The sequence below is a fragment of the Dermacentor andersoni genome, chromosome 8 (genome assembly GCF_023375885.2).
Source record: "Dermacentor andersoni chromosome 8, qqDerAnde1_hic_scaffold, whole genome shotgun sequence".
Taxonomy (NCBI): domain Eukaryota; kingdom Metazoa; phylum Arthropoda; class Arachnida; order Ixodida; family Ixodidae; genus Dermacentor; species Dermacentor andersoni.
Genome location: NC_092821.1, coordinates 118,821,361 through 119,107,352, shown reverse-complemented (window position 1 = coordinate 119,107,352; position 285,992 = coordinate 118,821,361). Strand labels below are relative to the sequence as shown.

Below are 285,992 nucleotides of genomic sequence, written 5' to 3'. Positions count from 1 at the left end.
AGATGACGAAGACAGAAGGCAGGAACGCGCAGGGCCTGTCCTGTGTGTTCCTGCCTTCTGTCTTCGTCGTCTTGGGCTGCCCCTTCAAGATGTTCAAGAAATCTTGCCTCGAATCGAAGACTCGACTGTGAGTTTGGTACTTGAAAACTGGGAAACCTTCTACAGTTTTGATCTGCGGCAGAATTAAACAAAACTGTACATTGTTTGACAAAACGTAGCTTAGTTGGCGTCTGCAATGGGAACTACCTTGTTATTTCTTCGCCTTCCGTGCGGCCCCGAAAAACACAGGCACGCAATTGATAGCCGGATGGTTTTCTTGTGTCGTACAGCATCCTATTTGCGTAGACGAAGCTCTAACACTAAGAAATGTTTTTCAGTCTAAGAGTAAAGCAAAACTACGTTTTGATAAACTATGATCAACCAGTCGTCATTTAATTATGCCTTGAAGCGCGTAATAAAGTAATGTATCTACTACCTTCGTGTCAACATATTCCCTGTTAGTTCCTGCACATCACCCAATTTCAAGCGTGCTTACAATGTGTTTTCTGACTAGCTTTGTTAGTTTGTTGAAATATTATCCTGTTTATTATACTAATCAGTGTGTTTCCTGCATCCCTGTGGATGATTTTTCTAAACATCTATCTCATTCTTTCAAAATGATTCTTCTATATTAGATTCTGCCTGTAATCCATCTGTATTTGTGCTATCATATATATAATATGATAACGGTGCTTCTCGCGTCACATGTCATTTCATCGGCAATGGATGACAACACCGGTGCGAGAGACGAATGCAGAAGAATAGAAAATCTGGACCTTGCAGTGGCACTTTTCTTTTCATTTTTTCTGTCTATGTGTTCTCGTCTAACACCCTGCGCCGAACTTCTCCAAGCCTCCTCACATTTGAATATTTCTTCTCCTCTTTCAATCCCTTTGCCCTTTTTTCCAATGTAGGGTCGCTTACTGGGCTCAGCCTGGTTAAGCTCCCTGCCTCTCCCTTATGTTTTTTTTCTCTCTTACCCACAGTGTTGCTCTAACACTGCGCTCTTCTTTGTATCGCGGAACTCGTAATACTGATAGATACGGTGTGGTATCGACAAAAGCACGGTATAATAAAAAGCGTTGTATCGGCAAAAAAAAAAACAGGCATAACATTAGGAGACTGGAAGACAATGGTGCGGATATCGAACGGGTGTCGCTGATATTTTAGTTGAAATTACGAACTGGAGTCGGGGCAGGCTGTGCAATGTGTAAGTCAGATAACCGTTTCTCTACTACAGTAGAGCAACGAGTGTCAAGAAAAGGGGTAACGCACTCGAGCACGATGTCGGCTGCGCACTAAAGTGGCGGTGGCGCGACTAAAGAGAATATTCCGGGACGTACGACGGGGTCAGCTGATGCTAGGCATGCGCAATTGAGGTTCGGTGGGAGAGGACATCATTTAGGCTGAGAAGATTCCCTATACTATATGCACACACATACTATACACTGTAAGGGATCGAAGTTGGAGAAATGTGCCTGGTCGATATACCGCCGGATAACTTCTTGTGTCAGGGAAGGCAACAAGCTACGGCGCCGGAGGTTTCTCACACGTGTTACTGCGCCTAGCATTCCGGCAGCGTTTGACAGGCGCTTTTTCGTTTGTTGGAACACGCGCTGAGTCAGCGCAGCTTTCGCGTGCGACGGTTTCGCATTCGCACGGAAAGCAGAAGGATAATCTCGGTTTACCGCTCAATTGTGTAAGATATACAACTGAGAGTACAGCAGTGTAAAAAGAAAGGTGGTTATGCTTTCCTTTTCCCCCCAGCTTATACCGATACAAGGATGAGAATTTGGGACTTCTTTCGAGTTACGCTCCTTCTCGCGCGGTTTGCCTCCGTAGTTATTTCCCTTCGTCGTCACAGAGAGTTGTCCGCGATTTTGGTGAGAACAAATCCACATCCCTCCACCACACGGCTTCTAGCGTAGCTCGCACTTTGCTCGGCAGATGTCGCTCGTCATCCGTTATTTAACCCCTTCGCTCACGGCGTACACATTTGTGGACGTGACTTATTTTTGCCGTTTCTTTGCAGTGATTGCAAGAAATCTAGACAACGAACATTAACCTTTGAGTAAATCGAACATTCTGCTTTCCTAAAGTACAAGCATTTAACTTCTGAGGGAGATGTACCACTCCAGACGACCGCTTTGGTGAAAGCACTGCCGTGTTTTACGGGACGTTTCTAATGTGATGTTTTGGTATTTATTGCGAGATCGTTTCTTTTTCCTCGTTGTAATGCTTGCACCGAATAATTAACCTGTGCATGTAATTTAAGCGGGTGATTCAGCATTCTTAATGAAGAGTTGTAGCATGACTGACCGCACAGTAAAGGAATATTTAATTACGGTGTAAATATGATGGGTCAGTATGTAGAATGTACAGAGCCATTATCCCACCATCACTTACTTCCTATGGAGTCTCCAACACCTCGGCATAAAATTGTGTAAATTTCACACATTCATCGACAGCCGATCGTAATTCATGACTGAAGGGGTTAATAGAACTACAACCGCTCCTGTATTGATGAAAGCAGGCGGGCACTTTCCCTGAACGAATTGTTCCAACCATTCTGGCTTCGAGTGGAACGCAACATTTGCAAAGAAGCAACAACCACACTGCGGGCAGTTCATCGGGACTGCGACCCTTCGAACGTCATTTGTTTACAGCGCCGTTGTTCGGCCTCAGTGCCAGCGACGCGGGCGACGAGATCGACGATCTCTACGGATTCGCAACACGTGTACAGGAAACCTATGTTACATGTGTACAAGACCTATGCTTACTTCGTTGTTCTTTTTATTTGCGCGTCCATTTAAGATTTCTTGCCGAAAGCCAAAATTCCCCTCGCGTTCCGTTCTCCCGCATGTGGCCCCGGCGCAACGCCGTAAAAAAGTTGTATCTGTATTTTTTTAGATACCTAATCTCGCCACTGGCATGTCCGACACGCGCGCTTGTCTCTGTTGCGTGATTCTCCTTCAGTCGTCTGCCAGATTTTCTTTTTTTTTTCAGTCTCTATCCCTGTCGTTCTCAAAAGAGTGGCGCCGTATTACGACTTCGCTGCCAGCATCGAACTGGAGGGCGGCATATAAGTGAAACACACGGATGTTGTGAGCCCAGGCACGGGTTGCGTCAGAGCTTTAACGCTTTCTTATTTCTGTTATGTTTTCCAAACGTTCTCGTTTTGTTTTTGGTCCTTTTAACTGCGGCATACCGGGAAAGCCGTTAGCTCGGTGCCAAGCGTCGACACGCACGACTAATTGCGTCGCTCGATGTCGGCTATATCTAAGGTCGCACGTGTCTCTGCGTAGGGTACAGTGCGGGCGTAGTTCTTCCGTCTGTATATCCGCTGGCGGCCCTCCGCGTAGCCGTACAGCATAACACTTAATACCTATTTTTTTTTTACCTTCGCCTTGAAAAATTGTCAAACGGTGTCAAGCCTTTTCCTTGACACGCACACACACCGCTAGCTCGGTGTGCGTGTAACTACAGGAACAATTCAATATCGGTATTTACACATTTATTAAATACACACTTAATGCACAAAACGCAGAAATAAGTGTTCGTCAAAAGGATAGTTGTGATCAACCCGAATGTAGCGCACAGCTAGAAAGGAAACCCACGTGATTTTCTCAGAAAGCTTGGCAGTGCAGAAAAAAAAAATGGTCCTCGTTTAGGATTCGAATCCGAGACAAAAGCCTTTCCGGGGCAGTCGCTAGACTTCAATAACTGTTGTTGCGTTTTATGGAACAGTCGGAGCGCACAAGTCGCTAAGTGCACACACTATCCCACATATCAGTGATGAAAGGTAACGGGGGCCGCAAATACAACTATCATGCGGCAGTAGCCACAAATAAACACCAGTACCACATCATATCACTGAGCGAGCATCTGCGCATGCTATATCTGACATCAATGTCTTTTTTTTTGTACGTCGATCGCTATCTCGCTGTGCGACAGCCTGCAACCTGCGATCGCGTGTTGACGAGACCTTTACCCCTCCTTACACAATAAAGGCTGCAGCGGTGGCGTAGAGGTAGAACATCCGCCTCGCGGGCAAGAGGACCGACTGTGCCGCGCAATTTTCCACCGGATTAAAAAAAAAATCCGCATGTTGACAAAATTGCATAAACAGGCCTGGAGTGTGGCCTGATCCCGGTGACGAGAACCGGTAACGCACTCCCTCACGAGAGCAGGATTGGCCACCCTGATGCAGTACTTGGCCACAAGCTCCTATATAAGCACACCAATCAAACCCCGGCCCTCAGTCCCCAGCAGCTGCGAAGCAACTGACCACGGCGGCGGTCAGACTTGCGACGCAGCAGAGGGTGCTAACAATCCCTGGTTCCGGACAGGCAGGCCGCCATTGGAATCTGAATCTGGCAACGTTTAACGCTAGAACGTTATATGGTGACGCGAGTCTAGCAGTGCTATTGGAGGAATTAGAGGGCGGTAAATGGGTTATAATAGGGATCAGTGAAGTTACGAGGACGAAAGAAGCATATACCGTGCTAAAAAGCGGGCACGTCCTGTGCTACCGGGGCTTAGCGGAGAGACGAGAACTAGGAGTCGGATTCCTGATTAATAAGGATATAGCTGATAACCAGTGGCGTAGCAACAGGGGGGGCCGGGGGGCCGAGGGCCCCGGGTGCACGGGGCCAGTAGGGGGGGGGGGGGGGGTGTCATATACGTCTGAAGACACCCGAAAATTGTCGATATCCTCGCCTTCCTTGACTACACCCGGGTGGGGGGGGGGGTGACAGAAGAGCTAAGGGCCCCGGGTGCCAGACGACCTAGCTACGCCACTGCTGATAACATACAGGAATTCTATAGCATTAACGAGAGGGTGGCAGGTCTTGTTGTGAAACTTAATAAGAGGTACAAATTGAACGTCGTACAGTTCTACGCCCCTACATCCAGTCATGACGACCAGGAAGCCGAAAGTTTCTATGAAGACGTGGAATCGGCGATAAGTAAAGTCAAAACAAAATACACTGTACTGATGGGCGACTTCAATGCCAGGGTAGGCAAGAAGCAGACTGCAGACAAGTCAGTGGGGGAATATGGCATAGGCTCTAGAAATAGCAGGGGAGAGTTATTAGTATTGTTTGCAAAACAGAATAATATGCGGATAATGAATACCTTCTTCCGCAAGCGGGATAGCCGAAAGTAGACGTGGAGGAGCCCGAATGGCAAGACTAGAAATGAAATAGACTTTATACTCTGCACTAATTCTGGCATCATACAAGATGTGGACGTGCTCGGCAAGGTGCGCAGCAGTGACCATAGGATGGTAAGAACTCGAATTAACCTAGACCTAAGGAGGGAACTGAAAAAACTCTTACATAAGAAGCCGATCAATTAGTTAGCGGTAAGAGGGAAACTAGAGGAATTCCGGATCAAGCTACAGAACAGGTATTCGGCCTTAAATCAGGAAGAGGATCTTAGTGTTGAAGCAATAAACGACTATCTTATGGGCATCATTAAGGAGTGTGCAATAGAAGTCGGTGGTAACTCCGTTGGACAGGATACCGGTAAGCTATCGCAGGAGACAAAAGATCTGATCAAGAAACGCCAATGTATGAAAGCCTCTAACCCTACAGCTAGAATAGAACTGGCAGAACTTTCCAAGTCAATCAACAAGCGTAAGACAGCTGACATAAGGAATTATAATATAGATAGAATTGAATATGCTCTCAGGAATGGAGGAAGCCTAAAAGCAGTGAAGACGAAACTAGGAATAGGCAAGAATCAGATGTATGCGTTAAGAGACAAAGCCGGCAATATAATTACTAATATGGATGAGATCGTTCATGTTGCTGAGGAGTTTTATAGAGATTTATACAGTACCAGTGGCACCCACGACGATAATGGAAGAGAGAATAGTCTAGAGGAATTTGAAATCTCACAAGTGACGCCGGAAGAAGTAAAGAAAGCCTTGGGAGCTATGCAAAGGGGGAAGGCAGCTGGGGAGGATCAGGTAACAGCAGATTTGTTGAAGGATGGTGGGCAGATTGTTCTAGAAAAACTGGCCACCCTGTATACGCAATGCCTCATGACTTCGAGCGTACCGGAATCTTGGAAGAACGCTAACATAATCCTAATCCATAAGAAAGTGGACGCCAGAGACTTGAAAAATTATAGACTGATCAGCTTACTGTCCGTTGCGTACAAAGTATTTACTAAAGTAATTGCAAATAGAATCAGGAACACCTTAGACTTCCGCCAACCAAAGGACCAGGCAAGATTCCGTAAAGACTACTCAACAATAGACCATATTCGCACTATCAATCAGATGATAGAGAAATCAGAATATAAGGAACCCTTATATATAGCTTTCATCGATTACGAGAAAACGTTTGATTCAGCGAAACCTCAGCAGTCATGGAGGCATTATGGAATCAGGATGCAGACGAATCGTAAGTAAAAATACTGAAAGATATCTATAGCGGCTCCACAGCCACCGTAGTCCTCCAGGCAGAAAGATACGATCTCTCCAATGCTATTCAAAGCGTGTTTACAGGAGGTATTAAGAGACCTGGATTGGGGAGAATCGGGGATATGAGTTAATGGAGAATACCTTAGTAACTTGCCATTCGCTGATAATATTGCCTCGCTTAGTAACTCAGGGGACCAACTGCGATGCATGCTCACTGACCTGGATAGGCAAAGCAGAAGGGTGGGTCTAAAAATTAATCTGCAGAAAACTAAAGTAATGTTTAACAGTCTCGGAAGAGAACAGCAGTTTACGATAGATAGCGAGGCACTGGAAGTGGTAAGGGAATACATCTACTTAGGACAGGTAGTGACCGCGGATCCGGATCATGAGACTGAAATAACCAGAAGAATAAGAATGGGATGGGGTGCGTTTGGCTGGCATTCTCAGATCATGAACAGCAGGTTACCGCTATCCCTCAAGAAAAAAGTGTATAACAGATGTGCCTTAGCAGTACTCACGTACGGGGCAGAAACCTGGAGGCTTACGAAAAGGGTTCTACTTAAATTGAGGACGATGCAACGAGCTACGGAAAGAAGAATGATAGGTGTAACGTTAAGGGATAAGAAAAGAGCAGATTTGGTGAGGGAACAAACGCGAGTTAATGACATCTTAGTTGAAATCAAGAAAAAGAAATGGGCATGGGCAGGACATGTAATGAGTAGGGAAGATCACCAATGGCCATTAAGGGTTACGGACTGGATTCCAAGGGAAGGGAAGCGTAGCAAGGGGCGGCAGAAAGTTAGGTGGGCGGATGAGATTAAGAAGTTTGGAGGGACAACATGGCCACAATTAGTACATGACCGGGATAGTTGGAGAAGTATGGGAGAGGCCTTTGCCCTGCAGTGGGCGTAACCAGGATGATGATGAAGATGATGACACAATAAAGGCAGACACGGCTTCAGCTATTACATAAACATTCTTCGAGTCATTAGCATGTCAACATTGCTTGTGGATGATCAGTATAATTTATTTTAAATGCATCAGCGGTGGCGTAGCCATTGAATGAATGTAAATGTGCATTACAGCCTGCACGAACCGAAAATCAAGCTTCAAACGATCAACGTCTTATTTTACCTCGAGATGTTCTCCGTATTCAGTCGCAAACTTTTGCCTCACACGCGTTCTCGCAATACTCTGAAATCACGAATAAATGACGGCTACGACACTTACGTTTCAAGCGACGACAAAAAACAAAGATAAAAAATGGAGGGCGTGAAGCGCCAAACGGCGAGAGCACAGCCTAAACTGGCCCGACTACGGACTTGACTTGTTTCGGCTCGCGATACCCGCCGTGGGTGCTCAGTTGCTATGGTGTTAGGCTGCTGAGCACGAGGTCGCGGGATCGACTCCCGGCCACGGCGGCCGCATTTCGCTGGGGGCGAAATGCGAAAACACCCGTGTGCTTAGATTTAGGTGCACGTTAAAGAACCCCAGGTGGTCGAAGTTTCCGGAGTCCTCCACTACGGCGTGCCTCATAATCAGAAAGTGGTTTTGGCACGTAAAGCCCCATAATTTTAATTTTCGGCTCGCGACAGCCGGTTTTTGCGACGCTGTATTCCAAACGTTACAAAGCTCTCATTGTCGGTAAATTTATTCACTATTTAATTATTGTATTTTAGCGGACATTTATGAGGCTAGGCGCAGGCAGCTAGCTGCCTGTATATTTGGGTGGATTGATGGATCGATGCCATGAGCGTGCCATTTGAAACGGCGCGGTGGATTGCAAGAGAAAGCTCTTCTTTTTCCGTTTTTTTTTCGTATTATCCATTTTTTTCTTTTACGAAAGCAGCGCTCCTGGTGGAGGGCGCTGAACGCAATTTACGACTGTTGCGCCATCACTGGCAGGCACACGAAACTGGCCTCGTGGTGTCCGGGGCCTGACTGCTCCGCGAAAACCGCGAGGTGTGACGTGTATGACCGTACTGTACTTGCACAACAAAAGTAGCATTGGCCACAAAGTACAAAACGCAGCATAGAGATGGCCGGGTGACACAGTACTCACATTATATTCCCCGGTGGAGCGGACGAGTACACGAAACACCAGCTCTTTCTTTTTTTCTTTTTTTCGAATTTAGAAGTTGATGCGCGTGTCTGTTTGTATCAGGCGGACCCACAAGATCTCAATCGTTGGCCACCAGTAATGTCCTAGTACCCCCGCAATTCACCCCCTTCCGGCAGTTGCTGGGGCGATCGCGTGGCTTCTTTAATTTTACGATTTGGGCCGTAAATTGCCTCGGAAACATGGCTCGAGGTGCAGCGAATGGCTTGCCTTCAGCACTAAACTATACCGCATACGAGCTTGCTAAGCCGCCCTTCGCCTTCGGGCCGATCTCATCTGAGACCGCCAGCGGACCTTATCGCCTTCGGAGCATTTCTACCCTTGTTGGAAGGAGGCACTAAAATGTTTTTTCTGGCTCGTACATCACGTGGGAAAGAGACAAAAGAGAAAAAAAATATTGAAGGCCGACGCGACGGTGTCGCATAATGTGACACGGCGAAGTGAAATACGACTTCAAGCCCGTCGCCTAAGACGTGATCGGCCAGTCTGCAGCGCTCGTCTTATTGAGCGGTGCCTACGTGCATGTGACACTGTGCTGCAAAGCGGATCTAGCTGGGAGGGGGTGGAGGCTTGCGGAGTTGAGACAAAGAACACGTGGCCTGGCAATTGTGACCTTGAGATGGAATTCTGGTTGTTCGTTTGTATACGGAGCTGGCTCGATGAAATCTGGTGGTTAGTACTGCGAAAGGCTAGAATTACTGTCGCGAGAGACTGCCCGCACCATCTCGCGTGCGTCTAGGGTCCGCGCAGCCACGGGAAAGATGACGTAAACAGAATGCAGCTTCTGTCAAACGTCGATTTTTCCCAATAAAACAGTCGCAAGGGGCAGCTCTGGCGCTGCAATCGTTCAGTCACCGTGAAAAAAATAATGGTTCGTGCATGTATTTGCGTAATATTCGTGCTTACGCTTTCGAACGTTCTCGCGGAGTTGTTCATTAGCTCTTTCTTTGTATAATTCTCAACATTCGGGATTTTGTGAGCGCACTGAGGCAGTAAGATTTTCAGCAAATGCACAATTATATCGCGAAATGTTGCGTTAGTAGCTCGTGTTTCTTGAAAATGATCATCCTGGAAAGCAAAAAAAAAAAAAAAAAAAGACGCTTTTTGTACGATGAGCAGGCGTCTCCATGTTATTACCCAGCATTCTCTTGCTGGCCGAAACGTCGTAATTGCTGCTCGCTCGTGCGTAGTGGCAACACAGTTCTCTCTAGCGATTATCTTAGAGAAAAACCATGCTGTCAAATTGCTAACCAATGATGCGATGTCTCGCGCAACCGCGAATATTCCTTTTTCTCTGCCTTGATTTTTTTTTTTGAGACATGCCTGAACAATGCATAGAACAGGGGCCTACGTAAGATTATCACACGGTCGAACCCCGATTTAACGAAACGAGATTTTACCAAGTCCTCGATTTAACGAAATAATTATCGTGTCCCGTCGAGTTCTTCACATTCGCGATATATATATGAACCGTGCACCGCGCAACCTTCCTAAGCACATAATCTAATCGTGACTGCGATATGTGTGCCCGTCGTCGTAAATAATCGTTCTACGTGGACTGAACGTACCCGCCGTGGTTGCTCAGTGGATATGGTGTTATGCTGTTGAGCACGAAGTCGCGGGATAGAATCCCGGCCACGGCGGCCGCATTTCGATGGGGGTGAAATGCGAAAACATCCGTGGACATAAATTTAGGTGCACGGTAAAGAACCCAAGGGGGTAGACATTTCCGGAGTCCTCCACTACGGCGTGCCTCATAATCAGACAGTGGTTTTAGTACGTAAAACCCCTTAATTTAATTTAATATTTTTTTACTGTAGGCCTTCATTAACGCTCAGCTGTTATACCTGCGGCACGCGTCGGAAATTATGCGCCTTCACAAAGAGACACGTGCATGCAATACACTTGAGTAAGTGTTATTTTCTTCTCGTTCATAAGTTGTGCTTGAACAACTGTCACGTCGCTTCATTTTATGGAAAGGGCTTAGAGTTTTCCTGTGAGCATCCACATTTGGGAAGCTTTTCGATAAAACACTATCCGTGTTGAAAACTTCTTTATTTTTTACGTGGAGACGGAGATTCTCGCCAAGACCACTCTGTATTGCTTCTATTTTCATACACCGGACAATATCGCAGGGTAAACATATACATACTAGGCAAAAATTAAAAAGAAGAAATGAAAAATGAGAATGTATTCTGATATTGCGTGCTGGCTCTTCCGTGTGCGATAAGGTTTTTTTTTTCTCGGAACGGTTGCGTGTTTGTGGTTTCGTGCGTCGCTTCCTTCCGCCATTATGCGCGCCATCTGCTCGCTGTACTTTCGTCTACGACCCTTCATTAGTTGACGATTTGCCAATTCCCGCGTACCGAATGAAAAGAAATGTGCTTTCCAACGGCACCCTTCACACTAGTAGGTTGAATTGAATCGGACGGGTCGACTGCTATGTGGATCCATGTACTGAGGAAAAGAGGCGACGTGCGAGCGAGATATTCAAATAAACAGACGCGCACACACGCACGAACATACATAAAAGAACGCATAAAAGGACGCAGATGCAAAACGCACGAACCCACTAGATATATGGGCTGTTCAATAAAGACTTTGATGCCTCGAAATATTTACTACAGCGACGCCGTTAACCCGTAGCTGGTCGGCATTTTCGTGTGCGAGTCCGTCAGCAAAAAACGCGGGCGGATATCGGCGGCAGTGTAAGGGCAGTGGCTCGTACCACCCTAAGGCAGAGGCTTCAAGCAGTCAGCAGCGTGAAGCGAAACAGTGCGTACATTTTTTGGGGATGACGCGTACACCATAGAAAACGCCCATACGTTTCATTAAAGAACAAGCACCAAACAATCGTCCGAACCGCATGATAGATGATAACGTGCTCCTAATAACAATGTGAAGCACGTAGCCCCCCCCCCCCCCCTCCCCCAATGTGTGCGCCTTGCGATCGAGGCCACCGAACTCGAAAAGCAACTAATGCCTACTGTCGAGTGAAGTCGCCCACCTCCACGTGGTGACTTTCTCGCGTGTAATGGAATTTCCTATAGTTTAGCTATCTTAGCGTTATGCGTGCCAATAACACTTGAGCATCTGCGGATGCTTCTCACGCTTGCCACAAGTAATGCGCTGGTTCTGCACTTCGCCTGATAGGCTGTCGCTGTGGCCTCAAATCATCGCACATGAGATACACGCCCGTAGATTTATTACCGTGTATTTGCCCTTTTGCGCAAAACTTCTTCAAGTCACTGCGAATGATCTCGATTATTTCTTTCCTTCCGCGTGTTTCTTTTGTCTGAAGCTCTGCTTTTTGCACACGGCTGCGATATCATTAAAGAAGCGAGCCTCCTTGCGTGCATAATTACCGCCGTCATTGGAACAGCAGCCGCAACAACAACGAGATTAAGCGAAAGCGCGTTCAATGTTCGCGAAACCACGCGTAAGCGTCTAAGGAAAGTCGCCCTAAAGCAACGACCACCGGCGGGTGTCTTTTGTAAACTAAAACCCCATTGCACGCACCAAGCACACACGCACACACACATAATAAAAAATAAAAAAAAGAAGATACGTCGTATAATCGGAAGCTTCTTTCTCCAAGCTGTAAAGATCGCGTGTGCGCAGACGCTTCATATACGACTGTGGCGCCCTTGGCGGTTGAAATTCCTCTTGTACCTTTCCCCTTCCTTTAGGGCTTAAGTTTATTTTCTTTTTTGTTTCCTTTTTGTTTGACCTCGAGCTCACCGACTCCCAACTCCGAGAACTGATCGTCACGAAACGCAACCCCAATGCCTTGGAGGTGAAGAGAATAAAGAACACTACAGCCGTGACAATCCTTTTCCAAGGAATGCAAGTACCCAGCTACATCTACTGCGGAGCAAGCATTGTTCGATGCACGCTCTTTCGCAGACACACGGAAGTTTGCTACAACTGTGGCAACATCGGTCACCGCGCGGACGTATGCCCTAACCCCAACACCACGTGGTGCCGGAAGTGTGGTCTCAAAACGCCACCAGAGGATCACCAGTGTACTCCTCACTGCACCCTGTGCGGCGGACCACACCCAACCGCGGACAAGGACTGTAAACGCAAGTTTCAAGTCCCTTACATCGTGCGACAGAGACGCCGCCGTAGACGCAACCAACGCGGCCGCAGCCGCTCCCGGGGACCGATCGGCGCCGGTCACAGCGAGTCGAGCACCACCTCGGGAATTTCCGTAGCGACCACAAGGAGTCGCTCGGTCACGCCGACACCCGAGCGCCGCAGCGCCCTCCGCAGCAGCCGCTCCCGCTCCAGGGGACGACGCAGCAGCCGCTCCCGCTCCAGGGGGCGCCCTACATCCGGCCACACAGAACTGACGTGGGCCGACCGAGTACGAGGAAAACAGCACCGGCAGCAGCAACGGGACGCTTCATCTACCAGACAGGTAACGCGGTCTTCATTGCCCGAGCATGAGAGCGAGATAGTAACAGCCCTACGACAGGAACTAGCTGGTCTCCGAGCCACCATACAAGCGCTTACAGAGCAGCTTAATGACGCGAAACAGCAGATTCAAAGCCTTAAAGCTCCCAAACAAGCACCACCCCAAGAGACAAACGTAAAAGTAAGCACAGCCAAACGCAAACCCCCTCCGCTGCCAGAGACGGAAGAAGAGAGTCACGCACCGCAAGACACCTTGGGCGAAATTCTGCGCCTCTCGCGAGAGAACCTAGAAAGTATTCGTACCCTAGCAAACCGTGTAGAGGTGGTCGAAAACAAAGTCGCCATAAAAATTAAAAACAAAGCAAGTCCGCCACAACAGATGGACACGACGACGCACCCTTCACCACCAATAAATCCCCCGCAAAACCATCATGGCTAACACGACACGGGATACCTTAGAAATTTGGCAGTGGAATTGCGCTAGCTACGCGAAACGCAAATCCTCGCTGCAACAGTACCTCAAAATTCAACCCAGAAAGCCGCACGTAATACTATTGCAAGAAACTCTATGCGAAACCCTCACGCTCGCAGGGTACAGCCCCGTCTCCCAAAGAGGAGGGGACGCCAGGAGAGGCATCGCCACGCTCGTTAATAGAAAATTCGCGCACATCGTTCATGACGTCCTACCGAAAAACAGTCGCATCGAGGCGATCCTAATCGAGCTTGTGCCTAACCGACTCTTAAAACAAAGCATTTTTGTACTAAACGTCTACAGCTCCCCCACGCACTACAAACAATCCTTCCACGCGATCCTTACTAAAGTCACATCATTGGCACGAAACTCACCACTCATTATCGCAGGTGACTTCAACGCTCCCCACCCGTCGTGGGGCTACCCCACAATCAAGCCGAGTGGCGACAACCTGTCGCGCGCAATAGACGACCTGTCCCTCACCCTGGTGACGGACCACAGGTTTCCCACCAGATTGGGTACGTCGACGCGACGCGATACTACGCCGGACCTCACGTTACTCCGCAATGTAGAAAACTACACATGGACAAATACGCAAGAGAACCTGGGCAGCGATCACTTCGTCATACGCACAGAAATACCAAACACAACCGCCCCACCCCGATCTTTCACCCTCACAGACTGGGATACCTTCCGTAAGTTACGTAAGGAAGACACGAACACGTACGACTCCTTCGCGGAACTCCTCTCTGCGATAAAGGGCGACGTAACTAGAGCCACGAAAACCATACAAACGGAACTGGAGGTCCCAAGGGTTGACCCTCACCTCGCACACTTACTCGAGGCCAAGGCCTCGATACTTACGCGATGGAGAAAGCAACGTCTGAACAGACGACTGCGCAAACGCATCGCGATCCTCAACCAAGACATCGACCAATACTGTACGGAACTCACACGACTCCAATGGCACGAACTCTGTTCGGCGGTCGACGGCCGCATGCGGACCGGAGGTAAGTGGAACCTCCTGAAACGCATGTTAGACGACAGCCAAACGAAGGAAAATCAAAGCCACGCGCTAGACCGACTTCTACACTCACATAAAGAGAAAGGGGGAACGGAGGAGTCTTTCGTGGAAGAAATTGCCAAACGATACCTTCCATTAGGCGACGCTCACCCCAACGATTACCCGAGCATAAAGTGCGAATCCACTCCCGAGCTAGACGCTGCCTTCACGGAAGCAGAAGTCCGAGAGGCGCTACACAACCTAAACAGCAGGTCGGCCTCAGGACCCGACGGGGTAACCAACCGGATGTTACGTAACTTAGACGACCAATCCATTACATTGCTCACGAAAGACATCAACCACGTGTGGGAAACGGGAGAGGTACCAACGCAATGGCGCACTGCCACGGTGGTCCTCATTCCCAAACCCGGCAAACCCCTTAACCTGGACAACTTACGACCCATCTCTCTTACTTCATGCGTGGGTAAAGTAGCGGAGCACGTCATTCACAACCGAGTGTCACGCTACATTGAGGAACACGAACTCCTCCCATACAACATGGTAGGGTTTCGACCCCACCTATCCACTCAGGATGTTATGTTACTACTAAAGAGACAGATCTTCGACGTTAAAACAAGAGACGTTCGAGGCATCCTCGCCCTCGATCTCACAAAAGCATTCGATACCGTCTCGCACCGCTTCGTACTGGAGTCTGTTGCAGGCCTCGGCCTCGGCCAGAGATTTCAGGAGTACGTACGCTCCTTCCTGAAAGACAGAGAAGCCCAACTGCGGGTCTTAGAACTTAAGTCGGACCCTTACACGCTGGGCTCCGTCGGAACACCTCAAGGCTCAGTCATCTCGCCATTACTATTTAATATAGTGATGAAGGGACTCGCAGACAGACTACGAGACATCCCGAACGTAAACTGCGCTTTATACGCAGATGACATCACCATTTGGAGCCCGGGAGGCTCCTTGGCAGACATGGAGCAGGCATTACAGTCTGCCCTAGATGCCACGGAAGACTACCTACTAGACACAGGCATGAAACTATCCTCCAAGAAATCGGAGCTCTTACTATTTCGCAAGTCTTGCCAAGGAGTCCGCTACCTAACACCTCTAGACGAACTTCCGATCGCACTCCACACAAGAGACGGACAACAGATTCCGCGAGTCGACCACATACGCATTCTTGGGCTCCTAATCGAAGCCACCGGATGCCACGGACACACTATCAAACATTTAACCGCCAAAACTGAAAACATGATCAGACTCATCCACAGAGTCTCGGGGCGCAGAAAGGGTCTCTGCGAAGACAACCTTTTGCGTGTATACCACGCATTCCTTATGAGCCACATTATTTACGTCGCCTCTGCCCACAACTGGACGAAAACAGAAAAGACGAAACTAAACACACTCATTCGCAAGAGCATCAAACAGGTCTTGGGCATTCCACAAAGAGCAAGTACATCAAAGGTTGACCAGCTAGGCATGCACAACAACATCGACGAAGTGATCGAGGCTCAGACTATGGCGCAAATACTACGCCTATCCTCGTCCAAAGCCGGTAGACTAATCCTAAACGAAGCTAATATCTCCCCATCTCCCTATTTCGAGCATGCGATTACCCTACCGAGCGAAATTAGAGGCAACTACAAGGTCTCACCATTTCCTAGAAACGTCCACCCACAACACAACGTGGGCAGGCGCCGGGCCCGCGCACGCGCGATTCTCGATCGCACCGACGCGGATCGCGAAGCCACCGCATTTGTGGACGCTGCCCAGTACGGCAACACATCCACTTTCGCGATAGCAGTCGTGGACGGTAACGGAACCTTACGATCATCCGCATCGGTCAAAACGACCACCAGCGCTAAAGCAGAACAGATAGCCGTAGCCATCGCCATGGCAGACCCCACATTTACTCATGTCCTCACGGACTCGCGTGCCGCAATTCGGGCCTACGAAAGCGGCAACGTATGTAAAGAAGTGGCGCACATACTACTAGCGAGCTCAAAGGAGAGCAAACGACGCCTCTCCTGGTTCCCCGCTCACATGGGGAAAGACATTCACCCGCGGAAACCAAACCTCAATGAGACGGCCCACGACCGTGCGCGAGAACTTGCCCGCCGCGACGGTCCCACGGCCTCCGAGGGGCTGGACATTCAGTTTAATGACCCGCTACTCACTTATCACGAAATCACCTCATACTATCGAAAAGGCAGAATGAAATATCCGCTCCCGCACTCCAAACTCGAACGCGCGCAGGCGGCCGCGTTTCGAATGCTACAAACAGACTCGTATCCGTCACGAGGCCTACTAAGCCACTACAACTCAGAAATCCCGGCAAATTGCCCAGACTGCCCAGAACTCTATTGCTCACTTTCGCACATGCTTTGGCAATGTACCGCGTTACCAGAGGGCCCTCTCTCCAGTGAGCCCGAATGGGAAGAAGCCCTCAAAAGCCCGGACCTCACACTCCAGCTCAAGGCCGTCCAGAGGGCCCAAGAACTGGCGGAGCGTCACCACGTTCCCGTCCCGACTTGGGCGTCGCCTACGGTTTCGGCCCGAGGAGCTCCCCGTATGGGATCTCTAACGGCTTGAAACTCCTCAGGACCTCACTGAAGTTCTTGACTGACTGACTGACTGTTTCCTTCAAGTTGATCTTCGTGTCCACTTACTGTATATAGACACGGACTCATGAAGGCGTTGTGGTTGTTCGGGTCGTGTGAGCCAATTCAATTTGTCTCGCTCTCGCAGCGCCGTTGAAGGAAAGGGAAAGGGGGGAGGGGGGAGTCGTCGTCGGTCGCTCAAAGGTCTCGTGTTACGAGGTCACCGCTTCTTCCGACCCCCCGGTATTTACGGCTTGTCCGCCCGAAGCGCGACTTGGCACCGCCAACGTTCCTCGTCCAGTGTTGGTTTCGTTTTCTTTGCGTATATATTTGATTTACAGCTTGGATTGGTTATAATTCGCGCGTTTTTTTAATCCCCGGGGCTTTGAGCCTCTGATACGATCCTCCGGCTCGGTATAGGCGCCGGTATTAATGGGTGCGGAATGCAAATGGATTGGGTCCACGCGTATGACGGAGTAAATGTTGAAATAGGACACTCCGAGAAGCGCGTGTAATGTTCGTGACGGCTGTTTTAGCGGAAGACGCATGATCTGAGGAAGCGGCTCTTGGATTTACGTACGAATATTGAATCTTCAAGGAGACAGATTAGTACGGTTGGCAAGGTCTGTTTAAGTTGTAGAGAGTTTGAGTTTATGTCTGTATGTTACAGACAGCTTACAGACATTCTAAGTTAACATGTTGTTTCAGAGTAAGGCTACGAATATCTGTCTGTCCGGAATAAACTATCAGTCCGGAATACAGAAACGTGGACTTATGTTACAAGGGTATACTGTTAACAGTTATTGAATCCACACAGAACCATTTAAATTGAATTAGAAAGAAGTATGCGGTCTGCAGTTCTCACGCTGTTTCGGAGAAAAAAGAATAAGAATAATTGTAAGATTTTGTTAACTCTTTCCGGTTGTGTTTATGTACAACGCTTCGGGTCATGCTGTCAGTGTCTGAGGCTGACGGGCTCTCAGGCGGCAAACTGCAGCTTTATATCTCCTACCTCGCCCATTTCTTCGTGAATCGAAACATTAATGGCTTGAATGGATGAATTAAACAAAACGAAAATAAGAAAGCGATAGTATCGGCACAAATGACATGCACCAGTTCAAAAAGCAAGTAACAGCCCACAGCCATTCCTACCCACAACAAGTGATTACGGTTAGACGATAACATTGACCGACAGGTGCGGTCGTCCGGACATGGAGAAAGGGAACGCTAACACCATTCTGCCATGAAATACGGATACTGCGTCTATGGACTCCCTTTTCACATACGGTCATATCAACAGTTTACAGTGTGTGAGAGCCTGCAGAAATCGGTCGCGGGCCGGAAAGCAGACAACTGTGCGCATTTGCGCTTTCGATAGAAAGCGAAGTAAGCATTGAGCATTTGCCCCACCGTGCGTACTTTTACTCCCTTTATTTATCGGGCGTATGCAACTCTTGCTGTTATGTCAAGTGTGTGGTTACAAGGTCATGCGTGGTAATGCATCGGGAAACACATGAGAATAAAATTTTCTTCGCGGTCGTCATTCACAGATGAAACAACTTGACGAGACCACCCGCCGTTGTGGCGTAGTGGCTTTTGTGTTGCGCTGCTGAGCCCGGTGGTCGCGGGATCGAATCCCAGCCGCGGCGACCGCACTTCAATGGAGCAGGAAAAAAAACAACAACACCCGTGTACCATGCACTGGGCGCACGTTAAAGAACTACAGGTGGTAAAAAGATTAATCCGTAGTATCCCACCATGGCGTGCCTCATCATCAGGCAGTGGTTATGGCACGTAAAATCCCAGAATATAATTAATTTAACTTGTCGAGACCGGCACCGACAAAAAAAGTGCAATTAACAACTACAAGCTACCGAAGGGGAATCTTTAAACGTCATCATCAAGCCAAGCCAAACAGTTTAACACCGCAAACCTTGTGCGGGCATCGACTGCTCACGTGAGCGTTTAAATTTGTTTACGGTATTTCGGAAGTCCGCGCAAGGACACGGGTGGTCGTGTGTAGGAATGCAGGCTGGTTTCGTGATTTGCGCTTGATAGTAGCACGTCTCGCGACTGTCATCCTTCCAAAATGTTCCCGAGCCAACTCGTTCGGTGCCCAGTCGGAGAGGTTACTAGTTTAGGTACCTCTGTTGGTGGTACTACGTATATAGGCGGATATCATAGCGCTCGTTATAGCAGGGGTTTCACGATTTTCTGCTGGATAATCACACATCGAAATCTGGTCATCGCCGGCGAATTACTAGTGATCGGGATAATAATAAGCATCTTTTTTGAAACGAGGCGGAGGCAATGGTCACTTTGCTTGTTTGATTTAATCATTTAGTGCATCTATGACCATCTAGCTTGTCGCCTATCTAATCTCGATCTTAACTTTTTCATTTGCAATCTCTATCCCTATATTGCACCATTACCTAAGCTTGCAATGACTGCGGTTCCACCAATCTCTTCTCTGCTTTTTTTCCCCCACCAACACTCCAAAGTCATCTAACCTCATCTTGCCTCTTGTCTCGACTGCTGACCAGTTAATCCTTCCATATTCTTTGAATTCAAACGCTTGTGGAAGGTGGACACTCCCTACGGATATCGATCGGTGAAATATCACGGCATTCCGTCACGCTGGTCTTAATCGTTTCGAAACTTTCGTTCTTTCTTTTTTTTTTGGTGAGCGCTACTCGGCGCCTCCGCGCGACCATATGTGTAATTTTGCAACTGAGTGCTCTGGCCTGCACGTCGGCGCATGAATAACTCATGCTCACTCATAAGTGTTTCGTTTCGGACCGCATATCCGCACTCATCGGCACTAACTGACGCTCCTATATATTTACGCCCTGCAGGTATATCTGCCAGCCACCTGCTCGTGTTCATACACTCTCTCACGCACACTTAACGGCTCTCACCAATGCTCAGGCGAGCGTTAGCTCGCGCTCACCTGCGCTCATTCCCGTTCATATCCATGTCCCGCCACGCCTTATGTCACTCAATCACGCTCCATCCCACGTCTGTGAAAACAGCGTGAAGCGGGTGCAGGTAAAGTGTACATGTGAGTGAGCGTGGCGACCTATGCCCGAGCCTAACGTAGCCTTACCTAACCTAACGTCACCTAACCTAACCTAACCTAAACTAATCTAGCCTGACCTAGTCTAACCTAACCTAACTTAACCTAACTCTTACAAAATATAGTGTACATGCAACCAATACATGCAACTGACCCCCAAGGGTCAGTCTTGGGACCTGCCTTATTTTTATTGCATATTAATGACATTGCAGTTGGTGTCCATCCAATGGCTGATATCAGATTGTTGGCGGATGGCTGCGTTGTGTTTCGTTGTGTCAAATGTATCAGTGATCAAAGAATTTTGAGTGAGTCTTTGAAAGTTATCAGTGAGTGGTGTGCTACATGGGACATGAAAATTAATATTGCAAGAAGTACCTGTATGACAGTTACAAATAAGAAACCCCCCCCCCCCCCCTACAATATTCATATACCATTAACCAGAAAGAAATCAAGCGTTCCAAGCACGGGAAGTACCTCGGAATCACTATTACCGGTAACTTGAGGTGGGGCAACCATATTGAGTATATATTTGCGGATCTGCGCAACCTAAGCTTGTTTTCCTAAAAAAGGAGGCTGCCGAATGCCACTCCTGACGTCAAACTCGCGGCATATAAAACTACAGTAAGGCCAGCACTGGACTATGCAGGTATCCTTTGGGACCCTCGCAGCCAAACCGAAATTAGTAAATTAGAAGGAGTCCAAAGGCTAGCGGCCAGGTTCATTTTTTCGTGCTACGACAGAAAACAATCCGTGACTGCGCTCCTTGAGAGGGCCAGTCGGAAACCCTTGTTTCAACGAAGAAAAACAGCGCGAGTGAAATTGCTGTACGAGCTTTCTGATAGAAAGTTGAAAATAGATCCAGGTCTATGTCTACGACGTCCAGTACGAGTATCAGCTCGTACAAATCGCCCTCATGCCATTCAGCATTACACGCCAAGGGTTGACACGTTCAAATTTTCATTTCTCATTCGAACCACTGTTGAATGGAACATACTCAATGCCAATGTGTTCAGAGGATGCCACTCAGCCGAAATGTTTCGGCAGAGGCTGGAAATGCTGTTTGTGTAAATGTGTCTAAAGTGTTGTCCCACTCTGTAACAGCCCGTAAGGGCTTCACAGTATTGGAAATAAATAATACATGCGATGGCCGTAAGGCACATACGGTTGAATTCAGCTAGCTGGTATGGACTCATTCGGTGTCATGCATGACACAGCAGATTTTACACGCGTGGGCGCGTGCACGTTGGACGGAAAGTGCGGAAAAGAACTAGGAAGCTTACCAGCAACTATGCGTCCTGTAAGGTGAGCAACACAGCAACAAAGAACGTCAAGCGGAAAGTCAGAGAGGCTGAGGTAATCACACGGATGGCGGCAGTGGAAAAGAAACTAGCCATGAGTAACTACTTAAGAGGAAAAATACGGAATCAAGAAAGAAACAGTTTATGATAACTCGAAGGGAAGCTCATTACTTTTCGAAGCGAGATCAGGATGCCTTAGAACACGCACTTATAAAGCGATATATAAGAAGGAAGAAGCAGCATGGGCTTGCAGCGGTAAAGCTAGGGAAACGAGGGAGCATGTTGTATTAGTATGGGAAGATATCGGCCAAGCGGTAGAATTAGGAATATCTGGCCTCCTTGAAGCCCTTGGGTTCAGCGAGAGCAGGGGGAAAGTAAACATGTTCGCAATAGAGATTAGTAAGATACGACTGGAAGATTGGGGGAAGAAAAGTAGGCAAATGACAGATAACGTAGGCGTACAAAGGTCACAATAGGGGTTCAGAAACTTTGGTTATGGGAATTGATCTTGTTATTTTTCAATATTTTTTAACATAGGTAGGACATTAGGCAATAAAATAACAAGAGCTTGGTGGCGCTGCACACCACCCCGTTCCAAAGGGGACGCTCATAGCATCCGTACATCCATCCAAGGCAGATGGCGGAAGGCGCACCTACACTGTCAAATAATTTACATCTCTGAAAATGGAAAATGGGTGTACATCGTTTGATAACTCACACCCACTCTGACACCATTTTTCGGTGTAAAAGTGTGAGATATAGACCAATTTACACCCTTGTTCACATTTAAGGGTGTGAAGTATTTTACTCTGTACGTGGGCGTACGGGCAATCCCAAATGATTGGTTGGCCCGCATTCGGCGACACATTGGTGTGATTATGCGCATGAATCACTGTTCTATGCAACACCAGTTTCACTTCTACGCTGAGGTTCTCTGGCCGAGACATTATGGAAGCGAATTTTGTAACGCAGAATGGGGATAAATGCGGAAGCCAGGTTTACGCAACACGATTACATGAGTATCACTTTTAAAACGCTGGTCACTATTTTACATGGTGATATGTTGTGATAATTAAGTGGCTTGGCGCATGCGTACAGAACAGGCTCGCGCTAATATAACGGACGTTCCCTGAGGAAACGTCCAGTTAGCGCCAGTGTTGTCGTTTTTCGTGTGCCTTCTCTTTGCGGTTGTCTATATTGCGCTGCATTAGGCAAATTTAAGTGATGGTTTTTTTCATATGCGCACGAGGGATCTGGCTTGAACCAGAATTTATCACATAATCTGCATGTGCTATGTTTCTTTCTTATTTTACTTTGTCGCACAAGGCTGTTAACATACCAACCGGAATATCTCGTATACTTAAGCCATGTTGTGGGGCAACAGATGATGCTCAGTGAATTATATTGGCTTGGCCCACTTAAAACAGAGCCCTAAGTTTGATGTTGTGCAATGGTCTAATTGTCACCTAGCGGCAAGAACATCACAGTCGGCGATCTATAGTGGCAATTCGTGTCGCCGAGTTTCTACATTATCTCAGCTTTAATGATTTCAACTAAAAGATGACCCCAAATTTCCTGGCGGCTTTGGCGATTGAGTCTGTCCGTTGGTGCTCTGTGGTTGGCATGTTCCACAATCGGCCATATTGTAGATTTTTTATTTATTTCTGTCTCCGACCGTGGTGGCTCAGTGGCCATTACGTTCAGCTACTGAGCACGAGGTCCCAAGTTCGACTCCCGGCAATGGCAGTATATCATTCAGACGGAGCGAAAGGCATAAACGCTCTTCTACGGAGAAGATTTAGTTGGACGTCCAAAAGCCGCCAATGGTCAGAACTAATTCGGCGCCCCCAATACCGCTTGTCTCATAGCTGGAGTGCACCTTCCCGAACGTCAAAATCAATCAATCAATCAAAACTGAGGAAATTGTCTATGCCGGAAAGTGACCAAAGATGTTGCTTTCTTTTTTGCCCACCAAAAAATCAAGACGAAGTTCGTGCTGAGATTGAATATGACATGTGGACGCGTTGTGCACGCAGATCTGGTAAATCCTCGGCACGTAGCTTTGCCGCGCATCTGCCCAATCCTAAGTGAAACCAAAGAGGGCAAACCCAAGTCTGGCATGTATGATTCAACAGCTCTCGTGTTTATTATCAGATGTAACAACGGGACGACCGCTGCTGCGGAAGTTGGTCGCGCGCTTCAGTGTCGGTACCCGTTACACGACGACGGTTTGGGTGCGGTGCAGGAGGTAGCCCGGTCGGCTCTGGTGCACCGAGCTTCGGGAACCGGTCACCAGTGGTGCGTGGTGGTAGTCGACCTGGTGGTAGGGCAGCCTGCAACCAGAACGCGGGCAAAGGAACAACGTATTTCAGCGACTGGCAAATCACTTGTCACACACGTCCCTGAAAGTCTCGAGAAAGGCCTCGCGAACATTTACTTACACATACGCACCATGGGAAGCCTATAAGCCTCCTTGCGATGTAATCTATAGACACTGTAACTTTTGAACATTCGAACTTTCGGCATTACACTTTCTTGAGGATACTGTTTATGAACTGCTCGTCAATCAGTTCCTTTGTGGGACCCTGTATACTGCTGAAAGACTACGAGGAACGTACTTCGTAGGAGCTTTGTCAATAGATGGTCGATGACTTTGACAAAGACAGAGAAATCTGTAAAAAATATGTGCCTGAAAAAGGCACGGTAGTCTAACAGAAAGTCTTGAGACAGCCTGTAGACACTTTCACTTTAGTCACAACGAACGCACTTAATCATTGGCATCGTGGGCTGTTCGTAAGACCGCTTTCTTTTCACTGCACTCGAGGACTGAGTCGCAAATGAGTGCGGGTTCTTTTGGAGTGGATGTAGATCTTAAGACTCTGTTGCGCTCACCTGTGGTATATGTGCAGAAGGTAAGTACCACCCTACGGTATCCGTTGTATCGCAGTGCATTGTGGTATATTTAGTGCACGGTGTCCAAGTGACGCATCTTGTGGTCGATTTCGTGTGGTATGTATACTCGTACGAAGAATGAACTAGATGGCTTCCCTGCATTCCAATCTCGATGCAACGACTTGCATAACGCGACAGCTTAAGGATCGGAGCTGCGCGTTTTGTCTGCAGCGTGCACTGAGCTCAAGTGACACCCCCCCCCCCCCCCCCCCCTTTGCTCAAGAACGTGAACAGTCATCGAACATGACAACGAGAGAGCCCGTTGTTGACAGCGACAAATGCCCAAGCAAATGCAACGGTTCGTACCCGGTGAGTGGGTGATGGTGGACGACGGAGGACTTTGGCTGGACCACCTTGGTGTGCTCGACGCTGTAGCCGTACTCGTGGTGGGGGACTTGCACCAGCTCGTGGTGCTGCGTCACCGACGGCCTGCGCACCACCGTCTGGTGCACCACTGATGCGGGTTGAACCACGGGCACGCCGTATGTGAAAACGGCGGCGCAGTGGGCTCCAGCCACCAACAGGGAGCAGGCGAGGGCTAGGGTCTAGGTTTGGTAGGGAATAAGAGGCGAGGTTTGAATCGCATGCGCCATGAAGTGCATAGATAGATAGATAGATAGATAGATAGATAGATAGATAGATAGATAGATAGATAGATAGATAGATAGATAGATAGATAGATAGATAGATAGATCGGCAAACAGACAGACACAGTATAAAGAAAGCTCAATGGCAGGGACGTTAGCCAGAACAAAAAAATCTGGTTCGCTACCCTACACTGGCGCACAACGAGGTAGACACAGTGCAATACAAGGAGTCGTACACTGCATCTTAACAATGCACACGCTCTCTACAGCGGTGGTAATGGCGGGATGTGTGATAGTTTCTTCGGCAGAATTTGGTGTGGCGCTCGAAAGAAGGAGCGAGCAGTCGGTCAGCAAATGCTGGACGAGAAAACCATGTGCGAGAGCATAAGCTGTGACTTTTTATAGTTAGTTCATTCCACCGATATGTATCGAGGAGCGGCATATTAAGCCAATTTGTGCTGTACACGAAGGTCGGACTGGTCCTTTCATCGGCGATCAAGCGACTCGTCGACTGCACCGACGCGGTTGAGCTTTCGTTTGTGAAATCGAGTTGCAATGTATACGACCTGGATAGAGGACGTTAGAACATGAAGAACAAAATGAGATTAGAAAGGTAGCCGACAGGCAGTGTTCACGAAGCCTATAGTTATGCCGTATACGCAGGTACACTTCGGGTGGTGCATCCATGGAAACTGCAACCGTTTGCAGCGTAGGTGATTAAGCGAAGACAGTTTCGTCTAGCATTGATTGAGTCAAGTGTTTCCTCGATCGTAGCACAGCACGGGCTAAGTTCTGCAAGTGCGCTAATGCCAAAAAATATTACTCACAATAGCGTTCATGGTGGGTTTGAAGGGTGTCGTTCACGGAGACGATCGAGGCTTGTAGGGATGGTCCGGTGTGGGGACGGTGTGTGTGCTCTGTGGACTCCAGACTGCCTTCTTTTATACAAATGCCAAGCCCGAATTGTATCCGCTTTCGCTCGAAATTTTCGACTGTCCGAGGAGCGAGGGGGGGGGGGGGGGCTGACAGGTGGGGTGGGGTAAAAGGGGGTTCGGATCAATAATGCAGTGGGGGGGAGGTGCAGGTGCGATGAAGATGTGAATCTGGTTCGACTCTCTTTGACCTTGGCACCCGTCTGCCCTGGTGATCGCACAACGTCGCCCGCACAAGCTTATCTAATTCACAGTCTGGGAGTGCGCTGTCCGAAGCCCTCCGTAGCACAGGCAGCAGCGGCGGATGCACATTACTCGGCTGCGCTGCACTGACTCTTAGCTCCGACTCGAGGGAAAGGAGGAAACAGAGAGAGGGAAGGGCAGCACGAACAGGGCGCAACCACTGCAATAGTAGATATGCTCACTGCACAGAAAAAAAAAAAGAACAGGCTTTCGGAAGCACCGGCAATCGGTTTCCTAAAATAAAGGCGAAAGCCCTTTCCCCACGCTGTTTCTTGCGAAAAAGGCTCAGACGTACGAATCGAATTAATAGGCCGGAGCTTTTAAGAAAAGCTGCCCCCCCTCCTCCCCCTTACCCTGTGAGATTCCAATATTATAACAGGAAACACTGGCTTCGCGCTGGCTGCTTCTTGCAAAAGATGCCTACACGGATACATTCGTAGGAGGCGAACCCCCGACCCCTCACTTGGGATGACTGCCCTCGCGCGGCTTCGGCACGCACCCGTGGCGCTCTCGCTGCGGTGTGGTTACCCCGCTCGACCTTGAGTCGAACCCCGGACCAAAGGAGAACCGCTGCCACCCCTCCCAGCGGTCGTAGCGCGGTCAGTGGTCCTGACGCCCGGCTGATTGGCGGTCCCAGGCGGGCGAAGAATGATCGAAGACGTGAGTTCCACACGTGCGCTGCGGTGGCTGAAGGATACTCCGCGTCTCGCGCGAGATTACGATCTGGGAGTGATCAGTCCGTCGGAGAGACGTCGGGACCGCAGCCTAGAAGAACGCCGGCGGCAAACACCAAGGGAGCTTCACGCTCGGTGGGACGCCGCGGCAAGCCGCTTATCACGAATCTCGCCCGCTGCCGCTTTCTGTCGTCGAGGCCGTCCTTCTTACGTACTCAGCATGGGAGCTAGCCTCTCGATCGCGTCTCTGTCGTAAGAGTTCTTCTTTTGCGTTCTCACGCTAATGAGCCACTGTATTCATCAAGCAATTTTTCTTTTCTCTTTCACAGCCGCGTAAAGGTATGCTCTTTTCTTTTTCCAGCGTATATACACCTCAAAAAGGGTCGAACTCTTGGTATACCGTATACGCTCGCGTAGAAGCAAAGCTTCCTACAAAAATCACTAGTGGCAAGGGTGGCGCTTTAGTGTCTAAGGGATCTGCAAGCGCTGCGATTCAGCTAGCATGCGGATGACGTGTGGTGACGCGTGGATTTGCCTAAACTTCCCTCCCTCCTGTTTCAAACGTGTTCGCGGTTTTGAAAATTCATCGCTTGAAAGCAATATGCCGCCTCATAGATGCGCACACGTCGCAATAATTAGGCATGTGGGAGAAAGACTTATTGCCTTAGTACGTTTTCAGAAATGCGATCGCTATGAAACTAGAAAAAAATTACAAAAATATAAAGCGCAATAAATAAAGCCGAACGAACGTCCGAAGCCGCAAATGACGAAGATTACACGAGTCAATTTGATACCCAGCATCCAAATGGTAGAGCTCAATGATCAAATCACAATGTTTTCTGAAGGTGAAAGCTTGCATGTGCATGCGCATGTGCGCGAAGTAGGTTGCACGTCGCATCTATTTGCGCCCTTCGCGCAGTTTTGAAGATGTATATCAACTCTCCCAGGAACAAGTTCTGTACGTCAGATGACGCACCGAAACTGCGCGAAATTAGCGGAGGCAGCTCGTAAACAAGGCGCAACAGGAACAGCGCCTAGTTCCACCTGCCATGGTGGTGCATAGTGTTTTTGGTGTTGCGCTGCTAAGCCCAAGCTGGCGGGATAAAACCCCAGCCGCAGAGGCAGCATTTCAATGGCGGCGAAATGCAAAAGAACACCCGTGCATTGGGTGCACGGTAAAGAACACCAGGTGGTCAAAAATTAACCCGCAGTCGCCCCACTACGGCGTGTCTCGGAATCATATCGTGGTTTTTGCCAGGTAGAAGTCCAGAATTTTTAACAGCGCCTAGTTTCAACGAAACTTCCGGCGTTGTGTTGTGTCAGACACGTAAAATGAGGTGTCCAAGAACAGGAAGCAGGCAGGAGCATGAGTTCCCTCCTTTGCCTGATAATGGGTGAATACTACGGGAATCCAACTTATCAACAACAAAAAAAAAAGCAGCAGAGCCAGTGAGTTGAAATCGACACACAGCGAAGCTTTCTATGAATGAATTGAGAGTCAAAAGACGAGTTTGCGTTTCGTGGTTCTTTTTTTTTCTCCAGCACGGCGACGCCGCCGCCGCTTCCGCAGATGCGCGGAGGCGAGTGCCATCTGCTGGGGGTTCAAGGAATCCAGGAGCAGTGACGTCGCGCGCGTCCTCCGCTGTGATTGGTTGGCATTATGCTTATTACTATTATTTAATATGAAAACACACATACACACAGAGAGAGAGAGAGAGAGAGAGAGAGAAATGGGGAAGGAGCAGGCTGGCAACTGTCACCGAGAGCGGCACAAAGCCTGCCTGCTTTTTAAGAAGGATGGGGGGACACAAAAGGACGTTGAAGGTAAGAAGAATGGAAATAACGAAGAAAGAAACAGACAAGATGACAGGCCCCTGTTCCGCAAGGGAACGGCCACGTAGCATCCATGGTCACAAAAACCCAGCGAGGTTTGCAAAAAAAAAGAAAGGAAAAAAGGAACTGCGTCGAAAAGCGTGAAGCGTATAGTTTCAGGCGGCGAGGAATTGAGCGCCGCGATGAGCAAATTCACTGGAACAAGCAAAAGGACACGGCGCGCAAGACGGGGACAACAAAACAAGAGACACACAGGCAGCACCGCGTGGTTCTCTTTACGTGCCCCTCGTCTTCCGAGGTGTGCTCGCTTTGCCTTGAATCACCAGCTCGCCGAAGCCTCCACGCTTGTAATCTTTGGAGCACGTTTTGCGCAGTTGACTGGCGGCAGGCTTTGGTGGAGGTTGAAAGTTTCTTCGCTGTGACTTCGAACCCAAAATGGCAAGCACAGTAAAGATGCAGGATAGCCTGTCTTTAAAGGGGTGTTTAAAGGGGTAATGAACGAAGTCGTTTCATTCGTTCGCGAACTAAGAACTGTTGATCCGCTAGCCAAGTTGGTTAATACGAGGTAAAGTGCAATGTTAGGAACGAGTATGGCAGTGCGGGAAGAGAAAACCGATTTTCGCGTAAGACGCGCAAACAAGCCGTCGCCAGAGCTAAGGGGGTGTGTGAGGTGTCGATCATAGAAAACGGGCATGTGTAGTGCACCTCGCATTTGTAGTGAGCCTGCTTGCATGTTTCAGCGCTCGTTCCATCTCAGAGTTGGTGTGAAGAACGACCCGCTCTCTAATCTTCAGCAGATGCCCACGTGAAGCCTCGCGTATTGGGCACTTCATCGCGATAAATTAAAAAAAGCGCTGAAGTTATTCTGATCAATAAGGTAAGTTAATGAATGCAGGAAGATCCATAGAACACCAGAACCGGGGTTGGTTGGAAACCAAGGTATATAGCTAACGGCGTAACTCTGTATATAGGACGAGGCTATGCAACGTTTGGCGTATACTGGTCCTATCCACTGCTTCTAGAGAGACAGAGACAGAGAAAGAGTTAAGTGGAAACTGAAGATTTCAGCCCTGCTATATATATGGCTTGCAACTTCAAACGTGGTGCTTCAGATTACTGAATATGAGTTCAGATGAACGTGAACCCAAATCTAGGAACACCCGCGGGTGCTTTCGCCTTTCGTCCCCATCGGAATGCGACCGCCGTTGCCAGGATTTGATCCCACGACCTCGTGCTGAGCAGCCCAACACCATAGCCACTAAGCAGCCACGGCAGGTCAAATACATTAGGCAAAAAAATACAAAGAATCTTATAAAAGCACTTGAGATGTTCTTGTCAACCGTGTAAAGTATTGATTTATGGAGCGGAGAATTGCAGCTGACTATGGTGCTAATGAAGAAAGGATATCTTTGTGCAGGAACAGAACTAAAGACAGGGGCGCAGTTAAAGAACAAGAAAAGACGACACACCGCTCGGCATCGCCTATTTATGTGCCTCGAGTCGGCTTATCGTGTTCGTATACGTCCTCGTTTTTTGACTTGCAATGCTCGAAAATGAATAGTCAACTAGCCGATATTTTCACCTAAAGAAACATCAGCAACACCTGAATCTTGTATTACATTGGTTCTACACTTGGCAACCCTGGGCCAGCACGAGTCCAACATGGACCCACCACGCAGTACTGTCTGTGGTGCGTTTATACGGTATACGTCGTTTTCGTCAGGCAACGCTGGCTTATACGACTTCGCATTTTTCAAGCGGCGAATTTTTCTCGTCTTTTCTCGGAATCGTAGCTGACGCCAACTGTGAAGGAGCGGCATGCACAGGCATTTTGTTGCGACGCTTGAACTGCAATGCGGATGCTAGGCACAGGGGCTTCTCGTGAAGTACGAAATTGATCGCATCGACTGCGCGGAGGATATTTTTTCGCGTTCTTTGTTCGAAAGCGGAGCTTTGGAAATGGTTCTCGCAATTTAAAGTCGACTGTCCACCTCCTATCACATCTTTTTCGGCGGTAACACATTGCCAACGCGGTAGGTATCACAGCTTTAGCATTTGAGTCTTCTCCACTATCCACCTGCAAGTGAACGGGCGTTCTGGAAAGCTGAGTTCAAATTTGAAGCGTACTTCATTGGTGAACGTAATCTGATTTCACTCTTTTTGGTTTGGTGGTCTGGCGATGACGGTCCTGAACGTGCTTACTTTGTTCGTACTTACTTTGTTGAACGTACTTGGTATGGTATGGTATGATGAACTTTATTTAATGTCCTGAAAATCAACCCTTAGGTTGACGCAGGCGGCTCCCACGTCGGGACAGTAAGTACTTGCTTGTTATCTTTTAAAGGTTTTACAGGGAATCTTTCCTTGCCGACATTTCGGAGTTTGGCGTGGCTGCCTGGCTCCTGGCTGTTGGGTTGATGGCCATCTCGGAGGACATACTTGAAATTTGTTATCATTGGGAGTGTCAAAGTGGGAAAAAGTCTATCTTTGTGAAGTGTGGGTTGAGATGAAGTGCTTAGATGAGTAGTTTGTATGTATGTATGTATGTATGTATGTATGTATGTATGTATGTATGTATGTATGTATGTATGTATGTATGTATGTATGTATGTATGTATGTATGTATGTATGTATGTATGTATGTATGTATGTATGTATGTATGTATGTTGCAACTGACCGTGGTCACCACCGTCATTCTCACTTCCTCTGCGAAGAGGCAGGGCGTATGCTGCGTGAGCAGTGTGGACTGAACAATGTTGGCTGATGACTAATAACTGTTCAAAGCCATTGTACCTGCATCACACAAACCTTCGAGGTTTTATTTCACATTTCTATAATATGTATTGCTTGATACGCTTCGCGGCAAAATTTACGAATTTAAAGGAATAACGGAAAGGACAGAGCGGTCCTGTAACTATGAAACCAAGACGAGGGCTAGAACCTACGTTCTTAATAAGTGTTTAGTACATAATGTTACTTTCAATGCCTTTGATTCTTCCTACCAGGTAGCGTTGTTTCCTTGTCAGAACCCAATGAAGCTGTGCAGGGTGATATGGGCTGGACTAGTTTTGAAGTGAGGGAAGCTCGCACTAAAATTGAGTATGGAGAACGGCTGAGGAATATGGAAGAAAGTTTATGGGCTGGGAGCGTGTTCAGGTATCTGTACAGGAAAAACATTGATTCACAGTGGAGGAAAAGAACTAGGAAGCTTACCAGCAAGTATGCGGCCTGTAGGGTGGGCAACACAGCAACAAAGAAGGTTAAGCGGAAAGTCAGAGAGGCTGAAATAATCTCATGGGTGGCGGCAATGGAAAGGAAACCTGCCATGAGTAACTACTTAAGAGGGAAAAAACGAAATCAGGAAAGAAACAATTTATGATAACTCAAAGGAAAGCTAATTACTTTTCGAAGCGCGATCGGGATGCCTCAGAACACGCACCTATAAAGCGAGATACAAGGAGGAACAAGAAGCATGTGCTTGCTGCGGTAAAGCTAGGGAAACGATGGAGCATGTTTTATTAGAATGTGAAGACGTCTGCCCTGCTGCCAATTTAGGCACCACTGGCCTCCTTGAAGCAGTTGGGTTCAGCGAGAGCAGTGCTAAAGTAAACATATCCGCAATAGGCATTAGTAGGAGGCGATTGGAGGATTGGTGGAAAAAAAGTAGGGAAACGGTAAAAAAACGGAGACATACAAAAGCACAGTTCGCACTAGGGGATCAGAAAATTTGGGTGTGGTAGTTCATAGTGTTTTTTTTATTGTTTAACTTAGGTAGGACATTAGGCAGCGTAATAGCAAGAGCTTGGTGGCGCAACCCACCCCCCCGTTCCAAAGGGGACGCTCATAACATCCGTCCGTCCGTCCGTCCGTCCGTCCGTCCGTCCGTCCGTACGTCCGTCCGTCCGTCCGTCCGTCCATCCATCCATCCATCCATCCATCCATCCATCCATCCATCCATCCATCCATCCAATGTGATATCCTCTAATTTCACCCGAATCTTGACTAATGCCCCGTAGGCGGCATGAACCATATACAAAAGAGAAAACAAAATATAAATGTATTCTTTCTCTCAGTGGATCCACACTGACTCTTCTCGACCAGAGAAAGCGCAGACAGACACACGGACGGACAGAGGAACAACAAACAAACAAACAAACAAACAAACAAACAAACAAACAAAAAAAAACAAATTTACAAACAAACAAAACACGGCCATGCTCAGCGATCAACCCATAGAGTATGGCGGTTAGCTTGTGTAAGGGTAAAAACCACCGAAGACAACAAACAGCACGATTTTAACTCGACAGCGAAAATCCGACGTCGGCGTCTAGCGTCTGATGTTGCTTGGGCAAAAAGAATTTCGAACCACGCATACCCAAACACGCAGGCCCTCTATGTGGGGCAAGGAAATTACTGGACTAACTGAATTTCTCAACCTAAAGTACTTAGAAAAATCGTAAAGTACGACTTACGCAGAATCTACAGACACGATAGCGTCGGATTGTAATTTGAGTATACGAGAAAACGTAATTACGCTACGTGGAAACTCAAGCACAAACCACTTTTAGCGCGATAGTGTTTTCTAGCCACCGTTTGAGGTCTGTCTTAGTAGGAGCGGCGCGGCCCCGTCGGTTCCTTGCACACCACCAAAAAAGAATGAACCACGAAGCTCAAGCTCGCCTTTGTGCGTACCCTTCGCCACCAGCATTTCCCGGTGAACATTACGATTACATAGGTTGCAGTAGCCGGGAAGCGTGAGAAGTGCTCGGGGATCTTTGAACGCTATCGCGTTGCGCTTTTAAAGGCGAAGCTTAAGCGTCCTCCAAATTTTTCTCAGTTTTGTTGCAAAAGAAGAGCGAACCGGTAGCTTAAACGAAAGAAATCCGGGAGGCCGTCGTTATGCGTATGCATCAGATCACGCGGTGTGAGTTGAACGTCAGATAGAAGTACACAACCCATCAGAGACGCCGTATTGGGAAGCTTTGGATTCATGTCAGTTTTGAGAATGCACAGAGCTATAATTACACGATTGTGTTCTGCATTCCGCTCCGATAGAAACGCGGCTGCGGCGGCGGGGAAACAAACCCTAGAATCGTGCCCCGCATCCTTATGCGTTAATCTCTACACTCCATCTCGCAAGTCGTTGGTGGCACTGTGGAATCTGCAGGACTCTTTAGCCAACAGGAAGGCCGAATGCCCATCGAGATGTGTTCATCCGTGCCGCGTCGCCTTGTCATCGCCAAAGCATTTCGCGGCATACGACGTATATGCGCAAAGTTCATAGCGTGTAACGTATCGATGTAACGTATAGACGAGCAAACAAAAATGGTGCTTACTAGTCCCGCCAATAATCAAGACAGCTACGCTCGGAAGGATTATCTGCTGCGTAAGGACGTTGCCTGTGCACGCTTCGTACTTTCGGCAGTGCTGCAAACGACTTCTCAGAAGGAGTATAGATTGGAAGGAAAGTAAAAAAAAAGGCGGACTGAGCAGAAGAGTGATGACGAAAATGGCAATTGAATGTAATACGGTGAAGCTAGACCGTGCTCAGAAATACATAAATGTGGCATATGCGACGATTTGTTGGAGCGCTGCCCGTTATATGTGTGATGCTGATCTTGATAGTGATTTGCACGCTATTGCCTCCGGTCTTTGACAAGGCTCCGATCGTGCGCTGGTGGTGTGTGACAGCGGGTTTACTATTTTTGTACTTGCTTTCTATTTCTTTTCCCATTGTGTGTAGTGGTGTAGTATTCTGGGTCTGGTACAGAGCTTCCAAGTGGCCTGTCTCCTAATTTCCTTCATTTAGTATAAGCAAACGCGACCCTCCACGAAGGCAGCTGCCACGTTTAGGATCGCAATATTGCTTATTGTTGTTTCAAACTAACATTTTATCGCACATATTACATCTTAACGAAGGCGATGATTACAGCCATCGTGTTCTTGTTCTCTTTGTAAGTGACAAGAACGATAGCTTCAGCAGATTCACCATCACAAAGGGCCTGATCACAGTACAACGCCTTCTGGACATAGGCACTCAGATGTGCACATATCTCTTGCTACAAAACAATTGGGCATGACCATGTCAGCGCACGGTATTGCTGTTGGCCACCGCTCAAGAGTGCTTGAAGAGCGTGTGCTTAAAATCTGCAAGGACACGTGCACCGCATTCACTTGTTGCTTTCGCCAGATGCATTTATTGCTTCTACTTTTGCAAAGCTCACTACAGAATTACGTACTTCTTTATGTCACTTATAATGCATTTCACAGACACACACACACACACACACACACACACACACACACACACACACACACACACACACACACACACACACACACACACACACACACACGCACACGCACAGGCACGCACACACACACACACACACACACGCACATATATATATATATATATATATATATATATATATATATATATATTATAATACCGAGACCGATCAAGTTGTCCAGCGCTGTTTATTCCAAAAAAAGGCAACGCCCGCAGCTCACGCGCGAAGAAGTCGAAGAAGAGGGAAGATGATGATGGCTATGTACAAATGAAAACGACGAAGTACGTTAATAGTGCTTACACTAACAATATACATATATATATATATATATATATATATATATATATATATATATATATATATATATATATATATATATATATATATATATATATATATATATATAGCTAGTGTAAGCACTATTAACGTAGATGATGATGGCTATGTACAAATGAAAACGACGAAGTACGTTAATAGTGCTTACACTAACAATATATATATATATATATATATATATAGTAAGTGTAAGCACTATTAACGTAGATGATGATGGCTATGTACACATGAAAACGACGAAGTACGTTAATAGTGCTTACACTAACAATATTAGTGTATATATATATATATCTATATATAATATATATATATATATATATATATATATATATATATATATATATATATATATATATATATATATATATATATATATATATTGTTAGTGTAAGCACTATTAACGTACTTCGTTTTCATTTGTACATAGCCAACATCATCTACGTTAATAGTGCTTACACTAACAATATATATATATATATATATATATATATATATATAGTGTGTATTGTTGCTCTCGTAACAGATTCTCCCAATGGCCTATTTCCAACTGCATGTTTCTGCCATTATTTTTGTACAGATAATCGTCAGAATAAACAAGTGACTCATACGTAATATCATGGAACAGCCGAGGCATTAACCTAGCATGTATCAATATCATCTTTATGTAGGCATAGTACTGTACGATCGTAGAAAGCTTGTTGCCAAAGCATTGGCTGAAAACGTGACCATCTTTCTTTTGACGTAGACGTCCCGGATATGTCCCTATCCGGGCACAGATGAATTGCCCACAAGTGCCGTCACAGTAGCAACATGGCAGCGTCCTCGCGGTTGCCGATTTCAATGCATGGGCGCTGTCCTCTAGAGATAGTTATATTAACTATATGCTAGCCACCGTAGGGGTGAGCTTAACGCTACGTCTAAAAAATAATAAGCAAGACGTCCAGGGGGAGGGAACAACTATGAAAATGCAAACAAATATTTCACAATGAATAATCATTATAGTCACAGTGTGAAAGCGTAGTTATTTTGTTACGGTTTTCGTTTCGGTTAACTGAGAATGGTCAAGTTCCGGTTCTGGTTCCGTATGCCGGTTTTAACCGGTTCGAACTAGTTCGAGATAATTTACATAACTGAATAGCAATTACACGAAAACAGCACAAATTTGATTTGCACATAACCTCGACGCTGCTGCTAAGGTGCTCTTAAATATTACGCCTGTTTGCTCTTCAATGAGCACGTAGTTTTATCAAGGAATTATTCAGATCCAACGCCAATGCTGGAATCTAAGTGAAGTGAAGCTTTATTGTGGGAGATAGAGAAAGAGAGAGCAGAATATATTGAGGAAATGCGGAATTTTCCAGCGTGCTATTCTACTCGGAGGGAAAGGGAAGAAGAAAAATGGGGACTGAGGAAGAATGATGAAGGCAGACAGTAAGACGCGATTATAAACACGTTCGGGTTCGAAGGGTCTCTGTTCACGGCCTTGAATTTAGGCGCGTGTTAACTAAATACTGTGAGAGCCTTGATGGCTCGCTTCATCGATATGCCCATTCGACGGCCAAGTAACGCTTTTTATCTGAACGGCCTGTTGTTTATTGCCACTAGCGAAGACACCAATGCCTGCCGTACACTGTCGTACTCATGTACTTCTCATGTACTCATGTACTCATGCATCACAGTGTGGCGAGTACGGTCGTCGGGTGCGATGGGAATATTGCCGCGTTAACAAAGCACCTAGTCTTCCCGCTCCCGCAATATGCTAAAAGCCGTACTAACGCTGCTTTTAAAATTACGGGCAGATGAGGTGTATTCAAATATGAGGCTGCATAGTTGAGTAACAAGTGCCGGCAATGCGTGGATGAAAAGCTCCCGAAAAGGTCGCCGACTTTAAGTGAAAACTGTAATTTTTGCCATTCGGTTTCATTCGGGAGGGAAGAAATTGTAACGTTTGCTTCAGTTCTAGCTCGAGCAGAAATAAAGCTTTTTTTCCAATCTTCCGTTGAGTTCCGGTTCGATATTCTGATGATAATCGTCGCTTCAGGACATTTCGATAAATATGCAATCGTCTACATAGGCCGTGACATTGGTACTATGTTGAAAACGAAAAGTTACCAACACTGCTTCAGATGATCCTACAAAATAAAGGGACGTGTTCGCGATCAACGAGTGAACTGTGTTCATGTGTGTTTCTGTGCGCATGAAACCACGCCTGTTTAGTCCCGACTCGTGCCGTTTTTGTGCGCCATAAAGACGTGATCGACATGAAAATGAAGCCGTCAATTTGTCATCTCTGTTTACACAGCACTCTCTAAATTCCCTGTCTGCGCGAGTCTTCGAGCGGATGAAAAATCATCGGCGCAGGGATGCGACTTCGCCGCTCGTCGATTGGCTAACGAGTGTGAACGGAATGCGAATTGACGCGGCGCTCGGAGCTCCCAGGTGCCGTATTACCCAATTCCATAGCGTGCGCTCGCGTTCATGTACAAACGCGATGGAGAAGTTGCTAAACTTTTGCTGCAGAAATGTTGTAAAATCATGAAAGCTACGCGCGGTTATAAGAGACGATCTCCGCGACTTGCCTGCCTGGGACGATCGCTTTATTCTCCTTCCAGTCTGCCCGCGGCATCTAATAAGTGCCCACTACAGGTTTCCGCTACCGCATGTATTTTTAATCCGCTATTTAATTTTGGGCTTCATGATGTTAGCGTGGACTCCACTGTGCTCTCACACATTGCTTTAAGGCGCTTCAACTGAGCTGTTGCAAACTCTGACCCGGATACGTCTTCTTGTAAGTGTGTAGCGATCAATGGCCGGGCATCCGCAGGGGCGTCTGCGTCAGCAGGCGTTTGGTGTGTTGCGACACCACCTACATCCGAGCACATGGGGGTTGCCGTGCGCGGCCTAGCTGTGTCCGGGGAAAAGGGGATCCTGGGGGTTGAGCCAGTGCCGGACGTTAGGACCTTTATGGCCCATCGGAGAAGGCAACACGCCTCTTTGACCTCTGCTTCACGTAGACGGCACTCCTGGACTGAGCCAACCGGGGGAAATCGGTAGTTGCCTTTTCCTGCACCTCTCCAATCTTCGTTTTCTCCCCTTACTGTCAATCTTTCCCGCCCTCTCTTTTTTTACGTTTACTTCCAATTTCCCGGGCAGCGAGGGTTAACCTTGCGTGGGTAGCCTAGCCAACCTTGGGTATATTATATTTGGCTAGAGTAGTGTCCTACAGCTGGCGTATGAACGACCTCTCCTTTCAAGGTTCTGCAGCGTCCCCTTATTGGGCTACATGGTGGGTGGCTGTCGCTTCTGGCCAAAATTATATGTGTATCTATGGAAAGTCCTTTTCCCCCGCTTTCTGATCGCCCTCAGAAACGAGCGTACACTGAAGAAGTCGTTAATCTTTTGGCCGTCAAAGTGATAATTTTTCACGATTTCATGTCATACGTTCCGAGAAAACAGAAAAGGCTAGGAGAATGATCTCTCTTTTTCTGTTTTCGAGATCACTAACTGAGGCTTTCTGGCCAGGTTACAAAATTTCCAAGTTAGGAAATGGAGTTCTTTTGGAACTCCGCGATAAGCACTGTGAAAGGCTGCTTAACCTTGTCTCTTTCGGGGACGTTAAAGTGAGTTGACACCGCTTCGTACCATGAACACCACCCGCGGTGTCGCATAGTGATTTGATTGATCTGATGGAGGCTAGAGTACCAGAGGGCTGGAGTGAGTAGAACGCGATCAGTGTAAAACGAATCAAAATGAGGCGTGATGGTAAAGAAATGCAAACCAATCATCTTATTCGGACATTTGCTTCAAGTCTGCTGCCCCAAAGAATCTAGGCAGGCTATGTAAAGATCAGGGTCAGACCATATATTCTGAATCCCGTTCGATGCTTCAAATGGCCAAGGTTCGGCCACAGTTTCCAAAACAGCTGAGGCTGAATAACCTGTGCCAAATGTAGCGACCATGAACATCCGTCTTAAACATGCTAGAACGCTCCAGGCTGTGTGAATTATGATGGAGAATATGCCGCGTACTTGCGGTCCTGCCCATCATGCAAAAATGAAAAAAAGAAATAGTGACAATCAAAAAGTAAGCGAATATTTAGTTAAGGAGGCATGAAGGCGGGTATCCTTGCTGCCAAAGAGTAGCTTTGCCGAATTGGCGTGTCAGGGGGCAGTGCCACAACGGCTACCGGCGGCTGTCCGGGCCACATGCAGTGAGTCTGTGGTGACGCCGCCATCTGCCCCCGCGGCGGCAGCAGCCAGTGCTGCTCCATCATTTCAGAAAAAGGAACCATCAATCTCCGGGCTGGTGACGTTAAGTGTCTGGTCCCTTGGGACGAGGCCCTCTAGTCAAACAAACCGTTCGCAAGTGTCGGTGCCCAGCGTCCCGCAAGAGACCACGGACACGACTCCCAGTCAAGCCATGCCACCAGCCCCTAAGATGCGGCGAGAATCTCTCGATCAATCCAAAAAATCGAAATCCCATATCACAGGGCGCGAAACTGGCTCTCTAAGGTAGTAAGCTAACTTTCTTCTCCTAAACACAAAGCCCAAAACTCTTTTTTTAATGGGCACTCAAATATTTTAACTGAACGTTAGAGGTCTTCTTCACAATTCTGTTGACGAACACCTTCGAAAGTTTGGTCCCAGTGGGCTGCGTGTTCATGAAACACACATCAAACGTACACAAATTTTCACAGACAATATACTATTTTTCGCAAAGACCGCGGTGACAATGTCTTGTCATCCGGTGGTGTGGATAATATAGTCGACAGAGGGGTTGACTGCCGAGGTCTAAAACTCCGTACGCCCCTAGAGGCAATTCCTGTGCGAGGTGTGTCGTTTGATAAGCTGATCACTAGCAGCTCTAATATATCCCTCGATGTTGTCAACTCTATAAAGCCGAATATCAAAATCGCATTGATAAACTTCTGAAGTCATACATAGTTGTCGCAGAAACGCGCATAACACTTCGTGGGGAGACTGCCGTTGTGATCGAAGAGGGCTTTTCATAGAAAAACTTCCTCGTTTCCTATGATGCATGCTTACTCAATAACAAGGAGCCGACGTACTAGGGCGCTACACAGAAAACCTACTTCTCAACTGACTTGTGCATAGTATCCAGCACACTTGTGTGATACCTCTAGTGGATTGTTACTGAAAATTCCCGTGGAAGTGACCTCTTCCCGATAATCTTATCTGTTACGAAACAGGCTGAATGCTTCGCGCATGTTCCCCGATGGTAGGTTTAATCAGCAAACTGGGTACTCTTCAAACGAATCGCATATTTAGGTCGGGATGACATTGCTGGTCTTAAAATAGACGATGCTGTGGCTCACATGACGGGTTTCGTTATATAAGCTGTCACAAAATGCATCGAACAAGCTGACTTGTTAGTCAATAAACATTGCATCCCATTGGTTAGCGTCGAAAGTAGAAAAGAACGGAAAAAACAAAACAAAGCTTGGGCATTCCTTCGCGACTCTCCAACGGCCAAAAAATCTCACCAATTGCACACAAGAAAAGTCGCAAGAGCCAAGAATACGTAGACGTGCTAAGAGAGATAGTTGGGAGAAGTACCTTCCTAGTACGAATTCTTACGAGGACGAGAGAAAACTGTGGAGCACAGTAACGAAATTAAAAGGCAGTCACACACGCCCTCTGTTCTCAGTAAATACACAAGATAATAGCCTGGAAGACCAGACAGACTTTCTGTGTGAATATTTGAAAGTATCTCTAGTGCATCGCACTGCAAGGAACCATTCTTGAAGTTACAACAACGCGCAGAGCGACAGCCCCTCGAACGCAACTGTGCGCTGAACGAGGCATGCATGAGCTTGGCTTATAGCGCGAAGTGAACACGGACACAGAAAGGAGCTGACAGGACGAGCGCTAACTCTCGACTAAATTTTTATTAAAACGGAGAACATACATATAGGTGATTGCAAAAACCGCAGCATAAGAACATGGCAAGGTAAAAAACATCAGTTAAACTTCGCGCTATCAGCCAAGATCATGTTGGCGTACCAACTCGCCCAACTGTCTATCCTTTTGCTAGGCAAACAATCGACCATTTAGCCTCGCATAACTTCAGGCGTCTCTCAACTGTTGCAACAACTCGGTACCTGGTGGTGACCGTGTCATGTACAAAATGATTAGACGCCCACACTCTGAAACTCTAAAAACAGTATTAAGCTTTCTGAAAGCCCCCATGTGGGCAGCCAGATATATTCTATTCTCTTGGAAAGAAGATATTATCAATCCCCATACTTAAACAAAATAAGTAGCCATCTTGTACCTGTAGGTATATGCCTATAGCACTGAAAAGTTGTGTTTGCGAACTACTGGAAAAAATGGTAAACCGGCGCTTGATTTGTGTTTTGGAAAGCAACAAGATCCTAGACCCCCTACAATGTGGTTTCAGGGAAAGTATCTCCACCATAGGCCTTCTTGTTCGCATTGGGACATATACAAGAGACGCTTCCATGCATAAGCAGTTATGTCTGCGAGTACTTCAAGACCTAGAGTAAGCTTGCGATACGACATGGGGCTTCGGAATCCTCCGAGATCTTTCGGCAATGGGTGCCCATGGCAACATGCTAAACACAATTGAATTTTATCTCGCTAATTGCACGATCCGCGTAAGAGGGCGCAGGGCTTTGTCAAGGCCATTCACCCAAGAAACCGGTGTGCAGCAAGGGAGCGTGCTTAGTTGCGCACAATTTATTGTAAAAATAATTTCTCTGCATACACTCATTCCACGCACGATTGTTTATTCTGTTTATGTCGGCGATGTGCAGATAGGCTTCAAATTATGCAGCATTGCCGTCTACGAGCGACAAGTGCAGCTTTGAGTGAACGAATTGTCCAAATGAGCAGACGAAAACGGGTTTAGATGAGCACCCAGAAAAGCCCTTTCGTACTGTTCTAAAAAAAAAAGGGGGTTCTAACACCAGTGCCAGATATTGTGGTCAAGTGAGATGAAGTCTCTTTGAGCAACGAACATAAATTCCTGGGAATCATCATCGACTCTAAGCTCATGTTTATTCCTCATATTAAATATCTGAAAAGAAATTGCCTCAAAAATGGACCTCCTAACGCTTCTTTTATGCACTACATGAGGTCGTGATAGAAAACGTCGTCTGAACTTGAACAGGAGCCTTATACACTCTCGCCTTCACTGGGCTGCTATAATATATGACTCAGCAACGCCAAGTGATCAGCCTCGGAACTGGTGCTTTCAGGACAAGCAATGTGGAAAACCTCTACGTAGAATCAACCGAGTGGTCACTGAGTCTACAGAGGTCACATTCCACCGTCACATGTGACCTGAAAGTACATACGAATCCTGAACATCCTTGTTGGAAAACTATAAATGATGTGTCTTGTGTCTTACTATTTAATAGCCGGCCCACATTGAGGGAGCACTTCTCACTGCGTGTGAGGAAGCTCAGTGGTGTCCAACTTCGAGAGCATCGTCTCTGCCTTCAGCGAAGCTGCTACCGCTATGGTAGTGGCAGCTGATAGGATGTGACACGTCGTTTATGAAGGTCACAAAGCCCGCCTCAGAGGCACACATTCGAATGCACTTCCTTGAACTTCAGGCGAAGTATTAATGCCCGGAGTATTACACTATACTACTATAGTATTCATGCCCGGAGTATTTACGCATTAAGGACACCGACCGGTGTGTCCCTTTGCAGCACTCAGACTATCCTTTCTTGAATCCGATGTGCTGCACCTGGAAACGATTATTTTTACGGCGGAAGCATACGCAGTACTGTCGGCGGTTAAATGTACAAGGAACACAAATATAAAAAAAAAGCCCTTATATTCACCGACTCTCTAAGTGTTGTAAGATCTTTAAAATGTTTCTGGGCGAGTAAAAACGGTGTACTCAATTTTCTTTATTCACTTCTGTGTGCAGTATACATGTCTAGCCAGCATGCCACAGTATGATGGGTTCCTGGACGCACAGGCACAGAGGCTAACATCTGGCAGACGAAATCACAACATCATTAGCAAGCAACCGTGTCGCTGTCCCTGTAGAGGGACAAAGCCAATGATCTTGCATCCCCTACAGGGATAGAAGTCCCTAAGGGACTTGTGTAAATGTGTCGAGAAGCTGACTGTCCTGCACGTATTGCTGGAGTGTCGTGACATAGTAGCTCAAGCAAAAAAAAAAAAAAAAAGAAAAAAAAAATCACCGACGATTACGATGTTTCTTAATGCGAAATTTAAGCTCAGCTCTATACGAGTCTTTTCGCGAAGCATTGCAAGGCGCGGACAATCTGTCTCGTGCGGTACGTTGCAAAGGGAGCGGAAAAATATTATGGGGTTTTACGTGCCAAAACCACTTTCTGATTATGAGGCACGCCGAAGTAGAGGACTCCGGAAATTCTGACCACCTGGGGTTCTTTGACGTGCACCTAAGTCTAAGTACACGGATGCTTTCGCATTTCACCCCGATCGATATGCGGCCGCCGTGGCCGGGATTCGATCCCGCGACCTCGTGCTCAGGAGCTCAACACCATAGCCACTGAGCAACCACGGCGGGTGGAAAGGGAGCGGAGTGCGCCGCGACGGCCTCGCTAATCTGGAGATAGCGAGAGCCAGCACGTGGGTGAACCAGCACGTGGGCGCGATTCACAGCAGCGAACGCAGACAGACCTCCCAGATGACGCGCGCTACTCGTGGCCATTATCGCCGTACTACACTTTTCCCGTTTTCGCCATGCCCTCCACCGATTTCCGCCTCGTGGTTCCGCTTCCCGCTCCTCTCCGCTTTCCCCCTCGCGTCTTTCGTACCCCGCTCCGCTCCGCGTTCGCTTTCATCTTTCGCTGTGCTCGTTCGCTCGCTTACGTCGTCGCCGACACCGATGCTTTAGCGCAAGAACGGACGCATAAGAGCTGCACTCCAAAAACACTTTCGTTTTCTGCCCACATTTTCTGCTTCATCTAGCGATGTTAAATGGCAATAACCCAATTTTCCATCGCAGATCAGTTCTAGCTTTCTTAAGTGACCTTTGCTTACTGTATGCTATACGTACAAGTTGTACATAGCACATCACGCACATAGCACAAAGCACGATTATAGCATGCGGGTCACTAACATGCTTCCCTGCCCTTGTGTACAAGGGCCCGGGCGACGCATTAGTGCTACCAGAATATCCTTACATTTAAATTTTAATACATCGCAACTTATATTTTATGTGCATAGCTCACCTCACATGTCGGTTTTGATGCTTACAAAGTATATTTTACGCATCCTACAGCCAATATTTTAGGCCACTCTGGAGCCAAGTTACATATACTATACAATTTTGTCACTGAACGCACGAGCGAATACCTCGTACCATTTCCTGACGCTCTTTGACCATTATCTGCCCTTACGCCATTAAACCACATGCATCATCATCATCGTCATCATCATTATCACAGGCGTAGTGACAAACTGTTTCGGCGGAAGGTGGAGGCGGGGGCAGACACTCTACCGTGTCGGGGACATAGATGGGGAGGCCGCATGCTATCACAGAAATTTCGGGGCGGGGGTAGGTGCCTGGTCCGGGCTACACCGTCGGTTGCAAGTGGTCGCGCCGGTTCTAGCGTGATTTCTGAAGTGAAGGCGCTAAAAAGACGGAGGACAAAGAAGAAACACACACACACAGGGCGCCACTTTTAGCGCCTTCACTTCAGAAATCATGCTTAACCAACACGCCCAACTATCCATCCTAAGGTTCTAGCGTGTTATTTTTTGCAATGCCGGCCCAGTGACTCCCAAGTTACTTCACTTTCCCAGTAGTTTGTCACCCTTTATGTGACGTGGCTAGGGCCATGACAACTATTTTTCATTGGTTGTCATGCGGTGGCTGAGCCGCGGGTAGAGATCAGCACTAGCGTCCGGCTAAATTTATCCATGCGGTGGTCGCGAAAGGTATTAAAAGATTGTGAATTTGGTGCTACCGCAGTAGGACCACTGGCTCCCACACATTGCAGAGCACGGAGGAAGGAAACTAAGCAGAGGCCCTACCCCCTCCGCGCGCTAGGAGAAAAGTGTGGCGGAAATGACGTAGTAGGTTCTCCTTTTTTGGCTGCTTTTTTATTTTTTTTGTTGTATGGCCACGCCTTTTGGGCCACAATGGCGGCGTTGTGATGGTTTTGAGCGCCCACACGTGTTGCTCTGGTAGGTTTCGGGCCGTGGCAAAGGCGCTGAGTGGGCGGCTGTGCGTTAGTCACCGTGTCTTGTTGCGCTGTGTTACTTGCACCGTGCTCTGCCAGATGCTGCGCGAGCGCGCGCGCTCCGTTCACGACACCACGCGCAGCGCGGCGTGGTTTCGCGAAAGATGTAAACAAGAGAGGAGGGTGGCCCAAAAGGCGGAGCATCGCCATGAGCAACGCCAAATTCCGGCTTCACTTTTGCTTCACAAAGAGTGACGTCAGGGCCTCTCCTTAGTTTCCTTCCTCCGTGTTGCAGAGCGACTGGGCAGACATTGAAAGAACGCAGCAGGCTACGCGCCTGTTCGTTTCGCGCGGGAGGGTGTCGGCACCTGGCAGAGCTCATCAGAAACATTAAAGAGATGTCGCCCCCTGTTGGACGTTGGAGTGAAAGTGTACAGTACTAGGCAATGGTTCAGTGGACCGAATGGCGCTTTTACGTTGAGGCGGTGCGTGTAGAAAAACTGTGTGAGGGCGCTGCGAGCGAAATCGAGTGGGGCGGGACGCGCTTCGCGGCATACTCAACGTAATTTCGCTGCGGGCGCTGAGACCGATTGAGCGCGTACGCCCTTATAATGGTGCTATATTTCAAATGCAAATTTATATTGACACCTTTTTGCTGGAAGCTGGCGGACGCCCTGTTTTTCTCGCAGAAAGTCTGTGCAGTAAAATTATTTTGTTTTTTTACTTGCTTTGGTGCGCCCGCGCCTCTTGTCGGTCGGTGCCAATTGTAGTTTTGACCAGGTGAACTGCCATTTTAATATTGTGTTCTAAAGGTACCACGTAATTTTTGCCACAGAAGCCGCGCATCTGCAACATGAAGCTACGTAACAAAATTTTACTGATACCGTGTCACTTTACGCGCGCGTCTTGTTGGTGGAATATTTATCAGGGACAATGATGAAAGAAAACAATATTATAGTGAAATAAACCAGCTTTATTAACTGCGTAGCGCGAAGAGGTGCAGATGGAAAATGCAATTCTAGGTAAACGTTAGGGTACATAGATATATCCACGACATATATGAAAGAGCGAAATTAAGAAATGTTCTATGCACTGATTGAAAAATTTAACACTACTACCGGAGTGGGCGTGTTTTTTTTAAAAGCTGCACCAGCCCCAGGTGAACCTATCGACTTTCCAAGAAAAAAAAATCGAGCCAATTATTGGACGTAAATGTGAATAGCAGTGTTAGGGAAAAATTATTGCCTATGTACTCAGACTGAGTAGGGAAACTGGGAAGTCTTTACCAGTGTAATCTCTGTGGCTTGTCTGGCGACCTGCTTCAACGTGCCAGCAGGTGAAATGAAGTAGAAACATGTAGTCTAATCGAATAGTATTTGCTATTCAGATCGTATTCGACTTGATAATGCACTATTAAAAATTATCAAATAGCCATTTCCGTTCGAATGCAACGCAAAAGAACACTTTGGAATCCTGAAGGCGAGAGGCCGATGCAAGTGAGGACTCTTACTCCGAATGATTGTGCTCCTGGAGTACCAATACGCTACCGTTTCGACCGTGGACTACCCAATGACCGAGGTAGGATAGAGAACGATTAGGGAAAAATATAGATGCATAGGTAGCTCGCTCCCGGAAAGGGCACGAAGCACCGTAAGGATACGAACTCAGTAAACAAGAAATGCAAAAAAGCGAAGGCTCATAACGACATGCTCTTGGACATTCATCGGACCTCAGGTCACACACGGGGCAACATGGGCAGCAGAGAGGCGCATTGGGTCCTGTACGAGCATTGGGTATGAGCGAACCTGCCCTGGCTGCTCATTAAAATCGGTTCTCCGGCTGTTTATCAGTGAAACAAGAGGGTTGGTTTGTCTCTCCCTAAATTATTCTTTTTGTTGCATTTGCCGTATCACACGTACCTTAAAGACAATTTTATATATTCGTTAGTGATAAAGATGATGATCTTTAAATCACTGGCGTCTACCTATTTAGGTTGGTTCGCCAAGAATCGGGCAGATTTTAGACACGTGCTAGGGGTACAAAATTTTAAAAGGCTTTAATTTTCATGACTCAGTTAGAGTGAGTACAATATAAGGTGATTTGCTAAGCCGTCAATCTGATATAACGCACCAAATGAAAGCAAAATGTGTGTAGTTCAACTGATGTTCCGATCTTCGTCCTCTTCGCTGATCAAAACTGCGGTGCATTAGACCCACGCTGGCCCAGATAACGACCAGCGTCGAGCAATCGGCCTGGCCTTTGAGGCCGTGAAGACTCACTGTCCTCAACGCGCAAGGACTGCTTCGTCCTCCCCCCCTACCTACGTGTAGGTTAAGAGGCGGGCACCCCAGCTCGGTGGCATATTAAAGCTTTCAATCAATCAATCAATAGAAAAGGGGCAAAAATAATTTAATAAGGAGTGGCTGAGGCATGTTCGAACATCTAAAATTTCCCTTTTAAAGATCACGTCTTTCTTGAACACCACAGGTCTAGACATTCGCGAACAGAGTTGGTTTTTTTTTGGTCAGTTTTGTTTGCCGCCACGTGAACCACATTCACAGTCAATCTAGGGTTATATGCAAAACGTGTCGCGGGCGCGCGAGCAGGCAAAGAAGAAGAACCAGGCAAGCAAGCAAGCGAGCGTTCGTTTCCTTCTCTGCGAAGACAGAAAATCGCCAGGTAAGCCCGATTACGCCTCGGGCCATTTTTTTTTCTCTCGTCATGTGACAGTCAGTAGATTCGTCTGCTGCACTCTACAGGAGCTGGTCGAGTTTGAAGTCTATCTAACCGAACCCGACCCGAATGTTGCCAAATCGGATTGGGGCCAGTCAACCGAGCCCAGGTGGCGCAGTCCGCTTGACCCAACTGGGCTCGACGCTTGCTCGAACCAACGTGCTAGCGTTTACATGAAACCGGCAAGTGGCTTTTCAGCCCGACAGGCGCCCTCGACACGCCTGTGTTGAGATCATGCAAACGCATCTTGTTAGAGCAAGTGCAGCTCCACCAGGCGCCATGTAGCTGGGTAGTTTCTGTTGGTCGTCCATTTTGGAGCTAACGCAACGACGCGCAAAGCGTCAAGTAGCACCCTGGAATCTCCAAAAACGTTCTCTGGACGCAGGCACGTCTCTTTTGTCTGTCCAGTTGTTGAGATTGCACCTGTTATGCCTATAATTTTCGAAGAGCGTGCAATAGCAATCCCTGACTTAGTCCTCATTTGAACCTCACTCCTTAACAGCGTCGCAGCCCTTTCCCTCATATTGAATGGGTATGAAGCGTAGTGAAATGAGTAGCGAGACGTGGACACAAGAAGTAACGATATGAAATGTATCCGTAGTTTATTCCTGTATCCATGCTCTGGTATTGTGCATTATACTTCACATCGATCAGAAGTGGCTGACTGACGACCCTTATTAGCCAAGATTTTCCTCCGTCGCCTTACGATGCCTCCGGCACTGCTCGTCCTGCCTCTGACGACACGAGACTTAGCACGACCACACAGGTCTCTCTCTCTCTCTCTCAAACACACGCACACATACACACACAGACACACACAACACATCCGGTCTTCGAATACGTCGAGGTTCCGATGCATGTTCCTTTATTCTGCGTATAGGTTGCGTTCTGTACAGTGCGGTTGGGTAGTTTCTTATATAAAGCGTTCATGTTTATGCTGAACAGGGCAAATGATGAATGGCCGCTGTCGGGCAGTTCTTTTACGCTTTTAGAATTACCAATTTCTCTGGCCTTTAAATCGTCGCGAGCAATAAAATGAACGAATGCATGCATGCATGCATGAAGGAATGAATGGATGAATACATCAATGCATGCATGCATGCATGAAAGAATGAATGAATGAATGAGTGTGCCTTTCTAAATACTGATTACGGCGCCATACGTTGCCACCTCTGCCACCGCACGAGAACCGTCTTAAAGCTCGCGTTACGGCTACTTTGTCGAGGGAAAGAAAGGAATGCACGGCATTAACACCTCACAAAAATTCTTTCTTTTCCCGCTTTCAGCACCAAACCCCGCTGCCAGGCTTGAAAGGCAGTTCCTGCGATCGCAGCGCTGGTCGACACCAAGAGGCCGGCGAACGTGTGGTGCTCAGCTCCGCATGCAAACAGCGCGGACCGGAGCTGACCACCGCGACCACAGCGTCATTTCCTGGGGGCGCCGCGTACTCGCGCAGCAGGGCTACGAGAGGGCGACATGGCTCACAACGTGGCTACGTTTCTGTGGCGCACGCTGTGCGTGCAGGCGATACGGCGGCACTACGTATCCACTTCGCTCGAGCTACTGCTCGTGGCCATGGTTTTTTACGTCGCGTTGTCCTTGCGACAAGCGCCGAAGCCGCTGGGCAGGAATCCCAACGCAACGGATCTGGACTATCTGCTCGTGTCGCAGCGTCCCACTCACATCGTGTTCGGTCCCAACACGAGTTACAACAACAGGCTGATGGAGGCCGTGGTCGCCAAGTACTTGACTGACGACGTGCGGGAACCCGTAAAAGGTGAGCGACGTTTCGAGCTTTCGTGGTGCGCGTTTTCGTTAAAGGCAGCGCTGAGGTGACGCTTTAGGTTTCACGTTGCTTGGCTTACATGAGTGCCCGAACCCTCTGAACCCCGTAAAGCTCACTGGAAAGAGTTGGAAGTGACCCCTAGTCAAAGTGGGCAAACCTCTGCATACGTTTTTGGAGCATGTCGCTAAAGATAGACGAAAACTTCGCTAAATTTCCGTTAGATTTTACCGCACTCTTGCCAAAATTGTCCATAGCGTTTTTTGGACAAGCTTTCGAAGGCATTTTGGAGCAGTATAATATGCGCTAGCTTGGTGCAAATTATTTACCTAAGCGTCCCACGTTTCTCTAGGCTCCGAGGGAGTGAGGAATTGATTGAATAGAGAGACTCGCTAAAATCTCTAAGATCGCTAGTACTGGAGTGGAGGCTTCATGAAAGCACGAGAAACGCGCTCGTGCCGTTCCAGGAATCGTTGCGACGTCTCACACGTGAGTACAGCCAGACAAGAAACCCGCAACGCTATTGTCTATGTCTTTCTCCCAGCAGCTGTATCGTGCACCTAGTTTTATCGTTACACGATTTTGGCAAGCCTTGTTCCGTTCCGCGATAATGTTGGTGACGCTAGGTGTTTCGAAGCGAACTCTAGGACCGCATCAGGATATGTCGTGTTTCTCAACTTGCATAGTTGCGAAGTGTACCGCGTGCGCGATGCGTGCAGTAAGTAAGTGGCCGTATTCTATAGACCTTTCCTGCACTCAACGCACCTCGTTGGCTCGGAGAAAACCGAAAGGCAGCGCCGTGCCTTGACAATACCGGCCACCACACTGCATGACCGTTCCACGACAATCTTTGAGACGCGTATACAGTGGCACACCTTTATAACGAAGTGTTTGGAACTTCTAGAATTCACGATGCGGGTCACTTCGTTGCAAGAGATCGCACATCGTACTCGCAATAGAGCAGGCTAAGCGAGGTCGACGAGCGTGCGAAGCTTGCACGGTGTGGAGCGCAGCTGTTGGGCACCCGTTACTGCGCTAGCATTGGCCTCGGCGTAACCGGCAGAAAGAATGAGCGGAACGCAGAAGAGGGATGAAAGGCGGCAGTAGCGAAGAGAGCGCGAGGAGGATAGCGGAGGAAGAGGGTAGGGCGAAAGGGCGAGGAGGAAAGCGGAGTTGCGCACGAGACGTGTTCCACGGCGGCGACGCGCTACGAGTTGGGGCCACAGCAGCGTGCGCCGCTACTCGGTGGCAGATGACGTCACTTATATATCTTGCGGCGAGCGCGTGCCACCGATACCATATATCGGTGGCGCTGGCGTGTGGCGGGCTTCGGACCAACAGCGCATGAGCTGCATCGCTTGCGTCACCGCCGCTAGAGAATGCGCTCCGTGCAAGCCACGCCTTCCAGTGTTCCTAGAATGAGTGACGTAACCGGTGGAATTAAAAAAAGCCAAAGAGCTGAGCTCAGATTTCGCGTTAGGGAGTATCGTAATCGTTGGTGAATGTTTTTTTCAAAATGCGTCAGTATTCCTATGCCTACCCAACGAGACATTTGTCCGTCACGTAAGAAAATGAATGGCTTAACAACTTTAAGCAATGGCTGATACCCCCGTTTGCAAGGAAAACAATCATAACCACTTAAGACAGAGGGTACAAGCGCTTAGCATAGTGAAGTGAACAGTACATACATTCATAGAAATCGCCCACACCACACACACAACAGCACACGTTTCAATAAAGAACAGCTCCGCTTAACAGCTCCGCTAAATTAACCTTAATTCAGCTTAACACCAAAGGCCGTGCGAACCCGCCGTGGTTGCTTAGTGGCTATGGTGTTGGGCTGCTAAGCACGGGGTCACTAGATCGAATGCCGGCCACGGCGGCTGTATTTCAGTGAGGGCGAAACTCAAAAAAAAAAAAAAAAAAACAAAGAACACCCGTGCAGTTAGATTTCTGGGCACGTTAAAGAACCCCAGGTGGTCCAAATTTCCGAAGTATCCCACTACGGCGAGCTTCATAATCAGAAAGCGTTTTTGGCGCGTAAAACCCCATAATTTAATTTTTAAAGGTCGTGGGTTCGACACACAGCAAAGGTCCAGGGTTGAAGTGCCTTAATTAACTCTGTCTCAATTAACCGTGGCTAATTAGCTTGAGCTTAATTAACACAAATGGTCGTGGGTTCGAGTGCCGTAATGAACTCTACCATAAATAAACCTGCCTTGTCATGTTCGTTATCGAACGTGATAAGCGAACGACCGATGAGTGTTGATAAGGGTTGATACTCGTCGGATCAGGTTCCATAACATTGATAATGACAGACGGCTGTGTGGAGATGAACAAGTTGCACAAGGCTTACGCATACCTAGACAACTACCAGGGGAGTTCCTGCTTGAATTGTTTCAAATATTTTTTTACTGTCCTGAAATGAAATTTGAGCGCAGTTTTACCACTCATTGTAGGGAAAGAGATTTCATATGCGTGTGATAATCAGTGGCAACTTTTAAAAAGAGATATAGCCACACGCCGGGCTGGTCACCCCGCTCGACACATGACCTTGTATGCTGGCATATTTCGTTCTTGCATGTGTCCCCTATAGTGCCGGGTGCTTTATCGCTTATGGTGTGTTCGCGTAGCGTGGTTGCCTATGTTTTGATTATCCATTGCACACAACAGCATCATGGTATGGCTCTTTCGCGCCCTCTGAAAGCTGAATTTTGGGGAGGGGGGCAGTGCTGATGGGACTTCAAGTTACTGCTCCAATGAAGTCAATTTATAATAAAATTTCTTTTTGAAGAACTCACGTGTGAATGCCAACCACAATGTTTTAGTCAAACTACGTGAAAAGTGAGAAACAGAGGAGAGCAGATATGGTGTGTCCCTAACGTTGCTACAGGTTTCTTACCATTTTTTTTACAGTGCTGGCGCGCAACGTAAGCACCGCCAGCGAAATCGCGAGAGAGTGCGCCTACGTTCCTGTCCGAAGCAGGCATGCATTGCGTCGCATGTGCGTGAAGCTCGAAACGCCTCCAGATAGAGAGGCCCGCCCCAACGGCAGCCTCAAGTACACAATGCTCAGCATAGAAGACTTCGACGACTTGTCCGGTACGAACATCGCAGTTGAGAAATCCCCCGCACAATCAATCAATCAATCAATCAATCAATCAATCAATCAATCAATCAATCAATCAATCAATCAATCAATCAATCAATCATCGTCACCTAACATGCAACCGTCAACTCCGCCACCGCCAGCATGATCATCATTCTACACTCAGCATATTGATATGGTACTTCTGATGAGTGCTCTAAGCACAGAGCGCCAATCAACCAATTAACTGCCTCCCGACAAGCAACGATGAGCTCTGGCGTCACCTTCATCGTCAGTCTCTGCTCAGTATACCACAAACTTCGTTGACAAGGTGCGGCTGTTTGCTCTAAGCACAGAGCGCCTGTAAATTAATCAATCAATAAATCAATTATTCACTGCCACCAAACGACCACCCATTAGCTCCGCAACCACAACCATCGTCAATATCAACTCAGTATACGAAATTTTGTTGATAATGTACTGGGGATTGCTTCTAAGCATGAGATCAATCAAATGAATCCAGCATTCCATGAGTCACTGTCACGTTTCACGCAACTATCAACTCTAGCGCCACCACACTGCTGTTTGCTGCGAGCACAGATCACTTGCAAAATAGTCATTAAATCAATTGATCCCTGCCACCTAATACAGACGCATCAATTCTGCCATCACCGCCATCGTCAATCCCCACTCAGTATACGAAACGTCGTTGATAAGGTACTGCTGATTGCTCTGAGTACTGAACACCTGTCAATCAATCATCAATCAATCAATCAAGCAAGCAATCAGTCATCGTCACGTTTCTCGCAGCTGTTAACTACTCCACCACCACCTACGCCGTCATTCTCCACTCAGTTTATCAAACTTTGTTGGTAAAATGCTGCTGATTGATCTAAGTACAGGGAACCTGTCAATGAATGAATGAATCAATCAATGAATCAGTCATCGTCGACAAATCAAGCTACCACCATCATAATTATTTATTCAGTCTATGAAACTTCATTGATAAAATAATTCCTATAAAATGGTTTGCCTGAATTATGTAAGCGCAAAGAACCCATCGAGAAATATAGATAAATCGTTCAATTGTTTTTGGGAATCCATCACTCAGACATCGCATTTTAAAGCTTAAACCAGGCACGTACCCAGGATTTTTTTTCGGGGGGGGCCCACCACCTCAATCATCATCATCATCATCATCATCATCATCATCATCATCATCATCATCATCATCATCATCATCATCATCATCATCATCATCATCATCATCATCATCATCATCATCATAATCATCATAATCATAATCATAATCATCATCATCATCATCATCATCAGCCTGTTTTATGTCCGCTGCATGACGAAGGCCTCTCCCTGCGATCTCCAATTACCCCTGTCCTGCCCCAACCGATTCCAACTAGCGCCCGCGAATTTCCTAATTTCATCGCTCCACCTAGTGTTTTGTCGTCCTCGATTGCATTTCCCTTCGCTTGGTACCCATTCTGTAACCCTAATGGTCCAACGGTTATCTAACTGGCGCATTACATGACCTGCCCAGCTACATTTTTTCCCCTCTTGATGTCATTTAGAATATCGTCTATACCCGTTCGCTCTCTGATCCAAACCACTCTCTTTCTCTCCTAACGTTATGCCTAGCAATCTTCGTTCGATCGCTCTTTGCGCGGTCATTAACTTGCTCTCAAGTCTCTGCCCCATATGTCAGCACTGGCAAAATGCACTGATTGCACACCTTACTTTTCAATAATAATGGTAAGCTTCCAGTCAGGAGCTGGCAATGTCTGCCGTATGTGATCCAACCTATTTTTATCTTCTGTGAATTTCCTTCTCATGATCAGGGTTCCCTGTGATTAATTGACCTAGGTAAACGTACTCCTTCAGTCTATAGTGGCCGACTGGCGATCCTGACCTCTTGTTCCTTTGCCCGGCTATTTATCATTATCTTCATCTTCTGCATATTAATATTCTACCCCACTCTTACACTCTCTGTGTTAAGGTCTCAAATCATTTGTTGTAACTCGTCTGCATTGTTGTTGAATAGAACAATGTAATCGGCAAACCGAAGGTTGCTGAGATATTTGCCGTCGATCTTTACTCCTAAGCCTTCCCAGTTTAATAGCTTGAATTCTTCTAAGCACGCTTTGGAGAAATTGTGTCTCCCTGTCTGACCCCTTTCTCTATAGGTATCACCCTGCTTTTCTTGTGTAGAATTAAGGTAGCTGTAGAACCTCTGTAGATATTCTTACGCGAAGGACGAGTCAGTAAGACGAGAAACTATTTACAGATTATATTTACAACAACGGTTGCAGCGTTGACCGGTTAGATTCACAGCGCGAGCCCAGTTCGTTCTTCTTCCTCTTTTCTGGAGTGATGGCGCCTACGCGCCTCGTTCAAACAAATAAGTAGCACACGCATGTAGCAATATTTTCCAAGCTTTTTACGTAAGCGTTCTGTACTCCTTGATTACGTAGTGCCTCTACGATTTCTGGTATCTCTACTGAATCAAATGCCTTTTCGTAATCTATATAAGGCACATAGAGAGGCTTATTGTACTCTGCAGATTTCGCGATAACCTGATTGATGACATGGATGTGATCCATTGTAGAGTATCCCTTCCTGAAGTCAGCCTGTTCCCTTGGTTGACTAAAGTCCAGTGTTTGGAGATTATTTTGGTAAATATTTTATATAATACAGGGAGTAAGCTAATGGTCCCATAATTTTTCAATTCTTTAACGTCTCCTTTTTTGTGGATTAGTATAATGTCTGCATTCTTCCTGTTTTCTGGGACCCTTGCAGTCGATAGACACTTCGTATAAAGAGCCGCCAGTTTTCCAAGCGTTATGTCTCCTCCACCTTTGATTAAATCGACTGTTATTCCACCTTCTCCTCCCGCTCTTCATCGTTTCATGTCTTCCAGGGCCCTTCTGATCTCATCGCTAGTTATAGGAGAGTTTCTGTATCCTGTTCATTACTGTTTCTAAGTGAGGTATCGTGACTCCTCTGGGTACTGTATACAGGTCAGCTTAGAATTTTTCCGCTGCTTTTACTATATCTTGGAGATTGCTGATGATATTATCCTTCGTATCTTTTAGTGCATACATCATGGTTTGTCCTATGCCAGGTTTCTTTTTTACTGATTTCAGGCAGCGTTCATATTTTACGGCTTCTTCAGTCTTTCTCATGGTATAGTTTCGAATATCAGTTACTTTCACCTTGTTGATAAGTTTTGACAGTTCCGCGAATTGCGTAACGTTGTGCGGCCGCCAGTCCCATACAGCCGCGTAGAGCGCAGGACTCTGCGATTCTAGACGTACTGCGGTCCCCGCGAAAGGTTAGAAAAACACCCACATAAGCACAGCAGAGAAGTGGCTACGTGAGGCGGCTCGACCGATAACTGTAGAAGCGTCATTCAAAACAAGTAATTGTTCTCCACTTCTGGCGGCGTTTTCTCTACTTCCTTTTTGAATAAACAGATGTTGATCCATAAATATGCTCATAAGCAACGGTTAACTTTTTATTATTCGCTTTTGCTTGCAGTTTGGTTGTTGCCTTCGCTCTCTCTCTTAGTAGATCGCTTAATTTCTCAACTCCTTGCGATTTTTGTTTCAAGTTGCCAATTTTGCACGAAAAGTGCTATACAATTAGGGAAAAACAGACGAGGTAACGGGCGACAGTCATCTTGCTTATGGATTTAAGGGTTATTGCAGGGTTTCATGATGGACGCTCTTTCACATTATTTTATTTCCCACCTTACCTAACCCATATCACGTGTATATGGTTCCGGGCATCTGCCAGCGTCGCGGCGAGCCGTAACTCAAGGAAATAATGAAGCAAAGGGATAAGTTAAACACAATTGGCGTTTTCTCCCGCCGCCACTTGTTCCATGAGAGTACAGACCAGCTGAGCAACAGCCGCATCCCTCTCCTTGTCCCAGGATCAGCCTAAGCAAAGAAGGTTGAACTAACAAAAGCAACAGCTACGCGCGTGATGGTTGAATAGATGGTGACAACTGAACGCATCTCGAGTTAATCGCGCCGGTGCGGAATCTATGAGAAAACTGTCCTTCACATTACAAGAGATGCCGATAACTACCGCCATCTAAAAGGAGTGAAAAAGGCAGCATAATGCTGACCGATGAACAGCTGCCAAGTCTCAACATTGATCTGGCGGCGCTTTAGGAATGTGTGAGGAGTGGTGGCGTGGGGTGGGGAGGGGGGGAGGGGGTATGCCACTTGATTTCGGGGGGGGGCCCGGGCCCCCCCGGGCCCCCCCTTGGGTACGTGCCTGGCTTAAACGTTAAATCTTATGCCAACGGCCAACTTTCTGCGGGCACGAAGGGAAAGCTATAGGAAAAAAAAAAAAAAACGCCAGAGAAGAATGCTGCTGAAAGATATCGCTGAAAGATATTCTCTTTCTGCATTAGTCTAAACTGGAGAAGGGGAAGACATTAACATCTCATTTGAAACCTCCAAATAAGGTGCACCCGACCATTAGGCGGTAACTTCGAATAATTTTTCAACTCTCGTCTTACGTGTTTGCGCCTTCACGCACGGAAACTACGCTGAATGATTGCATGTTGGGATGATGGTTTTTCGAGCGCTGCAAAGGGCACACCCAAAAGGCCGATTTTCTTCAGAGACCCGATGGATGGGTGCTCCGGCTACATTCAGGTGGTCCTTTCTGATCGCCTTACTGCAGGTCAGGGTGGTCCGAAGTGCTCCTTATAATAGCGCCGTCTGCTCAGCCGAGAATTCTGGTGGATTTTTCTGGTCGCGCGACTCCACCAGTTCCCATCGTTGCGCTAGCGAAGGCAGGTTAACCGTAGCTCACTTCGCAGCGGCAGCGACTATGTTCCAATTACAATCCAAGTACGCTGCCATAGCGTGCCAGGTTACGTAACCACATGTATAGCCGGCGGCGGTGGCGCCGTTTACCAGAAGTTCATCTCGGCTGTGGCTTCCTTCCCTCTCACTGCTCCGAAAAACAGCCGGCTGTTCCGTTGGCGTGATACATCCCCTACTTGCACCGACAATGTCTTAGGAATCGGTCAGCTCGGATTTGGAGTATCATGGCGACCATCCGAAGAAAGCATCAATATCTGAAGCCGAAGCCGAAAGTGTCGTCAAAAGTCACCGAGAGAACTGTCGCAGTAATAGACGTACAGACGCTAAGACCCCGTAGCTTTCCCTTCGTTGCCACAGAAAGCTTTCACAACATCCCGCAGATTGCTGTAGGCACAAAGCAATTATTCAGTAATAAGTCACTTCATTAAAAATATAAACTGACAAAGGTATACTACAACATGACGCACAGAACGTTTCACATTCGAAAAAAAAGCAAACAGAAACGGAAACAGGAAACCACACAGCAAGTGATCTCCGTGATATCCGGCAGTATTGTAATGTAAAGAGCCGGTCTTAATTACCAACCGAGAGCAGAGTTCACTGGAAAGGCCTGCACCTGAATTGCTTGCTCTTCGTTACTGGTCACTCACGACAAACAGGAGCACGTCATTAACGTGTCCAGCCATTGGGGAACAATCGCAGCTGTTGCGTTACTGCGTAGTTAGCCAGTGATAGGTTGGCCACTGATAGTTGGCAAATTATTGGTTGAAGACAGCTCTAGTGTATTGACTAGTGCGTCGATGAAGGTTTCTTGCGGATCGGTTTTCCCTTGCAGCTTTTCCACCGGGTTACATGTATGCCATCGAACGAGCTCATTTGGAGTTACAGCGAACCCGTGCCGCAGAGAGTGATCAAAGTAATGGTGCAGACATAAAGGTGAGCGAGACTACTTCATGCATTTTCCCGCGCACTGTAATATAATTTACACCGTAAAAAGTGAAAAAGGGTGTAAATGTGTCTATAACTCACACCCTTAGGGTGTCCGTTACATAGATAACACCTTAAGGGTGTGAGTTATAGACACATTTACAGCCTTTTTCACTTTTTAGGGTGTAAATTATTTTGCAGTGTGGTTTGTAAAAGGGTCTAAACACCTGACAAACACTTGACGTGCAACTGCAGTCAGGTTCCGCCGTTGCTTTCCCGCAATTGTTGCTCTGTGCATGGCTAAAAACGTTCTGCTGCTGTGGTTGAGTTCCGAGATTCGATTTCTGACCTCTGTAGCCGAATTATTTTTGGGCGCGAAATGCAGAAGTCGTCGCGTACCCAGACCTAGCCTCTTGGCTGTTGTCGCGATTTCGCGGTACACAAAGTAGTCTGAGGCATCAATACAAACGGGATGCTCATGCGAGAGAACTGTCTGATTGTCATGGGTGTTACCATCCCCTAAAAGACGTCTCGGCCACCGGTGTCACCATCCCTGAGAGAGCAACGCCTTGTGCGTGGCGATTCCCGCGAGGGTGAGAGCTCCAGCAAACTTAGGGGACTGCATATTCACTCGGGTGCAGAAATTGAAGCCACTGTATGTATAATGCGAGGGCTTTGTAGGCTGCCAGAAGTGGCGAGATGGTTCACCTGTCAAGTCTTGAGATTGTTCGGCGCGAGAACTCGCGAATGTAAAAGGATTGTTATGTGCTAGGAGGCCTCATTCAGTTTTTTCTGAAAAAAAGACGAGTTTAATAAGCACAGCCGCAGTAGTAAATGGTGTGAGAGCAATTTTGAACCTTCCGGCCTTTCAGTACACTTATCTTTCAGTACGCTTATCTAATAAAGCGGTCCTAATTTTCTGTGAATATCCAGCTTCTGCGGTTTTTTGTCCTCTCTAGGGAGCCGAGAAACTTTGTAAGCGTTTATTTAATTCCTCTAGAGATCCAAAAATGATTGTTTGCAATTTCCCTTTAATTCCTGATTGATTCTTACTTTAACATTTGTCGGCGCGTTGCCCGTGACATTCCTCACATTTCCTCAAAATACGAACTTGCGGAGTGATCGTTTGTTTTTTTCGGAAAGCAGTGAAAGCATACACATAGCCTACTTGAGCACTTCTTGTCCCATTCAGAGCTGCGCTGTAAAACACGCTGTATACCTTTCGCAGCTGGTTGTTGAAGACCTGCCCGGCTGGGTTTACGGTGACGTGAACGTCTCATACCGGCCAGAGTTCACCACTACGCTGTACGCGGTGTTCATGATCCCGGCGATACGATCACTAAACGCCATCGAATACGAGCTTTCCTCGGGCCTCGCCGTAAGTATCGCAAAGAGCAGGGCAGGTGCTCCAATGGAGCATTGGTTAAACTCTGTAAGCCGTCCGCCCTGTAAGGTTGTCTTTCAACCGAGAACTGTCGTGCACAGGGTATGCATTGCGGCCTCTTGGTGCGGTGCTGCCACTGTGGAAACGCGACCTCGAAGACGTTGCGAGAATTACTTTCAAAATTTCATGTCGTCGAGGGTGGCTCCCTCGCTGTGGTCTCGCACCGACCGAGAGGGAATGTGTTGCAGCCATTCAATAGCCTTTATCACCGGCAAAACGCCCCTGACACGCCTACCCACCATATCACAGTTGTCCCCTTTGAGAGCCAGAGGGTGTGCAGGAGTTTGGCATTGGTAAAAGCGAGGCTGCTAAATGGGAACAGTTTCTAACAGTCTTCCGACGAGAGTTCCGGGTAGGCCTTTCTCGTGAATGCGTAGCACCCTTTGTGCAACAGAATATTTGCAACTATTCGGCAGCGGTAGTTACGATTTGTTTAACTTGTGATTTACTTTACAACTTAACGCAGAAACGTATTGAACAGTTATCAGCATACGCGTAATTTTACGAGGGCGTCAGCATGTATGAAATTGATGCATTACGTCGGCATCTGTGTTGCCATACAAGAAACACGGACCCCTGTCAAGCTGTTTAATTTCTGTTTCATTGATAGTCGACTGTTCCTAGCAGTCAAATGACAAAGACGAGTTCAATCGATTTCGTTATGAATCAGGGGACCAAACTAGACGACCAACACTATTTGGCAGTGCAGAAGGGTGACAAACCAGACCGGGCACGGCAATTAAGGCAACACGCTCGGACAGAAACGTCTCTGGCTTGTCTGGATGGTCTATTTGGTCATCCACTTTTTGTGCCGAACAATATCACTTTGTCAATCCATGTAACTGATTTATTGATGTATGTCTTTTAATCACACAAGGGCCAGCCATGGCCAAAGAGCGCCATGACATATGGCAATGAGCTGTGTATGTAATGAAATGAAATGATCAATTTGAGTTGCAAATGTAGATGTGATGCGGCTGTAAGCCGGCCTAAAAGCGGGTTGCTCTAAACTGCGTAAAATATATGAAAAATCAAAATAATGTCGACTCATAAGAAGAAGGGGCGTAAAAGTTTCGTTATGGAAAAGGTGATATAATAGGATGCATACAAGCACTTCTGCCTTCACAGGGCTCTTGAAGTAAAGCACCAGCTGGGAGACACGTGCTGTAAAGTTATGTCAGTGCAGCTATAGCGTGCAAGGCGAGGCTGTGCTACACACGACCCGACCAAATCATTTGTGACATATAAAAAACTAAAAACTGTTTCCAGGTTAAAAAGCGGTTCATTACTAAGAAACAAGGCTGGGTGAAATGGAATACACTGATGATACGCAGAAGGAAAGTACTTTTTACGCTGGTTTTCTATTTTCCTGCACTCGACGAGTACATAGAAAACTGTGAGACTGTCGCCACACCTCGGACAAGAGGCAGGGTCAGTTCAAGTCAGTAGATAAGAGTGTGTGCCGAAGGTATGACCTGTTCAGTACTCGACAAAGGAGCACTTCCTTGTATCGTGTTGTTTTTCTCCGATATCCAGTGCCCTAACTTGGGTTTGATAAAGCGCAGTTGATTGGATACTTGGCAATACCACTCTTTCTGCAAGTGCTTCTTCAGCTTGTGACGTAAGTATGGTTTAAGGTCCGTGGCTGGAATGGGTATGTTTGTGTCGGTGTCGCTAAAAGCGACTGAGGTAGCATTCTCGTCGGCACCTTCATTGCCTTTTATGCCACTGTGGCAAGGCACCCAACAAAGGACGATGACTTGTTTATCGTTATAAGCAGAGCATAACAATGCATATAGTTCGTTAAAAACATTGTTCTTAGATTTTAGTAAACTCATGATGGCTCGGACTACATTCAACGAGTGTGTAAACACAATAACCCTAGCAACATTTGTTTGTTTAATGTATTTAACTGCAGAGAGGATCGCGTTAGCTTCCGCCGTAAAAATACTTGTATATGAATTCAGTGTTCCACATATTAAAGAAATCAGTCCTAGAGCTTCGTAAGCAACACCAGGATAAGATTAGAAGTATCTGTGTAAAATTCAGTTGAGGAATACTTATCCTTAAGCCCAAGAAAATGCGAATGTATGTGTACCTCAGGTGCTTGTTTTGATATTTCTAAGAGATGCCGCACTGGGTAATTTGCCACTCCCAAGGTGGTGGAAGCCTAGTAGGAGCCATTAGGGCATTCTATAAAAGAGGGACGCCTGTTTCTTCTGATAGTGCTTCCAACCGGAAGGACAGAGGAGGCCTGGGCCGGTATTTTGTAGCGATGCCTTTTCCGATTCTATGCTTTTTCAGGCTTATCGCGCTTGGCCACTGGTCAGAGCGACGGTCCGCCCTCATTATCAACGGAATCAGGCGGCCGTGTGTGGTGGATGATAAGAATAGCACAGAATAAGGCATAAGGCATCGCTACAAAATAGCGGCCCTGGTGGGTTCCTTAAGGGTCTATCTTGCACAAGACAACTGATTGAATTTTATCATGACCTTGCATCTCATATCGACACCAGCGGACAAGTTGATTGTCTTTTTCTGGACTTTCAAAAGGCGTTTGATACTGTTTCACACCCTTTGCTCTTAGAAAAACTAGCATCACTAAATATTGACTATACAGTTCTAGCTTGCATCGAAAACTATCTATCGTTCCGCCGGCACTGCGTAGTATTAAACGGCAAGAAATCCACTTTCATAGATATCACATCGCGTTTCCCACAGGGCTCAGTTTTGGGGCCACTTTTATATTTATTGTATATAAGTGACATTTGTTCAGGAATGAGTTGAAGTTTATACAGTTGTTTGCCGATGACTGCGTCTTATATAGGAAAATTAGAAAAGAAGATGACGTTTCCCTGTTACAAGGTGACTTATCATGTGTTTATCAGTGGTGTTCGAGACGGAAAATGAACTGAGATACTAAAAAAATGCGGTCATATTACTTTTACACGTAAAAAACGCGCTAACCTCTGAGTATGTAATCAGTAATAACACAGTGAAACAGAAATTACACTATAAATACTTATGTGTGACATTCTCAGCCAATCGTTCATGTAATGCTCACGTTGATACAGTGGTTGCTAAGTGCTCCAGGACCTTAAGCTTTATGCAGCTAAATCTGAGGCACGTGTCGCCTTGTTTGAAATCAACTGCTTACATAACATACGTTCGAACAAAGCTCGAATATGCTTGTGCCATGTGGGACCCTTGGCAAAAAAACTCTCAGTGATAAACTTTAAAAAATCCAGAACCGAGCAGCAAGGTTAGTCTTACACTGATAGCCGAGAACCGATAGCTGTACCAATATGAAAAATAAAATAGGAAGGAAAATTCTTTCCTTTCGTCGAAGAAAATTGAGACTGAAACTTTCTTTATCAAATATTGCACGGTAAAACCGGCGTACGAAAGGAAATATACTTACACAGACCTCATTATGTCTCTGCGCGTACTGATCATCAATTCAAGATGTTAGAATACCGCTCTAGAACTAATAGGTATGCTAATTCATTTTTGTTCGTTCCATTAGCAAATGAAATCGCCTATCAAGTTAGCAAGTGTGCTGCCTCACTGAAGATGTGTTTCTTTTTCGACATTGCCTTCGGGTTAAGCGGGGTAATCGTTGAGTAAAGAAATAAAGTGCTCGGTGGTTGCGGAACAGCCTGGACGTAGACAAGTAGTGAATAATTGAATGACATGGATGATCGACAGCTGATTTTACCTTCAAGGCATACGAAAAGCTTAAATATGTTCTTTAGAAGTACAGAGATTATTCGTTCGATTCGACCCGCAGGCTTTGAACAGGACTACTCCTGAGGGCTCCTGTAGCCATTTGTATGTCTAAGGGGTGGATGGGATCTAGCATTTTCAGAGCACTAGGCCCAGCAGAGTTATAAGATATTGCTCGAGGTACGATAATATCGGACTTTTGTGCAAGCTTATAAGGCGTTTCCTGTCGTTTCCCCAGGTAGCGACTGACGAGAGCTTCAGTAGGTTCATAGTCTTAAGGCATATTGCTTTAAGATATTTTAGATGACGTATCAAAGTTAACTTGCAGTGTAAGATAATACTGTCACGAACAGTGGCGTGACCAAGACGTACTGGGGCTGGGTCAGAGTCTCTCTCCTGTCGGACTGAAAGGGCTGCTAGAACCTGTATGTCCTGTAGAGTCTTCACTAGCCAAGTGCTTGCCGTTTACTGTCGATTAAATACTCCCCGTAACATCTTTTTGGTTTACGGCGAGCAGATAGGCGTTCTCCATTGAAATCTATTGTGGGGGCTGGCAGTATACCTCTCCGAGAACAGAACGCAGGTACTTTTTTGAGGGTTTATTTTAAAACCGTTCTCGTCTGCCCACTTAGAGAATTTATTTAAGCCAAGCTATACTTGTCGCTCGCAGATACTTAGAAGACATGACTAGTAACCAATCTGGATGTCATTCACATATACAGAATAAAACATAGTATGTGGTATGGCAGTACGCAGCGAATTCATTTTGACAATAAAAAGAGTGCAGCTCAGCACATCACTTTGTGAAACACCAGCTTCTTGCATAAAAGGACGAGACGGAACGTTGCCAACTCTGACACAGAACGTGCGATGGGAGACGTAATTCTGAATCACATTCAGTAAGTTGCCTCGGACTCCCATTCCAGACGGATCACGGAGGATTCCAAAGCGCCATGTTATGTCGTATGCCTTTTCCATATCTAAAAATACCGACAGAAAAAAGCTGTTTCTGGACAAAAGCTTCACAAATTTGTGCCTCAATACGTATCAAATGGTCAGTGGTTGATCGACCCTCGCGAAAACCGCACTGGTATTGTTCAAGCTGCTTGTTAGATTCTAGTAAATGTATTAGGCGTCGGTTTATCATTTTTTGAACACTTTGCAGAGGCAGCTTGTTACTGCAATAGGGCGGTAACTCGAAAGAGACGATGGATCCTTGCCCTGTTTCAGAATAGGAATTATAATAGCGTCTTTCCAGACAGGCGGGATCTTGGCTGAATGGCATACAGCATTGTAGAGGGAAAAGAGGTTTTTATTGTGTTTCAGAGGGTAGATGATTCAACATATCATATATTGCACGGTCGGCTCCTGGGGCAGATTTATTGCAGCTGTTTAGTGATACCTGTAGCTCAGCTAAACAGAATGGCTCATTATATGCCTCGTATTTTTGCATTTTCTTTTCAGATTCTGCCTTTCTATTCTGGCTTCGTATAGTTTAGATGTTTCGGGATAGTCTGCTGAGCTGGACACACGTTCAAACTGTGCGCTCACGAAGTTCCCTTGGTCTTCCAAGCTATTGCCCTGTGTGTTTACCAAAGGGAATAAATATGTTTGTCGCCCTCTTACCTTATAAATTATGTTCCAGACTTTGGCGTCGTCTGTATATGTGTTGATACCTGACAAAAACTTTGCCAACTCTCTCTTCTGGCCTGTCTGCGCGTTCTCCTGCCTTAGGATTTTACCTTGTTCAAATTGATGAGATTCTCCGCAGTGGGAGCAGCTCGTAACAACCCTACGCTTTGTTCTATTTCCTAAGAGCGTTTCCACATTCGTCCTTCGACCACGGGACACGGCGTTTTCAGGACACACCACTTGCTTCAGATATACACTTAGAGGCGGCATCAGTTATTGAGGCGGTAAAATACTCCACAGCAGCATCATTTTCTAACAAAGACATGCCAGCTCACATGTCATGCCACTAGTACGAGTTCGAAATTTCTCCCAGTCGGCTGTATCAACCTTCCACCGAGGGGCCTATGGTGGAGATTCGTTTTTTCTGGATGTTCCTAGCAGTATAAGGAGTGGTCGCTCCTATGAGGATTTTTGGTAACTTCCCATTGAAGTTCAGGTAATATAGACGGGGAAACTATGCCAAGATCAACAGAAGAGATAGTTCTGTTTGCAAGAGAGTAATATGTAGGTTTATTCTTATTCAGGAGACACACAATAGAGGACAAAAGAAACTATTCAACAAGACCACCTCGCGCATCTATACGAGAGTCGCTCCGCAGGCTGCTGTGTGCATTGAAATCGCCAACAACGAGATAAGCTTATGGCATTCATCTATAAATGACTGAAATTCATGTTTGTGCAAGTCGTATGTGGGGTTATGTAAAGCAAGCAAATGGTGATGAGTATGTTTAGAAGAACTGGAACTGCCGCTGCTTCACGGGGAGCCACTGCGGAGAATCTGATCAATATTAAGAAACACAATGGCTACACCGCCTGATGCGAAAGCATCATCGCCATCTTTACGAAACGTAACGTACTGTCAGAGAAAGTTTGTGTTTCGTTTTTAAGTGCGTTTACTGTAGACACAGCACTTTTCGATTGTGTTCATGGATAAGTTTAGCACATGATAGAGGTTTCTAAGAATACCTCTGACGTTCCATTGTATAATCTGTGTATCCATACTGAAAGTAAATTGGTGTTATGTGCACAAAAAAGGAAGTGTTGCCTTAGAGAACAGAGCCTTCTCGAGGCCCTGTAACGCGGGGTTTGTCCTCTGTAGAGCGGTCGAGGGAGCATCGCCGCTCCTTAGGCGCTTGGTGCGCCGTCAGGGGATGAGAGATGAGGATAGCGAAGACGTACAGCAGCATTTACTTTTTTATGAAAGGGGCACGTGAGACAGTAATGGCTACCATTTTTGGCCGGAAAGGGACCTTCTTGACACGCCAGTGTCGGGAAAAATCGGCTGTCGCCGTGCCGGTTCATGCAAATCAATTGCTCGCACCCTATTCTTGGTTTTGTGCTTCCAGGAAAAGCAGGCTCTGATGGGGCTGACGGCGGCCCAGTTTGCTCTGGGCCACTTCTTCACGAGCGCGACGTTCTACCTCATCGAGAGTGCCATCGTGATAACACTCATGTACACCGTCGAGATCCAGTGGAACGACGTACCCTACGCCTACGGTATCAACCCGGTCATGGTGTTGCTCTCCTTCTTTCTGTACGACGTCGGCCAAGCGCTCACGCCCGTTTTAGTCACCGCCGTGCTTCCAAAAGGTGAGATTCACTTCTGCACCCATTTGTCACGCGTATTCACATAAAAAAATCGTGAGTCATTCCACTCTGTGAAGGTGGTTCACCAGCGACGTTGTTTTAGCACACTGCGTGGAGGTGACACATGATTTTGAACAAAGGTGCGAACTCATCTGTTGTCTTGATAGGTGGTCACCGTGACGAAAGGTACGCACAGTCATTTATTGTCTTAATCGGTGGTCATTATTGCACTGGCGACTGCAATCACATTCTCCGATATTGTCTAATGGATGCTCGTACGCCGCTGGGTGGTCGGTTGGGCCGGATCGGTGTGATTTCGCAAGGGAAATGTCTGCAACGCGGAACGCGTAAGCCACTCCCTTTTCGGTACCGACACATCCACAGTGAACTCACCGACAACAGGGATAGTGTCATCGCAGCTAGCTAACACAAAGTGAGCAGCCGTGAACCTTACAGGAAAATGGCCCATTGCATTTTTTGCTCGCTTACGGGGGTATGAGCCATTGCTCACGGGGGTATGAGCCATTGATGATGACAGTTTTCGACATGCTGTTCTGTATGTTAGGGGCGGGATTAGAAAGCATTTAAGCACTGTTCGCTTTACGTTGCTGAGTGCTTGTAGCCTCTGCCATACGGGGCTGTGAGCCATTTCATTTTTTTTTCATACTTAAGGGAGCATGAATGTTCACGGGGGTTTGAGACGTCGATGATGATAGTTTTTGTTCTCGGAGAACAAAGATGCATAGAACCCGAGCCACAGACAGCTTCGCTGTAAAAGAATGCACATGCTTGCGCCACAACTGTTAGTAATTGCGTATGCCCACCACACGCGATGTGGGACATATATTAGTGGAATGCACATGTCCAACATCATTTGCGAACTAAAGGTATTGTGCAACTTGGCCCAAAATAAATACAAATAAAAAAGCCATCGTTTAGGGGTTATCTTGCGCTACGAGAATATTCATCATCAATCTTCTGTCTATTTATTTCATCTAACATTGGGTTTATCTAACTTTTCTTGTACGCGACCCCTTATAGTAGTAACAAACCTATCATTCCCCGCCGTCCTTCTATATATTTTCTGAAACTTTGCTTTTGTCAATAACGCCGATACCATTACATTAATCAATGCATGGAGCTACCAAGAACACTTAGTAAGTTTTTTTTTTGACAAGGATTGATTTAAGCATTATATTATTTAGAAGGTTGTATTTGCTTGATTGATATAGCCACACCTCCAGAACCCCAGTCCAACAATTTGGGTGAGAGAAAACTGGCTTCGGTTGGGAGGCCATATTCGGGGAAGTTTTCATTGTGGAAACCAATACTTTAGGTCGCCGTTTGTCTTACCGTTTTATCGTGCACCTTGTGGCCAAAAGTAATATTACACTTTGCGTAATAAGCATGATGTCAAACATATATATATGATTTTTTATTTATTGTTGATTTCAAGTGGTTTACATTGTAAAATTGAATAAACGAGCGATTCATTTCTGCACTGTGCGGCACGTCTGTGGTACTGCTATCGCCAGTGGTATCGCTATATTTATGTTGTGTTTTCTTGTTGTTATTATTGCGCACAACTTTATCTGATAAATGCATGCACATGTTACTTTGACAAAGGCTGGTCCACCCGCCGAAGCGTCAATCAAATATACTGCGCTTATTCAACGTACGGCGTAGTCTCTTTCTCTCTCTCTCTCTCTATCTCTATATATATATATATATATATATATATATATATACGACTATTTTTTATAAAAACCTCATAGGCCCTACGAAGAGACACAGGATGAGGGGTGCATGTGATAAAATTTATCACTAAATGCAATCGGCAAAAGATATATATCAGCGCACGCAAAGGTTCAGGGTCAAAACCAAGAAGTTTTGCATACTACAGCAATCAGAAAGTTGTTAAAACAGAGAAATAGAGATGAAGAGATAAGCATTGCATAAGAACAGCATATAGCAGTGAAAGAGTGTGGGCATCGACACTGAATTCATTTCTGTTCCAGCAAACAGAAAGTTCCATCGCCAATATGAAAGGCAACATGTTACCTTTTTCCAACTCTCCTAGAGGCTAAATACATGCGCGCTCCATAGGGGTTTTCAGCGATACGAAAAGTCCAGCAAGGAAACTTGTTCTTACGGACGAAGCTCTTAAATTTGAATCCATCTATAATGAAATGTGGTCGATCGAAAAAAAAAATCACTGTAGTTGATGACCACTGGATCCTTTATGACCCCCAGAAAAAAGATCACTGACCATTTCGGGACCATGGCCCACAGTTTGAGCAACACTGGTCTAACGCTATGTACGCGCAACTTTGGAGGCAGAGAAGGCACGCACGCTGTTTGATTGTAACAATAAAGCATAGAGAGCGTCAATTCCAAGATGACAAATGGATAGCCCGAGTATCACTTGTCATTAGGAGCGTTGCCGCATGGCTGCTTGCCACTGGTTTAGTGGGTTGCCAAAGACCGCGCATATATGAAGAAGAATAGGGGGAGCGCTGAGTTTATTGCCGTGATACAGATGCCAAATCTATAGCCACAACAGGCCAGACATGAGACGCTCCTAATTTAACTTTGGCATAAACGGTTTTCCCCAAGAAAAAAAGAAACGTATGGCCGAACGGAAGGAAGTATTGTAGGAGGCATGCTTCTGTTTTGGAAACATGTTTGTCGCCTTCCCGTTTCCAACGGGAAGGCGACGAGGGCGTTGGAAAATGCACATTATTTTAACCGCGGGTGCCGCGCAAGAAAAAGCGCGAAAGTAAAGAGCGATAACATTTTGGGGTTTCGCGTGCACGAACTGCGATGTAATTATGAGGCAGGCCGTGTGATTGCCATATGGATTTATTTTGTCCGCGTGGGGTCCTCTAACGTGCGCCTAAGCACACCTAAGCACGCGAGCGTTCCTGCATTCCGCCCACTTCAAAATACGACCGTGGTGGGCCAGGAATTGAACCCGTGAATAAGGGTGCAAATATGTTTGAGTGTGTGTTATAGACACACTTGCGCACTTATTCTCTTTTTTAGGGTGTAAATTATTTCACAGCGTGCGGGCGTCGCGTTGTACAAGAGCTCATAGGACCGGGCTCCAGCTGGCCTACCTAACCTAACTGGCTTAGGAGCGTAACGGCCGAGAGCGGCGCTTGCTAACACTCACAACGGTTATAGTTGTAGACGTATAGATATAACTCGGTGGTGTTGACAGGAGTATTATAGTTGTATAGAGATAACTCCACGTTGAGGGGAGTATTATAGTTGTATAGAGATAACTCCATGTTGGCGGGAGTATTATAGTTGTAGACGTAAAGAGATAACTTGATGGTGTTGACGGGAGTATAATAGTTGTATAGAGATAACTCGTTGGTGTTGACGGAAATATTATGGTTGTATAGAGATAACTCGGTGGTGCTGACGGGAGTATTATAGTTGTATAGAGATAACTCGATGGTGTTGACGGGAGTATTATAGTCGTAGACGTATAGAGATAACTCGATGGTGTTGACAGGCATATTATAGTTGGAGACGTATAGAGCTAACTCGATGGTGTTGAAGGGAGTATGTCCACCGCGCTACTTTAACTGGCAGGGCACCACACAATTAAGGCGGAGGTTGTGGGTTCGGCTTCCGCCTGCGGTAGGTTAACGTTTGGTCCACTGTCATAACTCTCTTACCTTGTAATTTCTGAATTCCAAATTAACGTGACAATTATCTTCTGCAGTGCTTTTCCGGGTTTCATTGCGTGTTCTTTTCGAGTCAGTCGGTCACTCACTTTAGTTTAGCACATGCTAGTCCGGTCGGTTGGTCATCCCTGACAAGCAAAAAAGACCATGCTCTTTAAAGATGTTATAAAAATGTGTAACTACAAGCACATGTTTAGCAACTGCAACCGTTATTATGTCTCACAGGCAGTTACTGGGTATCTACGAACGCTATAGCCCCGCAGCTGAAAACGAGTAATGGCTACTACCGAATTTTTCCCCTGGTATATGGTGCTGGGGGTGATTAATTTTGTGCAAAACTTGAATGGACTGGAACTTTCTTCAGGATTTTCTTGCTTTAATACCTATGTGCTATCTCTTCCCGTAAGTGCGTTCAGATATTAGGGGATAGAAATTGACGCCGTCAGTTTTGTTTATTCCAGAAAATACATTGGTGCACACCGGCAGAAGTCTGGGTCCTCAAAACTGTGGCTCTGTATACATTTCAGGGAACTCGGAGATAAGTCGCGTGAAAAGCCGGTTCACTGTGTTTACCAGAATTAGCACTCACCTATAATTTCGCAATTCGCATGTGCAGGATGGTTGAGAAGAGTCCTCTTCCTTGTCATCTTGAAACTAGTACCGAGCTCAGCAATGTAAAGTCCTCTTCCTGGCAATCTTGATGGTCCTAATGAGCTCAGGAATATATGGACTATCTTCAATATGGGCCAGAATTAGAACTCAAGTTCGGTATCGGAATCCCGATCTGCAGGATGGGTGATAGTAGTATCGAGCTCAGCAATGTAAAGTCCTCTTCCTGGCAATCTTGATCGTCCTTATGAGTTCAGGAATATATAGACTATCTTCAATATTGGCCAGAATTAGAACTCAACCTCGGTATCGGAATCCCGATCTGCAGGATGGGATTCCTCTCCCTGACCATCTTGATTGCTGCAACGAGCTTACGAATATAGAGACTACCTTCAATATTGGCCAGAATTAGCACCCTGCCTTTGTTTCTGCACCCCCACCTGCAGGATGGGTGAGAACACTCCTCTTCCTGGCCATCCTGGTAGTAGCCCCGAGCCTGTTCCTCGCCGCACTTTTTCCCGTGACGGTGCCCGACTACTTGACCGCAAGCAGGAGAAACCAACTTTTAGGAGGCATTTTCCCCCACTCCGCGCTCGTCTCCGTTATGATGATCATGTTCCTCGCCCAAGACTACAAGGGTACGTGCTATCATTTTAGCGATTCGTTCACCGCCATATATATTTATAAGAATATCTTACTTGCCTACCTATCGGCAGAAATACTGCTCGAGAGGCTTAATGAAGGTCGGCAAAATAAACAACTTACTTAGCAAACTCGCAAAATGTGTATTTTACTTAGGATTCAATCGGACTCGGACAGTGAGCCCTCACTATGACTGGGACTCGCCGTAAGCAAACTCAACCGGGCTCACTTGGACTCACACTCACCAAAATAGACTCATCCGGACTCATCCGGCCTCTGACTTACCAAAATGTTACTGCTGAGGTTCCTTAGACTCAACGTCAGCAAAAGGAGATTCAATGCTCTCGCTCAGACTTGAACTCGCGAGTCTTTGCAAGTCTGAGTGGGTCGTTTCATTAGTAATTCCCAGGCCTATTCTTTAGAGTATTGGTGTTTTCCTCACACTTGGGGAAACGGTGATGCGGCTCGCACGTTTGAGCTAGATTATCAAGTTGCAATATTATAGAAACATCAGTACTGCCATCACAGGAGTATTCTCGGTAATTAGCGAGAATAGCGTCGTTGCTTGAATCAGTTACAACTGCGCTATGCTTGCTTCCGAGCTGGAATCAAATACGGAATCTGGAATCAAATACGAACGTGCCTGGTAGTTTCTCGCGGCGTTTGCCCACGGGATTGAATCGGCCGCTTCTCATTAGTCTTCCTTATTGTCGGCTATAACCACGACCATAGGGCTATATATATATATATATATATATATATATATATATATATATATATATATATATACTGCATTTACGAGATAGAACGCCGCAGATCGAACGAGTTGGGACCTATTTACAAGGAAGTTTTGTGTGAGTGCACTAATACGCACGCACACACTGTTGCGACGCCTCGAACCTCAACCGACATTACTATTGGGTAGCAAAGCGTTGTCGGCGGGCAGCAGGCGTCCGGTAGACCATGGCGACTAGGCAGGGACGAGACGATTTCTAGTGCGAAACTTGCACTGTTTATTCAATTATTGGTGAAGGCTAAGAAGAAGAGAATGAATGAAGTAAAAAAAAGTACATTGCGGGGCCCCTTAAATAGGCCCACTAAAATTGTAGGCGGGATCTTGCTCACGTCAACGTCACGTCACAGGCACTGCGTCTGGTTGTGGATGGGCGGCTAATCTTATCTCCCAGGTGACTTTTCACGAGCTTGCCTCTGCTGGTGGCACCCCGCGGGTCCTGGGGATCGCAGGCGGCTGATCCCTTCTCTTCTAGGCGTCGTTGGTTCGCGGAGAGGAACCCTCCCCTAGAGTTGGACAGTTCGTGGAAAGGGTTTTTCACGCACACATACAAAGGGGCCTGGGAACACTTCGGGACGTCCGCCAGACCGGCGACTACTCGAGACAATCATAAGAAATTAGGAATCCACCCTTGGTTCCGATGAGGCATGGGGGTTGATCATCCTTCTTGCCCGGACTGTCCCGCGCCAACCGCAACAACACACACAAGCGCGAGCGCAAATAAATTATACCGAGCCTTTTGTTGAGCGGAGTTGCTGGCTACTAGCGAGTGCGACGGACTCCTTGAACGCACCCTGGTTTCAGAGGCGGCGTGCGCACACCTGGGTAGCGCAATTGGAATCCACTATATTAGGAAGGAGAGTTTACTTCCTCATTAATGTGCCGCCGCGCATGCGCAAATGCGAGCCTTCTGGTTCTGCACCACGACAGCGTTTACGATTTAATGACATCCTCCTCGAAACGGGGCAGTGATAAATAGGCCACATAGCCTGCTGTATCTTTTCAGGCATACTGCCGTTGTTTTTTCACGCTAGATTTTGTGTACACCTCCAAAACCTTTTTTCCCTTTTTTTTTCGACCACCACCGGATAGCGAGCGACATCTTGTGGTCATGCAAGGAGCCGAGCGGCGGGTGCATATCTCCCGTACTGCGCTGTGATTGGTTTGCCTATTCGGCAAGAGAGCAGCCGGGCCGCAGCGCCCAGGGTCACAAATCCCGGCGAGGTTTGAAAAACTAAAATAGAAAATTTAGGAATCCTGAACCTCGCATTTTAAATTAGAAATTGGTACGTCTAATCTCTTCGTTCACGAATTATGATGGACCGTATGCACAGGTGTCGATATTACGTAATTTTATTGCAAGGCATTTTGGGCCTCGTTTAAAAAAAGTTAGAAAAAGAAAGAAAACGTGAAGGTCATAGGACAATGCTTTTGTGCATTTTCTAGCGGTTCGTCGTAGTCACAGGATAATTAAATCGCGATTGGTTGTAAAGTCAAATTTCGTTTTTATAATGAAAATGATTTGGATTGCCGGGTCAAAGCATAGACAAATGTTGAGTATTGGCAGGTCAATTACGATAAAAGAAAAAGAAAAACATCTTTTTCTTTATTATTGGCAGAGTGTGGCAGGTCGAACATCTCGCAAAACATTGTAGTACACCACTATATATGTGATCGTATGTAGGAATATAAGCACCTTGAAGTGAAATGGACACTCGTTGAGCACACAGTTGGTTCCATTTCTTCAAATATCAATGTCTGTAGTTATTTTCCTTGCCACCACTAAACAGAACTTGCATATTGAGTCCTGTGCACATATCTGTACAGTGTGACTGAAAGGGTTAAAAACAGCTCATGCACGAAGTTTGTAACTCCGTAACTCTGCATCATAAATTGGTCATAGTTTTGCAGATTGCATATGTTAGAGCATCTGAACTGCAAAAAAATCTGAGAGTACAACTTGCGTGAAATTGTTACAGAGTCTACTATGGTTTTGAAAACCTAATCACAAATCGGCGGCAGGCTTCAGATAGGTGTGCAATGCATCAAATTTGTCCCCTGTAAATATTTGTTTCGAGTGGTGCAGTTTACAGAACCGTGATCTTTTTTGAGGATTAGTTACAGAGCTTTTGACCTGGCGGGAAAGTTATTTACCCGTATGATTTTAGACAATAATTTAAAATAATTGAAGGAGAAAAATAAAAGTTGATAGATATCATGGTTCTGTCTCGAATGCAAAAAAAAAAATATTTCAAATTTGGGCGTAGTAACTATCTATCAGAGCGAGTTCTTCTTCTCCATGTATTTGTACCGGAGCTCTTAAGGTAAAGCTTATAATTCCTCTTAACTCTGTTTTAGAGATGTTTCTTTTTACTGCCAGAACCGTTACGTTGTCTCTTCGGTGAGCACTTGCGCCATGCAAGCAGGGTGCAAGGGTCCTGTAAAGAGTTTCGCAGTACTCGTTTTGTCTGGAAGGTAAGCTTTAGCTCACGCGCTCTTATCTAAATACATCTGAAAGGACAAATTCTTTTTTTGGTGACCAGTCGAGCAGATTTGGTGAGGTTTGTTGCGCCTAAAGGCTAAGATCTAGTAACTGATTGTAGGGAAGTTATGATTTAGACCGTCAATTTTTAAATAAAAACATGGTTGAAGATCGCAAATTTTCAATAAACGAAACTATTAGGTTAAAATCTTAGTAAAAAAAACAAAAATATATCACAATTCTGTAAGCTGCACCTAATAGTACGTCTAGAGCAGACAAAATTGATATGGTATGCATGGCTCTGAAAAAGACAACTATAGGGGAGTAGGAGTTTTGCAAGAGCCTTGCAAACATTGTCACAAGTTCATGTAAAATCTCAGTCATATAATATTTGTCGGCTTTTCGAACTCTAACGGATGCAGTTTGGAGAACTGCAACGTTTGTTTTTGGCGTAGAGCTACAAATATGCAAACGTCGTGCTTCTATTTTTCAAGCTCAACATTTTTTGAAAATCCCTTTTAAAAAGTCCAAGCCTTAAATTGGGCTTCAGCTTCCTGCAGCGGCTATGATTTCACTTTCTCTCTCAAATGCACCAAATTACATTAGAATCGTCCAAATAGTTATCTCAGAAAAGAGTTTCTTCTTTTATGTGGGTTTGTACAGGCGGCTTCGGAGTTCGGCCCGAGCTAACGCTTCTTAAGCGCATATGATAGCAACGAAACGAGCCAATAAATCTGATGCTGTCTGCCATCTTTCTTGCTTCTCAGGTGGTGCAGGCTGGTCTCTGGTCACCAGGCGTATTATGGGTAACAAGGTCACCATACTGGAGATCTGGGTGCTCATGCTTGGTTCCAACGTGGTCATGGCGTTCCTGACGTGGTACCTCCCGCAGATTCTTCCGTGGTGCACGGACAATCCGCGCAGCCCAATATTCTTTCTCACGGTGAGGATGGGTCGGAGCATGTGTTCGACGTCGGATAGACGTCGGATAGACGTCGGATAGACGTTTTAGAGCTGTCCGCAAAAAGGAATTCGCCTCCACTGACTACGAGCTTGCGGACGCGGATTATTCAGCAGGAAAAGACATAGGGCTGTTACAGCGAAGAGCAACTGGTGTTCGACGTCGGATAGACGTCGGATAGACGTTTTAGAGCTGTCCGCGAAAAGGAATTTTCCTCCACTGACTACCAGCTTGTGGACGCGGATTATTCAGCAGGAAAGGCATAGTACAGCGAAGAGAAAATGTTTTCTAGCTAGCTGCTACTGGTGCTAAGTGTCAGCCGCATAGTGATTGTCAGCATGCCGCTTTTGTTTATTTTAATTCTACGATAAAGAGCGCACATGACAGACAACAATGTTTCAAACCGGAGCATAAGCGGAAGCTTGAGACAGAACAGAGAAGCCATGACGACTCAAGCGCTAACTCTCAACAAATGTCTATTCACTTCTTTCAACACTTACTTATCCACTAACTTTCAACAAAATGTGTATTCGAAGCAGTACATGCGTGTATACATGAATGAATGTCAATTCTGGCGCATGTCGCACAGCCATCAACACAAAACTATTTAAGATCTGAACGAAGAAACGCAAGTTCTTTTGAGACATATTTTCAGGAAGTCGATGTGATAGTCAAGAACTAAGGGAAACTGGTAACATAAATATTTGAGGCCCACATGACAGACTGACTGTACACACGATGTGTCAGCACACCACCTGGGTTATCTTGAAACGAACTTGCGTTTCTTCGTGCCGATGTTAAATAGTTTTGTGGTCATGGCATTGTGACATTCACCATCACTGTCATTAGTGCATGTATATCGGCGTGTACCGCTTGAAATAAACATTTGGTGAAAGACAGCGCTTGTGTTGTGTTGCCCCTTCTGTGCCTGTCTCAAGTTTGCGCTACTGCTCTGACGTGACGTACCAAAACGCCCAAGCTCTTGTTAACGTTTCAAACGCGTTGTGGTTGCACAAATGGTCACAGGATGTCGCTACTAGCGTTGTTACAGCCATCTACGTCACCGGTAACCCCTTGTTCCGCGAGGGAGTAATATCCGTTAGAACAAGGTACAACTGTCATAATTTGTTTTAGTTTCGTGTTCATTGAGTATATAGTTATATGGAGTGAAATTTGAGAAGAATAAAGGAATTCAGGGGGCCCCGATATTTTGTTTGTTAGTCACATGAAGAAAACATCCGTCGGTGGTTAAAAGAAGGTCCCAGATACACTGCTGCTTTGCATAAGCCAGTATGCTAGTTAATTTTGTTACCGCGCCGGTAATAGTTGAATGAAATGTCTCTCGCCTCTGTGAATCCATTATTTGTTATACACTTTGGGCTGCGAAATGTTCCCGCGAAATGTCGCTGCTTAAACACACGGGAGCGAGAACCCGTCAAGTTGCCTATGGCAGCTTTCCTCTTCGCCCCTTCATGTACAATTACACATGAATAAACTGCATTGATGGATTGACTGCGATGTCCATGAGAGGCACCGGCGAACGTTCCCAGGGCTAGCCTTGTAGACAAATACTAATAGCCAATAAAGCTGAGAGGAGCCTAACCGCCACGGTACCCTAAGTTGCAAATCAATACATGCGTAATTCGGTAGATATTGGTGTGGCTTCTGTCTGCCGCAAGTGATCTTTTCGTCCGCCTTCATTTTCGTCGGAATTTCAAAATTTTATTTAGGCGTTGCTATTAGCGTTCTCTGCAAATCTGTTTTGTTCAAATGGAGGACGCTTTAGAACGACAATATGTTAAACATCGAACCACATTAAAACAAAAATTCTTTAAAAGCACTAGATTTGCATCCGCGGTAAAATTTGAATAAGCGAGAAAAGAGACCGTAAGGCAAGCTTCAGTTCTTTTTATTTCGCGTTGATAGACAATGGCCCTTACGTCTACGCCACGCCATGAATTTCAAAATATCGTCTGATCGGGCCGTTGTTGCGCATCAAAAGTTTTCGAGACTTGCAAGTTGAGTATTTGAACATTTAAAATGTGATGTAAGCTAATCTTTGCTCACGAAAAGTTTAGTAGTCGCAGCAGGCGCAGTCAAAATCGACCTGATACGCGAGCATGAATGCGGTGTGGTCACTCATAACGTTTCTGGGTCTTTTTGGGCTTACGAGGGCGCTTCTCACAGCGAAAGCTAGGTGCTTTATTTTTTTTTCTATTGCGCAAGGGAAATTCGCTAATAAAGCTGAACTTTCGGAAAGGATGTATTGCCTAGCGAATTACTCCCATCTTGCATATCGGGTATCTGGATTTCTAGCCTTCCTTGCGGACCTATCCCGAAGATAGCAGAGTCTAAACAGGAGGGACGTTCCCGACAGTACGTGTAGCCTAAAACTGTGGGTCGATCGTGGCCATAGTGCCGCCTAAGAGGGCGGCCCGCTCCCCACGGGCAAGTGCAGTGAAACATGTTGGCCGATCCCGGACATAGCGCAGTCGCATAATTTAAGAAATTCGACCGTCGCCCTGCATCCATGACGGGACGGGTGACGTCATAGAGTGCGGTGCATAATGACTCCTCCCTGTTCTCATTCCGAACTCGCTCGTGAAGACATTATATTTGATCAACTTCAACAAGAGGCTGAACCTTATCCCAACTTTTTTTTCTCGTTATTTTCTGTAAGGCCTTCGTAGCAATGTGTTTTCTTATTCAGGGGCACATTCAGTCTCGTTCTCCTACCGCTCTGTATTCATAGATGCAATACTGGAGAGGCGACACAGGAGAAACAGAGGCCGATGCAACGCCCCTTCAGAGAGACCCAACCCGCTTCGAAGAGCTGCCGCCAGACGTGCGTCCGATAGTCCTGACCAGGGACCTCAGAAAGGTGAGAAACGTCTCTTAGTGACGCTGTGTCTGCTGGGAAAATGTGAAAAAGAAAGCAATTGTCGGCGCACTTTCAACTCAAAGAACAAAAGGCAGTGCCGTGAACTCCTGCATGGTGGAGTAACTGCAGAGCATGAACATGATTCCTATTGTCGAAAGGTTCTTGATAAATAGCAAATATCCGGACATGTGAGGCACGTTCGCCGCCGCCGCGCTGTCGCGGTATCGACGGAGCATGCGCGGTACATGCGGGGAGAGTTGCAGGGTCTCTGGAGACTTTAGGGACGAGCAGCGCGCTTGGCTGCAAAAGTGACCTTAGCGGAATTCAGACACCGTCACGCTACACTCAGTTCGGCTATTGAGCGGTGCCAAAGAAGGCGGCGTGTGTTTATTGTAGCTCTCTATTCCGGCAAGTGGTTGCAGCACCGCCGCATGGATGGGACGGGAAGCAGACCATGACGGGGATGCAGGGACATCTGCACTTTTGGGGTCAGGCCTCGTCTAGGTACTAGCTGTACAGCCTGTACCTACAAGCCGAGTGTCGCAATTAGCTCGTCTCTTCGCTGTGCTCGGTGCAAAGCACAAATGCTAGTTGTCTGCGACATTTCATTGTTTTGTGAAACACAAGTGCCAGTTGTACGCAGCATTTTAGTGCACATTGACGGGACTTCTAGGGCACTAAAGCTGGAACTCCGATCGATCCGAAGGGTGGGGACTCGCCAGGGCTACCGCACGCCTGGTTACAGCTTTCGTCGACCCCCCGGTGCCTCCTGGGTATCCTGTACTGTCTGGGTTATATCTCAGGTGCTCTCTTCAGGCCTTCGTTTGTCGGCATTACATTTTTTCCCAGCGAGAATAGCGAAGGAGCAATATACTAGGGTACAGTGTAGTAGAATGGGGTAGTGTGTTCAGGAGTGGCGCGCGCCATTCATTGGCATTAGGCGACAAGTGTAGAAAGGTGCTGCAGTTGGATGCCAGTCCATACGACAGTAACGCCGGCGGCAGCAACATTAGTCGCTGATTCGCGGTCCTGTTAATTGCACCGGCTCGCGTGTGCGTCGAAGTTTCTTTTTTTTTTGCTGTATTGTACGTACGTTAAATGTCCTAAAAGAATGGTATTCTCCGAGCCATGCCAATTTGAATTGCACACAGCGGTGGTCAGCGCGATATTGGCATCTGCTCTTAATGAATCAGCTAATGGTTAAACTAATTTTGTTTATATTACTACTTTAATTATTCAAATAAATAAACGGTAGGGTTAGTATTATTTCCTAATTAGTGAATTATTAAACTGCTGCCTTGTGTCATGTATATTAGCAAATAAATGAGTAATCAGTTAATTTTTCGTTGCGTAATTATCCATTTGCTGTATCTAGTATATTGATGATCGTGTGGCTTCTAGGACAGAGTAAGCAGTCTTTTTACACAATGCTCATTTATTGTTTGAGTTGTAGATGCATAGAAAGGAGTAAGTGTTCTTTGATGCGTTTTTACATGTGCAACACGTAATCTTATGAATTGCATGTGAATTTCCACAGTTGTTGATGTTCTGAACCTGTACGACTTATACGCAACAATTGTGACTTGTAGTGGTAACTAATATACCTTTTGATTTCATAGTGTCGAATTGTATGTAGAAAGGTGACTTTCACTCATTTTCAACATCTTTAGGCTTTCCTGACGCCATCACGCAATACTCCACCTGGAAGCTTGTGAGGACCTTCAATAAAGCAAATAAAATTGCTAACATTCACAAGCGCAATTGTGACAAAAAGCAGTGGTTGCAGAGCCTGTGGGGAGGCACGTGGTTTTCGTACAAATGATAGTGATGAAGATTTAATAGCATCGCCTTTGAAACGGGGCATTAACAAATAGTCACTTAGCTTGCTTAATTGAATCAGGTATGCTATACGCTTTTTTATCTGCCAGTTTTGTATGCATCTTCTTCAATCTTTTTTCCACCCTTCAAAATCTACCTTGTACCGCTAGCTATGACTGTAAGAAATCCGGTCGTATCAATCACTTCTCTGATTTTTTTCCCACCAATACTCTAAAATGCCTCTTGCATTATCTCCACTGTGACCGGTGTACATTGCCTACGGTTCTCACTGAGTGAATCCCTTTGCATTCCGTTATGATGTGCTGAGTGGTCTCCGGATTTTAGCTGCAGCGTACGCATGCCTCATCAAGTTCCGAATATTTGCTCCGCTATGTTTTTTGTCCTTAGGCAACCGGCTCGAGCCTCAAATACCAAGGCACTGCCCTGTGTCTTACCGTACAGATTTTACCCTTGTAATTTTTTTCTTCTCAACCTTCTAAGTCTACACGGACCTTTTAGTTTCCATTCTTTTCATCCAATTGAGGGTCTCTATTTTCTCTTCTTTTCACTTTCTTTCTGATAACTCCTGGTCCTCTATTTCAATCAATCAATCAATCAATCAATCAATCAATCAATCAATCAATCAATCAATCAATCAATCAATCAATCAATCAATCAATCAATCAATCAATCAATCAATCAATCAATCAATCAATCAATCAATCAATCAATCAATTTATTTACCAGAAAGAAAAGGAACTAGAGGGTGGGCATCCTGGGTTTCAATTACCCTGTACTTCGTTGCAAACTTTCTTGACCTCTTCCTCCATTCTGCGTCAACGCATTTCGCGACCCGACGCAAGGGCAACTAACGATCGCGGCTCAATCTCGGGCACCATTTATGGAGGAAGGCGGGGAGGCAGCGTGAGAGTTTGGGGGGCCTAAATGCACATCCCAAATGCAGCAACTTTAATTCAAATTGGTCCAGGCTCTGTCCCATGAAAGCATTTGTGCGTTTTATATGGATTTGAATACCCGGCATCGCAGCTGACCCCGAGCTAAACTTTCGTCTTAAAGGAGCTGCATAGTTTTGCATACTTTGGTGTGTTTTTTGTCTGGGTTATAATCTGGAAATTTGTCTCAAGATGTTCTGCTGAAGACAGCGCAGCTCACCTGCATGTTGTATTCCCTCACTGGACCTGGAACTCGCCATGCTTGGCTGTCGGTCGAGGTGTTCTTGCATTAGTTTTCGGGCATTTGAAAAATAAGGTATTTTTTTGGTTGAGTGACAAAAATATTAGATATAGCGATGCATTGCAATGTGCACGGATAAAGCCAAGGAATTGGTGCAGTTATAGTGAGGCCGTTTGCAACCTATCGGATTCAGGCAGTGTGACAACAAAAACCTAACACTGTCGAAAACTGTGAGAACTAATTTATACTGCTCACCGTCCTTTGATGGATGGGTTGCTCGGGTTGAAAAGTGTGTCTGAAAGATTTCATAATTTTTGTTCTTTTCTTTTCGGGGACAGCTATTTGGAACAGCTTTAGTCTTGGACGGCGTCGACCTGAAAGTGTTCGAGCACAAGGTGACCGTTCTGCTGGGTCAAAACGGCACGGGCAAGACAACCCTTATGAAGATCTTGACAGGTGAGCCGTTCCACCCTAGATGCGATTATTTTCAGTATATGTGGGCTGTCTTTAGTGTTAAGATGTTGTAGAAACGAAACGATGACCAAAGCAATTGAATACCTTGTTTTGTGAACTTACACTTACAAAGAAACGAACTATAGGTAGTTGCGATGGGGATAATCACAGTAGTGGTCAGTGCAAAACAGAGTGTCTCAGTTCACAAAGTTAGTGGGCTGTGCTTGCACTTTGTCTTTGGCTTTCTGCATTCGATAATGGGTCGAGTATTGGGATTGCATTAAATTCGCTCTCAGGAGGAACTCCAGCGCGAGATATATATTTTTGCTGATATAGGAGCATAACCGAAGTGGCTCTCGGCGGGCTGCTATATTTACAAATGATGCAGGGCATCCTCAATGACATTATTGTGGCATTAAGGAATCGGGAAGTTTCGGTTTGAGGACGAACCGGAGTTTGTCGTCACGAAAGGGCGATAACAGCACATCTTGAACATGCTGGTGCTGTCGATGTGGGATAATAATCTCACGCTTTGGACTATTGAGTCGTAAGGAGTATTGAAGCTGCGTTCAAAAAGAAAAGATAAACCAAACGTATCGGGTGGCAGTGTATCTATAAGCCGATATGCCTTTATTTTCTTTAAAGAAACACGACTTTAACAATTACTGAGGGTAATTTCTGTAAGACACCTTGCTTTAACTTTGCGTACCTGTACTTTGTGCAGGCGCACTCGGGGGGCCGACGAGTGGCAGGGTGATGGTGTGCGGCCACAGTGTGTACACCAGCCCAGAGTTGGTGCGCAGGGAGGTCACACTGTGCCAGCAGTCTGACGTCTTTTTCGAGGACCTGACATGCGGGGAGAATGCCATTTACTTCGCTACCGTAAGTTCCGTGCCTCATTCTGAGAGGAAGCTTATCCCTTCCAAAGAACCGTAGCAAGTTGAGCGAAACGGCGCAAGTACAAGTGGGTACAAGTACAAGTGGGTACAAGTACAAGCGGATACAAGTACAAGCGGGTAGAAGTGCCAGTGGGTACAAATACAAGTGGGTACAAGTGCCGATTGGTAAAGTACAGGTGGGTACAAGTGAGTGTAAGTACAAGTGGGTAGAGTTACAGATGGGTACAATTACAGATGGGTACAATTACAAGTGGGTACAATTACAGATGGGTGCAATTACAGATGGGTACAATTACAAGTAGGACAATTACAAGTTCGTGCAAGTACATGTCGGTGAGTCGGTACAAGTTGTTGAGTGACGAATCTTTCAGTGTCGCACTTCCTTCGGGTACAAACTGTTTCGCTCTCGTCTTAGGTAAGGAAAGTACCATTCAAAGAGACAAATAATTAGGTGTGCGCAAAATTTAGTCCCACACTAAATGTAAACTTGAAGCCCATGTAAGGGCTGAGAGTGTAATTGATTACATATTAGCAAAAAAGGTGTACAAAAATTTGAAATTGGAAAGAAGTGTGGCATTAAATGTACGCTTTGCCCCAATCACTGCCCAAAGCACAAAATAATTTCTACGGAGCATCAGATTCACCCTAAAATGTATTAACTTATGGAAACTTGTGGGCGGTGTCATAATGCACCGTAACGCTGAAATTTAATCACATGCTTGTAGCTAAGCCTCTGACAAGTTGTGCGACGATGCTTTAGGCAATGTCACCATTGAGAGGTAAAAAAAAAATGATACCATTGTTACTGCTTCCTGCACAAAAGTCGAACAAGTTTAATACGAATCCTCGTTTAACGATTTTGCGATTGAACCGTCACCCTGAAATTCTATTCCAATCTCGTAGGGAGTCATCAGAAATGATTTCTGCAACAATGTTTTGGGAGGGCAACGACACTTTTAGAAAGATAAGTTTACAGATTGTGAAACGATCGTTAGCTCTGTTTACCGTGAAGTTCGAAACAAATTTAGAACACCTCCTCCTTTGGTGCCTTTTCATTCCACCATAGATAGTCATCAGACACCATAGATAGTCATCAGACATTCAGATAAAGCCACAATTACCAGTTTCTACATTCTTATTTGCAACAGCTTAAGGATACCAACGGTGGTGACGTGAAGCAAGCCACGGCGAACATGCTGGAGAAACTGGGCTTGAAAGACGTGGGACCCAAGATGCCCGGAGAGATTGCTTGCGAAACGGCTCGAATGCTAAGTCTATCCATCGCCATCGCTTCGAAGCCCAAGGTGATGTTTCATCGCGTCAGTTCATCAAACCATTCCGGAGAAAAGAATTTTTAAGGAGACACTAAAGAGAAAGATGATTTCTTCTCCATCAATAAATTACCTTTCTACGACTCTAGAGACACCACTCTTACCACAATAAGACGCTTTGCAAGCAAGAAAAAGTGCAAGAACGAAAGAGGGATGGCGACGCTTTCTTGAAGTTCCCGAACCTGGTCGCTGTGACGTCATGGATTTCGATGGCATCTTCTAGGGCCTACTTATTCATATAGGGGTACAGATGGACTACATTGTGTTCTAAAGGAAACAAATACTAAACATAGAAAGTGTCGGGAACCTTTACTCAGCTAACGCGGCCCAAATGCGAAAACATACGTTGGAATCTCTGACGTCACAGTGACGTAGCGGCGTCGGGGTTTCGGCGCGAAATTAAAATACTGATACTTCGGCCTGCATTTTGTCGCGTAATAATCACACTGTTATTTTGATATGACTGCCTGCAGGGTTCTCAAACAATGCTTTATTAGTCCAAGCTGATTTAGTGTTTTGCTTTAGTGTCTCTTTAATATGTCCTGCTATAATGTCGTCAGCTTGTATGCAGATAGCGCCTTTCGACTTGCGCGTCTTGTCAACTGATGTCTGATGACCGTCCTCAGGAATTCTGGACGTGAGTCGTGCAAGACACTTTAAGCGCGTTCACACTGGCGAGTTTTCTGTCGGGCTAATAGGCGGGGTCCCATTGACAATAAAATAAAGGAGTTCCCAATAAAAACTCTGTTCCGTTCGTCGCGTTGATATGTTCACTGCTGACCGGCGAACTTTCAGGAGATGCACTACGTATACGCTAAAGCTTTCCGAGTACTTTGGCAGGTTTGTTCCGTATTCAATGTCAGTGCGAAAGTATATTTGGAATGCGTGTATCGAAAAAGACGAAATGCACAATGGGGACACTACGAACACAAACAGTGTGTTACGTAGGTAAATACGGTGACGGGCTTGCACAAAACACATGAATCACGCTGGCATTTTGTTGTTCTCTGTGCTTCCAGAATATCACAAACACCAACACCGAATATCTACAACGCAGGCATGCTAGCCAGCACTACCACGTTCATTGCGCCCTCACTGATGCAGCATATGCATTACTGTAATGTCGGTCTCTACTATGCGCTATGTAGTGCAAAAGCTCTGTCGCACTCACCATTTGCATCGCACCACATCTACATGTACTCAGCGCCGGATAAACGGAGTTGTTTCACGTGAACCAGTGATCTTTGCAACGAGCTGCAATGGTCACGTTCTCTCCGGCGGAGCAGTACAACGAAAATGCGATAAGGTTCTGACTGATGTTACAGAAGTCGCGGGGAGTTGTTTTTTTTATCGCGACTATGTATTGCGTTTTGACAACTACTTCTACAGGGGGCCACATGTAACCAGCAAAGGAAGGTCTCGGGAGATAACCTGAGATTATAAAGGTTGTCTAGATCCAATATGGGAATCAATGCCACGCAAAGCAGTTTGTAGGTAGCCGCCTATACAGACAATGGAAAGAGTTTACTGTGGGTGGACCATTGTGTTTGTGTAAATCGGGTAGTTGTGTGTGCGTGTGACGCGAGAATACGTGTTTGCGACGACAGCAGCGAGGACGACGACTGTGGTGAGGACGTTGCTATCGCGGCAACGACATGGTGCCTATACTGCGTCTTTTCGATGCGATTATGCACCATGCCGATTGCAGGTTTCTTCGTAGGTATTGAAGGACCATAGACGAGAGCCACGCTGATTGGGACGCGATCTGCGACTAAGTGTTCAACCATCGTACCTACCTATGTCTAGTCATGTGGTCTATGTTGAAATGACGATTGCATTTGTACTCCGGCGAATAAATGTCAAAACGGGATCAACCTGGGTCGACCTTGAAGGCGGTGCGGCGCCGCGCAGTTTATAGGTAGCGGTAGGTGCCTAAAGGAAAGCAGCGGGGAATGTGAGCTAATCCTTCGGACGGCCAGGGTGCAGTCTACACAGCCTTTCCTAGCACGTGCTGCCACGAGGGAAAAGAACCATGGCAAACGGGCACGTGAGGCACGCGCAAAACATTGCAAAAGGTGCTTTGGCAACGAGAGTGTTTGCATGCGATCGTGGCCAAATGGTACGTGCCATTTGTCTGTTGTAACCTTAGGGCATGGCTGTCCGCGATACCGATCTTATCACCGGCATCGAGTGGCTTCGGCGAGCTGCGTACCTACGGACCAGTCTGGGTTTACAGCTTTGGTGCCTCCTTTCCCTCCTTTGGTGTCCTGGAGGCGCCGGCAACATACACACAACAATCAGACGTTGTTGCATATTGTCAAATAAAAAAAAGGACGAAATAAAAGCACGCCGGCAATGAAGCATTAGTTCGGACAGCCGCCAAAATTTGGCTCTAAGTTGGGTGCCATTGTCCCTTGTGACTATTACAGCACCAATCAAAATTTTGCCTCAATTGCTACGTGCACTCAATACATAACACCATTGCCGCGCGTCATGTGCTGTATGTGCGAGTGAAATCACGCGAGGAATGCCGACGATGGCTGCTCAATGTGGCACGCGCGAAGAAAGAAAGCGGAGAGCGAAGGCGTCGTCTTCCGTCGCGCGAAATGTCGTGGGGGTATGGGAGGGAGAAAGAGGGGCGGCAGCTTTGTGCTCGCGCACCAACTGCGCATTTCGCGACCGGCCTCAAGGCGAACTGATTATCGCGGCTCAATCTCGGGCGCCTTATATGGACGGTAGCGAGGAAAATGGGGAAAAAACGCGGGAGGAAGAGGGGGGGGGGCGGCTTCGACTCCGGTAACAAGTGCATACTTTGCATAGCCGCACGCGGTCGCGCGGGCCGTATCTCGAACGGGACCTGCAGGCGGCTCATACGTTTGTGCTCAGTGTATTGTTGCCGCTCTTGCGTTGAAGCGATAGACCGCACGAAGGTCACTTCGCTCGCTGCTGCTGCCGCTCTTGCTCACGCCAGCGTTTTCACAGCGAGTGTCCACGCTCATCGAGTGTTGTGTGTTCATGTTTGCTTGTGCGCGCTGGCACCGTAACTTTAATTTATTTAGTAAGAGAATGTTTTATGCGGCCGATAGAACTACTGTCGTTACTTCGTATAGCTCCCTACCAATTTGCTATCGCAATCGATGATTCGTCTTCAGGGCGAAACTGCGCCGTTCTTTAGTAAAGAAAGGTTCTATAATTGTTTTTTTTTCTGTGGAAGGTTGACTGTATGACCTTTTCCACGGCAGCTTCTGATGCTTGACGAACCTTGCTCGGACCTGACCCCTAATACTCGCCGGAAAATCTGGGACCTGCTGCAGCAGATTGGGAGAGAGAGAACAGTTCTGTTGACCTCGCACGACATGGACGAGGCCGACGTCATTGCTGACCAGATCATCATGCTGGCTGCAGGAAGGATCATTTGCAGCGGTTCGACTACGTTCCTCAAGAAAGCTTGCGGTAAGTACCATACTTACAAGCTACTCTACGCCCATCCGTGGAAGATCTATGCAAAGTGTTTGGGGAACTGCTCATCAAAGACGACGAAGAGCCACCCGCCGCTTATTGAACACCATCCATTGGCTTAATCCGTATTCGTAGTTAATTAAAGCTATAAATGCAATCTCGATGAGTATAGTTCTAGTATACTATAATCCAGAGGAAAAGGATAGCACCCATGCATGGCTTCGGTAACGTCACGGCTGCTGCCACGATACAAACTTTTAATTCTTGCATTTTACTCGGACGCCTGACGAATACTAGCTTAAACAAAGAATAATAACAGCACACATGATGTTTGTGTTCATGGTGTTTAGCGATGCTTTATCACGTCGAGTACGGGTGAAGATGGGTCAGTACGAGTGACCAGTAAGCACAAACGTAGATATGCGACTGAGAATACATAAGTCACCTAGTACCTTGCGCGATTCGGTGGTGCCACTTGGTTGGCATATGGCGCACCATGCGAACTGAATTTGAAATAGCCATCGCGACGTTCTCAAAAATAGACGTAATGAACTTTACGCCTATGGTGACACGTGCAGATATTTATCTTTACATCATATTGCGACTGGTTGTAGCCTAAAATTATATAAATTTTAACCATTCAGATATTAATCGCGCTGGCCACATTGAGCACTCCACGATGGCGTAGTCATTGCTGTTGTCACTTTTTTATCCCAGCTTTTCTAATGTTGTGTGAAATTATGGTAGCCTTTTGCGGAAGTTGCAGTGAATGAGTGCCCATAACGAATGTGACTCCAAGGATGGAATCCTTAAATTGATGTCTTGACGTGAATGGCGTGGCGCAGCTCGAACTCATTTCCGCGTCCTCGGCTCTATAACGCGCGAGAGTCCCTGCAAAATACACCGCATTCTTTTCCGGCGCAATGAGTATCAAATTCCCTTTCCACGCGGTGCTCATGCGTCGCCCGACTAACGCACGTGTCCGATTCGCCGAGGGCGCTCACGTGACCTTCCCTCCTCGAAAAAATCTTCCAAGCGGTCTGTGGGCACGGTAATGGTGGAAGGTATCTTGGCGTGCTTGACTTCGCGCTGTGCTCGATAGGATGCCTCCTTGTTGATCAGCTTTATGCGAGCCCGAGGGAAGCTCACGTTCCAAGCGGACTGTGGGCACGGCAATGGTGGAAGGTATCTTGGCGTGCGTGACTTCACGCTGTGCTCGATAAGATGCCTCCTTGTTGATCAGCTTTGTGCGTGCCCGAGGAAAGCTCACGTGACCTTCCCTCCTCGAAAAAGCTTTCCAAGCGGACTGTGGGCACGGCAATGGTGGAAAGTATTTTGGCGTGCTTGACTTCGTGCTGTGCTCGATAGGATGCCTCCTTGTTGATCAGCTTTATGCGAGCCCGAGGGAAGCTCACGTTCCAAGCGGACTGTGGGCATGGCAATGGTGGAAGGTATCTTGGCGTGCTTGACTTCGCGCTGTGCTCGATAGGATGCCTCCTTGTTGATCAGCTTTGTGCGTGCCCGAGGGAAGCTCACGTGACCTTCCCTCCTCGAAAAAACTTTTCGAGCGGACTGTGGGCACGGCAATGGTGGAAGGTATCTTGGCGTGCTTGACTTCGTGCTGTGCTCGATAGGATGCCTCCTTGTTGATCAGCTTTGTGCGTGCCCGAGGGAAGCTCACGTGACCTTCCCTCCTCGAAAAAACTTTTCGAGCGGACTGTGGGCACGGCAATGGTGGAAGGTATCTTGGCGTGCTTGACTTCGTGCTGTGCTCGATAGGATGCCTCCTTGTTGATCAGCTTTGTGCGAGCCCGAGGGAAGAGCTTCTCGCGGTATTCAGCAAAATCAGCCTGGTGTTAAAGTAGGTTTTATTGTTATACCTGTCATTGTTCGAACACATTTGCAGTGACTAAAATTATGAAGCATTGTTGAAACAACTTCCACTGGCGCGCTTCGTGCCATTCAGCTCAGTGGTTCACTCGATGGTGCACACATGTCACTGGACACATTTCCTTAGTACCAAGGTTGCCAATATGAAAAACGGTCCCTAATACCTTTTATAGAGCCTCCATTTGAAAAGTTCCAGGACCTCGCACGATAGTAAATATAAGAAGGTCGTTATATCCCACCAAAGAAATCCTGACATTGGAGTCATGGTGACGTGAATGTGGTACGGCCTCCGCCGCCGCGGAGTTTCACCAGTAGCGATACTCTGAAAATGTCCAGTCGCCTTATGTCGTGTTAAACAACCACCTGACATGCAGCACTGTGGCTACATCTAGCCAGCACGGCGAAGCTCCTTGTCCGAGGCTCCTTGTGTGAAGCGACTACCCTCATTGTAGGTGTCGGAGGCTGTGTAGCTTATAGCTGTACCACTGATCATATCGATGTTTCTCTCGACATCAGGGTTTAGTTCGCGTGAGTGCCACCACGTAGCTTAGTGAGCTTAAACCTTTCAAACCTGCCGGGATGACGTAGTGGCGACGTCAGCAAAACAAAAATAAAAGAATTACGAGCTATTCCTGCGCTGTGAATCTCACCACAAACTTGTCCCGCCGGTGTTATCAGCGTTCTTGATAAAGCGGAGCTGCTCGTCGGCTGGAGATTTGTCATTCTAAAAACCTCTAGCGGCGACGAGCGATGATTCATTCTGGGCTTTTGAAAGGCTTCCAGAAAGGCAGCCACGGTTTTTTTTTATGCTACGGAGTAAACAGGCTAGTGTAATCGTCGAAAGCACTCCGCGACAGCCTTAGTCGGCAAACATTCTTAGCGTTTGAACGTCGTACAGCCAGTACAGCTACTACGAGAGACGTGCGTCACCGTGGACTGCTTTTGATACGGCCTATGGGTTTCGTTAAGGTGCCCCCATTTACTTTTCTAGCGACTTTGCTATCCGCGCTTACGCGCTACCGCAGCAGCTGCAAATCGAGATGTGCTTATCGATTGAGGTGGACACATCGATAAGCTAGTTTTGCACCTTGATACAAAAAGCCCGACACAAGAATTGTGCAAGCTGCCTCTGTGTCGTCGTCCGTTAGCATGCTATGGCAGAAGCTGCTCACAATATCACATCCCATTTACTGGCCACCGGGCCAGGTACACCTTTGAGCATGACATAGAGAGTACTTGTAGTTGTCAAAGTGCTGTCCTGTCATGGTCATCCACGTGCATGAAAGAAGACCGCTATTTAAGGTTATTATGCAGTAATAGACGCGGCGTTGTTTATTCTCCATATTGTCTACCATGTTGCCGTTCCGGCTTTATAATCTAGCCGCAATGTACACTAGAAAATATCGAACGCCAAAATGGCTGCCCACATACGGAAAGTTCTCGCGCACAACTCCTCGCGCTTGTGTTCAAAGGCTGTGCTACTGTCAAGGACTTCATTTTGAAATGTTGGTAGTCCGAGGAAGGTTACGGTCGGCACATGATATATATTGTTCGCATCCTCATTGCACGAGAATCGGTACCAGCCGTTGAAGGATGACACTGTAGAGTGCATTGCGTTTAATGTGACGGAGTCCGCGTCCCAAATTTCAGACCCGACTCACCCTGTAACGACTAACGACCAGGCACCTCGCTTTTATGTGCAGTCGCCCTGCAGTTCGCGGGTGCTGGTGTAGGCCACATGACCTACTGCACGGCTCAACAGTTGCCGACAATTCTCGCCTTATTTCGCACAATCAGCTATCAGCTGAAGCAGTCCTAGAGCCAATTTGTTTGTCTCGAAATTGGGCCACTCTGTCAACGTTATGTTATTTTTGTCTTTAAGCTATCATTTATGTTGGAATATTGTCCTGACATTTTCAGCGGTTTGACCATTGCCAAGATGTCCGCATTTTAATTCGCTAGCATTCTTTGGTGAGTACGCCAGCAAAATTTCACACGAAATGTGTGTTGCTTGTATCTGCAAAAAATGCGTAATTCGCGAAGACATTTAAATGTTATAATAGTGGGAGTATAATGATTGGTAGCGTTATAAGCGATAAGTAAAAATTGAAAGAAAAAGAATTGATCAGAGAAAATACCCATATGATCAGATTCATGCATATCCTTAGGATACACAGGGCTCCATAGAAATTCATGGGAAAGTTTATAGTAGGGCTGTATCGAACTAAATTTTGTGGCTGGGCCGACGCCAATGTTGGCGTGGGCCAACTAAATGTCGAGGTGAGTCAACAGAAATATGGGGTGAGCGAACCTAAAATTTGGCGGTGGTCGAAATTCAAATTTGGGCGTGGGACAAACCTTATTTGTTTACAAAATTAGGATCCTTGCCTACCGAAATAAAACCGAAAGTCGCAGTTTCGCCCGAAAGGCGAAGCATCGATTGCGATAGCAAATTAGTGGACAGTCACGCGAAGTAAGGATAGTAGTTTTATCGGCCATATAAACTGAACACAGGGATGGTGTCACGGGCACACAAGCCAACATGACCACACGTCACTCGATGGCCGCGGAAACTCGCTGTCAGAACGCGGCAGCAGCAGCGAGCGAATTGACATTGGTGCAGTTGCACGCATCAGCGCGAATTACGCCTTGAAAACACAGCGCAGCACGGACCCTGTACCTGTCGCAGATGGCTTTCAAGATACAGCGGCTCGGCCTGGCGCGCGCAGCCACCTGGGCCGCCCCAAGTATGGCTAGCGCATGGCCTAGCGACTTGGGCAGCCCCAAGTCGCTAGGCCATGCCGTTGCTCGGACGTTTAATCATCGAGCAAAACGGTCTGCCCTCGCGCTTCCTTCCAGTCGCTCGTGTGCCGGACACCATACGATAGTGTGGTGCCCCTCTAGTTGAGTGCCTAAAATTTTGATTATTGATTTGGGTGCCGTTCCTTGTAAAAACAGGCGGCAAGCCGCTTGTGAGTCGGATAATATGACAGCCGAATTGGTTTGGCGCTCGGCGTCCTGAATGGCCAAGGCGATGGCTGCAGCCTCTGCCACGCATGCCGAGGCGGTTTTGAAGGATGCCGTTGTTATTTTGTTGTTGCATGTAGAGACTATGGTGAAATTGTCTGAGCTGGTTGGGTTCAGATAGAGTAAACGGATAGAGTGAATGGGTAGAGCTGGGCTTAAGAAAGAATAAATTGGAGGGACTCAGTAGTTAAGCCTACAATTCGGTGGGTGGGACGGGGGACAGCTGGAAGGAAAGGAAGGGTGTGTATTATGTGATTGGAATGCGTGTGTAATATGTGTTGCAGGTGTTGGGTACAGGGTGACCCTCCTTAAAGATCCCCGGCTATTCAACCTGAAGGACGCGCTCGCCACTGTTCAAAGCGTCGTCCCCGGTGCTGACGTGTACGAAGACAAGCAAAGCGCCGTCACTATCAGACTACGCACGCTCGACCATCGTGGACTCCCGGGTCTGTTCGAGAGGCTGGAAAATTCGTCGAAGCAGCTTGGTGTCGTCGACATTGGAGTCACTGTCGCCACCATGAAGGACGTCTACACCAAGTAAGAACATCGTCAGCGTACGTAAATGAAATGCGCTCTGTTTTTACGGATTTTGCGCGAGGAACCTTGGTGCCACCAACATCACAATCACGAATTAAGAGAACGACGACGAAGTAGGCAGCACTGTTACCAGCATGCGGCTACGTTATCCGCGTGACTAATGTTCTGCGAAACGACCCGCAGCATTACTGCAAGAAAAGGTCTCTGCGTTGGAAAGTAGAATAAAGTCCCGTTTATTACTGACCAGGTTGGATAGCCCTCTGAAATGAGGGGAGGCTTCGGAGTAATCGTGCAACAAGTTCTGATGTTTCACGAGCGCACTAACATCATAGTTATGTTGCGTGAAATTACAAAAGCCTCTCTCTGAAATTCCGGCAAATCGGACTCCTCATGACGTGCATGTCTCAAACGAAGGAAACGAGCAATATCGTCGACAATGTGTGAAGGAGTGTCCATCCTTAGCTCGGAAGCCAGTTACATGTCGGCAAGGGGATTTATGTTTGTCAGGGCAACAAGCACCTTTCTTGGCAACGTTTACAAAGTAGACCCCTGCCCCTCAGGGCCAAGAAGGTTAAGCGGGTATGCCATAATGAAGGAGGGGTAACCGGAGTGTTTGAAAGGAAAGATTCACTATGTTCATGGGGAGAGGTGGTTCTATAGACATTAAGGGTACCAAGAAAGTGTGTTTCATCTAAGATGCGGAGGAGACGTGATAGCTGGTACAATACTATAAGGTGCAGAACGTATTGCAGTGTTTGCTGCATAATTACTCCTAGTAAATATTCGGAGGTGCACGCGAGCAATCTTCCATCGAGAATCCTTGAGGCAGTGAGATTTTCAGTACGAGCAGTTTTCAGTTGGGCAGGTGGCGCTACCTGACGATAGAGGAAAAAAGCGACACGACTCTGACTTCCTCTTTTCCATCAAGCCTTTCACTTGTCACTGGCTTCCTTTAAATTGTTTCCTGCAACTGGCTATATATGGTTCGTAACAAAATCCGAGGACACCTAAGTGCTTAATGAGTTGTGAATGCGAAAGCGTTAGTGCCCAGATGAACGGCGCTGAAGGGTCCTTCGAGTTTAGCGCTGCGAGTGACGTGCCAGTACGAAAAAACATGCACTCGCCAAGGATGAAAGAAAAATGCAGAACATGACGTTTCGGGTGTAACGAAGATGTAAGCATGCGCTCGACTATTTATGGGTGAGGTGGCGCAGCGTGTGGGTGTATATCTCGGGAAGATTACCCCGCGTCCTGTTTATCGTGCGTTTAGCTCATCGAATGTAGTACGATTCTAAAAGCAAATGGGATGATAAATGTTTCTCACTTGCCATAATGGATGCTCAGTCCCAGTCAATGCTGTGTCCGGATAGTTTGTGATGGTCCGCCAGGGCGTTCGCGGTTGTGTGGCCCTTGGCGACGTCACTCATGTGTTGCTTCAAGCGCCATTCAAGATTTCCGGTCTCGCCGATGTACGACACGCCACACTACTTTTTGTGGTATCTTGTAGCTCACTCCCTGGTATTTCGTGTGCTTCAAAGGGTCTTTAGCGCGAACCACCTGTTGGCCAAGTTTTCGGTACCATAGTGGTACCGAAAACGTTACCAACACCTGGCGCGCTCTGGCAGCCAGCCGGCTTCCCTTTCGCCCGCGCTCTACTCCGTCGAGGAGTGCTGGTGTCGAGAGCGACAGCGAGGGTGACGTCATGTCGCGGCGATACCCTCTCTCCCCATGCAACATCTGGCGTGCCACTGCTGCAGCAGGTGTTTCCTTTCGTCCACTCTGATCCGTCGAGCTGCGCCCGTGAGGTGGCTCGCAGCTAATGGCAATGCGAGTTTAGGTGCCGTTTCGTTGCTACAGAAGACAGACACCGGCTTTTTCGCCCAATGGGCCTCAGTGGGCTTTCGCATCAAGAAGCTCGGCATGGAGCCAGCCAATCGTTTAAATAGCGCTCGAAATGTCACGTGCCATTTTGTGCAAGCGCATGAGTCTTAGCAGCGGCAACAGTGGAGTGGGGGAGACTTGTATTCAATATAAGGGTTCGGTAGTAGAAATCCTGGTGGGGCATCGTTATCTTCTAAAGCGGATAGCTTTCTTTGGCTCTTTCGGCCGTTTTAGTGTTTGGAGACAACATTTCCTGCACAACTTGTGTAAGAGGTGTTGGTCGGGGGTGAGGGAACAGGAGGGAACGCTCTGAGGGAAAGTGTGCGTGCCTTTATACAACCGAATTGTGACGATGGGCGGAGAGGAGGGGCGACACTGTCTATCCTTCGTTTGTTCGGGCTGTTCGCTTACATCGAGTATCGCCATCGATGGTTTATATATAATTTTGTTTGTTTTTAGTTTCTTGTTAGTTCGAGGGCATTCATGGATTACAGTGACAAAAACCATACGATATCAAAACGACCAGGGTAGTGGTCCCGCAATAGCTACCACTGTAAAGAAAAGCCAGGCAAAGAACTGTCAAGTGTAATCGAGTCTTGTCAGTTCTGTGAACGGCCGTCAATCGTTTCTCTTGCTGTCCGCCAGCATGTGAGCGCTACGATAGATCGCTATTACTGTGGCGCTACCCTCCACAGAAATTGAGCAGAGAGAGACTTCGGAAAGTAACGCAATATAGAGAAAACACGTTTAAAAGAATTTACCAATGTTGCTTGAGAACAGCCATTGCAGGGGGTCATTGGATGCGCATTGCAAGAATAGTACTCACCAGAAAGCACTGACTTTAACAGGAGTGAAGAAGGACTGTCATGTGTCTTGCTCAATTCTATCCAAGCCAGCGTTTCATGTAGCAAACCTTCCTTGCTAAGAAAGTTAGGTGCTACGTTCGTAATGGAGATGAGGGTTAGCAGCGCCGCTGACTTGTGTACCTTTCCTCTTCCCTTAGGATAAACATGAACTGGACACCGGAAGAGAAACGACCGGAAGCCCAAGAAGGTAAGCTGTACATGTCAACCCACTTAAGCTGTTCATCCGCGCAGCAGATTGTGCTTAACTACGTAATTACCTCGATGTAATTTCTGCGTGTGCTGAAAGGGATAATAAGGAAATAGAAATTGTACATCAGTTTAGTCTGATTAAGTATCCTTGAAAAGTTAATTTTTCCTTACTTGTAATAAGACGTTGATTGCTACAACAAAAATAACAGGCACGAAACATTCGTTTTTGTGGCATTCTCGCGACAACTACAGAACTGGTGGGACAGTGGGACGTCATGGATTTCAGTTTTGTTCCTCGTAATTGTATCAAAATCGTATAGTCTTCAAATCTGCCTTATTTAAATTCCACTAAAATGTATACTACGCCCGAGCAGATGAAGCGTCAAAATCTATGACGTCATCGCAAGCATGGTGGGGGGATTTCAAGAGGGCTTCAGCTGCCATGATTAGCTTTCTCGTCGTTACTGAATTACGAAGCCATCCTTTATTTAGACTCGCTGTCTTCTTTTTCGCATTGCGCGAGCCTAATCTACTTGTATAACTTATTTTTTCTCTTTAGTGTCTCTTTAAGAGTTAGCTTGCGCGTTTTGTTACAATAAATGTACATTTAGAGCGAAGATCTTAGGCGCCATTTCCAGCGGCGAGCGTCGGCGTCGGCGGCGGCGTAACCGAGCGAAAGAGCACCGCGAAAGATGAAAGCGAACGCGGAGCTCAGCGCGGGATGAAAGACACGAAGAGGAAAGCGGAGGAGGGTATGGCGAAAGCGTGAGAAGAAAAGTGTAGTGCGGCGACGATGGCTACGAGATGGCGCCAGAGTAACGCGCGTCGTCTGGGAGATCTTTCGGTGGCGGCTGCTGTGATTTGCGTCCGTGCGTCGACCACGCGCTGGCTGTCGCCATCTGCAGGTGTGCGAGGAAGTTGCGCAACACTTAACTCTGTTTGCAACGTGCCGCGCGAGACAGATTGTCCGCGCAGGCCAATATATCGCTAAATGAAAACACGCATACAGCTACGCTCAAGTTTCGCACCAAGGAGTGACATAATCGCACAGCTAGGCACTGTGTAAGCACTGGTACGTGCACTACTGCGTGCTGTCAATATATGGGCACGCATTGTAAAGAACTTTTTTTTAGATATACTTGACAAATGTAGAAAACTAGCGAAGAGGAGTTGGCTCACTGTCTATCTACTTATCAGCCCTATACTGAAATGGAGTGTTCGGGAAAGTCTAAATTTTTCAGACTCCTTTGAAACTTTGTAAAATGAAGCACGTCATGCGAGTGCGCGTACACACGCGCACACACACACACACACCTCGCACACAAACACACACACCTACAAACACACGTAAATGCACGCACGCAGCCTTTACGTGGTCGAAAATTTTACTGAGCTTGACCTCTAAGACGATGTTATAGTTCGGTACCGATTGATATATTCTTGTCCAAGTACACGAATAATGCAGAAGTGCTATAGGAGTCAACCATTGCAACAACTGAAATTAGTTATATTGCATTTGAGGGAGAAATTTTAATTGCAGCGCCTGCAGGAAGCGGACGAAAAACAGAAGCGCGAAAGAAACAAGGGCTAGACGCACACACAAGACTGGCACAGGACAAGAGCCAGTGCTGTGTACTCGACTCGTCCTCGTTTATTTCGCTCTTCTGTTTTCCTGCGCAGGTGTGAGCCAACTCGCCGAAGGAAACGTTGTTTGACTTTGGCCTCGAATTTTTCACAAACCTTGCCAAGGATTGGCGGATAACAAGAATGGAAGCATGAATCTTGCAAATGTGGAATTTTCCAGGAAAAGCAGATATTGCACTTTTGTGCGCCTTTCCTTAGAGCGTCTGAAGCGGGAAAGCTTGGTGTATGAATTTCTAGCTTGCTTGAGTTTGGTGCAATGTGCTCAAGTGTTTTTCAAGAGCTCTACTCACATACTGATTGATGGTGTAATATTTCATGGGGGTGCATATTACATCAATTTTATGCGCTTCAGGTGTATCATTAGGTGTAGTTTACGGAATCGTGTCTTTTCTTGCTGCTGGGCTACAGATTTGTTAACTCGATACTCTGAATTTTCGAAACTTTAAGGCATTCAACAATTTCTCATTCATAACAAGTTATCGCAACTTTCTTGTTGCGTTATTCCACTGTTATGATCCGAAATAAAATTCTGCTATTACGTAGCGAAAACATTACGATTCGGTGTCGTCAACGGCCATTTTATTGGAAGGGCGCACCCTCTGGACGATCCTAATCGAAAGATGTTGAGATTGGAGCGCTCATTCGAGATAATCTGTTTTTGAAGATGCTGTCCACCGAGTGTCACGCTGGCACATAGTGGGGAAGTTCGATGGATAGCCGAAGGGGGCAATCTCCGAAGTTCCCAGACATTTAGGCGTTCGCAGAGAGTGTTACAGATTTGTGGCAGGACGTACGGCCAGGGTTTGTTTTCAACATTTTTGCCCATTGCGAAGCTTCTCTTAACAGATGTGACTGAATGCTATGCGCTTGCAGGGGACGAAGTCGTCGGCGTCTTGTGTAGGTCGGCGTCCAAACAGGAGCGCACGCTGGCACGCTGCTTCTACGCGTTGTTCATCAAGCGTCTCACGTACGCGACTCGGAGCTGGGGCATCTTCGTCGTGTCGTTCCTGGTGCCGATGGTGCTTCCGCGGCTGCTGTTGCAGGTGACGAATAAGTTGGCTTATACGAATTCAATCGGCGGTGCCACAGAGAAAGTTTACCAGCCTAAATTAAATTCGAAGTTGTTCTCTACGAAACGCTTCTTCCAGAGTGCACGTGGGCGAGCTCTTCTACTCCGAGACCGCCACCAAGATACACTTGTCAGCACTGCCACTGCTCCTTCTTACTTGGCTCGCGCGCAAATCTCGGAAAAGGACAGGAATTCCATGGCTGCAGCTAAACCTGCAGTGGTGACAGTGTCAGCGGCACATTCGTGCCGATTATAAAAGATGGTGTCAGAGAAACAATTTTCTCGCCTTATACGGACTCGTTCTGCCATCCGATAAAACTTTGCGGAACTATAAACAACGATAGACAGCGAGGCCTTGCGAAATGTCTTGCGTAGCGTTGCTTGCAATACTTCGTGCGGTATGCACAACATTCTGTTATTTCGCACACTCGTACAGAGGACTGAAGATGCGATCACTCGTGGCCATCTAAGAAAAAGACGATTCGGCGGCCGTACTTAGCCCGTATAGCTACCTTGTTAAGTGCTGACCAAATTGAAAATGATACAAGCCACTTTGCAGTTTTGAGTGCGGGCACCAAAACGTCTGCGTCTTTAAAGACATTTCTCACACGCAGTGAGCGCAACTTCATCTTCGATGTCAGACTCGACCCTAAAATATTCATCGTTCCCTTCACTGTATCTTCATCATTGGGGAGATATGGCTGAATGGACTGTGCAGCAGTTTCTTACAGGACGAACTGGGGTCAAAGGAACCGCAAAATGACGCGGACCTGTTCCGGCTGACCGAAACGACGGAGATTCGTCTGGCGCACTACTTTCCCGGCTACACAGTCGTACTGCAGGAGTCGAAATCCATGGCCAATTTGAGTCGGGCGCTGCAGGTTCTCGTAGAGGCTGAAGGTTGCAACGTCCGGCTGGTACCGGACGTCAACAACCTGGTCGTGGACGACTTCGCGGCTTACGTGCAAACGTACCCGATGGTTATTGTCCTAGAACCAGACAGGTGAGATCATCTATAACGGCGGGTCGCCACGCTGGTGTTGGTGTCTTAGATGGTTTAGGGAACGCTAAAGGACGGGTACTGGGCACATTAGAAGCATTTATATGCTGTATGTTTCATCTTGTGCAGGAAAAAGTGTGCGTGAAACTTCTAGAGTGGCTTTCGTTCGGCCGCCGGTGTGAAACACCATTAAGGAAACAGCAAGCGATGCACCGAAGCGTGCATATGAAGCCTGAAAATGGCGTCAGTGCTATGACGCGATGGAAGCAGATGGAATGGGAGAGAGTTCTGTATCAAAGGGCCAGCCTTGGCAAGCGAACTCTCCGTGAAGCCGTTTCCTCCGCTTTCTTTCCTCGCGCTGTCGACCAAGCACGTGGCTTCGGAGACTAAGAACATTGGCCGGGAATGTTTGGTTGCCGGTAGTAGTTAATCGGTGCGCACTTAATCGAGCGTCTTGCCGTAGCCCGCACAAGTGGAGCGACTAAAACCTACCGCGCGCTCAGACGTCACGGCCACGTGTTGGGTCGATAGCGTGTGGCTTCGATGGCATGGCGCAATGCTGCCGCACAATCTTTCTTTCTTCCATGACTGTTAACGTGCAGCAACGTAGTCTGCGTCACATTGGCGAAGCAACCGAACGATAAAGCCGTCGGAACATGCGGCCGGACACCGATGTCTGTAGAGGCGGCGCAGCATACATTAACATGCGTCGGCTACACCGGAAGAGATAGAGCTGTTTTGCTCGTGTACACTGAACGATTTGTTGCGTCCTCTTAAACTTTTATCATCGTGGCTACTGCTGCTGCTGCCACGCCGAATAACCCAGCAGAAGGAACTACGTGCCGAACACTGGCATCAAACCCTGTTGAACCAGAGCTACATCCCAATGCCGTAACCATTAATTTAGATGATTGATACTTCTCTTCAATCGACGACAACGGCGTAACGCATCATCCGACGACATAACGTTATCATAGCTGAAAGCACTCACAACCCATTGATTTCTCGAGGTGACCGCCGCGCGGAGCGCATATTTTTCGCGCCATAGCGAGAGAAGGGAACAAAGGGATGAGAGTACCATTGAATGCCACGAACACGTGAGGCGGTAAGCGCGGGCTGAGAGAACAGCAAAAAATAAGGCTGGGCCCCATTTATCGCTGCGACATTGTTTGGCCGTGCCATATGCATTGCCTTATAGGAGAGTAGGGCGCTTATGTGCGTCTTACTCCGCGGTGTAACCGTAAGTGTAGAGAACACACATCAGCGTCTGCCTCGTCTCGTGGTCGGTGAGCCTGAGTGCCCCGAGCTCACTCCCACGTGCCCATACGTCGCATCACCCCCAATTCACGCAGCATTAACCCAATAAGCGTCTTTGCAGCATAACACCGAATGCTGCCTGGAAGCTATCGCTAGGTGCACTTTGACAGTCGCGCTTATACTGCTTTTATGCTCGCCTATTTTCGTAACACTCGCAGAATCCGTCTCATGGTCGACACGAGGAACTGGGCCACCTTGCCAGTGCTTCTGAACCTCGCAGACACGGCGATGCTGCGCTTGCTGACACGTCAACCGGCGGTCCGCATCGCTGCCCACATTTCCCAGATGCAGCTCGTCGTCGAAGAGCTGCCTCAGCTTATGTGGGTGTCACTGCACGCCTTCTCGTATGCCCTGGCCTTCTCGGCGTTCGCCGCGTTTCCAGCCGCCGAGAGGCTGGGTGGCGCTCGCGACGTTCAGCTCATGACCGGTTTGACGGGCAGCGTTTACGTGCTGTCGCACTTTGCTTTCGACTTTCTTCTCTACGTTGCCTTCGTCGGTCCGTGGTGCCTGATCAACTGTGGCATCCAGGGAATCCTGGAAGGCACTTGCAGTGAGTTCACACGCTATTGTCACTTTGAAGGGACACTAAACGACAACAACAACAAAAAGAGAGCGTTCTCTACCAACTTACGTTTCAAGGGTACAACAAAAAATGTGCAGAACGGATTGACTCTGATTGTCAGTGTATTGAAATAGCCAAGCCGTTTCAGAAAGCTTTATTAAAGGAAGGATGCCCTAATAAAGGCATATATATTGTTGAAGGGAGAGTCGATAGCTAGAAAGCTTTTTTTCTATCAATTCGTAATTTTGTATAAAACAGAGCCTTTACTCAGTGCATGTGTAGCGGTAGTATAAGAGGCTATATGCAGTTTATTAGAAGAGGTTTATTGGACGTGGGCCGTGAATACAGAAAGGTCCGCAGCGAAGAGCATTGGTTTAGGTTTATCCCTCACGCGCACTGCTCTAGCGATCCTCTTTGCGCTTCGGCTGTCCTCCTCCTCTTCATTGCAATAAGCATGAGACATCCTGGCGATCTAAGAGGTGGGCACAGTAGTGTCGATGTAGGACCTGAGGGCGATAGCGTGTCGACGGTGGCGGAGATCGGCAGCAGGTACATACACTGGCGAATGAAGGTGTGCATCCCACGCCAATTACATTGGTGCCGAAGGCATTAGTAAGTCTTGGAGACACCGACGTGAGCACATTGTGGGTCTGAGTGAAAAAATGCGCTGATTTCAGAGCGCTACGTTTGTGGTATCACGAGAGGCCACTTCCGAAGATGTGGCGAAAAGTTGCGCCGGTGCAGGAGTTTGTCACGAATAACGAAGTGCGAAACTTGACGACGCAACGTCCGAGATATCGGAAGTGTGGGTGCTCCAGAAATGACGTCAAGGAATGAAACGATCCATGGATCCTTGCGCTGTGCTCAGGAGACTGTGTGAATATCTCGAGAAGACAGCGTGTGCTCGAGGCGGGAGAGGGACGCAGCCTAGGCAGGGGAGGTGACCGGGAGAGTGCGTCAGCATCTGCATGCTTACGGCCGGAAGTATATACAACGCTGATGTCATAGTCCTTAATCTCGTTAGCCCAGCGTGCAAGGCGGCCTGATGGGTCCTAGAACGAAGACAACGTCGAAAGCACGGCAATATACATACTGACGACATTTACTGAGCCTCTAAACTATGGCAAATCATTCTGTATCGGTAATACTGTAGTTTGAATAAGCTTTTGTGAGAATTCGACTTGGATATGCGACGACATATTCGGGAAAGTCAGGTTTCCGCTGTGCAAAAACTGCACTGAGACCGACACCGCTTGGACTCACGTACATTTAAGTTGCAGCCCTGGGTTCGTAATGGCGCAATATAGAGGGAGAAGTTAGGAGACGGCGGAGAGTGGAGAACGCGTGGTCGCACACTTAAGATAACGATGATATATAGCTGGCGCTCTTAAGGAGCTGTGTTAGAGGTGGCATGATAGAGGCGAAATTACGGGCCAACCGCCGAAAGTAGGAGCTTAGCCCTACGGAGCTCCTGAACTCTTTGATTGTTGTCGGTTTGGGAAAGTGAGCAACAGTGTGGCGTTTAGCTGGGTGAGGTCGCGTCCTTCAACACCGTTCTTGGAAACAACGTGGTCAAGGATCGTCAAATGCTGTGCAGCGAAGCGGCACTTCTTGATATTCAGCTGGAGCCCGACATCCTTCAGGAATATCAGTACGTGTTTAAGGCACTCAAGGTGTGTTGCGAAAACTGGAGCTAAGTCGACCATGTCGTCCAGGTAGCAAAAACGCATGTGCCACATTAGGCCGTGCAGCACCGAGTCCATCATGGGCTCGAAGAGGCGGACGCATCGCAAAAGGCGAAATGCATGACAGTGAATTCGTATAACTGGTCAGGTGTGACGAAGGCAGTCTTGAGGCGATCGACGTCTACCAAGGGTACGTTCGAATACCCCGAGCGAAGATGACAGATACTCGGAGCCTTGTAAACAATCGAGAGCATCGTCAATCTGCAGCAAGAGTTATACGTGTTTTCAAGTGATCTTATTAAGGAGCCGGCAATCCAGGCAGAAGCGGATTGAACCATCATTTTTCTTTACTAGAGCCACTAGAGCGGCCCATGAACTATGTGACGGTCGGATGACGTCGCGTCATAACCTGTCATCGACTTGCTCTGCAATAACGCGCCGTTCTGTGGCGGAAACACGATATGGTTATTGGCGCAGCGGTGAATTAAAGCCAGTGTCGATGTGGTGACGAACGGTTGAGGTGCAGCCAAGTGCAGGCTGGGCAATGTCGAAAGAATTGCAGAAACGGCAGAGCAAATTCAGACGCTCGGAGCGTTGAAGAGGAGTGTATCCGCCGGCGATAAATGAACTGAACAGATTGTTAGCTGAGGAGTCAGAAAAGTTGAGGCACTCAGCGCACCGAAGTCGGGTGTAGGCGGCTCATTTCGCACGTTGAAACTCTGAGGAATCAATGGATCGCACGCATCCAAGACATTCACCGCGAAGCAGCTTGACTAGAAAAATGAATGGGGTTGGTGATAAAGAGGATGCTGGAGCCGGTCGCAACGGCGAGGGTCGCATAATGCAGAAGAGCTTCCCGAGTCGGAAAAAGGTTCGACAGCTCAACGAATACGACTTCGTCGAAAAGCTAGCTGCAGAGTACGGGTAGAAGAGCTAACGTCGCCGGAGGAATATCCACGTCTTCCATGATGACGAGTTTACTTCGACACTGATGGGTGTTGTTCATTAGCTCGTTATACAGCGGAAATAACTAGTTCAACACGTGCGCAGTCGAGTACGATGTTGTGACGAGAGAGGAAGTCCCATTCAAGTGTGATATCGTGAGAGCAAGATGCGAGGACGATGAATTCAACGATGTAGGTCGTCGGGTCGAAGCTCGTTGCTTCCACAATCCATCGTATCTCCGACCTAGCGTGACAACTTCGGCCACAGTGTGAGGGTACTTCAGGAGAAGCATCTGAAAGACGTCTCCATCGATGTCCTTCATTACGCGCTCAATTTTAGCAGCCTCATCATTGAAGCATCAACACGCTTGCACAGGTCGACGACGCCCTCGATATAAGTCGTTAATGTCTGACAAGGAAGTTGCCCCCGGGCGCGCGACCATTGTTCGGCGCGCAGCTTTCGGACGGTAGGGCGGCGGAGAACGTCCAAGAACGACGCTTTGAAAGCGGACACGGTCTGAAAGTCAGTTTCGCCGTCCTTGTACCACAAGTTTGCCACGTACGAGAGGTAAAAAACGATGCTGTTCAACTTCGGGGTATCATCCCATCTAGTGTACGTGCTCACCCTCTCGCACCATGTGGACCAGCGCTGTACGTCGTGGTCGCGCTCGTCTTTGCCGCTGAACACAGCGGGGTTTCTTTGGCGAAGGGCGCCGGACCAAAGGCTGGCTTATGATGGTGACGTCTACTGGGCGGCATCGGCTGATCAAGTGTAGCGTGCGGAACCACAATTCCAGGGGGCAGGCGTTGTGGAGGCCTGAGCACCTCCAGTACTTGAAAAGAGCGTCGTTGGACGTGAGCCGCGAATCCACAAAGGTCCGCAGCGAAGAGCACTGATTGGGGTAGAGCACTCTCTCGCAAACGGGGTTGGCGATCCTGATTGCGCTTCGGAGGTCCTCCTTCACTGCGTTACAACAGGGTGCATCTCAGAGCGCAGCTTTTCGGCGCCCGTTCCCGCGTTTAGCGTCGCCGTCGGCCTCGCCGTAACCAAGGTCATCATTCGCGCGCTCCTGCTGCCATCTGTCGCGCGAGGCGCGAGTCTTGCTCTCCCCTTGTCATCCAAAGCCGGACAGCGCGAAAGCACCGAGAGCGCATATCTTTTATGTTATCTCTTCTCAAGCTGGCATATTAAAGTGCGAAACAGCAACATGAGATCGACCCACGCAAGACGCCGCGTTTCTACCAGAAAGCTTGCTTCGAGCATAGCATTCGCCGCCAGCGTTTGCAGGAAAACATTGCGGTTACATGAGCCGCAGTTGCTGGGATGCGTGAGAAGCAGTGAGAGATGTTTGAATTCTATCGCGTTCCACTCTTTAAAAGGTGAAGCTTAAGCGTCCTCCTAAATTTTTTGCTTGTTTTCATCTTTTGCAGTGCTCATCTTCGCCACGTTCGTGCTGTCTGCTCCCGCGATTATAGGTACGGTGTACCTGATCGCGGAGCGGGCACTCACCGAATTGGGAGCCATGTACAGCGCGGTTCTTTGGATTTATTTGCCTGGTAAGACGCTCTCCGAACATGTCGAAAACAGGCCAGATCACTTCACTTTAGTGTTTTCTCGAACCCAGCTAATAACGGACAGATTTTCCTGCTATTAAAAATGGCCTGCGTATCAGCGGATCAAACCTTCGCTGGGTTGGTTGTGCACGTTTTCTTGCTTACGATCGTGTTCATAATGCGTTCTCCTAAGTTTACAACAAATTAACAACTTGTGCAACTTCGCACATCGTTAAAACCCGAATTCTTCTATGACAAACAATCGCGACTTTTTAGGTCTGTTTTTTATATACGGGATTTGTCTCCAACGGAGGAAATATGCAAGCAACGAATACAATTATTGGAAAGAATACTGCGCTTAGTAGCCAGTGATTTTGGTCTTTTCTTTAGGCTCGTTCTAATCGTCAGTATAACGAGAGAGTTATTCATGTTTGAGATTGGGTCGCCAACTCACACCGCACTTGCCTCCATATCTGCACATTAGCTTTGGAGCACGTCCACCGTTAGAAAAAAAAAAAGACAAAAAGCAATAAAATATATCTGAACGCTGCTTTCAGAGATATTTCAGATACAGTTCGTTCCCATAATGCCGCTGCCAGTGGCTCCATCACCCTGGCAGCAGTCGTACCGCGTTCTGTATCAAATGCCCCGCTTGGTATAAGGAGGAGGCTATTTCAGATCAGTATTGGTTAATAAGTTCCGTGCGTTTAATATAAAAAAAAATTGCGGAAGCTCCCTGTAAGGCAATTATCCACGATATGCGCACCGTCATATTCTGCTCCAGCCTACCTCTGCTGCTGTTCTGGAAAGAGTAATAGTTGTGTGTGCGTGCGGAATTAAAGACAATGTATGTACATATACACTTACGCTGTCTTGTATTTCACATTCCACATTTCATATACGTAAACTTTTTTTTTTGGCTCATGTGTGCGTCTTGTGCTTCTTCCTGGTGTTCCCTCTTGTACGTGTTTGGTGCCAGTACATTGAGCACGGGTCTATGGGTGCTCATGCATGACACGTAACTTAGTGTTTTGACATTGTGTATACCACTTAAGTGCACATAACCAATGACTCCTCCTTGTGCAGTGGTAGGCACGTAGTCGTCAGTGGAATACTTTAGTCTTAACAATTCATTCAGGCACTGCGGCAACCACCTGTTTGTGCGCTTTGATACGTTCACGTTGAAATCACCCACATCACTCACTACAGTCATGGCCGCTATCTTTTAAAACATGCATATGTCACAACTGCAGAAAGCGGTGTAGGTGAGAAAGAGCAAGAGAAAAAACGTTATTTTGATTGGGCAGGGAGAGGAGTGGATCCCTGTGGTGGCTGCCCTCAGTCCTGCAGGGCCCCAGCAGCGGTGGCAGCACTTTCGGCTCTGGCGATGAGCTTTTGCTGATCTTCCACTGCCGAGCTGGTCTGCATGATCTCCAACTGCTCGTGCGTTCCGTTTATTAGGTGAGCCGCTAAGGCAAAACGGCGAGTCACATTAATAGATAAGCAACAAATTTAGACAACGGATGAGTTTCCTAAAGTTTAACGACACTTAGTTATCTCTAAGTGGACGGATGCGAAAGCGTTGTGACCACGTCATCAGAAGCGTGGCGGCTTCCGGTAGAGCCATTGGCGGAGTCACGTTACTCGAGCAACCACATCAGGAGAAGCAGCGACGTCACGTGACCAGCTGTGTTCGCCTGAAAGTGCGCACAACGCAAGGTCGTGGGTTCGACTACCACCAAATGTCTCATATGTTCGAGTGCATTTAATCTACCTTAGTTGATTGTGCCTTAATTAGCTTCGCCTTAATGAACACTATAGGTCGTGGGTTCGGCTCCCAAGAAAAGTAATTGGTTGAAGTGCCTTAATTCGCATTAACACCAAAGGTCGAAAAACCGCAAGAATGGCAGCGAGTCGGGTAAGCTGGCTGCTGATCGTGGGAGAAAAAGCAATCGCGTCGTCAAAAGTAACAAAGACTGCTGGTCAAATTGTAGCCTCGCAGAAGAGTACATCATGCGCTCAAATGTCGCAGGAGCATTGCATAGGCCAAAGAGCATGACTTGGAATTGATATAAACCATCCGGCGTATTGAGGGCCGTCTTCTTGCGGCCCATTTCATGAATTGAAATCTGCCAGTAGCCGGATCAAGGATCGATGGACGAGAAGTATTTAGCTCCGTGCAAGCAGTCCAAGGCTTCGTCTATGCGTGGTAGTGGGTAGACGTGTTTTCGCGTGATTTTGTTTAAATGGCAATAATCGACGCAAAAACGCCAGGTACCATCTTTCTTTTTCACAAGGACGACAGGCGAGGCCAAAGGGTTGGCTGATGGCTCGATGACCCCATTGCGGAGCATTTTGTCCACTTATGATTGGATGACTCGACGTTCAGCATGCAATGCATGATAGGGACCCCGACTAATAGGATGTTTGTGTCCAGTGTTTATACGGTCGTGAACAACAGATGTTTGGCCTAAAGGCCTGTCACCGAAGTCAAAGATGTCACAGTACGATTCGAACAGTAGACGTATGTCCGTGGCCTGTGCAGATGTGAGGTCAGGTGCAATCATTTTCACTTAGTCATTCGTTAAGGAACCAGAGATGTGAGCTGAAATTGGCGCTAATAAACCGCCCTCGGCATTCAGACTCTCAATGTCAAATTCGGAACTACTAGAAACGCTGGTCAGGAACATGCTGGCCGGAATCACTTGAGGGCACGGGCTGAAATTCAGAAGCGGTAGAACGACGTCGTCCGTGACCAGCGTATGCGGAACAGCAAGGTTCCGGTTAAAAAGCACGTCGATGATGGGGCGCAACACATATTCACCGTCTGGCGGTCAAAGTGACGTAACTGCCTCGGGTGACAGACGCACATCGTGAAGTGAGCACAAGTGCGGTGAGGGGTGGCTCGGAGCACGGGCGAGTTGAGGCAGTTCTAACTGAAGGACGCCGGTCGCGCAGTCGATGAGAGCAGAATGAGTGGATAAAAAGTCCAATCCAAAGATAACGTCGTAAGGGCAGTTGTCGATTAAAGCAAAGTGAACAGAAGTAGGGTGGCGGGCTACAATTAAGCGTGTAGTACACATTCCAAGAACAACCAGCACGCCGCCGTCGGCCACATGAAGCACTCGGGCAGCTGCTGGGGTGAGGACCTTTTTTAAACGTGCATGTAGGCTAGCACTCGCCACTGATACGTGGACTCCAGTGTAGACGAGTGCTTGGACAGGTACGCCGTCTATTTTAACATCAATTGCACTTCTTTTTGTGGGCACAGACAGAGGATTTACTGCAGTAGTCGTCAATGCAGCACCACCTCCGAGGGCTGCATTTCCTAGTTTTCCGAAAGGGTGCGGCCAGAAGCCACAGGGGACGAAAGGCGACGTGGCTGCGGCGAACGGGAAGATGGGCGACGTATTGTCTGTGAACGAGACTGGCGTCCGCGCGGCGTCGGTGCGCGGTGGACCATGTGTTCCTAGCAGAGTTGTCGGCGCTGTTAGACTCGGCGGTGGGCGAAACATTGTGGGAATTTCCGTCAAAACCGCTCAGGTTGGTCGGCTTGCGAGGTGTTGAGGGCCACAAGTTGCGACAGTATCGGGCGACATGACCAATGAGGCGACAGCTGAAACATATCGGCTGGTCGTCCGTGGTTTTCCACTCGGTCGGGTTGCGATAACGCGGAGAGAAACATCTCACGATGGGGAGCGAAAGTAGAAGGGCGTTCGTTAGCTCTGGGTGTGGCGACAGCACAGAGACAATGTAAACCAATATTTTCAAGTTTCTAGCGAATGATGGCTTGTTCGAGGGGAACTGAAAAGTGGTAGCATCAGGGCTACGCGAACAGAAAGCTGTGGGTGCCATCGCGTCCAGTTCACGTCGAACGATTTGCACCACGTCCTCTCGCATGTTGCTGTACGGGTTGATCTTCACATGTCGACGTTGCGACAGGATTGGGAAGTCTGGCGAATAGTTGCACGACGCGTCGGATTTTGGCCTGGTAGAATGGTCGGCACTCTTTGATGATAGCATCAACTGTAGAGCAGCTTTTGCACGAGCAGATTAAATGCGTCGTCAGCAATGCCCTTAAGTACGTGCCTGACCTTCCCAGCTTCTGTTATGTTGTGTTGGCTTTTACAACAAAGTGCCAGCACGTCGTAGGCGTACGAGACCTAGGACTCCGGTGGGGATTGGGCACGGGAGGCCAGTTCCTGTTTTGAGGCAATGCTGCCGCCGGCTGGTTTGCCAAGCAACTCTGTCAACTTCTCTTTGCAACCGTCCCAGCTGGTTAGCTCCTCATCGTGGTTTTCGTAACACACCTCTGCCGTACCTCTTAGGTAGAACAACAGGTTATCTAGCCTGAGCGTAGGGTCCCATCTGTTGATTCCACTCACGCGTTCGCACATAACCACCCACTCTTCAACGTCGGAGCCATGGGTCCGGCAGAAAGTTCCAGGATCCTTGGGTTGCACGATCACAATCGAAGGTGACAGCGACATAGCTGGCGACAGTGACGTTGGAGGCGGCAACGACGTTGATCCCGAGTGCTCACCGTCATTCATGGTGAGGACGGTGATGCGATGTCCACTGCAGAGCTCCGTTTCCAGCCGTGGTACCCCGCACCTCCCTCCAATATGTTACGGGGTTGTAGGGAGTATAGAAAGACCGTATGTACAATGTATGTACAAGATGAGTCAGTGTAGTTAAGATGGCTGACCATTTATATATATATATATATATATATATATATATATATATATGAAGAGGAATTCTTCAGGCTACCTTTCAAGCGTAAAGAACTTGAGCGGTGCTACAAGGTAAACGTAAAAAGAACAAGTATTTAATTTCAACAGTTTCGTTTGGTGGACCGGTCTTCATCACGGTTTACGGGTTTGCAAAAAAATGGTGGGTCGGCCCTGGTAATGAAGACACCAGAGCGGGTTCCCGGTCGTTCTCAGATGCATCAAACCGAGAGGGACAGTTGTGACAGTGATTGACTTTCTCTCGGCGCTTTGGTAGATTTACAGCTGCCTTATTGGAAACTATGCAGGGCAAGAGGAAGGCGGAGTCCCATGTATGCAGAGCAAGGAGGTCAGTGTAAAAAGAGAAGAAAAATAAGAAGAAAAGGAAAAGAAAAAAACACACAGGAGGAGAGAGACCTAAGTCGGAGAGTGAAGGGGGTGGGTAGTAGCGGCAGCTAGGTTATATATATATATATATATATATATGCGAAACAAAACACAATTTAAGAGGCTCCATTTTTGTTAATAATGATATTAAACCTAAACGCACACGCCCACGCACGCACGCACGCACACATACAGACACACACATATATATATATATATATATATATATATATATATATATATATATATATATATATAGTTATGTGAGAAATGTGGAGATGAACTCACTGTAAATCACATTTTATTCTCGTGCACACAACTCGAACGGCTAAGGAAAAAAGATATTACTGTATTTATTTTACAATGAACGCATTTCCTTTCATCCCAGTCTACTTTTAGGAGATAACCCACTTGTAGGAACTTCATCTGTTTCTAGTTTTTTGAACCACGCAGCGATCCTAAACGAAATATAATATATCACAGAACTACTAATTCTAAAAATTCTTACCCAGTTTTTTTCACGCATCTTATGATGCTCCTCACCCATTTTCTCACTCCTGCGAAGAAGGCTGAGGTCTCCATTTGATTTGTTGGGCTCCTCAGAGTCCTTGTCCGGACAAGCACTTTCGCTGAGGATACCCAATTTTTGAAATATACTATACCATGTGTTTGGCGCATGATAGCCTGAGTTGCTTATGCGCCATAAAACCCAATACAATACAATATATATATATATATAGATAGGTGCCTCCAGCTAAAGTTAGCCGAGCCCATGAATGATAAATGGATTTAGATACATGGTGAAATATACGATTTTCAAACTCACGGTGTTAAGTCATCAGGCCCATGCCGACCGAACTCCTTAGGTCGACTGATTGTATCATGTGCCGTTCTTTCGAAATTTTTGTTTTTGTTGAACAGCTTGGCTAACATTGGCTGGGACACACCGAATATGTACAAACACATAAGCACACACACGCCCTCCCATCACCTGCCATGTAACCGACTTCACACACTGTCTTTTTTGCACTTTCACGCTCCTAATGCTAATGTATAAAAAAACTTGAGCAAGAGAATAAAAACACCTCGCACACGCTACGCATACGCCCCACTGCACTAAACGTATTGTGTATTTGCAGGTTTCGTACTGCTCTTCATCTACTCGATTGACGAAGATTGGTTGAAATACATGGCAGCCCTTTTCCCACCCTGGGCCCTGGTGTCTTGCGTCATCAAGATCTCGAACCAAGCCGCCACTGTAAAGCTGTGCGACCGACCGAGGCGGCTGCCGACACGGGCGCGTCGTCCGGATGCCGCGACCGCCACCCGACTGTCCTTTGCTAGACGCTCCATCTTCCCGAGTGGGAGAGGAGGTGATGCTCTCAAACACGTTGCAAACACGTGGCGCGTAGAGCGAAAAGGACAGGAAAAGAATATGGCTAAAGTTGCTCAGGTGCATTGTAACCTGCGAGGAAGGTACGGTGCGCAGGCATTCGGATTTTTCTCACGAAATTGCCAAGTCTACTTCCATGTACTAACGCAAAATCTTGATTTAGGGTAATAAGCGAGTCACTACAAAAATATAGAACAATCGCGTAAGAGAGATGTGAGGAATGAACGTCTGTATGGTGTTCTTTGTATGTGCTTGCGATTTTGATTTCCAGAGGTAGGAAATATTCGCTCGAACCAATATCTTACCTGATAAAATTGCTTCCACATTTCGGATCATTTCTATCCTCTGCCGACAAGCGTAGCGCTGAAACAAAATGGCACCCGCCGCGCACTATGCATTCGTTGCCCGCGTTTTTACTGCACTGTTGATTACTACGGTTACTATCACTGCAGCTATTGCTACTACTAGCACTGACGGCTGCCGCTACAATTACTAGCATTTATTCAGCCACTAATAATGTGATGCTGGTATTAAAACTGGTAATAGCAGCGACAACACCGTAACTATGGAGTACGCGATTGCAATTAGACGTAAGGTCGAGCTGAATTTTTTATTCTTGCACTGCAGTTTCAGCACTGCAACTACGATCGCTACACAATTAGAGTTAGCACTGCGCTCGCTACAATTGTAGTATGTCGCGGTTTTCTTCTTTTGGAAATGCTATCACGGCGGACGCAAAAAAAAAAAAAAAAAATCGGGAAGCGGTGCTGACGCCACTCTTCGCAAAGTCTGAGGACTGCATGCACACATGAAGCAAGTCTTCTGCCTCCTTTCTACCTGCATTTTCTTATCACGACGCTGAAGGCGCCTGCCGGGAGCATAGTGCCGTGTTGACCAAGGTTACCTCAGCTACAGTAAACAAGCAGCCGTGGCTATTTGCCCTCATAAACGAAGAAAACTGTGGCTGAGAAGGACACGTGACTTGCGCCATATTTTTGAACAATGCATCTGGGATTTTTAAAATCGGGAGGAAAGAAGACCGAGCTCGAGCGTGACATCGCCACGGCCAGCCTACACGAGCCAACTCTTGCTGAAGCCATTTACATCGCGTCTTAGAGTGCAGCTCCTAGGCGCCCCTTCCTGCGTTGAGCGTCGGCGTGCCTCGGCGTCCCTCGTAACCGAACGAACGGGCACAGCGAATGATGAGAGAGCGAACGCGGAGAGCAGCAGGTGATGAAAGACGCCGATAGCGAAGAGAGCGCGAGGAGGAGGGTGCAGCGGTACCACGAGGCGGAAAGAGGAGGAGAGGGGGCAATGACGGAAGCGTGAGAAGAAAAGTGTAGCGCCGCGCAAGACGGGCTCTGCGGCGACGATGGCTGCGAGATGGCGCCAGAGTAGCACGCGTCACACATACGGAGACAAAGCGCTGCATGAGGGGGGAGGTATGCGGTGGTTGCTGTGAATCGCGCTCACGCTTCACCCACGTGCTGCCTATCGCGATCTTCCGATTAGCGATGCAGTCGCGCCGTACTTCGCTCCACTTGTAACGTGCAGCACGAGACAAACTGACCGTGCCAGCCAATATATCGCGCAATGGTACCACGTATGAAGCTGCTCTCAAATTTCGCATTAAGGAGCATCGTAATCGTCTGTAAATTTTTTTCTCTTTCCTTCGTCTCCAAAAGTGGGTCCTCTATAAGACCCCTGAGCTTCGGCGGACTCGGTCTGGGTCGTTTGGTTACCCGTGTGTTTTAATTGACGTGCGCATGTTCTATTGATGCGCTAACTACAGCGCGCACATTTTCTTGATTCTTCCCTACATATGTGTGCAACTACGGCCATATTTAGAAATGGCCACATTCACTCTCCTCGTCTCGTGAATGCGGCCACCACTAGATGCCGCCCGGAACCATTTTGCCCTCTTCAACAGCACGCTCGCACCGTAGGGGGGTGGTGGGACACGACATATCGCGGCCTCGTTACGTCGGGAGCCTACTTCACTGGCTTTCAAAGGCGTTTTTCGCGTTAGGCTTCCTCCTAGTTTCTTTTCTACCTTTTATATTAACGGTAAGCCGCAGACAACCTGAAAATGCAGTGGGACATAAAAACACGACTGGCGACTAGGTTCAGGGCTGGTTCCACGCTAAAGCGCCGTTTAACAAATTCTCCAAGTGGTACCGCCGTCACCTTCCCCACAGGAACGGCCCCGGACGTAACTTGGACGCATGTCGCGTCGGAGGCACTTTCAGCTGCATGGTTCGCGTTTTCATGCAAGCGCAGCCAAAGAAGTGCCTTGTGTGTGACTCGCCGGGGGCAGGCTGCTTGAACAGCGGTTCCCGACGATTCAGCCCTGCATGCTTCGTGGGTGGTGAGCCTACTTCACGCGCACTCGTGTAGAAGCAACGACTTTTCAAGCGGTTCACATACATTGTGGTAGCGATGTGTAGTAGCGCTAGCTAACTGGTTTTATTCGGGACATCATTGCACTGGCGAGCGAGTTCATGCATTCCCGCTCTTCTGGCGCAGTCCGACCTGTACTTGCCCTTCCTATGCCGAGCGATCTAGATTGTGAGATGACTGAAGCGTCTGCCACCCGGCGCAAAGGTCTACGGGAGACAATCCCAACTGACGAATACCCGTTGCCAAAAGGCCTCTCTGAGAGGCGCACAAGTGCTCATTCGCGAAGCCCGAAGTGGCTTTGAGCTCAACGAAGACGTGCTCGAGAAGCGGCACACTTGCGTGCCTTTGGCGGAGCCCGCATCACTTCGGGCACAAATTGATGCCACGCCATCGCAACCACCCAGTGTCAAGTGCTCGATACTGCAACATGAACCCCGACCGCTATACGTCACATGCTGCTTGACTGTCCGGCACTCCAGGAAGCGCGTAACCACCATCGTGGCACCGGAAGAACTCTGAGGGAATAGACCCATCTGCCCGTGGGTTTAGCCAAGGCTTCACGACAATCGCTTTCGGACTTCGCCTTGGAGACTGGCGTGGCCGGCCGGATCTAGGCTTTCGTAGCTATTCGTCGCTGCCAGGGCCATTGACGTTCTTAAGAGCGTCCCGTCTTCGGCTCGCCGGGATCCAACCCGTCCACCTCGTCTTCATCCAGCGAATCTTCTAGCACTCCAGAGCAGGCCACAGTGTCTTTCCTTATGAATAAAGTTAATTCATTCATTCGAGGTACAGGTGTACGTACAGTGACCCACGCTAGAGCCATACTTAAGTCGGACTGCCACCATCGAGTCAGATATAGAGGCTGTCCGGCGCCAACGTAGGATAATACAGAGTAGCTCTGCGCCCCCTGTAACGATGGCGCCACCTGTGGCGGCGTGGTATTTCGCCACAAAGTGCAGCTCGCACACGGCGTTGGTAGCTCCCAGGGATGGATCCATGAAGGTGGAGATGCCGCTACTACAAGTGTGCGACGCCGTTGATCTTCACGGACTCCGAACAGCAAGAGCTTGCCGACAGGCGTTTGACTCTGCTGCATCTAGTTTGGCGGCTCGGCGCAACATAGCAGTTCCTTCGCCGATGTTTACTCATTGTTTCAAGCTACAGCCCTCTCTGCCTTGTTTCTAGTCAAATATAGGCGCGCATACGTCGTTGAGACAGCTCCGAGTAATGGAAGCAACACGCATCCTGCCTGCACTTGCCCATCGTTCAGTCTCGCGAAAAGTAGACAGCCTGGCAAAAAAAAAAAAAAAAAAAACAGTTTTAATCAGCACTGACGTGTTGTATGAAATGTAGTCGAGTAAGAATGACGAGAACAATGTTAGGAAAGGAGACGACAGTGGCTGGACTCGTTGCCTGTGCGCAGCCAACGCGATGTAGTAGTGAGGATAAGGCGACGGCAGCGCCGCCACAAATTTCGAGCGTTTTTTTCGCTCCACTCTCGGCGCTTGCCGAGGCATGCAATTTACTCACTCTCCTATTCTACAGCATAGTGTACCGCTGACCTAAAGAAAACGTATGCAGACACGCCAGCTAAGAACGCTCGCTTGTTTACGGAGCGCAGTTTCGCATACGAACTACTTTAAATGCCAGGATTCTTCGGGAAATATTTTTGAGCGCAGAAAAAGAGCGCAGATCCAGTGCTATTTGGGGGGGGGGGGGGGGGGGCGGTGCCTCAGTTGTCCTCAATTCTTCAGCGGTCAACGAGTCTAATCGGAGTGTAGCTTACAGTAATCACATTCTACCGCTACTAGCATGTGGCAAATATGGGTACGTGTACTGGGAGCTTGACATAAGTAAATTTAGAAGTTAAACACCGCGCAACTGCGCAAGAAGTGATGTTAGTCTTTACGTTAACATTTGCAAAGGCAATGACGTGGATTAGAGAGCAAACTTGGTTGGTCAATGTTGTAATCAACATCAGGTTGAGGAAATATATTGTTGCCGTTTTAGAGATTTTGTCGCCAGGCATGCGGACAATTTTTTTACTGTTAGCGATAAAACTTTTCACGTAGCTACATGCGACTACTTTAGGCAGATGACGGGAAAACGTGGGGAAGGGCTTCCTAGACCACACTTCAGTATTCGAACCCTGCGAGTAGGTGGCTCGAAATGACTACGACGCATGTGCGCGCTGTTAATGATACAGCAATGGCGACTTTACGTCACAGACGAGATACGGCACGGTTATTTGTCACCGAGAAGATAGGCTCACGTTTTTATTATTATTGTCCGCACAACCGTTTAGAGTCGATCTTATAATGCTGCAGGTGCTGCAATTTTTCTGAACACGATCAATTGGTGGACGTTTACAACTGCAGCAGTAAATTTCATTATCAACACTTAACCCGATAAATCTGATGGGGATAGAGCTGTACGAGGCAAAAGCTGCATAATAAGAGAGATAAGGTATTTTTTTTTCCTGCAGAGGTTTGATAAGACGGTGCAGGTTGAAGCGGCTACGCCCGTTCATGCAACGCTAGTACAAACCTTGACACTGCTTCTGTTTATTGGGGATTTCCACAAATCGCTGTTGCATGGAGCTTTCATGTGGAACAAGGAGCGACCATGCAGTAAATGACTTGAATAATAAATTAGTAATAGCCATTGCTGTGTCGACATAACTAAACGCGCGACACCGGATTTAGTTCTTTCTTCGTGAGTGTCGTTGACTAGAAAATTTGCAGGCATAACATAGAGGGAATGGCTTTTCCTTTCTGGACAAACAAGCGTGTTCACTTTATTTTGAGCCATGCTAGGAGGAGGAGATTTGTCATGTTAGAATGTGAAGGTAAACCCAGAATTTCCGCAGTCATCATTGATGGTTATGTAATAAGTTTAGTAAATAAAAGCCCTCTGCAGGCTGCTAGCAAACTCTGTTACTTCATCATCGGCATGTACCGTATGTCCCAGCTAACGTTAGCCAAGCTGTTCAAGGAAATGAAAAACGCTGTGCAAGATGTGACTTTAACATCTAAGGTGTTGAGTCGTCAGGCCTGCGACAACCGAAAACCGTATGTCTTAAAATCGTACCTCGCAGCATGTTTTTTAAATTTCTTTTGAACAGATTGGCTAACGTAAGCCGGGACACCGTATATATTGCTACGGAATAGTATTTCCAATTACGAAGAAGCGAGCAGTCAGAAGACGACGACGACGATTGGAAGCTAGCGCGGGCTGTTGCCTCTTGGCCAAGCGCGGCGTCATCATCATCATCATCAGCCTGGTTACGCCCACTGCAGGGCAAAGGCCTCTCCCATACTTCTCCAACTGCCCCGGTCATGTGCTAATTGTGGCCATGTTGACCCTCCAAACTTCCTAATCTCATCTGCCCACCTAACTTTCTGTCGCCCCCTGCTACGCTTCCCTTCCCTCGGAATCCAGTCCGTAACCCTTAATGACCATCGGTTATCTTCCCTCCTCATTACATGTCCTGCCCATGCCCATTTCTTTTTCTTGATTTCAACTAAGATGTCATTAACGCGCGTTTGTTCCCTCACCCAATCTGCTCTTTTCTTATCCCTTAATGTTACACCTATCATTCTTCTTTCCATAGCCCGTTGCGTCGTCCTCAATTTAAGTAGAACCCTTTTCGTAAGCCTCCAGGTTTCTGCCCCGTACGTGAGTACTGGTAAGACACAGCTGTTATAAACTTTTCTCTTGAGGGATAATGGCAACCTGCTGTTCATGATCTCAGAATGCCTGCCAAACGCACCCCAGCCCATTCTTATTCTTCTGATTATTTCACTCTCATGATCCGGATCAGCAGTCACTACCTGTCCTAAGTAGATGTATTCCCTTACCACTTCCAGTGCCTCGCTACCTATCGTAAACTGCTGTTCCCTTCCGAGACTGTTAAACATTACTTTAGTTTTCTGCAGATTAATTTTTAGTCCCACCCTTCTGCTCTGCCTCTCCAGGTCAGTGAGCATGCATTGCAGTTGGTCCCCTGAGTTACTAAGCAAGGCAATATCATCAGCGAAGCGCAAGTTACTAAGGTATTCTCCATTTACTCTTATCCCCAATTCTTCCCAATCCAGGTCTCTGAATACCTCCTGTAAACATGCTGTGAATAGCATTGGAGAGATCGTATCTCCCTGCCTGACGCCTTTCTTTATAGGGATTTTGTTGCTTTCTTTATGGAGGACTACAGTGGCTGTGGAGCCGCTATAGATATCTTTCAGTATTTTTACGTACGGCTCGTCTACACCCTGATTCCGCAATGCCTCCATGACTGCTGAGGTTTCGACTGAATCAAACGCTTTCTCATAATCAATGAAAGCTACATATAGTGGTTGGTTATATTCCGCACATTTCTCTATCACCTGATTGATAGTGTGAATATGATCTATTGTTGAGTAGCCTTTACGGAATCCTGCCTGGTCCTTTGGTTGACGGAAGTCTAAGGTGTTCCTGATTCTATTTGCAATTACCTTAGTAAATACTTTGTAGGCAACGGACAGTAAGCTGATCGGTCTATAATTTTTCAAGTCTTTGGCATCCCCTTTCTTATGGATTAGGATTATGTTAGCGTTCTTCCAAGATTCCGGTACGCTCGAGGTCATGAGGCATTGTGTATACAGGGTGGCCAGTTTTTCTAGAACAATCTGCCCACCATCCTTCAACAAATCTGCTGTTACCTGATCCTCCCCAGCTGCCTTCCCCCTTTGCATAGCTCCCAAGGCTTTCCTTACTTCTTCCGGCGTTACTTGTGGGATTTCGAATTCCTCTAGACTATTCTCTCTGCTATTATCATCGTGGGTTCCACTCGTACTGTATAAATCTCTATAGAACTCCTCAGCCACCTGAACTATCTCATCCATATTAGTAATGATATTGCCGGCTTTGTCTCTTAACGCATACATCTGATTCTTGCCAATTCCTAGTTTCTTCTTCACTGCTTTTAGGCTTCCTCCGTTCCTGAGAGCATGTTCAATTCTATCCATATTATACTTCCTTATGTCAGCTGTCTTACGCTTGTTGATTAACTTCGAAAGTTCTGCCAGTTCTATTCTGGCTGTAGGGTTAGAGGCTTTCATACATTGGCGTTTCTTGATCAGATCTTTCGTCTCCTGCGACAGCTTACTGGTATCCTGTCTAACAGAGTTACCGCCGACTTCTATTGCACACTCCTTAATGATGCCCACAAGATTGTCGTTCATTGCTTCAACACTAAGGTCCTCTTCTTGAGTTAAAGCCGAATACCTGTTCTGTAGCTTGATCTGGAAGTCCTCTATTTTCCCTCTTACCGCTAACTCATTGATTGGCTTCTTATGTACCAGTTTCTTCCGTTCCCTCCTCAAGTCTAGGCTAATTCGAGTTCTTACCATCCTGTGGTCACTGCAGCGCACCTTACCGAGCACGTCCACATCTTGTATGATGCCAGGGTTAGCGCAGAGTATGAAGTCTATTTCATTTCTAGTCTCGCCGTTCGGGCTCCTCCACGTCCACTTTCGGCTATCCCGCTTGCGGAAGAAGGTATTCATTATCCGCATATTATTCTGTTCCGCAAACTCTACTAGTAACTCTCCCCTGCTATTCCTAGTGCCTATGCCGTATTCCCCCACTGCCTTGTCTCCAGCCTGCTTTTTGCCTACTTTGGCATTGAAATCGCCCATCAGTATATTGTATTTTGTTTTCACTCTACCCATCGCCGATTCCACGTCTTCATAGAAGCTTTCGACTTCCTGGTCATCATGACTGGATGTAGGGGCGTAGACCTGTACAACCTTCATTTTGTACCTCTTATTAAGTTTCAGAACAAGACATGCCACCCTCTCGTTAATGCTATAGAGTTCCTGTATGTTACCAGCTATATTCTTATTAATCAGGAATCCGACTCCTAGTTCTCGTCTCTCCGCTAAGCCCCGGTAGCACAGGACGTGCCCGCTTCTGAGCACTGTATATGCTTCTTTTGGCCTCCTAAGCGCGGCGTATTACGTTGTAAATATAGTTGTATATAGCTTTTCATCTGCGTCTTCTTACGTAGACAAACGTAAAGCATTTCACTGGATGCTTCATGCCATGTCTACCAATAATACGCTGTCTGAAACATAATACAATACGTAGGGTTCTCTCGACAGTCTTGGCGCCAATTTTTGGTGATATTGCAGGAAAAATTACGGAACATTTAGCGACTTGTTTCTCATTTTGCGGACAAAAAAAAAAAAGCAAATTGCGAACAGTGAAGAAATACCGCTGGGCAGGCCATGCATAACGTAGGACAGGCCATGTATAGCGTACGGCAGGCCATTTCTAGCGTAGGATAGGCCAATTATAGCGTAGGGCAGATAATCGGCGGTCTACTAGAGTTGCAAAATAGGTACCAAGTGAGCAAAAGCGCAGTCGAGGACGGCAGAGAACTAAGTGGAAATTCGCTGGTATATGATGGGAGAGAGAGTAGGGACTGCTTTACCAAATACTGTAAACGTTTGCCTGGCGGCATGTATGACTTTCCACTCAAGATCGGAACGATGAAAAAGGAAAAGTACATGCGCAGAGGGCGTCACTGATACAGAAAACGCGCCAAAAAACACCCAACATGCTGACCCATCCGACTGGGACCAGTGACCGTGCGAGACATGCACAGAGAACGTTAGTCCACCCAACGAATAGGCGTAATTAGCTCTAGGGATGGCGCTCCACGAAAATACAATGCGGACATCAGGGCTGTTCCGTTCAACGTAAACAGCCTGAGAGCGCATGTCAACTGGGCTATGTCTTCCTGTACGTTAGAGAGATGAGTGGCGATATCTCTCTTTAATCGCTGGGAGATGCTGTCGTGCTCCGGTGCACATGAACAGGCTGACAAAAAAGGAATACAGATGGGCTAACGACGACGTTACTACTATTCGGTCGCTACAGCCGCAGCCCTAGCAGTAGAGGCGGTGGAGCGCAAGCCTACCACGAGGCAGTTTCAGCTGTGCGATCGTGCGGCGTCGACCAACTTACTAGACGACGTCCTGGCGGAGCTGCTGTTCTTGGCTGTTCAAGGCCTGATCTGTCTCGGTCTGATGAGCTTCATAACATCGGGTTGCTTCAGCTGGCGCGAGGCGATCTATGGAAAGAGAATAATTGGACGGTAAGGCAAGCTTTGTTCTTGAGTGTGGTTAAAGGGGATACCTACACACACACGCACATTAATGGGGACACTAGAGGAACTTGTGCCGCCGAGATAGATCAACGAGTATTCGTCTAGAAATCTATCGTCGTTTATTCTGTGCCAGTGTACAACTTTCGCACGTAGGATATTAGTGCCGAAGGTCGGGCTACTCGTGCTCAGTTTGAACGCCTGTGCCAAGACGGGGGAGTTGACGTTGTCTCCACGTGACCTGCCCGTATGCCTCTGTTTTGTCTTTTATAAACTATTCGTTTAGTTATATGAGCCTCCGCGGCTGGAGCTTGCCAGGACGGTGTCCACCTTGGCGCTTCTAAACAGAGAAATTGATCCCGCGTGCAGTGGCGAAACATAGCAGCCGCTTTGTGTGAATCAGAGGCGCTGACGTCATGCATGAAAGGTACCATAGTCCACAACACGTAGTGCCGTTTCGATTTTAATTTTTTTTTATATGATCATTTACAAAAAACTCTTACCATCGTTACGAATGACGAATTACTTGCTACAGAAGTCTAATCTTTAAGTCTAGCTTGACCTAATATTTTTCTTTTTGTGCCTTCAGTTTGTGCCTTGTTGTGCCTTTAGATTATTTTTTTAACTTCGCGCTGAAACAGCTTCAGTACGCCAATTTGAGCTCACGGTTTTTAAACTATGTTCGTGTCAAACTTAAAAATCAAATGCTGAAGTTTTCCACGCCATGATATGGTTATGAGGCATGCCGTAAGGAGGCATGCCGTAATGAGGCACGGTGTAATAATTTTGATCACACCGGTTTCTTGAACGTGTTCCAAACTCGGGAGCGTTTTGCGCATTCATCCCTTATTGGAAGGCGGCCGCAGCGCACGGGATCGAACCCACGACTGCGAGCTCAGCAGTGAAACGCCGTAGCCACTGAACTGCCTCGGGGGTGAAATATATTGCTCAAACTTGGAGCGGTTGTGTCATGGTGAACATTCTTACATGCTGCTTAATTCATGCTCTGGCTCCTTTAGACTACGATGTGAGTCGTATTAATACGACTACGATAGTGAGAGAGACGTGTGCCCGTCTGCATACTATTTGTTGTTTACTCATTGTTTTTTGAATGACGAATAAACTGAAACTGAACTGAACTGATGTAGCCCAGCTTTATGGACAAATATTTTACTAGGCCTAAGGAGACGCCTTCAGAATTCACGATTTTGAGATTGAATTTACGGTCTTATAGTTCGGAATGTTAACCATGGGAAAAGCGGGCAGGGCCAATAGTGCAAAAGCTTTTACTGTGTATCAGTGTGAGTCTGTGGGCTAATCGACACCCTGCCTGGCTTCTCGACGTGTGCCATCCCCTCTCCTCTCTTCTTCTCTTTATGTTGTCACTCTATCCTGTTTCTTAACGCGCGCTTTGCTCAGTAAATGTGAAATAACTTAAAACGGCAGCCCTCCTATTTTTTGCCTGTAGTTGGGCATTTATTTCTGTAGACATAATGACGCTGCCGGCGTCGTTATCTCTCACAGGACGTACATAAGTGCCTGAAAGCTTACACTACGCACGCGGTTCCCTCAGAACTTCTCTGATTCGGCCCGTTCTCATCTTCGGCCCCATTCAGCTGTCCCGAGCGCAGATGTTCACTGCATTCGGCTACGAACTGCGTGTTGAACCCCGTCAGCCGGCTGCACCCGGCGGCGTATTTACAATTCATAGTAGGTACAGCGGGGCGTGGCCTTTGCGGAGACTCTGGACGTGTGCGCACATGCGCGAGCAAGAGCGGATGCGAGAGAGGAAATGTGGGTACTTCTGCTCCTTGAATATATGACTCTGCCTAGGCACTACAGAGCAGTTTCTTAGCGCGTGTTGTATGTGTTTGTCCCTAGGCGTGCCAGCAGAAGTCGCGGGGCGCGCTAGTGCAGAACTTAGCGTCGTAAGTTGGCGGCTGGATGTAATTATATTTATTGAATCGTATTTTTCTCTAACTGAAACAACGTGTCGATATTTCGCATTATTGGCGGCGCCTCCAGGACACCAAAGCGGCAATGGGGACACCAAAGCTGGAACCCGGACTGGTGCGTGGGTTGGAGCTCGCCGAGGCCTGCGCATTTCAGGGGTGTACAAGATCGGCTGTACGCGATAGCGGACAGCCAATTTTTTATGCGACCCTTCTTCTTCCGCGGCACGCTTCGGCTTCTGCAGCCCCAACCCACGGGCCGCCCTGCTTCTAGCTTTGATACCTCCCCCCCCCCACCCCACCCCTTGTGTGCCCCGGAGATCCTGCACCGCCTGCTTTATTATAACCTTAGGTGCTCTCCTGAGGCCTCCGATTGCCGGTTACATGTCCCCTCCTAGAGCAGTGCTTGTAAAAAATGCAATCTATCGTCGCGACTAAAAAAGCGACCCGTGACTTGTACAATACCAGTCAGAACCTGGCCCCATAAGAGACAGCGATCACCAAATGGGGCATCCGTGACCACTGCCTGACCGCGCGGGCAGCCAGCGGCGGAGCGTAAACAAACTCGACCGCTTTCCGCAATGCCGGCATGTTTAGGGGACAAGCACAACACACGTTAAGAAACCTCCTGCGTAGTGCCTAGGTAGACTACATATTTAAGGAGCAAATGCCCCCAGATTTTTCCCTCTCGCACCAGCTCTTACTCGCGCCTGCGCAGAAACGTCTAAGCGCCGCGACAAACGCCACGCCCCGCTGTACCTACCAGCAATAGTAAAAATGCCACTCGGCGTGGTCACCCCCTCCCTTCAATTCGCCCCCTTTAGTAACGACACTGCTGCGTCGACAGATATTTAACAGCTGGTTTCCTTTATTGGTACTTGGGTGATGAAGCCCTCAAACAGCGCCACCTGCCGCGGGAGACGTCAAGAGCACGACGGCAAAACCATCTGACCCCGAGGTCGAAGAAGAGAAGAAGCTGGCGACCGCACTGTGCGGCAAGAACAACTTCGAAGATCACGCGCTCGTCGCGCGCAACCTGAGCAAGACATACGGCGACTGCTACGCGCTCACGGACTTCAACCTGGCTCTGAGGCCTTCGGAGTGCTTCGGCCTGCTGGGCGTCAGCGGTTCGGGGAAGACCACGGCGCTAGACCTGCTCGCGGCGCTGACCGACGTCACGCAGGGCGAGGCCTACACCGCCACAGCGTCTCTACTGGAGGATACACGGAAGGTGCGAGGCCTTCAGTATGTTCTTTTACGCATGCACAGAAACTTAGGGGGCGCTCCAAGTATGACATGAATGAGAGGCAGTCCGATGCAACGGAACGCATTTAGAAGAGAGAGAGAGTGAGAGAGAGAAAACAAAAACCCTAAATGAATAAATAACCACGTCGGCCGGAGACCTCATCTTCGCCTAGGTACCGGGGGAGGTCAGCGGGAGGAGTTCTCAGTCCAGAATCCCTGTCGCCTAAGCCGCCTCTTTAGCTAAATAGACCAGTAGTCGCTCAGCCTGTAATGAAGAACTGGCTAACCCAGTTTCCTACCTGTCAACTGTCGGTTCGGGAAGGGGGGAGATAATTGGATAGGTGTGCGGTGTAGCTACCATAGGTGATATGATAAAGTCACGAATATGAGTCGCAGTGGGGACGCTTACGGAAGCCGCCTTATTAAGTTCTCGTCACGTGACGTTGACAGAAAAACTAAGAAATGCACATTCATATCAGATATGTTATCACTGTATTTTACCATTTAGCGCAATGTGAACGTTAAAAAAATAAATAAAAACAACTTGCATAACGGATATGAATATGCAACGCTATTTTCTGGTGTTAGCGTTGGTGCAGGCTAGGCTTTTTTGCTGCTGATCTGGAGCTAGTTGAGCCGCTTGGGGGCCCCAAAGATCTTGCTTCCTCAATGGCATTTAAGTGCAAAGGATGTATGATAGCGTTCTCGCTTAAACTACTACGCTCCCCTCCAATGCTGGAGTGCTCGCCGGCTCTTTTAGCATGGTCTTGCAGAGACGGCTGTATGTGCGAGGCTCATCGAACAAACCTTTATTCAAAAACTTCATTCAAAGTTACCAGCGGCAGAACCTTGCCTGCGAAGTAACTCCATGTATTTGGTGAAGTAAGATAACTACGCGCAGTGCTGGCTCCCGAAGAGCCCGGAATGTGCTTTTCTGATGGAGTGTGGTTTATGTCAACCTATTCACGACTAAATATATACGGCGCGGAGTGCATTTTCAAAGCGAGAATGGCAATTGCAGTACACGACCTAAATGAAAAGCTACTTTCATTTTGCCCGTGTTTTGACAGTTTTGGAATCCTTTGGGGGAGCGCCAGCGGTGCTCCACGTAGGAGCAAGATTATAGGAGGTGGGGACCGCATTAAAAATTGACCGCATTAAAAACTAGCAGTACGCCCGCGAGGAATAGACCCATATATAACCAGTTTAATGCATTACTGTTTAGCCACACGGTCGATGCCGATGCTACTGCAAAGAAGGTAAAATGTGCCTGAAGAAGGCGCTCGCGCCGCCAGCTGTTTCGACTGGCTGATGCCCTCTCGCCTTCTCCTCCTGTCGGCCGGATGGCGTTCGCGAGGGCGCCTCCTTAGTCAAGTCGAGCTTGTCGTCCCGCTTGCGTAGCGCGTCCCGATTTAAGTTTGCTTCTTCTCGAAAGCAATTTGCTCGCGCGAGCTTCCAATGTTTACTCCATCCGATACCGCAGGAGACAGTGCACGTGTTAGTGCTTCACGAAATGTCACGTCACTCCTCCAAAGCGTGGGTCGAGTCCGCGTTTCCTCATCTTCTTATCCCTGCTTTCTCTCTCTGTTCGCCAGTGGCAATCACAGATCGGCTACTGCTTCCAAAAGGGGTGTCTCCTGGACAAGCTCAGCGCCTACGAGTTTCTGTACCTAATCGCCCGACTCCGCGGGGTGAGCCCTCAAGATGTGGAGGCCACGGTGAACAGCGTCATCTCCATCGTCGACCTAAAGGAGCACGCCCGCAAGCCCTGCGGATTGTACAGGTATCTTGGACGAGCAACCCGACGAGCGGGACCATCTATCTGAAATTTAGTTGTTACGTCCGTAATAAGGGAATGCGTAGGAAGACGATATTATTAAATTACACTTTTAGTATAAAAATATTTACGGTGAAGGAGGCTTCGTAAGGCAAATAAAGAAAGCAAAAAAGTAGAGGGATATAGCGACGCTACCTTGATGGTCATGGAGTTTGGCGTCATCAGGTTGGAGACCTAGTTACCGTTTTTGTAGGTAATGAGGGAACACCTTCAAAGAGACGAAGAGCGGAATGTTTTAGAGCACTTTCCTGGACTATAAATGGCTCCAGTATGAAAATATTCTTCGGAGCCTTTGTAGTAATACTTAAGTACTGGCACTGGGATTTGGCGGCAAAGCAGAAGGCAGATTAAGTTTGGCCGTAATTTCCTATTCCGCAAATAAACCTCTTGCCAGAAACTTAACAAAATATCTAGTTTTCAAATAATACTCTATACAGCTCATAGCCTTTCGTATTGTTTCTCATTGGTATCGCTTTGACACGCTTCCTGACCGAATTCATTAAACGGGCACCAAGGGGGAGGCCGATATCGTGCTTTATTTGTACGTGGAGATTTTGCTGTGGCAATGCGGCCACTGTCACAGTGAGATATGACTTCAGAAGAAGCTTGGCGTGAAGTCGCCATTTTGAAGCTCCAGGTCGCAGTGACAGCATTGTGGCGTCAACGTGAGCGCACCTAGTGAGATCACTAAAGGAAGTAGTACAATGCACCCTAAAGAAGGCAGAACCAAAACTAGCAAGGACCAAGAACTTCGTCTGCGCAAAAGAGAAGTCCCGAGCTCGATAAAAGCCTTTGGCCTCTGTGGCGTCATCCTGCATAACGTGCGTGCGGTGGGGTTCCGATGAGAAAATGATAAAAAAGATGTGGTGTCTTAGGTGCCAAAACCACGATATGATTATGAGGCACGCCGTAATGGGGCACTCCGGATTAATTTTGACTACCTCGGTTTCTTTAACGCGCACTTAAATCTATGTAAACTGATGTTCTTTGCATGTCGCCCTGTCGCGTCTCAACACGGCCAAGGGCATTAAATTAGAAGTTTACCGCGAGGCAGTCCCACTCATTCATCAGCGACCATCCAGAAGTCAACGCAGCGTTAACTGACACCGACTATTGACGGATCAACGAAATACACCTCCTCCTGCACCTCACAACCCGAACTAATTATGTAAAGGGCCAACGTCGAATGCTACCGTGACAACTGCTACGACTTTGGTTTCCCAGATTGCTACACACTTGCTAAATATGCGGGTGCATATTTAGCAACATCAGGGGTGGACTTCGGAGGAACGGTGCGATAATCATGGGCGGCATATTGCGACCGTTTCGAAGATTGTGATTGGCCGCGATGCAGTCAACAGATACTCTAGTCTACTCGCCTAGGGAAGACGATGGTATTAAAAGCGGAGACCTTTCGTGAAGTGGGGGCTTACGTGTCCTGATGTGAACTCAGGCGTTTAATATGCTCCTGCACGGAGTGGGCTACCGTATCTGGAGCCAGTGTGGTTATTGTAAAATAAACTTTTCTTTCCTTCGTTCCTACTACCGGATGTATTCATCGATGGGTTTGGTGTATTCTTGGCCCAAACGCCAACTCGAGACGCAACAGCCCCCATCGAAATGCGGCTGCCATGGCCGGGATAGCGTAACACGAAAGTCACTAAGCAACCACAGCGGGTAACCATATATCGTCGGACATCGATTTGCTATACTAGTAATCGGACATTTTCCGCTAATGGATGAAAGGAAAAGGCTGTTAAAGCTTTTTTTTTATCTCAGCTCAATTGGTGTTATTTATTTATTTATTTCATACTGCAGACTTAGTTCAGATCCAAGCAGGGTGGTTAAACACAAGAATAATACAATGCATTGTTCAATCACGCAGGGTGGTAAGACACAACATTAGCACAATGAATCAATCAATTGAAAAAGGAAACAACGAGTTATTCCAATCTGTTACATTTCGGGGAAAAATAGAATACTCGAATACACCCGTCCGTGCAAAATAAGGTGTTAGTGAATTCGGATGACGGTGTCGAGTAAGCCTAGACGTTGAACTAGACAGCTATGATGCAGGATTAATTCATAAGCCTCCATTAAAAACCATGGAAAGAAATCGAGTTCTTAAGTGTTGCGTTCGCTGCTCAAGGATTTTGATGCCATTATCATGCATTATCGCCTGTCGTTCTGTCTATCTGTCTTTCCGTCTGTCCTGCTGTCTGAATCACGTGATGAAATCGCGTTATGCGCAGTGGCGGCACTCGACGCAAGCTGTGCGTGGGCGTGGCGCTCCTGGGCTTGCCCCCGCTCCTCTTCTTGGACGAGCCGTACACGGGTGTGGACGCCATGTCGAGAGACAGGATCGGCCACGCCCTGTCGGGAATCAAGAGGGCCACGCGCACCGCCATCATGTTCGCCTCGCACAAGTGAGCCGGCTATCACGTGGTTGGTCATTCGTGAGCAGAAAACACGCATTTGTGGTGACCCACGTGATTCGTCGAACGATCGGCAGCAAAGAGAACAAGTCGAACAACGTTCATATAGTTTTGCCAGGTGTAGCCAGCAGGCTACATTCAACCTGAGCAAGCATCATTTTAAGATAAGAACCCGAAGGTTTAGGTTGAGTAGACGTACCTATGTTTCCCACATAAAGGAACGGTATAAAATAAGCGTTAAATCAGCTTAGACGGAAAACGTACTCTTTAGAAACGATATAATCTGTTTATTACGCGATAATTGGCTGATTATTAGGAGGACATGTAAGGTCGAAGTGTTGGTTTTTGAATTGCTCGCCGAAACCCTAGTGCTGGTACGCCAGTTTGACGTCATAGATCTTAAGGTACCTTTTTTTGTTAGTGGGCCATTGTGATGGAGTGAAATGTCTTGAAACAACATAAGCACAATCTTAGGCTCCTTTAGAAAGCAATACATCTATATTTACCGATGAAAAACTCGAGACCTGATGGGTCGGGACGTCGAAATTTATGGCGCCAAGGAGCGCTATTGTTACAAACAATAAGATCGCGTCGTCACCCGCCACTCATTGTCGCGCTTTCTTTTTCTGGATTATCAAACCTCCTCTCAACGTCAATTTTTTTTTTGGACCGAGGGCCCAATGAGTACTTCCCGAAGCCGCCGTCCGTTTTCCTTATTCATTACTCTGTTTCTACCGCAGGAATAAATCTTCTAACAGGGGGTCTTTGTTGAGGGCTGTCTCCGGGCTTTGGTCCGTGAATGCGCGGCGAAATGCCCACCACCTCCTTGCGCTACGGAGCTGGAGGGCTTCACTCGGAGCGAATGCTTTTTAGCCGCTTTTGAAGCTCCTGTTGGTTTACAGCAACAGCTCCTATCGGCTCCTTGCTCGATTGAATATGTTGGCCAAAGCTATGTGATATGCCCGCCAAAGCCACGTGACCACTTGGGGGAAACGTTGCTGCGAAATTTGCTCGACTGTCGACTCTTGCCAGAGCTGAGGGAAGAAGCATGTCCTATACTTAGGGGTGGTGCGTCTGCGATAATACCGCTCAATTTAATTTTTTTTGTGTTGTCCTTTTAAAACCCTTTGGTAACAGAAACGCATCCGGCACAAAAGTGCCTTAGTTATATCTGACATTTGTCGTCATGTGTAAGGTGCCACATAACCACCATACTTGTACTTCGTGCGTGAAAAGCGACCAATAGACCGGTTGATACAGGTAGCCACAGGTGCGAACTGTTTATACGCGACAACTATCTCAACCATCGTACGACAGGTTCCAAGAACGCCTCAAACAAGCATTCAACAAGTTCTCGCCAAGTTTTGACCAGACTTTTCATCGAGGTTGAAAAGAACACAGCGTTACTTCAAAACCACCCGATCCGTCAGACGACGCGTCGGAAAGACGGCCGGTCAGACTTTTGGAAAACAGTGGAACCTGCTGAAAATCGAATGGAAACTTAATGCACACTTGTTGGGTGCCTTATTTGTACTGTCATACGGGAAAAATAGATGAAACTCAGGGGCTGTATTTCACAAGAGGGACCTCGTGCTCAGAAGCGCAACGCGATAACCACCGAGACACCATGACAGGTTGGTCTTATGACTCGCCAAATAGGTTTTGAGAAAAATTGAGGGGGAGGGGGGTGGACTTTCCGACACGTTTCGTGATGGATCGAATGGCTTACGTCTATGTTTTATATAGCGTGTGGTTGTTGTCGTGCACGCATCTATGTTCCCACGTCAAACGAAAAAAAAAAAGTGTAAGTTTCATCACAGAGTGCCTGTTTTGGCTGTAAAACCTCAAAGGTAAATCATCGCCTTGCTCCGTTCGCACGGCCGCAGCATCGACGAGTGCGAGTTCTTGTGCGACCGCTTCGCCATCATGGCCCGCGGCAGGCCCACGTGTATGGGCACGCTGCAGCAGCTGCGAGACAAGCACGACCGCGGCTACCGACTCGAGTTCACGCTCAGCCACGATGCCGACCCGGGCGCCGCCAAGCGCTTGATGGAGGCAGTGGATCGAGAATTTGTCGGCGTCAAGCTCGCCGAGTATCACCAGGTATACAGCTGCCACATTTCATATAGACGGTCGTGTCGTAGGCAAGCCGCAGAGCGAGGCGTCACGGAAATGCGGTGGCGCTGCAATTACATTTAGTAGGGCTTTGGTTCACATACTGTCTTGTTTGTCTTTCATACGTAGAACCTATTTGTAGCAAAATCGCATCCGATGTGAACCTACCTTTGAAATGTGCGATGTACGCTGTAATCATATGTTCGTTACACGTCGGTATCATATAGTAACACTTTAGATTTGCATTGTTATATCCAGTAACGCTTCATATTTGTCTTCATTATATCGGGATTCAAAAGTATCATTTCCACTATAATATGTTTTATTGATATAGACTGAGAAGCGCCATTGAATTGCGCCTAACGCAACCTAAGCTTACCTAAGTAAGAAGAAAACGGTTCTTTGTTGCCCGTTGGATCGGAAGCGCACGCATGAAATGTGGTTGTCAGCATAGTGTTGAGCGCGTGGGCGCATACCTAAGTAAAACAAATGTAGCATCTTTGTAAATAACCGTTAGAATATACACGCATCTGTACCCCATCTGTCGTGCTCTTCCAAAGAGTGCTAAAATGTCCTCTGGAATCCTGGCGTTAAATATGGCTAGGACAAATTGAGTGCTATCCCCTGCAAAGGTGTTTGCATGTCGAGGAGATAGTGGCGTACATGAATGCTGGGCTTTTCGAAATGAGGTGTTCAAAGAACAGTGGTTTCGCCTGTCACTTTTGCTTATCTTGTCCGGCGGAGGGTCAAGATAAGCTATGAATGAGGTAGGTTTGGGGGCGAACGCTTCCCGCAACTCGGGTAGCTCCCGCGCGAGAATACTGATAAACGCCCACCATAAGCTCCGGCTGACCACAAAAGAAATTTTTTTTTCTTTGACGGCAGCCAAAGAAAGCAGTTCGCTTTGAAATGACAGGTCAAAAAATTCGAGCGAGTGCTGCTTTCAAGAGCACTGGGCGAACAAAATATTATGAAGCCCCGCATCACAGCGCGTCGCATAACCCACTACGCCGTTTTGTGACGTTCAACGGCATAATTTGATGATCTCTACGCCGCAGAACGTGCTCGGCTATCACCTGGCGGAGCGCATGCCGTGGAGTGAGCTGTTCCGCAAGGTGGAGATGCTGCAGAAGGATTTTCCTCTCGAGCACGCCGTTGCCGGGCAGAACACGCTGGAGCAAGTTTTCCTCTCGCTAGCCAAGGCGCAGAAGCGGCGACAGAAGGCCCAATGAGCACTTCACCAAGCCGCCGTCCGTTTTCACTATTGATTACTATGTTGCTACTGCAGCAATAAATCTTCTGGCCGTTTTTAATGCCCCCGTTGGTTTACAGCAACAGCTCCTGTCGACTCCTTGCTCTATAGGATATGTCCGCCAAAGCTATCGATGACAACGCTTGGGGGGTCACGTGGCTTCAAAATTTCTCAATCAGCGACTGTTGACTCTTGCAAGAGCTGTGGGAAGAAACACATCCGTTACATAGGAGTGGTGCCTTCTAAAATAGTGCTCTGAAAGCAGCCTCAATGTTGACTCTACCAACTCGAAGCTGCTTCTCAATGGCCATTGTTGAACATTGGGCCTTCTTGATTGTTTTTCACTGGAGATGTTCCCCACCCGCTGGAGAAACAGAACCACCCGAATGACGTATGAGTAATAGCAGTGATTCTTTTTTTATGTCACCGATGACTTTATCTAACTGATGAAGAGCATGAATTCTTGTCTTCCCTAAAAAGCAACTAATTGCGTCATATTTGAAAAAATAGGGATCGCGAAGCCGTTGTTACCGGTCTGTAGGATCATTACGATAATGCACAGCTTCACCTTTGTATCAGACCAAGCAAGTTAAAAAAAACCTACCTCCGTAAGTCTAGAAGCTGTTACATTGAAACAAATGTCCCCAATAATGTGGCGAGGGTGTAAGTGCAGTTGAAGCACCGGGGCTGAGGGAATGAGGATGATAATGCTCAAGGCAATTCGAAGCCATGTGCTGAAATACGTCGCTCACTGTATCTGTTGGCACTGATGAGTGCTCTGCGAAGAATTACTTTTAGTTCGCAAAAGGCTTTCTCTTGTACCCAAGAAAAGTTTTCCTGTAATTGACTATAGGAACGCTGTCTTCATGTGTTCCTATACAAACCTCGAATGAGAAGGATCGACAGAGAAGAAGAAGACAGAGGAGGCTCAAGACGGAGGCTCAAGTCTCGCTGCGTGCCTGGCGTTCGAACGGCTGCGTGTTTCGGTGCCTGTGACAAGCCCCGTGGACTCGTTCGGTTCTCCGCCCCGGTGTGCCCAAGCTGGATCTTGCTTGGTGGTTTGGCTGAGTTTTGGGTGGATTTGACCTAGTTATCTCAGTTATCTCAGTTATCTAATTTTTGTAGGACTTATTTCGTGATTGAATCAGCACTGATGTCTAAAAACTCTCCTGGGCAAGGGCCCAGCCCTTGGTCAGCCTCCCTTTCTCCTGATGATTTGCCTTTGCAATCTTTCTTCCGCAGCGGTGTTAGCAGCATCCCTGTCGCGCTGGTGCCCTCGAACGGTGGATTCATCCGGCTGAACAACCCACAAGCTGTTCAGGCCGAGCTCCAAGCCATGACGCAGCATTTCCAGATGATAAGCGATGTCCGACAATTTGGAAGAGGTGGGATAGTTTGTAGGTCATCAGATTCGACCTATGTTGCAGACCTCTTAAAGTGTAAGACTCTCGCATCTGTCCCGGTGAGTGCGTTCATTCCTCCTCACCTAGCATGCACTAAAGGCATTGTCCGGGGCGTAGACTCTCGATTTAGCCCAACTGAGACTGGAGAAACTGTCTGATGCTGGCGTGATAGCTGTATACCGATGTAACCGACTCGTAAACGGGGAAAAAGTTGCCACAGAATCGATTATTGCTACGTTTGCTGGCATGTCCTGCCCATCTGAACTAAAAGTGTGGCCACTTATTTTTAGAGTGGAACCTCTCGCTTCGCGTCCACTTCAGTGTCGAAACTGTTGGCGTTTTGGCCATAGTGCAGGAGGCTGCAAATCAAATGGACGCTGTCGCGCCTGTGGTGCCGATCATTCCCCCAATGAAGCACAGCTGAAACCGAGACGTGCTGCCTATGTGGAGGAAACCATGCGGCTGACTATGGAAGCTACTCGGCTAGAGCAAACGAAATACAGTTACTAGAGGTAATTGACAGGCGACGATGTTCGCGGCGAGAAGCTATTGCAGTCGTCGAGGAAAGAGCCTTTGGATACGCTGGCGTCACTGCGAGGCAATCTACTTTCCATGAAGACAACTTGTCTAAACTTATTGAATCAGCAGTAGAAAAAGCAATGACAAAGGCTATGCAACATATTGTCACAAATGTTACCGAATGTATTTCACAAGTGTTTACTGCGCAGATGACACAGCTGTTGCAAACAGCTGCCGCACCAATCACCAAATCGATTGTTTGTGCTGCAGAACAGGTAGCCAGTTCATTTCTAGCGCCGACTACCACATCGGACCCAACATTTGTAGGATCCGATCCTTGTTCTTCGCGTCAGTCAGACTTGCAGGTCGACATGGAAACGGGTCATGATATCAGGCCGCAAAAGCGAACTGGGTCTCCAGTAACTACTTCTTGTCCTTATACTAATCCTATTTCTCATTCTGGCATCCAAGAAAGTTCATCGCGCCGATAGTCGCTGAATATCAATTAGATCATCACCATAGCTTTTTTAAAAGTGCTACATGGAACTGTCGTTCCTTGTTCTCTGCTTCAACAGACTTAAATTACTTAACAACTGAACTTAATCCTGACGTCATAATCTTACAAGAAACCTGGCTTACTCCTGAGAAAAATTTTCATTTTAAAGATTTTCGATCTTTTCGATTAGATCGCCTTTCACTAGGAGGTGGTTTAATGATTTTGGCATCGTCTAAATTCTGTCATAAGGCGAAAATAGCTTTCAGGTTAATGTCTCCAGAATGTGAAATTTTTGCAGTGCACCTTAGCATCCCAGGCTACCGTTCATTTTCTATTATAGATGCTTATTTCCCTACGGGCGTACACAGTACATACCAATTGGACAGTGCGCTTGCCAGCTGCAAAAATGAAGTCGTCCTTACTGGTGACTTCAACTCGCATCACGTGTCATGGGGTTACAAAACAGATGCATGTGGGACACGTCTATGGGACTGGACCATAGATAAAAATCTTTCATGCCCTAATGTCAGACGACCTACTTTTATCCGTGGGCAATCTCGCTAAGTGTTAGATTTGACGTTTTCTAGCACAAGCGTCGCCATGACATCTTGGACTACGATTGATTTCGGTACAAACAGTGATCATCTTCCGGTATACTTTGAAATTGCATGCCCTTTAACATCAGTTGATCGACACGGCAGAATATTTGTGAATTGCAAAAAATTTAAAGACTTCTTGCGCTCCACCATTGCATCATTAACTAATAGTAATAGCGAAGAAACTGGCTTGAATATTTGTTCAGCGTTACAGATGTCCCGACAAAAGTCTGAATTTGTAATTCAGACCGCTAAGCGTTCCCCATCTAGTCCTTGGTGGAACAGTGAGTGCACACGAGTTTATCGAAGAAGGAAAGCTGCTTGGAAAAAACTTCTACATAATCAGAGCCCACAAAATTGGAAAGATTATCAATTTATTTCGGCAACCTTCAAACGTGCTATTGAACGCGCAAAAGATGAGTACGATAAAAACCGTTTCGATTATCTATCTAAATCCAAAAACAAACGTGCTTTATTTAATTACCTTCGGTTTAGAAACAGACTCCCAATGAGCGTTAATGTAGACTCAATCGTCTATACCTCACAGGAAATGCAGGAGTCCTTAGAGCTATTGACTAAAGGATTGGAGAGCCGGTTCGCAACGCGCCTTCAAGCTTCTGTTTTTACTCCTGCATTATCAAACTACAAAGAGATATCCTATTCGGAATTAGCACAAGTTATGTTACGGTTGCCAACTACAGCGCCTGGCCCGGACGGAATAACAAATGCAATGTTGAAGATTTTCTTTCAAGAAGCTCCACGTGAGCTTCTGAACTTGGTAAACTTCTCTGTTAGCAATGCATGGATTCCACAAGAATGGAAGATCGCCAATATTGTTCCGTTACTTAAGAAGCAAGGGGCAGGGTACACTATCGACAACATCAGACCAATTGCGTTGACATCAAACATAGTGAAACTTATTGAAAGAGTGCTTCTCGGACACATAATAGAGTTTATTGACGAAAATGAATTGTTGAGTCCTTGCCAAATTGGATTTCGATCTGGCTATTCAATATGGCACGCGCATGTAGACCTTGAAAGTCGAATTAACATCGCCAGACAGAAAAAGCAATACGCGGCTTTAGTTACCTTAGATATATGTAAAGCCTATGACAGCATTGAACACACAATTTTAACAAATCGGTTACAGAGCCATTGTTTTCCAGGCTATATTGTAGCATGGGTGCATGCATTTTTAAAAGACAGGGAATTCTATTGTTTTCGAATTGGCTATTCTTCTAGAAAACATAAGCAAACAAGAGGTGTGCCTCAGGGATCAGTACTCTCCCCAGTATTATTTAATATTTTACTGAGCAGAATCCCCGTTCACCCAGGAGTCAGTACCTACGTTTATGCTGATGACATTGCCTTTTTTGGTATGGCTAGTGACATATACTCTCTTTACGAAATTTTGCAGTCGTATCTAAGGGAACTGGAACACTGGCTGGATAGCTTATACTTAAACCTGAATGCTAATAAGTGTGCTATACTTGTTTTTCCAGTCAAAGACCCAGTATACATATCGCTGAACTACCATCTCGAAGATATCCCACAAGTAGAGTCACTAAAGTACCTTGGAGTTATTTACAACGAAAATCTTAACTGGCGGCCACATATTAAATATATTGCGACAAAAGGAGCTCGTAAAATGGGCATTTTGCGCAAGTTAAGCAATCGAAGAACAGGTATGTGTAGAAAATCCCTCTTGATGGTATATAAAATGTACGTTCGTCCGATGTTAGAATTTGGATGTGTTTTATTCTCAGGTGTTGCATCATACAAGCTTCGGCCGCTAGTTTTGTTAGAACGAGAGGCACTAAGTCTGTGCTTAGGCCTTCCAAAATACGTTGCAAATGCCGTATTATACATGGAAGCAAGAATCCCACCCATATTATGCCGATTTCACCTTCTGACCGTTCAGACCTTCTTAAGGCTATATGAATCACCATTAAACCGTCCTCAAATTATTTTCATCTCCGATCCAGAATCATTTTTTCCTGTTCATTGGCCCAGGTTTCATAGACCACAGATTATATTTGTGCAAACATTACTTGAACCACTAAACGTGCAAATTCGTGATGTGATTCCTAATAAAACGCATTCAAGTTACCCAGAGATCAGGTTCGACGACATTTTCCCGAACCACGCGAAACTACTCCCTTACGGCATCTTTAACGCCATGTTGCAAGACCACCTAAGCACCCTAGAAACAAACATTATCATTGCAACAGATGCCTCACAGTGTGTGGAAAAAGCTGGCATTGGAATATTTTGTCCTGCGCTCGACTGGTCTTTTTCTTTAAGATTGCCTGATTTTGTGCCTATTTTTCTGGCCGAGTTGTTAGCAGTAATCCTAGCTTTACGTAAATTAGACCAAACGATTACAACGGCTGCTATTCTTACGGACTCCCTTTCTGTATGCTCTTGCCTTACCGCTACTAATGAGTCACCCATGCTAAAACTCGTCCACTTACTAGTTCCTGCCCATGTGCAATGTATTCATTTGATTTGGGTGCCTGGTCATAAAGGTTTGTTTTTTAATGAAACTGCCGATTCACTGGCGCATGCATCACTATCCGGCCCTGTTCTTCCTGTTCTACCAGTGACAGCACAGATCACGGCGGCAAGATTTCGGATGAGATCAATTAGATTAGCCTTATCAAACCCACATTTGACAGCTTCTCCAGAGTATAAACACCTGGCATTTCCCTGGCATAGCGAATCTTGTTACACAAAGATGCTTGAGGTCTGCCTCACTAAATTACGCTGCCGCATTCCCTCCCTAAATTTCTATTTACACAGGTCGGGTTTGGTTCCCTCTCCCCTCTGTTCTTTTTGTGAAGAGGAGGAGACGATACAGCACTTTCTTCTATCTTGTCGCCGCTTTGCTGCGTTAAGAAAAAGATTGTTGGAGATACCTTTTCGAAGAATTGGCCTGGACTTGACAGAACCTGCAATTCTTTCGTTCGGGGCGTCCACTTTGGGATTCAGCCACAGGGATGCATGCTTCGCTGTCCAAACATTCCTTACAGAATCTAAACGAATGCCCTGCTATATTATATATATATTTTTATTACTTTTAAATTAATTATTACTCATTCAACAGCACCTTCCTGATTTTATTTTAGTCGGTAATTCAACCCCATTCAATGCTATTCCCATAGATATTAGGAAATTTATGCTCTATATAATTTGGGATAATCCACCCATTTCTTGGCCAATCCCCCATCGTGGGTAGGAGCCACACGTGCCACAGGCTACAACAACAACAACTACAAACAAGCCTCGTACGTTTAGCTCATGCGTGCATGATCTCAACGCATAGAGCATAAAGTGACTCGTCTCAGCTTCAGGGCCCTACATAACCGAGGTTTTTGCAACAATCCGGTCTCCACTTTAGCTGCTAAATATATTGGAATGTTCAAAGAGTCAGACCGGGAATCTTTTGAGATCTCCGTATGCGAACATTAAAGCTGTTCCTTTCGGTAGCCTAGTGTATGGTGTAGCAAAAACAAATGACGGTTATCCCAATGTGCATCGTTTCGTTGCTATATCGCCCACTCCTAGACATAACCGATGGCACCATCGGTTGCATATACTCAACTTTGGTTTTTTTATTTTTACAATTTCCATTGTGGCGTTTGTTAAACTACCTAGACTAGCAACAGTGGCGTTTAATTGCAAGAAGTAATTGAAGAGGATTGAGGCTTAATATGACATAAGACAAAAGGTAATGGTCAGTTATCTGGCAAGAAAAGAATTCGCGATCGCCAGTGGGCCTCTAGAGTCTGTGCAGTAGTACACTTGGTCAATTACTCAGTGAGGACCTGATTATGAGAAGGAAATTTATAGAATAATGAAATGGGTTAGACTGCACATGGTAGGCGTCACCAAACCGTGACTGGGAGTTTATCACTGTTGTTAAAAAGAGAAGTGCATAATCATTGCATTCTACAAATATTAACATATGGGGCAGAAACTTGGAGGTCAACAAATGAGCTCAGCAACAAACGTTCCGCAGAAATAGCAGCAGAATAAGAAATGCTTGGCGTGACGTTAAGAGACAGGATGAGAGCGGCGTGGATCAGAAAGCAAATGGGGGTATCCCATATTCTAGTTACCATTCATGGAAAAAGTTGTGCAGATCCTTTGCACAGAGGGAATGTAAGTGAAGGTTTCTGAGCTGTTTGCGTTCTTTGACCATATTTGGCAGTGATGTTGCGAGCTCACGACAGTCGTTATGCGATTGCATATGTTACATTGCATGCACCGCTTGTGTTTATGCAGCACACAGAACAAACAGCGAGACGTGTTTGCTCGAGACGACGTTGTGCGCCATTGTTCGTAGCCTGCCAGAAAGCTAGCACTGCCACTAACTCTCATGGGTGCATCGCAACGCGACTAAAGTGTTGATTTGCTGAACAACCGTTTTCGTCTGAACGCTGGGGTGCTTTAATGTACATTTGCACCTTCGCGCCCTGTATCAGTTGTCCGACAAAAGTGAGCGCTATATCTTCTGGAATGTGGAATGCTGACGCGGAATTCCAGTCATCCAGACTATTGCGTCAATGGCGAGGAACCTCCAGCGGGCACTGTAACAACGACTAGAGTGCGCTGGAGGACGTTGCGACAACGAGCGAGCAGAGTGCCGAAAGGGGGTTGTGGCGACGCCCACGAAGTTCTTGCTGAAATGCATTATCTCTGTGTATTATACCGTGTGCCGTGTAAATTATACGCATTCTTAACCCCCCGACACGGCGAGCGACAACAGGTGGAGCTGAGCAGCGCAGATCAGTGCGGCCACAGAACAGGGCAGATCAGCAGGGCAGATCAGCAGGGCAGATTAGCAGGGCAGATAAGCAGGGCAGAGCAGCAGAGGAAAAGAGGGCACAGCAGAACAGAGCAGTGGAGAGCAGAACAGAGCAGAACAAAGCAGAGCAGAACAAAGCAGAGCAGAACGGAGCAGTAGCAGCGGAGCAACAGAACAGTATAACAGAGCACAGTTGTGCCAGAGCAGCACAACAGAGCAGGACAACAGCAGAAGAGCATAACAGCTCAGCATAACAGCTCAGATCGTGAGAAAAGAGAAGAATGGCATGACAGCATATATAGAGCATAGCAGAGCAGAGTAGAGCAGCATAAGAACACAGTAGAATAGAGCAGAGTGGCAGAACAGACTAGAACAGCAGCAGAACAGAGCAGGGCACGGCAACAGCAGAGCAGTGTGGAGCAGAGGAGCAGCAGGGTGGATCAGAACAGAGCAGAGTGGCAAAAGAACAGCAGAGCAAGAACAGATTTGCAGTATAGCAGCAGAAAAGTATAGCAGAGCTGTAACAGAAAATCAGTACAGTACAACAGGGGATAAGCAGAAGAGCAGAATAGACGCTAGTACGCTACACTGGGATCAACATGTAGACTCTGTAGTACAAAAGCTTAGCCGTATCACAGGAATGCTAAACAAAAACAGATATCGTCTACCACCATCCGTAAAAATAATAATTCACCACTCACTATTTGCATCACACATTGATTATGCACACCTTGTGTGGGGCACAACAACTGAAACTAACCAAGAAAATACACGTACTACAGAAAAAGATCGTACGTATCATTGCAAACGTGCCATATCACAGTCACAGTGAGCACCTCTTTAAGCAATACAACGAACCCACAATCTACTCTATACAACCGCTCTCTCCTTCGTATATGGCACTCTAACTCTGAAAACAGCGTATTTAATGAAATTGCTTGTCTACAAAAAAAAAAAAAAAATACAGCTACCTATATTACGCGTCATAGAGATTATTGGTTTATGCCCCCTTCAAGAACCAACTATGGCTTGCAAATGACGAAAAATAAATTACACAATAGACGTGGGAAGAGCTGCTCAGAACGCCTGATGAAAAAGTACAAAAAGCCCTCGTTGCCTGGGCCGAAAGGGTCGCTCCTCGTGAGGGGCCATTCTAGGACTCGGGCCTGCCAGATCATAACTGAGCAGAGTCTCAATAAAGTTGTTACCACCACCACCACCACCCAGACTGCTGAATTTATACATGACGCTGACATTGACATCATTAACATAACAAGGTCAGAACTGTCGTCACTTATCAGAACCTTCTCCTAATTAATGAATCAAGCGTAATTTCTTTTTCACCTGTATTCACATATGCGTCTTGTTAAATGTTTCTAATGACAATTTTTGCTCGTCCTTTTCTTTCTCCTAGTTATTCCAATATTAATCGAGCGCCATATCTTTTCACCTTTAATTATGCATCGTCAAGTGTACGCGATTTTCACTTTTATTTACGTATTACCAAGTGTATGTAATGTGGTGGTGCGTACTACTTTATTGTTTTGATTTGTCATTATGAAATTTCTTTTTTCCTCTATAGAAAATTCTCTTGAATTGGTTAATGATTGTACTTAATATTTATATGTAATGTTTTTTTCCGTACGGTTGGTTGCGTGACTCACTGCCAGCATGTAACACGGGGGTTAAGGGCACCTCAAGCTGCCTCATTGCAGCTTTTATCTTAGCCCCCGCCATTGTATTTTAGCAATGGAAACAAATAAAAAAGAAAGAAAGAGCGGAGTTGCAGCAGAGCAGCAGAACAGAGCTGAGCAGAACAGAGCAGCAACAGAGCAGCAAAGCAGAGCAGGGCAGCAGCAGAACAGCAGAGCAGCAGCAGAGGAACAGCAGAGCAGCATAATAGAGCAAAACAACAGCAGAACCGAGCAGAGCAGGAGTAGAGCAGCAGAACTGCAGCAAAATATAGCAGAGCAGCAGTTGAACACTGCAGAACAGTGGAGCAGTAGAGCATTGCAGAGCAGTAGAACTGAAGCAGGACATAGCAGAACAGAACGTGAACAATGCAGAGCAGTGGAGCAGCAGAACAATGCAGAGCAGAGCAGCCCAAGAGCAGTGGAGAGCTGAGCAGCAGCAGAAGAGAGCAGAACAGCATAAGACAAGAGAGCCGCGGCATAGCAGCAGAACATCATAACAGAGCAGAGCAGTAGCAGAAAAGAACAGCGGAAAAGTGCCGCCGTAAAGTAGCAGAATAGAGTAGAGTGAGAGCAGAACAGCAGAAGGGAGTAGAGCAGCAGGAAAACAGCAGACGAAAACAGAGCAGCAGGGCAGCACAAGCGCAGCAAAACTGTTCAAAGCAGAGCAGTAGCAGAAAAAGCATATCAGGGCACAGCAGCAACTGAATAGCAGAACTGCATAACCGAGCAGAGCATGCAGCAGAGTAGCAGAACAAAGTAGAGCAGTAGCAGAACAAATCGGAGCAGCAGCAGAACAGTGCAGAGCAGAGCACCAGCAGAACAGAGCACACCAGCCCTAGAGTGGTAGATCAGCAGAACAAAATATAGCAGCAGCAAAACAGCAGTATAAAGCAGAGTAGCAGTATAGCAGCAAAACCGCAGCAGCGGTAGAGCAACATAGCAGAGTAAAGCAGTGGTATAACGGTAGTACCGAGCAGATCAACAGTAGAGCAGTACAACCGGAGAAGGACAGAGCAGAGCAGAACAGCAGGACAGAGCATAGCAGCAGAACAGAGCAGAACTGAACAGAGCATAGCAGCAGCAGCGGCCGAACAGAGGAGAGCAGCAGCAGAAAACAGCAGAGGAAAGCAGTAGTAGAACGAATCAGAACACAGCAGAGCACAGCAGTAGCAAAGCACAGCAGTAGCGAAGGTGAGCAGAGAAGCAGCTGGGCTGAGTGGAAGCAGAGGAGAATAGAGCAGAGATTAGCAGCATCAAAAACAGCAGAGCAGAAGCATAACAGAGCAGAGCTGTAGCAAAATAGAAAAAAGCAGCAACAGAACAGACCAAACCATAGCACCAACGGAACAGAGCAGCACTAGAGTAGAGCAGAGCAGGAGATTAAAACTGCAGAGCAGAGCATCATCAGAACAGAGCAGAGAACAGCAGGGTACAGGAGCAGTACTGAACAGAGCAGAGCAGTAGCACAACAGAGCAGTAGCATAGAGCAGCGAATCAGCAGAACTGAGCGGAGCCGCAGTAGAACTGAGCAGAGCAGAACATGAGAACAGTGTGGAGCAGAAGAACAGTAGCGCTGACGTGTCTCGATATCGTTTCCATTTCTGCAGTGTAAATTGTAGGCCACTGATGTAACTTTGTCAAGAACAAAAAGAGGCAAAACACAAGACGGAGTGAGTGAGTGAATAAACTTTTATTTGGTCCAGCAAAGCGCGATAAAACGCGCACCCGGCTAATCCCACGACGGGACTGACAGATCTAGTCTGCCGGCCCGATCGCGGGTGCGCTGGACGGCCAGGATTTGATCCTCAAAGACAGGACTTCGCAGGAGCGCGTCCCACTCTTCCTTGGTGAACTTCGGGCCCAGCGACCCGCACTCCCAGAGCATATGAGGCAACGTAGCTACCTCACCACAGGCCACGCAAGAACAATTCGGATAAATGTCTGGATATATGCTATTAAGGGACGCCGGATTTGGGTACGAGTTCGTTTGCAGAAGTCTTAGTGTGACCGCCTGCGGCCTGCTTAGCTTGGAGTGAGGCGGGGGGAAAACCCTCGTGTTGTTTCATCTTGCCTTATATCCTGTGCGTCGAACTGTGTAAGCTTTAGAATACACACGTTGTAAGATTTAACCACAAAGACCACTCGTAGAGGTTGAAGTATCAGTTAAGTTCAATAAAATGAGACAGAAATGCTACTCGACTGTGCGTTTGGAAGGCTGTCACATTTCTTTTTTCTCCTTTCTGTTTTCTGTGGTCTCATCTATCCAGCCTTAATTGCTGTATTTCGTTTTTAGCCATTTATGAACAGTAATCGTGGTACAGGTCGCCTTACTGCCTAATAAGAGTTTCTTCACTAGAGGTCTCCACATCGGGCATTATATATATATATATATATATATATATATATAAAGGACGGCAGGGATGTTAACAAGTCAGGAGTCCGGTTGGATACCCTGCGCTGGGGGAAGGGAGCAGCGAAATAGAAGGGAAAGATAGAGATGGGGGTAGAGAGACGTCCACGAACAGCTTGTCGATGGCACACTAAGCTAATTGTGCAGTTGAGCCAAGTGAGCTCGTTGAAAAATTGTTGCGAAGAAGTCACTAGCAAATTACTGTAAAGTTAATCGATCAAACCGTCAAACTCAAGAAGTAAGCCTATCTTCGCAGCTTACAAGCGGGAAAGAAAAAAAAAGCTCTTTGGGCTGGTGGTTATAAGCGATTCATTTGGAAAGTCTTTAAAAATATAATAACCACATTGCATAGTTGTGAGTCCATATATCGAACATGAAGGCGTTCTAGAGCGCGTATGACCCGGAATACGTACACAGAACATTGAACAAACCAAAAGGACACATTTGGCGATGGAAACGTTAAAGTGACCTAAAACAAGGCACGAAGGCACAATACGCTGGACATTCGGAAAAATAAAGCAAAATACAAAGCCTCGAAATTTTCGTGTGTCTATGATGGTGGCCATTGAATACAACGTACAAAATATCAGACACTCTGTTATCAGAATGGCACTAATCAGACCAAATACCCTGTGCAACATAATAAAGCTTAAACAGCTGCTTAAAAATATCAAATGTGATAATCACGCGAATAAATAATTCTGCGGTGGGTTGCGAGGGAAGAAAATGTTTACGTGCAGATGTCGGCGTTCGTATATTCGTATAAATGCATTATTATCATATGCACAAATGGGAAAGCATGTGAAGAAGGTGAAATGCCACACAGAGAACTTAGCAGAATGTATCACATTTAAACGCACAGGAATTGCGTCTCATTTCTAACACGGTAGACGCTAATGTGAGGTGTGAACCATATATTTAGCGTTATTATTTAGGTGAAATGTCAGGGCGAGCTTGACGAGTCAATAATGAGAAGATAACTAAGGTGTTTGCCAAATAAGTTACTCCGGTTTCTCAGCTTTGTATTCTTTCATTCTCGTGAAAGTTTCGTTACAAAGTTAGGTTGTACAAAAATTCTCACGCACCCGCGGTGTAAGTGCTTTAAATTGAGGAGGTGCTGTTGTGACTTCGGGGTGGAGGACGAGAGACGCAGACGAAGAAACTAAAAACTTTATACAATAGTTACATGTAGTGGATGATAGCTTACAGGTAACTGTAAGAGCGCATCAGACTGACTAGGCGGCTGGAGGCGACTCTTCGTCGGCAGGAACCAGTAGGGGTAGGTGCTGACGTCATTCGCGTCGATTCTCTATTCATCGCGGAGATGGCTGAGTGCTACTTGAAGTCCCCCTCGTGGAATTCTTGATTCGTCGCGGAGAAGTGGGAGCTCCCGTCGCCTCGATGATATGCAAGTGGCGCACGTAGCATGACAGCTACCATACTACCAACAGCGACCCCGCCGCCAGATAATACATCCAGAAGTCGGGCTGTTCGACGCGGCTCAACCTATGCGATGTGCTGATTGAGTGACGTCTTTGATGGGGTTAAGGAAATGACTTTCCCGCCCTTTCATCCGCTGGTCTTTCCTTTGCTTGAATCTGAGAAAGCTCGCGGAGTGACCGAAAATCAACGCCAACCACTTCGGCGAAAGTGAGCACCCTCCCAATGCTCTCCAAAACACCAGACCAAACTCCATAAAAACAAGCGCTCTAACCTCCTCTCTGCTCTAAACAGCACTATTACGGTTATTTTACTAAACACGAAACACGCACCCGATAAAGGGCCCGGGATACAGACCTCTACAAATAGTGCTCTCAACGAAGACATACTCAACGAGAATAAACAGCTAAAGATTGGATTGCAAAGCAATTCCTAACAGTCATTCGGGCACGTAAGACACAGCTGAGGCGATCGAAGAAAGTTTATATTTTGCCCTGTCTCTCTCCGAGTGAAATTCTTTCCCTTGTCGTTGCATATACGAACTCGCTGACATGCTTCGTATGACCGAACAACTGTTTCAACCTCTTTCCAGCATCCTGGCCAATAGAAATATTGCGCTAGCTTAGCCTTTGTCTTCTTATACCGAGGTGACCCGCCCAAGCATTCCCATGCGCTAACTCTAAAGCGGTGGTCGGTACTTATCTGGCACGAGTAGTTGGGTGTATGTCCGACCCTTGAAATCCCGATATTTCCGGCACTTGAGACCTGACCTAGTGTGGAACGATATGTTCTTTCGGGACACTTGTTCATTTACACTAGCCTGCAGCACAGTTAACGAAGGGTCACTTTTCTGTGCCGCGATAAGCGCCTCTACGTCAACCCTACTAAGCTGCTCGCAGCAAAAGGATGCGAGACTAAGCAGTGAACCTTCCACTTCAGCCCTAGGCGCCCCGTTTTCCCCGAGTCTCGAAAGGCTCCTCACCCACTGGCATTGATCCGGTAATTGATCCGTCACAAGTCTGAGTCCTCTGCTTTTCATCAGCCGTATCTCCCAGCCTAGGCTGCCGCTGTGAGGACGTTACATTGTCACGTTCCTCGTTTGAAGAAGAGCTTTCACGTTTCTTTGAGAGGGCGCGTGACCGCGATCGCGTTAACGCCATGCAAGCGAGACTAGTAGAGAACGACCGGCCCTTTTTTTCTAAAAGCTGCTCCGATTTGTTCGAGAAAAGATATGAAAAGTGTTCGGGTAAACTTGGACTCAACGCTGCCTCCGTTTGCAAGCTTCCAAAAGCGCCCTCGAGGGTTACTCTGGCAATTGGCAAGCACGCGCTCTGGTCTTCTGCGACTTGTCTGATCCAGACGCATTCCCCTGTACAGCCCCCAGGAGAAACAGGACGGATGAGTAACATCCATGGTGGTGGCGGAATCACGAAGTGCCCTGCACATTTTTCCGTTTCCCACGACATCCTGCATATATGGCTCGAGCAGCCTCCAATTTTCGTCTGACTCGCTAATGCTGGCGAATGCGATTTGCACCTTGCGATTTGAGGAAATGGGGCCTTCCTTGTTGCAACGGAAGCCGACAATTTGTCTCCGGGCCTCGAACGCGTGCTCTACTTCTGCCTTAGCTTTAGCGGCCAAAGCCGAGTGCACTGCACTAAAGGGGTGGGGTCACATGGCGACACGGCGATGTCCTCCTTCTTCACGTAACAGCTGGAGCACCAGCATTTGCTAATTTTTACCCAGTCTGTTCTGTCCAGGAGAGCACGCGAAGTGGCGTGGCAGCCAATGGGTATTTAGTTGCCGATTCGCTGCTACAGAAGCCGGGATTTTCGATCAATGGACCATTTGATGCTATAGAAAGCACCCGGTATGATGCCGAGTTTCCAATATGTAAATGGGAGAGGTCTTTTATTGAAACAATACAGGGGCCCCTTGCCTTCTTCCATTTCTTTATCTCTCCCTTAACATAGTTATGGAGATGGGCATGTGCAAGAGTTAACTAGCTGCTTATGTAGCTGTGCGTATTACAAGATCCTATGCTATCGCCTTGAATTTCACTGCCGTATAAAATTCAGCAGCATTGTTGAATTTCTGACAAGCATCATACTGTTTTCGTAGTCGAGACATCATTAGGATCGAATCCTCAACGTTCGCAGATGGCTGATTTGGCTTCACCCACATCCAGTTCACCCACATCCAATGAACTGTCTTGCTACATAAACAGTAACAGAACTTAGGCATTACATGCGATGAAGCTCAGCACGACTGTACACAATACACGTAGGCGGCCGTCTTTGTGAGTCGTTATCAAGAAGAGTTCGGCTCCGCCACAAGAAAGAAAGACGCCCAAATGCCGCATTGTGTGTATTCTTTTTAGCGCTATTTTATTCTCGACCATGCCGTAACATACATTTACCCGCTGAATCAAAGCTTCGCGTCAGTGATAATCCCAACGCCGGATGAGCGGAATTGTTCTATACTGCTTTTGATTCCAATCAAAACAGTCAATGCCAAGAAAATAAAATCCGTGCCCTCGTTCTTACCTCCCAAGCTCCATATCCAGTGGGTCATTCGGGTGGACCTACGACAAATCAGAGGAAAGTGCTTCGAGACTGGTAAAGGTTTCGTCTATAGTCATACGACCATAGGCAAAAATTTTGGCCCCACAGAAATCTAATATCAGTACTGCTCTTCTACAATAAGACTGTCACGGAACCACACGTTCTTCGTTTTAGTCACGCCGTTATTGCTCCCGGGCATGCTACAAGGAGGAGTACGATTCATGATGGTGATGTAAGAAAATAAATGACTCCTTTTCATTTTTTGCACTTCCACGACAAGTGCTACCGATGAGACCATTCGTCATGCACTGTGCTGTTTATTTTCACAAAATATGACGAAAATAAACGGGAACAACCAATAAGTGTAGTAGAACTCTAGGGGACAGGCGAGGGATCACATGTCTAGAGTTTTGTTCTCTTTTATTGAAAAATAATAGTTCAAGTACGCCAGTTCCGACTTAAAGCAAAAAAAAAGTCCGCAGTGTATTTTTCCACGAGTATACTTTTGTCCGATATGCGTAAGGCCAAACTAATAGCCAGCAAGTATCGAACTGTCGACATGCTGATGCGGCATAGAAACACACGTAAGAACAGTGAGTTAGGCTCCACTTTTCTTGTTGTTGTAATCGCCACAGCATTCCGCGCAACACATTAGCGCGAAGATTGCAGAGGCAGAGTTAACAGGAACGCACAATGCTTCGCGTTTCCCTCTGTGTGTGCGCGTGTCTTGTCTGTGACGTCAGTCCAAACACGATGTATTGCCACGAGGCAACGTTTCAGCAACCTTTGGGACCTCAGTGTTGGTCAGCAAGGCACCCAATCCTTCTGCAGCCAAGCATACAAGTGCAGTAGTCCTCTCCTTGTGGGTGTTGCCCGAGGGCTCACCGATACTGCGGGTGGTGCCCAGGTAAAATGGATACTCCTTGGCCCGGCGCAGTCTGGGAAGAAGAGGTAATGGGAAACAAAGGAAGAACAGAGACTTAGTGGGTCTTCGGGCTCCCAACTATTGTGTTTGCGACAGAAGATGGCGCTGACTGTGTAAACCGCCAATCTTTGAGGAGCAATTTCCCCATAGCAATGGACACCGCGTTGCCTATCGTCCTCCACAGTGGGGATCTTCGACTGCACGAAATCCTGTAGTTCACAGCGCTCTACGCTAGAAAACAGTGCCGTTCGTAGTCAGGGTCTCAACGGCTGCATGATCAAAGAGGCCTAGTCTTGCCATCTGGGACCTGACAAAGATCCGCGCTCATTACCAAACGTCGAGACTGCGCGATAAGTTATAATGGCAAGAGCCTCAGGTTCCTAAATGTACGTGCACTACTGCAAGCGGACGAGTGAAAATTCTAGTCCTTTCCTTAATCGCTAGGTTGAAGCGTAAAATCAGGGGTGGCTCTACAACATCAGGTCAGGTCAGTTTATTTCCTTAAAGGCCCCTTTTATCAGGGATGTTACCTAAAGGGTGGGGTACATCATGCAACGACAATTAAACGTGACAACAAAAATAACATTTGAAATGTGCTAGATACCCTGTATAGACAAATACATACTCGCGTCGAAAGGTGAATTATATTTTGGCAAAAGAGAAAGAAAAACATCGGCAATTGACAATTCACTTTACTAACTAGCGGAACATTTGAAGACAAGGTAGGTCCATGGCATAGAATGGAAGACGCACGTTAGATTAGGAATTTGTACAAGAAAGGATAATTAGTCAAAACAGAAGCTAAATCAGCAATGAACATCTCCTGGTTATTTGTACATTCAACATGGTGGAGAAGGGCATTCCAATTTGTTGCTCTTCGAGAAAAAGGCGAAGCAGAGAAGGTAGTTGGGGGTGTTTGAGAGTGGTTTTATAGCATGGAGTGGATGACCAGTGCGTTGTGATATTCTTGCGGGTGGAATGGTGTATGGCATATGATTAAGTGAACTGTAGAAAAACAAAATTACAACGCTGGCTAATTACAGCGGTGCGAGAGTGACTGCAACTCAGATTTCTATATTGAAGATGATATGCTTTCCTCATATGAGTAGGATGAATGAATGTATCTTGCTGCACGACTTTGGAAGAACTCAAATGCGTTAACGAGGTTAACGAGTGGTAACGAGATATGATATGGGTTCTCGACAGGCGATGCATTTTAGACTTTAGGCCTGGTTACGCCGCACGTCTGAGATCCTGACATGATATTGAAGATGGCGTAATGTTGTGGATTGAAACAGCAAATTGAGTTTCCGGTTCTCCACAGCTATCGCAGTAAAGATTAAAGATAGGTTTCTTAGTTCAACTGAAGCACCCTACAGGAACGACAAGATGCAGGGGAATATATCCGCTTCAATTGCACGGTGTGAAAGTGGATGTACAGCGAAGCTGTTGCCGACGTTAGACAAGCACCACCACCACAGGCGACGTTAGACAACAACAACACTGCTGGCGCTTCTTTTCCCTCTGCCATGATCCGTTGTCACGCTGTTGGCAGGTCGCGTTCATAAATATGATGAATACGCGCGCTTGTTCCTTCTACGCGTGCAGTTTGCCACATGGCTGGCTGACATCCCTAGCTATATGTGCTACGTGATCTTTTTCTGGCACTTATTTTTACGAGCAGTTCTAACGTAAGAAGTATCTGAAAGGAAGCTGTCTATGGCTACGATCCCAGGACTTCGTCATGGCGTAACGCCGAAAGAAAGCTCCAAATCCCCAAATGCAGTGGCTCATACCCGCGTAAGGCAGAGGCTACAAGTACCCAGCGAAACGAACAGTGCATACATTCTTTGGAATCACGCGTACGACATGCAGCACAGCATACGTTTCAATAAAGAACGAGTTCAATACAAGCACTGGAACCACGTAAATTGACGATAAGGGTCTGCTTCGCGTATACATGGAATGCGAAGCACGTGGCATTCCCCGGCATACGTTCCCTGGTAAATATTACTATTGCGCAAGCCGCCTCGGCGACGGCAGCTTGACTGTAGCCTACGAAAAAGGGAGTGACGTGACTACAATTTTGTACGCAAGACAAAAACCCGCCTAGCAAGTTATCTGCACTGTGACGGGATTCCTGAACAGCGTGCATACGAGGCGCTGTGAATTTGTCTCCACCCTGGTCCACTCTTTGTATGTGCACGAAGTAGCGGCACAAGTCAAGCCGCAGCGCGTCGAAACCACTTGGGCTAATAATCAGCCGAAGTGCATGTGAATGTCGCTACATGAATTATTTCAACCAACGTCGCAATGTGTACCCGTTCTAGTTGTCTTCAACAACAATGGTCTTCAACCCACATCGTGGGTTGACGACCATTTTAGTTAACAAGTGCTTTAATTTAGGCTCAGCCAAAAACGTCCCGTGCACGTAAGTCACGCAATCATTATAAAATAAACTATTGAGGTGGCGATACTTGTCCGTATACTGCGTACTCAATGGTTTGGGATGCAGACATAGAAAGGATAGAAATCTGTGCGTTAATAAAGGAGCTGTGCTCGCCATGATATATGTCCTTACGTCAGTACAGTCAACGCAAGTTAACTGACTACAATGGTTTAATTGACTTCCTTACTTGGTATGTGTAAGTAGTTTCATAAGCTAGCGAGATCATTGTCGACAGCTGGAAGTGAAGTTACTCGATCAGTTTGTCAGTCTGCTTTAAACATGTCATTCAGATTACTCGCAATCAAGTTATCTAGGTTGTCTCCTTTCTTGCTATGCGTCACAAACAATGCAACAGTCGATGTAGCGTATGTGATGCCTATCCATCATGTCGCGTTGTATCGTTCTGTATTCTGTACTAACAATTTTATATTCACCTTTCTTCTTTAAAAGAACCCTGCGGTATCAAAGAGCGCCCACTTGATTGTGTTATGAGCCGGATGGCCGTTATCGGTGCCCAAACGCTGGCAAACGAGATAACATTGTGGCACAACTGAACTCGCGCCAATAAATATGGGCCTATTTAGTGACGGTCAATGGGCAACCTTTCCGTGGTTCTTTGAGCTGCTAACTGCAACTGTATACGCTGCATATGAGAGCAGCGCATAAGTGCTGAAGGCATTGACCCAGACGATGCAAGAGTGAAGAGCGCCTGACATGCTGCTATCGTGATGGCAGTCCTAGCGAGACAAAAACATGACACTGACGTTGTAATTCACAGAGCCATTGGTTTCTAACAACTCTTCTTCATTGGCTAGTGTGCTCTACATGTTGCTATGAACTCTTCCATAGCCTACACATTTTGCTGCGGGCTGGGTTTTCTCTTTTCGCGTTCTTCGGCATATTCTGCAGCATTATTTATTGATGTAGTTACCCTATCGCAGAGATGTCAGCAGATTTTCACTTCGGTTATAAATGCTGCCACCTATTAGAATTTTATGACGCGGGAGCAACCCCATTTGTCTGTAGATGAGAGTTAGTATTTCTTGTGAAAATAATCTTGTGGCGACCTCTTTGGTTCCCAATATATATACGCCGAAAAAGTTTTGCAACTATGAAGTTGCCGACACATTGGTGCGACATAGAAAAATATGTAACGACGTTGCGTTAGGCTAGATTTCTTTTCTGTCGTCGTCTTTGTAGCATTAAGCGCTAAGCACTAGCGCGAAGAATACGAAGGTAGGGTTAACCTGACAGCAAAACACTTCGTGTTTCTCTGTGTTCCTGTGTGAGTGTGTGTGTGCGCTTGCGCGTGCGTGTGTCTGTCTTTGAGCCGTTCGTGCAAACACGATCCGTTGCCACGATGCACCGTTGAGCAAGCGTACCTTTGGGACTCAGCGTTGGCCCACGCTGCAGCCACTCGTAGAAGTGCAGGAGTCTCGTGCTTCTTGCAGCTGCTCGAGGGCTCACCTATACTGCGGGAGGTGCCCGGGTGAGATGGATACTCCTCGAGTCTGCGCATCTGGCTACAAGAGATACTGAAAATGAAAGAAAAGAAACTTTATTGAGTCTTGGGGCTTCGAAGTATTCTGTATGCTACGGTAGCAGGACCTGACAGCAGAGACCGCCAACATTTGAAGGGACAATTTTCCCCATTGCAGCGCACATTTGCGTCGCCGTTGTCCACGTCAGTCGGAATCTTCGACTTCCCAAAACACAGCCCTCATCGGCTCAAAACTGTTCCTCGAGTAGTCCGGGTCTGTCGTGGATGAGTTATCAGAGAGTGCCACTCTTGCTAGCTGAGACCTGGGACCTCATTAAGATCCGCGATAATTACGAGAAGTGAAGATTGAGCGGCAAGTTGTAGTGGCAAGCACCTCAGGCTGCTAAACGTACGCGCATTACTTACTGCAAGCGCCTGAGTGAGAACCGTAATCCTTTTCTGAACGGCGAGGTTGTAGCGTGAAATGAGGGGCGGCTTAACGGCATGATATTGAAGAGGGTGGATCGACTGCATTATCGTAAGTTCTGCATAACCACACCACACTGTGGCCCTGTGATCTTACTATACGGTGTATCTTAAGGCAGGCCAAGCTTTAAAAAGTACAGGAATACGAGATACGCAAATGCGGTGAATTGTGGTTTTATCAGTCGCCTTGTACACGATGGTGAATTGCGTCTGCTATGATTTATCAGCTGACTAGTCAAAATGATTCCTTAAATTTATTAATTGCATAAACTTGTAGGGTAAATTACCAAACTGTACAGCGCAATCGGAAACATCATGTGCAACAGTTTCCAACTCCACTCCATTTTACCCTTTCCTGGAAATTTGCAATTTGGTAGGCTTCCACAATCTCCCTTGTCGCGTTATTAACGCGCGCTAGTAACAACCTATTTAGGTATTTTCCTGACGAAGTTATGTAACCCCAAAGTGGAAGCCAGGTTTAAAGATCAGGCCAGGCGCCTGCAGATTCTGGTTACCCGATGAGTATTATCATACTTTTCGCGGTGGGCTTAAGCAGGAAGTGTAAAAACACATCAATGCAAGCAGTGACACTGCTAGAGCAAAGAAAGTTGGTGTGGTACCATACATTCATTGCATTTCACATAATCTCAGAAGAATAGTGGTGAAATCGGGGTGGACGTGGTTTTCGGTGCCCCTGAGCGTCTACAGAAGCTGTGCAAACAGGTTAATACAGAGAATAGCAAAAGGCACGCACGCTCTACTCAACATCGCAATCAATTTGTAACCTGCACTCATAACGTTCTCTATGCCATTTCAATTTCGTGCGGAATAACGTATGTAGGTCAAACTGGCAGATGCGTCAATGAGAGATTAAGACAGCATCGGTATAACGTCACTAGGGTAATCTCGGGTCGTTTGGGTATTCATTGCCGAGATAGTTCCTGGAAACCCATGTTTGAAAGTACTTCCATTCTATATAGGGCTCAAAGCAGGGTGGCAAGGGAGATTGTAGAAGCCTGCGAAATCGCAAAATTACAGGAAAGGTGCGTGAGCAAGCCATCAGTGTCGCTATCTCAAAAGGGGATACGATTGCTCGGTTTATCTTTGTAACCATTGCAGTATATGTTTTCGCCATACCTTGCACACGTGTACTGTTCATCCATATGCACCACTGAATGTTTTTTTTCCGGACACGTTTGTTTCCACTCGTACGGTATATATATTTTGACGTGTGCCATAGAGAAGTGAAGAAGTGAAGAATCTATAGAAGTGAAGCGCTGTCTCTGTGTGTCAGTTTCTTCCTACGTCCTCATTCAGTCGCGCTATGGCTATCGTTTTCAAGTTTCCGTATTTCTAAATTTTTTTTTTACTGTAAACGCATCACCCGTCATCTGTAATAACCCTTATCAAAAGAATAAAATTTGCTACTTAATACCGCCTCATATGATAATTGCCAATAAACAAGCCCTGATTTGAGCCCCTTGAAAACACGTGCAGCGCATGGCAACTGCTGTGCAGAAAAGACCAAAGACCAAAAAGTAGACAGCAAAACAACAAACACAGTGTTAGAGACAATAACTGTGATCGTCGTATTACTGACAGTAAAATATGAAAAAAAAAGATATCTTGTAAAATCATCTCCTTCGTAAAGAGTATTCGTTGCAGAAGCGATTTCGCTCGCGAAATGCGTGATTGGTTGATTTTTTCATCGTCCTCGCTTTCTGTTGCAGAATATTTATATACTCATTCTTACAACCCTATAAGATGTCGGGTAAGGATTTTCGCACCGACTGTGAAAGCTACCACAGATTAGGATTTCATGCCGTGCACTGGATGTGTCAACAAACGAGACAAGGACCTTGTATTTCACGCCCTTAAACTTATTTGCAGCACTTTTGTTCCCAGTGTGCAAACATCAAACAACTCCGAGGGCATCGAGTCGTCGGTACGACATCGAAACCACCTTAGCACTTTGTGTCGGCTTTTTCTGTCCCCTTCAGTCTGCTTTTGCTCACGTATTACGGAAAGGTCTTGCGCAATAACTTAGCGCAAGAGAAAATTTCAGCAGACCGTAATGCTATACGTGTTATTAAAATCAATCTAGTCAATGGCAAAGAGCAGTTGCGAATGCAAAGGTTTGTCAACTTGGCCCCAGCTGCTACAGCAAAGAATAACTAGGTACGGTAAGCGAGAGAAGACCGCCCTTTAATATCCGATGCATTTGGGTTCCTTTTCTGTCTCTGCTCTGCCCGTATATGCATGTTTATTAGAAACAAGGTCAAACTAAGACATCGATGTTAGCCATGCATACCCTGTGGAACGTCGTTATTTGTCACCAACAAGGCATCGAGGCGGTGGTGGACACTGACGAAGAATTGTTGTAGGACACGAGTGGCGACACCTCCAGGGGCTTGTGACCCGTCCTCTGGAGTAATGCTGGGGAGGTGACCATCCTTTGTTTCGCCGCAGCCTGTCAGGAGAGAAAAGTTTTAGCGAACTTGTTTTGATCCCTCCTACGCTGGGGTGTTTGCTTTCGCAAAAGCAACGCTATGTCAAAGGTGACAACTACCTTATCGTAATAATAACATTCCTTGCTCAGCGCCACATAATCGCAGCATACTCGCAGTTACAGCATACTAGCACCCAGGATGTCATATTTCTTTTATTTATTTATTTCATACAGCAGACAATGCATTATTCAACCAAGTAGGGTGGTAAGACAACAGTAGTACAATGAGTCAATCAATTGAAACAGGCCACAACGAGTTATTCCAGTCTCTTATAGTTCGGGGAAAAAAGAATACTTGAATACATCCGTCCGTGCAAAATAAGGTGTTAGTGAATTCGGATGATGGTGTCGAGTAAGCCTAGACGTTGTACTGGACAGATGCGATGCAGGATTAATTGATAAGTATCCATTAACAAGCATGGAAGGAAATCGAATTCTTAAGTGTTGCCTTCGCTGCTGAAGGACTTCGATGCCATTATCACGCGTTATTTGTGAGGGGGAATCATAGCGAAAGAATTTTCAATATATGAATCGTAAGAATTTTTTCTGTACCCTTTCGAGACATTTAATATTTTGTTTAGTAAACGGGTCCCAAACAATAAATGCATATTCAAGTCTCGGTCTAATTAATGAATAATAAGCAAGCAGTTTTACGTTAGGTGGGGAATTTCTAAGTTTATGTCGCAAGAAATATAACTTAGGCAAGGCTGAAGAACAGATATTATCAAAGTGTAAATTCCAGGATAAATTGTTAGTAATTGTGACGCCCAAGCGTCACAATTGAAGCGAAGAAAGACAGTCTTTTCAGCGTTAAGCCGCATTCCCCACGTTTTGAACCAATCAATAATGCCAGCTAGAGAAGCAATTAAATTCACTGAGAAATGCGCGCGGCGAAAGCAATGCGCGTAGGCGAGCTTTCTGGTTCTTCTGGTCTTTCTCCCCTCACAGCTGGCGCCGCCGCTGCAGCAGAGGCGAGCGCCACCTGGTAGTGTTGCAAGGAACGCAGCTGTGGAAGCGATTCGCGCTTCCCGCTGATTAGTTGGGTTGAGCGCATGGACAGGACAGATGCATTCGGGGGTAAAGGTATACAGTTTCGATGTAAAAAAAAATTTTAAATTTCCTTGTCTGGTTTATGCCTTTGTAGCCGATGGAAACAATGGTATGTAGCAATGTACATTTACAAATGTATATGCGTAATGAATAAACAATATGTACATGGTCATTGCTTTTCACGATTGCTTTCATAAAACGCCCATGTTATTTTATTCTCTTGTTTCCTCCGCCATAATTTTTTTTCCTCTGGCACTTTTTCAATCCAGGTTTGAAAACAGTATTGCCTTTTTTTCAATGCTGTCGCAGTGACCGTCTCATCCGGTCAAATACCTATCTATATCGCTAGTAAAACCACTTGTACCGTTACGCGTTGGAACGCTTCGTGCAACAATTCTTCGTTGTGAGCTGCAAATGACGCTCACTCAATTTCATGATGTTTGCGGTTTTACGCGCCTAACGATGTTGCCATGCGAAGCGTCCGACGCGCAGAGTATGCCCCACCTTTATTCAGCATTAAGAGGCCTTCAACAAGAAGACACAACATGGCTGACCTTGTAGAAACAGGCCCAAGTGCCACAGTACGATTACAGACAGGCAGCCGATTTGTGGACGAACGTGTCGTTTAGCTACTTTCTTCCTAGTCAACTCGGAGGTGTGTGCACTGAGATCTTGCAGCTAAGCGTCTGCATTGCGAAGCACCACTGTAGCACGCCGTGCGTCTCAAACGCAGGCGTGCACTAGTTTATTCGACTTTCAGTCACGCATTCGTGGCGTAGTGATGAAGGCATCTAGTGTCCCTACTGAAGGGCCAGGGCTCGACAGGGCTTGAAGTGCAGGATTTAGTGGCCCAGGTGGCACTGTGGCTATAGTCTTCTCCTTCGGAGAACGACTTCTGCGAATCAATTTCTGGCCGGCGTGACCGCAGTCTCACGGTGGCAAGAGGGCAAAAAACACCGGTGAGCTTAGGCGTAAAGGTACGTTAAGAACGTGGGTGGTCAAAGTTATTCTGGAGTCGCCAACTGCGGCGTTCCTCGTACAATTCTGTGATTCTCCGTCGTCCATGCTCAAAACATAAATTGCAGCGTTAAGTTCAACCGGTACTAGAGACACGCCCACAGAAGACATCTCGATAATAAAGCGCCAATTTCGAGTTATCGCACCGAATATGGTTGCGATGTGCCTTAACCTGCATAAGGTGCTCCGGGTAGCGTTATCCAGGCCGTTCAACGGAACAAGAATATTTAAATGAAACGGTGCCAAACACAATTATAAGGGCTGCCGTGTTTAGTCGTCAGCCATTTTGATAACCAAACACTGTAGGTCGGGAAGCTTTGTCTTGCACCACTAATTTGAAAAATATTTTTTGTTGAACGGCTTGACTTTGCTAGGACAGGCTATACATTCGCATCTACGTACAAGCTTCAATCCCTTCAAAAGCAGTGGAGAAGGGTAAACATCCATAGCGAAGAACATCTTGCTGATGGCGAGTCGCCTTCGTAAATAGGATGAAGACGTGCGGCTGTTCTTTCCAGGCGTCCAGTTTGCCACATGGCCGGCCGCTATCGCTAACAATATGTCCTACGGGACGTTTTTCTGGCACCTACTTTTACGAAAAGCCATAGGGTAAGAAGTTTCTAGTTGAAGCTGTCTACGGCTAGAATCGCGGGATTTCTTCGTGGCGCAACGTCAAGAGAAAACTGTGGCTACAGAAACTGTGGCCCACACTGCCAAATGAAATCGCTCATACCCCCGTAAGGCAGAGCCTACAAGCACTACGCAAAACGAGGCGAACAGTGCGTAGATTCTTTGGAATCACGCATGCAACGTAGAAAACAGCATACTTTTCAATAAGACGGAAGTTCAATATAAGCATCCGAAACACTTAATTGATGATCAGGTGATGCTGCGCCTACATGCAATGCAAAGCAAGAAGCCTTCAGCGCATACGTTGGTTGGGTTTGGTTTGGTTTGGTTTGGTTGGGTTTGGTTGGGTTGGGTTGGGTTATGTTTGGTTGGGTTGGGTTGGATTATGTTTAGTTGGGTTGGGTTGGGTTATGTTTGGTTGGGTTGGGTTGGGTTGCGTTATGTTTGGTTGGGTTGGGTTGGGTTGCGTTATGTTTGGTTGGGTTGGGTTGGGTTGGGTTGGGTTGGGTTTGGTTGGGTTGGGTTGGGTTGGGTTGGGTTTGGTTGGGTTGGGTTGGGTTGGGTTTGGTTGGGTTTGGTTGGGTTGGGTTTGGTTGGGTTGGGTTTGGCTTCGTTTGGTTTGGCTTGGTTTGGTTTGGCTTGGTTTGGTTTGGCTTGGTTTGGTTGGGTTGGGTTGGGTTGGGCAGGGTTAACAGGAAAGCACAACGCCCCGTGTTTCCCCCAGTCCGTGTGTGCGTGCGTGCGCGTTTGCGTGTGTCTATCCTTACGCCGTTCTTGCAGACACGATCCGTTGCCACGAGGCGTCATTCAGCAAGTGTACCTTGTTGGGACTTCCGACGAGGTCGGCAAGGCACCGAAACCCCTCTCCAACCACACGTAGAAGCTCAGGAGCCCGGTGCCTCTGGCTGGTACTCCTTGGCTCGGCGCAGTCTGCAATGAAGGATAGTGGGGAGAAAAAAAAAAGGCCCTTTATTTAGTATTGGGGCTTTTAAATGTTCTGTTTGCGACAGCAGCAGGGCCTGACAGCAGAGACCGCCAGCCTTTGAAGAGCAATTTCCCCGTTTAACTGCGTACCGCGTAGCCGTCGTCAGCTACAGTGATAAAATCTTGGACTGCCCGACACCCTGCAATACACAGCGCTCATCGGCTTAAAGCAGCGCCTCTCGTAGTCCGGGTCTGCTATGGATAGGCTCCTAAATGTACTCGCATTACTGCAAGTGCACGAACGAGAATCCTGGTCCTTCCCGTAACGTCATGGTTGAAGCGAAAAATGAGGGCCGCCTCAACGGCATGCTATTGAAGCATGCATAGCGAGGTGAAATGAAAGAATAAATCTATTTTCCAGTTCTCCGTTCCCTTCGTGAGAAACATACTAATTTGGTTTCATACTTCAATTGATCCGCCCTACTGAAACGACATGATGCAGGGAAAGAAAACCCGCTTCCTTTCCACCCGTACACAAGCAGAACCGACGTTAGACAAGCACCACCACCACCACACGCAACGTTCAGTTCAGTTCAGTTTATCATTCTTTAAGTACAATGAAACGTCTGACGTTCTGACGTTCCGTCTGACGTTAGACCACAAACTGCTGGCTTTACTCTTTCCTCTGCCGTTGTTCGTGCTGACGCTGTTCTTCAGACTTCCGTATACGTGGCCTACCCATAGCCCAGCCGTAACGGCACCGAAATCTGTTGTTGGGTAACTTCTTGAGAAAGCCACACGTCGCCAACTGCAAGTGCTCTCTGTTCAGCAGTCATCCCATACGCCCCCTTTTCCTGCTGCTCTCTGAGGTCTGTCTTATGGGTCACCGCTGCTTGGTGACGCCACTGTTTTTGAATGAGCATGAGTCGGCGAAAAGATCCTGACAAACTAGAGGCTAACAGCTCCACTGTAAAATAGTGTACGTAAGCGGAGAACTTATTCAGACACCTTTGGACCAGCCGTCTTCATATATAGTTTTCATTCTCAGCCTTACAGCTTCTTTTTAGCACCTACTTATTCGAATGAAAAAAAAAGGAAGCACGTGAAAATTTCTTCCCTGGAAGTCTGTTCTATATGAAAAGAATTGCGAAAAGCAAATATGCCAGATAGATAAAATGGTGATCGCTTTCCAGCTGTGAGCCGCGTTTGGCTTCGATGCGACCAGTGACGCGACCTCAGAATCACATGTCATCAGGCACCAATTCAATCTTTGCCGTTTCCTTCTTTCTGCCCACTCCACTGCTCTTTACGACGGAATCGTAGAGTGATGGGCGGATCCCTAATTCGGGGCCTTACACCCGTCGCGCTGCGCGAAGTCACAGCAGGAATGCTCGCTGTTAGTAGCACGAAATAATGCGTGTTCGTGAGCTTTTTGGTACATGGCTTCGAATGCAAACGATGCTAAGAATGAGACTAGGCAGGAGGACAATATTTTAGTGCTCCGTCGCGAGTACTCCTTAGTCCCGTAATTAGCGTTACTTAATTAACACGAACTTGTACCTGCTTAGTCATTTCGCTTCAAGTAGTTCAGTGGTGCTCGTTAACTGCCTAATGTCAGAAATAGTACGCCATTTTCGTCGAATATCAACTGCACTATCACAATTAGTGCATAACCACATCAGCCTAAGGCGTTGTGACCTAACTATACCGTGTTTCATAACTAAGGCGGGCCAAGTTGTTCAAAAGAAGTGGCTACGAGAAACGAAAACGCGGCCAAGTGTTTCTTAGTCGGCTTGCAAACGCTGGAGGATACAACTGCTATGATTGATCACGTGTCTAGCGAAATTCCTACTAGCATATTTAAAATGACTTGCATTAAATCATAGGCTACAATATCAAACTGTGCATCGCATTCGAAAACATCATATTAAACAGATTCCAACTTACTGCATTTCCCCCCGCCTTACTTTTTTTCCGGGCTTAAACGTTTTCCCACAGAACGCGAGAAAGAAGGCGAAATAGATGATTTCGTATGTTTTCCAGGCGATGTAGAGCGGCACTGTAAAGAGACGTTCAGAAACATTACTACTACCTAATGGCTAGCTTGTCAGACCCCCCCCCCCCATCCACCCACTACACTGCAGGGGTGGGGTCACATGGCGACACGGCGATGTCCTCCTCCCTCATGTAAGAGCTGGAGCGCCAGCAGTTGCAAATTTTCACCCGTCTGCTCTGTCGAGTTGCGGAGGTGACGATTTGTGGCAGCCAATGGGTATTTAGGTGCAGTTTCGTGTGATTTTTTAGGTACGCCAGTATTTTCGATCAATGGACCATTTGATGTTATAAAAAACACCCGATATAATGCCGAGTTTCCAATACGTAAATGGGAGAGGTCTTTTATAGAAACAATACAGGAACCTCTTGCCTTCTTCCATTTCTGTATCCCTCCCACAACATAGTTGTGGAGATGGGCATGTGCAAGAGTTAACTAGCGGCTTATCTAGCAGTGCGTATTACAAGATCGTATGCTATGGCCTTGAATTTCACTGCTGTATAAAATACAACGGCATTGTTGGACTTTCTAAATTTCTGACAGGCATCATACCGTGTTCGCAGTCGAGATATCATTAGCACCAATGTCTTACCGTAGGGAGACACCTGATTTGGCATTAGAGTTAACCCACATCTAGTGAACGGACTATCCACATTAAGAGTGACTGAGGTTACGCATTACATAGGATGAAGATTAGCACGACTCTACACAATGCGTATTGCTACGTAACAATATAGGCGACCTTCTTTGTGAACCGCCATCCTGAAGACAGGAGCCCTGATCCATCACAAGAGACAAAGACGCATTATTTTACCCGCAGAATCAAATATTCGCGTGAATGATAATCCCAACTGCGGATGAGCGTAATTTTTCTCTACTGCTTTAGATTCCAATAAAAAACTTCCAATGCCATAACAACCAAATCTACACTACACAGCTCCATATATAATGGGTCAGTCAGGTGGGCATACGACAAATTGGAGGAAAGTGTTTCACAATTGACAAATATACCTGCATGCAAGGTTAGACAAACTTCTCGCCCCAGAGAACTGCAATATCAATATTACTCTTCTACAATAAGACTGTCACGGAACCACACCACCTTCATTGTTTTAATCAAGCCGTTATTGCTCCCGGACATGCTACAAGGATGAGTAAGATTCATGACAGTGGTGTAAGCTAATGAACAGTGCCTTCTTTTCTTATTTTGCACTTTTCCGCATTTCCATAGCACGTGGTACCGACCAGGCAATTCACCACGCTCTGCGCTATTTCTTTTCAAAGAATATGACGAAAATAATAAACGAGAACTAATACTAATCAAACCACGTATAAACGCAATAAATGTCTAGGGGACAGCTGACGGATCAAATTTCTAGAGTTTTCTTTGATTTTATTGAAAAAGTTATACGGTTAAAATATTGTAGTTCCGATTTAAACGAAAAAGAGGCTCGCAGTACATTTAACCAAGAGCATAGTTGTGCCCGATGAGCGTAAGGGCACACCAATAGCAATCAAGTGTATAATTGGAGACACATTGGTGGGACATAATGGTCCGACACATAAACACACGTAAGACTAGCCAGTCAGGCTATATTTTTTCGTCGTTGCTATAGCATTCCGCGCAAAAAGTTAGCGCGAAGATTACAAAGGCAGGGTCAACAGGAACGCACAATGCTTCGCCTTTCCCTCTGATCGTGTGTTAGGGTGTGTCTGTTTTGGCCGTTCGTGTAAACGCGATGTGTAGCCACGAGGCGCTGTTTGTTGAGCAAGCGTACCTTTGGGGCCTGTGTGTTGGTCAGCAAGGCACCCAGTTATATTGCAGCTGCCCATGGAAGTGCAGCATTCCTCCTCTTGTGGATGCGGCCCGAGGGCTCACAAATACAGCAAGAGGTGCTTGGGCGATATGGATACTCCTTGGCTCTGCGCATCCTGGCAATGAAAGATAATGGAAGACAAAATGAAAAAAAAGATACTTCATTGGGTTTCGGGCTTCCAACTATCATGTTTGCGACAGCAGATGGCCCTGAGAGAAGAGATCGCCAAGCTTTCGAAAGCAATTCCCCCATAGCAATGCACACCAGGTCGCCGTCATCCATTACAGCGGAATCCTGGACTGCCCGAAACACTGAAATACGCAGGGCTCATTACCAAAAAGGGGCGCCTCTCCTAGTCCGGGTCCCTGATCGATGGATTAGTGAAGAGGCCTAGTCTTGCCACCTGGGACCTCACAAATAGATGCACAGATATCCACCACTCTCAGAGTTTTCGTGAAGCCAAAAGATCCACGCAATTTACCAAGCGTCGAGACTACGTGATAAGTTGTAGTGACAAGCGCCTCAGGCTCCTAAATGTACGCGCATTACTGCAAGTGCGTGAGTGAGAACCGCAGTCCTTTTTTGAACGACGACGTTCAAGGGCAAAATGAGGGGAGGCTCAGCTGCACGATATTGAAGATGGCGTACCTGTGAGAACTGAAACAGCAAAGCTAGTTTCCTGTTCTCCGCTGCTGTCGCAATAAAGATCTAAGAGTGCTTTCATATTTCAATCACGGCGCTTTACTGGAACAAGATGCAGGGGGAAATATCCGCGTCCATTACACCCTGTGAAAGCGGATGTAGAGCGAAGCTGCTGCCGACGTTAGACAAGCACCACCACCACAAAAGACGTTAGACAACAACAACACTGCTGGTCCTTCTTTTCCATAACTGCCATGCTTCGTGCTCACGCGTTGGCAGGTCGCGTTCTTAAATATGATGAATACGTGCGCGTGTTCCTTCTACGTGCGCAGATCGCCACATGGCCTCCTGACATCGCAAACAATGTGTCCTACGTGATCTCTTTCTGCCAGGTATTTTTGCGAACAGTTTTAACGTAAGGAGTGTCTAAGGTGAAGCTGTCTATGGCGACGATCGCAGGACTTCTTCCTGGCGTAACGCCGACAGAAAGCTATCATCTATGGCTGAAATCCCCAAATCTAATGGTTCATACCCCCGTAAGGCAGAGGCTACATGTACTCAGCATAGCGAAGCGAACAGTGCATGCATTCATTTGGAATCACGCGTATGACAGGCAGCACAACATACGTTTCTATAAAGTACATGTTCAATACAAGCACTGGAACCACGTCAATTGATAATTAGGCTCTCCCTCACCTACATGAAATGCGAAGCACGTAGCGCGCTGCGCATAGGTTCTCCGGCAAATATAACTATTGCCCAAGCTGCTTGGGCGACGGCGCCTTCACTGTAGCCTACGCAAAAGGGGGTGACGTAACTACAATTTTGTATGCAAGGGAAGAACCAGCCTAGCCAGCTATCTGCGCTGTGACGGGACGCCTGAAGAGAAGCCTGCATACGAGGCGCGGCGAATTTCTCTCCTCCCTGGTCCACTCTTTGTAGGTGCACGAAGTAGCGGCACAAGCCAAGTCGCAGGCTGTCGAAACCTCTTGGGCTAATAATCAGGTAAAGTGTACGTGAATGTCGCCACATGAATAATTCCAACCTACGTCGCAATGTGTACTCGTTCTAGTTATCGTTCACAGCTTCGGCCACCTTCACATCGTGGATTGTAGACCAATTTTTAAGAAGAAAGTGTTTTAATGTAGGCAGAACCAAGGACATGTCCCGTGGACGTACGTCACACAATCATAAAATAAACTGCTGGGGTGGCGATTCTTTGCCGTATTTTGCCAACTTCATGGTTAGGGCAGCCCGTATAGAAAGGATAGAAAAGTTTGTTTTAATAAATGAACTGTGCTGTCGATGATGAATATCCACCCGTCAGTACAGTCAACGCGTGTCAACAGACAATAATTGTTGACTTGAGTTCCTTACTTGGTGTGTGTAAGTAGTTTCATAAGCTAGCGAGATGATTTTTAATAGCTAGTTAAGATTCATACAAAGGTAAGGTTACTCAATCGGTTTGTCAGTCTAGCTAACACGTTTAATTCAGATTATTTGCAATCAGGTTGTGTAGGTTGTTTCCTCTCTTGCTATGCGTCAAAAATTGCAACAGTTTACTTAACCCAATAGTCGATCTAGCGTATGTAGGGCCTATTCCTCATGTCGCGTTGGATTTTTCTCTACTATGCACCGATTACTTTATAATCACCGCATTTTATCCTGAAGAAAACCCTGCTGGATCTGAGAACGCGCATTTGATTTTGTTATCAGCCAGATGGGTCGGGATCAGTGAATGCTAGAGTTTAGGATGCTAGAGATGCTAGATAGGATTGTTGTAAGTGTATATGCTCGAAATGAGATGCGCGCGATACGTGTCGAAGACATTTATGTAGACAATGAAAGAGTGATGAGCGTGTGACATACCGGTATCTTGCTGGCGGTCCTAGCGAGTGAAAAAGAGTGACACTGACATTGTTGCAATTCAAGGAAGCAATGGTATTTTGCAAACTTCTTTATAGGCTAGCGTGCTCTTCACGTTCCTGTGAACCTGTCGATAGCTTACAAATTCAGCAGTGCATCGGGTGTTCTCATTTCCTTTCTTGAGCATCTCCTGCAGCACCATTTATTGACGTAATTTCTCTATCGGTGGGTGCCAGGAGATTTTCGTTCGTTATAAACGCGTCCACCCATTGGAATTTCATGTCGTACGGACAACCCCATTTGGTTCCGAATATATACACCGAAAACATTTAGCAACTATGACATGGCCGACACATTGGCCCGACATAGAAACACACGTAACAATTCATGTCGCGTTGGATTTTTTTCGACTATGCCCTGATAATTTTATCTTCACCACGTTTTTTTTTCGTCTCTCTAGAATTCATCGCTAAACAACAGCGCGAAGAATAAACGTGCATGGTCAACCGGACACCACAACACTTCGTGTTTCCCTTTGTTCGTGCATGTGTGCATGTGTGTGCACTCCGAAGCTTTGCTACGAGTCACCCATCAGCAAGTGTACCTTTGGGATCGCAGTACTAGTCAGCAAGGCACCGAAGCCCCGGTGCAACCACAGGTAAAAGTGCATTAGTCCCGTGCTTCTGGTTGCTGCTCGAGGGCTCACCAATACAGCAGGTGGTTTCCGGGTGAGATGGATACTCCTCGACTCTGCGCATCTGGCAACAGAAGATAGTGGCAAAATAAAAAAAAGACACTTTATTGGGTCTTTCGGCTTTGAAGTATTCTGTATGGGACAGCAGCAGGACCTGACAGCAGAGACCACCACCATTTGAAGAGCGATTGGAAAGCACACCACGTCACCATCGTCCACTACATTCGGAATCTTCGACTGCGCGAAACCCAGCAATACGCAGGGCTCATGGGCTGAAAAGAGTGCCTCCTGTAGTGTGGGTCTGTCATATATGGATTACCAAAGAGACCCAGTCGTGCTAGCTGGTACATTCTAAATACATGCGAGGACATCCTCCAATCTCGGAGTTCAGCCAGCTCGAAGCAAATGCCCTCATCCTTCATCTAGGTTATGTAGACACGTTCCTTCATGTTTGTGTTACGTCGCAGCTCAATGATAAGTGCAAATCACCAAGAGTCGCAACTGTGCGATAAGTTGCAGTGGCAAGCGCCTCAGGCTCCTCGATGTACGAGGATTAGTGCAAGCCTACGAATGAGAACCGTAGTCGTTTTCTGAACGGCGAGGTTGAAGCGTAAAAGGAGGAGCTCCGTCATGAGTACTCTCTAGTACCGATATCGGCGTTAGTTCTTTCTAACGGTATTTCTTTTTAATGATAACACGAGCTTTACCCACCTAACTATCAGTTGCCTTGCACACGCTGCTGAATTTTGCTATGATCTGTCAGCTGACCAGTAAAAAAAAATGCCTAGATATATAACTTGGATAAAATCATAGGCTCCATTATCAAACCGTAGGAATAGTCAGGCTCCACTGTTTTTGTTGTTGTAATCGGCGTAGCATTCCGCGCAATACATTAGCACGAAGATTGCAGTGGCAGGGTTAACAGGAACGCACAATGCTTAGCGTTTCCCTCTGATTGTGTCTGCGTGTGTCTTGTCTGTGACGTTAGTCGAAACACGATGTGTTGCCACGAGGCACCGTTTAGCAAGCGTACCTTTGCGACTTCAGTGTTGGTCAGCAAGGCACCCAGTCTTTTTGCAGCCAAGCATACAAGTGCAGTAGTCCTCTCCTTGTGGGTACTGCCCGAGGGCTCACCGATCCAGCGGGTGGTGCCCGGATACTCCTTGGCTCGGCGCAGTCTGGCAACAAATAATAACGGAAAACAACAAGAAAGAAGAGAGACTTCGTGGGACTTCGGGCTCCCGACTATTCCGTTTGCGACAGCAAATGGCCCTGACAGTGTAAACCACCAATCTTTGAAGAGCAATTTGTCCATGGCAACGGACACCGCGTTGCAGTCGTCCACCACAGTTGGAATCTTCGACTGCACGAAATCCTGCAATTCACAGCGCTCTACGCTAGAAAACAGTGCCTTTGGTAGTCAGGGTCTCAACGGCTGCATTATCAAAGAGGCCTAGTCTTGCCATCTGGGCCACATGCAGGCGCTCATCGTCGCCAGGACCTGACGGCATCACCTACGCTGCTTTATGCCACCTAGGTGAAGATGGCCGAAGTAGACTTCTGGAATGTTATAACCACTCATGGAATGATGGCGCCGTTCCTGAGCGGTGGAAGTCCAGCCGCTTCGTAACATTCCTGAAGCCTGGAAAGTCGCCACTTGACCTAGCGTCCTACCGACCCATTGCGCTGTCCAGCTGTGTTGGGAAGGTCATGGAAAGAATGATTCTCACCCGCCTAGAATGGTATCTTGAGTACCACAACGTATACCCCGAGGCGATGACTGGGTTTAGAAGAGGTCGTTCCTCTATTGACCTTGTTGTACCGACGTGACCTCGTCACGTCGGTACAACAAGAAAAACACCGTAAGCGTATATCGGTTGTACTATTCGTCTATGTGAAAAGCCCTTATGATAATGTAACGCATGAAGCCATCTTGATGCCCTGGAAAATAATGGAATTGGTGGACGCATGTTTTGGTGGACTCGGAGCTATACAAATTATCCTTCTTTGTGCACAGTGCAGATGGCCGAACCGCTGACCATTACACTTGCTGTGGCGTCCCTCAGGGTGGGATTCTTAGCCCCACTTTGTTCAACCTTGCAATCCTTGGACTTGACGTTCTACAACACACAGTAAACCTTTCCATATATGCTGACAACATATGCATATGGGCCTCGTCAGTTTCACGTCTCCAGGTGGGTGCACGGCTCCAAAAAGCAGTGACCCTAACATCATCGTACCTGCGAGCTCAAGGCCTTAGCATTTCGACCGAGAAGTGCACCTTAGTCGCTTTTACCCCCAAGCCCATGACCTGGTACTCCATTTCTATTGACCACCAACCAATTTCCTACGCAAGAACTCACCGATTCCTAGGTGCTATTATCGACAGAGACCTTTCATGGAGCCCCCACATCTCATAGTTGAAGAAGAGGCTTACTTCTATCTCCCATATACTAAGGTTTCTTGCCGGTAAAACGTGGGGCACATCCGTGGCCTCTGTGTTTTTATCAATCGCCGTGCACACGCTGCTGAATTCTGCTATGATTGATCAGCTGAGTAGTAAAGAAAATTGCTTAAATTTCTCACTTAAATAAAATCATAGGCTCCATTATTAAACCGTAAATCACATTAGAAAACATCACATTGAACAATTTCCAAGTGACTACATTTCCTTCCGTGTGCGTGCGTTTTTTTTACGTGTTCCAAAGCTTTCCCGTGGAACGCAGGAAAGAAGGCAAAGTTACCGACTTCGCTTGTATTGCGCGAGTCAGAGCGGCGCTTTCAAAAGGGGACTCCAAAATATCAAGACTATAGCTAATGGCTAGCTTGGTGACCGCGAAAAAAGTGAGAAATCAACGGCGCAGCGGTATGCGAGTGCTTGCGCAACAGAGGAACGCGCGGTTAACGTGGGCTTTCCAGAGCGAGAGTGACATGGCGTCGCGGCGATGCCCTCTCCCCTCATCCAACACGCGGCGGGAAGAGTTACCTTTCGCAATCACTCTGCTCTGTCGAGGCGCGTATGTGACGTGGTGTCGCAGCCAATGGACGTTTAGGTGCCGCTTCGCTGCTTCGATTCCCATGAAGATGCGGTAATGCCAATGAAATTGAATGCGTGTCCACGTTATCGCCTACACAGCTTCATGGCAAGCGCATCGGACCTACGACAAACCAGAGGGAATTGTTTCACAATAGACATACCTGCGTACGTCTATATACGAAATTGTTGGTCCCAAAGAAATCTAATATCAATACTTATCCTTCTACAATAATATACTCGCGTAACCACATTGTCATCATCATCATCATCATCATCGTGATCAAAACTTTGCTATTGAATGAAAAGCCGGAGCTGTCGCCCTATCAGGTGAGCTTATCAGAGCGCTGGTGGTAGTTCTTGTAAGGCGAAGGTCCCTGGTCCATGAACTGCGCATGTGCAATTCAAAATTTCAAGCGTGAATATTTGTTTTTGAGGAACCGTTTCAAATTTTTTCCCGTCGTTCTCCCTGCAAAACCTGCAAGAGGCGAACTTGCCGTTTCACGAAGGGGCATAAAATGACGAGTTAAGGCGATACCCACTCTTGCGTGGTGAACTGATTGAGGATGCCTGAGCGCTGCGAATGACAGAAAGAGAGAAAGGGGGGAGGCGGCTGAGTGAAAGGTGACGAAAGCGGCTGCATGGAAAACGAAATTTAACCTTAGCCATCGGGGCATAAGGAGAAGCAGCAAATATGTAATAGCAGAGTTTGGGAAATGAAACTTAAAAAAAAAAAGTTTCATTTCCCAAACTCTGCTATTACATATTTGCTGCTTCTCCTTATGCCCCGATGGCTAAGGTTAAATTTGGTTTTCCATGGAGCCGCTTTCATCACCTTTCACTCAGCCGCCCCCCCCCCCCCCCTTTCTCTCTTTCTGTCATTCATTCTGTCATTGTTTCACATACTTCTTCGGTGGATCTGATGTTTTGCATTTCGACTTTTTAAATGAGATTTCACTTTAGGTACTGTATCAGCAAGATCGAAGCAAATGCCCTCATCATTCTTCTAGGTTACGTAGACACCTTCCTTATTATTTTTGTTACAGCTATTTCGTCATTCTCATTAACACCTATTTCAGTCGAATCGCAACTATGCTTTCGTAACTGCCTCGTGCGAGGCAATGTGTCATTGCTTTCGCCACTACACACAACGCAACTACGATTTCTACGCTTGTGGTGTCTTGCACCGATGTGTGGGATTGTAATTACTCTGTACAAATTTCACTAATGTTATTAATCTTTTTATTAATGTTACTGTAATTCATATTTTGTGAGAGGTGGATATTAGCGAACGGGATATGATTTCCCGTTTCAGTGTTTGTAAATTTGCCTTACTATAAGCGCATCACCCGTCATCTGTGGTTACCCTGATAATCGTGTCGTTATAACGATCACTGCTAGGGCTAATCGTTGTACAAATGGTGACCAATGACGTAAGAGAAATACCAGCTCATAGGATAATGGCCAATGGTCAGATCCAAATTTGAGCTCCTTGAAGGCGTGTAGCATATGACAAATGCTGTTCACAAAGGACTGAATACCAAGAAAGACACAGCGATACAACAAAGAGAGAGAGACAATGAATGTGATACCTGCGTTAGTGATAGCAACATGCCTTGAATTTCACTGCCATATGAAATTCAATGGCCTTGTTAAATCGTTAAATTTCTGACAGGCATCACCCCTCGTTTGTAGTCGAGACATCATAAGGACCGATGTCTTAACCTGCGCAGACACCTGACTTGGCCTTTGAGTTCCCCCACATCTAGTGCACGGTCTTTCCAGATAAATAGTAACTGAGGTTAGGCAATGCATAGGCTGCAGATCTGCAGGAATGTACACAATGCACAAAGGCGACCTTCGTTATCCGTGATCCTGAACAAAAGAGTCCTGCTCCGTCACAAGAAACAGGCACACAGATGCCGCGTAGTGTCTTCTTAGCGTTATTTTATTCTCGACCATGCCGTAACATTTGCACGCTGAATCAAAGCTTTGCGTCAGGTGTAATCGCAACGCCGGATGAGCGTAAATCTTCCATACTACTTTTGATTCCAATCAACACACAGCCAATGCCAGGAAAACCAAATCCGTGAGCTCGTTCTCAGCTACACAGCTCCATATCCAGTGGGTCATTCGGGTGAACATACGACAAATCAGAGGGTAGTGTTTCATAATTAATAAGGTTTTGTCTATCGTCAAAATCTAATATCAGTACCGCTATTCTACAGTAAGACTGTCAGAGAACCACACCATCTTCATCATTTTTTTCACACCGTTATTGCTCCCGGGCACGCTACAAACGCTGGTGTAAGGACTATTAATGACGCTGGTGTAAGAAAATAAACTACTCCATTTCATTTTTTCGCACTTTACCTCATTTTCACGACAAGTGGTACCGATGAGACCATTCGTCACGCACTGTGCTGTTTTCTTTAAAAAAATATGACGAAAATAAACGGGAACAACCAATAACTGTATTTGAACTCTAGGGGACAGTTGAGGGATCACACGTCTAGACTTTTCTTCCCTTTTATTGAAAAATAATACGGTTCAGATACGCCAGTTCCGACATAAAGCAAAAAAAAGTCCGCAGTATATTTTTCCACGAGCATACTTTTGCCCGATATGCATAAGGCCAAACTAAAAGCCAGCAAGTATCGAATTGTCGACATGCTGATGCGACACAGAAACACAAGCAAGAACAGTGAGTTAGGCTCCACTTTTTTTGTTGTAGTCGCCATAGCATTCCGCGCAATACATTAGCGCGAAGATTACAGAGGCAGGGTCAACAGGAACGCAAAATGCTTCGCGTTTCCCTCTGATCGTGTGTGCGTGTGTCTGTCTGCGCTGTTAGTCTCCAAACACGATGTGTTTCCACGAGGCAACGGTCAGCGAGCGTACCTTTGGGACCTCAGTGTTGTTCGTTAAGGCAGGTCGGTGCAACCACACACAGAAGTGCCGTAGTCTCGTCGTTCTGGGTGCTGCCCGAGGGCTCGCCGGTACGACGGGTGGGGCCCGGGTAAAATGGATACTCCTTGGGTCAGCGCAGTCTGGCAACGAAAGGTAATGGAAAACAAAAAAAAGAAAGAAGAGACAGTTATTGGGTCTCCGGGCTCCGAAGTATTCTGTTTGCGACAGCAGATGGCCCTGACAGCGTAAACCGCCAATCTGTGAAGAGCAATTTGTCCATAGCAATGGACACCGCGTTGCAGTCGTCCACCGAAGTGGGAATCTTCCACTGCCCGAAATCCTGCAATTCACAGGGCTCGTTCCCAGGAAACAGTGCCTCTCGTAGTTCGGGTCACATGGATGGATTATCGAAGAGGCCTAGTCTTGCCGTCTGGGACCTTACAAAGATGCGCGCTAATTACCAAACGTCGAGACTGCGCGATAATTTAGTGGCAAGCGCCTCAGGTTACTAAATGTACGTGCATTACTACAAGTAGACGAGTGAGAATCCTAGTCCTTAATCGCTAGGTCGAAGCGTAAAATCAGGGGCGGCTCTACTGCATCAGGTCAGGTCAGTTTATTTCCATAAAGGCCTCTTTATCACGGCTGTTGCATAAGGCGTGGGGTACATCATGCAACGACAATTCAAGGTGACAGTAAACGGGACATTTGAAATGCGGTAGATACCCTGTATCAACATATACATACTCCCGACAAATTGTGACTTAGAAGAAAAAAAAACTAATAATTTTGGCAAAACAGAACAAACATCGCCAATGGACAATTCATAACAACTAGTGGAACATTTCTAAAGAGGCAGATACCTTGCATACAAGCGAAAACGCCCGTTAGACGAATAAATTGTACAAGAAAGGATAATGAATATGGCAAAATAGAAGCTACATAAGCAATGAATATATTGTGATTATTTTAGATACAACCTGGGGGGGAAGGGCATTCCAATATGTTCAAGTTAGAGAAAATATGAAGTAGGGAAGGTAGTAGTGTGCGTGCGTTGTTTTAAAAGGTAGAGCAGACGACCAATGCGTTGGGATATTCTTGCGGGTGGAGTCTTGTATGACATACGATGAATGTCATACGATGTATGTCATGTCATACGATGACATGTATAACCAACGCTGGCTATATTACGGCGGTGCGAGAACGGCTGTAACTCAGATTTCTCTTTTAAGGATGATATGCTTATGTCATATGAGCAGGATGAATGAATGTATCTTGCTGCACGATTATAGAAGGTCTCAACTGCGCTAACTAGATCTTTTTGATATGGGTTCCGGATTGGTGACGCACATTCGACTTAAGCCTGATAATAGATTTGTACACCAAAAGTCTGACATCCGTAGATGATATTGAAGACTGCGTAATGGGGCGAACTGAAACAGTAAATTGAGTTTCCAGTTCTCCGCTGCTGTCGCAATAAAGATTGATGATATATTTCTTGTTCCAATTGAAGCACCATAACGGAACGACAATATGCGGGGGAAAAAATTCGCCTTCATTACACCTTCTGAAAGCGGATGCCGACGATTGCCGACGTTAGACATTCACCACCACCACCACAAGTGACGTTGGAATACAACATAGTGCTGGCTCTTCCTTTCCCTTTCGAATGATTCGTTCTCACGCTGCAGGCAGGTCGCGTTCACAAATATGACGAATACGTGCGCGTGCTTCTTTTACACCTGCAGTTTGCCACATGGCCGACTGACATCACTAACAATATGTCCTACGTGATCATTTTCTGCTACTTGATTTCACGAACAGTTCTATAACGCAAAAGGGATCTAAAATGAATCTGTCTATGGCGCAACGCCTACAGAAAACTATCATCTATGGTTAAAAGCCTCAAATCTAATGGCTCATACACCCGTAAGGCGTAGGCTACAAGTACTCAGCAAAGCGAAGCGAACCGTGCATACATTCTTTGGAATCACGCGCAAGACATGCAGAACAGCCTAACTTTCAATAAAGAACAAGCTCAATACAAGCACTTGAACCACGTAATTGATGATAAGGCGCTCGTTCGTCTACATGCAATGCGAAGCACCTAACGATTTCCGCAAACCTTCCCCGGTAAATATTACTATTCAGGAAGTTGCCTCGGCGACGGCAGCTTGACTGTAGCCTATGAAAGAGCGAGTGACGTAAGTACAATTCCGTACGTAAGAGAAGAGCCCGCCTAGCAAATTATCTGCGCTGTGACGGGACTCCTGAACAGCGTGCATACGAGGTGCGGCGAATTTCTCTCCTCCTTGGTCCACTCTTTTTAGGTGCACGAAGTAACGGCACAAGCCAAGTCGCAGGCCGTCGAAACCTCTTGGGCTAATAATCAGGTAAAGTGCATGTGAATGTCGCCACGTGAATATTTTCGACCTACGTCGCAATGTGTACTCGTTCTAGTTGTCGTTTACAGCTTCGACGTCCAGCCACCTGTACATCGTGGATTAGAGAGCATTTTTTTAAAAAAGAGAGTGCTTTAATCTGGGCTTTACCAAAAACATGTCCCTGCACGTAGGTTAAACATTCATTATAAAATAAACTACTTAGGTGGCGATTCTTTCCCGTATTGCGCCTACCAAATGGTTAGGGAAGCCCGCATAGAAAGGATAGAAAGGTTTGCTTTATTAAAGGAACTTTGCTTCTCATGTTGAATATCCTTGCGTCAGCACAGTCAACGGATGTCAACTGACAATAATGGTTGACTTCCTTACTTGGTATGTGTGTGTAGTTTCATAAGCTTGCGATATCATTGTAGACAGCTAAAACTGAGGTTACTCGATCGGTTTGTCAGTCTTAAAACGTCCAATTCCTGTAACTCGCAATCAAGTTATCTAGGTTGTCTCCTTTGTTGCTATGCGTGACAAACTTAGATAGCCTACTATACCCAACAGTCGATGTAGTGTATGTGGTGCCAATTCCATATGCTTTTATTTTTCTGTATTCGTCACCCACAATTTTATGTTCACCGTTTTTCTTTAAGCAAAGCCTGCTGCATTGGAGAGCGCTCACTTGATTGTTTATTACTCTCACGGTCGTTATCTGTGTCCAAATACTTGCAAATGAAACAAAAGTGCGGCCCAATTAAACTCGCGGAAAATTATATCGGCCTATGTGGCGACGATGAATGGGCAGCTCTTCCGTGGTTCGTTAAACCGTTACAGTTTTGGCTCGTAAGTGTAAACGCTGCAAATGAGAACAGCGCGTTAACTGCCGAAGCCATTGATGCAGACGATGGAAGAGGGAAGAGCACGTGACAACGGTATCGCGATGCCGGTGCTAGCAAGCCAAAAAGAGTGAGAATGACTTTGTTGTCACAAAGCCATTGATTTCAACAAGTTGTCTTCAGTGGTTAATGTGTTCTGCATGTTCCTATGACCTCGTCCATTGCCTACAAATTCCGCTACGGCCTGGGTGTTCTCTTTTCGCCTTCTACAGCATCTCCGGCAGCATTATCTATTGATGTAGTTACGCTATCAGAGAATTTCCACCTACTAGAATTTCATGCCGTAGGAATCAACCCCATTTGTCTATAAGCGATAGTTCGTTCTTCTTGTGAAAATAATTTTTTGTGGGAACCTCAGTGGTTCCCAAAATATATTCGCCGAAAAAACTTACCAACTATGACATGGTCTACATGTCAGTGCAACATAGAAAAACATGTAATAATAGTGCGTTAGGCTCGATTTTTTTGTTGTATCTACAGCATCCACCGCTCAACACTAGCGCGAAGAATGCGACGGCAGGTTTAACAGGACAGCAAAACCCTTCGTGTTTCCGTGTGTTCGTGTGCGCATGCGTGTGAGTTTGCGCGTTCGTTCGTCCGTCTTTGCGCCGTTCGTGCTAACGTGATCCGCTGCCACGAGGCACCGTTCAGCAAGCGTACCTTTGCGACCTCACTGTTGGTCAGCAAGGCACCGAATCCCCGGTGCAGCCACACGTGGAAGTGCAGTAGTACTATGCTTCTGGCTGCTGCTCGAGGGCTCACCGGTACTGCGGGAGGTGCCCGGGTGAGATGGATACTCCTCGGGTCTGCGCATCTGGCAACAAGAGATATTGGAAATCAAAAAGAAAGAAAGAAGACTTGATTGAGAATTCCAGCTTCGAACTATTCTGCATGCGAGACTAGCAGGACCTGACAGGAGAAAGGGGAATTTTCCTATTGCAGTACACACTTGCGTCACCGTCCTCCACTACGGTCGGAATCTTCGACTGCCCGAAACTTCGCAATACACAGCGCTCATCGGCTGAAAACTGCACCTCGAGTAGTCTGTGTCTGTCATGGATGAATTATCGAAGTTGGCCAGTCTTGCAAACTGAGACCTGGGACCTCATAAAGATCCGCGCAAATTATGAGACGTCGAGACTGAGCGGCATGTTATAGTGGCAAGCGCCTCAGGCTATTAAATGTACTCCGCGTTACCGCAAGCGCATGACTGAGAACCGTAGTCCTTTTCTGAAAGGCGAGGTCGTAGCGTAAGATGAGGGACTGCTTAACTGCGTTATTTTGAAGAGGGCGTATCGAGTGCATTATCATAATTTCGGCGTAACGACGCTACAGTATGGCCCGGTGACCTTACTATAGCGTGTTTCCTAATTAAGACCTACCAAGCTTTAAAAATTAAAGGGATACGAGATATGGCAACGCGGCCAATTGTGTTTTTGTAAGTCGGCTTGTACACGCTGGTGAATTCTACTATGATTGATCAGCTGAATAGACAAAATAATTCCTTAATGTATCAATTGCAAAAAAATCGTAAGGGTAAGTCACCAAACTGTACAGCGCATTAGGAGGCATTATATGGAACAGTTTCCAGGTCACTATTTCACCATTTCCTGTAAATTTGCAATTTGGTAGGCTTCCCTAATCTCCCTTGTCGCGTTGCTAACGCGCACTAGTAACAACCAATTTAAATCATTTTCTGACAAAGTCATGTGACCCAAAAGTGGAAGCCTGTTTTAAAGATCAGGTCAGGCGCCTGCATATTCTGGTTACCAGATGCGTATGACCACCTCTGCCACGGAGGGCTTAAGCAGGAAGTGTAAAAATGGATCGAATGCAAGCAGTGCCACTGCAAGAAAAAAGAAAGTTGCTGTCGTATCATACGTTCATTGCAATTCACATAATCTCAGAAGAATAGCGGTGAAATCGGGGCTGAACATGGTTTGCTGTGGCCCTGACCGTCTACAGAAGCTATGCAAACTGGTTAATACAGAGAATAACAAGACACGCATGTTCTACTCAACATCGCAATCAATTAGTAACCTGCACTCACAACGTTGCCTATGCCATCCCACTTTCGTGCAGAAGAACGTATGTAGGTCAAACTGGCAGATGCACTAGTGAGAGATCAATAGAGCATCGATATAACGTCCCTAGGGTAATCTCGGGTCGTTCGGGTATTCATTGCCGAGATAGTTCCGGCAAACCCATGTTTGAAAGCACTTCCATTCTATATAGGGCTCAAAGCAGGATGACAAGGGAGATTGTGGAAGCCTACGAAATTGCAAAATTACAGGAAAGGTGCGTGAGCAAGCCATCAGTGTCGCTGTCTTAAAAGGAGATACGATTGCTCGGTTTATCTTTGTAACCATTGCAGTATATGTTTCCACCTTGCCTTGCACACGTATAAGGTACATCAATATGTACCACTGAACGTTTTTTCCGGTCACGTTTGTTTCCGTTCGTACGGCATATATATATTTCGATGTGTGCTAAAATAAATCTATAGTTGAAAGTGAAGCCCTCTCTCTGTGTATGTGTTTCTTTCTACGACCTCGTTCAGTCGCGCTGGCTATCGTTTTCACGTGTCTGTATTTCTAATGTTTCTCTTACTTTAAGCGCATCACCCGTCATTTGTAATAACCATAAGAAAAAAAATCTGTTACTTAATTCCAGCTCATATGATAATTGCCAATGAACAGATCCTAATTTGAGCTCTTTGAAATCACGTGTAGGGTATGACAACTGCTGTGCAGAAAAGACCAAAGGCCAAAAAAGTAGACAGCCAAACTACAAACACAGTGTTAGAGACAATGAATGCGATCGTTGTATTACTGACAGGAAAATGTAAAAAAAAAACTTGTAAAATCATCTCTTCCTAAAGGCTATTCATTGCAGAAGCGATTTCGCTCGCGAAATGCGTGATTGTCTTTTTTTTTTTTCGTCGTCCTCGCTCTTTCTTGCCGAATATTATATAATTATTCATACACCTCTAAAAGGTGTCGGCTGAAGATTTCCGCACCGATATTGAAAGCTGCCACAAAGTAGGATTTTCATGCCGTACACTGAGTGTGTCAACAAATGAGACAAGGATGTTGTATTACACGTCCTTAAACTTATTTGGAGCACTTTTGTTCGCAGTATGCCAACATCAAACACAACTCCGAGGGTATGAGTCGTCAGTACGACATCGAAACCACCTCAGCACTTGTGTGTGTCGGCTTTTTCTGTCCTCTTCGGTGTGCTTTTGCTGACGCATTACACAAAGGACTTGCCCAATAACTTAGCGTAAGAGAAAATTCTAGCAGACTGTAATGCTATACATGTTATTAAAATTAATCTAGTCAATGGCAAAGAGCAGTTGCGAATGCAATGATTTGTCAACTTGGCCCCAGCTGCTACAGCAAAGAATAACTAGGTACGGTAAGCGGGACAAGACCGCCCTTTAATATCCGATGCATTTGCGTTTATTTTATGTCTTTGCTCTGCCCGTATATGCATGTTTATTAGAAGCAAGGTCAAACTATGACATCGATTTTAGCCACGCATACCCTATAGAACGTCGTTATTTGGCACCAACAAGGCACCGAGGCGGTGGTGGACCCTCATGAAGAACTGTTGTAGGGCACGAGTCGCGACACCAACAGGGGCACCTCAGGGCAGGGTCTCTGGGGTAATCCTGGACAGGTGAACATCCTTCGTTTCGCCGCAGCCTGTCAGGAGAGAAAAGTTTTAGCAAACTTGTTTTGTCCCTCCTACACAGAGGTGTTTGCTGCCGCAAAATCAACGCGATGTCAAAGGTCATAGCTACATCTGGGCCACATAATGGTGCGTTCCCGTTGCAGTATACCAGCACCCAGGATGTGATATGTACATAAATAGACGCAACTACACTCTGCGTGTGTGGAGCTCAAAACTTCGCGCACATTACCAAGCAGCGATAGTTCTAGGGAAGTTGCAGGGATGTATATATATATATATATATATATATATATATACACACACACACACACGTGTGGGTGTGTGTGTGTGTAAGCGACAATAGAAATGGACTTAACCACTTATGTACACTCCTCTTCAGCAGTCCTTACTATACGTGGCCTTCCCATCGGTCGCTACGCAGGTTCTTTTTTTATGCAAGCCGAAGGGCAGTTACGTCCCACCCTGCTTCTGGCGCTACAGCTGCCTGCCGCTTCCATGCAACTGCAGCTTATGCAACTGCAATCTTCACCGAGAAAGGCACGCGGCGAATGCTATGCGCGTAGGCGAGCTTTCCGGTTCTTCTTGCCTTTCTCCCCTCGCAGCCAGCGCCACTGCTGCAGCGGAGGCGAGCGCCATCTGGTGGTGTTGCAAAGAACCAAGCTGTGCAAGAGATGCGCGCCTCCCGCTGATTAGTTGGGTTGAGCGCATGAACAGGACCGATGCCTTCGGGGGTAAAGGTGTAAAGCTCCAAAGTAAACAAAAATCTAAATTTCATTATTTGGTAGATATCTTTGTAACCAATGACAACAATGGTATGTAGCAACGTACATATGTACATGCGTAATGAATAAACAACATGTACATGGTTATTGCTTTTCACGATTGCTTTCATAAAACGTCTATGTTATTTTATTCTGTTGTTTCCTCTGCCTTGGTTTTTTTTTTCTCTGGCAATTTTTCAATCCAGGTTTGAAAACAGTAGTGTCTTTTTTCAATGCTGTCGCAGTGACCGCCTCATCCCGTCAAATACCTATCTATATCGCTAGTAAAACCACTTGTAATGCGTACCGTTATGCGTTGGAACTCATTGTGCAACAAGATTTCGTCGTTGTCGGCTGTAAGAGAAGGCGCTCAATTTCACGAATTTTTCTTTGTTACGCGCCTAAAGATGTTGCTATGCGAAGCGTCCGACGCTCAGAGTATGCACCACCTTTATTCAGCATTAGGACGCGTTCAATAAGAAGACAACATGGCTGGCCTTGCAGAAACAGGCCTAAGTGCCACAGTACGATTACAGACAGGCAGCCGATTTCGTGGACGAACGCGTCTTTGAGCCTGTTTCTTGCTAGTCAGCTCGGAGATGTGCAACGAAGCTGCCACTGTTTTGTGGAACACACGCTTCACTTTCCGGTTATTTCCAATTCCCTTCAAGGGGGCACGCAATAATTGTTTTCTCGGTAATAGGCGCAGTCGCTTCCTGCACACAGCGGGCCTTAGGTACAATACAGCTCGTGCAGCGTCAAACTGCTCGCGAAGTTCGGTAATTTGTGTCAGACGATACGCAAATCATGACGGCCGCCCAACAATCAACAGATTTTCACGAAGTAGGATTTCTGCTGCTCGAAGAATATGAGCCATTTATGTACACCAGAACTGCAATTAACAGCTAACATAAGATAGCTTTGCTTTTCACTAGAAATGAGAAATATGTTGACTCTGAAAACTAGAACAGTACACACGGGGCAGACAGACTTCACAAGCGCTGGAACATAAATAAGGTTGACGAGATTAAATTCTTTGTGCGGATCCTTCCGTCACTACATTTAACACATGCTAACTGGCAATCATGGTTGGCTGGAAATACTTCCAGGGAAAGTGTAAGGGCTTTCAAAAGCTAATGAGATTATTCTAGTCGGCTGGAAACGAGGCTACTTGATCGGTCTGTAAGTCAGGCTAACGCATATAATTCAGTTTCCCCGACACCCGATAGTAGATGTAGTGCTTCCGGTGTCTGTACTTCTCGTGCCACATTGAATTATTCTTTATTTTGTATTCACAAATGTGGATCCCCACATTTCTCATATTAAGGAGAACCATGTTGCATTGGACAACGCCCACTTGATTGTCCTGACAGCATGGAGAAGGAGATTACAAGTTATCGGTGTCCAAACGCTGGCAATTGAGGTAAGATTCTGGAGCAATAGATCACGCGCCAATTAATATGAGCCTATGTCGTGTCGGCTAATTGGCAATTCTTCCATTGATCTTGGAGCGGCAAGACTTTCGGCTTGTTGTAAAAGGATACTTCATTTGAGAACAGCGCGATAAGTGCCGAAGGCTGTGATGCAAACGATGAAACAGTGAACAGCGCGCGACATATGACATATCGTTATCGCCCTGCTAGTGAACCAAAAAAAAGGACCACACTGACACTGTTGAATTTAACAGTGCCATAGGTTTCAACAAACTCGTCTACATTGGCTTACCAGAACAAGTCCATAGCTTACAAGTTATGCTCTTGGTTGCATTTCTTTATCTTTTCGCTTCCTTCAGCGCCTCTGACTGCATTTTGCATTGATGTAGTTCCTCTAAAAGTGGACGCAAACATATATTCACCGCAGCTCGAAACGCCACCACACATTGCAATTTCGTGCCCTATGAACAACCCCATTTCTTCATAAGCGAGATAAGAAGTCTTCCTTCTGCCTACCGGTTTTGTGGCGAATTGTTTGGTTCCGAGTACACGTACGCCGCAATTAAATTTAGCAAGTATGGAATCACCCACATATTGGTGCGACATGGAAACACACCAAAGAATAGCATGCTTGGCTTAACTTTTTTTCATTGTCGTCGTCTCTGTAGGATTGAGCGCTAAACACTAGAGCGAAGAATACAAAGGCAGGGTTAACAGGAAAGCACAACGCCCCGTGTTTCCCTCAGTCCGTGTGTGCGTGCGTGCGCGTTTGCGTGTGTCTATCCTTACGCCGTTCTTGCAAACACGATCAGTTGCCACGAGGCACCGTTCAGCAAGTGTACCTTTTGGGACTTCCGACGAGGTCGGCAAGGCACCAAAACCCCCGTGCAACCACACGTAAAAGCTAAGGAGCCCGGCGCTTCTGGCTGTTACTAGAGGGCTCACAGATATTGCTGGCGGTGCACCGGTGAAAGGAATACTCCTTGGCTCGACGCAGTCTGCAAGAAAGGATAGTGGCAAAAAAAGAAGGCCATTTATTTCGACTTCGGGCTTGTAAATATTCTGTTTGCGACAGCAGCAGGACCTGACAGCTAAGTCCGTCAACCTATCAATAGCAATTTTCCCATTCCAGTACACGCAGCGTAGCCGTCGTCAACTACAGTGATGGAATCTTGGACTGCCCGACACCCTGCAATACACAGCGCTCATCGGCTAAAAGCAGTGTCTCTCGTAGTCCAGGCCGGCTATGCATAGGCGCCTAAATGTACGCGCATTACTGTAAGCTCGCGAACGTGAATCCTAACCCTTTTCCTAACGGCAAGGTTCAAGCGTTAAATGAGGGCCGGCTCAAAGGCATGATATTGAAGAAGGCGTAAAACAAATCTATTTTCCAGTTCTCCACTCCTTTCGTGAGAATCATCTAAGTTTGGTTTCATACTTCGATTGATCCGTCCTACTGGAACGACGAGATGAAGGGAAGGAAAATCCGCCTCCATTCCACCCGGTTGGAACTGGATTTGCATCCAAGGTGTTGCCCACGTTACACAAGCAGAACCGACAGTAGGCAAGCACCATCACCACACGCGATGTTAGGCCACAAACTGCTCGCGTTCCTTTTCCCTCTGCCGTTGTTCGTGCTGACGCTGTTCTTCAGACTTACGCATACGTGGCCTACCCATACTGCAGCGGCAACGACACTGAAATCCGTAATTGGGTTATTTCTTGAAAAAAAAAAAAAAAAGAAAAAGAACCACACGTCGCCATCTGCAAGCGCTCTCTCTTCAACAGTCATCCCATACGCTTTTCCTGTTACTGTGCGAGGTCTGTCTGAGGTGTCGTGGCTGCTAGGTGACGCTACTGTTTTTGAATGAGCATGAACCGGTTAAAAGATCCCGACCAACTAGAGACTAACAGCTACTACAACTACAAAAGCTACAGGAGTGCCGTACTTAGCGTTATTTGCTTTATAATATTAACGCGAACTTTTACCAACTCAGTCATTTCTCTGCAAGTAGTTCAGTGGTGCTCGTTAACCGCCTAATGTCACAAATAGTACGTCATTTTCTCCGAATATCGACGGCACTATCGTAATTACTGCATAACCACATCGCCCTAAGGCGCTGTGAACTTACTATACCGTGTTTCCTAACTAAGGCGGGCCAAGTTGTTCAAAAGAAGTGGCTATAAAAAACGAAAACGCGGTCAACAAGTGTGTTTCTTAGTCGTCTTGCAAACGCTGGTGGATTCTACTGCTATGATTGATTACGTGTCTAGCGAAATTCCTACTCCCATATTTAAAATGACTTGCATTAAATCACAGGCTACAATATCAAACTGTGCATCGCATTAGAAAACATCATAACAAACAGATTTCAACTTACTGCATTTCCCCCCGCCTTTTTTTTTTTTTTGCGGGTTTAGACGTTTTACCACAGAACGCGAGAAAGAAGGCGAAATAGTTTATTTCGTACGTTTTCCAGGCGATATAGAGCGGCACTGTAAAGAGACGATCAAAAATAATAACACTACCTAATGGCTAGCTTGTCAGACCACCCACTACGCTACAGGGGTGGGGTCACGTGGAGACACGGCGATGTCCTCCTTCCTCATGTAACAGCTGGAGCGCCAGCAGTTGCTAATTTTCACCCAGTCTGCTCTGTCGAGGTGCGCAGGTGACGATTTGTGGCAGCCAATGGGTATTTAGGTGCAGTTTCGTGCGGTTTTTTATGTACCTTTTATGGACACCCGGTATAATGCCGAGTTTCCAATATGTAAATGGGAGAGGTCTTTTATTGAAACGATACAGGAACCCCTTAACTACTATTTTTTTATCCCTCCCGTAACATAGTTATGGAGATGGGCATGTCCAGGAGTTAACTAGCGACTTATGTAGTTGTGCGTATTAAACGATCTTCTGCTATCGCCTTGAATTTCACTGCCGTATAAAATTCAACGGCATTGTTGAAGTTTCTAAATTTCTGACAGGCATCATACCATGTTCGTAGTCAAGAAATCATTAGCACCGATGTTTTAACGTCCGCAGAGACCTTATTTGGCGTTTGAGTTCACCCACATCTAGTGAACGGTTTTTCCACATAAAGAGCGACTGAGCTTACGCATTACATTGGATGAAGGTCAGCTCGACTCTACACAATGCATATAGGCGACTTTGTAAGCCGTCATCCTGAACAAAACAGTCCTGCTCCGTCACAATAAACAAAGACGCACCGATCCAGCATTGTGTCTTCTTTTCAGCGCTATTTTATTGCCGACCATATCGTAATATTCTTTTATCCGCAGAATCAGAGCTTCGCCTGAGTGATAATCCCAACGCCGGATGAGCGTAACTCTTCAATACTGCCTTCGTTTCCAATCAAAACACACCCAATGCAAAGAAAAACAAATCCTGTCCTCGTTCTGTGCTGCACAGCTCCGTATTCAGTGGGTCAGCCGGGTGGGCATACGACAAATCAGAGGGAAGTGTTTCACAATTGATAAATATACCAGTATGCAACGATACACAAACTTCTCACCCTAGAGAAACGCAATATCAATATTGATCTTCTACAATAAGACTGTCACGGAACCACACCATCTTCATTGTTTTAATCAAGCGGTTATTGCTCCCGGGCATGTTATAAGGATGAGTAAGATTCATGACAGTAGTGTAAGCTACTAAATAGTGTCTTTTTCTTTTTTTCTGCACTTCGCCGCATTTCTATAACACGTGGTACCGACGAGGCAATTCGCCACGCGCTGCGCTATTTGGTTTCATAGAATACGACGAAAATTATAAACGAGGACTAATACTAATCAAACTACAAATAAGTGTGTTAAAAGTTTAGGGGAGAGCTGACGGATCAAATTTCTAGACTTCGTTTTAAACAAAAAGAGGTTCGCAGTACACTTTTCCAAGAACACAGTGTTGCCCGATGAGCGTAAGTGCAGACCAATTGCAAGCAAGTGTCTAATTGTAAGCACATTGATGCGACATAATGGTCCGACACAAAGGCACGTAAGGATAGTCGGTCAGGCTATATATTTTTTTCGTCGTCGCTATAGCATTCGGCGCAAAAACTTAGCGCGAAGACTACAAAGGCATCGTGTGTTAGGGTGTGTCTGTTTTTGCTGTTCGTACAAACACGATCCGTTGCCACGAGGCACCATTCAACAAGTGTACCTTTGGGGCCTCAGTGTCGGTTAGCAAGGCACCCAATCCTTCTGCAGCCAAGCATACAAGTGCAGTATTCCTCTCCTTGTGGATACGGCCCGAGGGCTCACCAATACAGCGCGAGGTGGCCGGGTGATATGGATACTCCTTGGCTCTGCGCATCCTGGCAATGATAGATAATTGAAGACAAAATGAAATAAAAGAGACTGCATTGGGTTTCGGGCTTCGAACTATTATGTTTGCGAAAGCAGATTGCCCTGATAGAAGAGATCGCCAAGCTTTCAAAAGCCATTTCCCCATAGCAATGCACACCGCGTCGGCGTCATCCATTACAGCGGAATACTGGACTGCCCGAAACCCTGCAATACACATCGCTCATTGCCAGAAAACGGCGCCTCTCCTAGTCTGGGTCCTTGATTGATGGATTAGTGAAGAGGCCAAGTCTTGCCACCTCGGACCTCACAAATAGATGCACAGATATCCACCACTCTCAGAATTTTCGTGAAGCCAAAAGATCCGCGCAATTTACCAAGCGTCGAGACTACGTGATAAGTTGTAGTGACAAGCGCCTCACGCTCCTCAATGTACGCGAATTATGCAACTGCGTGAGTCAGAAGCGCAGTCCTTTCCTGAACGACGATGTTGAAGCGAAAAATGAGGGGAGGCTCAACTGCACGATATTGAAGATGGCGTACCTGTGAGAACTGAAACAGCAAAGCTATTTTGCGGTTCTCCGCTGCTGTCGCAATAAAGATCTAGGAGTTGTTTCATATTTCAATCTCAGCGCTCTACTGGAGCGACAAGATGCAGGGGAAAATATCCGCGTCCATTACACCCTGTGAAAGCGGATGTAGAGCGAAGCTGCTGCCGACGTTAGAGAAGCACCACCACCACAAGCGACGTTAGACAACAACAACACTGCTCGTTCTTTTCCATAACTGCCATGATTCGTGCTCACGCGTTGGCAGGTCGCGTTCTTAAATATGACGAATACGTGCGCGTGTTCCTTCTACGTGTGCAGTTCGCCACACGGCCTGCTGACATCACTAACTATGTGTCCTACCTGATCTTTTTCGGCCACGTATTTTTACGAACAGTTCTAACGTCAGGAGTGTCTAAGGTGATGATGTCTATGGCGACGATCGCAGGACTTCTTCATGGCGTAACGCCGACAGAAAGCTATCATCTATGGCTGAAATCCCCAAGTCCAATGGTTCACACCCCCGTAATGTATAGGCTACAAGTACTAAGCATAGCGAAGCGAACAGTGCATACATTCTTTTGGAATCACGCGTACGGCATGCAGAACAGCATACGTTTCAATAAGGAACAACTTGAATACAAGCACTGGAACCACATAATTTATGATAAGGCGCTCCTTTGTCTACATGCAATGCGAAGCACGTGAAGCTCCCCGCAAACGTTCCCTGGTAAATATTACTATCGCCGAAGCCGCCTCGGCGACGGCAGCTTGACTGCAGCATAAGAAAAACAGAGTGACGTAAGTACAATTTTCTACGTAAGAGAAGAACCCGCCTAGCAAGTTATCTGCGCTGTGACGGGACTCCTGAACAGCGTGCATACGAGGCGCGGCGAATTTCTCTCCTCTCTGGTCCACTCCTTGTAAGTGCACGAAGTAGCGGCACAAGCCAAGTCGCAGTCCGTCGAAACCTCGTGGGCTAATAATCAGGTAAAGTGCGTGTGAATGTCGCCACGTGAATATTTTCAAGCTACGTCGCAATGTGTACTCGTTCTAGTTGTCGGTTACAGCTTCGCCGTCCTTCACATCGTGGATTGGAGACAATTTTTTAACAAGGAAGTGCTTTAATCTGGGCTCTACCAAAACTATGTCCCGCGCGCATAAGTCACGCTATCATTATAAGATAAACTACTGTGGTGGCGATACTTTGCCGTATTGTGGTTTCCTAATTGTTAGGGAAGCCCGCAGAGAAAGGATAGAAAGGTTTGTTTATTAAAGGAACTATGCTCTCCATGATAAATATCCTTCTGTCAGCACAGTCAACGCATGTCAACCGACAATAATTGTCGACTAGAGTTCCTTACTTGGTACGTGTAAGTAGTTTCATAAGCTAGCGAAATGATTGTTGCTGGCTACTTAAGATTCATACACAGGTAAGGTTACTCGACCAGTTTGTCAGTCTTGCTAACACGTTTAGTTCAGTATATTTGCAATCAGGTTACCTAGGTTGTCTCCTTTCTTGCTATGCATCAAACGTTGCAACCGTTTCCCAATAGTCGATGTAGCGCATGCGGGACCTAGTCCTCATGTAGCGTTGGATTGTTCTCTATTCTTCAAGGATAACTTTATATTCACCACGTTTTATGCTTAAAATATGTCTGCTGCATCGGAGAACGCGCACTTGATTGTGTCATTAGCCGGATGGTCGCAATCGGTGTCCAAACGCTGCCAAAGAAAATAACATTTCGGTACAATTGAAGTTGCGCCAAACAATAGGCGCATATGTGGTGGCGGTCAATGGGCAACTCTTCCGTGCTTCTTTGAGCCACTACAGTTTCCGCTTGCTGTAACAGTATACGATGCAAATGAGAGCCGCGCGATAAGTGCTGAAGGCATTGACCCAGACGATGAAATAGTGAAGAGGACGTGACATACCGGTGTAGTGATGGCGGTCTTAGCGAGCGAAAAAGAGTGACGCTGACGTTGTTGCAATTCAAAGAGCCACTGGTTTCTGGCAACTTTTCTTCATTGGCTACCGTGCTCCGCACGTTCCTGTGAACTTGTCTATAGGTTACAAACTCAGCTGCGGGTTGGGTTTTTTTCTTTTCGCTTTCTTGAGCATCTCCTGTAGCATTATTTATTGATGTGGTTATTGTATCGGAGGGTGTCAGCAGATTTTCGTTCCAGCTATAAACGCTTCCACCCATTGGAATTTGATGCCGTACGAACAACCTCGTTTGGTTCCGAATATATACACCGAAATAATTTAGCAACTATGAAATGGCCGACACATTGGCGAGACATTCTAATTTATTTATTTTTGTCGTCTCTCTAGAATTCATCGCTAAACACTAGCGCGAAGAATAAACGTACACGGTTAACCGGACAGCACAACAATTCATGTTTCCCTGTTGTTCGTTAGCGCATGCATGCGTGCTTACTACAAAGCCTTGCTACGAGTCAGCGTTCACCAAGCGTACCTTTGGGATCTCAGTGTTCGTCAGAAAGGCACCGAAGCTCGGGTGCAGCCAGACATAAAAGTGCAAGAGTCCCGTGCTTCTGGTTGCTGCTCGAGGGCTCACCAATACAGCAGCTGGTTTCCGGGTGAGATGGATACTCCTTGACTCTGCGCATCTGGCAAGAGAAGATAGTGGCAAAATAAAAAACACTTTATTGGGTATTTCGCCTTTGGAGTATTCTGTATGCGACAGCTGCGGGACCTGACAGCAGAGACCGCCCACCATCGAAGACCAATTTCCCAATTTCAAAGCGCACCGCGTCACCGTCATCGACTACAGTCGGAATCTTCGAGTGCCCGAAACTTTGCAAATACACGGAGCTAATGGGCTGAAAAGAGTGCCTCGTGTAGTGTGGGATGTCATAGGTGGATTACCAAAGATACCCAGTCGTGCTAGCTGGTACATTCTAAATACTTGCGAAGACAACCTCCAATCTCGGAGTTTGAGTGAAGTTCAAAGATCCGTGCAAATCACCAAGAGTCGCAACTGTGCGATAAGTTGCAGTGGCAAGCGCCTCAGGCTCCTCGATGTACGAGCATTGCTGCAAGCCTATGAGTGAGAACCGTAGTCGTTTTCTGAACGGGGAGGTTGAAGAGGGACTCCGCCATGAGTACTCTAGTACTTATATCGGCGTTAGATTTTTCTAACGGTATTTCTTTATAATGATAACACGAACTGTACATTCTTAACTATTTCCTTCTAAGTATTTCACCGGTGCTCGATAGACGCCTAATGTCACAAATAATAAATTATTTTCCTCGAATGTCGACTGCATTATCGCAATTACTGCGTAAACACATAATATGGTCCTGTGACCTTGCTATACCGTGTTTCCTAAGGCAGGGAAAGCTGTTAAGGAACGGGATAGGAAATACGGTAATGCGGCCAAATGTGTATTTATTAGTTGCCTTGCAAACGCTTCTGAACTCTGCTATGATTGATTAGCTGACTAGTAATGAAAATTGCTTAAATTTATGACTTGCATAAAATCGTCGCCTCGGTTATCAAACCGTACTTCACATTAGAAAACATCACATTGAACAGTTTCCAACTCACTACGTATCCTCCCGTGTGTGTGTGTGTGTGTGTGTGTGTGTGTGTGTGTGTGTGTGTGTGTGTGTGTGTGTGTATGTGTGGTGTGTGGTGTGTGCGTGTGTGGTGTGTGCGTGTGCGTGTTTTACGTGTTCCAAAGCTGTCCCATCGAACGCGAGAAAGAAGGCGAAATTAACGACTTTGCGTCTACAGCGCAAGTCAGAGCGGCGTTCTCAAAAAAAGATTCCAAACATCAAGACTAGCTACTGGCTGGCTTGGGGACCGCGAAAAAGTTCATCGGCGCACCGGTAGGCGAGCGCTTGCGTCGCGGCGGTGCCCCCTCCCCATCACGCAACACTTGGCGGGCAGAGTGGAGCTTTCGCCCACTCTACTCTGTCGTGGCGCGTATTTGACGTGGCGTCGCAGCCAATGGGCATTTTAGGTTCAGTTTCCGCTGCTTTCGAGTCCCATGAAAATGCGGTAATTGCTAAGGAAATTGAATGCGTGTCCACGTTATCGACTTCACAGCTCCATATCAAGTGGGTCACTCGGGTTGACATAAGAAAAATCACAGGGAAGCGTTTCAGAATAAAGATACCTGCATACGACGACATACGACATTTTTGGTCCCAGAGAAATCTAATATCAATATTTCTTCTACAACAATATTCTCGCGGAACGGCATCATATTCATCATCATCAAAACTTTGTCATTGAATGAAAAGCAGGAGCTGTCGCTATATCAGTAGAGCTTATCAGAGCTCTGGTGGTAGTTCTCGTCAGGCGAAGGTCCCTCGTCCATGAACTGCACACGTGAACTGCACAGAGAGGCTCCATGGAAAGCCATATATATATATATATATATATATATATATATATATATATATATATATATATATATATATATATATATATATATATATATATATATATATATATATATATATATATATATATATATATATATATATATATATATATATATATAAATACCTGTACATAAATAATCTCCAGCAATAAATCACTACTTAGCTGAGGACCATAATAAGCTGCGGCAGGACAAGGGTACGGGAAACTACTGTGCTGAAAGAAAAAGCCGGTGGGTATTTACTTACGACGGCTGTTCATGTTTATGCCTGAACCGTGAAGTGACACACCGTATTGCTGAGATGGCAATCATAGAACATTAAAATGTGTGAAATCACGTGGTAGCGACCTATAGTAAAAGCGGGCAGCGGGGATGGGGGTGTTAAATATTTAATGTTTTTTGTATCAAACATGTCCTGACACATTTTTGCGCGATTCATACAATCTTTACTGAGGATCAGTAATTAACCTTAGGCATCGGGACATAAGGAGAAACAGCAAATGTGGAATAGCAGAGATTGAGAAAGGAAACTTCTTCGGCGAATCTCATATTTCTTATTTCGACTTTTCAAAGACGATTTCACCTACTTTAGGAATTGTATGAGCCAGCTCGAAGCAAATGCCCTCATCATTAATCAAGGTTATGTACACACGTTCCTTCATGTTTGTGTTATAACTATTTCGTCAATCTTGTTAACACAATTATTTCAGTCGAATCGCAACTATGCTTTCGGAAGTACCTCGTGCGTGGCAATGTGTCATTGCTTTCACCACTACACACAACCCAATTGTACTTCCTACGCTTGCGGTGTCCGGCAATGATGTGTGGACTTGGAATTACTCTGCACATTTTTCAGGAATTTTATTAATATTTTAATAATGTTACTGATATTAATATTTTGCCGTAGACGAATTCTAAGAGAACGGTATATAATTTCCCGTTTCAGTGTTTGTAAATTTTTCTTACTGTACGCGCATAACCCGTCATCACTGGTTACCCTGATAATCGTGCCGTTATCCCGATCACTGCGAGGGCTGATCGGTGTTCAAACGCCGGCCAATGACGTAAGAGAAAGTTTTGAATACCAGCTCATAGGATAATGGCCAATGGTCAGATCCTAATTTGAGTACCTTGAAAGCGTGTAGCATATGACAAACGCTGTTCACTAAGGACCGAATACCAAAAAGGACAAATCGAAGCAACAAAAACAGAGATAGAAACAATGAAGGTCATGCTTGCTTTAGTGATGGCAAAATGCCTTGAATTTCAATTCCGTATGAAATTGAACGGACTTGTTAAATTCTCAAATTTTCTGGCAGTCATCACACCGTGTTCGTAGTCGAGACATCATTAAGACCGATGCCTCAACGTGCGCAGACAGCTGATTTGGCGTTTGAGCTCACCCACATCTAGTGAACGGTCTTTTCACATAAACATTAACTGAGGTTACGCATTACATACGATACAGATCAGCACCACTGTACACAATGCACGACCGTGTTGGTGAACTGTCATCATGAAGAGTTAGGCTCCGCCACAACAAAGACGCCCAAATGCCGCATTGCGTCTTTTCTTTTTAGCGCTATCTTATTCTCGGCCATGCCGTAACATTTATTCACCCGCTGAATCAAAGTTTCGCGTCAGTGATAATCCCAACGCCGGATGAGCGGAATTGTTTTATACTGCTTTCGATTCCCGACAAAATAGAGTCATTGCCAAGAAAATAAAATCCGTGCCCTCGTTCTTACCTCCCAAGCTCCATATCCAGTGGGTCATTCGGGTGGACATACTACAAATCAGAGGAAAGTGCTTCGAGATTGATAAAGGTTTCGTCTATCGTCATACGACGATAGGCAAAAAATTTTTGCCCCAGAGAAATCAGTACTGCTCTTCTACAATAAGACTGTCTCGGAACCACACCATCTTCTTCGTTTTATTCACGCCGTTATTGCTCCCTGGCATGCTGCAAGGAGGAGTACGATTCATGACGTTAATGTATAAAAGAAACGGCTCCTTTTCGTTTTCTGCACTTTGCCGCATTTCCACGACAAGTGGTGCCGACCAGACCATTCGCCACGCGCTGTGCTGTTTACTTTCAAATAATATGCTGAAAATAATAAACGGGACCTACAAATAACTGTAATAAAACTTTAGGGGTCAGCTGAGGGATCCCGTTTCCAGATTTTTCTTCGCTTTTACTGAATGATAATACGGTTCAAGTATACCAGTCCCGATTTAACCCGTAAAGAGGTCCTGCAGTATATTTTTTCACCAGCATTCTTTTGCCCGATATGCATAAGGCCACGCTAATAGCCAGCAAGTATCGAATTTTCGACATATTGATGTGACATAGAAACACGTAAGAACAGTGCGTTAGGCTCCACTTTTTTGTTGTTGTAATCGCCATAGCATACTGCGCAATGCGTTATCGCGAAGATTGCAGAGGCAAGGTTAACTGGAACGTACAATCCTTCGCGTTTCCCTCAGATCGTGTGTGCGTGTGTCTTGTCTGTGACGTCAGTCCAAACACGATGTGTTGCCACAAGGCACCGTTTCAGCAAGCGTACCTTTGGGACCTCAGTGTTGGTCAGCAAGGCACCCAATCCTTCTGCAGCCAAGCATACAAGTGCAGTAGTCCTCTCCTTGTGGGTGTTGCCCGAGGGCTCACCGGTACAACGGGTGGTGCCCGGCTAAATTGGTACTCCTTGGCTCGGCGCAGTCTGGCAACAAAAGATAACGGGAAACAAAAAGAAAGAAGAGAAACTTATTGGGTCTTCGGTCTCCGAACTATTCTGTTTGCGACAGCAGATGGCCCTGACAGCGTAAACCGCCAATTTGTGCAGGGCAATTTGTCCATAGCAATGGACACCGCGTTGCAGTCGTCCACCGAAGTGGGAATCTTCGACTGCACGACATCCTGTAATTCACAGCGCCCAACGCTGGAAAACAGTGCCTTTCGTAGTCCGGGTCACATGCATGGATTATCAAAGAGGCCTAGTCTTGGCATCTTGGGCCAAACAAAGATGTGCGCTAATTACTAGACGTCTAGACTGCGCTATAACATATAGCGGCAAGCACCTGAGGTGACTAAATGTACGTGCATTACTGCAAGTAGACGAGTGAAAATTCTAGTCCTTAACGGCTAGGTCGAAGCGTAAAATCAGGGGCGGCTCTGCTGCATCAGGTCAGGTCAGTTTATTTCCATGAAGGCCTCTTCTCAGGGCTGTTGCATAAGGGGTGGGGTACATCATGCAACGACAATTCAGTGACAGTAAACGGGACATTTGAAATGCGGTAGCTACCCTGCATAAACAAATACATAGCCCCGACAAATTGTGAATTAGAAGAAAAAAAACTAATAATTTTTGGCAAAGCAGAACAAACATCGCCTATAGACAATTCACAATAACTAGTGCAACATTTCTAAAAAGGCAGTTACCTTACATAAAAACGAAAACGCCCGTTAGACGAATAATTTGTACAAGAAAGTATAATTAATATGGCAAAGTAGAAGCTACATAAGCAATGAACATATTGGGATTATTTGTAGATATAACCTGGGGGGAAGGGCATTCCAATCTGTTCAGGTTAGAGAAAATAATGAAGTAGAGAAGAAAGTTGTGTACGAGCGTTGTTTTAAAGCTTGGAGCGGATGACCAGTGAGTTGTGTTTTTCTGGTGCGTGGAATGGTGTATGGCATACGAATAAATGAACTGTAGAAAAGCATACGAAAAAGACCAACTCTGGTTGTCTTACGACGGTGTGAGGGTGACTAACTCAGATTTCTCTTTTAAGGATGACACGCTTACGTCATATGAGTGGGATGAATGAATGTATCTTGGTGCACGATTTTGGAAGGTCTCAACTGAGCTAACGAGATATTTTTCATATGGCTTCCAGATTGGGGACGCACATTCGACTTTAGGCCTCATAAGCTGGTTTGTACGCCACAAGTCTGATAAACCAGCGAGGATATTGAAGACGGCCTAACGGGGTGAACTGAAACAGTAAATTGAGTTTCTCCGCTGCTGTCGCAATAAAGATTAACGATAGATTTCTTATTCCAATTGAAGCACCCTAACGGACGACAAGATGCGGGGGAATAAATTCGCCTCCATTACACCTGAAAGTGGATGTACAGCGAAGCGATTGCCGACATTAGACAAGCACCACCACCACCACAAGCGACGTTAGAATACAACATACCGCTGGCGCTTCTTTTCCCTCTGCCATGATTCGTTCTTACGCAGTTGGCAGGTCGGAAGGTTGGTAGGTATGATGAATACGTGCGCGTGTTCCTTCTACAGCTGCAGTTTACCACATGGCCGGCTGACATCACTAAACATGTGTCCAACGTGATCATTCTCTGGCACTTATTTTCACGAACAGTTCTAACGTCAGAAGGATCTAAAATCAAGTTGTCTATGGCGTAACGCCTACATAAAACTATCACCTATGGCTGAAATCACCAAATCTGATGGCTGATACCCCCGTAAGGCAGAAGCTACAGGTACTCAGCAAAGGGAAGCGAACAGTGCGTACATTATTTGGAATCACGCGTACGACATGCAGCACAGCGTACGTTTCAATAAAGAACATGTTCAATACAAGCACTGGAACCACGTAAATTGATGATAAGGCTCTTCTTTGCCTACATGAAATGCGAAGCACGTAGCGCTCGCCGGACACGTTCCCCTGTAAATATTACTATTGCGGAAGCTTCCTCGGCGACGGCAGCTTGACTGTAGCCTACAAAAAAAGGGAGTGACGTAACTACAATTTTGTGCGTAAGAGAAAAACCCACCTAGCAAGTTATCTGCGCTGTGACGGGACTACGGAAGAGAAGCGTGCATACGAGGCGTGGCGAATTTCCTCTTTGGTCCACTCCTTGTAGGTGCACGAAGTAGCGGCACAAGCCAAGTCGCAGGCCGTCGAAGCCTATTAGGCTAATAAGGTAAAGCGCATGTGAATGTAGCCAAGTGAATAATTTCAATCTACGTCGCAATGTGTACTCGTTCTAGTTATCGTTTACAGCTTGGCCGTCCCGCCACTTTCACATCGTGGATTGGAGACCATTTCTTTTAACAAGAAAGTGCTTTAATCTGGGCTCAACGAAAAACATGTCCCGCGCACGTAGGTCACACAATCTTTCTAAAATAAACTACTTAGGTGACAATACTTTGCCGTTATGTGCCTACCTAATGGTTAGGGAAGCCCGCAGAGAAATGATAGAAAGGTTTGTTTAATAAAGGAACTATGCCCTCCATGATGAATGCCCTTCTGTCAGTATGGTCAACGCATGTCAAATGATATTAATTGTTGACTGGAGTACGTCACTTGGGTATGTGTGAGTAGTTTCATAAGCTAGCGAGACGATTGTTGATAGCTAATAAGATTTATACACAGGTAAGGATACTCGATTGGTTTGTCCGTCTGCATGGCTAACACGTGTAATTCAGATTATTTGCAATCAGATTATCTAGGTTGGCTGCTTTGTTGCTATGCGTCAGCCATTGCAGCAGTTTACTTGTAGCGTATGTGGGGCGTATTCCTGCACTGATAATTTTAGGTTCACCACGTTTTCTCTTTAAGAAAGCTCTGCTGCATCGGAGAACGCGCACTTGATTGCGCTGTTAGCCGGATGGTCGTTATCGGTGTCCAAACGCTGGTAAACTAAATAAACTTGTGGCATAATTGAACTTGCGCTGATTAATACGGGCCTTTGTGGTGACGGTCAATGGGCAACACTTCCGCTGCTCTTTGATATGCTAGAGTTTCGGCTTGTAAGTGTATATGCTCGAAATGAGAACCGCGGGATAACTGTCGAAGGCATTGATGTAGACGATGAAAGATTGAAGAGCGCGCGACATACCGGTATCGTGATGGCTGTCCTAGAGAGCGAAAGACGCTGACGTTGTTGCAGTTCAAAGAGCCAATGGTTTCTAGCAACGCTTCTTTATTGGCTAGCGTGCTCTGCAACTTTCCTGTGAACTTGGCTATAGCTTACAAATTCAGCTGTGGGTTGGGCTTTTTTCTTTTCGCTTTCTTCAGCATCTCCTGCAGCATTATTTATTGTTGTGGTTAGTGTGTCGGAAGGTGTCAGCAGATTTTCGTTCCAGCTATAAACGCTTCCGCCCTTTGGAATTTCATGCCGTTGGAGCAACCGAATTCGGTTCCGAATATGTATACACCGAAAAAATTCAGCAGCTATGAAATGGCCGACAAATTGGCGCGACATAGAAACACACGTAACAGTAGTGTGTTAGGCTCAACCTTTTTATTTTTTTTGTCGTCGTCTCTCCAGAATTCAGCGCTAAACACTAGCGTCAAGAATAAACGTGCATGGCTGCCTGGACACTACAAGACTTCTTGTTTCCCTCTGTTCGTGCGTGCGTGCATGCGTGTGTGCACACTCCGAAGCTTTGCTACGAGTCACCGTTCAGCAAGCGTACCTTTGGGATCTCCGTGTTAGTCAGCAGGCATACTGCGCAGCGACACATAAAAGTGCAGGAGTCCTGTGCTTCTTGCAGCGGCTCGAGGGCACACCAACGCAGCGGGGGGTGTCCGGGTGAGGTGGATACTCCTTGACTCTGCGTATCTGACAACAGAAGATAGTGGCAAAATAAAAAAACGCTTTATTGGGTCTTTCAGCTTTGAACTATTTTGTATGCGACAGCAGCGGGACCTGACAGCAGAGACCGCAAGCCTTTGAAGAGAAATTTCCCAATTTCAAAGCGAACCGCGTCACCGTCGTCCACTACAGTCGGAATGTTCGAGTGCAAGAAACTTTGCAAATACACAGCGCTCATGGGCTGAAAACAGTGTCTCGTGTAGTCCGGGTATCGAAGAGACCCCGTAGTGCTAGCTGGTGCCTCATAAATACATGCGAAGACTTCCGCCACTCTCGGAGTTTGCGTGAAGCTCAAAGATCCGCGCAAATTACCAAAGCGTCGAAACTTTGGGAGCCTGAGGCGCCTGGCCAGTACAACTTATCACATATGTACGCAAGAAACGTAGTCTTTCTGAACGCCGAAGTTGAAGCGCCAAATGAGGGGCTTCGTCATGAGTACTCTCTGGTAGTGTTTTTGGCGTTCTTTTTAATGGTATTGCTTTCTAATGATAACAAGAACCTTACCTACTTAAGTATTTCTTTCTAAGTAGCTCGCCGGTACTCGACAGCCACCTAATCTCAAATATAATACGTCATTTTCCTCGAATATCGACTGCATTGTCGTAATTACTGCATAAACACGTCATAGCATGACCATGTGATCTTACTATAACCGTGTTCCACGCAACACTGGGCGAGCAGAGTAGACCTTTCGCGGACTCTGCTCGGTCGAGGCGCATATAAGATGTGGCGTCGCAGCCAATGGGTGTTTCAATGCCACAGACGCCGGCTTTTGGAGCACAGATTCCAGGCGCTTGTCCCTGCAGCGAGCGGTCGCACCAGCCATGTCGATGGCGTAACCAAGCGAACGAGCGCAGCGAGTAATTAAAGAGTGAACACGTTAGCCGCGAATGGCGGAGACCAGTGAGAGCAGCCCCTTCAGTGGTGTCATGCGGTGACTGGTGTCATGCGGACGCACCCGACCGCTCAACGCGTACTCGTATCTGGTCTCAGCCGGACCGCTCGTTTCTTACTATCGTCTACTCGTACCAGCTCTCGTTATCGCTGGCTTGGTTTGTTTCGTTTCGTCTCTTTCGTGCTTGCTTCGATTGTCATGGTTTGCGATTGTTTCCTAATCTGACTTTATGCGCGACGCGAATTGTGTAGTACTTTCTGCAAGCCATGCGGCATCAACTATTACACTGGAACCTTCGACGAATCATCTATAGAAGCCGACGCGCTTGACCCACTCATCATATTTCGACGACTGCCGACTCCGCTATATCCCTCCATTAAACTCGTTGCTTCAATATGTAGGGAAATGAGAACACGCATAGAGCTGATGCTTAAGAGGAAGCTTTAGCTCGGGCCCAACTCCGACGCGGCCTATTCAAATACATGTAAAACGCGAAAACTTTTTTATGAGATAACCCCTGGACCGACTTTAATGAAATTTGTTGCATTTGAAAGAGGAAGTTAAATTCTAGTGACTGTTGGAAGCGGAATTTCGATTTAGGGCTCGAATTTTCTTAAAACGATTTTCAAATATTTGACCGTTTGAAAAAAATAGAAGCGCGAAGTTTACAAATTCCTAGCTCTGCATCAAGAGATGATATCATGGTTCTGTAAACGGCATCCATTAGATCATTCAAAGCGGACAAATTCAATATGTCATTTTACATCTTACGTGAATTTGTTACGTTGGTTACAAGGGTTTTGCAAAAGTTGTATTTCCCAATTATTAAATTTTTTATATTTCAAGTGTAACATATCAATTTTGTCCGCTTTAGATGTGCTATTAGATACAATTCACAGAAGTGCATTATCATTTTTTTTTTGTTGAGTTACAGAGTTGTAAACTTGATAGTTTCGTTTTCTGAAAATGTTCGATTTTCGCCAATTTTTAATAAAAAATTGACGACATAACTCGAAAATTCGAAACCAACAGTCACTAAATTTTAAGTTTTTCTTTTAAATGCAACAAACCTCGTCAAATTTGGTGCAGTGGTTGCCGAGAAAAACGAATTCTCCTTTTACATGTATTTAGATAGGAACACCCGAGCTAAAGCTTCCTCTTAAGCTTTCGCATTAGGAAGTACCGTAATCTCCGGTGAATTTTTTTCGCTAATGGGCCATTTGATGCTTTCGCACGAAAAAGTGGTGCAGCTAAAAAGTCCCCTGTATAATTTCAACTTTCTAATAGCTAATGTGGACGGGTCTTTTAATAAAGCAATGCCCCAAATTTGCCGGCTTCTTCGACATCCCTATATTGTTTTTCACGTGATATCGTTGTGGACGCAGTGTCGCAGAAAATGACGTGTGAGCGTCCGGCTCCGTAGCCGGCACTGGCGTCCCGCGAGTGAAAAATTCTAGTATATAATCTGTATGCCAGGGAAGTTCTCCATCTACCAACTAAGTTGCTCGTACCTTGTCCTGCATTCTTTTATGCGAAGCATATTGCGAGAGCTCAACCCAGCTCTTCAGGCGCGGCGGTGTCGCCTTCAATACCACGTGACACCGTGACGTCACGACAGAGGAGAAACGGGGCTCCAACTCGCGCCGTCGCTCGCGGCGTCGCGGCGGTATATAAGCAACTGCGCTTTTTCTAGGTGGCTTTGGCTCAACTCTTGCAAGATGGGCTGGGTGGGAATCGAACCAGGGTCTCCGGAGTGTGAGACGGAGACGCTACCACTGAGCCACGAGTACGATGCTTCGAAGCGGTACAAAAGCGCCTCTAGTGAATGCGGTGTTGCCTTAGAAACGAGCTGTTTCTAAGGCGCAGGCGTGCGTCGCTTGCTCAGGCGCACATTTCGTTGCCGCGCCGAACGCTGCGTTGCTCGACGCTCACCGCGTCCAATGCGGGGCGCGTAGTCGCTGCGCCGTAGCCCATTGTCTTACACCCCTTGGCGGGTCGACGGGAACGCTGTCGCGTTCCACTCTTGAAGGCGAAGCAGAGTAACGCATGAGTTGTTTCTTCTACTAGCCGAACCAAATATAGCCAAGCAACAGCAGTTCACCAGGCTAAACAGTGGTTCAACAACTAAAATAAAGGCTAGTATGCTTCGCATTCTGGGCTTAACCTTAGCTAAGCCACAGCCATTTTTTTTATAAGGTTATTACTTGAATTTTCGAGAACGACAGCCCGCAAACGAGTGTCACGAAAAAGAACCCCGACAGCACGTGGCGTGAAATAATAGAAGTGCTAAACAATTACAGAAGACCTGCGAACGCGAGAAACTGCCCTTCTACCAGAAAGCTCGCCTTCGTGCGTAGAGTTCGCCGCGGGCGTTTCTCGGTAAACTTTACGGGCACATAAACTACAGTTGCCCGGAAGCGTGAGAAGCAGTCAGGGACCTTCGAATGCTATCCTCGTTCCACTCTTAGAGGCGAAGCTTCAACATCCTAGAACTTTTCATCCCACAGGATAATTAGGGAGCACGGCATGTGCCAGGGTTAACTAGCGGCTCACATAGCCCATCGAGACACAACACTGAGCCACCCGCCGTGGTTGCTCAGTGTTGTGTTGCTGAGCACGAGGTCGCGAGATCGAATCCCGGCCACGGCGGCAGTATTTCGATGGGGGCAAAACGCCAAAACACCCGTGTACTTAGATTAAGGTGCACGCTGAAGAACCCCAGGGGGTCGAAATTTCCAGAGTCCTCCACTAGGGCGTGCCTCATAATGAGAAAGTGGTTTTGGCACGTAAAACCCCATAATCTAATCTCTCGAGTTTCTTGCCACTGGGTCTCTGCCCATTCTTGTCCATTCATCCACCAAGAGTATATGCCGCTGACACGAGGAGTACAAAACGCTCAAATGCGTTTACCCATAAAATGTACTAGTCACGCCATTCTGATTGACACTTACACCATCTTTCGCTGACAGGCATCACCCCGCGTTACTAGAGACAGCATTAGCATCGATGCCTCACACTCGATTTGACACTCGATTTGACGAAAACCAGATTTGTTCATAAACGAGATAAAACGTCTTTCGTGTGGCTATAGGTTTTTTGGCGACTTGTTTGGTTCCGAGCACAAGTAATTGGAAATAATACTTAGCAAGTATCGAATTACGGACATATCGTAGCGACATAGAAACACACTTAAGTATATGATGCTTGGCTCGAGTTTCTTTTATTTTCGTCGTCTCTACAGGATTCAGCGCTAAACATTAACGCAAAGAATGCAAAGGCAGGGTTAACAGGAGAACACACCGCCACGTGTTTTCCTTTGTGTGTGTGTACGCGCCTACTTGTGCGTATGTCTGTCTTTGCGCCGTTCGTGCAAACAGGATCCGTTGTCACAAGGCATTGTTCAGCAAGTGTACCTTTGGGACCTCAGTGTTGGTCAGCATGGCACCGAATTGCCGGTGCGGCAGCCTGTAGAAAGTGCAGGATCCCGCTGCTTCTGGCTGCTCTTTGGCTGGACGCAGTCTGGTAGCTAGTGGAAAATAAAAAGGAAGAAAACATACTTCATTAGCAGACTTCGAGCTTTGAACTATACTGTTTGCGACAGCACCAGGACCGTTCAAGAGTTGTTTCCCCATTGCAATGCCATCATCGCCGTCACCGTCGTCCACTACACTGGGACTGTTCGACTGCCCGAAACCCTGCAATACACAGCGATCATTGCCTGAACGTAGTTCCTCTCCTAGTCCGGGTCTGCCATGGATAATGGAAGAGGCCCAGTCTTGCCAGCTGGAACCCCGTAAGTACATGCACAGACATCCACAACTCTCAAGAGTCTTCGTGAAGCTAACAGATCCGCGCAAGTTGCCAAGCGTCTAAAGTGCGCGACGGGTTGTAGTGGCAAGCGCCCTATAGGCTCCTAAATGCGCGCGCATTACTTCACATGCACGAGCGAGGATCCCAGTCCTTTCCTTTACGGCGAGGTTGGAGCGTAAAATGAGGGACGGCTCAATGGCATGATATTGAATATGGCGTAACGGGGTCATTAGAAAGAGTAATAAACATCTGCTAAGAATGGTTTCATATTTCAGGTGAAGCGCCCTAAGGGAAAGACAACATGCAGGGAAATAGAATCCGCCTCTTCTCCACCGGGTGGAAACGGGTGTGCATCGAAGCTGTTGCCTACATTAGACAAACAGAACCGACATTAGAGAAGCACCTCCACCACACCCGACGTTAGACCCCAAAACGCTGGCATCTCCTGTCCCTCTGCCGTTGTATGCCGTTGCACTTTTCTGGAACATCGACTGCATTATTGTAATTACTGCATAACGGCATCGTTGTATGGCGCGGTGGCCTTAGTTTACGGGGTGTGCTAACTTAGGCTCCAAAAGAAGGGCTACGAGAAACGACAATGCGGTCAACAGTGTGGTCTTTGCAGGGCACAGGCTCGTGAATTCTTCTGCTATGGTCGATCAGATGGCTAGTCGAAATAATCGGTTAAACGTACTTGTAATGACTTGCATAAAATCGCAGGCTAAATTATCAAACTGTACATAGCACTCGAAAACATTATACAGAACAGCTTCCAATTCGCCACATTTTCCCCATCTATCTTTTTTTCTGTGTTTCGACGTTTTCGAGCTCAAACCAAACAAGAAGGCAATATCACCCACATCGCGTGTATTGCGCGCGTGAGCGCGGCTCTCCCGACAGAGGTTTCACAAAATCAAGACTACCTAATGGCTGGCTTAGTGACCCCGACCGAAAAAGTCACAAAGTGACGGCGTGGCTGCTGGCGAGAGCTTACCCGAAAAAGGAACACGCGGATAAACCCAGGCTTCCGAGAGAGACGGTGACATGACGTCGCAGCGATGCCCTCTTCCCTCATTCAGCACTTGGCGCGTCAGCAGTTGTTCCCTTCGGCCCACTCTTCTTTGTCGAGGCGCGAGTGTGACGTGGCGTCGTGGCCAATGGGCACTTTGGTGCCGCTTCACTGCTACACACGCCGGCTTTTACAGCGCAGCTCTTACGCCTCCGTCGGTGGCGTCGACGACGGCGTCGACTAGAGCGTAACCGAGCGAACGAGCGCAGCGAAAGATGAAAAGAGCGAACACGCGAGCCGCGAATGGCGGAGACCAATGAGAGTGATTCTTTCAGTGACCCTCAGTGTAAACTGGTGTCATGCGGGCCCACCCGACCGCGTACTCGTACTGGTCACAGCCTGACCGCTCGGTTCCTACTATCGTCTGCTCCTGCCAGCTAACTACTATCGTCTGCTCCTATGCTCACCCTTATTTGGTTTGCTCTCTGTTCGCGCTCGTTTCGATTGTCATGGTTCGCGATTGTTTTGCAATCTGATTGTATGCGCTGCGCGAATTGTGTAGTACTCATTGCAAACCATGTTGCATCGCCGATTACACTGGAACGTTCGACGAGTCATATATGAATCCGACAAGCTTGACCCACGGATCAGTTTTTCGACGATTCCCGGCTCGGCCGCATGTCTGTCAAATTCTCTGCCTCAATGTATCGCGAAATGAAAACACAGAGATGCAGTCGAATTTCGCTTTAATGCTTTCGCTAAATGGGCCATTTGATGTTCTCGCACAAGAAATTGCCGCAGCTAGAAAAAAAAAAAACTCTGTATACTTTCGAATCTCTAATATCTAAAGCGGATAGGCCTATTAATGAAACAATGCACGAAATTCGTCGGCTCCTTCAATTTTCCTAAATTTCTTTATTCATCCCACAACATAATTAGGGAACTGGTCATGTGACAGAATTAACTAGCGGCTTATACAACCCAATATCGGAACCAATTAGTTGGCACCTGTGAGCCCGCTTGTGTTCCGCGTAACTAGTACGGATGACGTATTACGAGATTATATGGTTATCGCTAAAGCACACACGCCTTAAATTTCACTGCTATTTAGTATTTTTGTATTTCTTGCATTTGGTCTACTCCATTTTCTTGCCACTGGGTGTCTTTGCATTCTTGTCCATTCATCCACCATTATTAGTACGTGCCACTCACATAAGGAGTACAGATTGTTCAAACATGTTTACCCGTGAAAAGTGCTACTTATTTCACTTTGGTGCACATCATTTTTCTCTTACAGACATCACACCGCGTTCGCAGTCGAGACATCATTGGCATCGATGCCTTACCGTGAGCAAGACGCTCGAGTTCACCGACCGCTTGTGAACGATCTATCTACATAAACAGTGCCTGAGGTAACGCACTGCATAGGATGAAAATAAGCACGAATGTACACAATGCGTTTAGGCGACCTAGTTTGCGAGCTTTCATCACGAGGGAAACACGCAGTAGTGTATCTTCTCGTTTATTTATTAACCGTTTAACCGTTTATTTATTAACATTTATTGACCCGCAGAACCGAAGATCTGTCATGATAATCCCAACGCCAGACGAAAGTAATTTTTCTACACTGCTTTCGATTCCCATCAAAATGTGGCTTGCCAAGGAAATGCCAATCCCTGTCCTCTTTCCGAGCTTCACAGCTCCATATCCAGTGGGTCACTCAGGTGGGCGTACGATAAAAACAGTGAATTATTTCACAATACAGGGACACAGGGACCTGCATAAGGCCAAATGCGAAACTTTTGGCTACAGAGATATCTAATATCGATACTGCTCTTCTACGATAAGACTCTCACGCAACCAAATCATCGTCATAGCCATCGAAACTATGTATGTAGATGGAAAGCGGGTTCAGTCGGCCCATTAGATGAGGTGCGCTTGTAGTTCTTGTCAGGCGAAGGTCCCTGGTTCACTGACTGCACGAGGGCAAATTTACTTTCAAGCGTTGTAGTTTACTTCAGAGGAACCCGTATAAAACATTGTTTTCTTTCTGACAGCTTCTTGCAAAGTCGCCAAGATATAAACTTGCAGTTTGGCCAAAGTGCTAAATACGTTCTTTGAAAGTGATACTCACTATTCCTTGGTCAACTCGTTCAGCATGCCTGAGCGCTGCGAAAGAAAGGGCGAGAAGAAGACAAAGATAAATGGTAATAAAGGGTTTCGCAAAGCCTCATATGTAGACAGCATTAACAGATAAGTAACAACGAGCGTGTTGCTGAAGGAGACTTTTTGACAATCGCATTTGTCTGCGTTGTTCTATTTTCATGCGAAGCTGACGTTCCCCCGTTATTGCTTAGGTGCAGACAAGAATAAGCTGCTGCTTGAATAGGGTGAATTCAGGCGCCCCCAGCTTACTATGGCTGTCGACGTTTATGCCAGTAGTATCCAAAGCAGTGGAGCCACACCTCGTATTGCATAGGTGCCAATCACAGAGGCTTAGAATTCGCAAAATTCCGCGGCAGCGACCCACAAAGAACGAAGCAGGGGGGTGTTGCACTTTTTTTATGCTTTTGTGTCAAGCTCGCTTTTCAGCTATTCGTACGCACTTCATCGACGTTGAATTACTGTTAGGCATCGGTACATAGGTACACAGGGCATCGGTACATTTTTTTAGAACAGATTTCATCGGAGAATTTGATGTTGCTCATTTAACCTGTTAAGAACACAATTACTTCAGTAAAATCACAGCTATGCTGTCGTAACTGCCTCCTACGTGGCTGGGTCAGTCCATTCGGCAGTATACTTAACTCGATTGCGATTTCAACAATTGTAGAGTCCTGCTCACTACATATGCGGCCGGAAATTGCTCCTATATATCATTCAGAGATAAATAGTATTATTGTTATAATTAGAATATTATATATTATTTTTATTTATCTTTGTTATTTTTGCGGAGGCGAATGATAGCGAGCAGTAAATCGTTTTCACGTTTCCCTGTTTGTAAAATTTTGCGAATTAAAAGCGCATCAACTGTCATCTGTAGTAACCCAGATAATGGTGTTATGATGGTGACTGTTGGGATTGTTCGGTGTTCAAACGCCGGTCAACGACGCAAGAAAAAATTTGGTTGTTAATACGGGCTCATAAGATGACGACCAACGGACCTATCACAATTCGAGCTCCTTGAACACACATGTATATGACAAATGCTGTGCACAAGAGGCTGTGAAGACCATAAAGCAAACTGCGGTAAAGACTGTGAATGCGATCCCTTTGTTAGTGAGACCAAAATATTCAAAACCATGGTCTTAGAGCCTCTCCTTCGCAAGAACTCTTCATTGGCTAACCGTCTTCGCACCTTCTTAACCACCAGACTAGCTCGCGAAATGCGCACTTGATTCGATTTATTTTACGGCGAAGGTTTCAAGGGCTACGTCTCCCAGGATCGCGTCCGTGTGTCGACACAAAACTGAAGTCTTCTCCTTTGGCGTCGGCGTCAAACGCCACCTGCGTTTTCGCCTCCAATTTCTTGCGAATGCTCTGTAGGTCTCAAGCTAACGCAGGTATCTTGGAAAAAACCAAACCCAAATTTGCTGATTAGATGACCATCATTACGACGAGTTTTATTGTCATAATTAGTCAGTTCACACTGAAGTTGTAAATATTGTGGAATTCCCGTCTGCCATGCGGCGGTACTTGCAGGCGTCACTACTTCATCAAAGATTAAAAATCAATCACTTTACAGTCCAAAGATGTCTTCGTTGTCTGCGTCCAATAATAATAATAATAATAATAATAATAATAATAATAATAATAATAATAATAATAATAATAATATCTTTATTGCCATAACACATATACAGCATTATAATCAGGCCTGTCTACAAGGGCTTGTGGGACATGGCCCTGCAGAATTGGCAAGGCAATACATTGAAATAGGAAAACAATCACATATCAAAGAAAATAATGACGCTGTTACATAAAGCGCGCGACACTACATTTGGCTGAGCAAATTTATTGCAGCAGTGCCTGGAGTTCAAGCTTACATAAAATGAACAAAACATACAACACAGAATGCAAGAATTCGAATCTTTGAAACAAATTCCTCATAAATGTTCCCCGAGATGAGAAGGCAAAGCAATGTGAATATGGAACATGTTTAGCCTACAGAGCACGTATCATCTTTTTCAGTGATCTTTTCGAAGTTGCTGTGAAAATGCCCTCTGGTAGATTAATGTTAAACAAACTAGGAACGTACACACATCGCCGGGCCTCACCGTATCTCGTTGCGGAACGAGGCACAGTGAAACGCAAGCCCGAACGGAGCATGCGCGCAGGTTTATGCTCAACTTTGAAATCCGAGTTCCAAAAATGACGCAATACCACTGTTTCAACAAACAATGAGGGGAACGTAGGAAAACTTACGGCGGTAAATATGTTTCGAGAAGAAAGCAGAGGCGAATGATACGCTACACTTTGGAGCATGTTTTTTAATAGAATAATAATAATAATAATAATAATAATAATAATAATAATAATAATAATAATAATAATAATAATAATAATAATAATAATAATAATAATAATAATAATAGGGCCTGTACATACATATGGGCGTCGATTGAGGTAAAACAAAGCGCGTCTTCGCTGCTCGTCTTTCTTCACAGAGTGGAAGGGCTGATAAATTTTTTTTTCACTGTCTTCGCTCTCGGACCGCTTTTATATGCTCATTCTCAAACCCCCAAATGGATGTCGGCTATGATTTCCGCGCGAATTCTGAAAGCTGCCGCACACTGGGATCTCGTGCCGTAAGAATACACAGACTGTCAACAAATACGACAGTAACAATGTTGTTTTTCTCGTGCGTATGAGAGATATATCGCGTCCACTTTCGTTCCCAGTGTGCCAACATACTGAGTGTATCGAGTCGCGGACTTGCCGACATCACATTTAAACTCACACAGCGCATTGCGTGTCTCGTCGTTGTGTGTCTGCCGAGTTTCACTCTAAAAGACCGGTGTCTGTATTCACAGAAAAATCGCACCCAACAACTTGTCGTAAGAGAAAATTCCTGCTAACCCATATGCTGGACATACTAGTAAAATCAGCCAACCAATGGCAAAGAGCACTTGCGAACGCAAAGCATCGTCAGTTCGGCCAGAGCGGCTACAGTGGAGAATAACAAGGACCGCTCCGTCTGCGTTTTCTCTGTTTCTGCTCTGTGCGTACATGCATGTTATATTGGAATCAAGGTCAAACTAGGACGTCACTGTTAGCCATGCATAAATTGTGGAAAGTCCTTACTCGGCTCCAACAAGGCGCCCAGGTGGCGGTGGGCACTGATGAATTGTTGCAGGTCACGAGTGAAGTCACCTCCAGAGGATCATGGCATCGACCCTGCAGGAATGCTGGAGAAGCGAACATCCTTCGCTTTAGCGCAGCCTGTGAAGAGAGCCTGTCCAGTTTTAGCAAGCTTCGCCAAGAGAGCCTGTCCAGTTTTAGCAAGCTTTGCCAAGAGAGCCTGTCCAGTTTTAGCAAGCTTTGCCAAGAGAGCCTGTCCACTTTTAGCAACCTTTGCTAAGTGAGCCTGTCCAGTTTTAGCTAGCTTCGCCAAGAGAGCCTGTCCAGTTTTAGCTAGCTTCGCCAAGAGAGCCTGTCCAGTTTTAGCAAGCTTCGCCAAGAGAGCCTGTCCAGTTTTAGCAAGCTTCGCCAAGAGAGCCTGTCCAGTTTTAGCAAGCTTATCTTAATCCCTCCTACAGTGAAGTGTTTGCTTCAGCAAAAAGCAACACGGTGTTAATGTTGACGTCTACATCTTTGTAAGAACATTCCGTGCGGCGTACACGCTGTGGCGCTCGTCCGTTTTACAGGCGGCAAATAATTAAGACTAATTATCTGATTAGGCGGAATGAAAAAAAAAAACATAATCCGAGTATCTCCAAGCGACGGCAAACAGCATTACCTTCGTTATGTCCAGGTAGGTAGCATATGCATAATGTAAATGTTTCGCTCGTTACGTTGGACACCGTGTTGTATTCATAACATACACGATCTCAACACAAACGCGCCAGATTGAGAAATATGCAAATATGCATTTCTAAGGTAATGTTTGTCATCACTTCGCATTCCGCGCAATCGCATGATTAGCCTTAATTAATCAACTTCTCAAAGCACGAACGTAGCCCGCGAATACATGCAAAGTGTCTCGAGCGACCAGTCGCGCGGCAACTGTTGGCAAGAGGTGGGTCATTGCCCTCTTTGAGAAATGGAAATAGGATTGCTGCTGAGAGCACGGGATGTGCCCGATAGACAACACTGCGTTGAGGAGTGATAGCAGTGTTTTTATAAATGTGTTTTCATAGTGTTTTATCACATCATAAAGTATTCAGTCGGTTCTTACAGCGGAATTGTTGCAATGGTTCAGCGAAGCCTGAAACTCTGCTGTGTTGACAGGATGATCGTATGGTTCAGTCTGTCTATCTTTTCGAACGAAAGGCAATCGTTATGCTTCTCGTTGATAGGTTCAGAATTTCTTGTAGTGGGAAGAACTGTAAATGCATTCGAACCGTGCGCCTACAGCATCAGCTTGTTCACTGAATTTGTCCCCCTGGGTAGAGGCCGAGATTGCCGACCTTTCAATTTGTTGTCTCTAGTGCAGGCTTTTGTCTGATCTATATGTATGAATTTATATTAGAGATTTATTTTTCACAGGTGTCCCCCTTTGGCACGGCAGTGTGTTCGCCTACCCGGAGCCTTTGTCTCCTTAACGCGGGTGAGGTTTTCGGTTGTTGGTGACCGGCGAAGGTTTATTTTGCTGTCTGGTTGCTTCCCTACACTCGTCGTTTCGCCTGGGAATAGGACATTTTCAATGGCTGTCTAATGGTTTGCTATCGCAATCGATACTTTCACTTTAATGTGAAACTGCGACTTCTATTTAGCTTCCAAGACAGCCGTCGGAAATATAAAAGTATTGCATGAGCCGGAACTACGTTGCAGCCAGGCCTCATGTTGTTGCAACACGATGCCATGCGTCGCCGTTAGACGTCATCTGCAACAATATTTCTCAAACGCTCAATTGTATATTTTTGAGTGGCGCGCATCACTTTGCAGCAGCAATTGGAAATCTGCAGGACTCGTGATTGTCTCTTGTTGACAGGGGCCTTTAAATAAACCTTAAGCAGAGGACGCATTCATGTGGTTGGTTGTTGCCGTAAATTCCAAACGTGCCCCCCCCCCCCCCGAGTTTCGGTACGCCACGGGTACCGCCCATTCCTCACGCGGAGACGAGGTGGCTTCAAACGTTCCGTATTGAACGCTGTAAGACTTAGGCCTGCCGAAACATATTGACCACCTTCGAATTCAGGCAAACACCTCACTGTTGTTCAATTTAGGGAGCATCCGTCACCAATATGTGGATCGTTAAAAATAGTTAACGCCTTCAGAAATTATGCGTCACGCCTCTGCTGCTGTTAGAAATCTCTGCAGCGGCGACAACGTCTACTCGCCTGTAGCCTTCTGCGCCCGAAGAATTGCGCCACGTCGCCATGGAAGCCACTCTTGGTGTGCTCAGCACTGCCACTCATATCCCTGAAGGAGGCTTCAAGAGCCCTCTTTCTTTGCCTCCAGTTATCCACGTAGTGCTCTGGAAACACCTGCGAGCAAGGCAGACGTTCAGGTCTTGTACTGACATCGCATAATTTCTTTGGTCGCCTACACAAGAGTTCACATGTACTTCGGTGAAAAGGCTGCCGAGTCTATCGCCACTTTCCAGAGGTTAACCATTGTCCACGTTCTGTACTCGGGAGGTAAGACCACGTACACGGGAGTATGGCTGTAAAGCTATAGCTAACCGACGCTGCTGTCCCATCAGGTACTATACACTAGACTAACTATACCGCGGCAGTGACTCAATGGCCATGACGTTCTGCTTCTGAGATCAAGGTGAGCGGGTCAATTCCATGCGGCGGCGGGAGCAATTCAATCGGAGGAACTCCAAAAAAGCTCGCGCACTTAAGATGCAGGTGCAATGGCTGTTAACCCTAAATTATATAAATTACTCCGTAGTCCATCAACTCTGGCGTCCAACAACGTAATCAAATGCCTATGGCGTTCCGCTGCTGAGCGCTTGGTTGCGGTTTCGATCCCGCAACGGCTGCCGCATTCGGCTGAGGGTGGAATGTAAAAACGCTCGTGTGCCGCACTTTAGGTGCATGTTTGTCCCAAGTTTGTCCGGATAATTCCGTTATCCCAAGTGGGCGGGTACCTCATAATAGGATTGTGGCTTTGCCACGTGAAACACCATTTCTTTCCGTCTTCGGCCCCCCGCCATAGCCCGTATGTGGCTTTGAGAAGCTAAACTGCACGATTTCGTTTTCATCATTCATTACAGTAGTGGCCTCGCAAGCACCAAGAAATGCTGACCTGATGCAACTGTTTATTTTCCGCGCAATGCGTTTATCTATAGAAAATTGTAAATTTCACGCAAGACGACCACATTTTAGGAACAGACATTCGGAAGCACTATTTCTGCTCCTTCGAGTGAATGATCCCACTCAATCAAGAGTTCATCGAAGAAACCGCCAGGTGCAATATCTCCAACATTGTGAGATCTTGTTGAGACCATCACGTTATGCGGGAAATAGGTGACGATGCTGCACTTAACTGAATACAGAAAGCAATCGTGCTTTATTCGCTTAACTTTTGCGCCAAGAAAAAGGCCAACTTGGCGGTGGTGACGCTGACCTACACAGTAGTATGCATTGCGGCCAATATTTGTATAGGACGCAGAAATTTTTTTTTCCTAGGAGTACAGCACGACTGATGCCGCGAAAGCACTTAGAGCTTCCATCTGAAGTCGCTCTCAGATACAGCAACAAGAGCATTGCTTTTAGAACACGCAGGTCAAGATCATGTGGGTAGGTAATGCAATAACTGGAACTGTAAAGCGATAAGATATAGTACGAGCAGTCATACCAAAAAGAAAAACTTGGAGGATCCTTGAACTTCGCCTTTAAGGGTACGACGCCATAGCATTCAAAGATCCCCGACTGCTTATCACGCTTCCCGGCAACGGCAGCTTATGCAAACGTAATGTTTACCGGGAAACGCTGGAGGTGAACGCCATGCACGAAGGCGAACTTTCTGGTAGAAACGGGGCCTCTTGCTTGGGCCAATACCGGTAGTAGTGCACAGCTGCGCCAAAAAAAGATTACATCTTCAGGTTTCTGTGATTGCTTCGCACTTTTGATATTTCAGACTGGGAAGATTTAACATAAAAGACATGTGCTGTCAGTGTATTGCTTCATGACACTTGTGTTTGGCCTTGAGCAAAACGTGAACAAGGTGAATGCAGGAGCCAACGTTTCGGCAAGTCGACTTGTCTTCTTCAAGGTGAGGGTGGTCACTTCAAGTCCACTTGTCGAAACGTTGGCTCCTGCATTCACCTTGTTCACGTTTTGCTCATCGTCTTGAATTTCCATCTCCCGCATTCCCCGTCTTTTCTCTTTGTGTTTGGCCTGTCATTCTCAAAATTCCGAGGAATAACATTGTGAATAATGCAAGACAAGACATCAGCAATTTTTGTGATAGCATGGTGTGGCAATATAACCCGCGCATACTGCTTGCCGCATAGCAAGGCGTGACATGTGTACGTATACTAAAATATATACAGGTATTTGCGCTCACGGACGTACAACTCCGCCGACGACGACACCGGCATCAGATTTTTGCCGCACAGGGCCCTTAACGCTGTCGCGTTAAGAGAAAGGATAAGATTCGCTGAAGTCTACAAGAAATTTTCGCAGCTAAGGAAGCCATAAATCTGCTAGATGCAAGTTAAACTTAAGTAAAATGGAAAACCCATTTGGTCACGTTAATATGCGACGCGAGAAATTTTGCGTGGGGATAATCTCGAATGCACATTAAGCTATTAGGGAACGACGAAACGATATTGTGCATAACCCCGATCCGTTCATTAGAGCGGCTTGGTGGCTAGTCGGTGCATGGTTTCGCTGGGCAATTTTGAGTGGCGACATAACCTCTCGTTTTTTTTTTATCTTTTCAAGTTTGCTGGCATTCGCTCAGCAAAACCTGATCCTTTTGGAAAAAAACAATGATTACTTAGGTTGCACTTACGTGTAGGGACTGTCCAGCGACACTTGCCATGTCTACGACGTCTTTGGCGATCTGATCGATTGTGTCCAGAAAAGCAGAGCGCCGCTTTTGACATAATCGGCAACATCGGCACAATAGAACGACAATCGAAAAAGCACTTTGGTGGTCGTTATTCTGCCATAGTTCGATCTTGCGATTGATATTCTGCCATCGCCAGCAGCTGATGATGTTCTATCGCGACATCTTTGAATTTGATGGCTGCCCTTTGGGCCAGACAATCGTAAGTCATCGAAATTATACCGGAGACTCAAGCTCCATCCAGCGACGTCCTTATCGCTTGGGCCAAGCTCAGCGGCAAGTAATTCAGTGTGACACTGACAAGATATTCATCAAAAATGCCTTTGAACCTTCCCGTAGTCCCTGGTCATAACCCATCAAAGTAGTAAAGAAAGACTGCAGCTGGCACTTCTGCGTCGACTACCGTCACTAACAGATCACCACGTAAGGACGTCTACCCTCTCCCGCGGACTGACGACGGCCTCGACTGTCTTCAGGGGTCGACCTACTTCTCACCCATCGACCTCCACCTAAGGATACTGGAAGATTTCTGTCGGCGACCTAAGCCCTGAAAAGACCTGACGGTCTTTTCCAATTTAATGATATACCGTTTGGCTTATATAATGCCCCCGTGACGTTTGAAAGAGTGACAGAGTTAATGCATCGTGGCTACAAATGGTCGACATGCCTCTCTTATCTAGATGTAATCATTTTTTCACCAACGTTTGAGAGCCCTTGACTCGCCTATCGGCAGTGCTTGACGTTTTCTGACGAGCTGGTCTTCAATTACTGCCTTAGATCACCGTGTGAGTTCTTGTGGCGTTCTACCTGACCCCGACGAAATTCTTTAAACACTTCCCTGTGCTGTGTCAGGCCAAAGATATCTGGAGCTTTGTTGGCTTATTTTCTTAATTCCGATATTTGTCAAGAACTTCACCAACATTGCCCGTCCGCAAGCTTAGCTCCCAGCGAAGGAAGTCAAATTTGACGGGGTCCTAAACATGCTGACGCATTACGAACACACTATATTAGTACTGCTCCCATCATGGCGGATTTTGACTCTACAGTGCCCACGGAAGTTCGAACTGACGCCAGTGGATACGCCATCAGCGCTGTTCTCGCACAGCTTCAACAAGGCCAAGGCAGCACCATCGCCTACGTCTGTCGCCTCCTCTTCCCTTCAGAGCACAAGTGCTCAATCACTGATCGTGAATGCCTTGCTTGAGCTTGGGCAGTGAAAGTATTTGACCGCGCTCGCTTGGCCGAACCTTTTTGGTCATCACGGACCACCATGCGCTGTGCTGGCTCTCGTTCCTGGAAGACCCCACTGGATGACTAGGTCGCTGGGCGCTAAAGCTTCAAGAATACAGCGTTGGTGTCATTTACAAGTCCGGCGCCATGCACCAAGACGCCGATTGCCTATCATCATCCCATGGACCTTCCAGACTACCATGTTCACAATTACGGCACCTGCATCCTCGCCATCTCCAGCATGGGTGACATACGCAGTAAACAGCTCCGCGCTGCAAGCTTGCGCTCCACCATCGATCGTCCACGTTCCAACCACTCGGACTCTTCCCCCCACCCGTTCGTGCTCCGTGACAATATTCTCTACGGTTGCAGGACCAACTCTAACGCTCCCGAGTCTCCACTCGTAGTACCCACGACCCTCCATTCTACTCTTTTCCACCAGCTCCACGATGCCCCAATAGCCGGCCACCTCGGAGTATCTCATCCAAACACGACTACGTACAGCGTCGGTTCTTCTGGCCAGGCCTTTGCCATTCTGTGCGCCAGTACGTTTCTCGTTGCGAGTCCTGCCAACGCCGCAAGTGTTCGTCCTTGCAGCCTGCCGGCCCACTTCAGCTTATGGACATTTCAGCTAGTCGGGTCTAAAGCATTGACCTTGACCTCGCTGGACCATTCCCGATGAATATTTCTGGCAAAGAGCGGATCACCGTAGCTACAGACTGCGCGACACGATAAGCCATCACATGAGTGCTGCAGATTAGTTGCGCCACAGATATTGAAGATTTCCTGCTTCGCAAGGTCGTCCTCCACAAAGGCACTCCACGGTAGCTGCGATTCCGAAATTGTCGATAATATTCTTTGCTCATGTTGTACACATTACAAACTAACCACCACCTACTACCCGCAGACTAACGCTCGGACTTACACAACGCCTCCGCTGCAGGCCCATCACGATGGTAGCCATGTACGTTCCATCTGACCACAGTGATTGGGGCAAAAGTCTGCACATTAGCATACAACAACGCCGGCTTCCCCCTCCCCCCCTATCTCTTGTCAGCTTTTCCACGTTGCATTTCGAGACCACTTCAATCATCTCCGCACGCGTCTGCAGAATATGCCCGGGACACTATTGCTCGTGCTCAAATGGCTCGTCACATCGCACATTAACGTCTCTCTACTTAATAAATGGCTCAAAATACCCGTTACGATAGCAACCACAGAAATGTTCACTTCGAGCAACGCTCCTTGATCCTTTTTCGACACGTTGCCTCCACGTCGGCCTGTCTAGCAAAATTATTTCCAGTTACTTCAGGCCCTAAAAGCTACTACACCTTCCACGCCATAGATCACTGCTTTGGTTAGTCGCTCGTAATTCCCTCCACCGATGTCGTGCATGTGTCTCGTCTCAAGCCCCACGTTTCAGCGTACAACCGTTTCCTTGTAAGTGCTGAGACGGCGCTCCGACCACCGGGGGGGCGGGGGGGGGGGGGCATGTCTTACCTGTCATTCCCGAATTCGGAAGAAGGTGTTCATCAGGACGACGAATATGACCGAAAAAAACACGCTCGTGGTCGTTATTCTGCCGTCTTGGCTGTGGTTTCTCTACACATGTGTAAATTATGGCTACTGCTTATCTACGTCGCAATGTGTATACATCCTGCGTTTCAAATATATAGGTGCTACATATGCGCAACATTCTTTCAAGATGGTTTGGACGGCGTTTGGACGGTGGCGTGGATGTATCTAGCAGAGTATACGGATCTGGTTTGATTAACAGTGATTCACAAATGCCTTGTGTTGAAAAAAAGGCACTGCTATCAACGTGACTCACCGGGGCCGTTTGTTCTCCGGAATCCTGCGATGACGATCAGCCACGCACCGAATATTGCCTTCATTCCGACAGGCGGTTCCTGGTTGGGAGAAGGGCACGTTAGAAGGTGCGTGTGGCAACATTGCATGATATGCCCAATTTATGACGAGGCGTTTACCCTGTCAGTGTAAAGCATGCGCCATGATGAACACCTTAGTGCGATCATACGCAATAATTAACACCCTAGGCCAAAGATGGGATTTGCACGCAAATGTCTGCAAAGCAATAGCTTTTTCTCGCTTTCTGCCTCGGACGAATACAGTCCTTTTTGCCGGAAATGTGCAAATCTGCGCCACGTTTATTTCACGGGAACACGCTATAGCCACAGATTTACCACGGCGGGTCTTGCACCTTTGTACCAGGCAATGATTTCAAGAAAGGCGCAACAACACTGAGGAAGACAAGAACGTTTCCGGCTATTGTGATGGCCACTGGCCGACACCGTTACCTGCAATAGAAACACTGAAGAACGCTTTAGTTGGCAATTATCCTGAAGCATTTACTTTCGGGAAATTGATACCAGGCGAAGGGTTCACCGGCCCCAGTGGCACAGTGGCTATAGTCTTTTCCTGTTGAGAATGCCTGTTGAGAACGAGATGGAAAATTCATTTTCTGGACCGGGAAACCGTGTTTTTATGTGGCTACAAGAGTGCAAAAGAAACGCTCGTGTTCTTGGATGGAAATGCACGTTATGAAAATCTGACTGTCAAAGTTACTCAGGAGTCACCAACTGCGGTGTTTCTGTCTCTCTCGGACGTAAAACCTGATAATTTCAACTGCTTCATTCAAGTTATGTTCGCAGATGCTTCGCTGTGTGCCCGTTAAGAAAAATCGCTGTGAGAGATTCATGAATGGTTACTTTTGGTTCATTGATTAAGACGAAGTTGCTGTCCACCAATATTGACGCCTGTTTTGAAGGAAAAATTTACGTTTACAGTAGGCACTTGGCTCGGTCACGAACCAAAGCACACTTACCTCATTGGTTTGCTGAGTACACCAGGCATAATGTCCACGAGGTAAGTCGACTGGTTCTTGACACCGCCCTGGGCGTTGTCGACGTGGTCATTTGTAAGGATGGCACCGGGTGCCACCATATAGAGAGGAAAAGAATAAACAAAAATACAGTTGACACGTATCATAAGGTCCGGTATGGTTAGAGCAAAGTACACGCGAACATTAAAACAACGACATAAAGAAACGAGTAACCCATGACATATGCATGCACTGTCAGGGACATTCCAATACACTGAGCGTTACCGCTAGCCAACATTTACATACACCTCTTCAAGCTCACCAAATACTACCAAATGTACCTTATCGCACCACAAGCACTTTTCAAAAAAGCGCCCGAATTCCTCCCAGACCGTTCTACCAGAAAACGTTCTTCCTTTCACTAGAGTTTCGTTAGTACCACAACACTCAGCAGATAGAAATTGTCCATGTTTTTCCGCCCAAACTCGTCATACTTGCCCCCAAAGCCAAAGAAAACAATGATGCGATTACTTGGATTCAAATTCCTACCCATGTGGCAGCGCGTAGTGAGGACCCGTACCGGACAACAACGGCGCTGTCAGGCAGTATAGTATCGTGCCGCATCTTGAAAGGGATCTAAAGACGGCTCATACTTTTGTGCGCGCTGTGTTGTCGCCACTCTTGCGTTGAAGAGATAAGGCCACACAAAGATCACTTCGCTCGCTGCTGCTGCCGCGTTTGCTCACACCAGCGTCCAGCGTATGACAGCGAGTGTTCGCGCTTATCGATTGTGATGTGTTCATGTTTGCTTGAGTGCTGACATCATGTTCGTTAATTCAGTAACCAAGCGTATGCTTACAATTATATACGGACGATAAAACAAGTACCCTTGCTTCATATAGCTGTGCACTGATTTGCTATCGCAATCGATGCTTCGCCTTTCAGGCGAAACAGGGGCTTTTTTTAGACAAATCAAAATTATGGTGTCTTAACTGCTGGCTTTATGGCTATTTGCCAGTCGTTTCGCCAATATACTTAACCAGATTGCGATGGCAGCGCCTGTGATTTCATGCGTACACTATATGCGGGGTGGACCTTTCTCCTCTACATCGTTAATGACGCATTATGAATGTTATTATTATTATTAACATTTTCAGGGTCTTCGTAGTGAAGGGTATATAGCTTCCAAGATTTTGTATTTTCATATTTTTTATGGTAAGCACGTCACTTGCGATCGGCAGTCACCGTGATAATCATTGTTACGATGATCGCTGTAGTGATTGATAGGTGTTCAAACACTGACCAATACCGTAAGAGGAATTTTCCTAATTCTGGCTGAATGATCGTGACCAATGGACCGATCGCAAATCGCACTGCTTGAAAACACATGTTGCATATGATAAATGCTGTGCAGAAAAGACCAATCATGCAGACAATGAAACAATGAAGACCGCGTTAGGGACCGCGAATGCGATCCCGTTGTTAGCCACAGCAAGTTATTTAAAGCCATCGTGTTAAAATCTCTCCTTCCTCAATGCTATTCATTAGGCAATAATTTTTGGAGATTCCTATGCACCATACTAGCTTGAGAAACGTGTTTGTCGAGCTAGTCTTTTGTCTATCCCGCAACATTCTTGTATATCATAAGAAGCAAACGAACAAAGACACATAGGGCAACACAGGAGAAATTACTTGTACTTACTAATCGAAATAAAGAAATTATAACCTAATGAAACTGAAAGTTGATGACAAAACTTGCCGCTGGGATGGAACGATCCCACGCCTTCACATTACGCGTGTAATGATCTACTAATTGAGCTGCCTGTAATTTTTCTGTGTTGTCCTCGGTGTGTGTTTCTTGGCTTCTTATGGTATGATTAATAAAAATCTGGCCCCTCGGATAACCGCCTTTCTTCTCGAACATTAATGTAAAGTCATTCTAACACAGCTAAAGCTTGTCGGCTGAAGATTTCCGCGCAAACTCTGAAGGCGCCACGCAATGGGATCTCACACCCTAAGAATCAGACGGTGGGAATAGGGGCTTTCGTTGCTAGTACTAAACATCTCACGAAACATCAAGGGTGTAGAGATGCGGACTTGTCGGTATGACATTGAAACGCGCATTATCCTTGTTTGTGCGATCATTTTTCTGTCCTTGTCTGTGGGTCTTCTCCGTAAACACTGCTGTCTGTATTTGCAGAAACCTCTTACATAACAACTCATCGTAAGAGAAATTTCGAGCTATCTTTCATGCTGTACGTACTAGTGAAATCAGCTAGCCAATTTCAAAGAGCACTTGCGAATGCAAAGCACATTGAATTAGGCGACAGCTGCTACAGCGAATGACAAGGACCGCTCCGTTTTTGTTTTCTTTCCGTCTCTGCTCTGCGCGTACAGGGATGTTGTATTAGAAACAAGGTAAAACTAGGGCATCACTGTTAGCCACGCATACCTTGTGGTGCGTCGTTATTTGGTGGTGGACACTGCTGAAGAATTGTTGCAGACCACGAATGGCGACATGTCCAGATGCTCCAGCTCCAGGTGGCATGGCCGCTGGTGTCACGTTCAGGAGCAGAACATCCTTCGCTTCACCGCATCCTGTCAAGAGAGAAAAAGAATTTAGCAAGCCTATCTTGATCAATGCTGCACTGAGGCGTTTGCTTCCGCAAAAGCAACACGATGTCGTGGTTTGCTCCTACATCTTCGTAATGACAATATTTCTCGCTACACACATACTCTCGTGCTCGTCCATAATGCCCAAGGGGGTCTCCAATTCAGCATACAATTTCGAAAGTGTGCGAGTTCGAATCCTTGCATACCATTCAGAACTTCTTCGTCCAGTTAAGGTATTATCTATTTCTCTCTCTTCGGTAAGTTGTCTGTAACGTTGCAATCAAAACATTACTTGGGGAAGGCACACCTACACAGGAAATTGGAGTCTTAGCTGCGGTCACTGCTGTTGTCGCACTGGGCTGCACATTCGCAGCTCCTCACCTGAAGCCCATATGTACCTTGTGGATTTTTTCTTTGCTTGAGCTCTGTACGTTACATACCGTAACAAATAATGTTTCATTCTATGTGTGTTTGCATATTAGGTGTATTGTCTTACATTCCTCCATAGTCAAGCCGTCCTACCGCGTAGTTCCCGAGCCCTAGACTGCTTTTCGATAACTGTTATTCTGTGAAAAATATGGAACTACAGTATTTGAAAGCAGGGTGTGTAGTCATAAATCACATTTCAACGTCAACAAGTGACAATGGCATCCGCCAGGAAAAAAAATTTCGAATTATGTTTGTGTTTATAGTATCCCAAGTGCTGGTAATTTACGCGTCGTTCAGTATACAATATCAAGTCGCAGCGACACACATAGGAGGATATATAGGTATTGCGTGCACAATATGCACTTGTTCATAGCTTTCCACAATCGTTTTTATTAATCGTCCGCGAACTCTTATTTTTTCGTCTTTTTCTTTCGCCATATTTATTTCTGATACGCCTGTAATCTGGCCTAGGAGACACTCGTGCGATTCTTCACTATACGCGGTGGATGGAATGCAGAGGCTAGTGGGGGTCACAGTGCCGGTTGGGTAGAAACAACTGGCGGTGCATTGACCAGTTTAGTGGTCTCTTAAAAGTTGCCGTTTAACTTCAAACGAAGAACAAGTGAAACACTCTTCTCACAGCTCCGACCCCGCGCACGCTGTATGCTAACACGTGACCCCTCTCCCCTGCATTCCACAGGCTGCGTCACAGATTAGCCTAGTGGATTATTTGCCCAGTGGTTTTTGATGGGTCCCATAGTGGTGAGCTCAGAATAATATCTAACACGTGAGGCCGTTTAAAGTGCAAGCACCAATTTCCTAAGCTGCTGTCGCTTCATATTTACCGGGCATAAAAAAAACGCGTACTTTGAAAAAAGCACCACGTAGTAGGCGCATGCCTTCCGTTAGATTAGTGCCCTCAAAAGCAGCAATGAATAAAACGGTGGATGCTGCAATAACAAAGGTGATTGCGGTTGCAGCGGCCAAATTTGATTGGTAAATATTTCGATTATAAGGGCACTCCAAGCGAAGTTTCGGCGTAATTTATGGCGTCGCTGGTTTTAAACTTGAGCGAGCAGAGGGGTATGGTTAAGAGATGAGGAAGAGGATTTAGAAACGATAGAGTAGATCAAGTGAAGGAGCGTACAAATAGAAACCCCGTGCTTTTACCTGTGCTTGGTGGTTTCGCAGTTACTGATGACCCCGACGTGAACTTAAGTATTGGTGCCAGAGCCAAGGCATACGTCGCATCGGGCGTCATCTGCTTCGTTCCATGGCTGCTGGAATTCTGCATCCTCCTGGCATCCATTGCGCCGCTCGTCGCTTAGCTCCTAAATAGTCCCTGCGAATACAGACAAAACGATAGCGCACGAATAGGTGACCAGCTGAAGAACGACGCAGAGTTCTTGTAACCGCGTCAGGAAGCTGCGCAAAATTGCTCATGCTCGCGCGGAGGGTTGCATTAGCTGGTCGCCAACATTGCTGCTGGCAGCGAGAAAATCTGTGCAGGCAAAACAAAACGATAAGCCATGGCGACTGAAAGGTTTAAGCTGCTCTGCGTAAACAGAAAGGCATGCGTAAATGCTTAAAAAAAGGCCAAATGGGGAAGGTATAGCAGTGTTTAGAATGTGGGCTCGCTCAACGGGGATCCGGTGATAAGCACTTCGGAGATTGATTTTTCTGGGACATCACATCCCCAGCCATGGCATCACTCCGCTGCCTGGCAATTAAGGTTCAGGCCATCATCGACTGGCCGCCACGAAAACCCACACGTAGCTTGCGAAGTTTTCATCCCTGCATTCTCTAAGTTGGTGCAGCCTCTTGAAGCCCTCCTCTCTATTTTGGACGATAAAACAAGTATCCTTGCTTCATACAGCTGTGCACTAATTTGCTATCGCAATCGATGCTTCACCTTTCAGGCGAAACAGGGGCTTTTTTTAGACAAATCAAAACTATGCTGCCTCAACTGCTTGCTTTATGGCTATTTGCCAGTCGTTTCGCCAGTATACTTAACCGTATTGCGATGGCAGCGCCTGTGATTTCATGCGTACACTATATGCGGGGTGGACCTTTCTCCTCTACATCGTTAATGACGTATTATGACTATTATTATTATTAACATTTTCAGGGCCTTCGTAGTGAAGGGTATATAGCTTCCAAGATTTTGTATTTTCATATTTTTTATGGTAAGCACGTCACTTGCGATCTGCAGTCACCGTGATAATCATTGTTATGATGATCGCTGTAGTGATTGATAGGTGTTCAAACACTGACCAATACCGTAAGAGGAATTTTCCTAATTCTGGCTGAATCATCGTGACCAATGGACCGATCGCAAATCGCACTGCTTGAAAACATATGTTGCATATTGTGATAACAAAGCGATGTGACTGAGTTGGCTATCTTGTGCGCATGTCTTCCGTGTTAAACCCGTCGCGCGTGTGCCGATAAGCGATACATCGCGCTTACATAAACCCTTGTTTTCTGTGCAATAAAGGAATCTTGCAAAAGCTGCTGCTGCGTCCACATCGGTTATTACACTGGCGACGAGGCACGGTTGTGCCCATGCGGGGAGGGCGTTTCCAGCAAGATGGCCTTCGGCGTCCTTATCGGCGAATTCCACTTAAATGGTAACTCTTCATGGGAGGATTACGTCGAGCGTATAGAGCTATGCTGCACTGCAAACAAGCTCAAGGAAGACTCCGACAAGAGGGCAGTATTGCTGAGCTGCTGTGAGGAGGATACATACTCCCTGATAGCTACCCTCGTCAAGCCTCTCCGACCACCGAACGCTGACTACCAATCCATCGTAAATGCCGTGAAGAACCACATCAACCCGAAGCCATCCGAGTTTTATTCAAGGTACGTGTTCTCGAAGCAAGATCAGCACGACGCCGAATCTGTCGCAGACTATGTTACAGCTTTACGTAAGCTAGCCGAGAACTGCGGGTTCAACGACAACCAGCTTCCTCTTGACGTAATGCTAAGGGACCGGTTGGTTTTTGGAATCTCTGACAGCATTGTGCAGCAACGTTTGTTGGCCGAGAAAGACTTAACCTTTAAGACTGCCTACGATCTAGCAGTAACGGCAGAGGCTGCTGCAAAACATCAAAGGGTTATGGGCGGCCTACGTCAGGACGTCCCAGATTTGACAGCTAAAGTGGACAGGCAAACCATGAAGCAGCATAAGAATGGGCAAGATGTAGAAACTTCAAGCGAGCAGTTGAAACGGCAGTGTTTCCGGTGTTTCGGCAACCACGCTGCATACCGTTGCAGGTTTAAAACCGCAGTATGCTTCAACTGTTCCGTGAAAGGGCACTTGGCCAAAGCGTGTCGCAAGAAACAAAAAGGTCAGGTTAACCACCAGTTAGAAGATATGTCAAACTCGGAGCAAACTGTGTATGATGAAATGCTAAATATTAGTCAAGTGACTAGCGGTTGTCCCAAGTTTATGGTGGCCGTAAGTATAGGCTGTGAAATAGTGTCCATGGAAGTCTACTCAGGAGCAGCTAGGTGGATTATCAGTGAAAACACGTTCAGCAAACTGAAAGTGGCAAGGCGCATAAAGCTTGAAGAATCGGACACCAAGCTCGTAACTTGGACTAAGGAAGGATTGGACGTCGTCGGAAAAGCCACACTTCCGGTCAAATTCAAGGAACAAGACTTCGAGCTGCCGATACTCGTTGTAAGAAACGAAGGTAGCACGCTTTTGGGTCGCGATTGGTTCAAGGTATTGAACATTAATGTCACTGGGCTTCACAGCATCGAACAAAACGCAGAAGCCCTTATCAAAAGGTTTCCGGATGTTTTTGACGAACATTTCCAGGCGCTGCTCTGCCACCCCTACACATCGAGCTGAAGGAAGATGCCCGGCCCAAGTTTCTAAAGTGCCGCAGCATTCCGTTCGCACTGAAGGATGACGTCATCACAGAACTGGAAAAACTGGAACGTCAAGGTGTTCTGCAACCGACGCAGTACTCGGAATGGGCCACCCCTGTGGTCATCGTCCGTAAAAAGGATGGGTCATTAAGAATATGCGGCGACTATCGAAGTACAGTAAACCAAGCGGTAAGGAACAACGTTTATCCTTTACCTACTAGCAAGGAACTTTTCGCAAAGGTGGGGAAAGGCCGTATTTTTTCTAAAATTGACCTGACTCAAGCGTACCAGCAACTTGCAGTTGATGACGCTACAGCAGAAGTGCTCACAATAAATACAGTAAAGGGCCTGTACAAAGTGCGACGTTTGCCGTTTGGTGTCTCGGTAGCACCCGGATTATTTCAAAGAGCAATTGATACAGTGCTTGCAGGTCTATGCCAGGTGGCGGCATACCTCGACGACATCCTTGTGGCCAGCGAAACAGCAGAGGAGCACCATGAAATCCTCATGGAGGTTCTCAACCGACTGTCAAAAGCGGGACTGCGTATACAAGGCGCCAAGTGTCAGTTCTCAAAGAGAGCCTGGAGTACTTGGGACACCGGATAGACGCCACCGGCATCTACCCGTCAAAGGCTAAAGTCGAGGCGATTCACAAAGCACCTGTACCAAAGAACAAGGAGCTCCAAGCTTTTCTAGGTATGATGAATTTCTACAATCGTTTCCTAAAGGGTCGGTCCAAAGTTGCAGAAGTGCTCTACCGCCTACTGGACAGCGACAGTACGTGGAACTGGGGTGAAGAACAGCAACTAGCTTTCGAAAGACTAAAGACGTTGCTGACGTCCGAGTCACTTTTAGTGCATTTTAACCCTGATGCACCCCTAATTCTGTCTTGTGACGCATCACCCGTGGGTGTGGGAGCTGTATTAGCTCACCGCGATGCTCAAGGACGCGAGCAACCTGTTTCTTATGCGTCAAGAACACTCACTAAGGCGGAACGTAATTACGCCCAGGTTGACCGCGAGGCTCTAGCTATTGTCTATGGCGTCCGTCAATTTCATCAGTACCTATGTGGGCGAGAATTCCGCATCTTTACAGATCATAAGCCCCTACTCGGTATCTTTCAACGAGGCAAGCAGATTCCCGTTGTTTTGTCACCGCGCATGTTGCGATGGTCTTTGTTGTTATCTGCTTACGAATACAAACTGGAGTATAGAAGGACGCAAGATCACGCAAACGCTGACTGTCTAAGCAGGCTACCGATACCCGGTGACAGGAGGGACATCGAGCCTCCTGGCGACGTGCTTTTGTTGGAAGCAGTGGAGTACCCTCCTGTGAGCGCAGCAGACGTCTCATCAGCCACTATGCGTGATCCTTGCCTGTCGCGGGTGAAGAAACGGGTTGCAACTGGCTGACCAGAACAAGGTGTGCCCCCAAGAATATGCTGCCTATCAGGTGAGGCGCGGAGAGCTGTCTTTTCACCGTGAATGCCTCCTGTGGGGTAACAGGGTCATACTGCCGGAAGAGCTGAGAGAAAAAGTCCTCTCCATTCTGCATGCAAATCACCCTGGCATAACGGCCATGAAAGCTCTGGCAAGGTCATGTGTGGTGGCCGAAGATCGATGCCCAGATTGAAGATTTCGTGCGTCATTGCAAACCCTGTCAAGATAACGGGCAAAGCGAACCTAAAATGCCTGTGCATTTTTGGACGAAACCCGAAAGCCCGTGGAGCAGAATTCATAGATTTTGCAGGGCCGGTTAAGGGCGTTTTCTTTCTTGTTGTCGTGGACGCGCTATCAAACTGGGCAGAGATCGAGATAATGCCATCGCTTCATTCCTCAGCTGTGATCGAAAAACTGCGAAGAATGTTTGCTTCATACGGATTGCCGGAGTTGGTTGTTTCTGATAACGGCACAGCCTTCTCGAGCAGCGAAATGCAATCTTTCTTGAAGAAAAATGGCGTGCGCTACATGTATACCGCTCCCTACCATCCCGCAAGCAACGGAAGGGCCGAACGCATGGTTCGCGAGCTAAAGTGTGCGCTTCGAAAGCAGTGCCAGGGCACAGTGGCATGTAAAGTTTCTCGTTTTTTATTCAAGCAGCACTCCACGCCCCATTCGGAAACCGGAAGAACGCCAGCAGAATTCATGCTGGGCAGGAGCTTCCGCTCTGTCTTGTCGAGTCTTCACCCTGGCGCAAAAGGCCCTGGATGTACGAAGCCGCCATCCTCGAGGAAGTTTCTGCAAGGTGACTCCGTGTATGTGCGGAACTTCTCTCGTGGTCTGAAGTGGCTGGCCGCACGGATACTGCGTCGCTTGGGACACGTCATGTACAGACTTCCGATGGCTCAGTACACCGACGTCATCGCAACCACGTGTGGAGAGCATGGGATGCTATACCGATGGTCTCTCACGCTGACCCCAGCTTCAAGCTTCCAGCGACTGAAACTGCAGTGCAGAGATCGCCTATCCTTCCAGCGACGCCAACTGCAGTGCAGAGATCGCCTAGTCCAGAAGATCCGCAAGCATGCCGTAGGTCTACTCGTGTACGTCGCCCAGTGCTTCGTTATGGCATTGACTACTAGGTGGGAAGGGATGTGATAACAGAGCGACGTGACTGAGTTGGCTATCTTGTGCGCATGTCTTCCGTGTTAAACCCGTCGCGCGTGTGCCGATAAGCGATACATCGCGCTTACATAAACCCTTGTTTTCTGTGCAATAAAGGAATCTTGCAAAAGCTGCTGCTGCGTCCACATCGGTTATTACACATATGAAAAATGCTGTGCAGAAAAGACCAATCAAGCAGACAATGAAACAATGAAGACCGCGTTAGGGACCGTGAATGCGATCCCGTTGTTAGCCACAGCAAGCTATTTAAAGCCATCGTGTTAAAATCTCTCCTTCCTCAATGCTATTCATTAGGCAATAATTTTTTGAGATTCCTATGCACCATACTAGTTTGAGAAACGTGTTTGTCGAGCTAGTCCTTTGTCTATCCCGCAACATTCTTGTATATCATAAAAAGCCAAGAAACAAAGACACATAGGGCAACACAGGAGAAATTACTTGTACTTACTAATCTAAATAAAGAAATTATAACCTAATGGAAGTGGATGACAAAACTTGCCGCTGGTATGGAACGATCGCACGTCTTCTCATTATGCGTGTAATGATCTAATTGAGCTGCCTGTAATTTTTCTGTGTTGTCCTCGGTGTGTGTTTCTTGGCTTCTTATATGATTAATAAAACTCTGGCCCCTCGGTTAACGCCCTTTCTTCTCGAACATTCCTGTAAGTCATTCTAATACAGCTAAAGCTTGTCGGCTGAAGATTTCCGCGCAAACTCTGAAGGCGCCACGCAATGGGATCTCACACCCTAAGAATCACAGACGGTGGGAATAACAGGGACTTTCGTTGCTAGTACTAAACATCCCACGAAACTTCAAGGGTGTAGAGCTGCGGACTTGTCGGTATGACATTGAAACGCGCATTATCCTTGTTTCTGCGATCTTTTTTTCTGTCCTTGTCTGTGGGCCTTCGCCGTAAACACTGCTGTCTGTATTTGCAGGAACCTCTTACATAACTCATCGTAAGAGAAATTTCGAGCAATCTTTCATGCAGTACGTACTAGTAAATTCAGCGAGCGAATTTCAAGGAGCACTTGCGAATGCAAAGCACATTGAATTAGGCGACAGCTGCTACAGCGAATAACAAGGACCGCTCCGTTTTTGTTTTCTTTCCGTCTCTACTCTGCGCGTACAGGGATGTTGTATTTGAAACAAGGTAAAACTAGGGCATCAATGTTAGCCACGCATACCTTGTGGTGCGTCGTTATTTGGTACTAACAAGGCGGTGGTGGACAGCGCTGAAGAATTGTTGCAGGCCACGAATGGCGACATGTCCAGGTGCTCCAGCTCCAGGTGGCATGGCCGCTGGTGTCACGTTCAGGAGCAGATCATCTTTCGCTTCACCGCATCCTGTGAAGAGAAAAAAAAATTAGCAAGCCTATCTTGATCAATCCTGCATTGAGGCGTTTGCTTCCGCAAAAGCAACACGATGTCGTGGTTTGCTCCTACATCTTCGTAATGACAATATTTCTCGCTACACACATACTGTCGTGCTCGTCCATAATGCCCAAGGGGGTCTCCAATTCAGCATACAATTTCGAAAGTGTGTGAGTTCGCATCCTTGCATACCATTCAGAACTTCTTCGTCCAGTTAAGGTTTGATCTATTTGTCTTCGGTAAGTTGTCTGTAACGTTGCGACCAAAACATTACTTGGGGAAGGCACACCTACACAGGAAGTTGGAGTCTTAGCTGTGGCCACTGCTTTTGTCGCACTGGGCTGCACATTCGCAGCTGCTCACCTGAAGCCCATATGTACCTTGTGGATTTTTCTTTGCTTGAGCTCTGTACGTTACATACCGTAACAAATAATGTTTCATTCCATTTGTGTTTGCATATTAGGTGTATTGTCTTACATTCCTCCATAGTCAAGCCGTCCTACCGCGTAGTTCCCTAGCCCTAGACTGCTTTTCGATAACTGTTATTCTGTGCAAAATATGGAACTACAGTATTGGAAAGCAGGGTGTGTAGTCATAAATCACATTTCAACGTCAACAAGTGACAATGGCATCCGCCAGCAAAAAAATTATTCGAATGATGTTTGTGTTTATAGTATCCCAAGTGCTGGTAATTTACGCGTCGCTCAGCATATAATATCAAGTAGCAGCGACACACATAGGAGGATATATAGGTATTGCGTGCTCAATGTGCACTTGTTCCTAGCTTTCCACAATTCATTCAGTCATTCACAAAACTTTTTCAGAGTCCTGAAGCCCGGTCTTTTCAGACCGAGGCGGGTCCACAATGGTTTTCCACAATTGTTTTGATTAATCGTCCACGAACTCTTATTCTTTCGTCTTTTTCTTTCGCCATATTTATTTCTGATACGCCTGTAATCTGGTCTAGGAGACAGTCGCGCACTTCTTCACTACTGCAGCTGTCACCGTCACATCCAGTAAAACACTTCCGCTGTGGACGGAATGCAGAGGCTAGTGGAGGTCACAGTGCCGGCTGGGTAGAAAGAACTGGCGGTGCATTGACCAGTTTCATGGTCTCACAAAAGTTGCCGTTTAACTTCAAACGAAGAACAAGTGAAACACTCTTCCTGCAGCTCCGACCGCGCGCACGCTGTATGCTAACACGTGACCCCTCTCCCCTGCGTTCCACAGGCTGCATCTTTCCATCTTACGTTTCTCACGCCTCTTCTTTATGGACGCGACTGAACGTAAGCGTGTTTGCTTTCATAAGCTACGCTATTGAAGTTGGGATCGCGGTCACAGCGCTGAAATAAAATGTTTTTGCTGCTTCTCTGCGTGCTGCTGCACAAGAATCATATATATATATATATATATATATATATATATATATATATATATATATATATATATATATATATATACTGTACGTATGGATGTATCACAGCACTGTTGCTGGCATAAAAGGGAATTGATAAGAACACATATGTAAACAAAGCACGTGATATGACGAAATTGTCAGTCATGCCAGTCAAGCTGCGAAATACAGCTATTTTCCCGTCACACGAAACCACGTCCATGCGCACTCTTATGTAAATGCCATGTGTTGAGTGACCTCAAACTCATGTGAACGGCATTTCAGTCTGTCCAACGTACTGTGATTTACAAACAGAACATTCGAGCAACTAGATGCAGTTTTTGGTGTTGCACGTGAGATTACCCCTGAAAACGGAGTGTCCCAAATCGTCGTTTTAGATGACGTTAGGATGCCATGCAGATTACTAGACCGTATGAGAACTACCCAAGGTGGTTCTGGAAAGATTACTTGGAGGAGGTCACTCTGAGCTAGAAGATGGAAATCTTTTTTAAATATTTCCGAAACATTTAGAACCGATGCTGAGTGGATTAGGAGGTGGTCACCTTGTGTCTGAATAGACGGGGTGTTTTTTTGTGTGCGGAACAAATCCATCGATTCAGCACATCGGCTCTTTGAATGGTATTGTCCATAACACGACGCCAGTATTCCTGCTGTATTTGAGCATCGCGAGTTTGTTCACTATTTTCATAGAGTATGGCTCTTCCGAGCAATAATTCTATACGCGGAGCACCGGGCTATATGGCATAGTGGTTTACCAGTGTTTTGCGTGTGGACATTTAAAATGAAAATAACAACACCCGTCCGTTAGTTTCCTGTACACATTAATGGTTAGTTTGTTGTTATATAGCAAAACTGTAACTTGCAGAAACATAATGTTAGAACGAGAGTACTCATGCTAAAGAGAAATGGCTACATTAATGATACTGAAATCAGCCATAAAAGATAAAAGTTAATTTTCATCACAAGGCGAGATCAGAACAATGTCATCTGTAAACAGCTTAAAATAAAGAGGTTTTAGTACGACCTTGCTAATAAAATCATTCTCCAGAGCAGACATGAAAATGCAAGCATAATTAGGTCGAATACTGGTGCCCGTTGACGTGCGACTTATTTGAATATGATGCAAACCGTCAGATTCAATATTATTCAGTTGTAAAATTAATTTCAATAATGCAGCTGGTGTGTCATATATACTTACGGTTATTTTTTCAAACGATCGCTTATATGCACGAACAACTAAATGCCTGAATGCCATCTCTATGGAAGAGGTTTGTGTAGAGTGAAACCACATTTAACGTCACGTGCAGGGAATTTTCTGGTATAAGAAGGTCTTCAATGTCCAAAAAGATAAATAAATGGCTCGTATCTTTAAGATAGGATAGGGAAGTACATGGAAGGTTGCTGATTATTACATCAACGTAACGTGAAAGTTTCTCCGCAATAGTGCCAGTACCGAAAACAATGGGGCGTTCGGGACGGTCTTCTTTATGCAACTTAGGGAGCAAATAGAACCAACCAGGGATGGGACTGAATAAGACTAATGGACTTACTGCGTCATTGCTGAACTTAAAGCGAAGTTTCAGCGTTTATAGCGTCGCTGGTTTTAAACATGAGCGAGCAGAGGGGTATGGTTAAGAGATGAGGAAGAGGAGTTAGAAACGATAGAGTAGATCAAGTGAAGGAGCGTACAAATAGAAACGCCGTGCTCTTACCTGTGCTTGGTGGTTCCGCAGTTACTGGTGAACCCGACGTGAACTTAAGTATTGGTGCCAGAGCCAAGGCATACGTCGCTTCGGGCGTCATCTGCTTCGTTCCATGGCTGCTGGAATTCTGCATCCTCCTGGCATCCATTGCGCCGCTCGTCGCTTAGCTCTGAAATAGTCCCTGCGAATACAGACAAAACGATAGCGCACGAATAGGTGCCCAGCTGAAGAACGACGCCGAGTTCTTGTAACCGCGTCAGGAAGCTGCGCAAAATGACTCATGCTCGCGCGGAGGATTGAATTAGCTCGACGCCAGCATTGCTGCTGGCAGCGAGAAAATCTGTGCAGGCAAAACAAAACGATAAGCCATGGCGACTTCGTCTATAAAACGCTGAGAGGTTTGAGCTGCTCTGCGCAAACCGAAACGCATACGTAAATGCTTAAAAAAAGGACAAATGGGGAAGGTATAGCAGTTTTTAGAATGTCGGCTGGCTCAACGGGGATCCGGGGATACGCACGCCGGAGATTGATTTTTCTGGGACATCCCATCACAAGCCATGGCATCACTCCGCTCCCTGGCAATTAAGGTTCAGGCCATCATCGACTGGCCGCCACGAAAGCCCACACGTAGCTTGCGAAGTTTTCTCGGACTCGGCCATTTTTACCGCGGTTTCATCCCTGCGTGCTCTAAGTTGGTGCAGCCTCTTGAAGCACTCCCTTCTTATTTTGAAAGCTGAGTCTGCCGCACTTCTTTGGGATATGATCGTTGATCAAGCTTTCGCCGCCGTTTAGACCGAACTTGCAGAAGCCGCCCTCCTGCATAACCCTCCACAGACCGCTCCCGCTAGCCTGATGGTGGACGCTTCTTCGGAAGGCGTGGGAGTCGCTCTTCATTAGTGGATTAATGGTTCATGGGCCCCCATTTCCTCCCTTTCCTGAAATTACGCGGTACTGAACGCTGATGCAGCGCTTTTGGACGGGAGGTCCTCTCAGACTACCTCGCAGTGAAGCATTTCAGGTGCATATTTGAAGGGCGACAATTTATAGTTCTTAGCGACCACAAATCACCAGTTTCGGCTTTACGTTGATGCAGTGCCGCCCATACTCCTAGAGAGCTCGGGCACCTTGCTTTTATTTCCGAATTCACGACAGCCATACGCAACGTCAAAGGCAGCCTTAACAGGTTAGCGGACGCTCTCAGTCGTATTCCCATAAACGCCACGAAAGTTCTGTCCGCCTTTTCTTCTTTTACCTCGCGGCGGCTCAAGCATCCGACGATGAATTTCCACGACTCTGATCTTCTACATTCCTCCGCTTAGAGCGAGTCAACATTTCCGACCACGACGCCACACACAGGTGCAACGTTTCACCTAACAGTACCCGTATTTATGTTCCTGCACTTCTTCGTCGTGCTGTTTTTGATACACTGCACTCAATCTGTTATCCAGGCGTACTTGTCACGCAACACCTTATCACCGAACGTTACGCTAGGCCGCGTATACGCGATGATATACGAGACTGGGTCCGCACTTGTATAGCGTGCCAATTTATATAGGTGCAACGACACACCAAGCCTCCATTAGGCAAATTCCTCCTTCCCGATGCTCGTTACGGCACCATTCTTTGGGAACATAGTTCGACCTTTTCCACCATACCGTGGTGATAAATATTCGCTTACGTGCATGGGTAGGCACACACGGTAGCCTGAAGCTGCTCCAACATAACATAACGTTAGCCGTTGTGGTGTGCCATCATACAATGACCACCGGCTGTTGAGTCGGCACTTTTGACGTCTGCAACATCTCTTCCGGGTTGCGCGCGTATTCGCACAGCTGCCTGCCATTCTGCATCGAACGGCATCGTCGAGAGGCTACATTGACAGGCCTCAAGAGGAGGATTGCGTATTGTACCTTCCCGTCGTGCCACTCGGCCTTCGGTCAGCACTCCTACCAGAACTCGCCTGCTCTGTAGCTGAGATGGGTTACGGCTACCCCCTCTGTTTGCCCGGTGACCTCATCAACCCCGTATGTGCGCAGTACGTTTCAGATTCAGATTCTTTCGTACAGAGTCTACGCATCTTCGTGCGTAACTTACGTCGATCGCTAACCTCTGCTCACACGAATAAGCACTAAATTTTGATACCCTCAAGACTGCAAATATCTGCATACGATTTTGTCCGTCTTGATACGCCTCGTCGTTCTCTTCAGCACCGTTACGACGATACTTTCCCTGTGAGCAAGCGTTCTGAACACCATTTCACAATCCTGCACAATGGGCGTCAAGACCCAGTTGCTATCGCAAAGATCAAACCGGCTCCCATTATCAACTCCTCTGTCTGACCGTCTCTTCAAGTGACCACAGTCAATGGAATGGATCAAGTGAAGCGACGTAGAAATAAAACCACTGTGATTGGTGGTTCTAAATATGTTAGGTACATTATATGTACGCTGCACTTATGTATGTCGCATTTTCGGATTATATTGCTGGACTGTTCAATGACTAACTTTTCTCATGTCCGGTTTGACGCTCTTGAATAAATTATTCCTCCGAATTTCGAAGATGGCAGCCCGCAGACAAATTTCATGAAGCGTGCAATTCACAGCGCCTGTCTAAATATCTAAGGCTACATTTAAATGTGCAAACGACATCAGCGTTCAAACCTGAACGCATTCAATGGTGCCAGAAATTTTGACGTACCGGCGTGTGCCGCCTGCAAGTTATTCGGACCGGTGTATACTTAGACGGCTAAACCTCGTTAAAGAACGGCCAATGTCTATGATATCAAGAGTATCTTGTTTACCAGAGTGTCTTCGAACGACTAGTTTTGCTTTACACATATACTTTTCCGTGACTTACTATAGCGCAAGCTTATGAGGGAAGACGATAATCATACCACTATAGGAAAAATAACTAGATTTTTGTTTTTAATTTAGTCTAGCAGTTCAGCTATCAGACACAGCAATTAAGCGGCCAGTGGACTCCAAGTGACGCTGCTGTCATTAAGTCCAGGTTAAAAGCTGGCCTCGTTGCGCCTGTTTCCTTTTCACTTTCTTTTCTCGGGCTCAAATGTTTCCGAGCGCGTAAGCACAGGGGGTAGCTAGGCACACTGAGGACACCCAGAGCTGAGCCTAGTCAATCACACTGCAGCAGTATCGATGCGAGGGCGAGTTGTTGCAGCGCGGAAGGACGCAGACGTTGACGTCATGTGTCTACGTCACGTCAGCGTTCCCGCGCCGCCAAAAAAGGCGTGCTACCCACGACTTAGGTTGCCGCGGAGTACATATGATTTTCTTTGACAATAAGTCACCGTTGATCTGATCACAGCGCAACAATACAGTAGGCCATGTTTTTTCCTCGCAGCCTCGGCCCGCGTAATCGTTTCTCCTAGTTCTCCGATGAACAGGAGATGCACCGAGTTTTGTCTCGAAGTGTTCTTGTCGGTGGTTAGGACTAAAATCATGGCGCGGCGCGGGTCTGCCCAGTTCATAGCCCTTATTTGAGAATGCTCGCGCTACTATATCCGAGCGCGACACTGGCCTACCGAAAAGCGCTTCGAAGCGTCATCGCAAATACGAATGGAGTATTTACAATTGCTCTCAGCTCCGCTCGGTAAGCTTCATTCACGCTGCCGTTATCCCCGCCGGTCGCCGCAGTCAGGGCAGCGGCGCCCGTCAGGAAAGATTGTTTCACCGCCGGTTTGCAAAACAATGGTGCCTTTTGCACGAAGACCAAGCAGTGAAAGCAAAAGCAGGGTTTAGAACTGCATTGAAGGCCTCTCGGAAAGCTTGCCTGATGAGAAGCACCGCTATAAGGCATCGCACTTTTCTATAGGCGTCACAAGTCAACGGAGGAACGAGGTCGAACGAAAGCCGCCCGTGTTCTTCAGCGCCGAAATAAAAAAAAACTAGCAGTGGCTTAGCTCGGCTATGCCATGATATAGTAGCAAAAGCTAAGGCATAGCATGTTAGCCTTGGTTAATCTGATTGCAAGTCCAGGTTAGTCTGGTTGTCTAGCTATGTTGCGGCGTTTAGCCAGTCGTTCGGCGCGCTGTTCGTCTGTTTCCTGGGCGATTCGTTTCTCCTTTATCCCGTTCTGATGTCTATTCCAGGCCTCCTCCTGCTTATCAGAATTCTCGCCGTCCATACTGCCGCCTCAACTGTGGTTGCGGCGCACGCGAGCTCTCCTTTTCAATCCTCCGACATGTTATCAGGCATTCGACGCAGCTGACGAAGCGAGCGGAGGCGAGCGCAACGACGAGGAACGCGGTGTGACGTCATGCCAAACGGCGGATGCGGAAAGGCGCGGCGCTGCGCAGCGGCGGAACTGCTGTGGCTCGGTGCTACTAGTGGCACATGCGCAGTAGTGACTAGGGAACGAGAGAGAGAGAAATATCCGGCGAGGCGTACGTTGTGACGTCATGTGCCTCCTCGTAGCACTGTCACGGCGAAATCGCAAGTTCGCGGCTAGTAAAGCTTTCGCTTTAATAGATTTACCGTGGCGTTTCCTCTCCGTTTTGCTTATGCCAGTCTATACTGGCACGCAGGTCCTCAGCAGAAAACGCTAACTTGCGCGCGCACAGTGCATGGCAACAGCCGAGTGAGCGCAGCGAGATGGTACGTCCATTTGGCTGTGTGGCTCCGTCGCTTTTATGCTCAAACGCGCAACTACCGTATTGGGTGACCGTCTAAACCTCCACGCGGAGGACAAACATGCGCGTCGATCTTATGACAGCGGGACAACGCCAACCACCATGTTGCAAACGCTCCTCAAGCGTCCATTTCATAACTACCGTAATAAATAAATCATTTGTTTTATTGACCTCCGAAGACGGCGTCGGTAATATAAAAAATATCACAAGGGCAAGAGCTACGTTGCCGTCAGGCATGATGTTATTGCAACACAGTGCCGGACGTCGCCGTTATAGGTCCCCATCTGCAGCAAAATTTCTCGAAAGCTGCATTAGTTTTATTTGAGTGGCGTATGCTCTATGAAGCAATAAGAGAAAATCTCCAAGGCTGGTAATGGTCAAATTTTTTTTTGACGGCAGACTTTAAATAGGGCTTAAGCAAACGACGCGGTAATGTGGTTGGCGGATGTGACGTTCTAACCATGGGCCTTATCATTTTCAGCACCACGCGGATGCCGCACAGTCAACATGCATACTTGGGGTGATTCTAAACGTTCCTTATTCTGAGTTGTCAGATTTAGGTGTGGCGAAAAATATGCGACACCTTCTCACTCCGGTGACCATACCGCAACACCGTCGTTCCTAATACTAACAATGGATCTAGCAATTCTGGATATTCAGAGAGGCTAATGCTCTTAGGGAATATGCGTCAGGCCTCAGCTGGTGTTTGGGAACTCTGCAGCGTCTGTAGCAGCGTCTCACCAGCGCGGATCCTCATCTTCCTGACGGAGGCGTCAAGAGCAACCTTCATTTTGTCCCAGTTCTCCATGTTTTGCTTTAAAAGCACCTGCGAGCGACGCAAACGTTCAGGTCATGTATTCGCATCGAATACTTCCTTTGGTCGCCTACAGAGAGTCAAAATTTATTTAGCCAATAAGTCTGTTTTGCCTATGGGCATCTTCTCGAAGTTGCCTATGGTCGACCGTCCGTACTCGGAATCTAAGACCACAAGTGTCGAGGATTCGTGTAAAGCTATACCTAACTGACGCTGTTGCCCCGTCAGTTAGTATACTAAACAATGCCGCCGCGGTGACTCAACGGTTATGACGTTCTGCTGCTGATCTCAAGGTCTCTGGTTCAGTTCTGTGCTGGACCGGCCGCATTGTTGCCGGAGGAAATACAAAATTGGCTATTAACCTTAAATGGTATTAATTACTCCTGTGCCATTAACTTCGGCGTCTATCCATGGTAACCCAGTGGCTACGGCGTTGCGCTGTTGGAGCTCTTGGGTGCGGGTTCGATCCCCGCTGCGACGACCGCATTAGGATGAGGGCAGAATGTAAAAGCGCTGCCGTGTCATGGTTTAGGTGCATGTAAAGAACCCCAGGTGCTTAAGAACCCCAGGTGCTCAAAAAAATCGGCAGCCCCCACCTCCCTTCCCAGTACGGAGGTGCGTCATAATAAGGTTGAGGCTTCGTCTATTGCAAATATCTCGAATATGTTGCATCTTATACAGCGAAGCTCTTTATGCGGATCCACTGATAGTGGAATGCCGGGCCGACCGCCAAAAATAAGCCCTCCTAAAGCATGGTCACCACGCGAAGCACGCGAAAGTGAAAATGAGGTGAAAGAATGGAGAAAAAAAAAAAAAGATTTAGAAAATAGACTTCTTGTGCAGCTTGACTTGCATGGCATAACACTCGCTGTAAATAACACAGCTTCGATGCTTCACCATCTTTACAGACTGGAGGGAGCGGTGATATTTTTGTTAAGCTTTTAAATTCGTCGGCTTCTTCGATTCCCATATCTTCTTTCTTTATCTCACAACATATTTAGGCAACTACAAGTGTCCCAGACTTAACCAGCGGCTTATATTGCCCAAAATTGAGACCGTTCATATAGCGCCTGTGAGTCTCTTGCGTTGTGCGAAAAAAAAAAGGAATTGACCCATAAAGTGTGAGCATTATGAGATCGATTATGCGGGCTCATTGCTACAGCACACAGGACTAGTGTTGTACTGCCGTATCATATTCAACTGTTTTATTTTTCTGAATTTCTTGTATTTGGCATACTCGATTTTTTTTTCTGCCGGCTGTTGGCCAGTTCTTGTCCATTCGTCCATCACGAGTATGTGCCACTGACCCAAGGCGTACAGAATGCTCAAATGCATTTACCCGTGGAAAGTACAATTTACATCATTGTTGACTGACGCGCATCAAACAGCGCGCTCGTAATCGAGACACCAATAGCATCGATACCTTAACATGCACACACCTCATTTGGTGTTAACGTTCACACCCAGCTTGTGAATGGCCTATCCACATAAAGACTGCGGAAGGTTGCCCGTTGCATAGGATTAAAATAAGCAGGACCGCACAAAATGTGTTTACTTGATCCAGTTTGTGAGCTATCACCATGAAGAAATGGTACGGCTAGGAGACAACAAATAATACACGGACTCCGTAGCACGACGTCTTTCTTTCGTTTCAGCGCAGTTTATTTCTCGACCACCAAAGTTTCACATCAGCCCTATTCTCAATGCCGAATATGAGCGCAACTTTCGGACATTGCTTCCAATTCCAATAAGAATATGGCCAATGCCAAGGAAATCGAATGCGTGTCGCCATTTTAAGTGACAGAGATGTATATCCAGTCAGGCGGCCGTACGACAGGTGAGCCCGAAGTATTTCGCAATGCAGATCCCTGCATGCGCCGATGTGCGAAAAACTTGCTACAGAGGAATCTAATATCAATATTGTCCACAATAAGACATGCACGCCGCCACCTCACCTTCATCATCATCATCATCATCATCGTCAAAACTACGTATGTGAATGGAAAGCACGTGCAGTCGACACATCTGGTGAGCTAAGCAGAGCGCTAGCTGTTCTGACCAGGCGAAAGTGCTTAGTCATTGACTGCGCGAGTAACCCGTAACCCGCGCGACGCTTTCTTGTCCTATAGTTTCTTGCAAAGTCACGCAGGTGTTAAAATTAAATTATGGGGTTTCACGTGCCAAAACTACTTTCTGATTATGAGGCACGCCGTAGTGGAGGACTCCAGAAAATTCGGCCACCTAGGGATCTTTAACGTGCACCTAAATCTAAGTACACGGGTGTTTTCGCATTTCGCCCCCAAACGAAATGCGGCCGCCATGGCCGGGATTCGATCCCGCGACCTCGTGCTCAGCAGCCCAACACCATAGCCACTGAGCAACCACGGCGGGTTCACGCAGGTGTCAATTTTCTGTATCACCAAGGGGCTTCGAAAGTTCAATTACAGCGATGCTCACCGTTTCTTCGTCGAGTTTCTGAGCACGCCTGAGCTCTGCGAACGAGAGAGAGAGAGAGAGAGAGAGAGAGAGAGAGAGAGAGAGAGATGGTCACACACGGCTCCATAAAGCCACAGATAATTAACAGTACATAGCTAATAAACAGTATTAACACATAATTTACAATGTTTGTGCTGGTTGAGCGTAGGACAAGGAGATTTGTCTCTACCATGACAGCGAGCGTTTTCCTAAACATCGTACTCGTTGCTACCGTCCGTCGTTACCACTTAGTCGAAAATACGAATAAGCTGCTGCATGAATAAAGTGACGGAAGCTGTAGTGGTCAAAAAGCAAAAAAAAAAAAAATGCCCACGGACCCAAGCCTACGATTGCTCTCAACGTGAATGCGAGTAATAATCAAGTATAATGGAGGGACGCACCTTACGCGATAGCTGCCGATCTTCGAACGATAATATTTCCAAGGTTCCGCGGTCACGACACACATTGTTGGGGGGGGGGGGATCGCTGTTGTGACTGATAGGTGTTCAATCATCGCTAATGACGTAAGAGAAATTTTGTTTAATAATACAGGCTCATATGATCATGACCAATCGACCGGTCATAGTCCAAGCCCCTTGGAAACAAATCTTGCGTATGACAAATTCTCTGCTGCAAAGTCCGAAGACCGTTAAGCAAGCAATGAAACAAGAGAGACCGCGTTGGATACAGTAATTCCGATCGCTTTATTGGTGGGAGAAAAATATTTGAAGCCATCTTGTTAAAACTTTTTCTTAGTAAATACAATTTGTTATAGAATCGTGTTCGCAGACTCTTCAGCACCATCTTAGCTTACGAAACGCGTCGTTGATGCCATTTCCTTTTTACTCTCATCTTTCTCTCAACATTCTTATATGCTCATTCTCAAACGGCCAAAGGATGTCGGTGGAAGATTTAACCACTAACTCTGAGAGCTGCCATATATTTGGATTTCATGAGGTACGAAGCACAGACTGCGTCAACGAATAAGACATCGATCTTGCATTTCAAGTGCCTAAACATTTATCTCGTCCATTTTTGTTACCGAGTATGCAAACATTCCACAGAACTCCGAGGGTATTGAGTTTTCTGCACGAAATTGAAACGCAGGTAACACATGTGCGCCCCATCCACACTTTTGCGTCCAGTCTGTGCGCTTTTCCGTTAAACACAATTGTCCGAAGTCACAGAAACCCCTTACGCAACAACGTAAAAGAAAATTCCAGCAAACTCTGATGCTGTGCATAACAGTAATATGATCTGGCCAATGGCGAAGACTACTTGCGAACGCAAAGCTTTGTCAATTCGGCTAGAGCTGCCAGAGCAAAAGCGACAAGGTTCGGTTAACGAGATTAGACACCATGCTTTAAAGTCCACTCTCTTGGTATTTGCTCTCTGTGCTTATGGGTCTGCGCTCTATGGGTACATCCATATTAGAAACAAAGCCATACTCGGACATCACTGTCATCCATGCCTACCTGGTGGTACGCCCTTACTCGTTGCCAACAAGGTGCCCAGGTAGCAGTGAACAGTGACGAAGAATGGCTGCAGTCCATGGTGACACGTCCAGCAGCTGGCATCATTTCCTTCGCTGCGACGTTCGAGCACTCGAACATCCTTCGCTCAGCCGTAGTCTGTCAAGAGAGGAAACATTCAGCACGCTTATTTTGATCCCTCTTAATTTGAGCTGCTCGCTTCTACTACGAAGAACGCGGCGGCAAAGTTGACACCGACATCTTTGTAATAATAATCTTCCTGGCTACGCACGCACTGCCGTGCTCGTCTGTTACATCATACGGGCACCCAGAGTCTCCTTTGTATATGGGGAGACGCAACTACACTCAGAGCGTGTGCGGAGCTCAAGACTTCGTGCAAACCAGAATGCAGTGAAAACGCTCCGCTAAGGTGTAGCGGTGAGCGCGCCCAACTCCTCCGTTTACAGTTTCGCAAGCTCGAATCCCATTAGCACTCATCTACAAAGTTTTTGTCTACAAAGTCATTGCACCTGGGGACGTCACACGCGAACGCTTCCGCCCATCATGACCGACAACACCGACCCACCGACGCCTTCGCCCCAGTCCGTCATCTGTACCAGGGTTCCTCGGGAACCTGGTAAGACAGTCTCCATTGGTATAGATGTCACCGACGTGGAGGACTGGTTTACATCTTACGAACTGGTGAGCGCACATAACAAGTGGAACGCCACCGCGAAGTTTACCAACGTCATGTTTCACCTTACTGACGCTGCTCAACGCTGGTTCCATAATCACGAAAGCGATACCGCTATATGGCCAACTTTCAAGACGTCAATCACGGAAGTGTTTGGTCGACCTCCTCTCCGCACACTGCGCGCGGAACAGCGCCTGCGCGCCCGAGCACAGCAGACTGGAGAAACTTTCTCGAGCCACACTGAAGAAGTCGTTGACCTTTGTAAACGTGTCAACGCCGCCATGCCCGAAGTTGATAAAATTCAGTGAATTCTCAAAGGCATCGATGACGGCGCGTTCCACATGCTCCTGGCCAGGAATCCGCGCGCCGTTCTTTGTCGACGCTTGATGGCAGCAGCTTAAGAAGCATCCGTTGAAAGAGGGTTGCCCTGGGCTTCAGAGGAGCTGGAAGCAGGCCGGTAACGATGGCCGCTAGATTAAAAAAAAAGATGTTGCGGCCTACCGGGTGCATCGAAAGCGGCGTGACTCACTGCGGCGCCAGCGGCCCATTTGTGTTGTCGGGGGTAGGCCATAGGTCGCTTCGAAAACCCGCAAGGAACGCGCCGAGAACTCTGCCGCCCGTAAAGACCGACGCGACCGACTCTAGCCATCGAAACGGCCACGAATACAATACGGCGGTCACTCACTCTCATTGCAGCGCACGTGGAGTTCCAGGCTGCAATTTTTCCATTCAGTGGTCGTGCCCAAGGAGGTCGTCGTGTCAAAGGGGGTTAAATAAACCGCTGGAGTGGATGCAACGCCCTTAAAGTGAAGCCGCCACGTTGACATCTTGCGGAGGGCAAAAGCACGCCAGTCGCCGCCGCGAATACTCTATAACCTCCACATTCAGAAATGCGCCTTAACTTGAAGCCTCCGCTTGCCTCAATTTGAATTACGCCTGCCGTGAACGCACCAAAATAAACGCAACGAGCGTCTTCGGTGCGTTCGCACCAGCCTATGTCAAGTCAAGCATAGAGTTAGGATGCATTTCTGAATGTGGGGGTAAATACACTGCACTTATACTCCGTTCCGCACATAACAGTCTACGCTGTGGAAGCTGCCCAAGAAGTTCCGTGCTCCCTCACAGGTTGCAGAGTCAAGCGTCCTTCCTTCCTTTAGATCACTATAACTATCATCATCATCATCATCATCATCATCATCACCGTCATCATCAAAAAGTTCGGCCAAGAAAACTATCACTCTGCGCGTTCCGTTCATATTTCACTACGCGCCAGAAGCGTTCGCCCGTGCGCGCATGCACGTATAGCTCCTCGCGACGGGTAGCAAATAAAAAAAACCCAAAACAACAAAAATAAAAATGATCTGAAACAACGTATTAGCAGCCGCACACCACAGCGTGTTTGTTTCTAAGGGTTAAAACTTGCTTTTATTCAATACTGAGCCAATATAAAAACAGCTAACTGCGCACATTTGCAGTAAAAAAAAAACATACTATATCCAAGTGCGAAGGAAGCTACTGCAAGAAGTCCTTTTAGCCTCAACAGCGTTGACTGCTATGTATGGAACGGAATATAGGTGTTTCGGGTCGTATTATGTGCATGCTGCTGTGCGGATCCCAAAATGTGCTAGCGCGCTCGGGTGCCAGGAAAGTCGACGCACACGTGGTTGACATGTTATCGTTATCAGTCTCAGTTAACTAAGCATTCAGATCAGCATTCCCTTGTTCTAGAATAAAGGAAAATTTTATATTTCAGGCTAAAAGAAAACGGCCGCCACCAAAGTTCCGAGCGCCTCCATCCAGTGAGGATGTTAAAACACTTTGCGGCAGCTGCACATATACGCCGATAAAATGGGACAATGCCCCAGTATTCCGATAATTGCGATCCGGAGACCTCCAATATGGTTCGCCTCATAGCCCACAGTGTTGCATTAGGACTTAAAGATCCGTTAAGCAATTAAAAACCGTTGGAAAAGTTGGCGAACAGCGCTGCGAAGCTTTTGGCAGGCCGCTTCTTGCCTCCCACAAAAATGGCTGGCGCAGGCAACTTTCCCTCCAGCAGGTTCTCTTTAACCCCGTTCGGTCGTACCGCGACCCTCAGGGAACAGCCGATTTGGAAAGCTGCGGAAAGCAGCTGTCGAAACGCGGGGACACAAGTTCATGCTAGTGGCGTTTAGCCAGCAGTTTACATTTCCATAAACGAAAACCGACTTGCCTTTTTTTGTTCTAAACGAGGCAAGTAACTGTGCCAAAAGTCACATTGACCGACGTACGCTGTAAACAGTGCTGCAGCGAAATACGGGAAATTCCTTGGTAGTCCCATTTACGCACATTTGACCGCCAACACGACGGTATGCCGTCATTTTGTCAGGCGTAAACCACGACGTAATGCACACATCAGCTTGTCTATCGAATCGCTTTGTTATCACGAGCAATTTCAATTTTTTTCATACGTTATTTGTGACTCCCCCTTCTTATTCACTCTGATTGAAATGTCATGTCGCTATGGCGCCAATGATTTGTCAATAATAATGAAAAAAATATTATCTTTAAGGTGAAGGCTCGTTTTTACAGTCAGCAGTAAAATACGGAACTCGTAGAAATGATTCTGCGGAACCCAAGAAGGAGCAGTGCATGCAGCCCTACGCGCACATTTATTTCATTGACGTCAAGCCAAATATGCAAGTCGTTTTGACATAGTTCTGCAAAAACCCTCAAGGTGGAGACAAGTAATTAATAAAGGGAAAATCGGACATCGACCCAATCGTAGCAATGGCTACAAAGCAAATCCATACGGGTTCCTCGAAAGAAAAGCTTCGCAGTTGAAGAAAAATTCGTTCTGTTCCGGGACCACCAGCTCTCCGGGGCAGCCGTTCTACCATCTTAGCTAACCACGCGGCTAGCAGATGGGAAGGCAATCGTAGCAATTGATATGGTTGGGTGGATGCCCGATTTTCCCTTTATTAATGCACGTCGTTATATATTACGCACATAACTAGGCCTACTGTCTAGTGTACCCGAGCTAGCTAGCGGACAGACGCCGTCTGCAACCGATCAAGGAAGCGCTGGCTAAGAGACAGAACGGGGTGCAATGTAGATGTGCATGGAAGGGCTAAGATAGAGCTAAGCCAAAGAATATTACGTAGGCACTCACTGGTTAGCTGGAGCAACGTTCGATTGAGCCGGCCTGCGCGAACTGGACCAAACCTCGTACACTTCTCGCGCAGAGTGCGCGCGCTGACCGTACACGCGTGAACGCGCTCCAAAACACGCCGACTGCGACGCCAAGTCTGGAAAGACAGCGCGCATAGAACGTTGCGTACACGATGCCACGTGCCCTCTGATTCTTTCACGAGGAAAAATTATGCCGCGCGTCCACGCCGAAATCACGACAGCTCGGCAACGCCAAATGCGATGGCCGAAACGCGCCTCTGGCGCTCGCAAATTGCTATGGCAATGGAAGGAACGCTGGTAGAACAGCAAGAAAACGTAATCTCCTGAAATATGCTAGTGTTGTGGCGGAGGGGGACGGTTGGACGACGCTTGCATGAACCGCAATGCTGCGCACGCTAGGCCTACTATACCTTGCGCAACCGCCATCTGCAGCCGATTGTTGACCCGCGGGGTCGCACGGGGAACAGAGCACCGTGTAGACGAGCATGCATGAGAAATCGTAAAGGTAAGCCGGCGCAAAACACGTAAGCACTCACCGAGAATGGTGCGAACTCCGCGATGAGCCGGGCTGTGCGCTCTCGGTCGGATCGCCCGTTCTGTTCTCGTGCTGGCACCTCGCGCTTATACGACACGTGGATCGCGCTCGGATTGTGACGATGATTGCGACGCTGACCGGAAAAAGAAAAGCGCGCCTATAACGCCACCTACACTCTCGGTCGCGTGCCCACTGATGCTTTGAGTGTTAAAAGTTTTGCAGATTCCACACACGGTCGGAATCGGCGTACATGCGCTCATTGGCGTATGTAACATGCGTTCATTAGCCAGCAAGGCCAAATGGCGCGTTACGACAAGAGAGGCGCTGCGCGTTTGACGATGGATGATTCTCTCAGCCACCACAGTGGAACTTGCGGGGAACGTTCAAGTTTTATTCAGGATTACAACGCGTCGAATCACATGGTGGCACCATTTGCTCGACCTTGTAGAATGTAGAAACGCCCCACAGCTCCACAGTACTATAGATAGCCGCACAGCAAACTTTCGGCTACGAATGCGCTCCATAACTTCCATCCCCGTCGTCAGCATGAAAATGCGCGCGCTAACTTTTTCAAGCAAACTGCTGCTGTGTCACGTTGCTTAACGCGCCAAGGGCCTCAAACGGCTTGCTTACTCAAAGGAAACGTAGACATGGCCGAATCGAGTCAATGTGTAGGATGTTTTCTTATGACCTTAATCATAGCCACCTAGACCTAATATCTGATACTGATATTGATAGATTTTAAAGTATTTTTGCAAGTTGGCGGAGTGCTTAAAGCCTTCTTCATCTGCGCCACGGGTCGACCCGGCATTGCACTATCTTCGGGATCGGCCCACGTGTGGGGAGAAATTCGCGATCTGCACGGCCCGATATACGAACGCAATTTTCTTAGAGAACCTAGCCATATGCAGCTTCGCTGTCAATAATAAACGCCGTCACAAGATCTCTTTTAGAAACAAGCCAGCGTTCTCCAACAATGCATTTCGCCTGCGAGGCTCGACTCTTGAAGTTCTTTGTAGCCTCACAACAGTGTTTCCTCGAATGCTGCGTCCGCAGCCCTGCGCACGCGCTTTCTTTAGAAATCACTGTTGCAGTGGGATTATCATTTCTGAGATCACGCTCCCACGAGTGGACAGCACGCTGTCCCTAAACGACAACTGAAGACACGGTCAGTCCCAGTGCGCACCGTCCGGCCCATCGCCAAGTTATGCAAGAGTATCCGTGAGTGCTCACGTATTGTGCATCGGATCAGCCAGCCACCGTTGCTCGTTTCGATATTCCAGCCAGAAAGGGTGAATAACCTTTGTAGGATTTAAGTGGTGACAGCCCGATGTTACGGAGGTCACGCGAACCACCAAACCGTTGACGGCTGCAAACTCACGCGTCGCCTTCTATTTCACATGTACGCCCACGTTAGTCTGGTTTGGTTTGGTTTGAAGCCTGTAGATATAGCACAACCCACTACGGGGGATTGGCCATGAATCGGGCGGCAGTGGGTTCAAAAAGAATAAATGCCTAAAACGGATTTTTTTTTTACTGGAAATGTGATATTAAATTAATTCTAATCGTTAATAATAATTTTCATGCTATAGTTTCTTAAGATTAGAAGTTAATATTTTGTTTTGGGTTCTTGTTTTGGAAAATAAAACAGTAGAATTAGCATGGAAGTCTCCTTGTTTCCATTATAAAATTATATATGGCATCACATACGTTCCTATTACAGTGTCCTAGTGCCGACGCCCCCAGAGACACAATGATAGGTAGTGTGATGGCTAATCCAAGTTGGCGGAAGGGACCTTCTAGAAGTCGTTTTCTATGCACTTTTAACCTACGACACTCAATAAAAAAATGATCCATGGTTTCGGGTTCATTGCAGTAAAAACATTTAGGAGAAGGTGCCAAACCAGACGTATGGGAATAGAAATTAAGCCGTGGTATTCGGCAACGCAGACGCGTAAATGAAACTTCAAATTTTCTTGTTGCACACCATACGCTGTGCCAAGGAAATCTAAGGTGCTGAAAATCGGCGTTATCTAATACACATGATTTGGCATGTTCTTCTTGAATGGAATTTTTTTTAAATCTTGCAGAAGTGACGTATGCCGAAGGTTTTAAGATCCTCAGTACAGGGCCTTTAAGAGATGCCGCTGCTAGTGCGTCTGCTGACTCGTTTAAAGTGAGCCCCACGTGCCCTGGCACCCATACCAGGTGGATGAGGCGTAGATGTTGGGGAACCAGTGAATGAAATTCTCGGAGAATGATACTTGGATTGGGCACAGATAAAGCGGAGCAAACAGACAAGGAGTCGGTTAAGATTACGGCTGAAGAAATAGATGTGGGAAGTTTGCGTAGAGCTAGGATGATTGCCAATAACTCTGCTTGAAATATTGGCGTAAAATCGGGTAGTCGAAGAGAGAAAGACCAATTTAATGATGTCGAAAAAATGCCCACTCCGGCCTTCTCCTCACTGACAGAGGCATCTGTGGCTATTACTGCATTTATTTGGAGGGTGTCAAGGTGGTCATCTAATAAACCTTTTAGGTATCCAATAGGTAGGAGCTTAGCGTTATTGGGAAATATATCGCCAAGTTCAACACTTGCTGTCGAAGTAGGTAAATTTTGAAAAGCCACATCACGGATTGATATTTGTAATGGCTGTAATATCTTCTGCACAAAAACAACCTGGGGACAATGCAGTCTGGGCCATTGATTCTCAAAGAATGCATTTGGTTCTCGAGTAAAAATATAGTAGCAGCGTCTCTGGGGAGAAGCATAGATGTTTAGAAATGTTTGGACTGTCAGTATACGAAATCGAGTTTGAAGAGAAGGCAGGTAAGTTTCATGATATAAAATATTATTTGCTACAAATTTTGGAAGGCCGAGACACAGACGTAGTGATTCGCGTTCTAAAAGAACCAGAGGACGTAACTTATACGTAGGACCTCCTGAAAATAACACGCATCCAAACTCTAGAATGGGGCGGACATACATACAATAAATCATCAGCAAGGTCTCCCTGCGCATTCCAAAACGACTGCTGCAGACTCTTCGTAATAAACCAACAGCGCGTGCTCCCTTAGATGCGATGTACTCTATGTGTGTCTGCCAATTTAGCTTTTCGGTGTAAATCATTCCCAGATATTTTAAAGAATGTACCTGCGGAATAATCTCCTGGCCATATGACAGTGTTATTCGGATAGGAAAAGTCAAAGGAAAGACAATGATCGCACTTTTGTTGACATTTAGCGACATTTGTATTCCTTTTAGCCAAGTTTCAATCTTATTCAGATACGACTGCAAAGTTTTATATAGGCTATGTATATCATTCGATACCGTGAAAAATGCGATATCATCAGCGTATACGTATACCTGTACGTCATGATGTGTCGGGATGTGATTTAGTAGAATATTGAATAATACTGGGGAAAGTACTGCACCTTGAGGGACGCCCCTTGTCTGTTTGCAACTTTTAGAAGAAACACCGTTTTGATAACAATAAAATGTTCGTCCGCTTAGAAAATTTTTAATCCATGCACTTATATACTGTGGAAGATTCACACTATTGAGTCTGTTGATTAAAGTACTGTGGTCGACGCCGGAGCATTGTTATCTTCTTCTTCTTCTTCGTGATTTGGGAGAGGGAAAATGCGCTCAATTGTTATCTGCAATGTCCGCATGAGGGAGCCGCGACCTCTACGTCTGTGCGTTTGTATGAATCCACTAGGCCAATCAGGTGTGATCACGCCACCTGTGTTCCGCCAATCAAGTGTGACCACGCCACTTCTGTAACAGCCAATGGTACGGTGCAACCTGTCTGGGACACGTTATTCAAGTCGAATAAACGCCACGTTGGCCAGACCCTCTTACCCGGATGGAGCGTCTCCGCCCAACCTCGCTGCGTCGTCCCCCTAGACGCCAGGCCCTTCTGACAGCCGGCTTCGGGTGCGACGCTGCACAATGGTGACGAGGACTTGGAAGAACTTGCCGTGCCTCAGATGCAGTAAGTGACAACGTTACGCATCTACGTCACTTCTCTACTATTTCCTCGCACGACTCCGGAGAATTCTCCGAATGCTTCAGCTGACGTCGGCCTAAGCCTTTCTTCGTTGACGGCCCTCTTCGGCGACACGATATCGCCTTCCTTCTGCTTCCCTAGCCCCACTTCTGCTCGCGACGCTGCAGAATGGCGTGTCTCTCTTTAAACCATCGTCCGTTGCTCGAATTACCTGAAAATACAAATGCGCACCTCGTATTTTGCTCTCAACGATGGCGTTTTCGTGACGGCTATCCCGACGAGTTCGAAGAGCCGCGTTTCGTTTGTAGAACTTGGAACTGAAATAAATTACCTCTCAGCCGCCAGCTGTCACTCGTATACTTTGTGAAACGGTTGCACGTAAGCAAGTAAAGCTTTCGCTACATTCGATTGAGCCTCTGAATTTGCTGTCTCCATCCCATTTAACCATTCAGTAAAGTTTGGCGTCTCGGAAGACGACGACGACGAAGTGCATGCGCTAGCTGCACAGACGCTTGGCACAAGCATGCCTCACGCGGCGAAAGCTCGCGCTCGCTTGTTCCAGCGCCTGAGCTACGGTCTGCCGACACGCTCCCTATTCCTTGGACTGTATCTTCGGCAGCCGCCAGTGGCTGTGCAGGCGCAACTATTCGCGACGAGGCAGTCTCGGGACTCGCTGGCTTGCAACCGACACTTCACCGACCTCGAGGAACGGGATGACGCGTGACGATCGATGCCCGACTTTGGACAGTGGCCAGCTCCGGCTCCTGAAAATCCTGGTAGGGGAGGCTGCAATTCTTTCTCCAAGCTAACGAAATTGTGGACGCTTTGCAAGAAGAAACAGAGTACAAAGTAACTTGCCCAGTCTTTACATTATCTATAGGTGTATTACGACGCTTTTCTACTGTCGACAGCGAGGCCAGGTTAACACAGATGTGGTCCACCCGTTTCTGTGACCGTGTCGGTGCAGATGTCTCTCCGCAGCACGGGTCAGAAGAGTGCAGGCAGCGTTGAAAAATGATCAGTGGCCGGCGTAGCGCTTTTTGAGACGGAACCACCGAGGAAGCGTCCTCTCCCGTCATAAGTCGGTGGCGTCATGGGCCGGGTGACGTGGGAATTAGGCACAACTAGTGGAGCAACCGAAATTGTACAGACAGGATTCGGATTTGCGATGACGCTTTGAGACGCTTATCGTAGGCAGACGATATCGCGCAAATGCGACAGTGGGTGCATTTCTATGGAAGGGCTTTGGACTGGGCAAAGCTCCACCGTTGCTAATATAGCATTCGTGTTCATGCACTTGCAGCGATATATATTAAGGCTTTAGGAACTGGAAGTTCTGATCACTGCGTTATGGATCGGCTTAGTCGCAAGATAATGCGAGAGCGGTTTCTCAGCTCTACACAAAGCCTCCCCCCCCCCCCCCCCCCGTATTTAGAAATGCACCTTAACAGGAAGCTTTAGCTCGGGTGCTCTTCACATGTAAAAGGAAAATTCGCTTTTGTCGGCAAGCACTGCTCCAACTTTGGCGAGCTTTGTTGGATTTAAAAGGAAAACTTAAAATCTAGTGACTGTTTCGAATTTTTGATGTAGATTGTCAACATTTTAATAATAGGCAAGAATCAAAAATTTTTAGGAAACTAAACTATGAAGTTTACAACTCTCTAATTCAGGAACAAGAAATGATATCAGAATTATGTTAATTGCATCTGAATACTGTTAATTGCATCTGAATTCTGTTAATTGCATCTGATAGTAAATCTAAAGCGGACACAGTTGATATGTTACACATGAAAAATTCAGTATATGGATATACAGCTTTTGCAGAACCCTTGTACACAACGTAACACATTCACGTAGATGTCAATTGACATATCAAATTTGACCACTTTAAATGATCTAATGGATGCGGTTTAAAGAACCGCGATATCTGTTGCGAAAACATATCCTTCGAATGTCAAATCAGGTTGCCAAATAAATAGTTAAGGATAAACACATACGTAAACATTTACCACACATACACGAATAGTCAAGGCGTGGATTACCATTAGCAGCTTCCGCGCCAGGCAAGTATTCCGATAACTGAAATAAAGCACGAAACTTTTTACATTGCTGTATCTTTAACCAAACTCGCCGCAGACAACGTTTGAATTGTTATTTTATTGATGTGGATGTGGATTTATTGAGTTGTGGACAAGTTTTGCAGAAATTTCGCTTGTTCACACTGCACCTTGCACCGCGTGCGAATAGTATGAGAACATCAGCGCTCGCCTGCAGAGCACGCTTTTGAAATACTCCGATTTGTGTCCAGTGTTCAGCGATAGATGGCACCACTCCCGAAGTCTTAGATTCATTATCACTATGATAATTACCAAGCGCCAATGCTTGCGTAATAACGCTGTGCTTTGCGCGTTCCGCTCTAAAACGCCACGCTGCCGCCGTGGGGTGTCTTCGAGCTCCAGTGGCGATAGTTGGTAAAGTTGGCAAGAGTGAAGATGACAATGGGTAGCTGCGCTGAAGACGACAAGTGCTGTCGCCATAAGCCCAGATGAAAAAGGCGAATCAAAGCGAATTTCAAACCTAAAGCTTGACTTAACACCAGCTTACTCAATGAAGCAACAATCAAAGCCCCACCGCAGTTTCAGGAAAAGCGAGAACGGTTAAGAATGTATGCCGATGCTTCCTGGCGAACTCGGCCGCTTGGTATATGGCTAATAGTGTGGAAAAGGTCGGCATGTGAATATTTGGCAATTTGTTAAAGCTTACAGGAAGTCCGTATTTGCGTGCCCGCTTCGTCCAAAGAGTGGGTATGCACTTCCTGTGACACGGGGTAAATACGACGTTGGGTGACTGTTTAAACGAAACTTTCAAGCCTTACCGTATTTACATAGAGATACCTTTGAGACGTGCCAAATTGTACTTATTCTTTCCGTTTTTCGTTCCTCAGGCTCATGACAGCGCGCATTTCCAACGATGCATCCTACGTGCGTGACATTGGGGCGACGCCAACAAGCAGTCACGGTACCTAGCAGAGAGCAGGCCGGGTGTCTTCAGCAAGCCTATAGAGGTGAGTGTGCTCGCATCGGTGACGAGGCAATCGCGCGGTTTTTGTAAACATTCAATCTCGAAGTAGCATCGAGACTCTTGAACGTCGACTTTCTCTGCGCTGACGTAACAGTACTGCACCGCTGGTAAAATAATCCCCGGACTACGGTTTACGACGATTTCCAGCGTACGAACTGCTTTGGCCGTATTGGCGCCCATGCCTCTATAGGAAATGGGGGCGCCTATTCGCTAAGAAAGTTCTGACAATTTGAAGCGTAATGCAGGACATGGTTATTTGCGAAAGGGCCGACCAATGCTGAAGCACTTGAATTTGAAAAACACAGGCAGGTACACCGACCATGATATTTGGGAATGCCACCGCCCAGCGACAAGTACTTTTGGCAAAGGACGCTTGTTAACGTCACAATCACGACCTATCTAATCTACTCGTGAAACGTTTAGTTTGCAATGTCCTGCCTATCGTAGATCGGAATGAGCAGTCTATCTTAGTGCGCACTACTTTTCTATCTAATGTACGACTGATGCGCATCCCGCATCTCTTCTCATTACTTTTCTTTTTAGCTTTCCCTGATGCGTGATGCAGCAGGCTCGCAGGGTTAGGTTCACTGCATAGGTGTGTCGCATGCTGCTGAGTATCCTGACTGCTTAACGATGTTGGGAAACATGGCAGCTCCTACACCTGCCTCGTCCACCCGCTTACACACGAATATGTCCATACTACTCGATCTATGTGGCGATGAGAGAAATAAATGGAAAAAGGAGCCTTCAGTTGCTCTCATCGCACGCTCATGACAGGGAACAGGTAATGTCTAGTCATTATTATTGACATCAACTCATTGTTATGACGCTGCAAGCACTAAAGAGACCTACCAGAGCGAAGAAAGATTTTATTTCCACAGAGAAGATGGACCTCGAGCCATAAGCGTTGTCAATGCGTGGGCATATATAAGTGCCCTGGCGCTAAATCCTTGCATGCCTCATTCAGTGAATGCTAAACCAATGGCCTATCCAACGGCGAGGAGCTACCTCTGCATAATGTCTCTTTGTCTTGTGGTACAAAATCAAAGATGAAGCAAAGCTAAATATCGATATCGAAGACCCCATGTTTTTGGGCGGCACTGTGGGACTGTGCGTAGTGTGGCGTTTGGCGTTTGCGTGCTGCATACGTCTGACGCTGGGGCATCCGATGAAGATACAACCCGCGTAGATCTGTGCGAATGGTGTCGTCGTAATACAAAAAAGGTTTTGAAGAATTCCTCTGTTAAAAGTGACAAACAGCGCGAGTTGATTCTGAGTGACAACAAAAACGTTAGAACTTAGAACAAGTACTTTTCAGCGTAGGAATACGTGTATTACCTAAAGGGGCCAATACACTCACCGTGCTGTGTACTTCTACTGACACGTACGCCCTGACTACTAGCTTTAGCGAAGGTATACCTTCGCTAAAGCTAGTAGTCAGGGCGTACGTGTCAGTAGAAGTACACAGCACGGTGAGTGCAAAAAAGCGAGGATATCGCCATTCCCATAGCATTCTTTACAGAAGTGACCGTATTTCGGGTGGACCAGTACAAAAGGGACACGCATGCGCAATGCCATGTCTCAGTACGAGGCGCTTGCTGCGTAAGGGCGCAGTAATGCAGTTTCACACGCGCTCGCATATCCGGTCATATTTTGTCCCCACCTGTACCTGTAGTTTTGCCTACAGAGTGCATACAGGCTATTTACATAAAAAAAAAGTTTGAAGTATATTTGCACTGTTTTTCTGTCGGTTTCGTTTTACTACAAAACGAGTTCAGTTGTGGAAGGAAGGCGTCTATCCTTTAAACGCGACGGCTGTCTTCAACATTCCGTTCACTTTGTAATCGCACACCCCTAGGCAATCTTTCCACTGACTTTTGCAAAATCGCTTTTGTTAACTTAAGCCTCACGGTGTAGCCACGTACATAAAACCATAAATCATTTTATAAGCGTTAATACAGCAGTTGTACGCAAAAGTACGGCTCCTGCTCGTGACTGCTTTCACGTGTTCGCTGCACTTCCTGTCCAGCTGTTGCAGCTGGTGGTTCAGTCGCCAGGCCCACTTGATCTTCGCCATCTTCACCTTTGTGATGGCCGGCGCTGTTCCACTAATCGGACTGGACGTACTGCGGAAGCGGTGCACGGTGAGTCCAGTTGATGAAGAGCCCCGCTCCGCGAGCCCGGCAGATACCGTGGGCAAGACCACGTGTGCCCCGCGGATACTCGTCGCCTGCGCTGCGGAAGCGTGGCGCGGCTGCGTGAGTATTAGACAAAAAAAAAAGATATTTGTGGCCAGATTTTTTAAACAGATATCAATGTAGGGAAAAAATTTGCTTGGAATATCAAATCAAGTTGCGAAATAATTAAACATAAATATACGTAAACATTTACCACGCATGTATGTAGTTAAGGCAAGGATTAACATTCGCATCCTCCGAGCGTTGTCATTATACCGAATTCTGACAAAGTACGAACACTTTTTATCGCTATAATAAAACGAAAGTCGTTGCAGACGATGTTTTAAGCATTTTTACTCAAAAGATTTACAATTGATGCAAACCACAGCTTAACTAGACTGTATTCGCAGGGCGATAGGTATGATCAGAGAGCATGAAACTCAATGTTAGCCTGCACAGCACGCTTCGAAATACTCCGTTTTTTCTCTTGTGTCCACAAAGGCGTCCATCGACAGACGTCACCACTCTTGGAGTCTGAGATGCAGAATGTCATAATTACCTATCGCCGAGGCTTGTGCAATAACACAGTGATTTTTGCGTCCTTAGAACTGCATGCTGCCGCGGCGGGACTTCGAGATCCGTGGCGATAGTTTGTGTGTTGGCAAGAGTCAGGCTGACTGTGGGCAGTTTTGCTTAAGACGACGACTGATGTCGTTATAGGTTCAGAGGAACAAACAAAATAAACGGTAGCAAATTTAAAGCCTAGATATGGATTTGATATGAAGCTACCTGCTGCTAACTGCTACAGTAACAAAATAAAATCCTAACAGCAATTTCAGAAACAAGCAAGAACGCTTGAGCATGCATCCCAAGGCTTCCTTATGAACTAGGCCGCCTCGTCTAGGGCCAATGGGGAGGCAAAAGGTGGGCGTGCGCTTATTTGGCAATTTGCGAAAGGCTACAGGAAGTCAATGTTTGCGTATCTGTTAACGTCAACAGTGTGCGCAGGGCACTAACTATGGCGCTTGGCAAATAACGAGATTGGGCAACTGCTTAAAAGAAACTTTTGGGTTTTTCAACGCCTGCCTGGATCGCACGTCTTACTGTCTTTGAGACGCGACAAATTGTCATGTTTCTTTTTTTTATTTTTTGTTCCTTAGGCTCATGTCAGTGCGCTTTTCTGACGATGCATCCTACGTGCGTGACATTTTGGCAGCGCCAAGAAGCAGGCCCAGTACCAAGCCAGGGGCATGCCTGGTGTCTTTATCAAACCTGTAAAGGTAAGTGTGTTATAAGCGGTGACGAGGCAATCGTGTGGTTTATGCAAAGTTTTAATTCTACAGTAGTGTCGAGATTCGTGAATGTCGAGTTTCTCTGCAGTGACGTAATAGTACTGACCCCTGGTAAATAATGCCGGGATTAACGATAAGGATAATTTACAGCATATGACCTGCTTTGGCCGTCTCCATAAGAAGTCAGGCCGCCCTGTCGCTCACTAAGTTCTCAAAGTTTTAAATTTTGAGAACTTCCTGAGCGACTGGGCCGAACACTGTGGAACTACTCACGTTCGAAGAAAACGCGCAGGCATACCGACCATGATATTTGCAAATGCAACCGACCAGCGCCAAGTTATTGGCAATGGGCGCTTATTAACCTCTCAATCACTACCTATGTAATCAGTTTGCGCAACGCTTAGTTTGCAACGCCCCGATTTTCGCAGATCGCAATGGGCGGTCTACCTTAGTGCGCGCTACTGCTGCCTAAATTAATCTACGACTGATGCATATGCCGTATCTCTTCTGATTAGTTTTTTTTTTACTTTGCGTGATAGGCGATGTAATACCCTGGCATGTTAGGAGGTTCACTGCAGAGGTGTGTCGTATGCTGCTGAATACCGTGGCTGCTTACCGATGTTGCGAAATTTGGCAGTGCCTGGAGCTCCGTAGACTATTCGCTTACGCACAAGTACGTTCATGCTACTCGATCTAAGTAGAGATGAGAAGAAATAAATGGCAAAATGAGCCTCCATTCCGCCTCGTCGCACGCTCAGGACACAGTACAGGCAATGTGTAGTCGTTATTATTGACATCAACTGATTGTTATGACGCTCAAAGCCCTAAACAGATGTACCAGAACGAAGAAAGTGTCTTATTTCTACTTGGGAAGATCGGCCTGACACTAGAAACGTTGACAAAGCATTGATGCTTGGAATTGCTCTAAAGCTAAATTTTTACGAGTCTCAATCGTGAATGTTGAACCACTGACCTCTCGAACGGCCAGGAACTGCATCTGCATTATGTCTGTTCGCATCGTGATACCCACTTCAATATGTATGGGAAAACTCCAGCTCCGGAACATCATTGAGGGACTGTGCGTAGTGCAGCGTTTGCACGCTGCATAAGATCGCCGTGGGCGTATCCGATGAAGCTCCAACCCACGTAGATCAATGCAAATTGTGCCGTAATTAAGAAGTGTTTGAAAGAATTCCACGGATAAAAGTGAATAGGAGCGAAAGTTGATTGTGACTGACACGAAACCACTTTAGAACTGAAAGTAAATAATTCGCAGCGTGGGAATACATCAATTTCCTAACGGTGCCCATACAGTCGCCGTGGTTTGTTTGTATTTCTACGGACATGTATTCACAGATTAGCTTTAGCGAAGCTAGAAGCCAGGGTGTCACAATTCTCACAGCAGGCTTTCCAGAAGTGACCGTATTGGCAGGCACACCCGCACGAAATGACACGCATGCGCAATACCATGTCCGAGTACCAGACGCTTAGTACGCAAGAGGGCAAGAACACGCGCTCGCATACCTGGCGTTATCTTGTCGCCACCTTTGCCTGAGATTTTGTGCACAGAATGTATATACAGGCTGCTTACAGAAAAATAGTGTGAACCATATTTGCATTGTTTTCCTTTCGGTTTCATTTTACTACCAGACGATCTCAGTTGTTGAATGAAAGCGTGAAGTCTTTAAGCGCGAAGACTGTCTTCAACACTCCGTTCACTTTGTAGTCACGCACCTCTAGGCAATCTTTCCACTGACTGCTGCAATAATCGCTTTTGTTAAAGTAAGCCTCACTGTCTAACACGTACATAAAACCATAAATGCTTATGTGAGCATGAATTCAGCGGCTGTACACAAAAGTGCAGCTTCTGCTTCTGACCGCTTCCGTGTGTTCCCTACACTTCCTGTCCAGGTGCTTCGGCTATAGTGCTGCATTCGCCGGGCGTGGTCATATTGGCCATCTTCACCTTTGTGATGGCCGGCACTGTTCCGCTCATCGGACTGGACGTACTGCGGAAGCGGTGCACGGTGAGTCCAGTTGATGAAGATCCCCGCTCCGCGAGCCCGGCAGATACCGTGGGCAAGACCACGGGTACCCCGCGGATACTTGTCGCCTGCCTTGCGGAAGCGTGGCACGGCCGCGTGCCTTTTGCACACCCACAAAAGATATTTCTGGCTAGATTTCCTAATCAATAGGAATGTAGGGGAAACATTTTCTTGGAATATCAAATCAAGTTGCGAAGTTATTCGTTAAACAGAAATATACCTTAACATTTACCACACATGCGGGTACTTAAGGCAAGATTAACATTATTACCTTCGTTGCGTTGCTATTATCCCGAATTTTGACAAAGAGTACGAACATTTTTACAGATGCAATAAGATGAAAATCAGAGCAGTGTTATTCAAAATTTTAAACACTGAGTAAAATATTACTCAGTGTTTAAATTTTTGAATAATTACAGCTTAACGATGCTGTATCCACAGTGTGGTAGGTATGATTAGAGAACATGAAACTCTGTGTTCGCCTGCAGAGCATGCTCTGAAATACTCCGAGTTGTCTCTTGTGTCCATCCAAAGACATCCATTGATAGACGTCACCACTCTTGAAGTCCCATATGCGGGATGCCACGATAATTACCTATCGCCTAGGCTCACTCAATAACAGTGGCTTGTGCGTTCAGCACCAAAACTTCACGCTGCCGCAGTGGCGTGACTTCATACTCTCTTGGTCATTGCTGCGAAAGCTTCCTTTTTTTTTGCTCTGTGGAAAGACCGAGGGTGACTAAAGGGAAGTGTACCGAAGACGACGACTGCTATCATCGTAGGCCTACATGAAAAACCACAACACATTCAAAACGTAAAGCTGGATTTAAAACCAAATTTATTGCTGGTAATTGCTGGAGAAAAAATATAAAATCCCAACCAGCATTCCGAAAAAAAAGCATGAGAACGTTTAGGAACGCATCCCGAAGTTTCCGCACGAAATCGGCCGCTTTTTCAAAAGAGAGAGAGAAATAACGTTAATTAGTGCCAAAGGAAGCAAGGGTCTGGTCCGAGCGTCCATATTCAATTGATGGCAATTGGTCGGCATATGACTATTTAGCAATTAGTTACAGGCTGCAGGAAGTCAATATTTCCCTTAACCGTTACGTGAAACGTGGGTGGGGGGCACTAGCTGTGGAACTGGGTAAATGCGACGTTGGATGACTGCTTAAAAGAAATGTTTGTGTTTCTCAACGCCTGCTTTGATCAAACGTCTTCCTGTGTCTGTATGTAGGGATGCATTTTTTGCGTTCCGATTTCTCTTTTTCATTTTTTGTTTCTTAGACTCACGAACAGTGCGCAATTCTCGCGATGCATCCTGCGTGCCTGACATTGGGACCGCGAAAACAATCAAACGCAGCACATAGCCGAGACATCGTTTTGCGTCTTCAGCAAGCCTGTAACAGTAAGTATGCTCTAATAGGTAGCGATACAAACTTGTGGTCTTTGCGTACATTTTATATAAAAGTAGCGCCAATATTCTTGAATGTCGACTTCCCTTGCAGTGACGTAATAATACTGATCAATGCTTCATAATTCAGAGATGAACGATTGCCACATGGACATTGTCAAAACTCTGAAGAAGTTTAGTTCTGGCCCAGATTGTGGCAAATTAAGGTCATTTCAGACCTGCCGTTGTATTAACAAATAGAAGCTTATAGAACATGATGAGCTGCCAGATTCATTATGTACTGGTTAGCGAATAGAAGTCAAATTGTGCCATTCATGCGACACAGTAACCTTCAAACAATCCATTCTCACCATTTTACCGCGCGAAAAGGTGACGCTACTTTGACATGCACCTTTTACGCACTTAACGCTTTTGTTTGTTGCAGATATTGCGATCGCTATTTTAACTTCGCAGTACTTTACGGCCGCTGTCGGTAGAGGATCTCATAGGAGGGAGAAGCCTTGCCAAGTTTTTAAAAGCACAGGGTCGGTGAATCAACAGCAGACACGCTTTATAACGCCTATATGCTGTTGGACGCGTGAGCTATTGTTCCCTTAGTTAGCTATTGAACCTCTTAGTTTGTTCAATCATCGTACCAATCCTCGTACCGATTCTCGTACCATTATCATTATCAATCGCCAAGGCTTGCGTAATGACGCGGCGCTTTGAGTATTCCACTAAATAACTGCACGCTGCCTCCGTAGGGCGACTTTGAGCTCCCGTGCCGATAGTCGGTAAAGTTGACGAGAGTGAGGCTGATCATGGGGAGCTCTGCTGGGGACTACGAATGCTGTCGGTACAAGCCCAGATGAAAACGACGAACGAAAGGGAATTTCTAAGCTAAAGCTTTACTTAATATCAGGTTACTGAAAAAAAGCAAGAATCAAAGCCCCACCGCAATTTCAGAAAAAAACAAACAACGGAGAACGTTTAAGAATGTATGCCAATGCTTCTTGACGAACCCGGCCGCTTTTCATATGTCCAATGGGGTGGAAAAAGGTCGGCATGCTAATATTTGGCAATTTGTGAAAGCCTACAGGAAGTCCCTATTTTCGTGCCCGTTACGTCCAAAGGGCGTGCATGGACCGGCTGTGGCACTGGGTAAATACGACGTTGGGTGACTGTTTAAAGGAAACGTTTAGCTTTATCAAGTGTTACGGTCTTTACATACAGATACCTTCGAGACGCGCCAAATTGTACTTTTTCTTTTCATTTTTCGTTCCTTAGGCTCATGAGAGCGCGCATTTCAAACGATGCATCCTGCGTGCGTGACATTTGGGGCGGCGCAGAGAGCAGTCACAACACCTAGCAGAGAGCACGCCTGGTGCCTTTGGCAAACCTATAAAGGTGAGTGTGCTCCGAACGGTACCGACGCAATCGTGTGGTTTTCGTAAACATTCAAGAAGCTCGAAGTGGCGTTGAGATTCTTGAATGTCGGCTTTCTCCGCACTGACGTGTAATAGTAGTGACCGCTGGTAAAATAATCCAGGGACTACGGTTTACGACGATTTCCAGCGTATGAACTGCTTTGGTTGTACGCGTGCCCATGGCTGCATAAGAAATCGGGGCGCTCAATCAATAAGGAAGTTCGGAAAATTTGAAACGTAATGCAGGACATGTTATTTTGGAAAGGGGCTCTCCGGAAGCGCTGCTCGGAGCCTCCGGAAGAGACAGAAAACGTCGCCACAAACCCGGAAGAGAGTCTCCGCAAGACGACGTTTTCCCTCTGGATATTCAACGTTTGCCTAACGTAAGCTGCTCGCGGCAACGAGCGTGGTCGGTAAAAAACTGCTTGCTAGATTTCTTAATAAAATGTGAATGTTGGGAAAACATACGCTTCGAATGTCAAATTAAGTTGCCAAACAAGCTGTTCAACATGAATATGCGTAAACATTTACCACACATCGACGTAGGTAAGGCAAGGATTAACATCAGCACCCACCGGACCTTGCTATTACCGCAAATTCCGACAAAAAGTACGAACCTTTTTACTGCTGTATTAGAAGGAAAGCCTTTGTAGGCAATGACTTAAGTAATTTTACCCAGATTGTCAGCGATTTTCGGACAACTACAGCTTAACGACACTGAATCACTCGCAGTGTGTGTGGTATGATCAGGGAACATGAAATTGTAAACTCTGATTTGTCTGCTGTGTCCATCGAAAGACGTCCATCGACAGACGTCACCTCTATGATAGTTACCTATCGCCAAGCCTTAAGGAATGACACAGTGCTTTGTGCGTTCAGCACCAAAACCACATGCAAGCTGCCGTGTGGTGACTTCAAACTCTCGTGGCTGTTGTTGGGAAAGTTTCGTTTTTCAATGCTCTCTGGCAAGAATGAGGATGACTAAAGGGAGGTGTATGTATAGGCCTATAAGAAGAATCACAACAAATACAAAAAGTAAAGCTGGATTTAAATTCAAGTTTCTTGCTGGCAACTGCTGCAGCAATAAGATAACAACGTAACCCCCATTTCTGAAAAAAACAGGAACGTTTAGGAATGTATCCCTACCCGGACGAACTCAACCGCTTTTTCAACAGAGAGAAATAACGTTTATTAGATCCTAAGGAACTAAGGCCGTAGCCCGGGCGCCCAGAGCCAATGGGGGGAGGCAGGAGGAGGGGAGGGCCATCGGTGGGCATGTGCCTATTTCGCAATTTCTGAAAGGCTACAGGAAATCAATATTTGGGTGACGGTTACCTCGAAAGGGGTGCGTGGCACTAGCTGCGACAGTGGGTAAATTACGCGTTGGATGACTGCTTGAAAGAAATGTGTGGGCGTTTCTGAACGCCGGCTTTAATCAAACATCTTACTGAGTCTCTAAGTAAGGATACATATTGTACATTCAAAATTGGCATCTTTTTCATTTTTCCTTTGCTTAGATTGATGGCTGTGCGCAATTCTCGCAATGCATCCTGCTGAGGCGGCGAAAAGCGGCAAGCTCAAGTGAATAGCCCAGACACACTGCCTGCTGTCTTTTGCAAGCCTCTAACAGTAAGTGTGCTCTGATCGGCGGTGATGCAAATGTGTCGTCTTTGCATGCATTTTATGTAAATGTAGCGCCAAGATTCAGGAATGTCCACTACGTTTGCAGTGACGTAATAATACTGATCAATGGCTAATTACACAGAGATAATAGATTGCCCAGGAGACACTGTGAAATCTCTGAATTAGAGCATTTCGGGTCACCCGTTGTAATAACAAACAGAAGCTTATAGTACATGATGGACTGCCAGAGTCGTCATGTAAGGGTTAGTGAATAGAAGTAAAATAGTGCCATTCGTATGGCACAATAACCTTCAAACGATGCATTCTCACCATTTGACGGCGAGAAAGGTGGCGTTGTTGTTGACATGTTCTTTTAGGGCCTTGAAGCTTTCGTTTGTTTCAACTACCGCGATCGCTATTTTAGCTTCGCAGTACATTACGGTCGCAGGGACAAGCATTGCCACGTTTTCAAAGGCACACGGTACGTGTATAGGCAGCAAGCATGCTTTATACCGTTTATTTGCTGTTGCTCGTGTAAGCTTTTGTTGTAGCATGTCGTCACGCTATAGGTTATTGTCCTCATCACAGTAGCCTGCATGAAGAACTTTCTGGAGCCAGGCAATGAATCGAAAACAATCCAAGGAAATAAACACCTTATGTTTTTTTCCTTTGCTCTGATTTTTCGATTGTACACTTTGCAATAACATTCTTCCCATTTAATACAAATGAAAAAGCTGCCCCGCAGTACGATCCCAAACTACGCACTTCCTACCTATTGAAACACGGCTAGTCTGCTTGCCCGTCCACTTAGTCCTTACAGTGTTACGACATGGTGGCAGCTGCAGCTTAATTGGTGAAGCACAGAACTCGTCTCGGGGAGGTTGTTGGTGTGATAATTCACTTGGACATCTTCACTGCCGCATCTTGCATAGTGTAAGCTGCTTTGGTCTGTCGAACCAAATGAATCAATCAATTAGCCTAAAGCGGCACTGTGAATGGCACTGCTAAGAGTTGTGTGGATGCGTCAGTTTGCAAAGGAGCAAAATGTAAGCCGTAGTAAAACAGCACTTGTATCGACATTTGTGCTGTCGCCACGGTTGTGTAGAAAGCCACCACTGCACAACCGTAAAAAAACAGCCCCACCGTTCCTGATGTGCGAAGTCTTCTTTCGCAGGCTCCTGACTGATGTGACTTGACAAGTTTGTTAATATATATATGACTTGCTTCATGAAAAGGCAAGAGCGTGCATTTGGCTTCTTTTTGGTGCAGTGCGTCGGCAAGTTTTCCAACGCTCACTCTGTAAAGTAGGGACATTCTGTATGATAAGCTGTAGTGTCGCACCAAATTTGTTACTTAAGATTTATATATACGGAACTGTGGGAACGCACGCTACTGGGGCAAACCTCTACGCTGACTGACGCAATGTAACTTTATGTAAAAGTTCGCAAAGATTCGTGAATGGTCGACTTCGTTTGCAGTAAAGTAATAAGGCTTAACGTAATAACTGATCAATGGTTAATCACTCAGATGATAGGTTGCCCAGGAGACATTGTGAAATCTGAATAAATTTAGCTCTGGCCCAGATCGTGCGAATTAAATAATTTCGGATTGTCCGTTGCAATAAGAAACGAATTATTTTCGAAGAACTTCAGCGCTTGAGCTGCTGCCTCTGTGGGAGGGCTGTGGCCGGGATACGAAAGCCCGGTGCGTATTCACTGAGAAAGATGAGAACGTAATGTAGGGCAGGTTGTTAGCGAAAGTGGTTTTTGGTCTGATAATTCACTTGCACGCCTTCACTACGACACCTGCCACAGTGTAAGCCGCTTTGGTCTGTCGCAGTAACTGAATCAATCAATGAGCCTGAAGCGGCTTTGGGAATCGCGCTGCTTGCACGCTTTGAAATACTGCAAGTTGTATACAATTTGTCTACAATTTCTCTACTACAATTTGTCAAGCAGTGTTCATCGACAGATGTCCATGTGCAGATGTTGCCACTCTCGAATCCCTAGAGATAAAATACCATGATAATTACCAAGCACCAAGGCATACGTAATTAGACTGCTTTGTTCGTTCACCTCTAAACAGCGGCGTAACTTGAAGCTCCATGGCGATAGTTGGTAAAGTTGGCCAGAATGAGGCTGACCATGGGGAGCTGTGCAGAAGACGACGACGACTTTCATTATAGGCCTAAAGGAAAAAAGAAAGCAAGTGAAAGCAAATTTGAAACTTAGAGGCAGAACAATAACGAAGTTACTTGCTTGAAACTGTTCCACTAACAAAACGAAAACCCAAGCAGCATTTCAGAAAATTCAAGAACGTTTGAAAGTTCATCCCGACGCTTCCTTACGAACTAGGCCGATTTTTCTATGGCCAGTGTGAAGGAACAAGGTGGGCATGTGCCTATTTGGAAATTTCTGAAAGGCTACAGGAAGTCAATATTGCGTATCAGTTACGTCAAGAGTGCGCACACGGCACTAACTGTGACACTTGGCAATAAAGAACTTTGCGTGACTACTTAGAAGAAATGTTTGGGCTTTTCAACGACTGCTTAGATCACACGTCCTACTGCCTTTAAATTCGGATACCTTTGAGACGTGCCAAATTGTGCTGTTTTTATTTTTCCATTTTTCGTTCCTTAGGCTCATGAAAGTGCGCTTTTCTAACGATGCATCCTGCGCGCGTGAAATTGGGGCGGCGCCAAGAAGCAGGCCCAGTACCAAGCCGAGAACACGCCTGGTGTCTTTAGCAAACCTATAAAGGTATGTTCTCATCGGTGACGAGGCAATCGTGTGGTTTTCGCTAACACTTAATACAACAGTAGCGTCGAGGTTCGTAAATGTCAAATTTCGGGGCGGTGACGTAATAGTACTGACCACTTGTAAATAATTCAGGGTTTACCCATTAGGATAACTTCCAGCGTATGAACCGTTTCGGCCGCCTCCATAACATGTAAGGATGCGCATTCGATGAGGAAGTTTTGAAAGGTTAAAACATGCTGCAGGACATATTATTTGCGAACGCGGCCGAAGAGTCGTGAAATACTTGCGTTCAAAGAAAACGCGCAGGCCTACCGACCATATTAGCGAATGCAACCAGTCCACGCCAGGTTGTTTTTCTCAATGGACGCGTCTTAATCTCACATTCATTACCTATGTAATCTGCTTGCGCAACGCTTAGTTTGCAACGCCTTGATTTTCGTAGATCGGAAAACGCGGTCTATCTTGGTACGCACGACTCCGGCCACAACTAATTTACGACTGCTGCGTATGCCGTATCTCTCCTCATTGCTTTTTGTTTGTAGTTTGCGTGGTACCTGACATATTACTCCCGCAGGTAAGGTTCATACCAAAGGTGTGTGCTATGCTGCTGAATACCGTGGCTCTTTTTCGTGATGTTGCGAAAAATGGAATTGCCTAGACCTGCCTAGACTATCCGCTTCCCCACGAATGCGCCTTTGCTACTTGATCAAAGTAGCGGTGAGAAGAAAGAAATGGCGAAATGAGCCTTCACTTCGCATCGTCGCACGCTCAAGACATAGTACGGGAAAAGTTCAATCGTTATCGTTGACATCAACTGATTATGACGCTGCAAGCCCTAAACAGATGCACCAGAGCGAAGAACGTGTTTTGTTTCCACTTAAAGAATGGGTCTGACACCATTAACCTTGACTGATACGCTGTCAGTACGCTGTCATTGGGAAGTGCCTTAAAGCTATATCCTTGCGTGCCTCCCTCAGTGAATGCTTAATCACTGACCTCAACACGGACAACACCTGCTTCTGCACAATGTCTGTTCTTATCGTGGTACCCATTTCAAGGTGAAGAGAAGCTAAATACTTACATCCAAAACCCCATGCTCGTGGGCATCAATGCCGAACTGTTCTTAGTGTGGCGTTTGTAAACTGCATACGACCGCCGCTGGGGCATCTGATGAAGATAGAAAACCGCGTAGATCGCTGGGAATGGTGTCGTCGTAATTCAAGAAAGATTGTGAAGAACTCCTCGGATAAAAGTGAAAAGCAGCGCAAGTTGATGCTGACTGACACAAAACCACTTATACAACTAGAAAAATATATTTTGCGCGTATGAATAAACAAATTTCCCAATGGTGCCAATAAAACCTGCGTGGTTTGTATTTCTACTGACAAGTATTCCACGACAACTAGCTTTAGCGATGTTTAAGGCGAGAATATTAGACTATCGCCGCGGCCTTTCCAGACGTTAGCGGACTGGCAGGCACACCCGCACGAAAGGTTACGATACAGGGCGTTCCCCAGGGCTCTATTCTGGGACCCCTACTTTTTCTTATCTACATAAATGATATTATAGCAATACATGGATCCCCGCAATTAATAGTGTATGCAGACGATACTAATGTTTTTTTCACCGGAGAAACCATGCAATGTTTAGAGACTTATTACAGTTATCTGCATGGCTTCAAAGAAATCGCTTGAGTCTAAATATAAATAAAACAAAGTACGTCATTTTTAAGCCAATTAATAAACATGACTGCTACCCGGTTAACATTAGATTTGAAGGACGCTTGCTGGAGCAGGTTACTGAACAAAAGTTTTTAGGTGTCTGGTTTAACCACAACCTCTCATGGAATACTCACGTTATTCAACTAAAATCAAGCCTTTCTCGCACCATTGGGTGCATTTACAAAGTACAACATCTAATACCCAAACGTTTAAAGCAGGCACTATACTATTCACTGGTTTACTCTAGAATGAGCTATGGTATCTTGACTTGGGGAACAACAACAGCTACTAACTACTACAAACTTAATGTATTACAAAAGCAAATTTTGCGCATACTGGAAAGTTTTAAATACAACAAGCAGTTATTGAGAACACAGCCGTTATTTACCAAATATAACATGTTGAAGGCTGACCAGGTGTACTACTGTAAGCTATTGCAATGAATCAATAAGTACAAGTTACATATTTCGGCAGTGCCCAGCTCAATTTCATACAATACCCGAAACCCAAAATGAAAAATGCCGCAAGTTAGAACCAGCTATGGAAGGCAAGCATTATCTTTTCAAATAACCAATGCTCTAAACAGAAGAGATATGCAAGTCGACTTTAATAAAGGTGTACATACATTTAAGAAATACTGTAGGAAGTTTCTTGTGAACAGTGACATTATGTTTTCATTTGTTTAGATTACCTGAAAAAGTGCGCTTTGTTCTCCCTTGCCATGCTCCTCTCTGCTACTGCAATTTTGATACACGGCTGTGAAATTGTGCTTGGTTTCTGTGTCTTGGTTTTTGTCATGAGTGCCATGGCTATGAATGATGTTGTTGAACGTGCTGACTGATAACTGAATTGCTGTGTTCTGCATTTACGTTGCAGACATTATGTTGCGCATGTAAATATTTCGTACCAATTATTTGCTGACTTCATATTCGAGCAGTGACTAGTCTCCCTTTTTAATATTGCCCACTGTCTGAACCTATGATGTCTGTCTGACTGAACTTTGTTGATGTATTTTGTCTGTGTATATTGTGCAAGGGGGCCGGGGCCCTTGTCAGGTGCTCTGTCGCCTTTAGCCTCGACCCCCTCTTAGACTGTGTCTGAGGAAACAAGAAAGAAAGAAAGAAAGAAAGCCATGTCTGAATTCGAGGCGCTTAGTACGTAAGATTGCCAAGAATGCAGTTTCACACGCGCTGGCATATCCGCCGATATTTTGTCTCCACCTGTACCTGCCATTTTGTCTACAGTATATATATATATATATACAGGCTGTCTACAGAAAAAATAGTTCGAAGAATATTTGCATCATCTCGATCTTGGCGCATCTACTCGATCTTCGCGTATTTTTTGCAGAAGTGTAGCTCAACGACACTGTATCCATAGTACAGTAGGTATGATTAAAAAACATGAAACAATGCTCGCCTGCAGAACACGGTTTGAAATACCATTTCTCTACTGTGGACATTGAAAGACCTCCATCGACAAACGTCACCACTTTGGTAGCGTGAGATGCAAAGACCATGATAATTAGCTATCGCCAAGGCATAGGCATTAATACAGTGGTTTGTGCTTTGAGCACCGAAACTTCATGTCACCGCATTGGAGTGACATCAAACTCCGGTGGCGATAGTTTGAAATGTTTCGTTTTTCCTTTCTCTGTGGCAAGAGGGAGACTGACAAAGGGGAAGTGTCCCGAAGACGATGGCTGTTGTCGTCATAGGCCTACGTGAAAGATGGCAACAAATGGAAAACCTAAAGCTGGATAGAAAATGAAGTGTCTTGCTGGTAACTTCTGCAGCAATAAAATAATACCCCGACCGGCATTTCGAAAAAAAAGGAACGTTTAGGGATGCATCCCGACGTCGCCGGATAAAATCGGGTGGTTTTTATAGAAAGAAGGAAAAGTAAATTTATTAGTCCCAAAGCAACTAACGCCCTAGTCCAGGGGCCCAGAGCTAACGAGGTGGTGCTAGGTTGGCATGTGAGTATTTAGGAAATTTTTAAATGCTACAGAAAGTAAATATATATGCTAAATACTAAATTAAATGCTACAAGAATCAAAGTGGGCGCGTGGCGCTGGTTGAATGCGACGTTCTATGACTGCTTAAAATAAATGTTTGCGGTTCTCAGCGTCTGCTTTGGTCAAACATCTGTGTCTCTAAGTATGGGTACCTTTTCTGCACTGCAAATTGTCTTTTTCATTTTTCGTTCCTCAGACTCGCGAACAGTGCGCATTTCTCACGATGCAAAAGGAAGCCAGCGCCGTACATAGCCTTGACATTGTCTGGTGCCTTCGGAAGCCTGTGACAGTAGGTAAGCTCTTATCGGTGATGATGCAACGTGTGCCCCTTTGTGTACATTTTATTTAACAGTAGCGCCAAGATTCCTGAGTGTCTACTTCTTTTGCAGTGACATAATTACTGATCAGTAGTTTATAATCTAGAGATGATCAACTGCCACTTAGACATTGTGAAATCACTGAAAAAATTTTGTTGTGGCCCAGATAATGTAATTTTGCCGTAATATGTCGTTGTATCAAACAGAAGCTTATAGTACATGATGAGCTGCCACAGTCATTACGCATTGGTTAGTGAATACAAGTCAAATTGTCATTGATGCTACACAATAACCTTCAAACGATGCATTCCCATTATTTTGCAATGAGAAGAGGTGGCGTTATCACTTACGTGTTCCCTTTGGGCCTTCAGAGCTTTCGTTACAAGTATTGCGAACGCTATTCTAACTTCGCAGTTTATTACGTCCGCTGTCTCTAGAGGAGGTCATAGCAGGGACAAGCCGCGTCAAGTTTTCAAAGGCACAGGTTTGGTAAATCAACAGCAAGCATGCTTTATAGCGTTTCTTTGCTGTTGCACGTGTAATCGATTGTTGTATCATGCCGACAGGCTGTAGGTTATTATACTCATCACAGTAACCTGCATAAAGGTTCTTCTGGAAGCAGGCAATCAATCCAAGGAATCCAAGGAAGTGAACGCCTTATGTTTTTTTTTTCGTTTCAATTATTTATCGTTTACACAGAGTTGAAACAACAGCCTCCCTACTCAATTCAAATGAAAAAGCTTGCTGCCAGTAAGTTATGGCTACGTCTGCTTGCCCGTCCACTTAGTCGTCGCAGTGGTCGATCATGCTCACAGCTGTAGCTCATTTGATGACCCAAACCCAAACTACGGACTTCGTACCTATTGAACCATGGCTACGTCCTCATGCCCGTCCACTTAGGCCTTGTAGTGTTCCACCATGGTTGCAGCTGCAGCTCAATTGGTGAAGCACAGAACTCCTTGCCGGGAGGTTGTTGGTGTGATAATTCACTTGCACACCTTCACTGCCGCGCCTGCCACAGTCTAAGCTGCTTTGGTCTGTCGAACTAAATGAATCAATCAACGAGTCTGAAGTGGCACTGTGAATCGCGCTGCTTACAGTTGTGTGGATGCGTCAGTGCACAAAGGAACAAAACGTAAGCCGTAGTAGAGCCGCACTTGCATCGACATATGTCGTCGCCACGGTTAAGTGGTGAACCACCATTGCACAACCGTAAAAAAGAACAGCCCCACCGTTCCTGAAGCCTGCGACGGAAAGTGTGCTCTTGTCGGTGACGATAATAACGTGTGGGCTTTGCGTACGTTTTCTCTAATAATAGCGCCAATATTCCTTAATGTCGATTTCTTTTGCAATGATGTAATAATTCCTGATCAGTGGTTTCCAATTCAGATAAATGCGACGTTGAATGACTGCTTAAAAGAAATGTTTCAGTTTCTCAGCGCCTACTTTGATCGAACATCTGTCTCTACCTACGGGCACCTTTTGTGCGTTCCAAGTTGTCTCTTTCATTTTTCGTTCCGCAGACCAACGAACATGAGCGCATTTCTCACGATGCATCCAGCGTGCATGACCTTAGGCTGGCGCCAAAGAAGCCAGCACAGTACATGGCCGATACATTGCCTGGTGTCTTTAGGAAGCCGGTGCCGGTAAGTGTACTCTTAGCGGTGACAATACCAATGTGTGGGCTTTGCGTACATGTTGTCTAATAATACGGCCAACATTCCTGAATGTCCATTTATTTTGCAGTGATGTAATAATACGGATCAGTGGTTTCTAATTCAGATAAATGCGACGTTGAACGACTGCTTAAAAGAAATGTTTGAATTTCTCAGCGCCCACTTTGATCGAACATATATCTGTCTCTAACCAAGGGCACCTCTTTTGCGTTCCAAGTTGTCTCTTTGATTTTTCGTTCCGCAGACCAACGAACAATGTGCATTTCTCACGATGCATCCAGCGTGCATGACATTAGGCGGGCGCCAAAGAAGCCAGCGCAGTACATGGCCGAATACATTGCCACGTGTCTTCAGAAGCCGGTGACGGTAAGTGTGCTCTTAGCGGTGACGACACCAACGTGTGGGGCTTCGCGTACGTTTTATCTGATAATAAAGCCAAGATTCGTCAATGTGTACTTCTTTTGCAGTGACGTAATAATTACTGATCAGTGTTTTCTAATTCAGACAAATGCGACGTTGAACGACTGCTTAAAAGAAATGTTTGAGATTCTCAGAGCCTACTTTGATCGAACATCTATCTGTCTCTAACTAAGGGCACCTTTTTTGCGTTCCAAGTTGTCTCTTTGATTCTTCGTTCTGCAGACCAACGAACAATGCGCATTTCTCACGATGCATCCAGCGTGCATGACCTTAGGCGGGCGCCAAAGAAGCCAGCGCAGTACATGGCCGAATACATTGCCTGGTGCCTTCGGAAGCCGGTGACGGTAAGTGTGCTCTTAGCGGTGACGACACCAACGTGTGGGGCTTCGCGTACGTTTTACCTGATAATAAAGCCAAGATTTGTCAATGTGTACTTCATTTGCAGTGACGTAATAATTACTGATCAGTGGTTTCTAATTCAGACAAATGCGACGTTGAACGACTGCTTAAAAGAAATGTTTGAATTTCTCAGCGCCCACTTTGATCGAACATATATCTGTCTCTAACCAAGGGCACCTCTTTTGCGTTCCAAGTTGTCTCTTTGATTTTTCGTTCCGCAGACCAACGAACAATGCGCATTTCTCACGATGCATCCAGCGTGCATGACATTAGGCGGGCGCCAAAGAAGCCAGCGCAGTACATGGCCGAATACATTGCCACGTGTCTTCAGAAGCCGGTGACGGTAAGTGTGCTCTTAGCGGTGACGACACCAACGTGTGGGGCTTCGCGTACGTTTTATCTGATAATAAAGCCAAGATTCGTCAATGTGTACTTCTTTTGCAGTGACGTAATAATTACTGATCAGTGCTTTCTAATTCAGACAAATGCGACGTTGAACGACTGCTTAAAAGAAATGTTTGAGATTCTCAGCGCCTACTTTGATCGAACATCTATCTGTCTCTAACTAAGGGCACCTTTTTTGCGTTCCAAGTTGTCTCTTTGATTCTTCGTTCTGCAGACCAACGAACAATGCGCATTTCTCACGATGCATCCAGCGTGCATGACCTTAGGCGGGCGCCAAAGAAGCCAGCGCAGTACATGGCCGAATACATTGCCTGGTGCCTTCGGAAGCCGGTGACGGTAAGTGTGCTCTTAGCGGTGACGACACCAACGTGTGGGGTTTCGCGTACGTTTTACCTGATAATAAAGCCAAGATTTGTCAATGTGTACTTCATTTGCAGTGACGTAATAATTACTGATCAGTGGTTTCTAATTCAGACAAATGCGACGTTGAACGACTGCTTAAAAGAAATGTTTGAATTTCTCAGCGCCCACTTTGACCGAACATATATCTGTCTCTAACCAAGGGCACCTCTTTTGCGTTCCAAGTTGTCTCTTTGATTTTTCGTTCCGCAGACCAACGAACAATGCGCATTTCTCACGATGCATCCAGCGTGCATGACATTAGGCGGGCGCCAAAGAAGCCAGCGCAGTACATGGCCGAATACATTGCCACGTGTCTTCAGAAGCCGGTGACGGTAAGTGTGCTCTTAGCGGTGACGACACCAACGTGTGGGGCTTCGCGTACGTTTTATCTGATAATAAAGCCAAGATTCGTCAATGTGTACTTCTTTTGCAGTGACGTAATAATTACTGATCAGTGCTTTCTAATTCAGACAAATGCGACGTTGAACGACTGCTTAAAAGAAATGTTTGAGATTCTCAGCGCCTACTTTGATCGAACATCTATCTGTCTCTAACTAAGGGCACCTTTTTTGCGTTCCAAGTTGTCTCTTTGATTCTTCGTTCTGCAGACCAACGAACAATGCGCATTTCTCACGATGCATCCAGCGTGCATGACCTTAGGCGGGCGCCAAAGAAGCCAGCGCAGTACATGGCCGAATACATTGCCACGTGTCTTCAGAAGCCGGTGACGGTAAGTGTGCTCTTAGCGGTGACGACACCAACGTGTGGGGCTTCGCGTACGTTTTATCTGATAATAAAGCCAAGATTCGTCAATGTGTACTTCTTTTGCAGTGACGTAATAATTACTGATCAGTGCTTTCTAATTCAGACAAATGCGACGTTGAACGACTGCTTAAAAGAAATGTTTGAGATTCTCAGCGCCTACTTTGATCGAACATCTATCTGTCTCTCACTAAGGGCACCTTTTTTGCGTTCCAAGTTGTCTCTTTGATTCTTCGTTCTGCAGACCAACGAACAATGCGCATTTCTCACGATGCATCCAGCGTGCATGACCTTAGGCGGGCGCCAAAGAAGCCAGCGCAGTACATGGCCGAATACATTGCCTGGTGCCTTCGGAAGCCGGTGACGGTAAGTGTGCTCTTAGCGGTGACGACACCAACGTGTGGGGCTTCGCGTACGTTTTACCTGATAATAAAGCCAAGATTTGTCAATGTGTACTTCATTTGCAGTGACGTAATAATTACTGATCAGTGGTTTCTAATTCAGACAAATGCGACGTTGAACGACTGCTTAAAAGAAATGTTTGAATTTCTCAGCGCCCACTTTGATCGAACATATATCTGTCTCTAACCAAGGGCACCTCTTTTGCGTTCCAAGTTGTCTCTTTGATTTTTCGTTCCGCAGACCAACGAACAATGCGCATTTCTCACGATGCATCCAGCGTGCATGACATTAGGCGGGCGCCAAAGAAGCCAGCGCAGTACATGGCCGAATACATTGCCACGTGTCTTCAGAAGCCGGTGACGGTAAGTGTGCTCTTAGCGGTGACGACACCAACGTGTGGGGCTTCGCGTACGTTTTATCTGATAATAAAGCCAAGATTCGTCAATGTGTACTTCTTTTGCAGTGACGTAATAATTACTGATCAGTGCTTTCTAATTCAGACAAATGCGACGTTGAACGACTGCTTAAAAGAAATGTTTGAGATTCTCAGCGCCTACTTTGATCGAACATCTATCTGTCTCTAACTAAGGGCACCTTTTTTGCGTTCCAAGTTGTCTCTTTGATTCTTCGTTCTGCAGACCAACGAACAATGCGCATTTCTCACGATGCATCCAGCGTGCATGACCTTAGGCGGGCGCCAAAGAAGCCAGCGCAGTACATGGCCGAATACATTGCCTGGTGCCTTCGGAAGCCGGTGACGGTAAGTGTGCTCTTAGCGGTGACGACACCAACGTGTGGGGTTTCGCGTACGTTTTACCTGATAATAAAGCCAAGATTTGTCAATGTGTACTTCATTTGCAGTGACGTAATAATTACTGATCAGTGGTTTCTAATTCAGACAAATGCGACGTTGAACGACTGCTTAAAAGAAATGTTTGAATTTCTCAGCGCCCACTTTGATCGAACATATATCTGTCTCTAACCAAGGGCACCTCTTTTGCGTTCCAAGTTGTCTCTTTGATTTTTCGTTCCGCAGACCAACGAACAATGCGCATTTCTCACGATGCATCCAGCGTGCATGACATTAGGCGGGCGCCAAAGAAGCCAGCGCAGTACATGGCCGAATACATTGCCACGTGTCTTCAGAAGCCGGTGACGGTAAGTGTGCTCTTAGCGGTGACGACACCAACGTGTGGGGCTTCGCGTACGTTTTATCTGATAATAAAGCCAAGATTCGTCAATGTGTACTTCTTTTGCAGTGACGTAATAATTACTGATCAGTGCTTTCTAATTCAGACAAATGCGACGTTGAACGACTGCTTAAAAGAAATGTTTGAGATTCTCAGCGCCTACTTTGATCGAACATCTATCTGTCTCTAACTAAGGGCACCTTTTTTGCGTTCCAAGTTGTCTCTTTGATTCTTCGTTCTGCAGACCAACGAACAATGCGCATTTCTCACGATGCATCCAGCGTGCATGACCTTAGGCGGGCGCCAAAGAAGCCAGCGCAGTACATGGCCGAATACATTGCCTGGTGCCTTCGGAAGCCGGTGACGGTAAGTGTGCTCTTAGCGGTGACGACACCAACGTGTGGGGCTTCGCGTACGTTTTATCTGATAATAAAGCCAAGATTCGTCAATGTGTACTTCTTTTGCAGTGACGTAATAATTACTGATCAGTGCTTTCTAATTCAGACAAATGCGACGTTGAACGACTGCCTAAAAGAAATGTTTTAGTTTCTCAGCGACTACTTTGATCGAACATCTATCTTTCTTTAACTAGGGGCACCTTTTGTGCGTTATAAGTTGTCGCTTTCATTTTTCGTTCCGCCGACCAACGAACAGTGCGCATTTCTCACGATGCATCCAGCGTGCATGACATGTGGCTGGCGCCACAGAAGCCAGCGCAGTACATGGCCGAATACATTGCCTGGTGTCTTCGGAAGCCGGTAACGGTAAGTATGGTCTTAGCAGTGACGACACCTACGTGTGGGGCATTGCGTACGTTTTATCTGATAATAACGCCAAGATTCGTCAATGTCTATTTCGTTTGCAGTGACGTCATAATTACTGGTCAGTGGTTTATAATTCAGGGATGATCAATTGCCACGGAGGCATTGTGAAATCTCCGAAAAAATTTTTATCCTGTAAATTTGCCTTAATCCGCCGTTGTAGTAACAAACAGAATCTTATAGTACATGATGAGCTGCCACAGTCATTACGCACTGGTTAGTGATTACAAGCCAAATTGTCTTTCATGTGGCACAATAACCTTCAAACGATCCATTCTCATCATTTTGTGATGATTAGAGGTGGTGTTTACTAAGGTAATCGCAAAAAGAATCGGGAAGACCTTAGACTTCTGTCAACCAAAGGACCAGGCAGGATTCCATAAAGGCTACTCACCAATAGACAATATTCACACTATCAATCAGGTGATAGAGAAATTTGTGGAATATAAGAATCCCTTACATATAGCTTTGATAGATTACGAGAAAGCGTTTGCTTCAGTCGAAACCTCATCACTCATGGAGGAATTACGGAATCAGGGTGTAGACGAGCCGTACGCAAGAATACTGAAAGATATCGATAGCGGCTCCATAGCCACCGCAGTCCTCCATAAAGAAAGCAACAAATTCCCAATAAAGAAAAGTGTCAGGCAGGGAGATACGATCTCTCCAATGCTATTCACCACGTGTTTACAGGAGGTATTCAGAGACCTGGATTGGGAACAATTGGGGATAAGAGTTAATGGAGAATACCTTAGTAACTTGAGATTCGCTGATGATATTGCCTTGCTTAGTAACTCAGGGAACCAATTGCAAGGCATGCTCACTGACCTGGAGAGGCAAAGCAGAAGGGTGGGTCAAAAAAATTAATCTGCAGAAAACTAAAGTAATGTTTAACAGTCTCGGAAGAGAACAGCAGTTTGCGATAGGTAGGGAGGCACTGGAAATGGTAAGGGAATACATCTACTTACGGCAGGTAATGATCCGGATCATGAGACTGAAATAATCAGAAGAATAAGAATGGGTTGGGGTGCGTCTGGCAGGCATTCTCAGATCATGAACAGCAGGCTGCCATTATCCCTCAAGAGAAAAGTGTGTAACAGTTGTGTCTTACAAGCCCTCGCGTACGGGGCAGAAACCTGGAGGCTTACGAAAAGGGTTCTACTTAAATTGAGGACGACGTATCGAGCTTTGGAAAGAATATATGTAACGTTAAGGAATAAGAAAAGAGCAGATTGGGTGAGGGAACAAACACGAGTTAATCACATCTTAGTCGAAACCAAGAAAAAGAAATGGGCTTGGGCAGGGCATGTAATGGGGAGGGGGGATAACCGATGGTCATTAAGGGTTACGGACTGGATTCCAAGGGGAGGGAAGCGTAGCAGGGGGCGGCAGAAAGTTAGGTGGGCGGATGAGATTAAGAAGTTTGCAGGGACGACATGGCCACAATTTGTACATGACCGGAGTAGTTGGAGAAGTGTGGAAGAAGCCTTTGCCCTGCAGTGGGCTTAACCAGGCTGATGAGGATGATGATGAGAGGTGGTGTTACACTTACGTCTTCCTTTTAGGCATTTGAAGCTTTTGCTTGTTCCCAGTATTGCGATCGCTATTTTAACTTCGCCGTGCATTACGGCCGGTGTCCCTAAAGGAGCTCGTAGCAGCGACAAGCCTTGCTAAGTTTTCAAAGGCACAGGTTTGGTGAATCAGCAGCAAACATGCTTTATAGCGTTTCTTTGCTGTTGCACGTGTAATCATTTGTTTTAGCAACCCGACACGCTGTAGGCAGTGAAGCCAAGAAATCCAACGAACTGAACGCCCTTTGCTTTTTTGTTGCTTTCAATTATTTCTCGACTACACAGATTTGAATCAAGTCTTCCCACTCAATTCAAATGAAAAAGCTTGCTGCCAGTAAGATTCCAATCTACTGACTTACTACGTGCTGAGGTATGGCTGCGGGTGCTTTGCCGTCCACTTAGCCGAGCCGTTGCAGTGTTCGAGCATGCTGACAGCTGTAACTTCATTGGTGAAGCATACAACGCGTTGTGCTGAGTTTGTTGGTTTCAGATTTCCCTTGGGCATCTTCACTGCGGCACCATCTGCAGTCTATTTTGCTTTCGCCTGTCGAACTATATCAATCAATCAGTGAGTCTGCAAGGGCAGTGTTAATCGCGCTGCTGACAGTCGCGTTGAGGTGTCAGTGTGCAAAGGAGCAAAAAAGCAATTAGCAGTAAAGCAACACTTGTCTCGAGATGTGTCCTCTCCATGGTCGGCACAGCGGGAAGCCACCATTGCACAGTTGTAAGAATGAACATTCTCACAGCTCTTGATCCGCGAAACCTCCTCACGCAGACTCGTAACTGACGTGACTTGCAATGTGACTTGCCAACTGACGTGACTTTCCATTGGATAGGAATGTCAACCTATCAAATTCACGCAACGCATGCCTGTACCCCAGGAAAAGCAAGTTCAAGCGCTTTAGGAGGCACGCTCACACACACACCATATTTTACTCTATGTTGGCATTCAAAATCTGTCTCGTGAGCTGATACTTGCTACGTCCAATATTTCCACATTCATAAAACAACGGCTGTCTATCACACACATTCGAATACATCACAAAAAAGGCAACAGTGGTCTCGTTCACCTTGAAACATTATTGTCGCCGCCATTATTTCAGACAGCGCCATCAACTGAGTCCAATCTTCAAATGTAGCATGGAAGAATAACTGCATGCAATGACATAACTAGAATTCCTAAATTTCCTGACAACGCGCTCACTCAAAACCACCGCAGACAAAATGGTCAATCAAGCCAGATGCTAGATATATTCTAGGCTCAAAATTCTATGTTTGGGCATTTTATAGTTCCGTGTCTAAGTCGAAACTTCCATACCTCTGGCAACATTATTTTTGTAGATGTTCTTTTTCTTCTCTTTCAAATAAGAATAATTAATGAGGAGCGTAGGTAGTGTGGGAAACGAGTCTTCGGACGCTGTGAGAACGGCGTCAGAGAACTTGTTCCGCCGGTTAACGGTGTGAATGGAAAAATTATTGAAAGGCAAAATGCCAATGAGACATGAATTTTCCAGTGGTTCCATATCGTTTTTATCGGTAGCTTGCGTGTAAAAAGTTTGTTGTAAATGTATTATGACATATTACATCTCATATCGTGACATATGAACGCGGGAAAAAAAATTACCGTCAATCACATTGAGCTTTAACATATGTGCTCATGTTATCGTTACTACAGAAACAGTTACGTGTGACCTGGCAGTGCGGCGACTCCCAATTGTGACCAGCCCGCCGTGGATGATGCTCCCGATGCCTCGTCAGGTCTCAAGGTTCCGGATAACACGAGCTTCCTGCATTACCAGGCCGCTACGTTGCAATCTATTCTCCGGGAACCTCCTCCGCGGTCATGCGGTCTAGTGCGGGGCCTTTAACATCGTGACGCAGCAGTTGCCTCCGGCTACTGAAGATCGCCTTCTGCCTCCCATCAACCCGAACCACGCGAGGGATATCCGGGAGTTGTACCGGTGTAACCGGAGGCGCGCGGTCCGTCTCATCCTCGAGGGCCCCTCCCGACAACGTCCCATCCCACTAGACGCCCTGGAGGCTCATTTCACCGACATCTGGACGCAGAGGTTCCTCACCAGCACCTCGATTTTTTTTCGGGAGGGTCCTGCTCCCGAGGAGGTCAACCTGGATCCATGCACGGCTGAGCAGGTCACCTACCGGTTCCGGTGCTCTGAGGACACTGCGCCCAGGGAAGACCGCATCTCTTGCGAACGCTGGAATGCGGTAGATCCGGAACAGAAGTTCCTCGCCGCGTTTTTCAATTTCTGCCTGCTTCATCACCGCACACCAGAGAGCAAGAGGACGTCAATGAAGGTCCTAATATTCTAGAAATGCGACGAGTCTCCTCCCCGCAACTAGTGCCGGCTCATTGCTCTTGGCAATATTGCTGCCAAGCTATATGCCAAGTCCATTGGAAGGCGGTCGCAAGAGTGGCTGGTAATACGCAACATCCTCTCCCACTGCCAAAAGGGGTTCCTCCCACATGACGGCATCATTGAGCATAACTATGTGCTCCGGGATCGATTTGAATAGGCCGGCAGCGGTGGCAGCAAAATGTGCGTTGCCTTCCTGGATTTCACCAACGCCAATGGATCGATTCCCTACCAGGAGTCGCTGGATGTCCCTCGTGGAGGCAGTGCAGGTAACTGTTTCGTGGGGATCGTTTCCGATCTGTACAACCGTACGCAGATCATGGCTGCTGACTGCACCACCGCGCCCATTCTCATCCTGGTCGGGATTCATCAGGGCCGTCCGCTGAGTAGCCTGCTTTTATCGGCCCCATTATTTGTGACATCTACCGTCGATATCGTCCTCATAACATCTTGGCCTACGCTGATGACCTCAACCCTATGGCGGCGAGGCCAGGGGCCTTGCAGGCTTGCATTCTCCGTGTTGAGGCTCTGGCGTCGGAGCTGGGTCGGTCTCTTATCCTCCAAGTACCGCTCTCTCCACCTCAGGGGCCACTAACGGGCAGGGACCAGATATTTTTCCTCCATTGTTGCAGGTTCTACCATCCCTGCTATGGCGAACTTCGATGTGCAGTGGTTTCTGGGCCGGCCAGTGGGTTTACGTGTACTCGCTTGGATGCCGCACGGACTTTCGTCTTCCCAGGGCGGAACTTAATGATGAGGTACGGGACCCTGAAAAAAGGCAACTGGCAGCGACTCAAAGATGCTCTGCGTCCTCTCCTGAAAAGGACGCTATATCTACCTTGCAACGCATCGAATGAGTACTTATACGGAAGCTCACAATGTGGGGCTGCAGCAATCCCAGTCGCTGTTGAATTAAGTCACATATGCCGCCCCGGCAACGCTTTCAAGTTGCCGACATTTAGGGATCTTGAGCTCCGTAAGATGGCATCTCAAGACCTGTTTGAGGTGGCGTCCAAACGTCATTGCCGGCTGGCGGTGCAACAGGACGTCGAAGACGACCTCAGCGTGTCCACAGAGTGTGATTTTCGGGCGCCTGCGTAAAAGCTTCGGCCCTTTTGGACTGAGGCATGGAAGGAGTCTCGCCGCAGGATGTATTTGTGAGCTGCACCTTGATGGAGTCCGGATCATATGCAGTATCTGCGGTGACCACACACTCATCCCTGCCCACCGCAGGAAGGTCATCCGCACACTCCGAGGCATTCGATCGGCTTACATGGATGCAGCTCTTTACGACAAACCGAACCAAGGCAAGGTGTTGTAGTGCATCACCTACGACCCCGCGAGCTCCCACTTCATGCACACCGGGTCTGTTACCCGGTTTGCAAACTGGCGTTTCGTACAAAAAGCCAGGCTCTACCTACTACCTCTAGAGCGATCCGCCATGTGGGCGACAGGCCGCGACCAGCGCAGCACGGCCTTTGGGTGCATCAAGAAGACGCTGCCCCATGTCCTCTGTCACTGCATGGCAAACAGCGCTATTTACACTGCTCGCCGCAAGAAGATCGTGGCCCTCGACGGTACGATCTCGGAATACGGGCCCGTGCATCAACACCTTGCACTACGGTACAGGCGTTGGTGCCATTGCACCCAGGACCCAAAAACTACCCGTCAATGCGCAAACTTTGCTCTCGATCCTCTCTAAAACTCTTTCGAAAAGCTGGTCGTGAGTGAAGATGTATATCAGTATCAGATGAGATTTATCATCACTGCGTGGCCTATTTCTAGCCCTGTGGACACCAGAAACGGGGATTGGACTTGTGTTATTGCATACTTTTGCTCCTCATTTTTCTGTCATTTTTGTTCCTCGCCACTTTGTTTCCTATACAGCGAATTACGGCAGAAAAATGCTTGTCTTTGGTGTCACCAAAAGTGTCCTTATAAAACAATCGAATAAAAAACTTACCTGCCTAACGTATGTCTATGTTTGTAAGATGTATGTATTATGTACGTACGTACGCAACCAATCTTTACCTTTACCTCTACCTCGTGAGTGGTAGAGTGGTTTTACCTTTTTACCTTTTACCTTTTTACCTTTGAAATCAAGGTGCCAGTAGAGAAAGTCAACTTTTATTGATGCCAGCAATAACGAGGGCAGACGCAGCCTCCCTCCGCACATGACTGAGACCCCTGGGTCTTAGCGGGGCTGCTTCGGCTAGCTGGACGGCCAAGAGCTGGGCTCGCTGGTCTGAGCTCAGCCTGCCACTGCCCTAGGGAACTCGCGAAAAGCCGGCCATGGGCAACTTTACCCGCGTAGATAGCCTCCGATTCGGCTCAATTTCGCCGCTCCAATCTCCGTTTCTCAGTGGTGATGTGTACACATTATCGGTTAAGGTATTCAAACATTTCTTGCAAGTCGTCCCCAGTGTTGGTAGTGCAGGTAATCAAAAATAAAATCGAAAATAAATGTAAAAAATATAGAGAACCGCTTTATTCCAGACGGTTTTATGCTCCTACCACGAGGATCAAGCTGTGCAGCTGGTGATGATACAGATGAATAGATATACAATGACTGATATGTAGAGATGATGAAGTTGAAGATCCGCACATGTGTTGCGCTCACAATATGCAGGTTAGAATCAAGAGAGATATAGTGAGAATTGTTTCATGGAAATCAATCGTTCAGTAAAAATCATGAGCCATTCCACTCTGTGAAGGTAGATGACTGGAAAGCTGTTACGCACGTAGGCACATCGCTCCTCGGGAGTCCGGAGTATACGCGGGCTATCCATTACGACGACAGAAAAGAAGTGCAATTCAAAACGAAGAACGGCAACTTGTCTTCCGCGTTTTTTTTATATACATTCTCGTGAACGACATTCGCGGTCCCGAGAAGCCGGAGAAACTACCCACGCGGTGTGTTCTGATGGCACCGCCACCACGGGAGAGCGGGCGGAAAGGTAAGAGAGAGGAACGAGGCTCAGCAAAGAGGTGGGAGCGTTGATATAGCCGCCGTGGTTGCTTAGGGGCTATGGTGTTGGGCTGCTGAGCACGAGGTCGCGGGATCGAATCCCGGCCACGGCGGCCGCATTTAGATGGGGGCGAAATGCGAGAGCATCCGTGTACTTTGATTTAGGTGCACGTTAAAGAAGCCCAGGAGGTCGAAATTACCGGATTCCCCACTAAGACGTGCCTCATAATCAGAAAGTGGTTTTGGCACGTAAGACCCAATAATTTAAAAATGTAGATATGGGCGACGCGGATTGCACAGCGGCAAATCTTTGAGAAATATTTTTTATCTACCTCGGAGTCTACTGATCTTCAAATTGTACCGTATTGATAAATAATTTATCCAAAGGTATATCCGAGGGACGCCGACAACCCAGCTGTGGAAGACTACGAGCGAGCAGTGGAAGGACCGGGTTCGCTCGGCCCTCGAGTATTTTTTGACGCAGAAGAAAAATGCACGCATCTGTAGCCATAAACACCTTCGCTGTAGAAACAAAAACTAAATATGTAGAAATCAATTTGGTTCGGAGAAAAGAAGGCTTTTCGTCTACAATTTAGAGCCTGAGTCTCATTTGTTTTAGAACAAAATTTTGGATGGGAGTGCAAGCTGATGATGATGTTGTTGCTTCGTTTCTTTTGCACAAACCCACTGCGGGGGAAATAGGCCAGGAATCGTGTGGTAAGATAAACAGTCAAGAAAAATCCTTTCAGTCGCTGCTGCTTCCGAGCCTATCATGGGGCTGTCCTATCATGGGGCTGTCTGTCGCCGCTTCGCGTCCCATCAAAGGTGGCGCCACTAGAATAAACTAAAACTGTGGAGAAGTTTCGCTACCACGCTTCGCAACCGACGCTACCCTAAGGGATAGTAGGCAAGATGGCAGGCAAGATGGCAGTGTAACAATGCACAGTGTCGTCACCGCCTCTTGTTCTTCATACACCGTCCGCTAGGCTGGCGAAGGAAGCAGTTTTAATGTTCGCATAAAGAGATCCCAAAAGACTCCCGGTCTCGTCCTCTGGAACACTCCTTTAAGTTCTGTGGGTAACGTGGAGACTGGACCGTTACAATGACGTCTGTTCTGTAGGGCCCTCAAGCTGACGAATATGAAACGCACGGGCCCAACGTATGTGAGGTCGATTGTTTGTGTAGGAACACATGCAGAACTGTTTCCTATATAGTGAATTACTACAGAAAATGCTTATATTTGGTGTGACCGAAAGCTTTCTAGCAACTAAGACGAACTCTTTGCCGAGCCGTCACTTGCTCCAACCCGTAGATGGAGTACGCGGTGCACTTTATGACACGGCTCGGAATCGGCTTGGGCATTGTTATCCTCATTCTCTAAGCCCCTGTGCTTTCAGCTTCGCTAACGGTTTTGTCACCTCAACGGGCGCATTCACTTCATGGTAGCAGGCTCTAGCCTTACACAGGGATATTTCTTTAAACCTGCTTGATCTGATGTCGAGGGGAAGCCGTACGCTATCGTAGTCACCTTACGCGTTGGCCGTACGGCGGCGTTGTGACCGGCACAATATCGCACAATGACCTTTTTTTTGTGACGCAAGCGCTCATGTGCGTTGTCATCGGCAACATAAAGAAATAAACACTGCTATTGGTCAGGCAAACGGTGGTCTTATGTCATTCAAGTGGTTGCCAGCAGGTGGTGGCCATATCGAGGGAGAACAATCTAGATGGCCCAACTCTCAACAGTGGCCACAGGGGAGCAGCTTCAAGGTAGCACAGTCAACAT

The 285,992-nt window shown here is 46.6% G+C and overlaps 4 protein-coding genes, 4 long non-coding RNA genes and 1 other non-coding gene across 12 annotated transcripts; 5 read left to right on the top strand and 4 right to left on the bottom strand.

Moving 5' to 3' along the window:
* Nucleotides 1-23,593: 23,593 nt before the first annotated feature.
* On the bottom strand, nt 23,594-25,941 carry LOC129384225 (uncharacterized). Its single transcript, XM_055069450.1, has 3 exons — nt 25,838-25,941; nt 24,730-24,968; nt 23,594-23,804 (listed from the first exon to the last, which is right to left on the bottom strand). The coding sequence occupies exons 1-3, from the start codon at nt 25,847-25,849 to the stop codon at nt 23,687-23,689; spliced, it is 369 nt and encodes a 122-aa protein (XP_054925425.1). The 5' UTR covers nt 25,850-25,941; the 3' UTR covers nt 23,594-23,686.
* Nucleotides 25,942-79,855: 53,914 nt separating this feature from the next.
* LOC126529089 (phospholipid-transporting ATPase ABCA3-like) lies at nt 79,856-113,413 on the top strand. Its single transcript, XM_055069843.2, has 13 exons — nt 79,856-79,905; nt 80,075-80,174; nt 82,752-82,869; nt 83,591-83,748; nt 84,914-85,069; nt 88,339-88,549; nt 93,757-94,009; nt 96,894-96,943; nt 99,463-99,632; nt 100,390-100,661; nt 102,134-102,525; nt 106,598-106,723; nt 112,980-113,413. Exons 1-13 carry the CDS (start codon nt 79,856-79,858, stop codon nt 113,399-113,401), a joined length of 2,478 nt encoding a protein of 825 aa, XP_054925818.1. The 3' UTR covers nt 113,402-113,413.
* A 9,111-nt stretch (nt 113,414-122,524) lies between these two features.
* Nucleotides 122,525-133,677, top strand: LOC129384226 (phospholipid-transporting ATPase ABCA3-like). Its single transcript, XM_055069451.1, has 6 exons — nt 122,525-122,771; nt 125,624-125,963; nt 127,573-127,760; nt 130,067-130,240; nt 132,136-132,352; nt 133,423-133,677. The coding sequence occupies exons 1-6, from the start codon at nt 122,704-122,706 to the stop codon at nt 133,594-133,596; spliced, it is 1,161 nt and encodes a 386-aa protein (XP_054925426.1). The 5' UTR covers nt 122,525-122,703; the 3' UTR covers nt 133,597-133,677.
* Nucleotides 133,678-149,833: 16,156 nt separating this feature from the next.
* Nucleotides 149,834-181,008, bottom strand: LOC126529141 (uncharacterized). 2 transcript variants are annotated; one of them, XR_008611969.2, is made up of 10 exons: nt 180,866-181,008; nt 177,978-178,131; nt 174,026-174,174; nt 169,124-169,268; nt 168,001-168,154; nt 164,850-165,003; nt 160,915-161,024; nt 157,200-157,358; nt 154,305-154,445; nt 149,835-150,486 (listed from the first exon to the last, which is right to left on the bottom strand). It is a non-coding gene; the product is annotated as an uncharacterized lncRNA (long non-coding RNA). The 2 variants fall into 2 exon arrangements; XR_008611970.2 differs by lacking the exon at nt 154,305-154,445 and having other exon boundaries at nt 149,834-150,486.
* A 9,559-nt stretch (nt 181,009-190,567) lies between these two features.
* LOC129380248 (uncharacterized) lies at nt 190,568-203,542 on the bottom strand. Its single transcript, XR_008611971.2, has 4 exons — nt 203,440-203,542; nt 198,953-199,098; nt 195,068-195,220; nt 190,568-190,715 (listed from the first exon to the last, which is right to left on the bottom strand). It is a non-coding gene; the product is annotated as an uncharacterized lncRNA (long non-coding RNA).
* A 9,989-nt stretch (nt 203,543-213,531) lies between these two features.
* Nucleotides 213,532-223,483, bottom strand: LOC129380207 (uncharacterized). 2 transcript variants are annotated; one of them, XR_008611972.2, is made up of 5 exons: nt 223,318-223,483; nt 221,558-221,703; nt 219,109-219,176; nt 218,095-218,173; nt 213,532-214,034 (listed from the first exon to the last, which is right to left on the bottom strand). XR_008611972.2 is itself a non-coding variant. In XM_055069452.1 (4 exons), exons 1-4 carry the CDS (start codon nt 223,454-223,456, stop codon nt 218,155-218,157), a joined length of 372 nt encoding a protein of 123 aa, XP_054925427.1. In that variant the 5' UTR covers nt 223,457-223,483; the 3' UTR covers nt 218,002-218,154. The 2 variants fall into 2 exon arrangements, 1 of the variants encoding a protein (XP_054925427.1); XM_055069452.1 differs by lacking the exon at nt 213,532-214,034 and having other exon boundaries at nt 218,002-218,173.
* A 24,118-nt stretch (nt 223,484-247,601) lies between these two features.
* On the top strand, nt 247,602-247,792 carry LOC126529502 (U2 spliceosomal RNA). The gene has a single exon (XR_007599239.1). It is a non-coding gene; the product is annotated as a U2 spliceosomal RNA (small nuclear RNA).
* Nucleotides 247,793-266,646: 18,854 nt separating this feature from the next.
* LOC129384227 (uncharacterized) lies at nt 266,647-272,455 on the top strand. Its single transcript, XR_008611973.1, has 3 exons — nt 266,647-266,760; nt 270,695-270,791; nt 272,339-272,455. It is a non-coding gene; the product is annotated as an uncharacterized lncRNA (long non-coding RNA).
* Nucleotides 272,456-272,555: 100 nt separating this feature from the next.
* LOC126529144 (uncharacterized) lies at nt 272,556-283,213 on the top strand. 2 transcript variants are annotated; one of them, XR_011896121.1, is made up of 12 exons: nt 272,556-272,857; nt 273,134-273,255; nt 273,532-273,653; nt 273,930-274,051; nt 274,328-274,449; nt 274,726-274,847; nt 275,124-275,245; nt 275,522-275,643; nt 275,920-276,041; nt 276,318-276,439; nt 276,716-276,837; nt 280,539-283,213. It is a non-coding gene; the product is annotated as an uncharacterized lncRNA (long non-coding RNA). The 2 variants fall into 2 exon arrangements; XR_008612052.1 differs by having other exon boundaries at nt 275,124-275,643.
* Nucleotides 283,214-285,992: the final 2,779 nt, after the last annotated feature.

Coding starts and splice junctions, on each gene's coding strand:
- LOC126529089 (XM_055069843.2), top strand. CDS start 79,856: ATGACGGGGATGCAGGGACATCTGCACTTTTGGGGTCAGGCCTCGTCT. Junction 88,550..93,756: donor GTTCCTCAAGAAAGCTTGCG/GTAAGTACCATA, acceptor TATGTGTTGCAG/GTGTTGGGTACAGGGTGACC. Junction 96,944..99,462: donor ACGACCGGAAGCCCAAGAAG/GTAAGCTGTACA, acceptor ATGCGCTTGCAG/GGGACGAAGTCGTCGGCGTC.
- LOC129384226 (XM_055069451.1), top strand. CDS start 122,704: ATGAGCTTCATAACATCGGGTTGCTTCAGCTGGCGCGAGGCGATCTAT. Junction 130,241..132,135: donor ATCATGTTCGCCTCGCACAA/GTGAGCCGGCTA, acceptor GCACGGCCGCAG/CATCGACGAGTGCGAGTTCT. Junction 132,353..133,422: donor AGCTCGCCGAGTATCACCAG/GTATACAGCTGC, acceptor TCTACGCCGCAG/AACGTGCTCGGCTATCACCT.
- LOC129380207 (XM_055069452.1), bottom strand. CDS start 223,456: ATGGATGCCAGGAGGATGCAGAATTCCAGCAGCCATGGAACGAAGCAG. Junction 221,704..223,317: donor TGCGAAACCACCAAGCACAG/GTAAAAGCACGG, acceptor CTCTCTTGACAG/GATGCGGTGAAGCGAAGGAT. Junction 219,177..221,557: donor AAATAACGACGCACCACAAG/GTATGCGTGGCT, acceptor GACAACGCCCAG/GGCGGTGTCAAGAACCAGTC.
- LOC129384225 (XM_055069450.1), bottom strand. Junction 23,805..24,729: donor CACCATCACCCACTCACCGG/GTACGAACCGTT, acceptor TTCTGGTTGCAG/GCTGCCCTACCACCAGGTCG.